The following is a 280711-nucleotide window of genomic DNA, read 5'->3' on the forward strand; positions in this document are numbered from 1 at the left end:
AAGGACATCATACACATCCATGCCCGAGGCAGGATTCGAACCTGCATCCGTAGCAGTCGCACGGTTCCGGACTGCGCGCCTAGAACCGCGAGACCACCGCGGCCGGCGATGATTAAATCATTTGCTCAAATTCTCCAGAATGTTCTTGACACCAGTTGCTAACAACTGTGGCCTGGTGGTGTAGCACACTTTCATCCACAAAAATTCCATCGTTGAATGGTTGCAAATGGCCTCCAAGTATCCGAAAATAATGATTTCCATTCAATGATTGGTTCAGTGGGACCACAGGGCCCAGTCCATTCCATGTAAACGCAGCTCCCGCTATCATGCAGCCACAACTAGCTTGCACAGTGCCTTGCTGACAACTGGGATCCATGGCTTTGTAGGGTAAGTGCCTCACTGGAATCCCACCATCAGCTCTTACCAACTGAAATCGAAACTCATCTGACCAGGCGTGTGAGGTAAAGCCGAAATTTGGTATTCTCATTGCACTCTTGATGTCTCATGCATCTATCTCCAACAACCATCGGTGTTCAAAGTCTGTTAATTCCCGTTGGTTGCTGTAATCGCATCGGAAACCTTTCCACGTGAATCACCTAATGCGAGTGCTAATGACAGCTCTGCCCATGTATTGCTCTTTTATACCTTGTGTACGCGATAGTACTACCACCTGTACATGTGCATATCGCTGTCTCATGACTTCAGCCAACTCATTAAAAGTGAGGGATGTAATCAGTGACCGGACATAAGGTACCATCGGCCCAGATTGATCCCTGGATTACGGGCTTCCATCAACGTAAACAGTACGTGACTTTGTAAGGGTCTCTAACGTGCGCATGTCATGTTATTGCCTGAATAAAGTGTTTCCATACTGTCGAAATCTTGATAATTATACTACAAAAAATATGTGCACTGTTTGTCGCGAGTTTAAATTTCAGTAAGCAGAATTAATTGTCAGTATGAGACCGGACCTCTTAGTTTCATGTAATAGGCTTTCAATGATAGTTTTCAAACGGAAAATGGTTATTTATCAATAGAAGGAATTCACTGCAGCACAGCGAATGGTGATAAGTGTCATAGACACTTCCACTCAGTGCGCGTCGTCTGCCATGGAGCCGGGTTCATTACATTTAATAATTCAGGAAAAATGGAGAAACTGGACTGTTTTGCGTATTCGGGAATATTCCATATTACATGGGCTGTAAACGATGTGGTGATTTTGAAAAAAATCGTTTCAAAAATAATATTAACAAAATTATATTTTGAAGCCATTTTGACTATTTTTCGACCATGACTGTCTCAAGAAATATGGTAAGTTTTTTTTTTTTTAATTACCGCTACCAGTCACAAACTTTGTCAACTATTGTATTACTTATTTATTTAGCGACATGTTTCGAGGTAAACCTCATCTTCAGGCTAAATATAATATAAAAATAAGGCCATGCTGATGTTACAGTCTTTTCGTAAATGCTGGGGTCATCTTTTTTTCTTCTGGCGAGGCAGTCTCGTAGTGATCCGCTGAGGTGCCTCCATTTCCGTGCCTTTCCTGGTCACTGTTCACAAATTGTGACTAACATAGCAGTAACTTGGAAACACGATCACAAACAGTTTTGTAGTGCAGTGGGCGTAGCAGTGACTTGGAAACTGCTATGTTAGTGACAATTTGTGAACAGTGACCAGGAGAGGCACGGAAATAGATGCACCCCAGCGCATCACCACGAAGACTGTCACGCTAGAAGAAAAAAGATGACCCGAGCATTTACGAAAAGACTATGTAACATCAGTATGGCCTTATTTTAAAGTTGTTTTTGTAATGCCATTTAGCCTGAAGATGAGGTTTACCTCGAAACATGTCGCTAAATACATAGGTAATACAATAGTTAACGAAGTTTGTGACTGGTAGCGGTAATTTAAAAAAAACCTTTGCATAAAAAACCTTCACAAATTATATTTTGTTTGATTCCCGCACTCAGGTTAAGAGAAAAATCTGTAAACAGCAACAGCACGAATTCAGAGTCTTTCTCCGACATTTACCGATCAGAACAGGATGGCAGGGCGTTTGAAACACCATAGGCTGCAACTGTTTCCTTAATCATTAATTTACATATTTCACACCCTCTGCCTGCTGACACTGACCTGAGGCAAGTGATTAGCTATTGCTGCACGATTCTAGTGGTAACTCGATGGCGGTCTTTCTAACCCATTATTTGAGATTGATAAGCTACGATTTATAATACAATATACTGGTACAGAAGTAAGACGCGCGCACTACTGGTCAACAACATAAACGATATCTAGTAAGTTCATTCATGTGCTTCAGTTTCTTGCTAAAGTACTGCTCATCGTATGATTGTTCAGAATAATGTACAAAACCGATAATCATATAACAAACACCACAATGCCAACATTGAAACACGATCACTGCAAATCGTTTCAAGCTATCCCTGTTTGGAGTAACACATTTAACAGAACTGATTTTTACCTCGTATTTTAAAAAAGAAAAAAATCACTTTTCAATAGGTATAACATGCATAAGGGTACTAGGTCATGCATACAGTAACCTAACAGAACATTTCGGCGTTGTCTCCGTTCTTTCTTACAACGCGCATGGAAAGTTTCTGGACCCTAGTAGTGACAGTAAATCTCTTGCCTCAGGCTGGCTGAACGTGTGAACCTGCGTATTCATGAGCAGTATAAGGAATCAATATGTATAATCTTAAATGCCTGCCATCCTGGTCCTGATTGGTAACGACGAAAGAAGTCTCTAAATTCACGTCGCTGCCGTTCATAAGGTCTATCCAGTCAATAGTCGTGTCATAACTGTAGAAAATACAATTATGGGAGCAGGTTTAGTTGCTTATGTGTCATTTCCTAGTTGTATTATAATAAATCGCACCAAAACGGGTTTTCCATAGATTTTTAGTGCTCTGGTAGCAAAAAACATTATATCGTCAGATAATTCAACTTTAATACAAATATACTGTATACAACGTTTGCCAACACGTGTCAGCGCCATAAACAAAATAAAAATATTCTACGTTACCGGTATGGCTTTAAGAGCTACATACGTCAACCACATACTTCCTAATGTCAGACATCGTTACGTGAGACACCAAAATAATTTTAAGATGCTGCACATAGTTTATTCTAGCCAATTTTGTAAACAAAAATTAGAGTGGAATACATAGAACTCTAAAGCATACCTTGTTCTTCGGCTGCCATTTCGTTTATAATATTTTACTGTAAAACAGGACAAGAAAATAAGACAATTGTTGCCCAGCAACACAGCGTTGCGCCGATATCAACAGCAGCATCCTTGGTTAGCAAGCGACAAACTCATTAAAGTGCGCGTGATACTAGAAAATAAAATACTAGAAAATAAAGAATAATTTATATTTTGATCTGTATAGGACTATAGTGGATATTCAAGTATGGCTGGCGAAGATTTTGGAGAGGAAGGACAAGATGATTTATCCGAAAATCTTAGAAGATTGGCTACTGCTGCCATAGCTGCACAGGCCAGAGAAGAAGAAAAAAGAAAATCGCAACTCCCGTGTTAAAAGTGGGAAACACAGACTGACAGCAGCGCCTCAAGTGGTACGGAGATGAACTAAAATATGAAAAAACAGCGGATTACATCCCTCCCCCTCCCCCGCCCCGTACTTTACTTACGTTGTAGTTTTGTATTTTTATTTTAATTCTATTACCTTATTTTTCTGGGCGTGCCATGTAATTATTTTGGCTGGCATCATAACAAAATAATTGAAACACAGCTATAGCACACTGTACTACAGTAGAGAGAAACCTATTCAGTAATATTTTCAGTGTATTTTTGACGTTTGCGTCTGACAGACAAGAAAACATGATAGGAGCAGCGACTGTCAGGCGCAAACGTCAAAAATAGACTTTTAAATTGACATACTTATATTGTTATCTATCAACATGTAAAAGCTCCAGCATGTTTTATGGTTCATAAGAACTAGATGCAACACTTGAAACAGAAGTAAGTCGAAACAAGCTTGTAGTGTAAATAATTGAAGCAAAAGAAAAATAACATTGTAGCAGCTAAACTGGACCACAAATATTCCTGAATAATGTCATAATTTTTACGTCATACAAGCTGCTGGATCAGTGGAGAAAAAAGACTATTATTAAGAGAATAAGCAGCAGTTAAAGAGGTTCAATTAACAAATATTTATCACAATATTAATTAATGAAGAATTCTAAAATTTGTTACAACTATATTTCAGGACTATAATTTCTGAGTAACAGCAAACTTGCACTACTGACCATTAATTTCTTAAAAATGTTCCTACATCTTACTGCTGTAAATGCTTCAACACAAAAAAGAAAACATCAATATCAAGTACAAAAAGCAGGAAAGGTGGATAAAAACAGTGAAATGAAAACAAAACTTGCTTTTTATTTCTCAAGCACACAAGAAAAATTTTCTTTTAACTATTATAAAGCTTTAAATCGTTTACTGAACTTGTTTTTAACAACATCAAGTCTTTTATTACTCATGGTGTTTTTCCAATCTTTCACATACTTGTAAAGCAATAGAGGTACACATTGTCTTAAAATACACTGTTCAGAAAGATGGGCCTTGCAAAATGTTATTTCCTCTGGGAACTTAAACAGTGAATAGAATGTATTCTCCGATTGTTCCTGGTGTCCACATTTATCTAAGCATGCGTACAACTGACTATGAACATTTGCTACAAAGGACATTAAACTGTCACTAGCATACAACAATTTTGGGTTTAAAGCATCATATTCTTTGAAACTCATAAATAAATGATGCTCTGTGGGTGTTGGTGAGAACAGAGTTGTTTTACAGTCACTACAGTTGGTTTCAGGTGTTACACCCATCTTTCGTAGAATGTAATCAGCTACATGCTAGTGCTTATCTGTCATTTCTTACATAACACCCACCATTACCAGCAGCAGGTTCATTATCAGCAAGGGCACAATATGAAGCACTTTGATCCATAATGGAATGGTCTGTTGTGGAGTCAAGAAAGTTGTCATCACTAGCTCCCAAAAGCTGCCTTAAATTGCTTAATGGCATGCATCTATCATCCTCACAATTACCTAGTGAATTTGTAGGCTATTGACTATAACTGTTTCTAATGCTGCTTTGAACTGAAAGCAAGTAGGGCTGGTATTTGCAACACCATGCTGCCTCACACAACAAAATACATTCTCCACTGGGTCTTGATTGAAAGCCCTCAAGCTTAAAAAATTAAAGCCATTTTTTTTTAAATTTCTTCCAAATGAACATCAGTGATCTTATTGTAGTTTGCCACCCACTTATGAAACTGAATATATTTGTCTTATCTCTCCCTGCGCCTAGCTCCAACACTTTCCAATTTTCCATTTCCTTTAACAGACTATACCACATTTCAATATGTGGGCACTCTGCAGAGAGGTCACACGTATAAGACTTGCCATCTTGTGGATAACAACAGAAACTGTTCAGTGAATCAAATAAACAATCCATCTTTTCAACAAATTCTGCAGTGTATATTGCCTCAGCAGGTAAGATATTAAATGCCACATAAGTTTCAGTAACTGCTGCAACTGTATGACTAAGCTGGGCTGCAGCTACCTTTACTTTCAGTTTAGTAAAAGAATCCTTTAATTCAAAATGATTCCTGTTTAGTTTTGGCAATGTCTCAAACATCTTCTGCTGATCCAGGAGAGAGGCCCTGTGAATATATTCAAAACTGGTCTCTTTTTTAAACCCAAACTGTATTTTATTTCCTAGCAGAGTATTTCTAGTATTTTAATAGATGTGGGACATCATAAATTACTGCAATAGGTTCATCACTGACTACAAAATGAAATGGAGTGGACTCAGTAGATTTCTCACAGCAGAGTTCCTTCAGTGCTCTCTGGTTGGTTGCACCCTGGTCACAAACTGTACAAATTACCTTTAGCCATATTTCCTGCAATTGCCTTATGACATAGGTAAGAAGACTTTTTAAAGTGATACTTGAAACTGAGTTGTGAATGAAGTAATAAGCAACAACCTGCTTCCAGCTTTTCTGTATGCCTCTAACCATGAAAACTAATGCATGATTTGCATGAACATTTGACCTCCCTAAATGCCCTAAATCTTGAAACCCTGAAATTTCTTGTTTGCTTGCATTATAATACAACCCTATTTCTAAAGACATTTATCAAACAACAAAGCACAATATTTGTCACTGTTGTTCATTACTTCAACTTCTGCTTTCATTACATTCATGACCGAAGTATTCAATCCTGGTTCAAAAGGTATAGAAGGCAACAGACATTTCAGATACCTCATAGAAGGAAGATAAAAATGAACTGACAAGTATTTGTATAGGCGGGGACTTCTTTTGTATAACGATAAAGCAAATACTTTGTCCTCGGGTGTTCGTCGCCTTGTATTTGCTGATCGATGTGCATTTTGTAACTGGCTGTTTATGAAATTTTTGGCAACAGAGTTTAAATTAGATTCTATGAAAGAGAAAGTATTGCTGTCATATAAATCTTTAAGTGCTTTCAGTTCTGATTTTTCATCATGTAGCTTTGCTTTCAGTTTTGATACCGTTGTTAGAGTATACCTATGAATCTTGTACATTTTTGATTTTGTTGGAGTTAAGTCTGCTTTTGAAACCCCTGTACCTAAAACCCCACATTCTTCAATACAAAATGTTTCAGATAAGAAGGTGTACTCACTATCTGCAGATTCATTTTGAATGGAGATAAAAAATTTAAGAGGTGCATCACGCAATGAATTACTCTGCTCAGCACAACTAGTGCTAGGTAATTCTCTAACACCAGTTTCACCTCTGGTATTGGCGCCTGTGTAATAAAGATTTTCCATGGTACCACTAGTGCTTGGTAAGTCTAATTCAGTATTAACACCAGTTTCACCTGATCCACTTCTGGTACAAACACCTACATGAGAACTACTTGCCACAGCACAACTAAGGCTTTGTAGTTCATTAACTCCAGTTTCACTTCTGGTATTAGCAGCTGTAAAATGAATAGTTGCCATAGCATCACTAGTGCTTGGTAGCCCCAATTCACTATTAACAACAGTGTCACCTGATTCACTACCGATTTTGGCAATTTCACAAGGAACACCTGTGACATGCTTTGGAATCACACTCCTGTTTAGCCTATGCCTACTTTTATTCATAAAATCTTCTTTGAAAAAATGATCTTCACAAACAAAATAAGAAGCACATTTCACATCTGGTGACAGTTTACAAATTCTCTTCCACTTTAGATGCAACTCTTGAGGTTGTCTTGGAAACCTGTAGAAATGCTTGTTGCAAATTTCCTCCGTTGAACCCACGTAATAGCCAGATGAACAGCCGGGGAACTTGCAGGAGTATTTCAACGTCAATCTGTTGTGTTGAATATTCTGAAAACAACATAAAAGTATTCATTAAATAAAGCTACTACAGACATATCAAAGTTATTTAAATAAACAAACGGAAACCACACTGCTTAATTCACGATAGAAGAGAATACATTTCATTTATAGGCTACTAGATTATTTAATGAAAAATTAAATGTCTTACCTTAAATTAATTGTGGACATTTTTCAGCAGGAAATCTCTTCAATTCCATGGTGAACTTCATGAATTTAAAGTAAAAAATCTGTTTATAATGATGATGAGTAGTTTGTAAATATGAAACGAATACAAAGACGACTTTAAAATCAAAAACATCTAGTGGGTATGATGAAATATCAACAAAGTTAATTAAAGAATGTGATTTTGAGCTAAGTAACATATTAAGCTATCTGTGTAACCAGTCGTTTATCAGTGGAATATTTCCCGAATGGCTGAAATATGCTGAAGTTAAGCCACTGTTTAAGAAGGGAGATAAAGAAATAGCATCAAATTTCCGTCCAATTTCACTGTTGCCAGCATTCTCAAAAATTTTCGAAAAAGTAATGTACAGTCGTCTTTATAACCATCTTATCTCAAATAACATACTGTCAAAGTCACAGTTTGGATTTCTAAAAGGTTCTGATATTGAGAAGGCTATCTACACTTACAGTGAAAATGTACTTAATTCATTAGACAAAAAATTGCAGGCAACTGGTATATTTTGTGATCTGTCAAAGGCATTTGACTGTGTAAATCACAATATCCTTTTAAGTAAACTAGAATATTATAGTGTAACAGGAAATGCTGCAAAATGGTTCAAATCTTATATCTCTGGCAGGAAACAAAGGGTGTTATTAGGAAAGAGACATGTATCAAGCTATCAGGCATCATCCAACTGGGAACTAATTACATGTGGGGTCCCACAAGGTTCCATTTTGGGGCCCTTACTTTTTCTTGTGTATATCAATGACCTTTCATCAGTAACATTACCAGATGCCAAGTTTGTTTTGTTTGCTGATGATACAAACATTGCAATAAATAGCAAATCAAGTGTAGTCTTAGAAAGATCAGCCAATAAAATATTTGTAGACATTAATCACTGGTTCCTAGCCAATTCTTTGTCACTAAACTTTGAAAAAACACACTACATGCAGTTCAGAACTTGTAAGGGGTGTCCCAAGAGTATATGTCTAACATATGATGACAAGAAGATAGAAGAAGTGGATGGTGTTAAATTCTTGGGATTACAGCTTGATAATAAATTCAACTGGGAGGAGCACACCACAGAACTGCTGAAGCGTCTTAACAAATCTCTGTTTGCAATGCGAATTTTGTCAGACATAGGGGATATAAAAATGAAAAAGCTGGCATACTATGCTTACTTTCATTCCATAATGTCATATGGGATTATTTTCTGGGGTAATTCATCAAGCCAAGCTAAAGTTTTCCGGGCACAAAAACGTGCAGTAAGAATTATATGTGGTGTGAACTCAAGAACATCCTGCAGAAGCCTGTTTAGGGAACTAGGGATACTAACTACAGCTTCCCAATATATTTATTCCTTAATGAAATTTGTCATTAAAAATATATCACTTTTTCAAACCAACAGCTCAATTCATGGAATCAATACTAGAAATAAGAATAATCTTCACAAGGATTTAAAGTCACTTAGTCTTGTACAAAAAGGTGTGCATTATTCAGGAACACACATTTTCAATAACTTGCCAGCAGCCATAAAAAGCTTAACAACCAATGAAATTCAGTTTAAGAGAAGCCTAAAGGATTTATTGGTGGCCAACTCCTTCTACTCCATTGATGAATTTCTGAGGAAAACCAACTGATTTGTATATAAGTACAACATAACTTCTGCACAATTTCAGTGCAGTAATGTGTTCACTGAAAATTTATGTGTGTGTGTGTGTGTGTGTGTGTGTGTGTGTGTGTAAGTATAATCTAACTTCTGCACCATTTCAGTGCAGTAATGTGTTCATTGTAAATAAGTATTACAGTAGTTGTATTACATGTTTCTTACCTTATAAATAAATATAAAACTTTTTTATTTTAAATTCAGTGCAATAGTATTTGTAAAATGACTCTTAGTGTTCATTAAAAAATGACGATCATTCCACTTGGGACCTGTGGAATGGTACATTAGCTTATTTGTTTTAGTTTAAATATTTGTCATGTATTGTTGTTTTTCTGACATGTTCCACATCCTGGAGGACCTCCTCACTACGGATCAATTGGAATGAAAGTAAATCTAATCTAATCTAATCTAAAACTGTAACCAAGGACCACAGACTTCAGTGAAGAGCAAGACGATAGAATATTTCAAAACAACCACCACTGGAGTTCAGACAGCTCTCATTGGTCAATTCCAGCTTCGTTTGACCTCTAGCGCCTCTAGTGGTCTGGAAAGGAACTATGTAGCTTATGCCTCTTCGTCCACATAGCTTTCACCCCCGTGGCACAGGTCTTGCAGGAGGAAGACCTGAACAGGGGTATTCAAGATACAGTAACTTCAAGAAAAGATATACAGAGACGAAAAAAATGACGTCAGATAAGCGCATGGTGTCAGCTGCTACACACATCTCTGGTTATCAGGTAAGACATAATCTACTGCAGTGAATATTATGGTCAGAATAAATTTTCGAGAGATGGCAGACGACTTAGAGATTTCGGCAAAAGGACAACGAATGAAAGACATTGGGAACCGGCAAGTGAAAATTCCAGCGAAGACTCTTGAAAACGCAATAACAGGAAAGCCTGTACAACCAACCAGTTTCACTTGGGAGCAAAACAACAATGAGAACACGAAGGAGCGATCGCATTCAATTCCAACAGATCAACAGACATCTCAAAATAGTTATAAGAAGATAACTGGGACCACAGAGCCTATGTAGTGTAGAAATGGTTGTGGGTAAACAAATTTATACAAAGGTATCGATTATGATATCTGATATTGTGAATGTGTCTGCTATTGACAAGAACCGAAAAAAATACAGTAGCTTACAAGAAGTGAGGCAGAAAACCAGTTAGTAAACCAAAAAGATTAGAAAAATTGGGATGCATACATTCTCACACATATGGTGAAAAAATAAGGTGTAATCAGGGACGGTGATCACCTAATGAGTGGAGATATTGGCTTAATTGTTAGTGAATTTAAAGTTAGAAATGTTGTCAAAACCACAGTTGAATTGTTCTGGCAAGATCAAACCTGTGTATGTAAATTTGAAGATCAGGAATGACTGGCATTTGTATACATTTAATTTAGTTTTGTTTCTGCAGGCCATATTTTACAGTGATATTAGACATGCCATGTTTATGGTTTTATACAGACTAAAACGAATTTCTTATAAATATTTCATTGACTATAAAAACAATTTTTTGTAATAATGTTTTTCAAATAATGAGTAATAATACACAGTAATGACATGCCAGTAAACTAATTTATGCAATGATTTAACTTACGCAACAGTCTTGAATACACAAGGGAAATCTACAAGTTATATGTTTTTGCTATGCTGCTGAAAATACTAATTCCTTTCGACGAAATGGAAACTAAATATTGTAGATAATATATGTTGAACATACTGCAGAAAATATTTACATACTTATAAGTAGTGAAAACTCATTTAAATCGTATTTGCACGAATGCACTTAGTGTATATTTTCTCTTCTGCGTTTTCAGCACTATACTCTATTTTCTGTTTTTCTTCTTCCAAGAAGTTTCTTTCCATATGAAAAAGAAAGTGTTTTACTTCATCTCCAATTTCACATTTGCATTCGTCCTTTGGATTTGGCTGCAAATATTTCTTCACCTTATAGCAACATCTGTTGATGAGATGTTCCTTCAGTTTTCTTTTGAAGGTGCCTAGTTCCTTTATGCTCTTTGTGTTTAGCAGCAGTCTGTTATAAAATAAGCTTCCTGTGTTTGTAGCGTCTGTATCTATCATTTTCAATATTTTCCTACGAAATGGCAATTTTCTCTAGTTCTTTTGTTGTGACCACGAAAATCCCTGTTTAGAGGTGCTGTACAATTTACCGTTAAAAGAAATATTGTCTGTTACATGTACAATTTGGTAAAGTTAATGTTTCATATTCTTTGAATTTGTTTTTGCAGGATTCCCATGGTGTTAGTTTTCTTATGAATCTGATGGCTTCGTTTTGAAGTTTTAAGATTCTCTGAATGTGTACATCTGCTGCTCCTCCCCATGCTGTACACAGGTGCTCATAGAATGATGTTTTCTGTAGAACTGTACATACTTTCTGTGAGACAATGTTTCAAATGCCTGCGCTGCCAATTACAAAGAGAGGCAAGATGTGATGGAAAGCACAAATGATAGACATGCCCATTACCGTCCATTATTATGTATGTACTGCCAAGAAAATCTTTAAGCCACAGGTACAAAACAATGTGAATTTACCGAAAGTAAAGGAATACGAGAAACAGCTACCTACAGCAATATTTCCTGCAATGAAGCAGGCAGCAAGTTAAACTCACATAGCTATGCCATTGTAGCATAGCATTCAATCGGACAGAGTATTATGAACGGTATGGCTGTAATGCAGAGCAGAATAAATAACTCAGAATGATTTCCTCCACTGAAGGGAATCGCTATCATGAACCTGCAACAAAGCAGGCAGCAAGTTAAAGTCAAATAGCTACGCCACTGGTAGCATACAATTCAACAGGACAGAATATTACGAACAACACACACAGAAGCGCCAAAGAAACTGGTATAGGCATGCGTATTCAAATATAGAGATGTCTAAACAGGCAGAATACGGCGCTGTGGTCGGCAACACCTACCGGTATATAAGACAACAAGCGTCTGGTAGTTGTTAGGTCGGTTACTGCTGCTACAATGGCAGATTATCAAGATTTAAGTGAGTTAAGATGTGGTGTTACAGTCGGCTCCAGAGCGATGGGACACAACATCTCCGAGATAATGATGAAGTGGGGATATTCCCGTACGACCATTTCACGAGTGTAACGTGAATATCAGGAATCCACTAAAACATCAAGTCTCCGACACCGCCGAGGCCGAAAAAAGATCCTGCAAGAAACTGAAGAGAATCGTTCAACGTGTCAGAAGTGCAAACTGCTACAGATTTCAATGCTGGGACATCAACAAGTGTCAGCTTGCGAACCATTCAATAAAAACTCATTGATATGGACTTTCGGAACTGAAGATCCACTCATGTACCCTTGATGACTGCACGGTACAAAGCTTATACCTCGCCTCAGCCTGTCAACACCGACATTGGTTTGTTGAAGTCTGGAAACATGTTGCCTGCTCGGACGAATCTTGTTTCAAATTGTATCAAGCGGGTCGACGTGAACAGATATAGCGACAATCTCATAAATCCATGGACCTGCATGTCAGCAGGGGACTGTTCAAACTGTTGGGGACTCTGTAATGGCGTGAGGCGTGTGCAGTTGGAGTGATATTGGGACCCCTGATGCGTCTAGATACGACTCTGACAGGTGACACGTATGTAAGCATCCTATCTAATCACCTGCATCCATTCATGTCCGTTGTGCATTCCGATGGACTTGGGCAATTCCAGCAGGACAATGCGACACGCCACATGTCCAGAATTTCTACAGAATGGCTCCAGGAACACTCTTCTGAATTTAAACACTTCCGCTGGCACCAAACTCCACAGACATGAACATTATTGAGCATATCTGGGATGCTTTGCAACGTGCTGTTCGGGAGACATCTCCACCACCTCATACTCTTACGGATTTATGGCCAGCCCTGCAGGATTCATGGAGTCAGTTCCCTCTAGCACTACTTCAGACATTAGTAGAGTCGATGCCACGTCGTGTTGCGGCACTTCTGTGTGCTCGTGGGGGCCCTACACGATGTTAGGCAGGTTTACCAGTTCCTTGGCTCTTCAGCGTAGCTGTAACACAGTGCACAATAAATAACACTGAAGAATTTCCCCCACTGAAAAAAATAGGTAACATGAACCAGAAAACGAATGTAAGTCAACAACCACTCCCAAGAGCAACCCACTTCATTTCACGATTCAACATGAAAATAAATATGGTCACTCTGCATCGAGATATCTACTTCTACATCAATACTTTGCTAGTCACTGTGAAATGCATAGCAAAGGGCAAGTTACAATGTACCAGTTATTAGGGCTTTTTCCCGTTCTTTTCACAAACAGAGCTCGGGAAAATGATTGTTTAAATGCCTCTATCTGTGCTGCAATTAATGTAATCTTATCCTCAAGATCCCAATGGGAACGCTTTTGTAGAGGGTTGTAGTATATTTCTAAAGTTGTCATTTAAAGCTGGTTCTTGTGTTAAGAATATTTACTTCAGACAGACTGCAAAGGAATTACTAAACTTATCATCAGAGATACGCACACCACCAACATACAGCAAAGACACTTTTAGTTTTACTAGTCCACAGTTTCAGCTGTACTTGCATAACAAAGACGTAAAATGTCACATTACACAGGTATGACAAAACATTTGTATTTTTGTTTTCAATGTTAACACTTCCTCCAAAGAAAAATATGAAAGTGTTTACAAAATTTCATATGGATTTAATCTGCTACACTCTTAATTCTTTCGTGCAGCTTCTCGAGTTGGACCTTTTCCAACCGTTTGTCTTGTAGATAAGCTAATTGGTGCCGTCAATGTATACTAGTCTGAACTCCTCATTCAAGAATCTTTCCGTGAGTAGAAGTGACGGACTTCTAAGTGCTTCTATTTTCGATGATACATTAGATTTTCAGACAATTTCACTGTAGTCGTGTTTTCAACATAGAATGTAGGAGGTGTCACTTGTTTCGAAGTTCCAATCACTCCATACAACAACCTTTTCAGCCAGAGCAATTCGTTTACTCCTTCATTTACTGATATTATTTCTGCTTCCAGAGGGATGTTGCCACTCTCTTTTGTAATTGACTGGTCCATAATACAGCACCATGAGTGAGAGTTGCGACAACACCCGTCGTTCCTATCTCTAGTGTCCATGTCACCATTACAATCTGTCACTGCACACCTTCAGACCTTCTTTGTTTTTGTAGATAATTTCATAATCCACTGTTTTCTTCAGGTATCTAAAAATTCCTTTCACTTGATTCCAGACTTCCATTGTTAGATATTCCATGACTCTAACCGCTTTGTTCACTGCAAAAGCAATGTCTGGAGGTGAGACTGTAGTGAAATACATCAGGCAACCCACTGCCCCGTGTTAAGGAATTTTGACTGTGATCTTCTATTTGAGAGTACTGTATTCATGCCCAACAGGAGTAGAAACTCCATGAGACTCAGCTATTCCAAATCTTTCCAGAATGTCCTTTGTACAGTCCTCTTCGTCAAATGTTATCAACCCACTTTCATTTTGTGTCTCTTCATACCCAGAAGGTTACTGAGAGACCCTACAGTCGTATGAAACTCCAGCTTCAACATTCTCATGAACTCTTCAGTATCTGGTCTGTTGCTACCCACAACTAAGCTGTCATCGACATAGATTGCAACATACCAACAATTCTCATTGCTCCTACTGTAGAAGAGACAGGGATTCGCTCCACTGTTCTTAAAACCAGCTTTCACATTACGTCTACAAAGACATTTATTCCAACAACATGGTGCCTGTTTGAGAGCATATAGACTTTTCCTCAGTAAATAAACACGTCCAGTACCATCTACAGAAACTACAGGTAGTTCCACGTACACATCCTCTTCGAGTACACCATTGGGAAAACCTGTTTTGATGTCAAACTGATCGAGCTTCATTTTCTCTGCAGCAGCTACTGCCAAGAGGGTATCGAAAAGTATCATAATTTACAACAGGGCTGAATGTTTCTTCATAGTAAAATCCCTGCCTTTGGCAGGAAATCGACCCATGAAACGAACATTCCCATTTTCTGCAGTTTTCTTGCGTAAAGCACAACGATTCTGCAAAATCGGTGCACCACTTGGATGCTCAAGCAATACCGAAATATTACTCTCTTTCATTTCTTCATGAATGGCCTCCAGCCCCTAATCTTTACTGCTAGATTGCAAGGCTTCAGAACATGAGTTTAGATTCTTGTCCCTGATGATAGCAGCTCTAGCCATATACATATACATATACATACTCATTAGATGAATTTTTGAATATAGTATGTGGGTAATTTCCCCAACCCCTACAAAAAAAATATATTAAGTGTCACATAATATTTTGTGTAATGTAATATCTTGTATAGACACCTTTTATTAGCCTGACACATGCCACATCATTACGAAGTGTCGCATTCATGATCTATGGAACAAGTACTAATCTAATATAATTTCCACTGGTCAAATATTGTGGTTTCTTCTTTTCACCTTTGCTTCTTCCTTTCTCACTTAATACTTGACTTCCTCCACCACTTGATGTTATATCCAAATCATCTTCCCCTTGTAATGAAATGTTCTGTATTGGGTTATATGGAGTACCTGATACAACAGGTATTGTAATATGTGATACATGCTAAAACAGATGTGGATAGTGTATAAAGACACGTTGTGAAGTAACTGTAACAAAAATGTTAAACTGTGTCACAGACCAATGTTCTTAATCAGGTAAAGTTATGTACAGTTACCATAAGTCATTACCACTTTGATATGAATTTCGGGATGTTTTGAAGAGAAAGAACAAGTTCTGGAATCAGTGTTAGCAGTGTATAAATGTTAGTAACCTTTTTCATTCAGTATTATAATTCAATTTGTAATAATTCCTTGTTTACCATAACACGAATTAACTGTGTAAAACATTAATTTTGGAAAAGATTAACACTTGTGTATCTTTGCAATTCAGGAAAACATATTCTTACGAAAATCACCAACTAAAAATCTGTAGTCAAACTTGTAATTAATGTTTCTGGTACATCCTATAGAGAAATTCAGTGCAGTATCCACATATTACGAAAACTAGAGAAGATTCGTTTAAACTGGAGACTGTAATATTATTGGTATTTCCGTCCTACGAAAGCTTTGAGTACCCTTTGAAAGACATTTGTTTTGTATAATTTACATAACTGTAAAGATGCGCATCTAGCGCGGACGCTAATACATCGATTGCGCAGTCAAAGAAACATTTTAACAGAAGCTGAACTGTCGTTCCGCTTCGATCTAAATAAAAGATGACAGTAAAAAAGTTTGTAGATCTTCAGATTTTAATGTGCTTCTGCTTGTTATGTGAAAACGTAAAGGAGGTCGACTTTAAGTTAAAAAAAGTGAGCGGTCTTGCTAGCGTGCAGACAACATTATTAATTAATAAAATTAAAGTAATTCATGTTCGAAACTGTAAATCAGCAAGTTATTGTTATCGGAGGAGTTGAACAGTGCAAGAATTGTCTTCAACGAAAGGAGAAAAGTAGTGACTATAATTTGTGAAAAGAAAAAAAAACGTGAACCAAGGAGACAGCACAGGACAGGCTGAAATCTGATCGCATCATACTGTTAGAAAAGTAATTATGTAAGTTGTATTGTTTATAAATAAACCCTAATTGGCTAGTGAGAATTGTTTGAATATATTTGGTGTTTACCAGACTCCTTATTCTGTTCTTTTCCTTTATACTTTTTTTATCCTCCGTGCCATATTATTTTTTATAAATATCAAACAGCCTTTACTACAGCAGAGAATACTGCGGCATCCTGGTCGTAGACAGAAGGCCGCTCCTTGTCTTCTATACCACTTATAGCTGCCCCATTTATTAATGATTTCATTTGCAAAAGCAATTTTTTTTTACTATTCATTGTTAAAGGTCCCTTAGGTAATTATAAAATTCATACTGATTACGTAAAGAAATCCGGGTTGTTCTTTTCCAAATAATAGAAGTCTTTGCGTAATCAGAAACTAGCCTCCTTCTGACAACGATCAGGAGCCGACCAAAAGACGGACGTCTTCGACCGCTTCGTGTATCCTGTGGCGAAGCTGTGCCAAACTGGGAACACGGCATTCTAGTATGAAATACAGATTTAAATTGATAGAATTGAAATATATTTAACGTAATAATAATAATAATAATTTTTTTATCATACTAGATCTGGCGCCCGAACAGGGACCTGATAAAATTTTTTTAATCTGTTATGTTATTGTTTCATGACATCATCCGGTGGACATGGGGAAGCCGTAAAGGAAGTACTGAACGAAACCGAGGAAGTATTAAAAAAAAAAAATTCGAAAAATAACAGCAGTGCGCAAAACGACTGATGTAAGTACGGTTTTCATTACGCATAAAATCTCGCTTCTTGTATAAAAAAAACTGATTTCCGGAATTTCTTTCCTTACTGCTTCATTTTATCCTATCGCTGTTATTTCCTTGCAGAGTTGCTTATTTACGTAGTTAGAATTCGTTTCTGATCATCTCTTCATGCAAAGTTTTTTTGTTAGCATTATTAGCATCTTCATTGTTGCTACGGTTAAGAACACAAGATGGATGCCATAATAGCTGGATTAAGTGTCTAGTAGGTGTTTGTCACTTATTTTCAAAGTTAGGTGCCATGTTGTCTTCTACCCGGTATAGCTCTGCAATTGTCACCTACCGCGGTGTGACAAAAGACTATCAGCGCGCGCTTCTGAGAGTTGACGATCGGCGTGCCGCGAAATATTTCTTTGAGAAGTTACGTCACAAACTTGAAAATAAACATGGCAGATGACAATGGAAAGCCGACAAACAGTGTGGATGACGGTGATGACACAGTTGTCAAGTCATACCCACTACGTTCGCGAACGGGAACAGGCAGACCCGATTCGCGAATGGAGAGAACGGTAGACGATGATGGTGTGCGTGACGTATCGTCACAGCAATCATCGTCACAGCAAGCGGGAGAACATTTGATGGTTGAAATGATGAGAATTTTTTTTTCAAGATAGAGAACAGGAGACGGGAAAGGGGAGCTTATAAATTACAAAAACAACGAGATAGACAAGAAAGAGAACAAAAAGAAAGGGAAAAGGAACGGGAGACAGAGCGAAAATGGTTTGACCTGAATACCATGATTGGTACAATGAAAAATAGGTTAGATAATACTGATGCCAACTTAGAGGCAAGAATAAGGACAGTCACGGTGGAATATATCTCGGAATTAAGTACTAAAGTTAATGAAAGGATAGAAGGTATTCTGCAGAAGGTAGATGCATGTGAGAGCACAGTAGGTAACGTGCACAAAGACATCAAAGTACAAATCGAAAATTGCCAGGCAGTTACAACAGAAGTTTCAAAAAAATCCGCTGAGGTCAGAGCTAAAGTAAACAAGCTTGCAGACAATGTCGTCACTCTGCAAGGCCAGGTCAATGACCTGACACAGGCGCTATCCGAAATAAACATTGAAAAGAAGGTGAATGATGCTGCAGCAAACGCACATTCCACGATAGGAAAAGAATTTGTAGAATGGGTCGAGGCTAAGGAACAGTACATAGAAAACAAGGTTCAACACGACTTAAAAGAAGCCGTTAAGTCAGCCACAGTTGAAGTTTTAGCTGCTGCAGGTACATCAGGAGATACGATTCTCACTGAATTAGGGGAGATTCGTAGAGTTTTTCACCGAGATCTTCCCGAGTGGAAACGACACCTCACTGAGGAAATCGAGCAGTTGAAACAACAAGTCAATGATTTTCCTAATGACAATAGAAGTGAGCGTTCACACTTGACTTCTTCAGAACATGAATACAATAATAATCCCGTGTCTCGTGTAGAATTCTCTCCACTTGTACATGGACACAGCAGTAAGAATCCGTTAGTACGCAACCAGAATGATCAAGTAACTCTTGTCGAGCTAATGAAAGAAGAAAGCGTTCTCAAGCACCACGTGTTCCAGCCTTTTCTGCCAGAGAAACGCAACATCCACCCAATGGTTTTTCTGAAGTCATTTAATGGTGTTTTTCCTGAGAGCTGGGATGACAAGCAACGTATGCGCTTTATAGTAGGTTACATTCAAGGAGAGGGTTCTGTCTGGGGAACAGAAGTAATTGACAATATTGAGACACGCCCATTTCCAAGAAGGACGTAATTATGATCCTTAAGTCAAAGCTACCGGTATCAATCAGGGAGAAGTTAGTAAATGTCAGTGACAACGACACCGAGGCTTTTCTGTCAGTACTTGACAACCTTGACATGATTCAAGAAGACGTGCGTGCTAGTGCGCGGAGTAATTGTAATCTTGGCCCGCACACTACACAGCTGCACGGCGTGGGCGCAGACTCAGGTATGTCATACCAACCCAACAACAGTAAAGGACACGACGTTCCGTGTGATAATAACAACTACTATCGCCGTAACGGGAAGCAGAAACATAAATTCCAGGATCAAAACAGGTACCAACCTATATACCAGACAACACAACAGCAATACGGTAATTCACCAGTTAATTACAATGATCGCTATCACTACAATAACGATCGCCAAAATAATAATAATTTCAATGGAAAGGGACGTTGGATTAACACCAACAGTAAACAGCAGTATGGTAACCAGCCTAGATTCCAGCACTGTTCTCAAGGGAGAAATGCTCCAGATCCTTCCAAGCAATACAAACAACAGTATGCTCCAAACTTTAGGAATAGTCCTCCACCTTTTACTAACTATCAAAGTCAAAATCATGAACCTCAAAATTCTCGCATCTATTATGCCCGAGCAAACCCGCCAACACACACCATCTCGACTGAAATTCCGGCAAATAGCTCGCAACTTAAGTGGAATACGGAAGCAAACTTCGTACCGAGCGTACCGCCCAGTACTTCAAAGGTAATTGTGAGCGAAATTCAATCTAATGAACATGCGGAAAACTAAAAGCACACTTTGACCGGTTTCACACCTTCAGAACTAATGTCCAGGCAAAAGGAAAGCAATGAATGGACTGATCCTATCCCCAAGATACAAGGTCCAGAAGTCAACCTAGATAATAAGTTAAGACAAGCCCTGATCTCTCTCACAACTCGTGCCAATTTAAGAAAAAAGGCATTTGACAAGCATGTCAATAAAGTTCTGTCGTATCGTTTGAACGAGCGTGTTCTTCTGAGGACACACTTCAAAGCATCTCTCATCTTACGTAAAAATCGTAAGTGGCAACACCTATACGAAGGACCGTTTGTTATAGTCAGGAAGCCACATATTGGTTGTTACGTGTTGGCAGATCCAGTTAGTGGACGAATAAAAGGACTTTACCACCATGTAGACCTAAAGAAGTACCATGAAAAACATTAAAAAATATCATTTATTATGTTAAGCTGCAACTTGAAACAAGAGTGTGATCTGTTTAGAAAGTATGTGAACAACAGCATGTACATGTATTCCGCAGGTGACGTAATCATTTGAGTGAGGTGGACACAAAGTAATGATGGAGCTTGAAAGATATGAAGTGATTGAAGAAGGTACTCTACGGATTTGGAAAATAAGATTTGCTTTAGTTTTAAGGTAGTTTTAAGTTTCTTGAGCACGAGAAGACTGCAGTCGTTGGATTGAGTAAGGGATGTGCCAAAGTGCCACCTGCTGCTTTAGTTTTAAGTTATGGCAAATCTCCTTTTTACCAAGTAGTAAAGGTTTTCTTTAAATTCCTCATTCAGACCAGAATGTCCATATATGTGAAGTATTAACCTAGGTTAAGCTTTCAAAGGATTGATGTTTTAAGTCGCTAGAATCATGTACGATGCAAAACTGATACATTGTAATCTGTAGATTACACCGAGTATAAGCAGCAACATATAGTTAATGTACAAAGAAATTAATAATGGTAACCGCAACTGGGGAGCAACTTTAATTTATTTATTACTATGAGTCAACCAGTTAAGAAATTTGTATTTATAATAAGAATTAGGTCCTGTATTGGAGAAACTTAGAGAGGCTATTCCTATGTCACGAGTATTATGCAGAAACCTTCGATATTAAGACACCTAGTTGAGGACTGAGATAGTCTGCTTATATTCTTCTGCTATGTCCGCATGCCGTGATTTTGAAATATATCTGAACATGCTTTGGAAGCGGATTTGTGCGACATTTTAATACTGAAGTCAAGTTATGCCACGTGGATGACACTAAAAACGGTGGAGCCGAAGAATGAATTTGCTAAACTGATTATTTCACCTATTATTTATCTTCGTATCTTTCATTTCCTTGCACTATCCTATTGTAGTTTTCTTGTTTAGCATTCTTACCTTTCTACCCTACCTGCTAGGGGAAGAAATTTGGAAATTGGTTCAAAAGACTTGACGTGTGTATATTGTGTGTATTGACGATCGTGGCTCGTCGGTTAATGCGTATCTGCAGTTACTTATCGAAATGTGATGTAAATCTGATTTGCTGTGAGCAAAAGGATCCTAGGAAATAGGAATAATTTTCCCGATTTCTGTTAGATGAAGTTTTGAACGTGAAATGTTCGACACGCCAAAGTGGGTATATTTTACTGATTATTGATGTAACCGAGAAAAAAAAATAAAAAATAAAAAAAAGGCTGTTATAGAATAGTAAGAAAAGGAAAAGAATCAGATTTAAAATACATGTAAAATCTAACGTGCATCAGAAGCACCATTCAGAATAGCAAACACGTTTTTCGTTAGGTCTTGGACAGTAATTAAAAAAAAACTATGTTTGTTTTGTAAATGATCCTTTTATGATAAGTAATTTTAGTATTTACCTGTGCTACTCTGTGGTATAGAGACACCTATATGGACACGTATGGATTGCTGCGTGTGACTCAGTGATAAAATGATGGACACGTGTGTAAAATCGTAATTTGACACATGTACGGGCACGAAAAACTAGTTATCCCTTGTGTGAATCAAAACTGTAATAAACTTACGGACACGAGTGATGTTCCGCGTGTGAAGTAGCATTACAAGTATTCTCACGTTGCAACGACGATACAGTGACTATCAGTCAAAAGATAGACAAGCTATTGTACTCACTGTAATAGGTGACAGTAGTCATTTTCATCGATGACTGTTCTTCGTCGCTGGTGCAGTCAATTTACCGTCCAGGTTGACCATGTCGCCTTGACGAGCTGCTCCAGTACCCATGATTCAACAAAATGCACAAGTTAAAAAAAAAAAAAAAAAAGAAGCGTTGGTAGCCACTGAACTATCTGCCTCGTGCAGGACGCGGACTGCCAACGCTGTCAAACCGCCAGTTCGTTACCACGTGACTGTGAAGCACTGTGGCAACATTCAATGACTGCTCGCCGGCCCGTACTCAACAATAAGCATTCCTCTCCATAACGGGCGCGAGCGTGCTCCAGATTTGAGATGAAAATGGACATAAAAATAATAAAACGTTGATAAACTACGCACGATTTTACTATATTTACATTAAAAGGACACTAATGATGACTTTTCCTTAACTATGAAAATTGCTACGGCAATATTGCTAAATACATTGCTTAAGAAAGACCTGTACAAGACGAAACGTGTTTTGCTAATATTTGCTAACGAAAGAATATAAAACCTAGACACAAAATATGAATAATATATAATGTATATGTACATAGTCTATGTAGTAATTTTTATTGTCTTAAATTCTTACTCTGTATTCCCTTAGATTAAGATGCTAGTTAATGAGCAAGTACTAATACAGATTTTTTTCTGTATTTTCATGTGCTGAAACATGAATTGGAATGAGATTAAGACAGCCACCAAACTGACTCATTCGTCATTGAACCAGTCATCAACTTTCCTGATTCCCAACATGACCCGATGGATCGTTGAGTCAAGAAATATCACTTTTCCCTTCACATAGTGAAATTCCCAGTGTTTTCCACCAGAATGTGAAAAGGTGATCCCCAGTTGTAGTGCAGTGAAAAGTGAAAGGCGAGGAAAGAATTCCCCTGTGAAAATCACCTGAGTTCATGGGAAATACTCCAAACTACAAAGTGAAGAGTGACGTCGCTACGAGAAAGACTGATAAATTTTTATGTTCTGTTCAAAATTGGTGGAAATGCACCAATACTGTAATCGAATTTTTTTTTCTTCTTGTCAATATTTATGTATATATGTATCTGTATGTGTATTTAATTTGTACTTGTATCTATGTTAGTATTTCAATGTTTCAATTGACTGAATGAGAGTAATTCTTGAGAACACGCAAAAGAAAAGGAATCCTTGAACACTTATGATGGCATCACGCCACAACCAAGTTTGTTAATGATCAAGCAACTGTGAGTAGCTTTGACGACTTAGTGTGAAACGTACATAATTCTATGTGCCTTATGTTATGTTCGTTTTGCTCCCTACAAGGAGAGATCCTTAAATACTTCATTCACTAAGTACGTGAATCCAATAATATTACGACTGCGCGTGAGTCGTAACGATCTTTCGGACTCATTACTCCTCACACGGGAAGCAATGTAATATTATTGGTATTTCCGTCCTATGAAAGCTTTGAGTACCCTTTGAAAGACATTTGTTTTGTATAATTTACATAACTGTAAAGATGCGCATCTAGCGCGGACGCTAATACATCGATTGCGCAGTCAAAGAAACATTTTAACAGAAGCTGAACTGTCGTTCCACTTCGATCTAAATAAAAGATGACAGCAAAAAACGTTTGTAGATCTTCAGATTTTAATGTGCTTCTGCTTGTTATGTGAAAACGTAAAGGAGGTCGACTTTAAGTTAAAAAAAGTGAGCGGTCTTGCTAGCGTGCAGACAACATTATTAATTAATAAAATTAAAGTAATTCATGTTCGAAACTGTAAATCAGCAAGTTATTGTTATCAGAGGAGTTGAACAGTGCAAGAATTGTCTTCAACGAAAGGAGAAAAGTAGTGACTATAATTTGTGAAAAGAAAAAAAAACGTGAACCAAGGAGACAGCACAGGACAGGCTGAAATCTGATCGCATCATACTGTTAGAAAAGTAATTATGTAAGTTGTATTGTTTATAAATAAACCCTAATTGGCTAGTGAGAATTGTTTGAATATATTTGGTGTTTACCAGACTTCTTATTCTGTTCTTTTCCTTTATACTTTTTTTATCCTCCGTGCCATATTATTTTTATAAATGTCAAACAGCCTTTACTACAGCAGAGAATACTGCGGCATCCTGGTCGTAGACAGAAGGCCGCTCCTTGTCTTCTATACAACTCATAGCTGCCCCATTTATTAATGATTTCATTTGCAAAAGCAATTTTTTTACTATTCATTGTTAAAGGTCCCTTAGGTAATTATAAAATTCATACTGATTACGTAAAGAAATCCGGGTTGTTCTTTTCCAAATAATAGAAGTCTTTGCGTAATCAGAAACTAGCCTCCTTCTGACAACGATCAGGAGCCGACCAGAAGACGGACGTCTTCGACCGCTTTCGTGTGTCCTGTGGCAAAGCTGTGCCAAACTGGGAACACGGCATTCTAGTATGAAATACAGATTTAAATGGATAGAATTGAAATATATTTAACCTAATAATAGTAATAATTTTTTTTATCATACTAGAAGACATAACCTAATTCAGAAAGACAATCTGTATCATAAATAATGGTAGAAGAACGATTCATTAATCTTGAGTAAGACGATTTAAAGATTTTTGGGTTGCGCGTAATTATTCCGCATTTTAGCCTTTAAATGTTATAAAAAGCCAGTTTGAAGGTTTGAATTGTAATTTTGTTGTTGTAGAAATATTACCAGCTCAAAATTGTTTTATAAAATCGTATAATTAAATAAATTACGAAAAGATATTCGAGAATGTTCAGGACTGAATAATAAGAACTTAATTGTTAACTGCATGTATGTTTCAAAATTGCACCTGTAAAAGATCGTTAATTTCGGAAATATCATTATCATTGTACTCGTTTCAATTTCTACTAAAACTCCGTAATGTCCGTTTTTTCTGGGTTAACTTATTGCAATTGTAACATCAAACTAAAATAATATAACAATGTCAAACGGCGTAATTCTTAAAAGATGTATAAATACACCTTGTCAAAAAGGGTTGAAAGGTGAGCAGTTGGAGGACTAGCTGGTGTGTTCTGATGCTTGTAAAGTTGTGACAAATAAACAAGTGTAGTTAACAGATTAATTGGTGTGCATCTGGTATCACCCAAGACTTTCTGCAGCGAAGTTGTCACATCCAAAAATGTAAAACATGCTGTGCTTCTGAATCTGGTTATGTTAGACCCTTCATGTACACCTTTTGTCCTCTTATCGTGGCTGACATTTTCTGATTCTTGTTCCTCGTCAGAACTCTGATTAGGTTGCCTCTGTCGAATGGATTCATCATGAGCAACTTGAAATCAGTAATATTTGTGTGCAGGGGGTGTACAACTTCAGGCTTTAATTGTACATCATAACTTAGCACAACCTACCTCTGAGATGGAATCAAGACGCTAAAACCATCTCTGTCATTCATGTACCTAAACAAATGTCCATGCACAGTCTTGTTGTCAAACTTTGAACGAAAATTCTTGTTTACCTGCACATAACACTGTTCCAAAGATTCTCGGATGGTCAGGTTGCCTAATGGTCGTCCAAATCACAGTTCATAGGGAGGTTCGTTTTCAACAGAAGACTTCCCGGTGCAATTCAAAAGGTATGTAGCAGCATTGCATGCTTCTGCCCACAGTTCTTTTGGCAATTTACTTGGGTTCAACATAGAATATGCACACTCCACAAAGGTATAGTTTTCTCTTTCTGCAACACCATTTTGTTATGGTATGTATGGTAGAGTAATGCAATGCTCTATGCCTCTGTTTGCTAGCTAATCCGAGACTTTCCTGTTGTCGAATTCTTTTCCTCTGTCACACCTAATCTTTTGATAATATGACAAATTATGTTAGACTCATTCAAGAACTGTTCCAGGACGGTGATGACTTCATCACTCTTCTGCTTCAAGAAGAAAACTTTACGAAATTTGCTAAAATCATCTTTGAAACATACATAGTAGAGAGCATTTCTGAGTGATTCTGCAGACATAGGTCCATTCATATCGGCATAGACTTGTTCATCAGTAACAGTCGGTTGATTTATTCGATTAATAAATGTCAATCGACACTTTTTTCAAAGAGCACATTAATTGCAGAATTCTTCTCTGCACCCTCCCACATTATTATTCATCTACTTCAAGCCATATTTCATGTGTTGCTTGTGTTGATACCTGAATCTCTTGTGACACACTTGCATCATATCTGATGATGTCACGAAATTCACATGCAGTGGTTGTGATGGTTTAATGACATATATGAAAACAACATATAGACCATGGTTGATGCAATCACTCATCATCGTTTCCCCAGTCACCTTGTGTACAGTTTCGGCATTTTTTTTTATCAAGTCTTGTGCAAAAACCGTTTTGTGCAGCTACTTTTGTGGAGAACACGTGATCATTTACTTCTGGAAGGTAAAGCACATCTTCCAGTTGAATAGGGATGTTGAAATGGATTAATAATTGCTTGAATAATTCGAAAAATTGATTGGAAAAATAGTTGAGAAAATGTTGAAGGCAATTTATGACTCTGTGCACAATCTTGGGTGAACTTTAACTGATGCCGATATCAACAGACCTTGAATATCATTACATTCAAGGTCAATAAACACAATTTGCTTTACATACTGCTGCCTCCGGTAGTGTGTGATATCAAATAATCACCACAGCCATTGAAACTGTCGATCTGTCTACAAGTTCTTAAACACATGAAGCACAATATTTCCAGTATAAGTTCAATAGGTGCCTATCAAGTCTGAGTCATTACTTTCACATTAATTCCATTGTGTTTAGTGTTGAGTGTGACAATGTCGTTGTAGAACTGCTCCTCCAGATACAGCGTTAATTATTCCTGTCTGCACCTAACTTCTTGATGTGGGGTCTCAGCGGCGAGTGAAATGATGAACAGATAGAAATAGAACTTATAATCATGTGAATAAATATTCCTTTTTTAACAACTTTTATAATATTTTCAATGAACAGTTAAAATACACATTTTTTATCAATGCTGGTATGACCGATCCAAGTGTACATCCGTACAGTACCACTCCCCGAAACAAAACAGTGAAGATACATGAATTAATAAATTGAAAAGTGTATTTCTTACTTTGTTTCATACAGATATTTATCAATGAATCAAAACATTATCCTTGCCACAAAATTAATTTACTTTTAGCGGTGTCTTTGGTTTATAGCTCATTCAGTTTACATATAGCTTATATATAAGAAAAGAAAGAAAAAATAATATGATTCAATATAATTTACCCCCACTGTGCATTGACGTCATATGGAGGCGCACACTGGCTGCACTTATTTCCCTTTTTGAGGTGCGATAATCCTGGCCGGTATGGGCATAGCCTTTATTTTCGGCCATTGGAGTTATCCTGAATGGTTATCAATTCATGTGGGCATGTCAGCTTCTTTTTTAACACACACACATAAACACACACACACACACACACACACACACACACACACACACACACACACACATGGAGAGCGTGCTGTTAGATATTTTCCGCCATTCTGTCAGTAGCGCTCACGATGTCTGAGCAACAGGTGCACCCCTCCAATGCGCAACTAATAATTATCAAATTTCTTGCTCGTGAAGAAGTTACAACGGCGGAAATTTGCCAAAGATTGACTGCACATTTCGCTGTTAAAACATTACCAAGGACGCGTGTGTTTGCCTGGCATAAAAAGTCCAAAGAAGGAAAAGACATGTGGAAAATCAGCAACACGATTGTCGTTCCCGGACCAGCATTACAGACAAAAATATTCGTACGGTTAAAGACATTATTGACGACAATCGACGGGCAATAGTATCAGAAATTGCACAAAAAGTCGGAATCAGTTATGGGAGCTGTCAAGCAATCATTACAAACGACCTACAGATCCATAAAGTGTGTTCCAGACGGGTTCCTAAACTTTTGAGCGAAAGTCTGAAGTTGAGACATTTGGAGGTCTATCAGAGGCCTACAGCAAGGTTTGCGTAAGAAGGTGATGCATTTTTGAGTCGGCTCGTCATCTGCGACGAAGCATGGGTTCACCACTTCACTCCAGAATCCAAACAATCCAATAAGGAGTGGCGGAAGCAAGACTCGACTGACAGCTGGCAAGGTTTTTTCAACCGCTTTTTTCGATCACTGTTTTGCATGAGCGAGGCACAATCAAAGCTGTTTACCACTGCGAACGGTTGAACAAGGCGGAATTGCATATCGCCGCAAAAGACGAGACCAATCGATTCTACAGGTCATCCTCCTCCGCAACAATGCGCGACCCCATACTGGAGCTCTAACTGTCTCCAAGCTAAAGGAAATGCACTGGACTACACTTGATCATCCTTCTTAGAGCCCAGACTTATCGCCCTGCGATTTCCATTTATTCGGACAGCTTAAAGAATCTCTAGGAGGGCGACGATTTGAAGATGACGAGAGTGTGAAAGACTTCGAGCGCAACTGGCTGGTGACACAACCCAGTTCTTTTTTTGATGAGGTCATCAAAAAGCTGCCCATGTGTTGGGATAAATGCATTTCGAAAGCTGGAGACTGTGGAAAAATAAATTATAGTTGCAACAGTTCGTGCTCACATGTCTGGTACGAGGTCAGAGTGTCCATGTCGCGTGTTTACAGTGGCTTTCACTGCACAGATTCGTGAAGCTCGTGTTCAGCGGCGTGATCCTTTGTGAAATCTTCGATGCAGTGACAACTGGTTTCCATATCAGCGGCCCGAGAAATTTATTTCACCTCGTCGCTCTCACTTATTCAGTGGGGAGACCAGCAGTACATCCGACATCCATCGACAAGGTAAGTCCCTTGCTGCTTTTACGATGTTGTCGAGCACAGAAAATTCATGTTACACGAGGTATTGCCATTTTCTGTTTACCTTTGACAAACCCACATATCGTTTTAACACATACACTTAACACTTTGCAGCCAGGTTTCGTATGTTTTTGCGCTTTGTTTTTGGGCGTCTTTCATACAGTTGCATTACATAAAATGTCGGTAGTGTCCTTACTACATACTGTACATACAACATAATAAAATACGAATAAAATTACAAAATACACTTATCCTTTTCATTTGCTGACACGCCATTATCGTCACTCATATACATTATAGTTTGTAACATATTCTCTCCTCATTTTATATACTGGGTCATAACCTGTCATGTCGTTTTAGATACCTTTTGTAAGATTTCATTTTCGTTACATTATTCGATTCCAATTATATGAGTACACATTTTACTCTCGTTTCATTATACAGGCTACATGTAACATTCATACAATAATAGATTATGTTATCATTTATAGCATAAACTGACATGCATTTCATTTCAGTTTACAGTGACTTCTTGTCAGAGCATATTTATCAATTCAAAAAGAATCAAAGAAATAAACAATAGTCGCTACAACAGATCCTACCCCGCCTCTCTAGCATTTTCCAGGAAGGATCTACACACTACAGGGTTGTGGAAATTCCACGGAAAGGCATTTATGTGCTCGTTAATAGACTTAACTGTGATCCCAAGAACAACATAGTTTGTTGTTTCCAATCACAACAAAATCTTACGATACTAATCGTATCAAATACTTACTCAGTGTTTAAAAGTGCAGTTCAATATTTACTTGTTATGTTCATTGTATAATGGATAACGATTACAGAGTTGTATATCAATACGATGTGGTATGTATAATGAACGCAAAACAATGTTTGCATAAGTAACAAACCTGTATACAAATTTCAGTGTGATTCAGTTGTTTGACACTTTCATGGGTAGTCGATGAACACAGTAGTTAGAATTCGACCACTTGATCATTTGTTAGTACGCAACCTTAGTTCAGCATCGTGATATGTGACATACTGCAACTGTTTTCTTCTTCACATAATTTCACACTATCACATTCAAAAGTATCATAAACTTACAACTATATTTATTTGCGGTGCAGTCCTTTCTTATGTTTATGTGTACGTAACACTCTACAAGCATTTCTTTCTTCACTTTAGGACGTGTCGATGCGTCATTTCAACTTAATACTAAATCTTCATATAAAAGTGTATAGTGGCTCGATAGCTACTGATACTTTCTTCGTATATTCAACCTTGTATTCATTCACTTCAGTGTGCAGTCGTGTTATCACAAAACTTATTTCATGTCGTGTGTGCGTTTCTACTTACTTTATAAATCTGTAAGATACAATGTATTAGAGGTGTGGTGTGTCCTCTTATTCAGTTTGCCACTTATACTGTACTTGCTTGTTTACCTTCAGCAAGACTTTTCTTGTCTATTAAGTACAATTAGTGGGTATACTACTTTCAATACTTAAATTAGTAAATACTGTACATATATATGGATATAATGTATATAGTCGCGTATCTGAAGTAAGTATCTCCTAGTTTAGCATCCCTTGCCTATATATATAATCCCTTAGCTTATGTTTGTGTGTGTGTGTGTGTGTGTGTTTGTATTGCATAGATAGTTGTAGTTGTAGTAGAGATCCCTTCTTAATTTTCTATGTCTCTGTTTATTCGATAGGCTTTACAAGTGCTAGTGCAGGCTGTAGTTCATCAGGTTTGTTTGTCTTGGACGTTCCAACACTTCCAGCTGTGCCTGTTTGGCATGCACGGGCTTACTGTTTGTTGACTAGCTTACTCCCCAATGCGCATGCGCTGCGTCACTCTGATACCACTTGCATCGCACGCATGCTACTGTGCGTTTCAGAAGTTCATTTATTTGTTTAAAACTGGGCTACACACAAGGAGAAGTGTTGTATTTAGAGTATCGTCGTCTCTAGACACATAAAAGTAAAATTCCATGTTACAACAACTCGTCTTATCGTTTACGCTTTAGACATGTAAGAAAAAATACAAACAAAAATTTTCCTTGGCAACTAACAACATAAACTCTGGACTGTGACTTTCCAGCAACCTAAATCTAATATTATTATACATATATACAACTTAGAGGGTATACAGCCCTTCTTTAAATATATAAACGTTTTCAAGTCTTTGTACAGGTAAAGGCCCTTGTCTTTAGCTGTGTTCGTGTGTACCAATCTGTGTGCTCCAAGGTAGGGGATTTTAGTAATTATGTATTGTCTGGTGTATAATAATTGTCATTTACGGTTCAGTTTTCCAATTTTTGTGGATTTAGGACGTGTTCTAAGTAATACCTTTTGTCCTACATAAAATTGTGTTGTAAGTTTCAGCTTTCTGTCATAAATTTCTTTCCTGTATTGAGTGCAGGTTTCAAGGTTAATTACTGCTTGACACATTTTATCATCTGAAGATAATTACTGTATCGGTATCTTGAGCAAAGATTTCTCCACTGTCTACTTGTATGCATTTGAACAGTAGCTCATTTGGTATAAATCCAGTTAATGTATGGGGAAGATTGTTAACAACTTGTAAGAAGGGAGAGACATATTCAGTTCATTTGGTACATTTATGAGGTACGTAGGTACTTGCAAACCTTTTGAATTCCTTAAGCATCCTTTCTATGGGGGATGTTTTGGGATGAAATTTGGATACTAAAATGTGTTTGATTTGGTTAGAATCTCTTTGAATTTGCATCCAACAAAATATGAGGCATTATCTGTTAACATGACTTCTGGTTTTCCTACTCTTACAAAATAATTCTCTTTGATTCAGCTTATAATTGAACTGGCTGTAATGTTCTGAACAGCATACAATTTTATGTATTTGGTGAAAATATCATACACACCTACCATATATTTTACTCCCCCCTTACCTCTGGGATAGGGTCCAGCCACATATAAAAATCCCTTTTCTAGAGTTTTTTTTTCTTTTTTTAGCCAAAATGGAATGTAGTTCCATCTGTTTGAAGATCTTGGAATGTTTTGCTTTCTGACAAACAATATACTTTCTTAGCACCTGTAGTACTCGTCGTCTAAGGTCGAGGAAATAACAATATTTACCTGTTTTGTCAGTCTGTGCACTTTGCAGTGCCACAATGCCCCCAAGTATTGCATGTGTACAAGATCCACATATTCCTCTGGCAAACACATGCACCATTGTTCTTGGTCAGGATGATTCCTATGGAATGTGAGTAGTGAAAAACATTTTTAACTTTTCATCACTGTCTTGCATAAGTTTCACGCTTGCCTTACTCCAGCGTGTGTCTTCCTGCTGTAATTGCTCCATGTGTTTACACATGTGAACATAGTATGGTTGGAGTGTTTTGTCTTCCACCAACATAGTTCTTATTTCACCTTCCTGCTTTAATAGATCTTTAAAGTCCTCTAAGCCTTGTGGAAATCAAGAAAGAGCATCAGCTATTTCCTTTTATGTGCACTATTCCAAAATCGAATTCTTGAAGATAAATACACCACCTTGCTACTGTCAGAGTATACTTTTGTGTGTTTACGCCAAAGGAAATATTCAAACTATTTAAAGGACCAAATTACAGCCAAACCCTCCAAGTCCATAACTGAATATGAACGTTCAGCTTCAGATAAGTTGCAGCTGGTGAAGCCAATTACTTTAGGGATGAGTTTTCCCTCTTCTTCTACCATTTGAAAAAGGCATGCACCCAAACCTTGAATAGACATGTCAGTGCATAAGCAAAAATCCTTCTTCATATCTGGTTGAGATAAATTATTGGCGCTTAATAAGGCTTGCTTGATGTTCTCGAAATCGATTTGATATTGCTTGTCCCGTAAAGGAAGTCTGTTTTACCAGAGAAGATTGAGTAAAGAATCACTTTTCATAAGTTCGTTAGAGATGAATTTCCTGAAAAATGAGACGAGGCCTAAGTATAGCTTTAATTGCCTCTTCTTTTGAGGAGGAGGACAGTTCCTAATGGCATCAAGTTGTTTAGTATCTGGCAATATGCCTTCTGAAGACAATATGTGTCCTAAAAATTTTATCTTGAGGTTTGCTGTTACTCCATATTCGGAAAAGGGGTTCAATACTTGTTCAATTAATCTTAAGTCTTCTACCCAAGTGGGTGTGGAGACTAAATGGTCGTCTACATATACTGTTACTTTACTCAAAATTTGGGTCCTAGCGCTTGGTCCAGAGCAGAGATAAGTGCACCTGCACTTACATTCAATACAAATGGTAATACTTAAAATTCGAAGCTCCTGCCTCCACATACGAAGGCGGTATACTTCCGACATAGTTCATGTAGTTTTATTTGCCAATATGAAGACCAGTGATCGATTATAGTAAGAAATTTAGCGTCGCGGAATTTCATAAGCTGTTCCTCTACATTGTCTGGACGTGTTCAGACTGGTACAATAATCTTATTAATGTTAAGTGCATCGAGGACCAAGCGCACCTTACCATCTGGCTTACCCATGGCGAAAACTGGACTACAATAAGGGGAAAATATTGGTTGTATTATGCCCCATTCAAGCTTCCTGTTAATCTCTTTTATTGCTTATTCCCTCTTTGGCCATGGTGTAGTGTATGAGGTAGAACAAAAAGTTTCGTGAGGATATACTTCCATTTTGTACACAAAATCCCTAATGATTCCTGATCTTTTTTCAAATACATGTATATAAGCAAGTATCAGTTCCCTAAGTTCCGCTTGCTGTTCTTGAGACAAGCACTTTAATTCACTTACCTTCGTTGTTATTGTGTCGATGTTTACCGCTTCTGCTGCTGACTGTTGTTGTATGACTATGGGATTTACCAACTGAACCTCAAAGTCATGAGTAACTTCAGTTTTATGTCTATCAGTACTTCCCCTGATTAGGTCCATTGCAAATAATTGGTTATTTGCTGTGAAACGACATTGGACCTTGTCTATATCTGTTTGTACCTAAATGTTTCCATACTGATTAAACAGTCAACTATTAATTTCTCTACTATCAAAAAACTGTATCGTACAGAAAATTGTTCTAATTGGATGGGAATTGAAGCCTGTATTTTGACTCCTTACGATTTCTGATCAGTCGCAGTACGTACCTTGCATTTTTGCGCTGGCAGTGTGGGCATACACGTTTCTTCAGTTCTTGAAAAAATCCCTGTGACATCAAGTTAGTCGTAGCACCTGTGTCAAGCACAGCGGGTACATCAAGGTCAAATATTTTGGCTTGCCCTCTATCAAGTTTTCCTGTGTATCCTCTTTACTTTGATACAGATCATTTTTCACATCACTACCTTGATCGTATCTGATGAAGCTAATGCCGATCGAGCTCGTGGCCCCACTCTCCTCCCGGGTCACAGAACGGGGGCCTACCGTGACCTGTTCAAGTTTCCAGGCGTCGTGGTGGCATCGGTCTCTGTGTTCGGTGTAACTTCTACTAACTAACTATTACGCTAGTTAGTATCCTGTGAGACTCTCGACTGAAACTCTCTTTCCCTTTCCGTGTTATTCGGCATATGTGCTGGCCGAATTCCGCCCACTGCGTATTATTCGACTGTCTGGTATTGTTTTGTGATTGCCAAGCGATCGGCTGGTTATTACCGGTAGTTTGTGTCTGTATACGGGGTGGTCCATTAATAGTAACCAGCCAAATATCTCACGAAATAAGCATCAAACGGAAAAAACTACAAAGAACGAAACTCGTCTAGCTTGAAGGGGGAAACCAGATGGCGCTATGGTTGGCCCACTAGATGGCGCTGCCATAGGTCAAACGGATATCGCCTGCGTTTTTTTAAATAGGAACCCCCGTTTTTTATTACATATTCGTGTATTACGTATAGAAATAAGAATGTTTTAGTTGGGCCACCTTTTTTGCTTTGTGATAGATGACGCCCTAATAGTAACTACGTGGTATCACGTAACATTCCGCCAGTGCGGACGGTGTTTGCTTCGTGATACATTACCCGTGTTAAAATGGACCATTTACCAATAGCGGAAAAGATCGATATCGTGTTGATGTATGGCTATTGTGAACAAAATTCCCAATGGGCGTGTGCTATGTATGCTGCTCGGTATCCTGGACGACATCATCCAAGTGTCCAGACCGTTCGCCGGATAGTTACCTTATTTAAGGAAACAGGAAGTGTTCAGCCACATGTGAAACCTGCAACAAATGATGATGCCCAAGTAGTTGTTTCAGCTGCTGTCGCGGCTAATCCGCACATCAGTAACAGACAAACTGCGCGAGAATCGGGAATCTGAAAAACGTCGGTGTTGAGAATGCTATATACACAACATCGATTGCACACGTACCATATTTGTATACACCAGGAATTGCATGGCGACGACTTTGAACGTTGTGTACAGTTCTGCCACTGGGCACAAGAGAAATTACGGGGCAATGACAAATTTTTTGCACGCGTTCTATTTAGCGACGAAGCGTCATTCACCAACAGCGGTAACGTAAACCGGCATAATATGCACTATTGGGCAACGAAAAATCCACAATGGCTGCGACAAGTGGAACATCAGCGACCTTGGCGGGTTAGTGTATGGTGCGGCATTATGGGAGGAAGGATAATTGGCCCCCATTTTATCTATTGCAGTCTAAATGGTGCAATGTATGCTGATTTCCTACGTAATGTTCTACCGATGTTACTACAAGATGTTTCACTGCATGACAGAATGGCGATGTACTTCCAACTTGATGGATGTCCGGCACATAGCTCGCGTGCGGTTGAAGCGGTATTGAATAGCATATTTCATGACAGGTGGATTGGTGGTCGAAGCACCATACCACGGCCCGCACGTTCACCGGATCTGACGTCCCCGGATTTCTTTCTGTGGGGAAAGTTGAAGGATATTTGCTATTATTATCCACCGACAACGCCTGACAACATGCGTCAGCGCATTGTCAATGGATGTACGAACATTACGGAAGGCGAACTACTCGCTGTTGAGAGGAATGTCATTACACGAATTGCCAGATGCACTGAGGTTGACGGACGTCATTTTGAGCATTTATTTCATTAATGTGGTATTTACAGGTAATCACGCTGTAACAGCATGCGTTCTCAGAAATGATAAGTTCACAAAGGTACATATATCACATTGAAACGACCGAAATAAAATGTTCAAACGTACCTACGTTCTGTATTTTAATTTAAAAAACCTACCTGTTACCAACTGTTCGTCTAAAATTGTGAGCCATATGTTTGTGACTATTACAGCGCCATCCATCACAAAGCGAAAAAAGTGGTCCAACTAAAACATTCATATTTCCTTACGTACTGCACGAATATGTAATAAAAATGGGGGTTCCTATTTAAAAAAACGCAGTTGATATCCATTTGACCTATGACAGCGCCATCTAGCGGGCCAACTATAGCACCACCTGGTTTCCCCCTTCAAGCTAGACAAGTTTCGTTCTTTGTAGTTTTTTCGTTTTGACGCTTATTTCGTGAGATATTTGGCCCGGTCACGATCAATGGACCACCCTATATATTGTACAGGTTGGTCATACGCTGCTTACCCATTGCAGTGATTTTTGTGAAATTTTGGTCCATTTCTTTTATATCCACCCTTGAATTTAGGGCTGTTGCTATTGCCGTTGTGAATACCGTTACCGTTACCATAGGGCTGCGTGGGGTAAGGTTTCCATCCGTGTTGTAATACGAAGTCGTTGTTCACTTGTTGGTCCATAAATTTCTGTGGCACTATCAGCGTAATAACGACTTGGGTTGTACTGGTCTCTCTTAGTATATCAAATCTGTTGAGTCCAGTACAGTCTTCACTGTCGTGTTCCGGAATGGTAATGAGTTTTTCCATAATATGGGGGGGGGGGGGCTTTTTAAAAATTTTAGTGCATGTACTTGAGATACTGGGTTCGTCCAGTATTTGGTTTTATTTAAATATTTTTCAAAATAGCCGCTTAAGATTTCATGTTTGCTATTGAATGGAGCTGGCTTGAGTACCTCACGTCTGTGCTCTCTTGTACGGCCTCAGACCAATATTTACCCATAAAGGCTCTTTCAAACTGTCCATAGTAATGGCAACGTTCCGCCATGTCCGTAGCCCGTAGCAGAGCACCTCGCTTTGTGTATCGAACAACAAATATAATTTTCTGGGCTTTGGTCGAGGTACGAGGTAAAACATTTCGAAATGCTCTGATAAAGACGACGGGTTTTTTTTCTTTTCCCTCGAGAGGTAAATACCGGAAATTGTCGATGCCTAAGTAATCCTCCATCTGTAAGTAATGTTGACAAATACGCCACGCTGTCAGTGACAAGTGTGTTTATTTTCGTTTGTGACGTAGCGCATGGCAACTGCGCTTGCTCTACAGATACAGCTGCCGGCAAGTGTTGTTGCATTCTGCAGCTTTCGCTATTTTTCCTTCGACAGGCTAGCCACGTATTGTGGGCAACCAGTCAAAGTAACTGACTTCTCTAAAAGCATGGATTTGTTTTCTGTCAAATGTTGTTTTGGAATGTCAGCAGTTTTGGCAATACTGCCTCCTAAGTTTTCCTCTGCTTCCTTTAAACCTGAATCTTATTTAGCTAGAAATTGACTTTCTTTCTCTTTTAGAGCTTCTTCTATTGTATCTATATAAATCTTGCATTCTGATACTACCTTTTCAGCAAGGGTGCTGCCCTTACCCAGCATACCAGCGTCAGCCTTTTTAGTTATTTCCTTTACGTCTGCACATAACTTATCGCTGTTTTTTGTCAAATTTTGACTCTAAACTTAACTGGTCCACTCATAGACTTAACTTTTGTACTTTTGCAGATATGTTTTTGCACACGTATTGTAGCTCGCTGACTGCGTCCGTCACATTTTTTACCGACGCATCCATTTGGGATTGGGTCTCCACAGTTTCAGAAGATGCTTCACAACGGTTTTGTAACCCACCTGCAAGTTGTTCCTGTTTAACGTCTAATGACGATACTCTTTCCGTTAACGTATTTATATTGCGGGATATGAATGTAATTATTTCTTGCTTTAGTCGTTTGCCTAGCTCTGTCAACTTCCCGGACGGTTCGTCAGATAATTCAGTGCGTATAGTTTTGCTTACCTCACTGAACAGTTACTTAAAATTATTCTTAAAATCGTTAAATGCCTGATTCTGCTGTGTAAACTGTTGTCCTATATTTTCCTGATTTTTTGTGAACTGCTGTGTCATACCCCTAAGTTGTTGTGTTACATTTTCCTGAAATTCCTGTTGTTTTGTAAACTGTTGTGTTATTTGTTGAATGAATTGTGTCTAATTGTGTCTCTCTAGTATTTGCATTAGTTTTGCGAACTGTTTCCTGTTCTTGCTTTCGCGATATCATGTGTGAGTTGTTCAAATGTGTGTGAAATCTTATGGGACTTAACTGCTAAAGTTATCAGTCCCTAAGCTTACACACTACTTAACCTAAATTATCCTAAGGACAAACACACACACCCATGCCCGAGGGAGAACTTGAACCTCCGCCGGGACCAGCCGCACAGTCCATGACCGCAGCGCCTGAGACCGCTCGGCTAATCCCGCGCGGCCACGAGCGAGTAATCAAAGGAATTTTTGCTCTCGAGCCCTTCAATTTCATCTACATCTACATCATACTTCTCAAGCTACCTAATAACGTGTGGCGAAGGGTACTTTTGCTACCACTTTCTGATCCCTCCAACCCTGTTCCGCTCTCAAAAAGTGTGTGGGAAGAATGATTGTCGGTAAGCCTCTGTATTGGCTCTAATTTCACGAATTTTCTCCTCGTAGTCAATATGCGAGACGTATGTGGGAGGAAATAGTGTGTTGTCCGATTCCTCCTGAAAAATGCTGTCCTAAATTTCAATAGTAAATCCATCCGTGATGCACAACGCCTCTCTTGTAACGTCTGCCAATGGAGTTCGTTTAGCATCTCCAGAACGCTCTATCACCAGTTAAACGATCCTGTGACAAAACGCACTGCTCCTGGTTGGATCTTCTCTATCTCCTCTATCAGTCCTACCTGATAGAGATCCCAGATAGATGAACAATGCTCAAGAATCGGGCGAACAAGGGCCTTATAGGCCACTTCTTTCGTGGATGAGTTAAATTTCCTTAAGATTCTCCCGATGAATCTGAGTCTGGTGTCTGCTTTTCCCACTATCTATGTCACGTGATCATTCCACTTATGGTCGCTCTGGATAGTTACACCTAGATATTTTACGGCAGACGCTGTCTCCAGCTGTTTGTCATCAATAGTGTAGCTGTACAGTAGTGGATTTCTTTTCCTGTATATGCGCAATATGTTACCTTTATTTACGTTCAGGGTCAACTGCCAGAGCCTGCACCATTCGTCAATTCTCTGCAGGTCGTTCTGCAAACTGTTACTATCTTTTGGCGTTGCTACTTTGGTATAGACAACTGTGTCATCTGCGAACAGCCTTAGAGAGCATCCGACACTTTCTATTTGATCATTTACATATATTGTAAACAGTAAACGGTCGTGTCACACTTCCCTGTGGTACTCCGGATATTACCTTTACATCTTTCGATTTTGTTCCGTTAAGGGCGACGTGTTGAGTCCTACCTGCAAGAAAGTCTTGAACCCAATCGCAAGTCTGCTCCAACACTTTTTCATTAAACAGCAATGCGAGACGGTGTCAAGTGCCTTACTGAAATCAAGGAACACGGCATCAACCTGAGCGCCGTTGTCCTCTGCGCTGTGGATCTCATGGAGGAACAGAGCGAGCTGAGTTTTGCTGGATCTCTGTTTGCGGAATCCAAGTTGATTTTTATAGAGGAAATGTTTATTTTCCAAAAACGTCATAGTTTTTGACGTCAACGATATGTTTTTGAAAGTAAGACGTTGTCAACCGACCGAAGAGATTTTGGTCATATGTAAAATCAGTAAGTGGATCAAAATCATCTATTCATTCTCTCAACGACCACACCGGCACCGAAACGTAAGATAAGAAAGAGAAGGCCGAAATACTGAATTTGGCCTTCGAGGTTGCTTCACCGCGGAAGATCGTAACACTGTCCCTCCTTTCAATCGTCGTACGAATGGGTGGATCTGTCTTATGGCCTTTCTTAACAACGAGAATGACCTGGGCTTTTTTCCAGTCTTTAGGTACCCTCCGTTGTTCAAGCGATCTACAATAAATTACTGCTAGAAGAGGAGCAAGTTCTTTCGCATAATATTTATAGAATCTTATAGGTACCGGTATCTCATCTGGTCCTGACGCCTTTCCACTACTAAGCGATTGTAGCTGCTTTTCAGTTTCGCGATCGTTTATCTCAATATCTGCCATTTCGACGTTCGTACGACGATTGAAAGAAGGGACAGTGTTACTGTCTTCCGCAGTGAAACAACCTCGAAGGCCGAATTCAGTATTTCGGCCTTCTCTCTGTTATCTTCCATTTCAGTGCCGGTGTGGACGCCGAGAGTATGAAAAGATGATTTTGACCCACTTACTGATTTTAAATACGACCAGAATCTCTTAGCTCGGTTGACAACGTCTTACTTTCAAAATCATTGAACGCTTCTCTCATTGCTCTCCTTACACTCATTTTCGCTTCGTTCAGCTTTTTTTTGTCAGCTAGGTTTTTACTTCTCTTGAATCTGAGATGAAGTGTATTTTGTTTATGTAGCTCTTTTCTAACACGGATATTAAACCATGGTGGATCTTTCTCATCCCTTAAAACCTTACTCGGTACATACTTGTCTAGCACATATTGAACGATGCCTTTGAATTTTTGCATTTGTTCTCCACATCTTAGTCCTTATCACCGAATGTTTGATGCTTTACTGCTGATATATCCTGAAATTTGTGTCCTGTCACCCTTCCTGAGCAAATATAACTTCCTACCTTTCTTAACATTGCTAGTAGGACCTGTCGTCATAGATGCTGTCACATCATTATGATCACTGATACCATCTTCTACGTTAACTCATTTGATAAGTTCAGGTCTGTTTGTTGTCAGGATGTCTAAGACATTACCCTCACGAGTTGGTTCTCTAACTATCTGTTCAAGGTAATTTTCGGACTTGACACCCAGAACAATGCCACATGAATCCCTGACTCTGGCACCAGTTTTTATGGCATAACACTCCCAATCTATACCTGGCAAGTTGAAGTCATCCCCCACTTAAACTGTATGATCAGGAAAATTACTAATGATATTACGCAAGATCTGTCTGAAGCGCTCTACAACTACAGATCCTGACCCAGGTGATCTATAAAAGCATCCGATCACCATTTTTGACCGTTCTTAAGCTTAATTTCAACCAGATTAATTCACATTCTGAATCCGTGATAACCTCACTAGATTTTATCGAATTTTTTACTGCAATAAACACATCACAGCCATTGCCGACTAATCTATCCTTTCGATAAACATTCCAATCTGAACTTAGGATTTCGTTGTCATTGACGTCTGATTTCAACCACCTTCCAGTGCCCAATACTATCTGTGCATTATAACCTTCAATTAGCGATACTACTTCAGTTTACTAAAATCATATTAATCTTTTCTATCTTTGATCTCCGAGGACCAAGTTATCAGAGGTCACTGTGGCTGATTTAACAGGTAAATCGTCTTTGATTCCACGGAAATGGTTCTGTAACCTAGAGAAGCACCATGCGCACGCCACACGTACTCTGCTACCGCAGTAGCCGCTTCCTGCGTGTAGTGCACGTCTGATCTATTATGGGGAACCCTACAATTCTGCATCTGATAAAAATCACATTTAAAAATTTTGCTCCCCTTGGCACACCATATTACATGCCCGCCCCCCCCCCCCAAAAAAAACATGTTTTCAATGATAACTATTACCCTATCACTTGACAATTGCCGTTTTGGGTGGGAGCGCTGTGAGCTGTTCCCGTACTCTGCTATTCGTTGATCTGAAGGACGCGTCAGCGGTCTAGTCGCGCTCAATCAAAATGCAGTAACGTTCCTGAACTGTACTTGGTGTATGGTAGCAGATAAAACAAACTTAAAACTGCATTGGGTTACAAATTCTTCTATCGAAAGAGAACAGAAACGAACACAAGGAAAAAAAAAACTTTTCTTCTATGGCCTAAAAATTCAGCAGATTGTGTAGGAGTCAACGCATTTTTGTTATAAATTCACTTTTAATATGTTCTTTTACACGAAACCGTTGAAAATGGGAAATAAAAAAAGTTGTGTTACGATCTAAAAATGAAGCGAGCGTATCATATACTAGAAATTAATACGTACCTTTACAGAGATACGTTCAAAATTAAACTGTCGTTTTACGACCTAATAACTTGAATGTGTAACAGATAAAAAAAAGGAAAGAAAAAAAAACACGTTTGGCATTAATACGTGAATCTATAGGAAAGCGTAAGAAATGAAAATGACATAGAGATTTCGGTGCACCACCTAATAACTAAATACAGACGAACAAACACAGAACTGGATTTCCTATTACATAATTTTACAGACTAATGTGGAAAAATCAAATTTGTTTTATAATCTAATAGTTAACGTCTAAAGCATTGGTGTCTGTGTAGCTAGATGCTGCATAATAAGTGCACACAGTACCTTTAATCTACGTAAGGGCTGAACAGTTTTGTACTGCAGCTACTGCTCCCAACATACCTCTTTCTAACGGTATTAGCAAAGCTTTTACGTATTTATCGACAGAACTGAACTACATTATTTTTTAACACTTTTTCATCAGAGCGTATTCTCGATAACGGATATTTCCGCGATAACTATACATTTCAGCAGACGCCAAGAATACGCATCAGTTGTAATATACTACAGTATCAGTATGACTTGACTGTACAGCGCCGAGCGGCCTGGGTCATTCGGGTATTGTCGGGCGCCTTTGATCACGTCTGCACGTAAACGAGGTTTAGTTCCGCTTTCTGCCATCGGCAATTGTAAAATAAACATATAATATGTAGTTTGTAAATCCAATGAATATGCTCTAAGTTATAATAAAAATCACGTTATAATCTTAGATTTTTAAAACTAATATGAATAAATAAACAAAATCACCAGTCAGCAAAGTTTGCGTCTGGCTTTGACGGCCGACTCCATGGGGCCTGAGCCCTCTCAAAAATTCTCGGTCTTGTCAGAACTATGTATTCACTGCTCTGTAATAGTCTATAATCATGATTATTACGGTAAATGAAATTAGCTTTTTATGAAAATCCTGCCCGTGTTTATGCATTGTTTGTTTTTTCAAAGACAAGAAATGAGTCAGGCTTGTCGAGTTTCCTGGAGTGTCGAGTTATCGAGAGTCCAGTTTTCGGGGTTCTAATGTTGATCATATGACTCTAAAATGCTTTAAAAAACTTTGAAACTCACTATTTTAATTCTAAAATTTAGAAAATTTACTGGAGCAAGACCCCCAGTATGCACTCCCCCCCGCCCCCAATACTTTTTATAAGTCGGCGCCCCTGTTAGGAGGTCGGCTTCGATGTGAAGAATGGACAAGGTGTTCAATCTCTCCTCCTATAGCGTAGAATGTAGGTACGATTTCAGTATTTTAAGAGCCGAAAACGAGCATTCTGCTGAACAATTTGTAAGTGCCATGTGTAGAAATATTTTAAGATCAATGTCAGCATTCGGAAACACGGACTTTAACCTCTCTTTTCGTAAAAATTTACTCAATTCGACTGGTATATCACTAATCTCAGAAGATTTCCAAAGTTCCGCGAAATGTACACATTCACTAGGAAAGGAAGGCTCTAAATCTGTGCCATACGACGCTTGGAGTTTTTCTGCACGTTCAGTAATATCGTCAGGTGAACTGTTCTTAAGATTACTGAAAACTGTGAAGGAAACCAACAGCGTTCTATAGTTTTCCTTCCTCCTCACTAATTCGGCGCACGAGATGTCGAGTACTGGGAGAAATGTTTCGACTCTCAATTTTTCCTTTCCAGTCAGAAAAAATTGTTCTGAGTCCGCTTCATCGTCACATTGAAGTTTGCGTTTTCGTGACCTTTTATAGGTGCATTCATAGTCTATATCAGTGACAATCTCCATGGATTTATTTTCATAATAGTCGAACATGCCACGAATAGATGCAATAAATTCTACAAGTGATTCATATAATTCATGTACTATTTTAGTATCAGTATTTACACTTTGTAATTTCAGATTTAGCTGGAGTACGTCTTTCCAAACTGCCATCATGAATACTATTTCTAGTCTACTGAAACGATTCAATAAAGCTGAAACGTATTATTGGCAGTATGTATGAGGCCACTGATGATGCCGTCCCAATTTTCGTACAGACTTACAACGCTTCTTCTCTTGCTGACCAACGTGTTTTTGATAATCTTTTTATCGTTTTGCTTCCTCGTTTCGTGAAAGGAAGAAGTTTATCCCATCGCTGTGTAGAAGCACCACATTGAAAATTGAACATGCTTCCCGACAACAGCTTGCAGCACTAGTGCCGACTAAAGTAAAAGACTGTGCTACGCAAGCAGCATAATGCGCTTCCGTATCAGTGTAGGTTCCTGACGTATTGCTTGCGTTGTCATATGACTGGCCTCTACAGTAAGTAATATCAATGGAATTTGCAGATAGGACTTGTATCCCGGGTTTGGTAAAAACAAAAGGAAACCGGTTCACCATTCTCGTTCACATATCTTAACATGAAAGATAATTGATCAATATGTGAAATGTCCACAGTGGAATCTACTATTAAAGAGAAATATTTGGCCTGTTTTATTTCACTCATGATAATTCTTTTTATTCGTTTTGAAAGAAGCTCTATTATTTCATCACAGATCGTTGAAGAAAGAGAACTTGATGTCCCTGCTCTGGATTTCCATATCGTTCAGTGTGATGTACGAGAAAAGGATCAAACTCGGCTATAAGTTCAAGAGACATCATAAATTGACCATTATGTAATGAATGATCTTTCAACGTGTCTACGTATGGGAGGTCTACGATTTGTTAGATTCTTCACTACTGCAAACACCCTTTTCAACACACTGCGCCATTCCTTTTTTTCTGTCTCAACATATGACTCGTTGTTCCAAGTGACTTTTTTCTTGTTAAAAGTGATACCTCAGAATTTTTGCGTTGAAGTGAATTTTCATGATGAGATAAAATATTAGAAATATTTTCCAATCTGCAATGGCATTAGTAGCAATCGCGGCCTATCTCTGAACAATTTACATGGTGCACAAAAAACAGCACCGGTGCTACAGGAGTATACTAGAAAATAACATAAAGTCGATTCACCATTTAAAAGTTTACGGTAAAATACATTTTTGTTCAAATATCTGGTTTTATGGCCTAATGATCTTCTTGAATTAGAAAAATCACCGTTATAATTTTGATTAATGCCACGTTGTAAGAGAATGTCGATTGTTGATTCATTGACACACCATTCTGCAGGATCATCACTACCGAAGTCATTTCTTTTTGTAATGTCTGACTCGACACTTAGTTTTTCGTGAAACTCGAAATCAGGAACAATTTGCTTTCCTTCATTTTAAACTTTTGTTTCGTCTGTATTTACTTCCTTTGCAACAGCTGCAGTGCCAGAAATATCATCCGTACTTCGTGAACTCGAAGTCGCAACAGCAACATTTTTTGCGAAAAATTTATCTTCTCTGCCAAGCGTTTTTAGAACATTGGCTTCTCGTTCTCGTCATTCCTTCGATAATATCCGAAATACCGATCCACTTAATTTAGCACATTTGCTTTTATCACTGTTATTTACGTTAAGGCACTTACAAAATTGTCAACCAACAGTCAAAACAAAAAAAAATGTAAAAGGAAAGAAAGAAAGACTGTATCCAGTTCCAGTCGTAGTACATCGCACTTGAGCACAAAGCTTTTTACTTTAAACAAGGCACATGAGTACAAAGACTTTTTCTTTAAACACGGAACGATGAACTGACCAACTTGGATTACTCGACATTAACTGTGCTATGAAAGAACAACAGTGCAGAATAATTTAATTTCATTCTCGCCTTTTTCTCTGTCCTGTTGGCAGTTGATGTGGTGTGTTATCATTTGTGTAAACACTGCTGTTATGTCTACTCGCAAATGCACCTTTTGTTCCAACATAAAATAAAAATAACCGTTCTTCTAAGAAAAAAAGCTTAGTTAAGAAGTTTAATATAAAATTTGCAGTGCCGTGTATTATTCAATTGCACAGACTGGGAACTATGATACCGTGCAGGCTGCAGCACAATAAATGAGACAAACGAAAGTCGGTTTCTTCTTCTTTTTTCGCCAAAAGAAATAACTAAGTAAATAAATAAATAAAATTTTTAAACTATTGTGAAGTGTATTTCACACATTATGAAATATTCTGCTTATGTTCTTTTCGTACAAACATGTGTTTAAAAATGTGAAACATTCCCAGTATCAACGTGTTATGTTAAATGGGTGTCATTAAATCAAATCTCAGATATTGAGGACCACAGAGCATTCGCATTAATTACAGTAATGGAGGTTTGATTTGATACTTCCTCGTAGTTTCTACAAGAAATTTAAGCAGAGTCGGTTTTTTCATACTAAGGCCTCCACATGTTATAGTATTTAAGAAACTGCTAATTAGTTTACCACAGCCTTTCAGGGATCCCGGTATTTTCATGGGGAAAATACGGTAGGGTTAAGTAGAAGCCGACAACATTCTCGAAATAATAACATTTCAAACACTATATTGTAGATTCCCGTTCTGACAGCTTACTTCAAAATATTTTGAACAGTCATGAAGATGACACCAGACAGAACCCAATGTTAAATTTCCATTCAGTCACCAAGTAAACTATGTACATTTCCAAGCTTGCACTGTCGCATTTCGTTCTTAAGGCTTATTTAAACTAGCGAGTTGTTTAACAATATTTATGTTTAACAAATCTTTGTCGTTTGTGAGCGCAGTTATTTTAAAATGTAAAAGGCTAAAATTAGTACAGAGCCAAAATATATCAGCCCCTTAAAATGCCGCCCCTATGCATGTGCCTAGTGGGCCTATATATAAATCCACAACTGCCTGATAGCGGAGGTCGAGAAATTCGCATCCGATACCGTCGCAGAGCCGTCTGTAGTTGGGAGCTCCAACGTTAGGCGCGTAATGGAGCCCCTTAGGAAATGTCTGCCAAGGAGGGGTAGGAAGCCAGTGTGCAATCCGTGTGCACACCGGGGGGAGTCATTTCAGATGTGGAAAGCGTGCTTTCGGATGCCTTAAAGAGTACAGGGTGCAGCCAACTGCAGGTGGTAGCTCATGTCGATACCTATAACGTGTGTCGCTTTGGATCAGAGGAGATTCTCTCTGGTTTCGGGCGGCTAGCGTAAATGGTAAAGACTACCAGTCTTGCTTGCGAGATCGTCGTCTGCAGCATCGTCGATGGAACCGACTGTGGTCCTTTTGTGCAGAGCCGAGTGGAGGGTCTGAATCAGAGGGTCAGGCAGTTCTTTGACCGTGTAGGCTGCAGATTCCTTGACTTGCGCCATCGGGTAGTGGGTTTTCGGGTTTCGCTTAATAGGCCAGGAGTCCACTACACACAGGAAGCGGCTACATGGATAGCGGGGGCCTTGTGGTAGGGACTGGGCAATTTTTTAGATTAGAAGGTCTCAGGAAACCACAGAAAGGCGTCTGTCTAAAAAGGGGCAGGTAAAACACAGTAAGGTAGTAGAATAAACGACCGGTATTGTAGTTGTAAATTGTCGTAGCTGGGTTAGGAAAGAACCAAAGCTCCAAGTGCTAATAGAAAGCACTGAAGCTCAAATCGTTATAGGTACAGAAAGCTTTCTAAATCCGGAAATAAGTTCAGCCGAAATTTTTCCAAACAATCTAACAGCGTTGAGAAAGGATAGAATAAATACAGTTGGTGGCGGAGTATTTAATGCTGTCAGAACTAGTGAAAATAAAGTAGATAGTTCCTGCAAAACAGTATGCGTAGAGATTATACTTGACAATCGGACTAAACTATTAACTGGATCGTTTTACCGACCTCCCGACTCAGAAGATATAGTTGCTGAACAGTTCAAAGAAAACTTGAATCTGATTTCAAATAGGTACCCCACTCATACAATTATAGTCGGTGGTGACTTCAATCTACCATCGATATTCTGGAAAAATTATGCGTTTAAAGCCGGCGGCAGGCATAAAACATCATCCGAAATTGTACTGACTGCTTTCTCAGAAAATCATTTCAAACAGTTATTCATGAGCCCACTCGAAGCGTAAATTGTTGGGAAAGCATACTTGACCTTTTAACAACAAATAATCCTGGACGAATAGAGAGTACAGCGATTAGCGACCACAAGGTTGTTGCTGCTAGGCTAAATACTCTAACACCTACAACCATCAAAAAGAAACGCAAAGTATATCTGTCTAAAAAAAAGCTGATAAAAATGCTTTTAACGCCTTTTTAAGAGACAGTCTTCACTCCTTCCGATCTGATCATGTAAGCGTAGAAAAGATGTGGAATGATTTCAAAGAGATAGTATCGACGGCAGTTGAGAGATCTATACCCCATAAATGATGTTACTGATCCCCCATAGTATACAAATCGGGCCAGATCGCTGTTGCAGAAGCAGACAAATAGCATGCCAAATTTAAAAGAACGCAAAATCCCCAAGATTGGCAATGTTTTGCAGAAACTCGAAATGTAGCGCGTATTCCAATGCGAGATGCTTTTAATAATTTCCAAAACGAAACTCTGTCTCAGAATCTGGCAGAAAACCCTAAGACATTCTGGTCATACATAAAGCACACCAGTGGCAAGACGCAATCAACACCTTCACTGAGAGATAACAACGGTGAAGTCACTGATGACAGTGCCACTAAAGCAGAGTTATTAAATATGATTTTCCGGAACTCCTTCACCAAAGAAGACGAAGTAAATGTTCCTGAATTCCAATTAAGAACAACTGCCAAGATAAGACACATAGATATAGACATTCTCGGTGTAGCAAAGCAGCTTAAATTATCATACAATGCAAGCTTTCACGGCCGGTATTGTCTTCACTTAAAACTTCCGGGCTGATAGGCCGTGGTCGAAGTATAAAACTCTCTCCTGACGTTTCGTCTCCGACTGCGGGAGACATCCTCGGAGGTAAAGCGGCGAACTGCAAAGAGAACTCGACGAAGCGCTGATTATATAGGCAGTACAGAGGGCGCCACAGTCGATCACGTGACGTCGGCTATGAGATTGTCTCTGGTAATGCCAACATTCTCGATTGAAAGTAATCGATCGTTACGCTTGCGGTGCAACGCTGACATCCAAATTTTATCCAGTTTAACACCTTCGTCTTTCCTGTTAAAATTATTACGATGTTTATCAATCTCGATAGCCTCTCTATACAAGTGTGCATAATAATGTGAGGTTTTTGATATGACGCTCGTCTCGCTGAATTTTATTTCATGATCACCTTCCTGGTAAACATATTCCGCTACGGCCGATTTAGCCGTGTGACCCAGGCGGCAATTCCTCTTATGTTCAACAAGACAGGTGTTCACACTTCTCTTTGTGGTGCCGATGTAAACCTGTCCACAACTACAAGGAATTTTATATACCCCCGGTGTAGCCAAAGGGTCTCGTGCATCTTTTGCCGACCTTAAAATTTCTTTTATTTTTCTGGTGGGTCTGAAAATAGTTTCCACCCCATACTTGCCTAAAACTTTCCCAATGCGGCTTGTGACCTTACTAATGAACGGAAGAAAAACTTTGCCCTTGGACGACTGTTGTTCGTCGTTACTCCTGATTCTCTGCCTAGAGCAAAGTGCTCGATCTATATCCTTGCTAGAATAGCCATTCTTCACGAACGTTGACCGTAGATTTTCAATCTCATCTTTTAAATAAACAGGTTCACAAAGTTTGTACGCCCTGTCTACCAAAGTTTTCATTACACCTCTTTTTTGTCTAGGGTGGTGGTTTGATTCTTTGTGTAGATAACGATCAGTGTGTGTGGGCTTTCTATGCACCTTATGGCCCAACGTTCCATATTCACCTAGACCTTACGGCTTACCCAAGTTCATAAACCTGGGATTCCGTTGAGGCCAATTGTCAGCGCTATAGGCGGACCAACACACGAGTTAGCTAGACACCTTGCCTCAATGCTGCAGCCTTATGTTGGTAGGACGGACAGTCATATTAAAAATTCAGCTCATTTCATTGGCAAGTTAAAGGAAATGAGCGTGGGCCCGGATGATATCCTCATCAGTTTTGACGTTGTGTCGTTATTTACCATGATTCCAGTAAACGAAGCTATCTTATGCATAGCGGATATTTTTCCTACCGATATTGTGGCATTATTCCGACACTGCCTCACCACAACCTACTTTCAATACAATAATAACTTTTATGAACAGATTGAGGGGGTGGCTATGGGCAGTCCTCTCAGTCCTGCTGTGGCTAACTTATTTATGGAGACTTTTGAACAACGGGCGTTGCATACTGCCAGTAAGAGACCAGCCAGATGGTATCGCTACGTCGATGACACGTTCGTCGTATGGACACACGGAGCAGAGGAGTTGGATGCCTTCGTAACACATTTAAACAGCATTAATCCGAAAATCCAATTCACTATGGAGACGGAAAGGAATGGGCAATTGAACTTCCTGTATGTGTCTGTGATTAAACGACGGGACGGAACGTTGGGCCATAAGGTGCATAGAAAGCCCACACATACTGATCGTTATCTACACAAAGAATCAAACCACCACCCTAGACAAAAAAGAGGTGTAATAAAAACTTTGGTAGACAGGGCGTACAAACTTTGTGAACCTGTTTATTTAAAAGATGAGATTGAAAATCTACGGTCAACGTTCGTGAAGAATGGCTATTCTAGCAAGGATATAGATCGAGCACTTCGCTCTAGGCAGAGAATCAGGAGAAACGACGAACAACAGTCGTCCAAGGGCAAAGTTTTTCTTCCGTTCATTAGTAAGGTCACAGACCGCATTGGGAAAGTTTTAGGCAAGTATGGGGTGGAAACTATTTTCAGACCCACCAGAAAAATAAAAGAAATTTTAAGGTCGGCAAAAGACGCACGAGACCCTTTGGATACACCGGGGGTGTATAAAATTCCTTGTAGTTGTGGACAGGTTTACATCGGTACCACAAAGAGAAGTATGAACACCCGTCTTGTTGAACATAAGAGGAATTGCCGCCTGGGTCACACGGATAAATCGGCCGTAGCGGAACATGTTTACCAGGAAGGTGATCATGAAATAAAATTCAGCGAGACGAGCGTCATATCAAAAACCTCACATTATTATGCACACTTGTATAGAGAGGCTATCGAGATTGATGAACATCGTAATAATTTTAACAGGAAAGACGAAGGTGTTAAACTGGATAAAATTTGGATGTCAGCGTTGCACCGCAAGCGTGACGATCGATTACTTTCAATCGAGAATGTTGGCATTACCAGAGACAATCTCATAGCCGACACCACGTGATCGACTGTGGCGCCCTCTGTACTGCCTATATAATCAGCGCTTCGTCGAGTTCTCTTTGCAGTTCGCCGCTTTACCTCCGAGGATGTCTCCCGCAGTCGGAGACGAAACGTCAGGAGAGAGTTTTATACTTTGACCACGGCCTATCAGCCCAGAAGTTTTAAGTGCAGCTTAAATTACTTAACAAAGGCAAGACATCGGGTCCAGATTGTATACCAGTCAGGTTCCTTTCAGAGTATGCTGATAGAATAGCTTCACATTTAGCAATTATATACAACAGCTCGCTCACAGAAAGTTCCGTAATTAAATACTGGAAAATTGCTCAAGTTACACCGTTACACAAAAAGGGACGTAGGAGTAATCCTCTGAACTACAGTCCCATATCACTAAATTCTATTGGTAGCAGCGTTTTAGAACATAAATAGTGTTTGAACATTATGAAGTACCTCGAAGGAAACGATTTATTGACACATAGTCAGCACGGATTCAGAAAATATCGTTCTTGTGAAGCACAACTACCTCTTTATACTCATGAAGTAATGAGTGCTATCGACAGGAGATGTCAAATTGATTCCATATTTTTAGATTTCCAGAAGGCTGTCGACACCGTTCCTCACAAGCATCTTGTAAGCAAACTGCGTGCCTATGGAATATTGTCTCAGTTGTGTGACTGGATTCGTGATTTCCTGTCAGAAAGGTCACAGTTCGTAGTAATAGACGGAAAGTCATCGAGTGAAACAGAAGTAATATCCGGCGTTCCCCAAGAAAGTGTTATTAGGCCCTCTATTGTTCCTGATCTATACTAACGACATAGGAGACTATCTGAGTAGCCGTCTTATATTGTTTGTAGATGAGATTGTCATTTACTGTCTTGTAAAGTCATCAGATGACCAAAACGAAGATATCTGCATGGCCCGAAAAGTGGCAATTGACCTTGAATAAAGAAAAGTGTGAAGTTATTAAAATTAGTACTAAAAGAAATCCGTTAAATTTCGATTATGTGATAAGTCACACAAATCTGAAGGCTGTATATTCAACTAAATACTCGGGGATTAAAATTACAAATACCCTAAATTGGAACAATCACATAGATGATGTTGTGGGTACAGCCAACCAAAGACTGTAATTCATTGGCAGAACACTTAAAAGGTGCAACAGGTCTGCTGAGGACATTGCTTGCACCACACTTGTCCGCCCTATTCTGGAGTACTGCTGTGCGGTTTGGGATCCGCATCAGATGGGACTGAGATCGAAAAAGTACAAAGAATGGCAGCTCGTTTTGTTTTATCACGAAGTAGGGGAGATAGTGTCACAGGCGTGATATGTGAATTGGAGTGTCAATCATTAAAACAAAGGCTTTTTCTTTGCGACGGGATCTTCTCATGCGTTTTCAATCACCAGTTTTATCCTCCGATTGCGAAAGCATTCTGTTGGCACCCACCTACGTAGGGAGAAATGATCATCACGATAAAATAAGGGAAATCAGGGCTCGCACAGAAAAATTTAAGTGCTCGTTTTTCCCGCACGCCCTTCGAGGGTGGAACGGTAGAGAGACAACTCGAAGGTGGTTCATTGAAGGCACTTCTTTATGTATAGCAGAGTAATCACGTAGTCTGTGCAAACCAGAGGACCGCGACCAACCCTGGGTACGATGCTACAAATAGACAGCTTAGCCTGCACCCCATGTGCATTCCTATTTGCCTTCACCAGATCAGCCAGCCGCCGAAAGGAGCCGTGAATGGCCTCAGAACCCAAGCGGCAGGCGTCATTTGTTCCGACACATGCCACTACATGCAGCCTGTTGCACCCAGTCCGCTCGATAGCCGCCGTCAGGGCCTTCTTCACATCACGGATGAGACCTCCCGACAAACATATCGAATACAAACTGGAATTCTTTCTTGCTTTGCCTGCTATCTCCCTGAGGGGCTCCATCACCTGCCTAACATTGGAGCTCCCAAGCATGACAAGCATATCCACCCTCTGTACTTTACGGACTGGGCAGGAAAATCGACGGCTGGCCCAACAGGAGAGACATACCGTGCTGGCCGAGAATTATCGTCAACACTGATTAGCACATCGTACCCGTTGCTAAGACGCAGGGAGCCAGCAGAACGGTCTGCTCCCTCTTTCGCCTTCTGCCCCATGACATGCGAACGCACCACTGTCTGCCACCCACTCTGGAGTGAGGACGGACGAATAAGATGTTGTGTATCCAAAGCCGCAGCCACGTCTGGGTTACCAGGGGATTCCAGTGGCACTAAAGGTGTCACAGGTCACGTCGCTGGCGCCCCGAAGTCACTGCAACTTTGAGCATTAGCTAGAAGCTTGTAGACGGTAGCCAACGCAGCTTCCAGCTGTTTACGGACAGCAGCCAAATCTCCTTGTGCCCGCTCACACCAAGCACAGTCCCTAGCCTCATCGTACTGTATATAAAATAGTTATAAGGTCTCAAATGGCGCTATTGATTTGAAACGTAAACAAAATATACCAAAGCATAATAAAGTAACACTAAAAGTAGCTGTGAAGATTTCTCACTGTACTCTGAGATCGCAAGCTATTAAACAGAAATAAATTTATCTACTGAAGTTGATATAATTACAGATACCTGTTATTAGAAATCCTGTTTACCGAAAAGATACTGCACAAGATAAATATTTTAAATTGTATGCTGTCTATTAGCACAAAATAAAAACTTGGTGGCGTGACGGAGTTTCTGGCGACAGGAAAATTTACGCTAGGAAGCTGACCTACACAAGGATACTCACAAGACTTACGCGAAAACAAAAACTATGATTAATTTTCTGAGCACTAGTCTACACTGTTAAATACACATGTGTAGTTCACTGCTTTGCAGAAGCACGTGAGAAAAACAAAGACTAAATTAATTTACTCTTTATCAGACAAGTGCTGCCACTGCTGCGCGTCCTCTCAGCTCAGGGGCTTCCACTACACAGTTTTCACTATTTAAAAACATGTTTCCCAGTGAGAACTGAGAAACTGTCTCATCGAGCGACATAAAATTTACATCATGATTAGTTATATTACCAGTGTCATCATTTATTGATAGTGGGACACCAACCTCGTTGTTTTGGTTGCCAATGTCCGGTTCACTGTTGGCGTGTTTCCTTCAACTGTTGGCTAGCTCAGACTTCCGACATCTTGGCATACTGCATTTTAAAATGAATTTTCAACAATGGCCATTTCCTTTGACTCCATTGTGAATAGTTTTAACAAAATTATAAAAAAAAATTTTCAAACATGAAAATTTTACTGTATTGGTACTTTTCAATTAAAATAGCTTTAGGTAGATATTCACTAATGAACTTTGTTATTACCTGACACAGTCTTATAGAATGCAAAAGACTTACTTCGCACTTTAATGTTGACTTTGTACAAATTTTCGTCTTTTCTGTGGTAATGCACTTTCCATAAAGGATATTAAGTGGAAGGAAAAGAGTTTATCTACAGCCAGAGAGATGGCGCCAAGCAAGGCCATGTAAACGTAAAGCATAGCAGCTTCCTACTTTCACCACTGAAATCAGCATTCATGACTCTTCTCATTTGTAGGCAGAATTTAATTTTAATTTGCTCCTTCAATGGTTCTATCATTCCCAATCTCGTGGACATGTAGCAAACAGAATGGAAGTTTCATTAGTTCCTTGTAACATTAGTATGAATCATTTATCTCAAAAATTTTTATCTCAGATATTGAAAAGTCTGTTCATACTTTGTTCCACCCCGTCCTCTAAACGGTCACCATTGAATATGGATGTGGGATTGATTAATAATTGCTTGAATAATTGGAAAAAATGATTGGAAAGAATAGTTGAGAAAATTTTGAGGGCAATTTATGAATCTGTGCACAATCTTGGGTGAACTTCAACTGATACCAGTATCAACAGACCTTGAATATCATTACATTCAAGGTCAATAAACATAATTCGCATCGCAAACTGCTGCTTCCACTAGTGTGCGGTACCAAATAATCACTACATCCATTGAAACTATCGATCTGTCTATGAGTTCTTAAACACACGAAGCACAATATTCTAGTATAAGTTCAATGCCTATCAAGTCTGAGTCATTACCTTCACATTAATTCCAATGTGTTTAGTTTTGAGTGTAACAATGTCGATGCAGAAATGCTCCTCCAGATACGGCGTCAATTATTCTTGTCTGCACTGAACATCTTGATGTGGGATATCAGTGGTGAGTGCAATGATGAACAGATAGGAGCTAGAAGTTGAACTTATCACTGTGCAAATAAATATTTCTTTTCTAATAACTTTTTATAATACTATGAATGAACGGTTAAAAATGTATCCAAGTATATGTTCATACACTACCACTTTCCAAAACAAAAGGGTGAATATACATGAATTAATAAACTGAAGAGTGTATTTCTTACTTTGTTTCATACAGATATTTAATTATGTATCAAAACATTATCCTTGCCACAAAACAAATCGTTAATTTACTTTTGGCGGTGTCTTTGGTTTACAACTCATTCAGTTTACATATAGCTTATATAAAAGAAAAGAAAGGAAAATAATATGATTCAATAGACAGTTCAGCATTTTTTAAATTACTCATCAATGCATAACAGGTGCTAATCACATGTTCTTTAATCTGAACAATCTTTTCAAATCTCGTCTGGCACCTCAGAAGACCAAAGTCCATCTCTATGTGACATTGGTGAGGCCAGTACTTTTATATGGCTGTGAAACTTGTGCGACATCAGCAAGTACCGAAGATTCAATATGCGGATTTGAAAAATCGAAAAAAAAGTGCTTGGGAAGATCTATGGAAGGTAAATGGGAAAGAAGAGAGAAAAAGACCTGTACCAGAGGTTTGGAAAGCCACACATTGGATGATTATTGGGACAGAGGGGACTACAATGGTTTAACTACAATTTACGAGCAGACAGATCCCTTCCTAAGAGAGTCCTCCACTCTCAGCCCATTGGAAAACGCCTGAGAGGATGCTCAAGATCGCGATGGAAGGATAAAGTGACGAGAATCCTTCAAGAAGTAGAACCGGCGGCTGTGGAGGAAGATGCGAGAGACTGAAAAAGATGGAGTGCCATGTGCAGCAATACCTTCTCACTTGTGATTGACAGACATTTGTTTTATTGTGGTTTTTGTGTTTGTAATGTTTGTTTTCCTATTGTTCTTCTGCTGTAGGCCTCAAAAGCCTGTTAATGCAATAAATGATGATGATTATTCAACTGCATTTGGATTATAAAGGTTCCCTGTCTATGAGCCAACACGTTTACACCTCTTTTCAGCAACAGCGAATTCTGTATAAAACACCAAATATTCCAGAATGAGATTTTCACTCTGCAGCGGAGTGTGCGCTGATATGAAACTTCCTGGCAGATTAAAACTGTGTGCCCGACCGAGACTCGAACTCGGGACCTTTGCCTTTCGCGGGCAAGTGCTCTACCATCTGAGCTACCGAAGCACGACTCACGCCCGGTACTCACAGCTTTACCTCTGCCAGTACCTCGTCTCCTACCTTCCAAACTTTACAGAAGCTCTCCTGCGAAACTTGCAGAACTAGCACTCCTGAAAGAAAGGATATTGGGGAGACATGGCTTAGCCACAGCCTGGGGGACGTTTCCAGAATGAGATTTTCACTCTGCAGCGGAGTGTGCGCTGATATGAAACTTCCTGGCAGATTAAAACTGTGTGCCCGACCGAGACTCGAACTCGGGACCTTTGCCTTTCGCGGGCAAGTGCTCTACCATCTGAGCTACCGAAGCACGACTCACGCCCGGTACTCACAGCTTTACTTCTGCCAGTACCTCGTCTCCTACCTTCCAAACTTTACAGAAGCTCTCCTGCGAAACTTGCAGAACTAGCACTCCTGAAAGAAAGGATATTGCGGAGACATGGCTTAGCCACAGCCTGGGGGACGTTTCCAGAATGAGATTTTCACTCTGCAGCGAAGTGTGCGCTGATATGAAACTTCCTGGCAGATTAAAACTGTGTGCCCGACCGAGACTCGAACTCGGGACCTTTGCCTTTCGCGGGCAAGTGCTCTACCATCTGAGCTACCGAAGCACGACTCACGCCCGGTACTCACAGCTTTACTTCTGCCAGTACCTCGTCTCCTACCTTCCAAACTTTACAGAAGCTCTCCTGCGAAACTTGCAGAACTAGCACTCCTGAAAGAAAGGATATTGCGGAGACATGGCTTAGCCACAGCCTGGGGGACGTTTCCAGAATGAGATTTTCACTCTGCAGCGGAGTGTGCGCTGATATGAAACTTCCTGGCTTCTGTAAAGTTTGGAAGGTAGGAGACGAGGTACTGGCAGAAGTAAAGCTGTGAGTACCGGGCGTGAGTCGTGCTTCGGTAGCTCAGATGGTAGAGCACTTGCCCGCGAAAGGCAAAGGTCCCGAGTTCGAGTCTCGGTCGGGCACACAGTTTTAATCTGCCAGGAAGTTTCATATCAGCGCACACTCCGCTGCAGAGTGAAAATCTCATTCTGGAAACGTCCCCCAGGCTGTGGCTAAGCCATGTCTCCCCAATATCCTTTCTTTCAGGAGTGCTAGTTCTGCAAGTTTCGCAGGAGAGCTTCTGTAAAGTTTGGAAGGTAGGAGACGAGGTACTGGCAGAAGTAAAGCTGTGAGTACCGGGCGTGAGTCGTGCTTCGGTAGCTCAGATGGTAGAGCACTTGCCTGCGAAAGGCAAAGGTCCCGAGTTCGAGTCTCGGTCGGGCACACAGTTTTAATCTGCCAGGAAGTTTCATATCAGCGCACACTCCGCTGCAGAGTGAAAATCTCATTCTGGAAACGTCCCCCAGGCTGTGGCTAAGCCATGTCTCCGCAATATCCTTTCTTTCAGGAGTGCTAGTTCTGCAAGTTTCGCAGGAGAGCTTCTGTAAAGTTTGGAAGGTAGGAGACGAGGTACTGGCAGAAGTAAAGCTGTGAGTACCGGGCGTGAGTCGTGCTTCGGTAGCTCAGATGGTAGAGCACTTGCCCGCGAAAGGCAAAGGTCCCGAGTTCGAGTCTCGGTCGGGCACACAGTTTTAATCTGCCAGGAAGTTTCATATCAGCGCACACTCCGCTGCAGAGTGAAAATCTCATTCTGGAAACGTCCCCCAGGCTGTGGCTAAGCCATGTCTCCGCAATATCCTTTCTTTCAGGAGTGCTAGTTCTGCAAGTTTCGCAGGAGAGCTTCTGTAAAGTTTGGAAGGTAGGAGACGAGGTACTGGCAGAAGTAAAGCTGTGAGTACTGGGCGTGAGTCGTGCTTCGGTAGCTCAGATGGTAGAGCACTTGCCCGCGAAAGGCAAAGGTCCCGAGTTCGAGTCTCGGTCGGGCACACAGTTTTAATCTGCCAGGAAGTTTCACACCAAATATTATTTATTCATAGTGATGTGGTTTGTGGTACCACTGCTGCAGTACCAGCTATCGACTTTAACACAGTTACTGACTGAGGCCCCAAAAAACATGACAAAAATTCAGCATTACTTTCAGATTGGTTGATGTGAATGTTATTACCTTTCCTTTTCATTCGACACTCTGCTGCTTACATTTATGACATTTCGCTGAACTTTCATCATAAGACCACTGCTTGCAAGAAATGTAGCTGATTGAATTGTAGGTTGATCACACTGTTCGGTGCACAATTTTTCAATCACAATGTCCACATTTTGATTTTCGGGCGGAATCGTGTCCTGCAAGTCTTTAAAATTGTCTTATACTTTGCCTATCATGTATAAAATTCTACCATTTAAAATCCTTTCAGATCAAACATTTTCCTTGTGCTTCCGCAATTCATTGTTCAATCCACGAAAAGTTTCTACAACTTCACAACATGACTGCTAATGACCTCTTTATTGTCCCACTGAAGACGAAAACAGTGCTTCGATCAGCATGTTCAGTCATTGCATACTGCTATGTTCTAATAGCGCAAGCAATTTGTCTCAAATTTCACTTGCATAGGTGCATGTCTTCCACCAATTCAGGACACTTGTATGTATCATTCACAAACTCTTGATATGCATATGCTCGCAACGACATCAACACACGCCATTTCCATTTTGCCCAGTCTCTAAGTGCTTTGAGTTTTTCCCTTGTATTCTGCAGTCACCAACACTGGCTGCCACTTTCGTTGAGCATAATAAAAACTGGCAAATTCACGTTATTTCAGTAAACTTTATTCACAAACGAAAACAAAAAGCAAAAGAACTAGGAATTAATGGATATTATCAACTAAAAACTGAAAAATCTATCACAATGATTAATAATGATTTTGATAACTTGTGTTTTCAGGAATTAAATAAATTATATTTTACAACAACAGAAATAAAGCTCATGATTATATTAAAAATAGAAATGAATATGATACTGAATGGACGTTTATAACAGGACTTTAGGAGTTAAATGAAAAGTTATAAGAGAATATCAAGATAGATTAGACTGGAATCTTTTATTAATATACGACGAAATTTATCTGAAGATTTTACAAGAAAAATTCAAGATAAATGTGATTGGGATCTTTTATGAATTACACGAATATTGTCTGAAACTTTTATAAACAGATTTCAAGATAAAGTAAACTAGAATACAATATCATATCTTAACATAACTAGTAATATCACATGAGAATTTCAAGACAATTTAAATTGGGATATTGTATCAAAGAAGGAAAAATTAGTTGTAGAATTAATAAGAACATTTCAAGATAAATTAAACTGGAAAAACTTAACAGCAAAATCTACAATTATCAAATGCTTCCGTAAGAGAATTTCCAGATAAATTAAATTGGTCACTTATACCAATTTGTGGAAAGAAACTGTAATCACGTTTTTCTGAAAAAGTGTATTGATGAACGGTTAAAAGAAAAAATGAATTTTCCATTGCGTAGAAAAGTTATCAAAAACATTGTTAGGTGTAATTAATTTTGGTAAAGAGTAGCTATATCACCAAACAATTGTTCTTTAGTGCAAGCATTTAAAATATTGAAATAACTGTGACAACAAATAACCATTAAACTTCCTTTCATATGTTGACATAAATTTATTGAATTAAGATTGGAATTAAGTCTTAACATTTCTTCAAATTAGGATGTGTAGCTTCTATTCTATATAACTGTTTCTGTAAACTTCTTTTTTGTGTTCAAATTATGTAATAAGTATGTCTAGAGTTATCATCAAATAATTTTAAAACAATAAAAGTTTGTCATAAATTTTCATTACTTGTCTGAGGATAAACTATGTGTTTCTTCATTTCTTTCGTTTATTGTTTGTGAAGCAATATTAACTGTTTTGTTCATATTTTCTATTCCTTCCCCCTCTAATTTGATGATTTGCTCTTTTTTGATATTTTTATTCCTGGTTGTTTTATATGATAATTTTTATCCTTTATTTGATCTTAATAAAAATTTGTTATTTCTTTTCTAATTTTAAGTTCTCTATGTTTTCTAATTTCTGGTAAAACTCCTTAATAAATCCAATGTTGGAAATTTTCAGCAAAAGGCATTTTGGATCTCATATACAAGAATATAGACCAGCTTCAATGATAAATTTTGTTGAATTTTGTATGTGTGTAGAGAGTCTCAAAATACGAATTACAAGATTTTCAAATGACTTTCAATATTATTGTTTAACAAAGTTTAGTATTGCTTTTCTAGTTCGAACACATCCATGAAGATCAGCAACTTAATATTCATAAAACCAAGGATTATTCTTTTCATCAATAATCATAAACACATCATTGTAATCACATCTAAGTATGTTGTTGAAAATATCTATAATATCTATAACTAGTTCCATTAAAGAGACGAAGTTTTTGTTAGGTTTTTATTAATAAAAATTATATATATATATATATATATATATATATATATATATATATATATATATACAAAGATGCAGATTTGTTTAATAAATACCATTGATACTTTGGTTTAGATTAGTCTTACAATATAATGAAATTACTTCTGCTATTGTTGTTTGTCAAAATAGTAATTAGTAATGATAAAAATTATACAGTATATTATTTATATGATTTTGGTTATTTGAATAGTCCATTAATATTTGAAATAACTCAAGTGAGAGCTCATTTAATAAGAGAATCATGAAAGTTATTTCAATTAACACACAATCATGAGATAGCTGGTGAAGTAAATATAGAAACTTTTAATTTTACGAACAGACCTAGACCTGATGTACAAGATTAATTCGGTAGTTACGGAACTAGTATGTATAAATGGAATACTGAAATTTCAATTACAAGTAAAAGACAAGTATATACACATGAAATATATGATGATCTACGTTCAAAGGAAGTGGATGGAAAAGGAAATGTGTTAGGTTAAGCATTTCTCCCAAACACAAATAATGATCCTATAGAAATACATATGGATAAAGACAGGATATGGTACATGGAAATTGATAAAAATACGCCAAATTATAAAAATAAATTTATTTGAAGTTTCAGTTCATGAAATTGCTCACTCATTGGCTTTATAGCATTCAGATATTTACGAATTAATAATGTATTCATATAATAATGGTTCACATCTAGAATTATGACAAGATGATATTGATGCTATTCAAAGTTCATATGCTAAAAAATTCTCAACACTAGCGACTACACCAGTTGTAGCAACAGTTCATTTAAATAATCCGTCACAACACTGTGTGAAATTAATAATTTTGGTCACTTATTAATTATGAATGGAATTTTATCTGTTTTATCATAGGTGGGTATGGATAGATGATGGTATGAATTCACAATTAATAACTCATTGGTTACAATTTTTACTGCAATATTTACAAGAAATAGATGGAGTATATCAAAGACCAGAGATTAAGTTAAATTATCTGTTGACAGTATGTATACATGAGAAATTTACAAACATTTCAATTAATTTCGTTATATCCAGTCAACATCAGATACAGGATTATGTAATAATTTTATTAAATATTGTAGTCAACACTTATTCAGGTAGAACATTTTAATTCTTTAATGAACTTTTGTATGCAGACGGAGATGGATGTAATTTTTCATATAAATCACGAGAATTTTTAACTAGTGAATTTATAGGATTACATACCAGAATGAATTTTGCATTTATAATACATTAATGGAATGTGGTATTTGTTCAAAGATGATACTTTTTATGATTATAATGAATTCACAAAAAATGTTGTCAGATCTGCACCAGTGATTTATCTTTATTTCCTGTTAAATGTACATATGTGGTTGATACAATAGACAAATTAGAAAATTTTACTTTTTCAATATCTAATATGTTTTTGTATATAATTGGAGCAGCTTCAACAACAGCCAGAGTAGTCTTCTGTCAAATACTAATTTCGTAAATTCTGTAACACTCAGAAGTCAACCGATAATTTTGATCACAGAAATATACAAGAATGGATAAACAATGATGTATAGGCAATGTGTAATTGAATATCATGTAAAAAATTACAGCAATACATTAATTCCTTATGCATGCAGAAAAATTCTAAATATTGTTAAAAAATCATTTACAACGAATTCAAAGTGACTAACATTCGAAAATATACTCAATCAATATTGATGAAAAACAAAAAATTCACCCAAATTCAAAAAATATAAAGAATATCAATAGATATTAAAAACAGAGATTGTTTCTATGTTAACCCATCATCTAAAGATAAATATAATAATAAACGTAAAATATCTATTTTAAAAAATGTGAAAACCAAGAAATAAGAATCATGTCATACGTAATATTTAAATATCTATTAAATAAGGATTTTTACTGCCAGAAATTTGAAAGTTATTTCTGTTATAAATCTAATAAATTTTATTTCCTTTAAATAGGAACTTTATAGTTATTGTAAAGGAAATAATTTATAAGGTTATATTAAATTAAATAAAGCTGATCTTACAAGATTTATTAATAGAGATTATGTAATGCGATATGGATGTGTTTGGCACTGACTACTTTGTTGTACCTTTGGAAGCATTGATGAAGTTTTTAAAAATAATGAAAATAATCGTTGAAACAAATATTTCCAATTTCTACCTAAGTGTTTCCAAAAGAAAAAGACTAGAACTAATGATGAAATACTATTTCCTTTTTATACTGATATATTTGAGAAACCAAGAGAGGGAAAAACACTTCTTGAATACCTAGTTTATAATGCATTTCCAAACAGAGAACAAACAACAAATTTTGAAAATAATATATACTCATTTGAACATAATCATTTCTTGACTTCAGTAAAACCTAATTTATGGATATTCTGAAAGATGATTTAAAATTACATCATGTATTGAAAGTAACTTTTAAACTTTTTATGGGTGGAAAATGCACACAAACAGAAACATTAAAAAATTTAATTTCCAAACAAAAAACTATAGGCATGCAAATGAAAGAGAATTTATTAACAATATTATGAGATGGAAAGTTTTTACTAACTATATAGTTGAGATGCCGAGTCACAGACATAAAGAACAAAAAGGCTTTAGGGAATTAATTAAAATATTTAAGAATGGTAAATGAGATATTTTATCAGCCATGTCTAACTATCAAGCATGAGGATCAGGATGCTCATTAAATACAATTATTGGTATACAAAATGGAATTAATAGATATGTTCCATTAAGGCGATCATCTAACATTGAATTATTGGATGAAATAAAACATAAAAAAGCATTTGTAAATGTAAAAAATAAGGATCAAATTTGTTTTCTGTGGGTTATAAAATCTTCATTATATCTTGTAGACAAAAGTTCAGATATAGTTACAATATATAAAACTGCTGGTCTTGATCTTGTACAGAAACTAGTTGATAATTTTTCCAAAAATGATGGCTGAATTAATGTAGCTAGTAATGTTTATTTATTTGATGAAAAATATTCATTGTATCCATTAAAAATTACGAAATAGAAGAAAGAGAAGCATGTAAATATCCTTTATTTCAAAATGGAAGAATTCACATTATTGTTAAATAAAAATTTACCTAAGCTTGTTTCGAATCAAATTACTGAAGACGATAAAGCAAAATTTATCTGTGAATTATAGAACTTCATTTCACTAGTAAAGAAAATTCAGATAATGACAAATCAAGTTGTTTAGTTAGTATTCCATTAAAAGTAGAAATGCTAACTGAAGGTTCATGTGTTCATTTTAATAATTGTCAATGTACCAAAAACTTTCATTTGTTATGTTTTGTATTTTACTATTGAAGATGGACAACTATCAACCGAATGTAGAAAATTTATATATAATGAAGGATCAAAAACATGACCAAGTGGATTCTGATATTGTATTAAATATATAAATGGACTAGATAAAGATCATGTTGTTTATAGATGGCCAAATTGCCATATGAAATATACTGAATGTATGAAATGAAGGTTGAAGATATTGGAATAATTTATTCTGAAATTGAAGAAATGAAACCATAAATTTTGATCTAAAATCAAGACATAATAAATATAGTTTGTCCAATATGTAAATGCCATTACTCACAGAAAAAAAAAGATCGACATCATGCTCATTTAACTGGAACAAATATCAATTCCTTATGTAGTAAATGTGATTTACAGTTAAAACATCCAAGTTTTGAACTAATTTAGTTACATAATTTATCAGGATATGGTACACAGTTGTTTGTGAAAGAACTTGGTTATGATCAAAAAGACATAGACTCAATACTAATAAATGAAGATAAATAGATATTAGTCTTGGTAAGAGCAGAAAGTCTGCAAACGAGATATTGGTCTTGACTAGAGGAGAAAGTTTAAAAACGAGATTTATTGACACATTTAAATTTATGGCTTTGTCACTTAACAAACTTTCATCAAATTTGAAGAAGGATCAAATGAAAAACATTACAAAATTTTTCCTGAAGAGTTATTTAATCTAGTGATCAGAAAAGTGTATACCAGTATAATTAGAAGGATTCTTGAAAGAAATTTGAAGAGACACAATTACCAGCAAAAGAAGAATTTTATAATCAACTGAATGGTTGTGACATGAGTGATGAAGATTATAAAGATGCAAATTTAGTATAGAAGAAAATTAATATTAAAAGTCTAGGTGAGTATCATGATCTATATCTTATTGTCTGAATGTTTGAAAAGTTTATAAGCACTTGTATAAAACTGTGTTATTTAGTTCCACCTTGGTATTTCACTACCCAAGGTTTATCTTAAGGTGCAATGTCGAAAATAACCAAACAACCACTTGTTTTATTACATGATTATGATATGATTTTAATGAAAAGGACATAAGGGGAGGAATATAACAGCGTAGTAAAAGATATGTTAAAGCAAATAATAAATATATGAAGGATATCTGTAGTGAAAAGTAACCAAATTATCTAACTTATTTAGAGGTCAATAATTTACACGGTTTTGCTATTAGTCAATATCTACCATATGTTGGATTTCAATGGGAGGAACCAAATAATTTTGATTGTACAAAAACAAGTGAAATATCAGATACTGCAAAAATCGGTATATATTTGAATTAAATTTAGAATATGCAAAAGAATTACATGATTTGCTCAAAGATTTACATTAGCCCCAGAAAATAAAAATGTGCCTTGAACTAAAGGAAGTAAGTATTGACTACTCTGATTAATGAAAACAGTTACATCGTTTACTATGCGAATTAAAACAGTATCTATAATGAGGAATGAATTTAACAAAAATACATATGGTTTTAAAATTTAAACAATCCGATTGTTTGAAGAAGGATTTAAGTACAGAAATGAGAATTAAAGCCAAAAATGATTTTGAGAAAGTGATTACATTGCTGATTAATTCAGTATTTGGTGAGACAATGAAAAATATTAGAAATAGAGGGATAAAAAATTAGTGTCAGATGGAGATCTGTGTGCTAAACTTACAGCTAAACCAAATTTTAAAGGAAGATCTATATTTAATGAAAATCTTTCTGTTAGTCATATGAATAAAACAAAAATTATGTTCAATGAACCCTTCTATGTTGGCATGAGTACACTTGATTTATCTAAAGAACTGATGTATGACTTTTCACATTCAGAATAATGATACCAAATTATGGAGAAAATATTTAATTGTGTTATCAAGATATGGACAGTGACATTTAAAAAATAAAAACTGAAGATTTTCATAAATATACGAAATCGTTAATTGATTATTTCGATACAAATTATTGTCCAACAGATAATATTTATGGTATTGCACAAGTAAAGAATAATTTTTTACGAAAAATGAAAGACGAATGTAATGGAAAAGTAATGGAAGAATTTTGTTGTTTAAGGGCGAAAACGTGTGCTTATAAAGTTGCTGGTAAAATAGAAAAAAAAGAAACAAGGTAAAAATGTATTGTTAAAAATAGAATAAGCTTAGAAGATTACAAAGAATATTTGTTTAACAGTAGAGAATAGCACAGAAATTTTAATATGATCTGAAGTGAAAAACACGATTAATACATAATTGAAATAAACAAGAAAGCATTGAGTCCTCATGATGATTATTATTTTTCTCGTGTCAGAAACATACAGGTACATGTACATACATTTTACACAGTTATGATTAAACTACTTTTCACCAAAACTTGGCCATCTCCAGTGCATTTTCCGTTGCTTGCTGAATATCATCTTATCTATAGGAGACTGGGCACAATCGACATCAAAGCATGTGCCAAACTGTCTGTTCTTCTCCACATTCACACTGAATATCATTAGGAACAGTGTATCCCTATCTTGCCAAGTTAACTTTTGGTCTTCCAACTCCAGATGTCAGTCTATTCGGGTACTTCCAAGTTGTTCATTCCCCACCATGGTCTGAAGGTACAACTTCAACAACTCTTTTCCAACCAGAGGGAAGGTAGTTCTTAGCCCTTCATAGTTGTAACCTAGCTTTCTCAGCAGTAGTTCCTTTGATGTCCTAAGGAAATTCTTCCTTTACTTCTGTTGTTGCAGATGTGGCTCATGCCCATGCAGAGGACAGGTAATTTCCTGTTCCACTACCTTTCTTTCCTTGTTTGCAGCTAGCTCTCCAGACAGGTGGTGATGCTGTTCCTGTGAGATGTAAAGCCATTCGATTGGAGTGGATTTCAAGCAACATGTTCTAATTCTGCAGGCTTCGTTGATAGCTACATCCACCTGTTTGGCATCACTTGAATTATACAAACAGGACAGGAATACTCTGCTGCAAAATAGCATAGTACCATTGCAGATGTTCGGATTGTTTTGGGTTGACTACCGCACTGGGATCCTGCCAGTTTCTGTAGGATATTGTTCCTGGTGGAAACTTTCTACTTGCATTTCATGCAGTGCTTTTTGAAAGTGAGAGATGTGTCGAGTATCACTCCTAGGTAATTTGGAGTATCATAGTGTCCCAGTTCCACCCCCGACCATATTATTTTCAACTTGTGAGTGGCTTCCTTGTTTCTCAAATGAAAAGCACACACCTGGATCTTTGAAGGGTTTGGTTTAAGCTGATTTGTGTTGTAGTATCTGGATAGATATTCATGGGCATTCGTGAGGTTGTTCTCCACTGATTCAAAATCTGTGCTCTGGGTGGCTGGAGTGTGGTTGTCAGCGTATAAGAAGCTCCTGGTGTTTGGGGCTGCAGGTTGGTTGTGCATATATATATTAAACAGAATTGGACCAAAACACTTCCTTGCCAGAGGACATTCTTTTGTAGTCTCCATTGTCTAAGCTATCCTTGAAAGTTGATGAAGAACTTGCAATTCTGCAGCAGTGAGGAGATGAGTCTGGTTAGACCTAAATCTCTGGTCAGATTGTAGGCCTTAACTAGTAGTAACTGGTGATTGACTGTATCGTACGCCACTGATAAGTCAGCTAATACCAATCCTGTCAGCTTCTAAGCTTCAAACCCACCTTCTATAAACTGTTTGAGATGTAGCAACTGTCCAGTATGGCTGTTACCTGGACGAAATCCAGAAGTCAGCGGTCAATTGCAGGTGATAGACGATTTAAAATCAGTTTTTAACCATTTTGTAAATATGACGAAATAGTGCAACTGGTCTAAAATTCTTTGGATCATTTCCTTCTTTGCCAGGTATCAGCGAAGGAGACAAATTCTAACTGCCCAGTTAAATAATAAAAATGCGCTGAACTGGAGAGCCAGTAAAATTTTAATATGAATTGTTCTTTGTGAGAATTAATTAATTTTTTTGTATGCACACCTTTTGTAAAAAATATTAAATTTATATTCTTATGTTTACCTGTTGTATGAAAAAAATTATTATTTATCATACACTGATCATCCCCAGAAGAGTCTAGTAATACATCTCCAGCTTTTTAGTGCTAGCATAGGGGATGTATGGGAATGAGTATGTAGTGGGGATGACGAAATAAAATGCAATCTCTCTCATCAATTCATCGAAAATGAAAGTTCTAAATTGTTCACAAATTTTGTATCAGTTTGGAGCCCCCATGTACTACTGCCCGAAAAGATTTACCCACATATTATGTGACATAAACTTTTCAGTGGGACCCCATAAATGTGATCTGACTTGAAAGTTTAGCTACATTTCATCTTTGCATCTTTGGGTCGCCAGCTCACATTCATCGCAATTTTTAACTGTCCGAAATCCACTTTTCAGTTTCTCATTTAAATATGTGAATAATTTCAGTAAATCTACTATCACATTCTGGTACGGTTCTACGAGATGTATCTATAGAAACCTTGTTTGCTGCAATCAGATAATGCGTGCTGAGACATTCAGTTTTATAATTCAGGTCTTATTTATAACGCTTAACATAGAATTGCTTATAAACTAATGTGGATATCAAAACGCATCTTCACACTCGTAATCGTCCATCTTTTCTTCATCAAGTGAGTGTACTGGCTCTTCAATGACGCTTATGGATTAATATTTATTAACTTTAGGCTAAGCTTTAATTTCGCACTGGACGCGAAAAGCGGCCATGAGAAATGAGCAGCCATTGTGCTCCCCAACAGAAGGGTTTTCCCTCTCACACGGTTACCTTAGCGGCCGGTGGAAGTCCAGAGATAATCCCATCTTTGGAGCATATTGTGTAATTGGTCCTCCACATGCTCCTGTCAAGCTGATTTCAGATGCCAGTAAGAAAATGATCCGATCTGTGCGCCCACTGTCGCGTGTTTGTGATAGAATAAAGTGCCTCTTCCCATTACAATAAGCTGTAGTGTTACACTGTGCATACCTCCAGCTTTGTGCATGATAGCTGAAATTTCTGATCCATGTACAAGATAATGTTCTGTCTAAATAAACCCATTCTCTCAGGTTGAGAGCCAGCCATGCGCGAGAATTTGTTGTCAGTGCAGCGCATACTGATGTTCTCACCTCCCTTACTGGGATACATATACAGAACCTCTTGAAACTTTCGCCTGTACCTACTGTCATTCAGTTTTCTTGTTTTATCAATAACGAGAAACCATAATGTGAATGATTCCAGTAATCAGTATATATCTTCATAAAAGCATTGAACGACATGTTAGTTCCTACAAGTGCTTGGTAAATATATTTTAAATATAGATTTTCTTGTTTGAAGGCTAGAATACGGTATGCATCATCCCTAACCAACCGTTTTGGGGCTGTGGAGTATGTTTTGCATAGATAAAATAAATCAGCTTCCATATGACGACTGAAGCTAAAATATTTTAGAGTTTGGTTTTTGTTTTGCACAGCAACATTGTCAAATATGAAGACAGTGTTTGGCTGCATTTTTTCAGGTGAGTTGATATCACTGCTTTCACTGAATGTCGTGTATGTAACGCCTTTTACTCGAAGCGATATCTCCTGCAATAACTGATACTTGGATTGAAACGGTGTTTTTGAAAATACACAAACATATTCAAATCAGACTCCGTGCAAGTATGTTAACAGCACCATGTGAATATTAGGGCTTGCCACAATTGGACAGACCTACAATAATTGCTTGTATATTATCAGGAAAGAGTATTCCACTCTTCTTCTTCTTCTTCTTCTACTTCTTCTTCAAGTCTTCTTTTACATCTTCACATGACCAGTCACATGCAACAAAGTCCTTGTGATGAGGATGTTTCACCTACCCTGCCATGATACCGACTATATCACAAGCTGACAGCTAATGGGCATATACAGAAAGACACATACACGCACTTGTAATGATAGTAATAATATGTGTAGCCACTGTAGCTCTGTCATTTAACCAATGGCTGCACAGAGGATTCAACTACACTATGCCCAAAATTAAAGCAACAAAGTGCTATTTCCCCTTGTTGTTTTTACTTCACAGTATAATGATTCAAAAGGTCAGCAGAAGTCCGTACAATCGTGTTCTTTACAGAAGATGGCATTCAGGTCAATGGGCAACTACCTTAACGATGGCCTCAGGGCTCCTATCAAACAGTGTAGTGTTTGCAGGGTAGTCCCACATCCACAATCGCTATGTATACAGTCACAGATGGTGCAATATGGCAGAAAGAAGACATGTACCAGACTCTCCACTGTGGAGGGCCATAAGAAGAATGTGACCCGAAGGCTTAATGTGAATCGTTCTGTTGTTTCTTGGATGTGGCGACAATTTATAGAGACCAAAAAAGTATCCTGAAGACCAGCGCAAGGGCGACTACTTCTGATATCAAAGGAGACGACCATTATTTGGATGTAAGGGCATGACAGTACCGGGTTAGTACTGAATGGCAACTGGCATCTGACCTCGCAGTATCCACTGGACGTGTTCTATCGAGACAAAAGGTGTGAAGAAGGCTTCAGCAGAGTAGCCTTTGTCAGAGACCTTCTGTATATGTATCTCTGAAGCGCCTTCACACAAGGGAATGTCTAGAATGGAGTCATCAATACGCCAACTGGACTGTCGAACAGTGGGCCAATGTTCTTTTCGCAGATGAGTCCTGATTTTATCTGGAGAGTGATTCTCGACGCATTCGCATCTGGAGGGAATGTGGAACTCGATTTTGGAATCCAAATGTTGTGGAAAGAGACCGATATTGAGGAGAATCCTCAGTGGTTTGGGCAGGGATTATGTTGATCACTCGAACACTTCATCAAATTGTATAGGTGGATCGGCAAGGTTTAACTGTTTCAGGTATCGCGACGACATCTTGGGACCTCATGTGCGGTTGTTGCGAGGTGTTGTGGGAACAGACTCCATACTGATGGACGATAATGGTCACAGAGCATTGGAAACAGAAGATACTGCGTGCAGTCTGAACCCCATAGTGCAAGTCTGGGCTGAGCTATGGAGACAGGTTGTATGACGTCAGCATCCACCAACCATTCTCCAAGACTTGTGAGCAGCTCTGCAAGAAGGACAGGCAATATTGTCTCATCATGAGACTGATGTCACCACTCACAGTATGCCCTGTCGTTGTCAGCTCTGTATTGCAGCACGGTAACACCCCATGCTGAGCAAATTGACCACTTGTTGGAATGTGTGTGCAAATCTGTAAGGTGGAAAAAAGACAAACATTTTTGTCTACGATTATGCATGTTACAGTTGTTTATATTCTGTATTCTTTACATTGTTTTACCTTACTATCACCTGATTATACTGTTTTGTGGCACACACCATGTATATATATATATATATATATATATATATATATATATATATATATATATATATAACTTCATCATTGAGTTTGACAGTGACTAGTGAAGAGAGGTGTTTGAGGCAATTGTCTGCTGCTGCATGATTACACAGGCAGCATTGAAAATAATGATATTAATAATTGTGATACATGGACTTCAGTGAGAGGGGTATGAAATGAAACACAAATATGGTTTGAGAATATATATACACATTATTTATTTAAATATATACATTGGCTGCAGTATTTAAAAAAAAGTCATCAGACTCTTTCTTGAACTTCATTGTACCTGTACAATATTTCACTAACAAAGCTTTTTTATATTCAATAGATTAAGTGCATACCTACTTCAAACCGTTGGGCACCTCACACTACTCTGGTTTTTCACATGTATATTTAACCTTTTTCTCTTTTGGCTTTACATTGATGCAGAAACAAAGGTAATGTTCCAAATCATCATCATGTACACTATGCCCATGTAGAAAGTTTACAGCATCATTGTATGTGAATACCATGCTTGACAACTACCAACTTAGTCTCTCCAGTGCAAGGCGTAGGGCAGTAGCCACATTGTATTAGTTCATAATTGTGATGTGACTTAGGTAAACAAACTTGCACCCTATTTCACACGTTGTACAGGGACAACATGCACTGTGTAATAGATAGTGTCACACCAATAAGGTACATGTCCTGTGGGGTATGTGATGGATTATTCAAATGGCTCTGAGCACTATGGGACTCAACTGCTGAGGTCATTAGTCCCCTAGAACTTAGAACTAGTTAAACCTAACTAACCTAAGGACATCACAAACATCCATGCCCGAGGCAGGATTCGAACCTGCGACCGTAGCGGCCTTGATGGATTATTCTCTGTGGTCAGCTGGTGATTGATGTAGTGATCTGTACAGCATATTTCATCCCAGTCGAACTTAGAAATAGGCACTTTAACACCATTTGACAAATTTTCAATTTCTATCCTCTCATGCGAGTCCAGTCATAACGTGCTTCTATACCTACATTTACACATTTACACATTTCGTTCCATTAGGAGTTAAATTGTATGTAGAACTGAAAAGCATGAACACAATTGGTAACTTCTTGTCCACAGCATCTGCACTCTGTCCCTGCATTACCACAGGAATGTGACAGGTTGTATATCAGTGGCCAGTACTGTCCTCTGTCTTGTTATTTGGGACCACCAGCAGCACTTGAGGCTTTGGGAAGACACCGGGCGTCCATATCATAGAAATCGATGAGTGGGACAGACAATAACAGCTCCTTATCCTGCTCCAGCAAGTGGGCTATGTGTGGAACCTTCTTATCCACAGCATCTGCACTCTGCCACTGCTCTACCACAGGGATGTTCTGGTGGCACTGGTCGTATGTAAGTAAGCAGTATTGAACTTCATCTTGCTGTTTAGAACCACCAGCAGCATACGAGATGTCAGGAACAGGACTGGCATCCTCATCATTGATGAGCGGGACAGACAATAACAGCTTCTTTCCCTGCTGCAGCATGTGGCCAATGTGCGCTACAGGATCCCATGTGATCGCAACCGGTTCACAAACGCTGGATGTTGCTGCTGTTGCAGGTCCACAGGTCTCAACAAGATGGTGGCTGAGGTTGCTGTTGGACTGGATTCGTTGGAGGTCGACATGTTGCTCATCACCCTGCAGGGCTCGACAGGTGAAAGGCTACTGCTGAACAAAGAGGAGGAAGTATCACATACAGATGAAGGAACAAAACACCAATAATAATGCTAACTACAGACAAAGATGTAACATGCAATACTACTTTACCACTTCTTCCTGTTCTGCAGGGCTGTGCTGGGTCTCAACTGCTGCTGCTGATGCTTCATTGTTCTTCCTCTGCTGCTACTGGGCGACTGAGTGAGACTGAGGCAGAAGATCTGTTGCACCTGCCTTATCTCTGCTCCAGTGACATCACCAGATACTGTGATCCTACTGACTGAAGCCTACCATGTGACCAGATTCAGCATTCCTATTGGTTCCCGCCCTTTTTTCTGGACCATCATCTTGGATTATTTCATGGGGGTGGGGGGGTGGGGGAGGGAAAGGGAGAGGGGAGTGGTGGAGGGCCAACAGCGCTCTCCGGTGTGGTGGTCTCTGGTCTCTGAACCCCATGGTGAACACACGCAGAAATTGATATTCTCACCAATAAATTTGAATCTCCCACCAAAATATCGATTTCCTGCCAATTCCAGGGGTGGAGGGGGATTGGGAGTTCACTGAGGGCGCTCATGTGCCAGTTGGGGTAATTCCATGATGTGATCTGTGAGTGGGGGTGAGGGTAATTAATTTGCATAATTAATTTAATATCAGTTTGACATCAAAAGTGGGCCACAATCTGCATTTTCCTACTACTTACTCTATCCTATTCAAGTTTCTTTATCTCCAAATAACACCTACATCCTTCTGAATATGCCTACTGTATTCACCTCTTGGTCCCCCTCTACGATTTTTACCCCCCACACTTGATCTGTTGATGTCTCAGAATGTCCATCAACCAATCTTTTTCTTGTTGGACCCATTTCATTCAATACCTCCTCATTAGTCAAGTAACAGACCCATCTAATCTTCAACATTCTTCTGTAGCAGCACATTTCAAAAGCTTCTATGCTCTTTTGGTCTAAACTGTTTATTGTCCATGCTTCACTTCCATACATGACTACACTCCTGAAAGATACCTTCAGAAAAGACTTCCTGACACTTAAATCTATATTCGATGTTAACACATTTCTTCAGAAATACTTTTTTTGCCATTCACAGTTTATATTTTATATCCTCTCTATTTCGCCCATCATCATTTATGTTGCTGCCCAAGTAGCAAAATTATCTACTACTTCAACTGTCTCATTTACTAATTTAATTCCCTTGGCATCAGCTGATTCCATTCGACTACATTGCATTATTCCTGTTTCGATTTTGTTGATGTTCATCTTATATCCTCCTTTCAAGACACTGTCCATTCCATTCAACTGTTTACGAAGTCCTTTGCTGTTTCTGAGATACTTACAATGTTATCAGCAAACCTCAAAGATTTTATTTCTTCTCCTTGAACTTAAATTCCTACACCATTTTTTTTTTTTTGCTTTACTGCTTATTCAATGTATAGATTGAACAACATCAGGGGGACGCTACAACCATGACTCACTCCCTTCTCAGCCTCTGTGTCCCTTTCATATACCTCAACACATATAACTGCCGTCTGGTTTCTGCTCAAGTTGTAAATAGCCTTTCGCTCCCTGTACTTCACCCCTGCTACCTTCAGAATTTCAGAGGGAGTATTTTACTCAACATTGTCAAAAGCTTGCACTAAATCTACAAATGGTGCAATTGTAGGTTTATCTTTCTTTAACCTATCTTCGAAGATAAGTCGTAAGGCCAGTATTGCTTGCATGTTCCTACATTTCTCCAGAATCCAAATGATCTTCCCCAAGGACAGCTTCTACCAGTTTCTCGATTCTTCTGTAAAGAATTCGTGTTAATATTTTTCAGCCATGATGTATTAAACTGATAGTTCGGTAATATTTCTGTCTGTCAGCACTTCGCTTTTTTGGAATTTGTAACTATTACATTCTTTTTGCAGTCTGAGAGTGTTTCACCTGTCTCATACATCTTGCTCACCAGATAGAAGAGTTTTGTCATGGCTGATTCTCCCAAGACTGTCAGTAGTTCTGACAGAATATTGTCTACCCCCAGGACATGGTTTAGACTTAGATCTTTCAAATCTTTACCAAATTCTTCTTATAGTATCATGTGTCCCCTCTCATCTTCATCAACGTTCACATCCCTTTCTACAATATTGCATTCACGTTCATCTCCCTTGTATAGATCCTCTATTATTTATTCTGCATTTTAGCGTTCTCTTCTTTGCTTGGGACTGGTTCCCCATCTGAGCATTTGATATTCATACAGCTGCTTCACTTAGCCCCAAAGGCCTCTTTACTTTTCCTGTTAGCAACATATATCTTTCCCCTGGTGAAATATGCTTCTAAATCTTTAGAGCTGTCCTCTAGCCATTCCTGATTACCAATTTCACACTTCCTTTCAATCTCGTTTCTTAGATGTTTATATTCTCTTTCGTTTGCTGCATTTTTAAATTTTCTCCATTGCACAATTAAATTCAATATCTCTTGCGTTCCCCAAGGATTTCTAGTAGGCCTTGTCTCTTTACTTATTTGACCCTCTGCTGCTTTCACTGTTTCATCTCTTAAAGATACCCATTCATCTTCTACTGTATTCCTTTCCCCCATTCTAGCCAGCTGTTGCGTAATGCTCCCTCTCTGAAACTCTCAACAGCCTTTGGTTCTTTCAACGTATCCAGGTCCCATCTCTATAATTTCCTACCTTTGTGCAATTGCTTCCATTTTAATCTACAGTTCATAAGCAATAAATTATGGTTAGAGTCAACATCTGCTTATAGAAATGTCGTACAACTTAACATCTGGTTCCTAAATCTCTGTCTTACCATTATATGATCAGTCTGAAGCCTTCCCATGTCTCAAGATTTCTTGCACATATGCAGTCTTCTTTTATGATTCTTAAACCAAGTGTCAGCTATTATTAAATTTTGTTCTGTGCAAAATTCTACCAGACGACGTCCTCTTTCATTCCTTTCCACCAGTCCATATTCACCTGCTATTCTTCCTTCTCTTCTTTTTCCTCCTATCGAATTCGAGTCCCCCATAACTATTCAATTTTTGTCTTCCTTAAATAACTCAATAATTTGTTTTATCTTATTGTACATTTCTTCAATATGTTCATCAACTGCGGAGCTAGTTGGCATATATACTTGTACTAGAGAAGCAGGCATGCGCTTGGTGTCTATCTTGACTATGATAATGTGTTCACTATGCTGTCCATGGTGGCTTACCTGCATCCTATTTTCTTATTCATTATTAAACTCAATCATGCATTATGTCTATATGACTTCGTTTTTATAACCCTCTATTCACCTGACCAGAAGTCCTGTTCCTCCGGCCACTGAACTTGACTGATTTTCTTCATATCTAACTTCAACCTATACATTTCCATTTTTAAATTTTCTAACGTAACTGCCTGGTTAAGGGATCTAGCATGCCATGCTCCTATCCATAGATTGTTAGTTTTGTTTCTCCTGATGATGATATCCTCATCAGTAGTCCCTGTCCATAGACCCAAATGGGGAACTATTTTACCTCCAGAATATTTTACCCAAGAGGACGCCATCCTCGTTTAACCATACAGGAGAGCTACATGCCCTCAGGAAAAATTATGGCTGTAGTTTCCCCTTGCTTTCAGCCATTTGCAGTACCAGCACAGAAAGGCTGTTTTGGTTGATATTACAAGGGCAGATCACTTAATCATCCAGATTGTTGTACCTGCAACTACTGAAAAGGCTGCTGTTCCTCTGCAGGAATCAGGAGTTTGTTTGGCCTCTCAACAGATACACGTCCATTGTGGTTGCACCTACAGTAAACCTATGTGTATCACTGAGGCATGCAAGCCACCCCACCGATGTCAAGGTCCATGCTCCATGGTTTCACTATGAAGCACAAGATGTAACGATGTGACATGCACATAATGCACAAGTGCACATGTGGGCTGAAATGGACACTTGCAGGCCACCTACCCTCTAGCGCCTGCTCGCTGAGTGAGCCAGGGAGCTCCTGCACAGACCCATGTCCCATGGGACTGACTTGGAACAGCCTGGCGTAGACATCACGAAACCGCTAGCGATGATTAATTCAACTGATGGACTAGACTCTAAATGCAACAATTAATGAATTATTTAACAATGAAATTGTAGGATTAGTAGATTGTGGATAGCATACTGCACATTGTTGTATTAACATGTGGTATATGCAAGTTTATTGTCCGTTATTGGAATACCACAAGGACACTAATTTGTACTAACACCCTCTCCCATAACACCACTACTTAATAATTTTACAGAACTGATGAATATTTTAAGAAGCAATGTAAATTTATTTCTTTGTGCTCAGTTTTGTTATGCTAGGATATATATTTACCTTACATATTCTGTGGTTTAAGATATACCCATATCATAAATATTTCTGTCACAATAACTTTTGTTTTCTAAATTAAGAGGGCAACACATCTTGTAAAGTATATTCTGTCCATCATGTACATATAACTTTATCATTAGCATTTTATTATATGATGAGAATCTCTCTTTATTTGGTAAATATTACAATAATAAGTGCATATTTTCTCCATCCTTTTAACCACTGTAATTTGCGTCTGATGACATATTTGGAGGCACTGCTGAGAATGGAGACAGTGGAACAAATAATATTTCCTATTGTAACCATGTTACATACTAAGTCAGCATGGCATGGGAGATGAATGTCTGGCCTGAATTTCTGTCCAAACAGACATTAGGGATGTGGCATTGACATGGAGAACACAATGTCCATCTGAACTTCGGTGTTCAGTTGATGGTTTTAAGAAGGGCGTCAGCTGTCCTACTCTCCACCAGCATCCACAACACATTCTAATGTGAAAACACACTGCCAGTATTCTGGCTCACCTTAAGCCAAACCAAACTCTGTAGCGATGCATCCATGCTACTACAGAGCCACTGCCAAGTGACAGGCTCCTTTGGGGCCAACACAACGAAAATTGTTCAGAGGAACTAACTGATTCCACCCTTTATCGTATCATGACAAAAGCAAGAGCTGCCACTTAATGGGGGATGATAGCAGTGGGCCATAACCAGTTTTTTAGATCCCTCCTACTTGACAAGTACCACAAGGGTGATAGCAATAGTTAGCGATTGTGCTTGTCACAGATCTGTTCTGAGTTAAAAAGGATATTAGCTTACATAACTTGTCTGTGAATGAACAGTCATATTATGGGACTGTACCGACACAATGCCACCACATGGAAGTGGTGACGGATATAATCCATTTCTTTGGTCAGTGGATACTGTAATATCTGAAATTTCCTAATCTTTAAATGGATACTTGCACACATTGAACAATTACTCACTTTGAGCGTTGTTATGTCGAATCTGATGAATAAGTTGCAAGATGAACATTTGATTCAACTGCCAACATTGGATGCATAAGAATGGATCCTCTCATAAGAACAGTTGAGTTTATGTTAAATAGACTGCATTGATAACCAATTTGATTTACTCTCTGGTACATGGACATGGGTTTACTTAACGCAGTCAGCATTTAGGACAAGGCAATATACTTACGATTCTTGAGTGAACAGGGTTGGACCTATAATACAGCGTGTATTTAAAGTCCAGGAACACTTTCAATTATTTATTGCACAAGGACGAAACATTGTACAGATCTCATACATAAGTCATTTTGAAGAGAAACCCTGAAAGCTTTTTTTCATGTATATCACCACAGTGTAATTTGCTAATTTGCCGATAGTCAGCGCTAGTCACAAACATGGCGAGTTCGGTGTGGAGCTACAGAAAAGGACACCTGTTTCACGAAATGGTCTCCCTGATCACTAGATCTCACTCTGTGTGACTTTTTTTCTGTGGGGACACATTAAAGAGCTGGTGTATGTGCCGCCTCTACGACATGATGTAGCAGAGCTCTGGGAGAGAATACGGGAAGCTACTGCAAGAGTTGACAATGCCATGCTGGGATGGGTAGGCAAGAATTCGATTACTGTATTGACGTATGCCGGGTCATTCATGGTTCGCATATTGAATGTTTGTAAAAAAAAAGTTTCAGAGTTTCTCTTCAAAATGCAATATGTCTGACATCTGTACAATATTTAGTTCTCATGCAATAAATAATTGAAAGTGTTCTCAAACTTTATGTACATCCTGTATATCCTGTTGCAATGGACAATTATGTGACTTCAGTGCTATCACAGTTAGTTATAGCCACTTGGAAGAATGGTATAGAATCTATACTCCCAGTACATTTTTTAACCCTTAAGTATTGATTAACAGTTGAAATTTTGAACGTTTTATTGTTAAAAAGTCACCATATGAATGACTACCTACCCTAGGACTGCCCACCAAGACATGAAATTATTATCACAGTGCCATCGTTATGAGTGTGCGCCACATCAGCAGTGTTTAATCCCATGCAGTATGAGTGGATAATGTGGTGCTACAATAAAAGTGTAATTTTATACAGCTCTGGGCTGTAGTGTTTTTGTCATGTGGAAGCTAATCCAGATGAAAGTGGTTCTTTTGCTTTGAGTATATACATTTGATTTTCCTACGAGTCCCTTTTGATACTGAGATGATTATTCTATATGTGACTGTGTGGTTTTGTTTTCATTGACAATCGCTTTGTATATTTTTCAACCATATTGTCTTTAACGATTTGTCTGTAATAGTGTCTGTCTCTCAATCTGTGTTCCTCATCATTCTCTATGTGTGCCTGCCTCTTTTTCTGTCTTTTCCCTCATGTCTTATGAGATAGTTTCAAGTAACTCTGTGTGTACTGTTTTACCTCACTTGTCCTTTTGTGATTAATCCTGGTTGTTAATAATAGGTATTTTAATACAAGACCTTATAGGCTATATCACTGTATAGTATCTTTGTTGTATCAGTCTATATATACATTCGTTTTAATCTTATCTTTGTACATTCCGCACAATCAGTTATTCTTCCTTATTTCAAAATAAGTTGACTTAATACATAGTGTTACACGATCTTTGTTATTGTAAGTTACTGTTTTGTTTATGATAATTTGTGTGTGCTAATTTCGCCTTTGTTCTATACATCACGATTTATCTACATTTGTTTCAACACAACTTAACTACACATACTGTGGTATAAATCCTTGTTCAGATCTTTATACAGCTGTTATGACCACCTGCACTTGTTTAGTTCACTTTTTGTCAGACTCTTTGTTATTAATATTACTTTCAACTTAATCTTTGCTAATTATATGTGATGATCATGTTAACAGAGATAAAGACCTCATTTTAGATATATTTTCATCCTATGTGACGGTACTAGTGAGAAAACTCTCTGAAATTGTTTCTTATGATGAATATCGATGCTTGACTGAGTATCACATCTTTGATTTTAGCAATACTCTCTTATTATAGCTTTTGTTTTCTTCATTGATCATCGCTTTGGATGATATTTCAAGCTTCTTAACAGCCAGAGCATTGTTGCATCATTGTCACCAAAATTTTGTTATCCATGTTCCTGAGCAGCCATGTGATAATATTAAGAACTTATGCTCACAACTATTGTACAAACTCGTAGTAGGTTACTGCCTGCATCACTTGAAGCTTATTTGGTTTGGAGCTAGTGTCCCCTCCTTTGCCATTACTTATGTGATGTCCCCTGAGCCTAAATTTTCTGGTCCCACATCCTTTTATGAAAAAGATGAGTCCCTATGAAATTTGCTCTGTGCAATAGAGTTATACCCTGATTTTTGGACCTTTATCATTAACCCTAGAAGTCGTTAACGTGACTAGGTAACGCATTATTTTCCGTCTGTTTCTACACTCCTGGAAATGGAAAAAAGAACACATTGACACCCGTGTGTCAGACCACCATACTTGCTCCGGACACTGCGAGAGGGCTGTACAAGCAATGATCACACGCACGGCACAGCGGACACACCAGGAACCACGGTGTTGGCCGTCGAATGGCGCTAGCTGCGCAGCATTTGTGCACCGCCGCCGTCAGTGTCAGCCAGTTTGCCGTGGCATACGGAGCTCCATCGCAGTCTTCAACACTGGTAGCATGCCGCGACAGCGTGGACGTGAACCGTATGTGCAGTTGACGGACTTTGAGCGATGGCGTATAGTGGGCATGCGGGAGGCCGGGTGGACGTACCGCCGAATTGCTCAACACGTGGGGCGTGAGGTCTCCACAGTACATCGATATTGTCGCCAGTGGTCGGCGGAAGGTGCACGTGCCCGTCGACCTGGGACCGGACCGCAGCGACGCACGGATGCACGCCAAGACCGTAGGATCCTACGCAGTGCCTTAGGGGACCGCACCGCCACTTCCCAGCAAATTAGGGACACTGTTGCTCCTGGCGTATCGGCGAGGACCATTCGCAACCGTCTCCATGAAGCTGGGCTACGGTCCCACACACCGTTAGGCCGTCTTCCGCTCACGCCCCAACATCGTGCAGCCCGCCTCCAGTGGTGTCGCGACAGGCGTGAATGGAGGGACGAATGGAGACGTGTCGTCTTCAGCGATGAGAGTCGCTTCTGCCTTGGTGCCAATGATGGTCGTATGCGTGTTTGGCGCCGTGCAGGTGAGCGCCACAATCAGGACTGCATACGACCGAGGCACACAGGGCCAACACCCGGCATCATGGTGTGGGGAGCGATCTCCTACACTGGCCGTACACCACTGGTGATCGTCGAGGGGACACTGAATAGTGCACGGTACATCCAAACCGTCATCGAACCCATCGTTCTACCATTCCTAGACCGGCAAGGGAACTTGCTGTTCCAACAGGACAATGCACGTCCGCATGTATCCCGTGCCACCCAACGTGCTCTAGAAGGTGTAAGTCAACTACCCTGGCCAGCAAGATCTCCGGATCTGTCCCCCATTGAGCATGTTTGGGACTGGATGAAGCGTCGTCTCACGCGGTCTGCACGTCCAGCACGAACGCTGGTCCAACTGAGGCGCCAGGTGGAAATGGCATGGCAAGCCGTTCCACAGTACTACATCCAGCATCTCTACGATCGTCTCCATGGGAGAATAGCAGCCTGCATTGCTGCGAAAGGTGGATATACACTGTACTAGTGCCGACATTGTGCATGCTCTGTTGCCTGTGTCTATGTGCCTGTGGTTCTGTCAGTGTGATCATGTGATGTATCTGACCCCAGGAATGTGTCAATAAAGTTTCCTCTTCCTGGGACAATAAATTCACGGTGTTCTTATTTCAATTTCCAGGAGTGTAATTCAACTGAGTATTTCTTATGCACTGCTCTTTATTTTACGAGGAACATTTTATAAATAATGCACACAATTATTTTTTTTAGTTACACATTTATTTTTTGTTTTCTATATATCTTTTCACTCCTTCAGTATAGTCTCCCTGATTCTCATGACTGAACCTCAACGTCTCTGAAGCTTTATTATTCTATCCAGGACACCACTTCTGTTCAGCTGTCAAATGGCTCAGGTAACGATGGTAGTAGTAAGCTCTTCCAGAGGAAGATAACGACGTCCATATACAGGTTTTTTCAACTTCGGGAACAAGTCAAAGTTTGCTAGACTCATGTCAGGACTGCAGGGAGGATGTAGCAAAATTTCCCATCTGTTTTTGGGCTACGGTATTGATGACGTGTGGGCGAGCATTGTCGTGGAGAATGAGTGGCCCAGCTTCAAACAATAGAGGTCGGGTTTTGAGCATTTTTCTGCGCAGGTTTTGCATGAAGTTACAATAACACACTGCTGTGACACTTGTTCCACATGGGACTCTATCTCTCATGATGGGTCTTTGGTGATACTAGGCAGAAATCGTCATTTAATTGAGCTTTGACTGAGATTTTCGATTTTTTTTTTATGTGCGGAATCTGAAGCTCTCCGCTCACTGGAGAAAATTCGACACAAGAATCCTTGATCTTCATGGTCGAATGGTTGTTTGAGCAAGTTTGGAATGTCCAGGCCTTTCTGCTTCTTTTCGGCTGTCAAACAGTGTGGGGCCTATCTCACAGAAATTTTTCTCTTTTTCAAATCATTTGTCAGAATACGGAATACTGAGAATGGAGGAATTCCTGTGGCCTTAGAGAATTCCTCACAAGTCGCACTGCGAGCTTCAAGAGTATCTGCCACAAGTTTCACACTTCGTTCATCTGTTGACGTTTTCGCCTTTCCAGGTCTTTGATTATCGTTTATGCTCATACGACCAAAACAATTAACCCCACGTTAAATTGTATCACGGTCCACTGTAAGTTCACCGCAAGCTTCATTTAATGCACTGTGGATATCTGTCGGGTTTTTGTCGAGTGAAGTTTCGATCTCAGCGGTCCATTTCTACCTCTCGGCTATTTTATGTTAGAGTATACAGCGGCAAAACAAAATACATACATGCTTATTCCCCATGCTCGCAATTACATCTTACGTAATTTTCATTGTTATTTTATAAAAGAATCCACAGTAATACCAATTTGTGCATTATTTATGAAATGTTCCTCATATTTTAAGCGCATTTTATGGTCAGCAGTCTCTACTCAGTGCTTGCTCACTGCCTTGCATGATGTAAGTGAAGCTGGGAGTTGGGATGAACTTCTATCCTGTCTTGCTGGAGGAGACCAGGGAGAGTCCATTAGCTTCCGTGTCATAAAAGCAGTATGGATACACTAAAGAAACGGTCGGAGCACACATCGGCACATTCCTTAATAGCCTGTGTGACTCGTGAGTCCCACGCGGGTGGAGAAACGAGCCCTCCCGCCGTATTTTTAGGTGAGACGTTTCATTGGCTCCTCAGATCTATTAAGAGAAGCTTCCAGATAAATCTGGTAGTTATTTCTTTTCGCAATTGCATCAAAGAGATGTGTATTCCTACACGATTTCCTCGAGCCTGATTGGGTTAGTGCACCAGACAGAGCAACGTGACAGTGGATCGGTCAAAGTGGACTGCGATAAATGCTGGCGAAAAGTAGTGTCTTTCCCTGGACAACAGATTCATTAGGGTGATCAAACGTCCCATGATTCACGGAATCGTCCCGTTGTCCCTGTAAAATACATATGGGACCAGTATTGTCACTTTGCAGTTCCTTTCTTTACTTCTATGTAACGCTGTTACATGGCTAACATTTTGTCACTTCCGCTTTCTTTGTGCATTGCCTATTGCTTCAGGTCACCTCCTTTGGAGGTCTGGTCTCGTAAAGTTAGAGACACAGGTTACGCTACAGACAGAAATGTCAAAAAGAAAATTTGTATTTACTGATGAAATTAAACTGGAGATTCAAGTTCTGAAATTAGGAGATCAGAGCTAAAATTTTTTTTCGGACCATGGCGGTCGATCTGGTTTGTGCGACAGATTAATGTGAAGAGGCACAAGCCAGCTGTTTCAAGCGAGTAAGGTGTTTCAAGCAACACTTCCTCACAAAGTATGATTTCTTTTGTAACGAACCGTGCAAATAGTGACATGGTAAACAATGAAGAAAAACATCTTGCTACTGAGGAAGGTTTCCAAGCTTTCCGTGTAATGAAACATAAACATTTCTTCCGATCAACGGACTGCACTGCTGCAACCATAAGGAAGCTGCCTGAGAAGAAATTTACCTGTCCCAGAACTTTTTGGGGAAGCGAATGATGTCAAAAATCAATGTGATGAGAAAAATTATAAATTAAGAACTGTTAAGTTTGTTGGTGAAAAACTGTCTATCATTTGCAATTTCCTTGCATCCCAAGACATCTGCTGAAAAAATTTGCAGCTTATTACTGCGTTTATGCTAGTTCTACCTGGCACAAATGCTGCTGCAGAAAGTGTGTTCTCCATCAAAAAAGCTTTATGTACCGATGAACAGATCAGGTTCAGTGTGGAAATTGTTAAGGAAATAACTATAACAAGACACATTTTCACGATACTTCACGATACTTCATGTGCTGATGTTTATAAAATTCTTTTTGAAAATATCAAACTCCTGAGTGCATACATCGCTCTACAAAATATAAAAAAAATGAATTTTTGAAACGACCCACAGCAAAATTTCCAGGGCGATTGTGAGTGAGAAAGAAGTAACCGATGTAAATAATAATCATTGTCTATTGTGGTTAAAGATGTCATTATATTAAAATGATATATTGTATCTGGATGTGACAACAATAAAACAATAATATTTTTATTCGATTAGTAGTGCAAGGTATTTTGATACATTTCAGTGCACGTTTCAACAAAAATGTACGATGACCTATGTAACCTTTGTAGTTGTAGTGTAAACCATTTTAACACTAATCTGCCATACGTACATAAGATTAACGTAAATTTCCAGAAAATGTTGATTTGTTTCAACACTTAATTTGTGTCTCATTTTGGATATTGGAACAATGGTAGTCCTAAGTCAGATAGCCATGGGGTGTGATAGAGGCCAGATGTGTGTGGGTTGCAAAGAGTGATTTTGATGTAGAGTGTACTCAGACAACCATGAGTTTTTGTAGAGTACAGTAGCCGTGTTGAGTGATAGAGACCAGATGTGTGTGGGTTACAGAGAGTAATTTTGATTTCGTAGGGTACAGTCAGATAGCTGTGAAGTGATGTCGAAAAAGAGGCACATTGGGAGAGAAAAACAGACGAAATAAATTAAAATAGCTATTGACAAAGACCTACCGAAGTGGCAACAAGATGTTACTTCATAAATTGGTAGTACAGAAACGGTTCAAAGAGGCGGTTCAAAGAGAAGATCACTGACCTTTCACTCTCTGCTTTAGAGTAAAATGTAATCACATTAATGCTATGGTATATGATGAAAGGTGTGACAGTGGTCTGAATAGCATAGGCGTGTCACCTAACCCTGCGCTGTATGGAGTGGGGACAGTGTCGCACTTGTGCTCTGTATGGTTAGACAAAAGTCTACTAAAGCACAGGCAGTTTCAGATGAACACACCTCAAGAGAGAAGTCATATCCTACTGTCTTCATAAAGTCTTTCAATGGTGTCTTCCTTAGATCATGGACCAATAAACAATGCATACATTACATCACGGGCTTTGTGCAAGTGGCAAGGGGCTGCCCACTGTGCCACAGAGGCCACTGACAATTGTCAGCATTATGAACAATCAGAATGAGTGTATCTCACAAAGTATTGGGCTCGAGGTACTCAGGAGTGACTTCGGAAGGAGGTGCTCAACCCAAAGCCTTTCAACAGCTGACAGGGCAACTTCCACAAGTATATTGGAAAATACGCCTCCAAAGCAAGGTACTGGGGACAAGGCAATAGGCAATAGGAACATTCTCAGAATATTAAAAGCCAAATTACCATTAGACCTGTCAGATAAGTTGGTCCACCCATCTGATGATGATCTCGAATGGTTTATGTTAAATTGTGCATTGGTAATTATAGCCACATTGAGCAATTCTTTCTGTTGTGTGCAACATGGTATCACTACAGCCGACCAACAGAACACAGCCAGGACCACCACCTTAACACAATGTGCGACAGGTTGATCTAGCTTTCACAATTTCCATAAGAAAAAATGGAACGATAAAAGCTTTCATCCAGTACACAATGGAAAAGGTAATGGTTATTGGCCGAATCATAAAGCATGTGTCTACATATTGACATATTGGAATTTTCATATGGGAAATCAAAACCAGTCTCCCATGACGAACAATAAAAAAATAACAATAATATGCAAGGGATTCCCATACAGAGGTGCACAATTGAAGATGATTAGGGGATACGACACCCAGTGTAAACAGTATCCAGGTGGCAGAAGAACCACAAGCCAATAATAAGAGGTCAACAAACTAATTCCATAAACATTAAACCCTCAGACGTTGGCTGATGGATGGGATGGGGGGCAATCAGGACGCTAAAGTGAACTTTTTACATTACAGTGATGATGTGAAAATCTGAGAGGAATACAAAACCTCTTGATCACCAGGCTACTGTTGTGCAATTACAAAATGTCAATACGCAGCCACATGAGTGTGAAGTTAGGAACTGGAGTAATCAAATACCTATTCCTAATCATGAATAAATTAGTGGTTGGATGCATGTTAGGCATCGAATTCTTGCACGAGAAGATGCAAAATCGACTTCTCTTTGGGTAAATGTATTGTGAACATCAATGGCCAAGAACCACTGTAAGTTTAATAAAAACCCAGTTACTGTATGATAAATACTCCCAGGCATAACAACGAGACTAATTATAACGAAAATACCATGCACAAGAAGTACACCTTTGCACTGTAGTCCAGTTGAAATAAAAAGTGCAGTAAAACATAAGATTACTGAATCCACTACCAGTGAGACACCACAATAAGATATTTATCATTAAACTGTGTTCATGTATTTATGAGTAAACATGATGCTATTAAAATATGTCAGTATAATATGGAAGTCTGCCCCCATGAAGTTTACTGTTATGGAACATATTCAATCCCTTAGGCCAACTTCGCAACCATTACTAGAAAACTTAAACAAATGTTTGAACTGAGAATATATTTTGTTGAGTACTGAGCCAAAGTCAGCTCTTCTTCAATGGAAAAACTGCAAATGGCAGCTGTTATGGGTCCATATAAACTTATAAGCATTCTGTACAGAGAGAGTTAGCCGGCCGGTGTGGCCGAGTTGTTCTAGGCACTTCACTCTGGAACTGCGCGACCACTACGGTCGCAGGTTCGCATCCTGCCTCAGGCATGGATGTGTGTCATGTTCTTAGGTTAGTTAGGTTTAAGTAGTTCTAAGTTCTAGGGGACTGATGACCTCAGATGTTAAGTTCCATAGTGCTGAGAGCCATTTGAACACAGAGAGTTATCTACTGCCCTACACTAGAATCAATAAGATTAAGGGGTTGTACGCTCATCACGATCTGAAAAAAATATTTCCACAAGTAAAATATTTTATCTGTATTGTACTGATATTGTGTATTTAGCGTAATTACTAGTTATACATAAATGTGGACTAGCAAGTGCCAATTGTGAAAGAATGGACGATGGATGAGAAAAGGACTATATTGACTAGAGAAACTTTAATCATACAACTAAACCTGAAAATAAAGTTAGTGAAGTTAAAGTGAGCATTGATCCTACTCGGAGACTTTATAAGTAAAATAAAGGACTTGCTAGGTATTGATCTGCCTAGAATATTCATGGTTTTAACAGACATATGTAACTATGTATGTAGCAGTTGTAGGATGATTTGAACACAAACACTGTATTGTTAACTTGGGTATACACCTTGGATCATATACCACAGAAGAAAGCACAAATGCTGCAATGATTAGGTGACATACCACAAACTTGATGAAAAGATTTACTGCTAGACGTAATACTTGACCAAAATGGTAACATACCTTTCCTCTAAAATATTGATGTGTGTAAAATATTGACAAAGATAAAAGAAGCATGACACTGTTATATTAATGTAAGTAATTTTTTATAATGTGAACAGTTTATTACAGAATCTATGGTATTTAATAGCTATGTTACATGGATAATAATCAACCATGTACTTTCAGTACTTCTGGAGTTAGTGAACAAGAGCCTTGGTAGTTAAAAGATGCTATATACACCTCTCTATGTACACATGCATAGATTTTGTGTTATCACAAACAGTGTTGTAGCGAACATAACTGGCGCCAGGATATGATACTTTATTGCTCTCTTCCCACCATTGGCGCCTGTGGCACAATACTTTATTGGCACCCCCTTCTTCATGGCTTTGGATACAACACTGCACTTTATCAGTGCAACTACCCTATCCAGAAACAAATACGATGATAAGGTAATAGAATATATAGAATTTACTCCAATAATAATATGTTTTCCAGAAAATGTTGTTTGTCTTCATTGGAAATCATTTGGCACCCCTCTGCAAGTGGTATGATAGACTCCCCTACCCTCCCTCCCAGTCTTCATTACTGAGTCACATATCACAAAATAGCTTTAGTAAATGACAGGTTTACTACTCAGCGGAACTATGTAAATATTAGTTTTATGTAATGCAAACAAGTTTTCTATGCATACAGATTTCCAGCTTCTCATGGTTAGAACTGTCTTTTGTACAGCTTTGAACCTCGATTTTCTCTTGTGTTTATTACTATTCCGTGTCTCATGTTCTGATTTGACCTGACACTCTGTGTGGCACTTAGACTTAGCATTCTACAAATAGACAACGTCGTCCTACTCTGTTCGTCGTGTGGTCCTAATATAATGCAAGAATGATGGTCAGACCCGAACTGTAAATGAAATGAGAAACATGATTGTTACTCTCTCTATTGTAAGGTGTGGCAGCAATGTTTATGTCAGGAGATGGGCAAATTGCCCTGTAAATATGTTAATTAGGATAACTATGTTAAGGACACATGGATTCAGTGGGAGAGACAATAGCATAGACAGTAAAAAGTTAAACCATTGGACTATGGTAACGTAAACTCAGTTCCAAAAGGAGCAAGACTCTATGATTGTAACTAGGTGCTGTGATGTAGATAATGGTTAACACTTCCAAAGTAATAGTGGCACTGTAAGAAAAAGGTTGCACTGTGTCAAAGTATATAATTATGGACTGTAGAACAAAACTTCAAGTGCACACTTTCCAATGGGATATAGCACTTACGAGTGATGCACTCAGCAATGTGTCGTCTGCTACTGGTGTGGTGAACATTTATGACAAGGTTATGCAGGTGTGAAGTGCGATGCCTGTTCGCTTGGTTCACAAACATTCACACTGAGTATAAAACGCTCTCGCAGTTCTTGCCTAGTCGTTTCTGGGAAAAATCTCGAATTTCGATGATTGCTTCATCGTCTTCGTCAGGAGTAGTATGTGTGAGAACTACAAAGGGCGTCCAAAAAGTTTTGCACAGTCGTCTTTAATTTTTTTATATTTTGTAGGAGGAGAATGAAATGTTTTGTGAACATACTTGGAACATTTAGCTATACATTGAGCCTACCCAATGTAGCCTCTACCAGCTGTGACGCATCTGGCCCAACGTTGTTTCCTTTATGTAAATGCACTTTGGTAAAATTCTGGGGATTGACTTTTACACCATCGCTTGTCACAGGAAATAAGGTCTTTCTCATTATCAAGTGTTTTACCGCGCGGGTGGGCCTTCAGACGACGAAAGAGGCAAAAATCAGACGGAGCCAAGTCCGGACTGTAGGGAGAATGATAAGATCAATGGTCTCCTTATTCACATCACTCACTGCCGTCGATGGTATACCGCATGATGAATTGTCCAGTAGAGAGAAATCACCTTCTTTAAACCTCTGCAATCACAGCTGGATACTGCTGTGATCCACTGCGTCCTCCCCGTAAACAGGGAGCAACTTCCTGTGAATCGACGTATCAGAGTCATCGCCGGTCTTGAAGAGGAACTCCACCATCGACCGTTGTCGCAATCTGACATCTACTTCGTAGTCCATTATGGCTCACCTGCAAATAAAAGAAAATTCTTTTATATACCGACTTATAGCTAAATGTTCCAAGTATGTTTTTCAAAAAAAATTCATTCTCCTCCTGCAAAAAATAAAAAAAATTAGAGACAGCTGTGCAAACATTTTTGAACGGCCTTCGTATAATCGTGGCGGATGATATAATCTTAGTGCTGCATGTAAGTGAGAGCTCGATGCAGAGAAGAGGCATCGATATTCGTCGCAATATTTACACTACTACAGGAGTGGCGGCGCCGCCAGTGCAGACTTTGATACCGTCTGCGATAGCAGTACGTAATTACTGACTAATTAGAAACAATCTATTGGCTATATAAGGACACCACAACAGTTGCTCCTGACGAAGAAGATGATCGAGGTGATCGTCGAAAGCTGAAATGACGTGGCAAGAAGGCCAAGTGCGTTTTTTGCAACATCACCATCGCGGACGACCTTGTTTTCGTTCACACTGAGGTCTGGACTGTTACAGTACACAGGAGTGTCCCTAACTGCCTCTGGAGCGTTGCGCCCATCCCGAGTGTTGCTAATAATACTCGTCACGCCTGAATTGTTAAATTGAAGTGCACGTTTTAAAAGACTTGATGAGATTTGCTGAGAGAGACACTAAAGATGTGCATGTTATAGGCATTAATTGGAGTAATGACTTAACTTCAGGGAGTAGTTTATCACGGACTTTAGTAGCCGAATGCTGTATAAATGAAAGTGACACTTTAAAAATGTTGAGTATAAAAGGACTCTTCTTTCCCCATGCGAAAATCGAATCCATTCCATGTACCATGAACTTATACTGTTATTACATTTCGCTAAAGAAACGATCTTTCTCTATAACTTGTGAAAGTTTTCCTCTACATAGTAACAATTCAATTGCACAACTCTTTCATGTGATCTGCTGAGGCGATTTTGAATGAGGCAGATATGAAAGTATGAAACCTTGGATGAATTACTACCCCTACTGTCCGGCGATAAACCTTCCTACTAAAAATACCAAATCATTAACCTGGGTCCAATCTCATCTGATGATACTGCATCCACCAAATCCTTGATATGTTGCATTTGGTCATCCTCTGCTTCAATCTTCGACCACAACATAACCTTTTATTAACTGTTCCACCTAAAAATTTGTGAAGCAAGAATGAAATTCATACTTTGTAACCTTTGTAAATCTCAAATTAATCACATAAAATTTAGGAGAACAGTTAAAAATGTTGAGATTTCCTTAAAACATAACTTGTTTGAAAAACTATAATTCTCTAACTGCTGTAAGAGCATGTTATTTAAATCACATTTCTCACAGTAAATAAATATTGCAATATCTGTAATCTGAATGGCTGAAGCCCACATCACAATCTTCTCCGGTATGCTATCGATTACACCCTGATGGAAGGCGGTGTTGGAGGGGGCGGGGGGAGGACTATTTGTTTAAATTGTCCAGAGTTCACTGACGGAAACAGTTGTTTTGGACATTTTGGATTAATGCAAGGAAGGTAAAAGATAGTGTAATTTCTCACTTCATGAGAAGTAACAGTGTGACTATTACTAAAATTAATATGTACAATGTTATGTGTGAGTTCACCTCAAAGGAATATAGTTGAATGGCAGCTCCAGTTACTAATAATGTTACCACTATTCTAGGAGGCAATGGAAGTAAACATTTCGATCTAAGGATTGTGAACCTAAGATGTTGTTACTACATTCCTACAGGAATCCCTGCTATGAATTACAACATTCCTTTGTAAATAAGAGAGGCATTGCCGGAGTGGCCTCGTGTCGGTGGCCGCCCGAATAGATTACTGCGTGTGTACTATTAACCATAGATAATAGCGAAAGAGACTCTTCACGTCAGAATCAGAAACACTTTATTGAAATGCACCGGAAGTTGCTTAATGAGGAATATAGATCGAGGCATTTTATATGGAAGTTGGTCGACGCAACAACTAGAACATCCAATAGTCAAAAACAACTCCGTAACTAACAGTGGAATGAAAAACTATTCTAAGAGCAAGCACGCAAGGGTCATAGCATACAGCGCCTCTGGCGGTGGAATCGGAAGCACTTTGACAGCATTACAGAATTACGCGCGAAAACCACACGACTTGCAATGCACTTAGGGTCACTTCTCTCTGCTATATCAGCCCCGTCCAGGAAAGTACAGTAGTGTCCAAAAGCCTTGTAGGGAAATGGACTCGTCGACACGAACTTGTTGTGGGTCTGGCGGGCTTCTTCTAGTCAATGATTGTCGGAACAGACGGTGACGAAGCAGTTGGACCTGTGTCGGAATTTTTCTGCGTTGTCCACATTGGAACATGCAGACTTCACATGGTCCAGTGAGACAGTGATGGTTCTGCCATTAACGATAATGTCGAGCATGTAGTCTTCTCGTCGCACCAATTTTTGTGGTCCTGAGTAAGGTGGTTGTAAAGCGGGTTTGACGCTGTCAGAGCATAGCATTATGCATGTGCGCTTGTAAAGATGTTGGTGTTTATACGTAGGACTGATGCCATGTAGGACTGGTGCCATGTCTCGACAGTTGCCAGGGCTGGATATGGGAGATATGTTCTCTCAACTGACAAATAAAATGACCATCTGTGAAGTTGGGCAGCTGCAAACAGTTCTGACAGGTTTAACGTTTCATTGTACACAAGTTCGGCAGCTGAAGCATCCAAGGCCGGCTTTTAAGTGTTTCTAAGGCCGAGAAAAAGCATTGGTAGTGCCGTGGTCCAACTTGCATCATAACACATCAAGGCTGCTTTCAGTTATCGGTACAGTGTTCTGTCATCTCATTGCTGGTGATGTGACAGCTCGTCGTTCTATAAGGATAGTGTCACAGAATTTAGTAAGTTGTGTGAACAGATCAGACTCAAATTGGCGTCTATGATCCATCACAAAAAGCGAAAGGCAGCCAAACTGTGACACCCAAGTGGAAACAAAGACGGAAGCTAAGGTCTCTACCGAGATATTGTCTACAGGTGCTCCTTTTGGCCAGTGGATAAAACGATCCATCATTCTCAATAAATAGTGTTGGCTGTTCAATGAAGGTAAGGGGGCAACCACTTCGATGTGAATGTGTGCTAATCGGGCTGATGTATCTGGAAAGTTGCCCACTGTTGTATGGGTATGTCTGTTGACTTCGCTGTGTTGACATTTAATACATGTCCATACCCAATGTCAGTAGTCTTTCTTGACTCCTGACCATACAAAATAATTAGAGACTAGTTGCGTATCGTACGAACTCTCAGATGGCACAGGTTATGTACATTATCAAAAACATACCGCCTGAGGCAATGGAGAGGGAAGAGCAAGCCACTGGACACATCATAGTACAACTTGTCGTCAGTGCTTGGAATCTCTTCTATCTGAAGTTTGAGCAGTTCTTCGGAGTCTTCATGCAGGCCATGTAGTTCCCAGTCTCATTGTTGTACACCCATGAGTTCTCTGAAATCCATTGAACAATTAATGCTGCCAAACATGGGAAGGGCAGTCAGCCACTATATCGTCTATTCCAGAAATGCATTTTATGTGTGTGCTGAATTGAGAAATGTAGATGAAGTGGTTGTGCTGCTGAGTTGAACAATTCATGCTGTTTTGTCAGAACGCATATGCAAGCAGCTTATGGTCAGTAAAGATACTAAAATCTCTGGCATCCAGTTGAGATTAGAAATATTTAATGGCTTTGTAGACTGCTAAAAGCTCTCTGTTGTAGGCACTTCATTTCTGTTGAGACAGAGACAAGTTGTGCAAGAAGAATGCTAGTGGCTGCCATGGTCCATCACGAAACTGTTGCAATGCTATACTGATTGCCATCTGACTCACGCCAACTACCAGTGCCAGTGGTGTGCTTGGTTTCTGGCGTGTGAGCATTGCCATGTCCATTGTACGCCGTTTGGTTGCTTCAAAAGCTGAGATCATTTCATTCTTCCATGAAATGGTGAGCTTTCGTTGCTCTTTAGGCCAGTGAGTGAGACTTTTAACAGCACCTGAAAGTTCATCATGCGAGATAGATGTTGGGGATAGAAATTGAGGATACTGATGAAACCACACAGTTCCTTGAAGGGCCTTTCGCAGGGTCATCTGCAGGCTGGCTTCAGCTTTCTCCAGCAAGGGTAGTGAGCCAAAGAACATGATCCTGTGGCCGAAAAAAACAACTTGTGCCTGGCTGAAGACACACTTGGCGGTATTTAGACTGACGCAATCATCTGAACACTTTGGCAATATGCTGCTGATGTTGCTCTGGAGAGGAAGAGAAGACCAGAAAGTCATCAAGATATGCAAAGCCAAAGTTTAACGTGGAGTCAAGGAGCCTTTGCCATGTTTTTCCTGCATTTCATTGGCCAAACATCATGAAATGACTCGCAAAAAGACCAAAAGGAGACAGTGGTTGCCTTTTGCCAAGCAATGAGGTCAGCAGGAGACTGGCAGGTCTTCTGCAGTCTGTATTTGATAAGCCATTTCGTGAGGTATTTTCTTCGTTGGACCCGGAGGTCTTGCCAGTGGTGCGAACCTCTTCAATAAGCCAGCGTACTTGCCCCTGGTGTCTTGCAAGAGTTCATTCATTTGCACTGCTGCATCTCGACAGAAACTTACAGCTGTTAATCCAGTGACGCTGGCGGTAAGCTGGATATTCATCATGTGGGGAAGTAGCTGATAATGTGCCAAAAAATCAGCACCTGTAGTTCACGTAAAGTCGCGCTGTGAGTATTGGGGCAAAGTGATCACCACCCCACTCTCCATTGTTTCCAGATGTATCCAAAATGGTTGCGATGACGTCATCCAAGAAGGCGGAGAGTAGACTTGCCAACAGCGCATGACATCATCCAAGATGGTGGCCATGACGTCAGCTGATGACGCAAATAATGTTATCCAAGGTGGCGGCTTTTGACGGGACACAAAAGTGACAGGAACATCAAATTCCAACAGAATAATGAATCACACCATGTTTATCTCTACTAACCTAAGAAAATCGCGGGAAGACAGGTCACTTGGGCTACCTCCACTAACCTAAGTCATAAGATTGCCACTTCTTCCTATGAGCTAGCGCCAAGTTTGAATTTTGGTGATAAAGAAATGTCAGTTCGGGTATCTCCACTAACCTAAGAAAATGGTACGAAAGAAAGCTCACCTCCACTAACGTAAGTCACCCAACTGCCACCTCCTCCTATGGACTGGTGGGCATAGGACTCGACCAGTGCTGGACAGTCTTTATTTAAACAATTACATGCAGTACAGCCGTCCTGACTTAGTACACAGCGCCACCAACAGAGGGCGCTGTCGTCCAAATGCCGGCCATGACATCAGGTGATGACGCAAGTACTGTTAGACTTGTGACATCACAGACACACTGATAGGGTTCCCATCCCAAATCCAAGATGGCGGTGATGGGAAATTGCTAGGTATATGAGCGTAAGTGCCAACCGCTCAGCAACTGGTATAGCTTTCCGAAATTTGCTGTCACCCTTCGTTATTTTCGGTCCTTCCAAATTCATCAGATACTCAAAATTTGATGTGAACATACGAAAAAAGTCTTGAAATGTATGTTTTCAACATCCAAGTCATCCATCAAATCACTCCCACTATATCTTTTTCTGCTTCTGAAAACTGTGGTCATCCACCACCTGCGTTTTCTTGGGACTTTGTAGCGTCATCTTCTATCCTCTTCCTCATTTAAAAGGCTCATCACAAGGAACCTGGCACTTGTTATAACCACTTCGTCCATTTTTAAATTAGGAAACTGGCACTGGTCACTGCTGCAAGTACGGTGCGGATCCTCACGAGCCAAAGCCTGGCAAACAACTGTAGTGCTGTGGACGAAGATAGAAGCAGCACGAGAGCAAGTCAGACAAGTTTGACAAGTCTCCTGGCAGACGAGTATGACGAGCACAAGTCTGGAGAGCACGAGTAGTGTGGGCGCACCCTAACAGTGCAGCTTAAATTCCTGTACAGTGTGTAAACTTTTAGATGACAGACCTCTCCCTAGTCCTGAATCGGTAGAAGTCGGTAAACGTCGGGAGGCTTCGGTAGGCACGCAGTTTCGACTGCTGTCAACATTACGTAGCTGACTGTGTTGTACAAGGTAGCCATTGTCGTCTGCTACGTTATTGTTTTGCGCTGTACTGTTCTGCGTGTTTTTATTATGCAGTTGTGCTTAATATTATCAAAATGAGTGAAGAGGCAGTTGCTGGCCCATCTCGGGAGTCGCCAACAAGCCCTACCGGTATGCCTACGGTTAGAAGGAAACCAGTATTACTTAGCGATGCTCTCAAAATTATATTGCGTGTAATTGAATGCTGCGAAAGGGAAAGGGAGCAGATAAAATTGCTTCACACTATTTACAAATCTTCAGTGAGAGCTGCTACATACTCAGGACAAAGCATGCGTAGCATTGGAAGATTCAAACAGTTTTCCAAGAATCATCCTGGCAAGAAAAGGTGAGTTTCCATTTCAGATATTTTGTTCGCGATCACTTTGAAGGAATCACCAAAATTTCATCGCAATCGGATGAATGGTTTGGGAACGCATAGAGGGCAGACATACATACATTTATTTTTATATATAGAGATTGACAGTTACGTTATACTATATGACCTGTTTAAGTATATTTAAATTTTATAATTAAAAGTTTAACATTGCGGGGAATGAAATAAAATGAAAAGAAAAAATTGCGAGCGGTGGGAATCGGACCCGCGTCCGCTGCATGACAAGCCTTTACCTAATCAATTGCTCTATGTATGCAACAGTGACCTACCTCTTGAAACTTTGTCTATTACTGTTTTCGGGCGTTCGGAGAACAACTCACCAAAGTTTCATTGCAATTGGATGAATGGTTTGTGAGCGCATAGTAGACAAACATACTTACATTCATTTATATATAGAACGTACATGACGATTTCAGTTTCGTTTACGAACAACATTTAAATCGAGTTTTACTTCCAAGCCTTTCGTTTGCTTTCGTGTAAGCATGACGCGCAATTTGTAGTGCCAGCACTGCAACTGGTAGGCGTTCCTTGTCCCCCCCCCCCCCCCTCCCCCACCGCCAACGGTACCCCTTGATAGCCAATGCTTGCTTCCTCCTCTCCCCGCACTCTCCACGAAACTTTGCCGTCTTACAGTTAACACACTATAGGTAATCGAGGGGCACTCTAGTTTTAGTATTATTCGTCACGAACATTCCGCTGTTTATTCGGAACATGTGATGTTGGGAATGTAGTTAGGTAGGACTGTAAGAGTACAACGGAAATTACTGCCAATGAAACGAGTAGCTGTCATATTTATAGTCTTGCTTGTCACAAATATTTAACAGCGATCGAATCTTTAACAGTGCTTTCATAAATTTATTGGTCAAGACAAACATCGCACCACATGAACAACGAACATCGTATGACAGCTTCCCGATTTCAGCCGAGGTCAGACAAAATTCCAGTTTTTAATAAATACTTGGAACAGAGTCTACGGTAAAACTCAGGCAAATAAAGAAAAGTATTTTAAATGCTCACTGTGGACTTTTATCCTTTCATCGAGGACATTAAGTCTCCTAGCATTAAATCGCATATGGTCCACGAAATCTGCGACTTGTGGCAACCCTAGTTAAGTATGTTACATATCATCGACTACATTTTTTTATTCATCATTATCGGCAACAATATGTAGATGGCGACTGTCTTGCTGCTATACGCTTTGACAGGGTCAACGTTTGAGAGTTCTCAGATGGTTATACGGTTTACCAGTAGCTTAAAATATATGAAAATGCAGTGTCCTTTTTCGGAACGCAAATGTAGAAATTGGCACACAAACAGCTAAGTAAAAAATTCGTGCATTCGCACGTTTATTTATAGGTAAAAGCCGTCTTTAGAATTTTTCTTTGAAGGAGATCGTGTGAGCAAGAGTCGTGTGCTGATTTGAAAGTCTAGATTCGGGTATTTTACTGTTCGCGACAATTCTGCATAATCGTCCACTGACTGTATCAATCCCCGTTTGTATTTTAAAATTTCGAGCAATCGCGAGTGGTGCGATAACCTCGTACTATTACTGTATCGTCAGTTGTAGGCTTAAACTTATTTGTGCTCATTTACAATTTTTGAGAGCGGTAAACTTGTCCTCCTTCAAAAAAATTGTTCTCTAATTTCATTGCATAATTACGTGAGGAACTGGTTATTTTTGAGATTTTTCAGGCGCTTACAGAACAACATTTTCGAAGTTACCGGAACGGGTCTTTTGGATAGCTTTTTTCTTGCAAATCAGCGTTTGTTATTCACAGTTACTGCTGCAGAATAGATCACCCCGATTTTCATTGTGTATTAATCCAGCATTTTCGGAAGTTAACGTTGTCCTGTGCACAATCTAATTTGTAATAAATCGGCACTTGTGATTTTATTTCTATATGAGATATTATAAGTAATATATTGTGTTACATCTAACTTTTCCTTAAAGAGGAGTATATATTAACTACATTTATCATAAATTAACTTTGTTAGCGACTATAATTAACCTCAAAAAGTTTTAGGAAACTATAATTTTTTACTACAGGTTTTCCTGTTGCCTTATTAGAAATCTCCTTTTGTGTATTAGCTTCATTTTTATAAGGAATTAGGACTCTTCAGCTCAGTAGATCAAAAGATAATTAGAAGGTTCAGTTAAAAGTCATTTGTTCACTGACTTGTAATATATTACACCAGCCAAAATGCAGCTTTACTGTGAATGCTGTTCTTGAAGTGTGTTGGGTGAGCTCCCGAGAGTCATGTACCTGTGGCACCGGTTCCAAACGTATTTCAAGCACAATTCTCTCCTCTACAGAAAGTACGTGATCTGTCATAATTCGGCCGGCCGGAGTGGCCGAGCGGTTCCAGGCGCTTCAGTCTGGAACCGCGCTACCGCTACGGTCGCAGGTTCGAATCCTGCCTCGGGCATGGATGTGTGTGATGTCCTTAGGTTAGTTGGGTTTAAGTAGTTCTAAGTTCTAGGGGACTGATGCCCACAGATGTTAAGTCCCATAGTGCTCAGAGCCATTTGAACCATTTTTTTTCTTCTGTGGATTCTGTCTCCTCTACAGAAAGTATGTGATCTGTCGTAATTCAGCCGGCCGAAGTGGCCGAGCGGTTCCAGGCGCTTCAGTCTGGAACCGCGCTACCGCTACGGTCGCAGGTTCGAATCCTGCCTCGGGCATGGATGTGTGTGATGTCCTTAGGTTAGTTAGATTTAAGTAGTTTTAAGTTCTAGGGGACTGATGACCTCAGCTGTTAGAGTCCCATAGTACTCAGAGCCATTTGAACCATTTTGTCATAAATCTTCTGCTTGACTGCAAGTGGTGTTTTACTGGTAGATCTAGGCGTCCTGTACAGGGTGGATAGGGACCAGGAGGAATTCAGGGTGTCACACAGTTCCCCCTAATCAACTAATTCGAGGTGCTATCTTTCTGTATGACAACTTCTTCTGCTCAATAGATGAATTTTTAGACATCAAGTAGTAAATGTAAAAAGCATATTAATCATTTTGTGTAAAGAAACTTTTTAAAGTGACATGTTCCACATCATTATGAAATGTCATATTAATGATCTAGAAACAAGTATTAATGTATTTATGTATATTTACGTCACTCTGTGACAAGACGTAACAAATTTGAATACCAATTCCATTAAAAACTGCTGACATGGGGTGTTCCATTAATTGCAAGAAAGTATGAATAATGAATGTGAGCTAAAATAAAGCTGAATTCGAACAGTATGCTTAGAATCCTTTTAAATCAAGCAGCTCATACATGTATTTGTAGGTAGGAACAAATGACCATAGAACATTATGCAACAAAACCAATTTCTGTTTTATATGAAACATAGCGGGCAAGTGCTCTACCAACTGAGCTACCCAAGCACGACCCACGCTCCGTCCTCACAGCTTTACTTCTACCAGTACCTCGTCTCCTAGCAATGGTCCCGAATTCGAGTCTCAGTCCGGCACACAGTTTTAATCTGCCACACACAAAGTCGTAATTTATATGTGGAAATGATGACTTAGCACACGGACTCCCTATTTCTGTTCAGTAACAGTCGACAGGAGTTGGGAGACTTTGTGACATAGTGATTTGCTAATGTTCGTCACCAATTGTGCAATGTACCATCAGTCAGTGTCGAGTGCATTATCGTCTGCTTTGTTGCTGTGCTGTACTGTCACTGTCTGTGTTTTGTTGCACTACTTTCATTGTGACTCTTTCAAAAATGAGAGATGGTGTAGTTGATGGCCCATGGCAGTGGTTACCTTCTACTCCAATTTGGAAAAGGAAGTCGGTAACCAAAGGCTCGTGGAGCTCATAACCTCGGTTTCTTTTGTTTTTACTGCTTACTTACAGTAAATGAAGGCGGAGTCCATTAGTCTCCCCCCCCCCCCCTCCCTGCATCCCACCTCTTCCCACAACATGCCCTATTCCTCACTCGCCAAATGCCAATTTGCAGTTTGTAGAAGGAACAAAATGCTAAGAAACCAGCTTCTGTTTTGAACGAAACGAAAAAAATATGGAAGACTTTAAATCACCCGATAAGAAATCGACCAGTCTTGGTTGGGACTCTTGACACATTTTAGTGGATAACATACAGCTGGGGTCCATGTGCATTTCACTGGCTAATGTGTTGAAGTTAAGTTGTTGCGTAATTTATGTGCAATAATGTCTGTGACGACCAAGTAAGCACGCTTAAATTTTAGATGATTAAACACAAAGAAAAATCGTGGAGAAAGGTGATTCTACAGATTATTTAAAAATTTGAGATGTGATGCCCTGAGCATCAACTAATTGTTAAAAATCCTCTGATAATATTCCTGTAAAGAACGTAAGTTTCGAAGTAGGAAAATACATAAGAACAAGGCAGGAATTCACGAAAAGTGTGTATGAGAGCTGCAGGGAAATATTCAAGTTATGGCGACGTTACAGTGCAACTGAGAAATATGGGGTACTCGTAGCTCCCCAACAAACTGCGGTACCAGAAATAGGTAGAAACGAAGAACACTGATGATATAAAAAGTACTTTATTTTGAAAATGCAAACTCTGTCCTTGTGGATTCTGGCGTCTATGCAATTACCAGATTTTTCGAGGCTGAAGATGTTTATCCGCATATAATATTTCATGATTAAAGTTGTGAAAACAACTTTTTTCATAAAACAAAATACTAGAGTGTCTAGTATCCTTATTGCGTAGATGACAAGTTTTGTTACACAGAGAACCAATTTCAGCCAGTTCAATGGCCATGTTCAGATCCATAATTAGAGAACTATTATGGATATGAAGATGATCATTGAACTAACTGAAACCGGTTGCCTATGTAACAATACTTGCGATGTAGCAATAAAGTGTTCTAAAAGGACACTAAACTTTCAAAGTAACAGATCGCCTCCTGCTTCCACTGACGATGTCAGGTAACCATAAAATAAAATACTAATTACTTATTGAAAGTTAGTTAACTTTCATATGACCAAGAACCCCCCTTAAATGAATAGTCCCTTAAATGCTTTGTTTTGAAATACGAAGCAAACAGTTTAAGCAGAAAATCTAGAATCTCGTTGTGACCTCCTAAAATTTGCAAACAAAACATTGCCGTCACGTTGTGCTTCTTGTACCTCTGTTAGTTAGGTACTTCCTCATTTAAAGTCGTTTTTACGTTGTTTTTTTCTGTCACCTTTTCATCACATTGAACGCAGCAGAAGCTCCCAAGCAAAAGTAGGGGATCCAAAACAGACTGCTTGCGCAATGACACAACTTGTGGACACGAGAACACCTGTGCGTACATGCATTCTTTCCGTAAATTTTTGTGCATGCCTTTGTATTCAGATACGTCTGTGATTGTACACGATGAAAGAGGCATTGTGGTGACAAACACATTCGACGTGTAGACGGTTTATGTAGATCTGTCAACATCAGAATGGAGAAGATTATATAACCGTCATTTCTTGACCTCACTTCTTCAGTATATGTTGAGGATATTTTGAGGCCTATCGGTTCTGCTAGTTAGTATTTTTAGTATTGACAATGCGCAAACACACGCCTTCGGACTATCATTATACAGACGGCTGACAATATTACTAAACGTACGAGGTGCCCTGTGTCATCGTTACCATTTACGAATTTCTTTATATTCTTTGTTGTATTCTCTAATGGTTGTACGTAGTCACATCTATAGCCTTATGGTCTTTGTATACTTGTGTCAGCCAATGAGAGGTCTCCGCGGTAGGAAATGATCAATGAATGCGTTTATTTCGTGAAAAGACGTAGCCCGTGGTTGGTTCCCTAATTCCAAGTTGTGTGTTTACGCTCTCTACCGACCAATCACAACACCGATTACAAAAAAGTGTGTGTACGACGCCATTGCAGTAGTGCTGCATTTAAGATTTGTTGCGTTTATTCTAGGAAAAACTTGTGCGAAATTCCTTCGACCGTATTTGTTTTGAAGTGAAAATGAGTGAACTGATGGATCCTGGGAAAATGAAAGTGGTAGAACTGAGGGCAGAGTTGGCTGCCCGGGGGTTAGACACAAAGGGTGTGAAGGCAGTGCTAGTCGACAGGTTGAAAGACGCTTTGCGCCAAGAGACTGGACAAGGTATAGTATTGTTTTGAAGCAGCATTAATATCCATTTCTGCTTAGACAACGGTCATGAATATGTGTCATTTAGCAAAGTAACCAGTGTTAGTGTATTATTTATTTTCCATGTTTTGCAATAAGATACAATGTCAAATAATATTATGTGATAATTAGGAATGGTTGTTAATTGACGGTGTTAAATCATTAGTTGTAGGTTTTGTGGTATGTAAAGATTGTGTTCAGGTGGAGTGTGCTGGAGTTGCAAGAAATTGGGTTTAATGTCGTATGTAGGTACGGCACATGATGCCGGGAACTAATTTGATTTTATGATCGGCGACCATTTGTTGCAAAGCATCAGTACTAGTATCGTTGGCATACGGTTTGCATATTTTTAAATTAGAGATCTGCATTTACTTAAGATATCTTTCTTTCTGGAGATTGTGTTGATTCCGAAACGAAGTTTTTCATTTGGTGTTAGTGTGGATTTGTGATTGGTATTTATGTTTTTTTGTGTGAAATCTCTCACGATATTGTAGCAGTGCGTACGGATTGGGCTATTTTAACACAATCGCATGGCAGTGTTGAGACTGAATGTTAGTCTGTTTCTTCATACAGGCATGTGGGAACATAGGTCTATCTTGCACCTTATTTACACATTTAATTCGTGGGGAATATTAATAACCCTAGTTGGCTTCCATGGATTCGCTGATGTTTACTGTTTTGCTTTGCATACAGTGACCCATAGCTTATACGTGGGAAATTTAGACCACGAAAATTTTGTTGCTGTTATTGCTTCTCTAGGCTGCGACACCCGATATTACCAACTTCGGGCAGATGCCGTAGTTGGAATTGCATTTTTGTATGTTGCATATGTCATAAAATGTATATTCGTAGTAATTACCTTGTGTCGGCCTTTTGATAAATTTACATCTGCAGTTAAGTGGTTTATTTGCCCTTTACATTGTGGAAGGCAGCAATGCAAAGTTTAATCATTATAGATGTTTTACACGAGTTACTCATGTGCATAAATGAGTTATCATTTGAAAGGCAAATCAGTAGTTTGTATTCAGAATTGAATATTTTGTGTTTGTAGACTTGCTGGATTACTTACGAATTAGCATAGTCTAGCTCAGTGTGTGGTTGTGTATGATTGAAGCCAGTAATGGTAAAAGGCATCCCGATCTAGAAAGTGATTAATTTATTGGAAAAGAAGTAGCTTCATGAATGCAGTGTGTCTCCAAAAGGACTATAATAACTGCATCTGTTCACAGAGATTCCAGACACATCAATTGCTGACACATCAACAGAAGACGCAGGTGACATTTCTTGCTCAGAAACACAAGAAGAAAAGCAAGAAAATGAAAATGAAGATGCTGAAATGCAAGAGGAATCTGTAAACACTGAACAGAATACAAAAAGTCAAGCAGAACCAGAGGTGGTAGAAGTCAAGGAAGAATTGCGAAGCAGTGCAGATAATATGGCAAACATTAAGACAGAGAAGAACCCTTTGGAGGCTGATGTTAAAGATACCAAAAATATTCCAAAGGTTAGTATGCTGTGGTTGCATAAAGTCACAGAGTTGGATTGACAGTTTTACATGAAGCTTAGCAATAGAATTCATCCTTGTATTGTGGTTATAAAATTATAAACATTACTGTGTGTATATCACACATTAGAATCGCATTTTATGATAGTTTTAAATGAGTATCTAAGTATCCCACTTTTGTGGTTAGTTTAATTTTTCACTCTGTGAAAATTTAGTGTGAGTAAATGCAATATTATTGTTACTCATAAAACAATTTTCCCAGATCTAGTAGAGACAGGTATCAGGTTGGATCTGATGGTTTGCATATATCATCTTTGTTCTAGTTGAACTTGTCCTTGTGTACGATTGTATGAAGGAAAACATGATTTACTTTAGAGTTTATATCGGGGCCAATGCTGTATCTGTGAGGTGCTGTATCAGTTTTTACACGCAATAATAATTCCTAGGTGTCTGGGTGCTTTGTCAACCCATGGATAAAGTGGGAAACGAACTTCGTATAAACTCTAAACTTTATTGCATTTGAAACTGAACAGATAGTCATTGGCTAAGAATAGTGATTGGGTCTGCTACAGTTCTCAAAGTGATACAGACTTCATCTGCAGGAGTTCTGCCCTCTAGTGCAAATTCACGCCCCTTAGAGGTGCGTGTGACTAACAGAAGGTTAAGTGTGTAGCAGAACAGTTTCAGCGGCACTCGTCATGAGAAGTGATTAAGAGTGCAAGGGGTGTTTCTGAAGCTTGTTGAAAGTGGTGAACACATACAGTGTTTTCCACAATAATGAATGGGAGCAATTGGGTCAGCTACTGAAGCCAGTATTAGAACAAAATGTGCAATTTGTTTGAAAAAATAGTTATTAAGATTACAAAAATCGGCAGGATTGCAGTAACTGTAAAATTCAATTTATCGAATGATAAAAAAGGCACTGTAGGTCATCAAAACTAGACATATTTGTCATTTACTCATACAAAACTGTGCAGATTCACTCTGTCACTTTTCTTCATTTCCACAGGGTCAAAACAGGTTATACGGAAATAAAGTGAAGTGATATGGAGACTGAATTTGGCCAATTTTGTACAGTGTGGTGTGAGATGTATGTATTCTACAGTCACTGAGTGTTCCCTGGGTAGCTGCTCTAGCTTAGTTTCTTTTCATATCAACTAAACTCACAGTTCAGGGTCATTCCACGTCAAGTCACCCAGGCCTTGACACCGACCATGTCAGGTTTTGATGAAACTTGGTACAATTACTTCTTTTATCATCCTGAAAGCACTTGTAAAATTTTTTTCCTCTATCTCTTACAGTTTTTTTATAAATTTTTAAAGTTTTTAGATTTGGCGTTGTTTCAGCAGTCGGAAATCGTAACTTAAACGTGTCCTCACAACTAAAAAAATTTGTATATTAAAGAATACTCACAATATCAGTATGAAATTTTGGAATAAGTTTGTGTATTATATGTAAATGTTAAAAAAATACCATAAAGATATATTAAAATCTTCCAAATGAAAAAAATGTACAAGTGTGGCTTTATTTTTTTTTTTTTAAAAAAAAAGCTAATGGATGTTTAGTTTTACAAAAACTGCAATATCTAGAGTCTCAGACCTGATAGAAAGCTCAAATTTGTTTTAAAATACTCTTAATTGTATAGGCTATTAGATAAAAGAAAAATTATGTTGGCTTTATAACCTGTTTAATAGTTATCTAATTTTTAAAATAATATTAATTATATTTTAAAAATAAGAAGTACCAAGTGACTTAGACACTGAAAATAAGTTTTTGTCTTCTTGGAGTAACAATGTACGCTTCGATTTTGTTTTGTTACTCCTGTGTTTTGAAGTAAAAAATTTGTTACAATGTTAAATAGTGCTTGGATAGTATTTTACTAAGTTTATTCGAGCTTTCAGTAAGTACTGTTACTTAGTTTACAGAGATTCTTTTCCAATATCCTATAAAAGTAGCCAGAACAGTAATCAGATCAAAAGTGAAATCAGTATGTCAGATATTCAAACCTGTAGCGTAGAGCAATTTAAAAAATCTGACTGTTTCCAAACAACCTACACACCTTCAAAAAAGTTACAACCGGTGAGGAAGAAAAAGATTTGATCCACGTACGATCTGGAATTAATCTGTGTGAATTTAAGAATATATGTTCACACCACAGGTACTACTTTTTAAATGTTTTTGAAAAGTATCATACAACATGTGTAGACCCACTAAAAAAAAACACTAAAAGCCCATCAAAAAATCGTTGAAGTGTAGGCTTGGATCTTTCTAAACAATTACTGACAAAAAATACTAGCATTAAACCTGGACAAAAGCTTTGCTCAACATGCTGTAACTTCTGTGAGGAAAAATTGAGTTGAAGTCAATGAAAGTGAAACAGATGATGAAGTCATGGTTGAATTAGAATCATTGGACTCCAGAAATGAATCCCTCGTACAAACAAACATTGCTCTTGATAATTTAGGTTTAACACCGATAAAGCTTCATGGCTTGTCAGAACAAAGTAAAGAGTCTTATTTTAAAAGGAAGGTTAGCAGTATTGAAAAGACTGCAAAAAAGGCGGTTTCAAAAGCATTAAAATGCACCAAGTTCTGATGATGACAAAGAAGATAAAAGTGTGGTTGAGAAAGCAAAGGATTTTGATGTAATGATTTCTCTTATGAAAGAGAAGATTTCATCTGTTGAGAGGTCTAGAAAAATCTAGATTCTGACCTTGGCTCCAGATTCTTGGAGTCGAAATAAAGTGATGAAAGAATTTAGTGTGAGTGAGTACATGGTGCGACAAGCTAGAAAGCTAAATCTGAAAAGGGTATTTTGGAAACGCCTGGTCCAAAAAAAGGTAAAACTTTTTGAAAATACAGTAAGACTTGTAACAGATTTTTATGAAAAGGATGAAAGTTCCATAGTGCTACCTGGAACAAAAGACAAAGTAAGTGTTCAAAAAAATGTGTACATGCAAGAAACTCATTTTGTGTAACTTGGGGGAACTCTATTATTCTTTCAAGTTGGAGAATCCTGAGGTAGAAGTAGGATTTTCAAAATTTTGTTTCTTGAGACCTTGCTGGTGCTGCAGGCGCACACACTTTATGTGTATGCAGTATCCACCAGAATGTTAAACTATTACTGGATGCTGTGAAAATTGAAGAATCTTATAAAGACCTAATGAAGATGCTTATGTGCGACACGGAAAACCAAAACTGTATGCTACATCATTGCGACAGCTGTCCTGCAAATACTGCACTAACTGAGTACTTAACTAAAAAACTAAGTGAAGATTATGATTTAGAAGAAGAAATTGTAATCGGTCAGTGGGTTAACACACACACACACACGGCAGAAATGATCAAACAGTCTATCAGTGTTGAAGACTACATTTCTTTATTGGTTAGGTCATTGGAAAAGTTCACCCTGCACTCGTATATAGCAAAATCCCAATCGGCAGCCTTTAAAAGATTGAAAGAAGACCCACCACCCAAAACAGCAATTAACAATGGATTTCAGTGAAAATTATTCCTTTGTTATAAAAAATGAGACCCCAAATTACCAATGGAATAGAGGTGGTTGTACTCTACACCCAGTTGGAGTTTTTGTAAGAAATGAGGAAAACAATGTTTTTGTTTCCAACCACTGTTTTTAGTGATGACCGAGAACATGACACTGGTTTTGTTAACTTTGTACAAAAAGAAATTACAAAGTGGCTGTCATTATATCATACTGACATTGACTCAGTTCACTACTTTACAGATGGTTATGCTGGGCAGTACAAAAATAGAAACAGTTTTAAAAATTTGACTGAACACTTGAGAGACTTTAATTTGAAGGCCCAACACTCTTTTTTTTGCAACAAGTCATGGGAAGTCAATTTGTGATGGCCTAGGAGGAACTATTAAAAGAATTTTAAGGAAAGCCAGTCTACAGCTTTCAGACGAAGAACAAATAATGGCAACAATTGATGTGTAAAATTTTTGTGAAAAAAATATTGAAAACATTCATTTTCACTTTATTGACAAAAAAGAAGCTGGTTTGCTATGGTTAAAACTAGAAAAACGTTTTTCAGCAACCCGAACCATTCCTGGAACAAGAAGTTTTCATAACTTCAAACCACCTCAATAAACAACCTTGAAATTAGGACTACAGATAGTGTAAAACCCTCCTTAGTCTTTTCTTTCCATTCTTCTTCTGATTGGGTTCGTGTTGAACCATCCATAAATAGCTATGTGGCTGCAAATTATGATGGTAACTTTGGACTGGTAAAAACAATATACAATGATGACGAAATGCAGAAATTCTATTTCTACATCCTTCAGGACCAGCTGCATCATTTTATTGGCCTGAAAGAGAATATTCTTGCATAGTGCCTTTGGAGCACATAGTCTGTGTAGCAGACGCACCTCAGTCAAGCGGCACTGGAAGAATGTATTACTTCAAAAAAGACTGTATCAAAAGAACTGAAAGCTCTTGGATGAAGTGGAAAAACAGTTTGAATCAGCATTAATGTTTATTAAAAAGACAAAATTACTCAAAAAATTCAGTGTTTCAAGCAATCAGTTGGGTTATACATAAGTGTCGTAAGTACACTATCTTTGTATATAATTCTAATGTAATCTACTATAATTAATAAACATGTTAAAAAGCCACCATTATTTTTGTTTTATCAAGTAGCCTATATGTTTAAGAGTAAATTAAAACAAATTTGAGCATTCTATCAGGTCTGAGACTCTTGATATTGCAATTCTTATAAAACAAAACATCCGTTAAAAAAATATATATATTTTTTCATAGAAAATATTAATATATTTTAATAGTATCATTTTTATCTTCAAATATGTATAATAAATAAACTTGCTGCAAAAATTCATCATGTTATCTAAAAGAGTTTTTAAGATAAGCAATTTGAAAATTTTGAATACAAATTAAAATTACCATTTCCGAAGGTTCAGAAAATGCAAAACATAAAAACTTTAAAAATTTAGAAAAGAAAACTATAAGAGATACAGCAAAAAAATTTGCAGGTGTTGTCAGGATGGTATTAGAACCATTTGAGCCAAATTTCATGAAAATCTAAGGAGGTGGGTGTAAAATTTATTTTTTATTGGGTGATTTGATATGGAATGACCCTTCAATGTAATCTGCACTTCCAGAAAGATTTATTTACTAATTACACATGCTTGCAGTATAGAGCTGATGTTGCCAATGTTTCTCAGGCTGGAGGTTGCCAGTGGGAGGATAGTATGTGGGTAGCCAATGAACACATGTTAATCAGATATATCTTTATGCTTCTGATATGAATGAAGTTATGTGGCTTGCCCTTCACACACTGGTTTTGTCATATGCCTGTTCCATTTCATTTTTGTTACTTTGTTTGCTTGCCTCCAGGGTCCAGCCATATTCTAGCAATGGCATGTTCTGCCTTGAATGTTGTTAAAATAATTAATTTGGTGACAGTTCTGAATTAATCGCTGTGTGGGTGGCACATCAGTCTGGCACCACAATGTAGATCTATATTTGGGTGATATCATTAACATTGTTTGACATAAGTACCAGAATGCTCTAAATATCCGTAACAGGAACACCTGTACACAGGAAGAGTAAAAGGTAAATGATTGGCAGGTCAGATGAGTCACCAGTACTAACACTACTTTTCTGAATGAATGCAAAGATGTGACAAATCAGGAACCAAAATTTTGATGTTATATCAGGTAGACTAGGGAGCAACAAAACTGACAGTTGATGTAAAGGTGCGTTTACACTGCGATTTGTATTGGTACATGTATGAGATACATGTATATGCGAGTTTGCGACATGTATCGCGACTTGTATGAGTTGACAAGTATCAACCTCATACATGTATGAGCGTGCGTTTACACTGGTTGATATGTATCACTGTGCGATAGCTTCTGACGATGATTTGGAAGATTTCACATTTTTATGTGCTGATACACTTTCTCTTTTGGAAGATGATAGGAAGAAAAGGCGGAGGAAGCGTAGATGGTGGCACAGAAAGTTTCTCGCGAATTAACGCTAGAGGATGGCGCATATTTTAGAAATTATGTTAGGATGAGTATGGAGGATTTCCGCGGTTTGTCACCACTTGTGGCTCCTCTTGTGTCCAAAACCAGCACAAACTTTCGGGAAGCGATTCCACTAGAGGATCAGTTGGCAGTAACACTCAGTTTTTTAGCCACTGGGGATTCCTAGTAAAACGAAGATTTCATGACAAAACATTTGCATTGTCGCGCGATTGCTAATGCCAACGTCTCACACACGATTGTCTGCATCCATTGTCAACATTATCACGCGAGGCCGCCGGAATAATAGCAAAACATTGATATACGTGCCAGATGCATGAAAAAATTATATAATGTATTAAATACTCTGAGATATATATATATATATATATATATATATATATATATATATATATATATATATATATATATATATATATATATATATATATATATATATATATATATATATATATAAAACTTTTACCTTCACTTCTTGGGATAAAACTTGCACAATGGCCTCGCAAACACGAAGAATAATGTTGCATATGGCACTTTTTGATATTCTATGCAGATACATTGACGTCGAAACGACAGTCGGCACCTTCAAAACTCAAACAGCCGCCAAAGAGCCTGGTACTACGCATGCGCTAATCGTCGAAATAAGCGGCAGTCGACAAGACGACAGGAAATGATAGTACTGCGCATGCGCGAGTTCTTCAAATGTCGCTCATCCAAGTCGCGTATATGGCCAAAAAGCGATATACAAAATGTATACGCGACATGTATGAGCTTGAGGGTCCGCATACAAGTTCCGTGAATTTTTGTATGAGGTGATGTATCGCGACATGTCAAATTGACATGTCGCTCATACATGTCGCGATACATGTATCCCAGTGTAAACGTACCTTAACACCCCTTTTCTGTAGCTGTTACTATAATGGCAAGTTAGTGTTACCATTTACAAGATTTATGACTGGTCATGTAATTTACTTAGGCATTGAATGATTTGCTATCTCTAAAGGACATATTATAGAGGCATATATAGATTCAAAAGCAGTCCGTAAATTTGAAATAAATGTTAATAAATTTAAACTTCAGGGATCCTGTAAATAATGAAGCCTTCTAGCATTTCTTTCACATGTGGAGAAATTTGCAAAGTTAGTCGCTGTCAGTGCCTGTTATGTATTTATCTACAATAAGATCAATATAATGGAAGGAAACATTCCACGTGGGAAAAATTATATATAAAAACAAAGATGAGGTGACTTACCGAACAAAAGCGCTGGCAGGTCGATAGACACACAAACAAACACAAACATACACACAAAATTCAAGCTTTCGCAACAAACTGTTGCCTCATCAGGAAAGAGGGAAGGAGAGGGGAAGACGAAAGGAAGTGGGTTTTAAGGGAGAGGGTAAGGAGTCATTCCAATCCCGGGAGCGGAAAGACTTACCTTAGGGGGAAAAAAGGACAGGTATACACTCGCACACACGCACATATCCATCCACACATACAGACATATGAGGTATGGATGGATATGTGCGTGTGTGCGAGTGTATACCTGTCCTTTTTTCCCCCTAAGGTAAGTCTTTCCGCTCCCGGGATTGGAATGACTCCTTACCCTCTCCCTTAAAACCCACTTCCTTTCGTCTTCCCCTCTCCTTCCCTCTTTCCTGATGAGGCAACAGTTTGTTGCGAAAGCTTGAATTTTGTGTGTATGTTTGTGTTTGTTTGTGTGTCTATCGACCTGCCAGCGCTTTTGTTCGGTAAGTCACCTCATCTTTGTTTTTATATATAATATCTACAATAAGATATTAACAGCCTAGCAAACCCCTTCCTCACAATGTTTCATAATGGATATTTCCAGCTTTGAATGAATGTCTCTTAAGATACCAACTCAATCAATGAGCAAACCTATCTGTAGAATATGAGGGCCTTCTCAGTACGATAACACATGGCAACACCTGTTAGAACAAGTGGGAAAGCATTACACGAAATCAATTATTTATTTAAGAATTGCTTCAAAACAGAATGGAATGATAGTTAATTTCTTCAAACAGCAAATTATTAGTTCAGATTATGCAATCTAAAAATAAGTTTATTTTTTAACTTGGCCAGTAAGTTTGCTCATACTTTCAACACTGCAGTTATTTGTTACAAATATTTAACATAAATTCAACAATATTAGGAACATAATCCATGGCAATGCATTTTGGGAGTAAAGTTCCCATAATTTAATCCTGCATAAAACGCACATCGAAAGCACTGTGTCAAAATATAAAAGAAAGAAAATTATTTGGGCATAGAAGTCCTCATCTTACTTTAAAAATGATAACACTGGATTCCCCACTCTGCTTGTCCATGTTACCGCACATCCTCCAAATCGTTGCTTCCGTAAGATGGTAAGCATCGGTCACATCAGCTGCTTCTCCATGCTATACTAGTTTGTAAATGTATTTACAGGTCTGATACACACTGCATTGAGCCGTTAACAATTTCAGAACATTCGAAAGATGTTACAAAGGGTGTGGAGAGACATCGTACTACCTATATGTGCCAGGTAGTTCGCATTTACAGTACTTACACCAATCTTAAAAAGATATTAAAAAACCCTTGAAGAAGCCATTACCATTCTCACATTTTGTGTCTTAAATACATTATCTAACTTAAGTTTGACAAGATGTAGGGTGCATTAAGACTGGACATCTACAGCGGATCAGATGTTGCAAAACATGAGACTAGTCACCCCCTGAAACATAGAAGAGAACTTAGTGATATATAAATGGATACTAAAAGAAAGAAACTCAACCCTCTTGGGAAACTTGAAATATTAATCGAATGGCCGATGTGGCTGGCGTTCACTGCCTTACGGAAGCAATACTTTGGAGGTTGTGCAGAAACATGGCTAAGCGGAGCAGGAATCTGGTGTTGACTTTTTAAAGTAAGACTAGGACTTCATATCCAAAAAAAGTTATTTGTGTATTTTGACCCTGGCTGCTTTTGAAGTGCATTTTACGTGGTATTAACTCAGACGACAGATGATGGGAGCTTGACTCCTGCAATGTGTAGCTGTGGATTGTGTTACTAATATTAGTGCTTGTATGCTAAAATATTTACAATAATTATCTTAACAACCGTTACCTCCAGTCCTTAAGATGGAAATATTGGAAAACTTAAGTCATTATTATTATTATTATTATTATTATTATTATTATTAACAAAAGTCTTTTTGTTATTAGACTCAACATTGACACTTGTTTAAATTTCAAGATTAGTTGTAAGATCCAAACACAGGTTATGCGACTAAGGCCAATAACCTTCTTGTAACACGATTAAATTCCAAAGGAGATATTTATTCGTGCATTTTTACAAGTCTAATGAAACGGTGGGTTGGAGGCAATGATGCATTGAGCTGTGGTAGCAGTGGTGTTGATTAGTATCGTGCAAGTGAGGTTCAGCATATAAATTGCTCTAATAATTCTTCCTCTCATATCGAAACCCCATATAGCATTCCACACACATTCTACACTATAGTAAGCTGGATAGGCATTACTCCAATCCTTATTTGCAGTGAAATTACAGATAATTTAGCCTCACTTCCTGTTGACAGTCTAAAGGTTCGTGATTGTCCTAGCCATTCTTCTCAGTGCACTCACTATGTGCCCTTAATCTTTCTTTTACGTGGTAACCGCCTCCTATACATAGAAGTACTTCTCAAGAGTTTTTCCTATTCTAACAAAATATTTCTATCTATCGATCGATATGCATGAATCTGTTGTAGGACTAACAGTTTTCATATGTAAACCACTCATAAAGTATTCATAATGGCTCCATATTGAAAAATATATACACTTATGAATAGGCAGTAATAATGCAGCAATAGATGTACTAATGGCGCAAAGGGTTGGTGTTACATTGAAATGGTTAGTTTGATTCTCCTGACCAACCTGTCGAAATTGCAGTAAGATTTCTGTAGTGTTGTGTGACTCGGTCAGTGACTCGTTAAGTGCACACTGTTGTTACAAGGATGTTTCTACCACGGGTGCTGCCCAGGCAGTATCTTAGGAAGTAACAGTTACTGAACTGATGCATATTTTGTTGTTTCTTGGATTACTAAGTAATTTAAATTATATTGAAACAATTTACTGCACATGTGGTTTCTACAGGTCCCATGAGCACTTGGGGTTCAGTTAAGAGATATCTCTGGAACTATTTGTTCTATGAGAGTTGATTTAGGGTAAATGTTGTGCTGCATAGGTTGACTACATTGGCTTCTGTGATACCACTTCCTGTTTGTGGTATAATGCATGGTATCATCGAAACTTTGTAAGGTGCATTATACCTTGAGTTGAGTTTCTCTCTTTAATATGACACCACGAAAGGGAATATTTAAGACACGAAAAGATGACAGAAATAAATTCTACAGAACACGCCCAGTTATAAGTTAACAACCAGAGAACGAGGTTAGGGCAAGCAACACTGGACAAAATTCTTTGCTGCCAAGTGCTTCCAAGAAGCAGCTTCTGAACAGAAACGAAATATACAGAGAAACCAGTGCCAGTGATATCTGTTTAATATTAGGTTTCAAGGTACTAAAAACATTTAGTCAAACTGCATGCTGTAATTTGTGTGGTGCAGAGATAATAATTTCTGGGAATGTCTTCAAAATAAATGGTTTAATTTTTAGTTCGAAAGTTTCTTGTTAAAGTTGTGAGACTAAGAAATAACTTTGCACATCTGGAAAATATATAAACAGTAACCTTTTTGTGATGAGATGCATCATCAAGGCCCTTGGGCTGGAAAAGCTTTGCGTGGTCTTATGAATGTGTCATGCCCCCTACTTATGTTTCAGGACACACAGATGCTTTAGGGGAAACAGTAAAAGTAATTGCAGTATAAGCAGTGAAATCTCAAACTGTGGAAGCAATGGCAGGAAAGTGGCCTTCAGTCTAAAAATTCATGTGCAGCTGCTATAAGCATTGATATGTGGTAGGGCTTGATGTTGAATATTATCAAAACATTGCTGTGGATGAACAAAAGTGAGTACCAATAATGAAAAGAAACAGATACATGAAGACTGTTGTCCGAAGACATATGATGGATCTTGTGGAGAAATGGAAAGTGCTCCAGCTTTGCAGATCTTTCAGTGCTCTCAAGTACAGTATGGGGTTCGCTGTGCTAAATTCATTGGTGATTGTGATTCCAGTCAATTATTGACAGCAGGCCCTATGACGACTTAAAATTGCAAAAGTTAGTATGTGTTTGCCATGTAGAAATAAATGGGTATCCAACTGTAAAATCGAATAGAATTTTTATAGCAGAAAGCTTGAATTTGGAAGTAGTTTGGCAAAACAATAAACCAGCTAAGTTATTACTGTGGCCAAGCTGCTAGAAGGAATACAAACAACCTCAAAGGAATAGGAAAGCAGTATGAGCATCATTTCTCCTAGCCACTACACAACTTGGGTTTAATTGACTAGTGTAAATACTGCATAGCTTAAGCAGAAGGAACCATATATACCCATAGAAACACCGTCCCGTAAAGTGTTGGAGCAGTAGTAAAGCTAGTATATAGAGGTCTAGCACATCCAAATCTTCTGAAAAAATTCCTCAAAGGAAAAAAAATGGAAATGAGTGTGTCTGTGATGATGTATGGATCAGGTTGCCCAAAAATGTATTTGTGGGCTGGAAAACACTGCAAGATTGGGGAGTCACTGATGCTGTAGTCTCCTTCAGTGATTGAAATAAAGGCAGAATAAAGATTCTGAAGAGACTTGGAATTAAGTGTGTTCATAGCACAGAAGCAATCCTACAAGAACTGGATAGGCGGAGTGTCTCCAAGGCAGAAATTAGTCAAAAAGACAAGAGCAGCAGCAAGATCAGAGAGAGAGAGAGAGAGAGATATGACTTCTGGTTGGTCCTCATGAAGAAGAAGATTACAAAGCTGGAAAGTTTTAGGTTTTAGGCTCTTTCATTCAATAGTTAGTGTGATCCCCCCTGCGGGTCCGGGGATTAGAAGGCCCGAGATATTCCTGCCTGTCGTAAGAAGCGACTAAAAGGAGTCCCTCCCCCTCAAGGAGGTAGTCAGCGCCTGCGTCCGGAGACGGACGGTTCCACGACCTCTATTTGCGGTCATTTTGCTTTTTCACTTCTTGTTTCTTCCTTCCTTTGGTTGGTTCCTTTCTTTGCTCTTGTCCACCTCACTGTCTTCCTTACTCTTTCCCTTGCCTTCTTCTCCTTGCTTTCTCCTTGCCTTCTTCTCCTTGCCTTCTCATTGCCTTCTTCTCCTTGCCTTCTCATTGCCTTCTTCTCCTTGCCTTCTCTGGTCTCCGCCTCGGGTTTGAGACAGTCTGTCCTCTCTCTCCCTCTCTCTCTTCTTTTTCCTCTTCTTCCTTCCTCCCTGTGCGTGCCTGAAGGCCGACCCACGCGTTCGCACGCGTAGCCGGTGACGGGGTAACGCGTAATTCCCCGCCCTGGGTAGACATGTAAGGCACGCACGTACCCCCTGGTAAAGGCCAGGCCCAGGGAGGGGTGATTGCCTGAGCTGATACCTTCTGACCATGCCGATTGGTCCCTCCATCTGTTTCTCGGGAGGTGTGACCTGAGGTGTAAACATTCACCTAAGGCGGGAGTGCCCTCTGAGAGGGTTCCCACAAGGAAGGAGCGCGCCATCGGAGACGCTGGCAATCGTGGGGGATTCCTTCGCAATGGATTCCACTCCATCTGTCTCGACTTCTGCCCAAAAACTGAAACGTGACCAGTCACCAGTGACAAAAGTACTACCGTTTGCCCCACAGTTCCTCGTCGTTTCTCGATCTGAGGACGGAAAGGATTTTTCCTCTGTCAACCCTTTCGTTATCCAGAAGGGTGTAGATGCCATAGCCGGATCTGTCAAATCTTGTACCAGGTTGTGTAACGGTACCTTATTACTAGAAACTGAGAGCGCCTTTCAGGCACAAAAACTGCTTCGGGCCACACTCCTGTACACGTTCCCTGTGCGGGTGGAGGCTCACCGAACTTTGAATTCGTCTTGTGGTGTGGTCTATACTAGCTCCCTCGACGGATTGACTGACGAGGAGATTCAATCATTCCTCGCTGAGCAGGGCGTGATGGCTGTCCATAGGGTCATGAAAAAGGTCAACAATGACCTTGTACTGACCCGGACACTTTTCTTGACCTTCGATAGTGTTAAGCTGCCATCGCGCATCAAGGCGGGCTACGAGGTTATTTCTGTTCGCCCCTATGTCCCGACACCTACGCGCTGCTACCAGTGTCAGCGTTTCAATCACACTCGACAGTCTTGTTTCAATGCGGTTAAATGTGTCACTTGTGGCAGGGATGCCCATGAGGGTGACTGTCCACCTCCGTCTCCTCGTTGTGTGAACTGTCAGGGTGACCATGCCGCATCCTCCCGCGACTGTCCTGTCTATAAGGAAGAACGCTGTATCCAAGAAATTCGGGTCAAAGAGAAAGTGTCCACCTCGGCTGCTCGCAAGCTATTGGCTAGTAGGAAGCCCACGCTGCTCCCAGCGGGGAAATACAGTACTGTCCTCGCCTCTCCTCGGACTACCAGGGAGGTGGCAACCCAGACATGCGATCTGACCTTCAGCACCACGGTCGTCCGTTCGGCCAGTGCTAAGATAGCCCGGTCGACGTCTCCTCTTCCTCCCGTCACCCCTCAGACACAAGCACTTTCATCAGCTTCTGCCAAGACGAAGACCCAGAAGTCAGATGCACGGGCCTTCAAGAAGGAGCCGTCCCGTGCAGACTTCCTACGTACCTCGACCTCCCAGCCTTCGACCAGTACTTCCACCAAACGTCCTTCCAAGAAGGCTCATAGGAAGCACAGTTCTCCTTCTCCGCCACGGCGCATTTCTCCTGCGCCACCCAGCGGTTGCCGCCCCAGGCCATCATCCGTTTCGCCTGGCCGCACCGCTGGTAGCCGAACATCTGGCCTTTCACCGGCGGAGGAAGCTCCCCCTCCCGGCCATCTTCCCAAGATGGCCGATGAACCTATAGACCCAATGGACGATGACTGTCCGCCTACTGATAGCGGCGGCAGTGCTCGCTCGAAGCCAGGCCCTCAGCGGCCTTCGAGGTGACCCCTTCTTTCATTTTCCTTTTCATCTTACGATGGCACTTATTCACTGGAATATTCACAGCATTCGCTCCAGCCGAGAGGACTTGAAGTTGCTGCTCCGCTTGCACCGTCCGCTCGTCGTAGCCCTCCAGGAAACGAAGCTACGCCCATGTGATCAAATTGCCTTGGCACACTACACCTCTGTGCGTTTTGACCTACCCCCTGTGGTAGGTATCCCGGCTCATGGAGGGGTTATGTTGCTGGTCCGGGATGATATTTACTACGATCCCATCGCGTTGCACACCGGCCTGCAGGCAGTTGCCATCCGCATTACTCTCCCCACTTTTACATTTTCCATTTGTACCGTTTACACTCCGTCATCTGCAGTTACCAGGGCAGACATGATGCAACTTATTACTCAGCTACCTGCACCATTTTTGTTAACTGGAGACTTCAATGCCCACCATCCCCTTTGGGGCTCTCCAGCATCCTGCCCCAGGGGCTACCTGTTAGCAGACCTTTTCAACCAGCTCAATCTTGTCTGCCTCAATACTGGCGCCCCTACTTTTCTTTCAGACACATCTCACACCTATTCCCATTTAGACCTCTCTATATGTACTCCCCAACTTGCACGCCGGTTTGAGTGGTATGCACTTTCTGATACATATTCGAGCGACCACTTCCCGTTTGTTATCCATCTCCTGCAGCATACCCCCTCTCCGTGTTCCTCTAGTTGGACCATCTCCAAGGCAGACTGGGGGCTCTTCTCTTCCAGGGCGACCTTTCAGGATCAAACCTTCACAAGCTGCGATCGTCAGGTCGCACACCTCACGGAAGTCATTCTCGCTGCTGCTGAATATTCCATCCCTCACCCTACTTCTTCTCCACGTCGCGTACCGGTCCCCTGGTGGACTGCAGCATGTAGAGACGCTTTACATGCTCGTCGACGTGCTTTATGCGCCTTTAAACGCCACCCTACAGTGGCGAATTGTATCAATTATAAACGATTACGTGCTCAGTGTCGTCGTATTATTAAAGAAAGCAAGAAAGCCAGCTGGGCTGCTTTCACAAGCACCTTCAACAGTTTTACTCCTTCTTATGTTGTCTGGGGTAGCCTGCGCCGGCTATCTGGCACTAAGGTCCACTCACCAGTTTCTGGCTTGACGGTCGCGAATGACGTCCTTGTGTCCCCTGAGGATGTCTCCAATGCCTTCGGCCGCTTTTTCGCCGAGGTTTCGAGCTCCGCTCATTACCACCCTGCCTTCCTCCCCCGCAAACAGGCAGAGGAGGCTAGGCCACCTAACTTCCGCTCCTCGAATCGTGAAAGTTATAATGCCCCATTCACCATGCGGGAACTCGAAAACGCACTTGGCCGATCACGGTCCTCCGCTCCAGGGCCTGATTCTATTCATATTCAGATGCTGAAGAACCTTTCTCCTGCGGGTAAAGGTTTTCTTCTTCGTACTTACAATCGCATCTGGATTGAGGGACATGTTCCCGCATGCTGGCGCGAGTCTATTGTTGTCCCGATTCCTAAGCCGGGGAAGGACAAGCACTTGCCTTCCAGTTATCGACCCATCTCGCTTACCAGCTGTGTCTGTAAAGTGATGGAGCGAATGGTTAACTCTCGATTGGTTTGGCTGCTCGAGTCTCGACGCCTACTTACCAATGTACAATGTGGATTTCGTAGGCGCCGCTCTGCTGTTGACCATCTGGTTACATTGTCGACCTTCATTATGAATAACTTCTTGCGGAAGCGCCCGACCGCGGCTGTGTTCTTTGATTTGGAGAAGGCTTACGACACCTGTTGGAGGGCGGGCATTCTCCGCACCATGCATAATACATGGGGCCTTCGCGGTCACCTCCCTCTTTTTATTCGTTCTTTTTTAATGGATCCACAGTTCAGGGTACGTGTGGGTTCTGTCCTGTCAGACACCTTTCGCCAGGAGAATGGGGTGCCACAGGGCTCAGTTTTAAGTGTCGCTCTCTTCGCCATCGCGATCAATCCAATAATGGATTGCCTCCCAGCTGATGTATCAGGCTCCCTTTTCGTGGACGATTTTACCATCTACTGCAGCGTGCAGTGTACACGTGTCCTGGAGCGCTGTCTTCAGCGTTCTCTTGACCGTCTCTACTCCTGGAGTGTCGCCAATGGCTTCCGTTTTTCTGCCGAGAAGACGGTCTGTATTAAGTTCTGGCGCTACAAAGAGTTTCTCCCACCGTCCTTACGACTCGGTCCCGTTGCTCTCCCAATCGTGGAGACAACAAAATTTTTAGGTCTTACATTTGACAGGAAACTTAGCTGGTCTCCACATGTGTCATATTTGGCTGCCCGTTGTACCCGTTCTTTAAATGTCCTCCGTGTTCTCAGTGGTATGTCGTGGGGAGTGGATCGAACCGTCCTACTTTGCCTATATCGGTTGATCGTCCGCTCGAAGCTGGATTATGGGAGCTTCGTATACTCCTCTGCACGGCCATCCATCTTACGCCACCTCAACTCCATACAACATCAGGGTTTACAACTTGCGATCGGAGCGTTTTATACTAGTCCCTTAGAGAGTCTTCATGCTGACGCTGGCGAATTGCCACTCACCTACCGGCGCGATATACTGCTTTGTCGGTATGCCTGTCGGCTACTGTCAATGCCCGACCACCCGTCTTATCGTTCCTTTTTTGACGACTCTCTCGACCGTCAATACGGGTTGTATGTCTCTGCCCTGCTACCCCCTGGAGTTCACTTTCGTCGCCTCCTTCAACACCTTAATTTTTCACTCCCTGCAACCTTTCGAGTGGGCGAAAGCCACACGCCACCTTGGCTCCAGGCTCAGGTCCGCGTTCACCTTGACCTCAGCTCGCTCCCAAAAGAGGTTACCCCCGGTTCGGTCTACCACTCCTGTTTTGTTGAACTTCGTTCAAAGTTCATCAATATGACCTTCATTTATACAGATGGCTCAAAGACCAATGACGGGGTCGGGTGTTCTTTCATTGTCGGGGCACAAAGTTTCAAATACCGGCTCCATGGCCATTGTTCGGTCTTCACAGCTGAGCTCTTTGCCCTCTACCAGGCTGTTCTTTACATCTGCCGCCACCGACATTCTGCTTATGTCATCTGCTCAGATTCCCTGAGCGCCATCCAGAGCTTCAGTGATCCGTATCCGGTTCACCCTTTCGTGCACCGGATCCAACGCTCTCTTCAGCAGCTGGTGGACGTCGGTTCTCCGGTTAGCTTTATGTGGGTCCCTGGCCATGTCGGTATCCCTGGGAACGAAGCTGCAGATGCCGCGGCCAAGGCTGCGGTCCTCCAGCCTCGGACAGCTTCTTGTTGTGTCCCTTCATCAGATTGTAGCAGGGTCATTTGTCGGCGCATTTTATCGCTGTGGCATGCCGATTGGGCTGCACTTACAGACAACAAGCTTCGGGCCTTGAAACCTCTTCCCGCGGCTTGGACGTCCTCCTCCCGCCCTTCTCGGCGGGAGGAGGTCGTTTTGGCCTGGTTACGCATTGGACACTGCCGGTGCAGCCATCGCCATCTGCTGACGGCTGCGCCGGCGCCGTTCTGCCTATGTGGGCAATTGCTGACGGTCCGCCACATTTTAATGTCGTATCCGGATTTTAACACACTGCATCTAGATCTTAACCTGCCATGTACTTTAGATGCCATTTTAGCGGATGACCCATGAGCAGCTGCTCGTGTTCTTCGTTTTATCAATTTGACAAACCTCTCTAAGGACATTTGATGATGCTGTTTTTTAATCCTATGCCTGTCAGTCTGTCTTTTATCGTGTTTTCCCTTTTAGTTGTTGTTTTAAACTTGTGCCTCACGGTGCATTCTTAACGTAGTCAGGGCGCTAATGACCATTGCAGTTGTGCGCCCTAAAACCACAAAAAAAAAAAAAAAAAAAAGAGAGAGAGAGAGAGAGAGAGAGAGAGAGAGAGTTAGTGTGATTTCTGAAAATTGAATTTTTGCAAATGTTCCCCATTATCACAGGAACTACATAAGCTACAGCTGTAAAATTTTTACCTATTACCATCACTGGTATTACGCTTATGTGGAGATAGCACTCATAATTTGATCATAATTTTTTTAAATTCTTCATGAAAAATTCATATTTTGATACCTAACAAAATTAGATTTTTGATAGATCATGAATGTATAAGATATATATCCTGGCAAAGTATTGTGTTAGTACCTTGTATAATTAGTCATAAAACTGAATATAAATATGTTAAATTTAAGATTATCAGTATAGGGCATTGATATTCCCCTTAATGTGGCACAGGTTTTGCAATAGTTTGCAGACTTTGGTTCAACAAGTTCAGGCCAAAGTGTAGGATGAGAGTTAAAGGTGGAAACAATACCCATCTATACTTGCACTTCCCCTCCGCCCCCACCTTAACTACTGGTTTTATTACTTCCTAGTATCGTACATCATATTTGTGTATTTGCACTTGAAGTGAAAGATTTTTCCAAAAGTTGTTTGATAGCATTCTGGGACCAAGTATGTTAAGGTTGTTACATTAAAATCAATACTGATTTCTCCTGTAATCAAACCTAAAACACATTAGGTTATTAACTATACAAATCAGCTGTAAAGACTTCTTAGTCTGCCAAGCTTGCATGTCACTGGTGTTACCAACATGCTCTTTCAGGTAAGATCGTGGACATCATAGCTGCTGTAGCTTCTGAAGAGACTCGGATTTTGCCACCCAGAATACATCTGTCATTGGTTATCTCAAACCACACACCTATCGGCTTCACAGAAGTGATTCATTACCTCTGCTTTTAGTTCATCCTACTTTGGCTGTGTATGGTTTTCAGATTCAGTGCCAGTTGAACAGAGTGAAGGAAGTTCTTTTATGTCACCGAGGGTGCATATACTACTGTTCAGATAATTTATTTACTTCTGTTCAGATAATTTTGAGTACCATCAGATTCTTTGGATGTCTTGTAGCAGTGGCTTCACGATTTAGTCGTGACCAGGATATATTGAGGCCATAGCTTGAGTGAGATTTGCTAGATTGTGAAGAGTGGTTTGGTTCAAGCAGCAGTCCGACAGTCTCACACATTGCACCTTAGAAGTGACATTTGAGCAGCAGCTAGGTCTACTCTCAGCTGTTTATAACAATTAAGTATTTGATTAATGACTCCTAACCTGTTGGCATGATTCATATTTAATTGTTGTGTGCCATAAAAAGGGGTGTACAAATACATCTGAATACTTCAGGTGAGAATCTAACAGTATTAATGTTATATAAACTGCTTAAATACTTGACAATTACTGGAGTGTGCCTGTAGTATGTCATTCTTGAAAATATCCCTTAATAGCGAGACAATATTTATTATGGAAGTGCAGTAGACGTAATTCACTCGGAATAAAAATACAAACCAAGCTGCAAACATGTAAACAAGGAAATTATTGCAAATTGTGAAAGCCACTTACTGTCATATTTAAAGCAGTTGGCACCAGTTGTTCAAGGCCAAAAGTTGCAGCATCACGTCAAGTACTGTCTGCAGGCAACTGCCCCAGTATATTGCCCTTTGGAATGGGGGTAGAAAATTGCTTCAAACCTATATTTTCAACAAAAATCAAGTAAAAGATCACAAATTTACATACAATTTAGCTCTCTAGTGTGTCAGCATGTCAAATATCTATCCGTGTTGATTAGGGCAATAGTTACGATAATTTTCTTGAAACAGAATAAATTTTCTTATTTTTAAACAGCTCCAAACTTACTGCAACACATACCAGAAACTTTTGATCTTGTAGCAATTCATATTCTTGAGGAAAAAACCTTGTTTCATAAAGCGCCTAGCATCCACGCACGTTGGTCTATCGAGTGTTCGTATGACTTTGAAACGTGTCCCTGTCAGTTTTTGAACATTGTTGAACACATTCTAAGTTGATTTCTGAATGAATCATAAGTTGATTTGTGAATGCGTGCATAGTGTACGTAATGTCTCTGTCAGTGGAATCCTCGTCACATCTAGAAATAAACTTTCCTGCAGACAAAAGGGGCTATACGAGCTGAGCAGAGTATAGCTGAACGAAAGAAAGCCAACCACTGTCTGATTATGTGGTTGATTGGGTTTGCGAATGATGAGTGTTGTTATGATTACCAGAGAAATCCATTGATTCAGACTACCAGAGACATGAATAAACGACTAACAGGAATAACAGGTAAGAGATATTATGTATTATCTTCTCGGTGTGTCCAAGAAAATGAAATTTTGACAGAAAATTTTTGGCCAGATCAATATACTAGCAAGGGCCAGTTGTACAGTCTCCGGCTAACAGCTGCTTAAAGGTCTATTCTGGAAGTAGCACGGAAAACGCATTGTACGAACACGTAATAACGCCTAACTTGAGAATAATCGCGGGATAACTAAACTGATGATTCTGGCAGAGTTAGTCAAGTTAACCGGCGAATAAGCTTTGACACTGGCAGGAATATATACCGAATTAGTGATGACAACATTGTTTGTAGAACGAGGAAGGAGAAGAAACGGTGACATCACTTTAATTATGGAAGAAGATGACGATTTCAAATTTATATAAAAATTTCACACTACTACTTTTCAATCTCATCCTTGAGAAACTGGAGCGTATGAATGAAGTTGAAGTGTAAAACTATTTCCTAACACAAAGCTTTTTGCTTGGAGTAGGCCTAATACGCATTTGATATTGGTACTTTGTGAATTATAGTCTACTGTGTTATAAAAATGACCATTTCTGCGAAAACAGTCTCGTTTAGTTGGCGTGTGTTACAATTGCTGCAGTATTATAATGGCCTATTTTGTTTTATCTCGCAGACAGTGACAAAATATAGGTAATCAGGTCGAGAAACCACACCAGTCTTGGGCCTATTTGTAATTACAGCTTTTTCAGTATTAGATAGCGACGTTTCTATTTTTCATGTAGCAAAACGTTTGACGAACTTTGAGGTAACAGATCCTTTCACTGAAAGGAAAGCACGCCATGTAAAGCTGTAGCAATAGCAAGATTAGAGAGGAAAAAAATCTAGGAGCTAAGGATTGAAGAAATGTGTATTGTCTTGCTTGTCTCATATCTTTACTGGTTTTATGTATCCTATACTAAATTTTATGTCGCGCAAAGCAGCAAGTTGTTAGCTAATAGGGAATAAAGAGTGCAAATTTTCTGAAGAGTTTTTTTACCGGCAGACTGGAAGCAGGAGAGGCACAATAGGACATTTTAATTTCCACTGTCCTGAATATAGTTTGATGGCTTCCAGTACAAAATATACACGTTTAAATTTCACAGACCAAAATACAGTGACGAGCGATAGAAGAATGCTGTGTGGAGAGGTGTGGTGCTGCACTTTGGCACACTTGAGATCAAATAAAATGTTTTACAATTCCTCGGACACGTTTGTTTTATGTATCAGAGTCTTCAGAAAGATGTGCACTACAAAATGAACGTTAAATTTTTGACAGCCTATCTCAAACGCTCGAAGGACGCCATTATCTACTATTGCCCCGGTTCGGAAATATCGTAGATACGGGTCTGATGCGTAGAGCAGTCTGAGTTATAATAGGGAAGCGGATAGTGTCCACGTGATCCATGTTTACATTTAGTGATTTTGCTGTTTCCTCTTTGTCTACTGCACTCACGTCAAATGAAAACAAAATTGATTTCTTTGGCTGGGAGCTATCATTTGAATTAAAATATATGTACAAAATTACGGAAGGCTAAAATACGTTATTAGTTTTATATTTTATTTTATTTCCACCTTTCTGACAGTCAAGCATTAATTGCCATGCAGAACAATGAAGTTATTTATATCGGTTTGCTGAAGAAATTGTCCTTTATTAATATTTTTACGCTGAGGCAGTCAATATATTTGAAACAAAGGGTTTAATTTCAAACTATTGGCTAGTTTCAAGTGTTCACTGCATTTCAAGTGTACGTTTTCATCTTCTAGTACGTATGACATTATGCCATAACAAAGAACCAGACATGAGATGATAAAGAACTGGTACCCAAGGAAATTTACATCCCAAAAACACATTGAAAAGTTTAATATCAGGCTGATGCCTACTTCACTGGGAATCTGGGACTCATTTAAGAAGCAGCTCTTTGATGACGAGCCATGTAGAAGAATTTATAGCCCAGAAGATCACACTTTTATGTTGTTATTAAAAATTTTACTGGCATATTTGTGATATATATCTTAAAATGTAATATGTGCATAAAAGACCGACATTATATGTGAAAGCTTAGCTCCTCTTGCAGCATATTGGCGTTAGACCAATATTATATGTGAAAGCTTTGTTTTTCTTGTAGCAACATCATATATATTAATTTAAACCATTAACTTTCCTGTTCGTGTGTTCGCGCTACTTAACAGTGATGTTGCTATTGGCTGACTACACCACGTGTCCGAAGCTCTGAATATCCACTGTCATCATCGGCTGGAGAGATCACGTGACATGAGCTATGACTGGCTTCCAAATACGCATCGCAATCTCAATTTCAATGCTTCGGAAAGTAACATTGTTTTATGGGATTCGAATTTATACTTTTGTAATACGAAAATGTGCAGCGTACATGTTACTGAACATCAAACATCTTTCCAAAAGATGTTTCGTTTTCTAAAGCACTGGGATATTCTACGCCCATGTATAAAACCATAACCATTCAAAGGATTGATAAGTTATACAGTTCCAAGAGAAAATATACTGTCAATTAACACGGTAAAACTATGTTTCCACCCAGGAGAAAGTATATTTTTAACCGGGAAATCTGGGAATTTTTTTCCTTGTCCACGTATACACCCTGGAAACATTGGTTTCAGATCCTAAAGCGGGCCTCTTTGTTCTTTGATGCTTAAAGAAATTTATCATCAGGCTTCTGAACCAGTTATATAGAAACCCACCAGTGGCTGCTGTTGCTCAGGTATTAGGCTTGGTCCCTATGGCAATAGGGGTGCTGGTTTCCTCACTTTCAAAGAAACCAGCAGTGGTTATGCCACTACAGCAATACATTACACTTTTTCACCAGTTCACATAACTGCAAACTATGCGAACACAGAATATACTATGCTTCAAACTGGATTTAAATTGGCATGTCAGTAGCACTGCACAATGAGACATACTCAAAATTCTTCATAACATGAATTATTTCCAAAACGTGTCAGGCAGACTGCTTTGAGCTTTCCCAGAACTTAAAGCAATGTGACATCAGTGTAAAAATTGACGGTTTATACTGTGAGTTGCAGCTGTTATACAACAGTTTTACTCCTTGGTGTTAAGTAAGTGCCTTGCTTATGCACTGTTAAATTTGGAAGTTTATAACCAGTTTGATTCTGTAATTATCATAGCAGAAAACAAGCTAAAATGTGTCACCATGTGGCATGGACTCTACTAATGTCAGTAGTAGTGCTGGAGGAAATTGACACTATGAATCCTGCGGGGCTGTCCATAAATCCGTAAGAGTACGAGGGGTGGAGATCTCTTCTGAACAGCACGTTGCAAGGTATCCCAGGTATGTTCATGTTGAGGGAGTTTGGTGCCAAGCAGAAGTGTTTAAACTCAGAAGTGTTTAAACTCAGAAGTGTGTTTCTGGAGCCACTATGAAGCAATTCCGGACATCTGGGGTGTCGCATTGTCGTGCTGGAATTGCCCAAGTCCATTGGAATGTGCATTGGACATGAATGAATGCAGGTGATCACACAGGATGCGTACATATGTGTCACCTGTCAGTCTTATCTAGATGTATCAGGGGTTCCATATCACTCCAAATGCACCCACCTCCTTGAAACTAGACTGATCCGACCAGACAACATGTTTCCAGTCTTCAACTGTCTAATGTCGGTGTTGACGGGACCAGGCGAGGTGTCAAGCTTTGTGCCATGCAGTCATCCAGGGCACAAGAGTGGCCCTTCTGCTCTGAAAGCCCATATCGAGGATGTTTCGTTGAATGGTTTGCGTGCGGACACTTGTTGATTGCCCAGCATTGACATCTGCAGCAATGCAATGGGTTGCACTTCGGTCATGTTGGACGATTCTCTTCAGTCATTGTTGGTCCTGTATTGCAGGATCTTTTTCTGGCTGCAACGATGTCTGAGATTGAATGTTTTATCGGATTCCTGATATTCATGATAAACTCGTGAACGAGTCGTATGGAAAAATCACCACTACATTGCTACATGCTGTGCCCCATCGCTCGTGCAGTCTGTAACACAATGTTCAAACTCACTTAACTCTTGATAACCTGCCACTGTAGCAGCAGTAATGGTCTAACAACTGCGCAGTAACTGTCTAACAACTGCACCAGACACTTGTATATACACGTTGCTGACCACAGTGCCGTATTCTGCCAGTTTATATATCTTTGTATTTGAATATGCATGCCTATACCAGTTTCTTTTGCATTTCAATGTATATTGTTTATTATGACAAACATAAGTTAATAAACAGTACAGAAAGCAGTAACCATGAATTGTGAAAAATGAGTAATGCAAGATCCTGATATAAAAAAGACCAATCTGATGTACATTGTTGTTGCTGTAAATGAGGCACAGTCTTTTTTATGAAACTCTTTATTCCTCCTCCCCCCCACCCCCCCCCCCCCCACCCCACCCCATCCCCACCCCACCCCCCAAATGGCGAAAGAAATATTATATAACAACAACTGCATTAAGCTGTTTTGATAGAGCTCTGTTCTTGAACGTAATACACTAAACTGCTACATCACTTGAGATCTGGACAAGACTATATTCATAACATCATAGCAACAATCCTATATACAGATTTTAGTGATGTAACTGTCTTTCAACTGCACTGTTCTTCGTAAATTCTTGTTGGCATATGGATAGTGCAAAAAGGGTATATGTTGGGTTACTCTTGGATTCATTTGTGGATCCATGAAAACAGTTAATACTATTTTCGTCGAGCCTCTTTGTTTCTTTTTGTGTGTCCATCTGAATACTGCTCGGGGTTGGCATGTTTAAAATAGTATTTCTGATAAGTGTTAAAACACTGTTTAATATACTTTATAAATATGGTTTTATTAATTTGTTTCAACCAACAAATAAAACAATTTCATTTTTACCGAGTATGGGGTAAATTTCATACAAGGGGAAGGAGTGGGTCCCATCACATATCACATCTCAACGAGGGTGAAGGGAGTTCCAAATTTTAAAGAAAGTGCCTTATATCATACTGACGCAGGTGAGATTCTGTTAAAGAACACACATTCTGATTTAAGAGTCCTCTTCAAGGGGGAAAATGTAAAGCAAGTGAAGAAGAATTGAAATCACCCTTTGCTAATACAGACTAGTTAATTGAAAAGATGTGGAACAGTTGTTCCACTTATCTGGCTCGGAAGCCAAATTAGTGTCCCCAGGTTATGTTTGTGTTTGCAGCCATTGCTGAAACCTGCTTTTGTCCCAAAAATGTAAGGTTTCCCTGTGGATCAGGTTACATATTAAAATACCGATTTACATAAGGGTTGTTAAGGTAAAACGGAGGTTGTCAAACTGCACTTGGGGAGAGAAGAGTTAAATTCGTTAGCCATATTGATTGGTGTTTCTGTTTCAAAATCAATTAAGGCAAATGCTGTGAAGGAGCCTATGACAAGGAAACAGACAATTTCTGGTGCTGTCCTTATATCAGTGCTTGTATTCTTATCTTAATGATCTTGTAGGCAGAGTAAACCCTGATCTTCCTTCATTTTCAAGAGGAAAGTGAGTGTAGACCAACTGTAATTAACTCACTAGGAGATATCCCCAGGGATGGAGTCAACTTTTTTAATCACCCATTTGATTGTGTATGTTAGGGTCTCAGGTAACAACCTGGAACCTGCCTGGCAGGCCCTTATTGAGAAGTGATGGACAAAAAAAACTTCAGAGGGCTGTGTGATCCAGAAGAGCAGTAAAAGTAGCATTAAATCCTGTCAACAATTGAAACTCCTTGTTGGAATATCAACAGTATTGGGAAGAGGATGAAAGATGAGCTCTTGAATTGCAGACAGCCACATTGAAAAGACAGTTACAAATTTTAGCTTTCCACCGGAGTGCCTTTTTCAACAAAGACAACACACACATTTATACAAACACAGCGCATGCACCCATGCGGCCGTGTGTGTGCTGCAACTCAATGTATCATCTTCATGGTGAGCAGCAATCTACCCCTTTCCTAAAACTGTTAACTCCCCACACCCCACCACTGCCCTCCACCTCACCCACCACCACTGCCCTCCACTTCACCTTCCACCTCACCCACCACCACTGCCCTCCACCTCACCTTCCACCTCACCCGCCACCACTGCCCTCCATCCCCACCCCCTTATTACTGTATTTGGTTGTAAACTCGTCTCCACTTCTGAAAATAATTCCATGGATGGTTTTTGTGTCATTAATGGATTGTTGCTCATACCATTTGCAATGGGTGTAGTGGATTAATAGAACATTGGCTTAAGGCATTTTATTCTAAGTAATGACTAATCTTAAATTAATTCTTTCTCTCTATTTGTTTTTGCACTTCTTAATTTGACATTTACATGTCCTTCAAAAATTATGTGGAAGTATGCCACTACTGTTTCAGTATTCAGGATCAGAATTTTAAAGTTAGTGTCTGTTATTAGGTGGATGTGAAAGAGGAACATCCAGAAGTGAAGAAAGAAGATACTACCACAGATATTAAACCTGAGGTGAAGTCACAAAATACTGATGATAAGAAAGTGGAGGAAAGGAGAGATTCTTATAACAATAAGAGCAGTGAAGACAAACGTGGTGAGAAGCGTAAACATTCTCCAAGTCCACACAGAAGGTAACTATGTTTCAAAAATGTGTGGTACATATAAAATCTGTAGTTGCCCATTATTTGAGCCAAAACTGCACACCTTTTGTACAAGTGAGAAGTATAGAAGCAAGGCCCTCCACAGGGTCTGCATTTATTGTGTTCATGGTACCTCCTGTAGTTTTCTGCTTGGGCACTCAGATACTCCAGAAGCTCAACTAGCAACGGATTACCCAGTAACTCTTAGTGTTAATTGAGCATGTGACATGGTTCAGCTCTTTTTGCTGTAGGATAAAGTTCAAATTTAGGTTTCCTGCAATTTCTGTAAATAACATAACTCAAATACTGACGGGGATGGTTTCTTTGAAAGAGAACAGGTTTCTTCGCTAATAGGAAGTTGTCCTGTATCTAATGACTAAGTACTTACTGTTATTCAATAACATCAAATAAGTCGTAACATTACATGGTTTTCCTGGAAACTCAATGTGTTAGAACTGTTGCACTCAGTTCTGGTGTACATATTTACTTCATAAAGATAATTAAAAGCTGATTTTGATTCTATCAATTATTAATTGACCTCTTAAGGTACCACAATTTCTTCTATGAGGCAGCTCAAGAACAGTGATCTGAATTTGATTCCATTCTGTGTGTGGCTCTTTGATTGCCAGATCTTTATCTGGATGTTTGATAATATCTGAAAATTAGTGTGGAAAATATTACCATATGGTGCTCTTTAGTTAGTTTAATATTCCAGGCAAACTAAATCTCCTGTTGCTGCTGCTGCTGCTTCTGCTGCTGCTGCTACTACTACTACTACTACTACTACTACTACTACTACTACTACTACTACTACGTTGCAAAAGTGCAGCATTAACAGTATGTTGTAGTGCACAAATTGCAGGAGTTCTACCTGTACAGCAGGTGCCTATGTTCTTTCGAAATCTGTTAAGCACGGATTGATGAGCTGTTCGCCACTTTTACAGATCCAAAATGGACACCCATCTTTATTGCTAATGAGATGTCGAGACTTCAGCTTTTCATTCATGGTTTTTGTGATAATAGATGCTTTTAGTCTTGTGTCTGGACTATTTGTACTTGGATGGTGTAGTTGGTCATGCACTGCCTGTGGAGAGCAAGAAATACGGGTTTGAACTCTCTCTCTCTCTCTCTCTCTCTCTTTCTCTCTCTCTCTCTCTCTCTCTCTCTCTCTCTCCACCCCATCCCTACTAAACACTACTGGTCCCCTTCATTGTGTGCTTTGTTTCTCTGTGCAGCAAATTTATTTCATGCTGCAGGATGTCCAGCTTGTAGTAGAAATGTGCAGGAAAATGAGTGCTAAACAGAAAGTTCTGTGATATTCTCAGGTTTTGCTTGGTCAGACATACCAAGTTTTGGGCTTGGTGCGAGAGTATTTAGAGGTGGTGAGAGATAATGTTGTGACAGTTGCCTCTGACGAAGGTAGTCTAAGGAACTGCATGCACTTTCAAGATATATAAAAACATTGTTGTTAAAGTTTGTAATGAAACATTCTGTGCCTAGAAGGAAGAACCTGAGTCATATAAACTACGGACACCTGATAAAAAGAGAACAGAACCATTAGTAACAAACTTCAACTCATTCCAACCAGATGTTGCTCACCCCATCCTCCTCCTCCGTCCCCCTCCCCCCCACAGGGCTCACCACACTGAGTATGTGCTTGGCTACCATGGGGCCCCAGCCTTTGCAGCACTACTTCCCTTTCTATGCTGCATGTCTATCCTCCTCCTATTCTTTTCCTCTCTCTTGGGGACCAAGTTCTTCAGGAAACCGAAGTTCTTATTAGAATTGTGTTGGCTCATACATCCCCCAGGTAAGGGCTAGGCCCAAAAGGGGTGATTACCTGAGCTGGTACTTTTTCATATGTTGATTGGTCCCTGTGGACAATCATGTAAGGTGAGTGAGGCGTAGGAAAAGATTACTACTAACTACTCAGAAAATATTAGCTAGCTGCAAACCTCATATACCACCCTCTGGCAATTATAGTACATTTCTTGCTACACTCCAACTTACAAAGGATATGTCGACGCACACTTGTGACTTACAGATTGGTCCCATAGTTGTGAAATCGTCCAGCTCCAAGGTCAGACTCTCATCTTCCCCCTTCCATGGGTGCACACCATGCCAACAAATGATCGCCTGCACCAGCTAAATTGCATGCCTTGCAAACAGAACTGTGCACATATAGCCAACCAACATCTGGGTCTGCACCTGACGAACGCCAAAGTTCTAAGCAGTCAAAACAAAAGCAAGCAAACTTCCCGTTCTTCAGCGGTGTCACTATGCCATATCCTCACCCACCCGACCTCTATTTCACCAGGACAGACCACCAAAAACCAGTCGGCTGGCTAACCCAAGGCTAATACCAACACCTCTGTCGAACTAATGGACAAGGAAGGATCCTCCAGTCTCTGAACCAGGTCATAGTGTACGTTCAAATTCTGGTACTTGTCAGCCACTGCAGTGATTGTCCCCTTATTTGATCCATCTCCTGTCTATCATCAGATATGAATATTCTCCAGTGGAGCATTCATAGCATTAGTGTCAGTAGGGTTGAGTTACAACTCCTCTTGCAATCATACTGTCAAGTTCTTTTTTGCTCCCAAGAAACAAAATTATGCCTTTACGATTGCTTTCACCTCCAATACTTGTGTCCACTTTGACTTTCTCCCTGAGGTGGAGACTCCAGCTCATATGGGTGTCATGTTGCTGATTCAGTAAGTCATCTATAATCACACAATTTCCTTGCACACCCAGCTTCAAGCTATTGCTGTCTGTCTTCCCCTTCTTGGTTTAATCTTCTCTCTTTGCTATGTCTACACAACCTTGTCTTGTCGGGAGGACGACGGTTCAATCCCGCGTCTGGCCATCCTGATTTAGGTTTTCCGTGATTTCCCTAAATCGCTCCAGGCAAATGCCGGGATGGTTCCTTTCAAAGGGCACGGCCGACTTCCTTTCCCGTCCTTCCCTAATCCGATGAGACCGATGACCTCGTTGTCTGGTCTCCTTCCCCAAACAACCCAACCCTTGTCTTGTGCTGTCATGAGAGCAGACATTTTGCATCCTACTGCTAAATTCCCCCTCCCTTTTTGCTGCTCAGTGACTTCAGTGCCCACCATCCCCTTTGGGGTTCTCTACACCCGTCAGAGGGGCTCTCTTGTAGTAGGTATCTTCAGCTAGCTCAGTCTAATCTGTTTGAACAAGGGTACACCCACATTTCTTTCTGATTCCACGCACTTCTTTTCCCACTTGGACATTTTGATATGTACTGCTCAGCTTGTTCATCATCTTGAGTGTCTGTCCTCTCACACGCACACTTGAGTGACCATATACCCTGTGTTGGTTTGCTAACATACGTGCCATCTGTGCGTCCGACCAGCTGGCAGCTTTCTGAAGCTGACAGGCAACTCTACTTCTCATTATCCATTTTAGATTAACACCATTTGCCCCCATTGATGACTAGGTAGAATACCTTACAAACACTATTCTCACTGTCGTGGAATGTTCCGTACCTCGCACCTCTTTCTCACTGAGACTTGCCCCCGTCCCCTGGTGGACTGAGGCATGCTGTGAAGCGATCTGCACGTGGAGACAAGCTCTCCACATTTTTAAACACCATCCCACGATAGTGAATTCTTTCCATAATAAACAACTACGTGTGCAGTGTTGCCGTGTTTTCAGGGATAACAAAAAATCTAGTTGGCTTTTTTCCAAAGCTCTTTTTACAGTTTTACTCCCACTTCTGGTGGTTGGGGTAATCTGTCAGCTTTCGAGGACAGCGATTCATTCCCTGGTTCATGGCTTGACCATAGCGTACAATGTCATTGTCGATCCTTTTGATATCTCCAAATCTTGGGCCGATATTTTGCACAGGTTCCTCCCACTACCATCCTGCTTTCCTCCATCTGAAACGGGTGGCAGAGAAAAGGACGATATCCTTCTCTTCCCAGAATCATGAATGTTACTATACTGCTTTTACTATAAGGTAGATTAAACCTGCACTCTTTGTCCCTGTCATCCATTCCAGGATCAGATGGCGTTAATCCTGTGGGCCTACGCTTCCTCCTCCGTACATGTAACCCCATCTGGACAGATTACACATTTCCCTGTTGCTGGTGTGAGGCCATTGTCGTTCCCTTACCTAAGCCTGGTAAGGACAAACACAAACCAACCTTCCTTTCAGCTACCACCCAATTTCTCCCACCAGTAGCGTCTGCAAGGTGATGGAACTTATGATTAATGGTCGGCTGTTGTGGTGGCTTCAGTCTCCTCACTAAGCCCAATGTGGATTCTGTAGGCATTGCTCTGCAGTTGAGGATATTGTCACCTTCTCAACTCACATTATGAACAATTTTTTTCTGACAGTGTCAAACTGTGGCCATATTTTTTTTTATTTGGAGAAGGCATACGACACCTGCTGAGTGACAGGTATCCTCTGTCGTATGTACACGTTGGATTTCTGGAGTTGCCTGTCCCTTTCTATCCAGGAATTTTTAAAAGATCGTGTTCTTAAGGTTTGTGTGGGCTCAGTTTAGCCAGACAGTGTTATTTAAGAGAATGGGGTGCGTCAGGGTTCTGTGCTCAGTGGTGTCTTAATAGCCATTAATCCCATTATGGATTGTCTCCTGCCAGGTATCCGAGCCTGTATCTCTGTTGATGACTTGGTGATATATTGCACCTCTCAACAAACCTGTCTACTTGAGCAGCATCTTCTGTGATGTGTTGATAGTCTTTACTCACAGAGCAACAACAATAGCTTCTGCTTTTGTGCTGACAAGACTGCCTGTATGAACTTCTGGCGACACTGGGTGTTTGTAACACCTGTTCCTACATCTCAGCCCATTCCTTCTTCCATTCGTTGGTGCCAAAATTCTAGGGACTCACATTTGATAGGAAACTCTTATTTTTTACTATGGAGCTCTGCGCCAGGCTTCCAAATTGTCATCTGCTCAGATTTTCTCAGTGCTCTTCAGAGTCTTTGCGCACTTTGCTCAGGTGGACCCAGGAATGCCGCCACTCGCTTGCTGTGGGGAGAGCCAACGTGGTGTTCCTGTGGGTCCCTGGTCACGTCGGCGTGCCAGGGAACAAGGCTGCTGATGCTGCAGCTCTCCTCCCTCGGCCTGTTCGTCATTCTGTTCCCTCGAATGGACTTTGTGTCCCTGCCTGTTAGCATATATCATCATTTTGGGGTGCACAATGGTCTTCTCTCCAGGAGAACCAACTCTGGGACTTTTGACCTCACCCGACTCCCTCTCGGCCTTCGCATCGCGAGGTGGTCATTTTAGCCTGGCAGCATACAGGACACTTGTTCTGGCTACTGACATTTATTGAGTGGCAACACCGAACCCTGCTGCACTCTGTGCCTACTGCTCTGTGCTTGATGGTGTTCTTTCCTGATATGGTGCACATTTTTTAACTGTTTACATCTATGTGTGCCATCTAATTTGTCAGATGTTTCAGCAGATGACATGTTCTGTCAATTGCGTATTACTTTTTTGCTGCAGTGGTATGGCGAAGCAAATCTCCCCCCTCCCCCTCCCCCACAATCCCATAAAGCAACAACTAACAAAAAAATATGATGTTCATCGCCACATGTGTAGATATTATGAGAGAAAAGAACATCCATATTTAAAAAGACTGTGCGTTACTCTTTGTGAGGTAGAATTATTTGTTGGTAGCAAGTTTCAAGTAAAAAAAAATTGTGGATGAAAAATTGTAATGGAGAGGGGTGATATCGTATTGTGGCATGCTCAATTTTAAGAAACATCATTAAAGAACCAACCAAAGACCTTGTCTGGCTTGGTGGAGCCTGGATAAATGCTGGCCATACCATCAGAAAAGACCGCACAGATGATAGTACATGTGGAAGTTCTGCTCTCATGGAAAAGGGCTCAAGAATTGTTGTCTTGCATGTAGGACTTTGTCTGGTTTCATACCTGTCTCCTGATTTAGAAATTCAGGAAAATGAGTGACTCCTTTGATTAGCTGAACCGCGATAAATTTCTGAAATGGTTTGAGAGGCAGCTGTTGTAAAACTTAAGTTGGCTGTGTGGCTTTGTAATGGATAATTCCCCATACTATTCATACTGAAGATAAAGCTCAAATAATAGCAATGAAAAAATTCTGCATTGTTGAATAGTCTGAACACCACTTTTTGAAAGTTCAGTACAATTTATATAAAGCAGAACTCTTGGAAATAGTGGAGGACAAAAAGCTCATAGTGTTGCAGACGAGTCTGCTGAAGAACGTAGAAACAGGGGTCTTGGACTTCCACCATGCCACTGTCAATACAATGCCATTGAAATGATTTGGGTGTAGATCAAAGATTCCATACCAACAAATAACAAAAGCTTTACTGTAGCAGAAATTCAAGAACTATAAGGGATGCAGTGCCACAAGTAATGCCAGAGAAGAGGAGTAACGTTGTATACCGGACAGAAATGTTTAAGGAAGCATGGAAAAGTGGAGTGTACAAAGTAGTATTGGGAAGATAATATCCTTGGCAAATCCAGAGATTCTTCCACAGACCAGAGCACAGAGAATGAGTGTGTTGAAGGACGAACGTTATTCTGAATTAAGTGGCATTTACCATCTTTTTGTGTTGGTGTTTCATATTTTTGACTGAATGGCCTGTACCACATTTCCCCAATAAATCTCATGTTATTAAGGAATACCCATCCACACTAGTATAATGTACTATTTGCGCACTACAGTGATTTGTAAGTACTTCAGCAGCTAATATTATTTTTAATGTTGTGACTACTGTATTTAGATGAACAAAAGAACACTGCAGATCCACTTCAGTGCTCCTTTCATAAAAATTACTTAAACTAAATGTGAATAATTCTGATTATTGTAAAAGACAGTGCACTTCCTGGTGCTTTTGTTGAGATATACAAATAATAGGAACATAGGTTCACTGTACACACAGGAGTGCATGCATTAAGCCACAACTGCTTTATGATCCTGTAAATCGAACTCAATACCGTATGTTAAAAGGTGGTATGAAGAAGGTAGTCAGTACAGAATTTTAGTTTTTGGTACCTACAGCCATACTGTGCACACATGCACTGGCAGCCATGCTGCATGCACACGCACCTGCGAACCATCAACATCGTCCCCTTCCACCCTCAACTCTGCTTCGCTGTTAATCACTTTGTTACTCTAATCCATTTATAGTTGACTGGAGTGAGACAGTAATAGCCTGTCTCTGATATTATTGAACCTGTATATTGAGCAAAGTGTAAGGGAAAACAAGGTGAAATTGGGAAAGGGAATTAAAATTTTGGGTGGAAAAAATAAAATTTTTGAGGTCTGCTAATGACATAGTAATTCTGTCAGACGATAAAGGACCAGAAATTGACTGTCTCTTGAAAAGATGTATTAAGGTGAACAACAACAAAGGTAAAACAAGGGTAATAGCGTGTATCTGAATTAAATCGGCAAAGGGTGAGGAACTGGATTCAGAAACAAGCAGGATACTAAAAGTAGTTGACTACATTCTCTTCGTTGTGTAAGAGTGTTAATATGCAAAGTACACGAGCTTGATTTAGTGAAAAATATATTTTCATTGTTGTCATAACTCCCCCCCTATAAAAGCTGAAAATTAAATTTAGAAATTTGAGATAATGTTGTTGTTTATCTGTTCTCTTCTTTCAGGGGAGGGTTCACTGCAGGTGGTCCACAGCGTAGAGATGATGAACCGGAGTATGATGAAAATGCTGTGATCCTTAGTTGGTGTGAGTACATACTGTGTCTTATTTTGGCACAGGCAGTTGTTTTGTGAAGAGTGAAAATACATTAAGCCCATATTTTTAATACAAGCTTTGGTAAAAATGAATTGTTGAAGCCTTTTGTTATTCCTGTACGTATCGAGTGATAGTGTGCTTTTGTTAGTACAGGGAAGATTGCTGAATACATTAGTAAAGGAGTAGCTGGTCACAGTAATAGATGATGCTGAAAAGTGTTGTTCAAATTTGTAAATGCAGATAGTCCTTGTGTGCATAAGATATCAGTGTATGGTCATATTAGGTGGTAGAGTTGTGCTGTTTTGATTTACTGAATTCAGTGAAGTGATAAATGAGTGACTCATTCCCAACACCAAGTCATTCACCATTAGTGCACTTATTTGTTTTGCACGTACTTTTGTCCTTACTAAGTTGCGCCGTTTGTTCTATTTTTTGTCATCCTCCTCCTGCATGTCTGTATACAAACTCCTTGTGTATTCTTATACCAGATACAGACGTGCCAACTCTCCCGATTTAAGCGAGAGACTCCCGATTTTTCCTTCTTCCTCCCGATCTCCTGACCGTGAAGACCGATCTCCAGATTATCAGGGCAGTTTCAATACTTTCCTTACTATTTGAAAATCCTGCGCCTTCGATATATTGGTGGATGACAAGGTATGGCTGCTACTTGTCTATGTTAACTTGGAAGATTCGTGCGGTGGCTATTGGGGGCGGCAGTAGGCGTAGCTCGCGCCTACAAGGAAGTAAGGAACTTATCGTTGTCAGCGTTTGGAGACAAATGAATATCTTTCAACTAGTGCCAATTTCCTTCACTTCTGGTACCACCAGCGCAATCGTAAAGTTATCGTGGACAAGTAGTAGTCTATAGTCGTTCCAAGCGAAGTGATTAGCGTTGTTGTGTCTACAAGGCAGTGTTGCCAAGTTGGGGATTTCCTCCTAAATTTAGGGAGAATTAAGCTGCCTAGGGGGAAGTTAGAGGGATAAATGTTTCAGGGGGAAAATATTTAGGTTTACTACCCGCCCCTCCACTCGACAATTTCAACTTTGCCTCCCATTTACCCCCCCCCCTCCCCTCCCCCCTCTCTTATAATAAATAATAAAGCAAATGTAATTCAGTTGTTACAGCTATTGCATTATTGCAACTTTAATCGTCAGGGGTGTGTTGTAATTTACAATATTACACTGCTAAACTTCTCCTGATTTTTCACTTTTCAAAGTTGGCATGTCTGCAGATACTTTATATTGGATTTCCTGCTGTAGGGGTCCACAGCAAATTATTCTACTTTCTTGTTATGTGAGTTTCACTCTGTCCAGATTGTAGCCCAAATCACAACCACACTCCAGATATAACACTAAGATCTCTAAGTTCAGGCACTTGTTGAATGTCAATATTTCTATTTCTAGAAATTTTTTCTTACTGAGAAGCCAAAATTTTCTAAATTTCTTTTTCCGTTATATGTAATTGTGCTTTGTGTGTCCAAGTTTTAAAAAGCTTGTTAAACAGTATATTCTTTTGTCACACCCAATATCTAGTAGATGCAGGTGGACAGGTTCTGTTTCCTTAAATTAAAAAAATAGTGTACCACGCCCTACCCTGATTATGACATTAAGGCTATCATGACTAATGCTGTCAGATACGCACTGAGATTCCAAACTCCATGGATACCTCCTAAAATTTTCTTTAGTCGTGTTGCCTGGTGTAGTGTAGCAACCTGTCATGGCATGAAGTTACTAAATCTGTGACAGTCCCCTGCGGAATTATTGAGCCGTGTTGCATGTATATCAATCCATAATTCCAGAAGTGGTGTTGTTGCAGGATTTTGTGCACCAACTGACCTCTTGATTATTTTCTATAAATGTTCAGTGGGATTCACGTTGGGTGATCTGGGTGACCAAGTCAGTCACAAGAATTGCCCAGAATGTTTTTCAAATCAATCACGAACAATTGTGGCCTGATGACGTAGTGCAGTGTCATCAATAAAAAGCCCACCATTAAATGGCTTCAAATGGTCTCCAAGTATCCAAACACAACCATTTCCAGTATGTGATTGGTTCATTTTGATAAGAGGACCCACTCCATTCCATGTAAAAACAGCCCACACCATTATGGAGCCAGCTTGCACAGTGCCACTTGGACCCTACTTGCAGCTTTTACCAACTGCAGTCGGGATTCATCTGACCAGATCGCTGTTTTCCAGTCGTGTAGAGTTAAACTGATATTGTCATGAGCCCAGGAGACGCACTGCACGTGATGATGTGCTGTTAGCAAAGGAACTCGCATCTGTCATTTGCTGCCATAGCCAATTAATGCCAAATTTCACCACACTCGCCTAACAGATATGTTTGTTGTATGTCCCACATCGTTTTCTGCAGTTGTTTTATGCGGTATTGCTTGTCTGTCAGCACTGACAATTCTACACGAAAGCTGCTGCTCTTGGTCGTTAAGAAAAGGCCATGGACCACTGCATTGTCAGTGGTGAGAGGTAATGCCTGAAATTTGGTATTCTCAGCACACTCCTGACACTGTGGCTCTCAGGATATTGAATTACAATTTCTGAAATGGAATGTCCCATGTATCTATCTCTAACTAGGATTCCGAATTCAAAGTCAGCTAATTCCCATCGTGGAGCCATAGTCACCTAGGAAATCCTTTCATGGGAATCATCTGAGTACAAATGACAGCGCTACCAATGCACTGCTGTTTTATACCTTGTGTACACAATGCTATCACTATCTGTATATGCGCATCTCCTTTCTCACGACTTATGTTACCTCATTGTATGATTGACATGAAGATTAAAATGTTCTTGGAGCAATAGTCCACAACTCTCAAGTGGGGAGTGAGCTCAATCATTTGCTCTTTTGCACACAGCTTCATTTCAACGTTCAATAATTCCCATTCACATTAATGTGCTGTACTCTTTATAAGAAGTGAAAATTTGTGTTTAGCTTTGAGTTGCGTGATCCATATTCTTTTCATACAGTATATATGATGGATTTAATGGAACAGAAAACTTAATTCTGAGCAACACTTTTACAATTCCAAAAAGTATTAGTCTTGTTTGTCCTCAAACATTCAGTCTAAATTGTACTACAGCAATGTGAATTTTCCTTGGAGTGAAACAGTGGCAACTCTAGGTAGAAATGTCGAAAGTGTAGGAAAAGGTAGATTGCTGCTTACTGCAAACAAGACATGTTAAGTTGCAGACACCTGCAATTAAGATATGTACATCAAGCTTTCTGCTACAGCGTTCATCAGCAAAAGACACACACACACACACCTTTCATATCCCAAAGCAGTACCTTCATGCATGTATGACTGCCAACTCCAGTATCTTGGGCCAGAATGCAATTATCACATGGGATCCTAGCAGCAGTCTGGAGGAGGGAAGAGGAAGGTGTGATAGTGTACAGGTGGGGGGGAGATGAATGTTGTCTGGCGGAGTGTGCAGGGTTTGGATGACAACAGGCACAGTGTCAGGGGATTGTAGGGCAGGGATGTGTGTGTGTGTGGGGGGGGGGGGGGGGGAGGGGGGGGGGAGAGGAGTGGAACAGGGAAAGATGGGTAGGTGCATTGGCAAAGGGTGGGAGATGAGAATAGGGAGGTGGTGATATGACACACTTGCCCTTCTCATGTTTTGTAGATACAGGGTCAAACAAAATGTGACAAACATTAAATTCTGAAAGCAGGATTCATTAGCAGTGCATAAGAGAATGTTGGAACACAAGAGTATTCAAAGATCAAATTACCGACTGCATACCAAACAAGACCTGAAAACATGATGATAGGGAATCAACAATGAAATTTATCAGAAAGCAGTGAAGTGGTGAAGGTTACTGATTACAAAGAAGGGATAAAACATCCTGAAAGGACATATGCAAAAACAATTGCCAGTAATGATAAAAAAAACATTAATACAGACAAGAAAGAAGATGGAGGGGGGGTGATGAAAATCACGAGCACAACCATATATATTACTGTATTTGCATGAGTATAGGCCACACCTCAACTTTTGACACGAGATTATAGCAAAAAGTAAATCTCAAATATAAGCCACACTACTAAATTTACGAGAAAGTTAAATTAGACAGTACTCTGAGTTGCATCTCTCCCTTTCCAATTCCTGGGTTAACTGCTGGCAGAATAGAATCGTTACACTAAAATCTTAAGCTTCACCTGCTCTGCCACTAGGTGGCAAACCATCTGCACCAGACTTTTACTTGAGTGTCATGAAAGCAGCAGATTTATCGGGAGGTGTAAGGAAGTTGAGGGTGACAGAAAAGTTGATCTTTTGTTTGTGAGTGACTATGGAAAGGAATGTACTAGTGAAAGAGTGAAATTTGAACTTCAAGTTATCAGCTACAAAAAACAATACTGAAAGCTGAATGCAGATTTGATGTTACGAACACAAACCTATTCATTGGTAGTGTATCTCAAAAAGTCAATATGCACTTTGAGAACAAAAATGCTACTTTCCAGATATGGAAAATGACTTGCTTGTTTTTGTAATTCAAAATAGGAAATGTTTCTATGCCTTTACAACAAAAATGATTCAAACTGAAGGCTGCAAGATAGCATGCAAAAAAGTTTTTGCCAACAGAGTTTAAAGTTTCATTTGGGTGAGTCTGGTAATTTATGCAATGAAATAATCTGTGCGTTGCAGAACTAAAACTGTGGAAAAACTGCCTCAGCCTTTAGGAAACAGCCTGGTATCTTTTCAGCATTATGTAATCAAACTTTGATGCAAAAATTATGTGCTTTCCCAGATAGGGAATGCAGACAAAATTCAGGTCGATTTCAATATGCCGGAAGTACTGCAGTAAATAACTTAAAACGGGAATGTAGTGTGCAAGTACGTAAATGTGGTACTGAAAAGTATTTGTGCACAGTGATGTTAAACATTACAGCTGATTGACAAAAATTGGTGTCATACATGGCTTTTAATCTAAAACCCCTCCCTAAGGAAGAAACCTTCCCAGTTGATACCATTACCATTTTAAGAGCCCACAGCAGTGAGTGGATGACAGAGGAACTGGTCCTAGACTGGATTTCAGCAGTGCGGAATAAACCCCCTGGAGCTCGTCTTCACTCAAAATCAGTGTTTGTGCTGGATAGTTTATGCTGGCACACAGGTGACTGAGTAAAATAAAACCTGACAGTAAAAAACTGTTATCTAATGATTATTCCTGGTGACATAAGTTTGTTGCAGCCTTTGGGTGTGATTATTAATCATTAATTCAATGCTAGTATAACACAGTTCTATAGAGGAAACATAATGAACGATGCAACTGTGATGCCAAGAGGTCATTCACAATATGCTTTCGCGTCAGACACGTGCCACTGGATTTTGGCTGCTTTGGGGTTGACATCAGTAGAACTTGTCATGAAAAGTTTTAAAAACCTGAAATTTCCAATAATCTTATGGATTTGAAGATGACCTAGTTGGTGTTAGTGACTGAGTAGCGTTTTTGATTATCTAGTGAGGGTGAAGAATCAGATGCTGGTGAGGCTGAGAAATGATTATGCTTGAATTGGGTGAAACTTATAGTCTAGAGTAAATCTGCTCCATTGTGTGATGCTTCTGAATGTATTTTGTAGTAGCAAAGAGTAGCTTCACTTAATACTTACAGTTTAGGAAAAGGCAGATTGTTACTTACCGTAAAGACGACACGTTAAGTTGCAGACAGCCACAATAAAAGAAACTTACATAACCCTTTTGGCCATAGCCTCCTCCTGCAAAGAGAGAAACATTCCATTCGTAAACATAAGCCAGCACACCTCTTGCACACAACCACCAACTCCAGTATCTCACACTGGATGCAAGCAGCAGTCTGGTGGGGACGGGGAAGGGGGCGGAATGATAGTGTATAGTTGCATTCTAGACCAAGGTGCTCATGTTGTGAGGTGTGATTGCTTGTGTGTATGAATGGTGTGTGCTTCTCTTCTGCTGTTGAAGGCTATGGCCAAAACCTTTATGCATGTTTTTTAATCGTTTCTGTCTGCAATTTTACATGTCTTCTTTAAGGTAAGTAGCAATCTGTCTTTTCCTACATTGTTGATACTCCTACATACCGTTTCCATTGTTTCTTTAAATACATCAAATTTAAACCATATAAAATTAAAATACATATAATGTTTCTGTGATTTGTAACTCCATGTGTTATGTACATCAGCTTCTGTTTAGGAGCACAGAGATGTGTTAAACACATTGTTCTCTGCTAACAGGCTGGCTATGTTTGCAGTGCTGAAAGAGCTGTTGGTACCGACTGAGGCTATTCAGTTTATAACCACTAATTCACATCAGTCGCAGTACTGTGGCTCCTTAGAAAGTGAATAAGTTGTACGGACAAGCTGACATTTTTGAAAACCAAAGTCACTTTCCTGTTTTCAGAGCAGCTGCTTTATTAAATTTTTCTATCCAGAAGATGGGAGGAAATGTCATTTTGAAATTGACGTCTTATGATCTGAGAGGGGGAAAATCTCAATTTTTGGCTGCACCATGACTTTTCGAGCCAAAATTCAGGAAAAGTACAGCCTAAACTTCTGCAAGGTCCAAGTTGATGGTTGCCTTTCTAACAGCTTACAGCAGCAATAAGAATTTGATTTTCAACATTCCATATAATTATCAATCAAATTAAAAATTTAAAATGCCATATTAATTTAATCATCAAGAGGTATAAACTTACATTAAATGTTTAATACAAGTAATATACAGTTAGAAACTGTGTATATGTCTTGAGGCAGTATAACTCATGGCACACAAATTACCCAGGCTGTATTCATCCAGTATTTGTTAATGACAGCACTCATCCATCAGCACTCAATGCAAATCAAAGAGACAGGAGATAGTGTGGGGATCAGAGGCAGGGAAAAAATAAGCAAAAAAGAGAGGAGTGGGGAAATATGGATGGGTGCACTGGCACAGTGTAGCAAACGGAGGATGGAAGACAAGAATGGGGAGATAAGAGAGGAGATGGAAACTGTTGGGAGAGGGTGTGGGGACAGTGTGTTACTGTAGGTTGAAGTCGAGATAATTATGGGAGCGGAGAATGTGTTATAAGGATAACCCCAATCTGGGCAGTTCAGAAAGCTGGTGGTGGTGGAGGGGAGGATCCAGATGTCCCAGGAAGTGAAGCAGCCATTAAAGGCAAGCATGTTACATTCAGCTGCATGTTGTGCCACAGGGTAGAGTACTTTGCTCTTGGCCACAGTTTGGCAGTGGTTGTTCACCATGGCAGACAACTGGTTGCAATCACACCAATATAAAAAGCTGTTCAATGATTGCAGCACAGCTGTAAAGTAAAAGGCTGGTTTCACATGTGCCACTGATAGGGTAAGATAAACCTGTGACAGGACTGGAATACAAAGTGCTGGATGGGTGGGTTGTGCAGATCTTGGACCTGGGTCTTCAACAGGGTTATGATCCTTGTGGCAAGGTGTTGGGACTGGGGCTGGGAGTAGCATAGGGATGTACTAGGATGTTGTGGGGGTTGGGTGGGTGACAGAACACAACTTAAGGAGGAATGGGAAGTATTTTGGGTAGAAGGTTCCACATTTCAGCGCATGATAGGTAATCAAAGCCGTGGGGAAGGACTTAGTTCAGCTGTTCCAGGCCGGGATGGTTATGGTTGATGAGAGGGACACTCCTTAGTGGGTGGTTCTGGGAGGGGGGTGAGAGGAATTGGCACAGCAGATCTGTTTGTGAACCAGGTGTGGGAGATAGTGTCATCTCTGAAGGCCTTGGTGAGACCCTCGACTTACAGAGCAAGGGAGTTTTTGATACTCCAGGTGGACAGGCTGTATGGGAGGGATTTTTAGTGTTAAACAGATGACAGCTGTTGAAATGCGGGTACTGTTGGATGACAGCTGTCGAAATGTGGGTACTGTTGGTGGGTTTAATGTGGACAGGATGCAGATGGATATGTCAGACAGAAGTTGGTCAACATCTAGGAAGGTGGCGCATTGGGTGAGGAGGACCAAGTGAAACGGATGGGAGAGAAAGTCTTGAAGTTGTGAAGGAGTGAAGATAAGAGAGTCTTGGTTCTGAGTTCAGATCATGAAGGTATCAGTAAACCTGAACCAGACTAGGGGTTTGGTATTTTGGGAAACTAGGTGTGCTCTAGAAGGCCCATAAACAGGTTGGCATGGACAGGGTGCCCATGGCTGTGCCGCAGATTTCTTTGTATACCTTTAATTCAAAGGAGGAGTAGTTGTGGATTAGGATGAACTTGGTTAGGTGTATGAGGAATGAGGCAGTGGGTTTGGAGTCTGGAGAAGGTTGGGAAAGGTAGTGTTCAATATCGGTAATACAATGCGCAAGAGAAATGCTGGAGTATGAGGGGGTGGTATTAACAGTGAAGAGTAGGTGTCCAGGAGATAAAGGCATTGGGATGGCGGACAGTCGGTGAAGAAAGTGGTTGGTGTCTTCAACGTGAGAGTCTAGATTATGGGTAATTGGTTGGAGGTGCTGGTCAGTGAATTCTTTCTGTGGGGACATAATAATCAGCCACAATGTGACATGCAGGATTGATGGGTTTGTAGATTTTGGGGAGCATGCAGAAGGTGTGTGTGTGTGTGGGGGGGGGGGGGCATCTATCATAAGGGTGAAGAACAAAATGGATTCAGGAGAGAGGTTCTGGGAAGGCTCTATGGCATTAAGCATGGATTGCAGATTTTGTTGGACTTTCGGGATGGGATCACTCTGGTGGAGTCTATATGTGGAGTAGTCAACTTAGCCTCATCATCCTTCCCCAGGTCCCTTCCTCAGAACTACTTTTCAGTAGAAAAAAAGAGTAGCCATACATAACCACAAAACAAATCCTGATATTATCCTGTCTGCAGATGAAGGTTCCACCACTTCTGTTACGAATCACAGTGAGTACCTGGCGGAAGACCTCTGCCAATCATCTGACTACTACACCTGTGAACTCTGCCACAATGATCCCATCCCTCATGTCCAACACAATCTCCAGTCCCTGCTTAAAGCCTTAGGCCTTTCCCAGAAACTCTCCACTGAAACCATTTCCCTCCTCATCCTACCCCACACCCCCACCTTCTACATGGTCCCCAAAATCACCAAGCCCAACAATCTTGGACACCACATTGTGGCTCGTTATTGTGCCCTCACTGTAAGAATTTCGGCTCTCGCTGACCAACACCTCCAACCTACTGCCCATAATCTAGCCTCCCACATAAAAGACACCGACTCTACATCATCCCCACACCCCTTTACCTCCTGAATCCCTAAAACCCGTAACTACTTCTCCTTCGATGGGAGGGTATACAAACAAATTTGCGGCACAGCCATGGGCACTCACATATCATCCTGTGCCAAACTGTTTATGGGCCATCTAGAGGAGACCTTCCTAGCAAAACTCAAGTCTGGTTCAGGTTCACTGATACCACCACCACCACCTGGACTTAAGGCCAAGACACCCTATCTCTGTTCCTTTGCAGCCTCAACACTTTCTCCCTCATCCACTTCACCTGGTTCTTCTCAAACTAGTGTGCCACATTCCTAGACTTTGACCATCACCTTTCTGGTGGCTCCATCCGCACCTCTCTCCACATGAAACCCAACAACAACAATACCAGCATTTTGACAGCTGCCATACATTTCACGCCAAAATATCCCTCCCTTACAGCCTGGCAACCCAGGGATGATGATTCTGCAGTGACAAGAACTCCCTTGCTAAGTATGCTGAAGGTCTCACCAATGCCTTCAGACAGCCACACTATCCCCCAGACCTAGTCTGCAAATGGATCTCCTGTGCAGTTTCCCCCTCAAACCCCCAGTCCCCCCAATCTCCACCTCCTCCCCCCCCCTCCCCCCCCCCCCCCCTCCAAGAACCAGCTACAAAGGATTGTCCCATCATCAACCCGTACCACCTCAGACAAACAACTGAACCACATCCTTCACCAGCGCTCTGATTACCTGTCATCATACCCTGAAATGAAGGACATCCTACCAACATACTTTCCACCCCTTCTGAAGTGGTGTTCCGTCACCCACCGAAATTCCACATCATGTTAGTCTATCCCTATGCCACTCCCAATCCCAGTACCATCCCCTTGTCACAAGGATCATAACCTTGCAGAAGACCCAGGTGCAAGACATGACCAATACAGCACTTCCTATTCCAGTCCTGTCACACGTTTATCCCATCCCATCAGCAGCTGGACCACCTGTGAAAGAAGCTGTGTAATTTACCAGCTCTGCTGCAGTCAGTGAACAGCCTTTTATATTGGTGTGACTACCAACCAGCTGGGTGCCAGGAAAAATGGCCACTGCTAAAATGTGACCAAGAGTAAAGTTGGCCACCCTGTGGTAAAACATGCAGCTGAACATGACACAGTTTATTTCAACGGTTGCTTCACTACCTGAGACGTCTGGATCCTCCCCTCCACCAATAGCTTTTCAGAACTGCCCAGATTGGAGCCTCTGTCATAGATAGCTGTGCCTAATAAACTGTTGCTATAACTGTTATGATTGCTGCTTGTGAAGTGGGTAGGTGTCGTTATGGCATTGTTGATATGGATATCGCTATAAATGTATGCATGTCCTGGATTGTTTGATGTTAGGAGTGAACAAAGCAGTAATTGTATGCCTGGCCGTCAATGTAGATATTATCCCAAATTCACAACTGTAGCTCTCTTCTAATGTTAAACTATTTTCCTTTAGGTAATAACATTCCTTGCCTCATTTGTTTAGCTTAGTAGAATGGTCTGGTTCTTTAGCTGAGAATGAACTTTGTGCCATATAAACAGCTCATTACAAAGGAAATGTAAGGCCAGATAGTTTAACTTGCAGGAAATAGCTATAGAAAACCTTTCAATATTGATGCATTGGCAGTCCTGCAACTCTTGTTCCCCATCACTGAGCTTTAGGGCAAGTACTTAATTTTCATTAAGTTCTAGAAGGAATTGCTTTGTGAAACACTAAACATGCACTGTCAGTAGCATGAAAAGGATAGATTGAATGTGTAACAGTCATTTTGTTGTCCTCGTCTGCCACGCAGCTCAACATGTCATCCGTATGGAGAGCAGCAATCTATCCTTTCCATAATAAATAATACATTTCACTGTTTAAAAGTGTACTGACATATTTGTTAAATATTAATTGTGTATTGATTTAGAATTTTGTGCCCTTCAAACTGTTGGTTTGAGGTTAAGTGTGTCTCATTTTTCTCCTCAAGATTACTGATCATAATCACGTATTTCAGGTAAGGTGGAAAGCTGTCGGAAAGAATTACTCTTCAGCACTATGTATCCCATAGTTATTAAACGTGGTTTAGAACTTGAATGTCGTACTAAGAGTAGAACCTGAACATCTCCTTCTGCAATGCCTTGTGACTATTGTAATAAAAGCATTTCCTTTAAGGATAAGTTTGAAGTCCATGCTAAGGCATAGTTTCCATACATCAGGAAGTTGGCACATTGCTGATAGTATCAATATGTCATTGTAATTTTTCACATATAAGGATGCCTGTTATTCATATGTATGCAGTATGAAGGAAAACAATACCCATGCAAGGGCATTTATACTTCTATTTCAGTAACTGATTTTAGCACAACCTTTCAGCTTCAATTATATAACTTTTTCTATATTTTTCTATCTTTTAGTTACTTTCTGCATTCTTTAAAGTAAAGGAAGAATCACACTTTTTCACTTTCATTCAGTGCATAATAAATTTGGCATTGCCAAAATGGCTTGTGGAATTGGAAGAATTATTTTGTTGCAATATTTTTCTTTCAGATGATTCTGACTTGAATATTGTCATAGACAAGGAAAATTTCACAATTGCCACACCCATGCACGAACAAGGTTTTGGTTATATCTGGGCTGGAGCGAGAGCCTCATATGGCTTTACATCAGGGAAAGTGTGTTATGAAGTGAAGGTATGTGGAAAAAAGTTTTTGCTGTTTGTACTGTTATATATGCTTTTGTAGTGCCATTTAACTGTGCAACTGTTTTACAGTTGTAGAAACTTCCAGGATAACTTTGTACTGACCACTGCTTGAATTCCATCAGTTTGTATATTATAGCAGCAGCAATCTGTCATTTAGGTACATACTGACAGACATTAATTAATGTGGCATAGAGAAGATATTTGTGGATGTTTTAGAAACTGCAAAGTCGCTATAAACATTTTCTGTGGATCGGTATTACCTAGATATCATTTTTGTGATGGTACAACTGTTGGTAACTGTAAGATCGGCTAAATTATTGATACCAGTGGCCAAGAGAGGTGACAATAAGTGACTCGCTTCTGAAGAAAGCTGCTAGTGTTAATTCAAAACAGCTGTGTTCCTCAGAGATCGTGGGAGACAGAAAAGATAGTTTGATAAAGGGGTGGGAAGGAAAGAGTGTAGGTTTGTCTGTGCCTAAACAACTTTGTTCTGCACCAGTTTTGCCCACCAGAATTGCTCACATAAAGGGTCAGTATATCATTCAAATTGTGTGTGTGGAACATTGTCTTTGCATTGCTTTTTATTTAGCATTGACCACTACTAAACCGGTTGTACACATGGATATACAGAACTATTGCCTGCTTAGGAGACAAATAGACAATGATGAATGCACCACTGTCAACACTGGTGGATGTGGTTAACCTGCAAGTAAGGTGGCTTCAGACCAGTGTGCTCCCTCCAGTTAGCTTTGGTGTTAATGTATAATGTAATGAGCAATCAGAGGTGGTTATTTGATGGGAACAATTGCAGAGGCAATGCACTGTTCCTGATCTGTGCACTACAAATGACTGTTTCTGGTGCTCTCAAAGGAGTCCATGAGGAAACAGGAGGCACTTGTTTGGTGAGAGAAGAGGGCAGAATTGCACATTTTGTGTTGTAATAGAATGGGATTGATGAAAATTCCTCACAAAGTGGCAGCAGAGGGGCACATACTTAAAAGTTAAATTAATGTGCACGCTTTAGAGACAGTAGCTCCTTCTGACGGAACAGTTGAAGGGGAAGGAAGAGGAATAAAGGAAGAGAACTGGCAAGGTTTAGGAAATGAGGTGAATTACAATAATGTTATCCATGAGTCATCATGGGAGACTTAAAACATGGAATGAGAAGGAAAGAGTGATTGGTGACTGCACTGGACAAGATTTGAAGACGTGAGTTTAAGGTTGGAAGGCAGGACATCAAATGTTAAAGGGTTCATGTTGTTGGTTGTAAAAGAATCAAATATGTCGCCCTGTGATACTCTTCTCGCTAACTTTCAACTTGATTATTTTCAGACGGTTGCCTTTCCTTAGTTCTTTGAAGCAGGGGACCTGCTATGCTGTGCCACTTCTTGTACTGAGTTACCTTCTTCATCTGCAGAGTGTGAACGGCTGTAATGACTCACATCTACACTAACTCACTATGAAATGGTGCAACTACTTTTTAAAGAACTATTCTGTATTTGGTTGTTATCATATTTAACGTTTTCGTTTGGTGACAAATCATTTATTATTCAGAACATCAGAGAATGACATTTTCCTTAGCTTCTTTCAATTGTTTCTGCAGGCGGTAACATTGGCAGCAGACATACTTGTTCTGTGCTTTCAAAAACGACCAAGCTGTGATGCCAAACTGTAAATGCCACCTCCACAGCAGGTGGGGACTTTCCACAGCACCACTCTTTGCGGGTGGCCTGTGCTCATGCATCTCCCATTGTCCCTGCACAAATCGAAATCAGAGTGCACAACATGGAAAATTATCTAAGTATTAACTACACAAGCAGTGGTTTTACATAAACACCTTTAATTTGATTGCAAGGCAGAAATGGAACAATGTGCTACACCTCAAGTAATAAATATGATGGAGATTACTGACAAAAAAGTTGAGGGCAGTGTATGTTGTTGACAGGTGAGGTGGGGAGGGGGAAAGATAGACGGGTCAGAAAACTAAAAGGGACTGAAAACAGGAAGAATTAATGACAATAAATACTGAGACTGAAGAAATTACCATAGGGTAAGGTGAGGTAGTTGTCAGACAAGACATGTAATGCCAGTTCCCACCTGCAGATTGCTGATAAACTAGTGTTAGGGAGAAGAATCCAGATGGCACGTATGGTGAAACAATCACCATGGTCATGTTGTAAAGCATGCTCTGCAAGAGGATATTGTGTGCTGCTAGTTTACACCCCATGTCTACATCCATTCATCCTGACTTATAACTAGGTGTAGTTGTACAGTGTAATAGACTGAAGCTAGTACACTGTGTCATTTCATTAGTGGCTCTTTCTTAGATAGTATGTTTTTCCACCTACAGGGCTGCAATAGATTGCGATAAGAGGGAGCATAGGACAAATCTAACAGTGAGGATGGTCACAGGGTAGGAGCCATAGGGCATGACATGGAAAGGATGACAACTGTGAAAATTTAAATACTGTTGTTTGTTAGTAGTTTCAATGTGAACTGAGGATGTAGCAAACATCGAGGGAAGTGGCATGGTATTCGGAAAAGGACCATTTGAAATTTAAGTGGGAGAATGTATTTGGAGATCCCAGGAATTTTGATGGGTTTGCCTCACCTGAGTACCTATGGCAAAGATGTCATCAAATGTATTTGAATCAAACCAGGGGCTGAAGGCTTGTGAATCCCTGGAGAACCAACTCCAAGCAACCCGTGAAAAGGATAGCATAGAAAGGAACTGTCATGGTTCCCAGGGCCTTACCCCTGATCTGTTGGTATGTCTGCCCCTCGAATATAAAGGGGGTGAAGGCAAGTATAAAGTCAACATGAGTAGGATGGATGTTGTAGGTCTGGAATCAGGCGGGCTATGGTTAGGTAATGTTCAGCAGCAAAAAGACCATGTACACGGGTTGTGTTGTTATAGAGGGAGTTGGCAACCATGGTGGCAGGAAAGGTGTGTGATGGGAGTGGAACAGGTACAGATTCAAATTATCTGGTAAGTGGTTGGTATCTTTGATATAGAAGGGATATCTTTGCACTGTAGGTTGCAGGCAGATACATGTTTGGTGGGTGCTTTGAAGCCAGCGACTATGGCATGGCTAGGATGAACGGGTTTGCAGACCTTAGGAACAATGTTAATGGTGGAGATATGTGCTTTGGTTTGGATAAGAAGTTATATGGATTGAGGTGTTAATCCTTGAGAGGAGCCTGAGATTTGAAGGAGGGATTACAGGTCAGTTTGTATTACAGGGATGGGATCTTGATGGCAGATGCTGTACTTACAGCCAGATCAGAATAACAAAATGATCGACAACGATGCACAGCTGAGTGTGGAAGAGGGTGTTGTGGGTTTGCCAGTGCGCTTGCCTTAGCTCACACGCATGCGTTACCGCAGTATCAGAAACAGCTGTGTGTTTGCTTGCTGGACTGCTGTCTCACACCACCTTGTGATGTGCAGTATTGAGTTCACTTTACAGGATCATTGTATCCTTGTGGCTTAATGAATGCATTCCCATGTATAAAATGAAACAGTGTTACTATTACTTGTGTATCTCAGCAAAATCGACAGGAATCGCACTGCTTTTACAATAATCAGAATGTATCATGTTCAGTTTTCGTGTTCGATGCCGTCAGATCTTGAAGACATTGCTCAAATTCTTCATTAAGGGAAACTAAAATATGTGAATAGCATTGAAAGTTTGTCAACAACAGCATCTTGCTGGAACAATAATTTTGGAAAATGAACTGGATTTCCTTCCTCCAGAAGACTCGCCCAACAGCTCATATTTGGTCTATGAAATGAGTAATCACGAGATCCTTATTCTGTAGTGAAATGTTCAAAGAAGCTTGTTAAATTTGCTGAGAATGAGATCACTTTTCGACAAGAGCTCTTGCTATCCAGAGACTCATGATTTATCTCCATAAAATTATTTAACTCATCTGACAGACAAGAAACAGATTTAATAATGTGCCATGACTAAGCCAGCAGACCTCACTGAAGTAAGGCAGGCTATCTTACTGGCTCTCAGTATCTTCAGGAAGTTCTTAAATTGCTAATGTTTTAGTCCATATTGCTTACATGACGCTTGTATGAACAACGTTCCTCATATTTTATATTAGTGCTTCTTGGAGACAGTCTCTGGTGAATTGTACAGTGAGTGCTCCTGATTCATTCAGCACAGGAAGTTTTTGCATTTTCTCCTCCAGCAGCATACCAAACCCTGATTTCTTCCCTCTCATCGCTGACACTTCATCTGTAATCACAGAAATTAAAAAATTCTACAGCTAATCCTATATTTTCAACACATTCTTCAATGTAGCTTAAAAAAGCACTTCCTGTTGTGTTATGTTCATCTGTATCACGTAGAGGGGCTCCACTCTCATATCAAGCTTCTTATTAATGCCTCTAATAAAAACGGCAAGTTGGGCTGTGCCCATGAAAGAAAAGGTTCTGTCCAGAACTAGAGCCCATGCTGCAAAACCTTTACAAATATTTTGCCAACTGGCTCTGGACAGCACCATCAAAAACAGTTCTGTTTGAGAAGGGCAAAAATGTTCATCTGCAGCTGCTGTAGGTTCTTCTATCAAATCACCAACCATGAAGGTGCACCAATTTTGGAATTCACTTAATACAGAAGACTCAGTTGACTTTCATTATCTTCAGATAGCTTCCTTTTAAGTTAATAACTTCCTTTGCATGATCAGGCCCATCGCAATTTCCACTTCCATATTCTTCTGCTTGGTAAGAGACAAAACATCACTGCAAGTTAAATTTCCTAAAAGAATTCAGTCTTCTGTGACGTACTGAACACTTTGCAGATCCATCTTTTTCAGAAAACAGATAGAATTCCTCCCTTTGGGGATTGAACTGCAAAGTTAAGTTTGGAGTTGCGTGACGATGAGTTAGTATGATTTAACCAGGCAAGATCACTGTTACAGCTGATTATGTTATGTTAAAAGTTACAGTCAGCTTGAATCCAGTGTTCACACAGAAAACCTAGTGTGCACACATCTCTCCTCCCTTCCCAACCCTACCTACTACTGTGATCTTGAATCTGTGCCTGAAAAGGCACAGTTATACTAACACTCAAAATCACTGAGTTGTTAAGCACTGACCTAGATTGTGTGACGTCTGTGCCTATCCCACTCCCATCACACACTTTGCTTCTCACCATTGATGCCACCTTCCTCTATACCAACATCCCCCACATACATGGTCTGTCTGTCTGTTGAATATTACTTCAACCAGTGCCTACCACATCACAAACCTATGACATCCTTCCTGGTCACTTTGATCAGTTTCATACTTCCCAACTACTACTTGACCTTTGAGGGGCAGATAAACAAATCAGGGGTACAGCCATGGGAACAAGGACATCTCCTTCTTACGCAAATCTTTCCATGGGTCACTTGGAGGGAACTTCCATGGGATTTACAAGCCTTCAGCCTATGGTTTATTTTAGATGCATTGATGACATCTTTGCCATATGGACTCAGGTGAGACTTGACCTGTTAAAATTATTGGAATCTATACATACATTCTCTCAATTAAATTTCACTTGCTCCTTTCATGAATCCTGTGCCACTTTCCGTGATGTTGACCTCATCCTCACTGAAGGTCACATAATTCGGTTCAATTAAAACTACTAATGAACAATACCTACATTTTGCTAGTTGTCATCCTTTCCATGTCAAATGTTCCTCCCATACAGCCTTGGCATTAGAGTCAGATTTGTTCTGATGCAGACTGTTTACAGCAATACACCACCATTCTCACCTCTGCCATCACCGGTCAGAATTACCCCACCAGCCTAGTTCAGAAACGGATTTCCTGGGTCATAAGATCCTATCCTGGCACTGCTGCTGATCCCTTAAAAAGGCCTTAAGAGTTCACTTCTGTCATTACTATCCTGGGCTTGCACATGTTAACCGGAGACTTTGGATAGGCTAAGAGTTCCTAAAATGATGCCCTTAAATGAGATGTATCCTGTCTGATATGTTGCCATCACACTAAGAATAGCTTTCAGTCACTTCCCCAGTCCCTACAATGTCACAGTGAAACCTTTGCTTCTTCAGCACCCATTTCCCTATGCTATGGCTCCTACCCCTGTAACCACCTCGCTGCAAGGCTTGCTTTACAGTTACCAACCCTGTAACTGGTGTAACAAATACTGTAAAAGGAAGAGCCACATTTTGTGTACTGGCTGTAATGTGAACACTGTTCAGCTTTCTACATTGGTGCGAGTACCACCAAGTTCAGTTCTGATGAATGAATTGGCATAAACAGAAAAGTGTACATTGGAAACAATGCCCTGTTGCAGATCATGCTCTACAACATGAGAGCAGTGACATTGGTGACTTTTTTCACATGTGCTATATGGATTCTTCCACAACACCCGTTTCTCAGAATTCTGTGGATGGGAACTGGCATTACATGTCCTTGGTTCCCGCTACCACTTGGTCTTAATTCTCATTAATTTCTTTGATCTCGACATTCTTTTCAGTAGGTATTTCTTTCTTCACTCCCTCATATTTTCTGAACTTTCTTATTTTCCCCACTCCCCACAATGCACTTAACATTCAGACATTAGTGCAGCTGTTATTCTGAAATTCCAATGCATGTAGGTGCTTTGGCTGAACCATTGTAGAGATATAGCCACAATATTCCATTGCTTGTTTTAGCTGTTGCAACAAGGGTTACAAGCATATAACACAGACATGTTAGTGTGGTGGTATTGTGGATGTCTTGTCATTATGGCAACATTTCTGTTTGAAATTAAGAATAGTAGCAGAGTGTTTGAAATTAAGAATAGTAGCAGAGTTAACGTGTTGATTCTGTATTTCTGGATTTCCAAAAGGCTTTTGACAATGTACCTCATAAGTGATTTGTAGTGAATTTGCATGCTTGTGGAGTATTGTCTGTTATATGACTGGATTCATGATTTCCTGTTGGAGAGGTCACAGTTCATAGTAATTGAGGAAAAGTCATCGAGTAGAACGTAAGTGATTTCTGACATTTCCCAAGGGGTCATTCTGTGTCAAGTGGCCTAAATTTAGACAAGCTCCCCATTCGATCATTTCCAATTTTGATGAAATTTTTACAGGATGTACATATAGACGATACATGAAGCACTGTCAAATTACAGCTTCATAAGTAGTATGGTGGGGCTACTAGCCACATTTTCATAAAGGCTCATATATTGACATTGCGACCGAAATGAATAAACAATCAACTTTGTTTTCCCATTGTTCAGGATGTAAGAGACCTGTTGTACTGAAAACTTTCTGATCCTGTTCAACTTTTTGGGTACAATAGTGTAGTTGTAGTACAAAAGGTCAAATTATGGTAAATTCATCATACTGTGCTATCCAAGTGGCCTGTAAATCTTGTTCTGCCAAATAAATTTACATTTATATTACATTAAAAAAATACATGTACCAGTCATACTCTTTATGGTTCCCAAGCCAAATATTTCAGTTCTTATTAATTCATTTGCTGAATTTTTTTACTAATATCAATTACAGTTGATTCTAACTAGCTATAATGTCAACTGGTTCTTGTTGCTGATGGAACTGGAATGACAGAAATAATGTGTTGGTTTGGAATCCAACAAGCATCCAGCCTAGCTGGCCAATAGAATGAATGTGCAGGTCCATTGGGGTGCATGAAACTGACTAAAACATCATTTTCTTCTTCTGAAACTTCGGACACGTTATCAATCCACCATTTTCCATCATATATACTGGTGGTGGTGGTGGTGGTGGTGGTGGTGGTGGTGTCCCATACTCCGAGGAGTATAGGGGACGATGCGGGAGACCCGCACCATTGTACTCTGACCGTAATGGGGATGAATGATGATGAAGACGACACAGCACCATTCAGTAATCTTGAGGCAGGCAAAATCCCTAACCCCGCCGGGAATTGAACCCAGCACCCCGTGCGCGGGAAGTGAGAATGCTACCGCAAGACCACGAGCAAAACAACGATAGTGGAGTGTAGTCGAATTAAATCGGGTGATGCTGAGCGAATTAGATTAGGAAATGACCCTTAAAGTAGTAAGTGAGTTTTGCTATTGGGGGAGCAAAATAACTGATGACGGTCGAAGTAGAGAGAATATAAAATGTAGACTGGCAATGGCAAGGAAAGCGTTTTTGAAGAAGAGAAATTTGTTAAAATCGGGTATAGATTTAAGTGTCAGGAAGTTGTTTCTGAAAGTATTTGTATGGAGTGTAGCCATGTATGGAAGTGAAACGTGGATGATAAATAGTTTAGACAAAAAGAGAATAGAAGCTTTAGAAATGTGGTGCTACAGAAGAATGCTGAAGATTTGATGAGTATATCACATAAATAATGAAGAGGTATTCAACAGAATTGGGGAGAAGAGGAGCTTGTGGCACAACTTGACTAGAAGAAGGGATCGGTTGGTAGGGCATATTATGAGACATCAAGGTATCACCAATTTAGTATTGGAGGGCAGTGCGGAGGGTAAAAATCATAGAGGGAGACCAAGAGATGAATACACTAAACAAATTCAGAAGGATGTAGGTTGCAGTAGGTACAGGGAAATGAAGCAGCTTGCACAGGATAGAGTAGTATGGAGAGCTGCATTAAACCAGTCTCTGGACTGAAAACAACAACAAACTATACAGGCAATGTATTGGTCCAATTGCAAGGCTGTAATATTTCTGAATGAAACTGTTGCTTGACTTTGGTCAACATTTGCCACAAAAAAAAAGTCATTGGATACTCTTCTAATACAAACTTGCTTTTCATTTAATGACACAAAATTGTGATTCTCCCTTGTTCCTGATACTGTGCAGCAATTTTTGAACATTGCTTCCTGCTCAGTTTTTAATGTTTCAATGTCTTCTTTTGAAACAAAAATGAATTGGGTTCCTCTGATATTCTTTGTACAGTATGTAAACAAATCATTCGTCAAAATCTGGTCCTCAGTTGGTCATTGAAGGCTTGCTCTTGCTGCCAGGGCTTTACAGTTCCTCCAATTCCATCACATGGAGATTTTCCATGGCTTGTAGCAAAAAAGTTCCAGTCAGCTGAGGTGCCAAAGTATTTCGATGGTGGCAGAGATTCAGAAAATTTTTGAAGTTTTTGTACTGCGCTGCTGACCTATCCAGCAGCAGCAATGTTATTCGCAGTTGCCTCTTGAGCTTCGCTTATTTTTTGTTTTGCGTATCCTTTCACATCCGTTTTTGATACTCACTGAAATTTTAGAGGGGAGGCCCCAGAAGCAGTTAGACTTCAATCGATTGATACTTCTGGATATGCTTCAATTCGACTGGTTTGAAGTTGACTGTGATTTTTCTGCTTTCTTTGCTAAAAATTGTTTTCTGCAAGTTGGTCAGATCATCTGGCCAGGTTTCACATTGCTCTTAGTCATGGCTTGCAATTGTTTTGCTGTTTCCAAACTGACAATCTGTGAACCCTTTTTAACAGAATGGTTCTTTGCACCAACAGGATTACAAGATCATATCTGTAGAAAGTCATATTTGTCTACAAGTATTGCTTTGTGCATTTTTCAGTAAGACATATCTCACTTCTGTGGTTTATTAATTTCTGTTGCTCTATTGAAAATTCTTTGATTGGAATGATGCCTTGTCGATGTGTGTGTGTTTTCAGATGACATTCAGAATTATCTGCAAGGGCAATGACACGTGGTACCTGGAACCTCGTTCACATCCATTACACTACAATTAAATTTATGCTTCCAATTGCTGTTTGTTTCAATATTAGATAAAGTAGAAGTGGTGTATAGTTCCAACTGAAAAATATTACACAATCCTACATAATGGGAACTTCTTTGAGAATACAACAGAAAAAAATTAAATAACCGGATAAGTATTTCTAAAGAGTCACCCCCTACCTTGAAATAATTATTTACCGAAAAAAGATGTTTGTCCAGTAATGACAACACACTTTACATCATTCAAAAAGGCACACACGTCATATGAACACTCTTCACTACACAAGTGTGCTTCAGACTGATTGTTGAAGCATGTTACCAAACTCCATTGTTGACACTAAATGGTCTGTCTCCAAAACAAAAACAGCATTTTCTGATTAGACAAGGTGAGCTCAGATAACTCAGTTATTATTTGAGCAACCTGGATGCCACCTGCAGAGCTTCATGACATGCTGACAGGTTGCAGACAACTAAAGTATCAGTTTCAGAAAGTTATTATTTCAGTAGATACAAGGCAATAAAGTATAGTCAAAATTTGGTACAACAAGATTTATGAGCCACTTTGATAGCACACTATGATGAACTTACCATAGTTTGACCTTTCGTGTTACAGCTAAGATATTGTACCCAAAAAGTTGAACAAGATCACAAAGTTTCAGCAAAACAGGTCTCTTAGATCCTGAGTAATGGTAAATCAAAGTTGATCATTCATTCATTTAAGTCACCGTGTCAAAAAACGAGCCTATATGAAAAGGTGGCTAGTGGCCCCACCATACTACTTATGAAGCTGTAATTTGGCAGTGCGTCAGGTAAGGTCTATATGGGCATCCTGTAAAAATTTCATCGAAATTGGAGATGGTAGAGTGGGTACCCTTAGGTCACTTAACTTGGAATGACCCCAACGTAGTGTTATAGGTCCTCTGCTGTTTCTTGTCTATATAAACGATTTAGGAAACGATCTGAGCAGCCTTCTCTTAGGTTGTTTGCAGATGATACTGTCATTTATTGTCTAGTAAAGTTATCAGAAGATCAAAACAAATTGCAAAATGATTTAGAAAAGATATCAAAAAGTGCAAAAATTTGCAATTGACTCTAAATAATGAAGTGTGGGGCCATCCATATGAGTGCTAGAAGGAATCCTTTAAACTTCGGTTACATGTTAAATCAGTCTAATCTAAAGGCTGTAAATACCTAGGAATTACCATTATTAAAAATTTAAATTGAAAAGAACACACAGAAAATGCTGTTGGAAGGCAAACCAAAGACTGTTTTGTTGGTAGAACACTTAGAAAATTTAACAGAACTACTAAATAGGCTGCCTACTCTATGCTTGTCCATTTTGTATTATCGCGGAATAGGGGAGAGATTGTAACAAAAGTGATACAGGATTTGGGATGGGCACCATTAAAACAAAGCTGTTTCTCGTTGCGACTGAATCTTCTCACAAAATATATTACCAACTTTCTCCTCCAAATGTGTGAATATTTTGTTGGCGCGTACATAGGGAGAAACGATCATCATAATAAAATTAGGAAAATCGGGTCTTGTGCTGTTAGAAAGTGGGATAATAGAGAATTATTGTGAAGGTGAACCCTCTGGCAGGCACTTAATTGTGATTAGCAGAGTATCCATGTAGATGTATGCTGGTTATGATATTCGCTTGGAAATAGCGGTCACACTGAGCAGTATGTTCAACAATTAGTAAAGGGTCTGGAACTTTCCCTCACCAACAACTGAAAACAGTTACTGTTCCGTTGTTATCAGTGTACATTTTGCCAATGTGCCATGAAGGCAAGAGAAATTAGGACTCATTTGGAGGTATGTAAGCAGTTATTTTTCCTTCACTCAATTTGCAAGTGGAACTGGAAAGGTAATGACTAATAGTGGTACAAGGTGCCCTTCACAAAATACTATACGGTGCCTGGTGGAGTATGTAAGTGTAGGTTGTTGAGGAGAATGAGTAAACAAGTGAAAATTTGCCTATTAAACCGTGTCTGGTAGTAATGACATTGATTACACTGGTCATCATTATTATTATTATTATTATTATTATTATTATTATTATTATTATTATTGTAAATTCCTTGTATTTATTGTGCACTCAGTTCTGTGGATAGTTAATATTTTAGTGTGACTTGCATTTGTGAGTAGAAAAGCAGATGCAAAAATTATAGCCTCATGTCATGTCTTACCTGTTGTTACCTGGAAGGTATGCAAAAGAAAAAAAGGAACTGAATATTCAAATGCAGCGTTATTATTATTATTATTATTATTAATTTCTTTGCAGTTACTGGAAAATTGTCCTGTGTCAAATTTGGAAGATGAGCCAAATCCGCATGTTTTAAGAGTTGGTTGGTCTGTTGAACAGTCATCTACTCAGCTTGGTAAGACTAGTCTCATTTTAGAAATAATTGCTGGTTGTTTTAAATAGTTTATATTTGGTCTATTAGATATTTCTTTCAAATTCGTATGATTTCTGAATAGTAATATTCCAATAAGCTTTCTGTTTTATGTAAAATAAATAGCATGTACACTTTGGTAAAATGGCTTTATTAAAACATTGAATATCCATCCAGACAGTATTTCATGATCTTGGAAGTCCATGTGTAAATGTTCATCTATTCCTTGAGTGAGTTACAGTCAAATATTAGGTTGGTTCCTTTGAATAGGACACAGCTAGTTTCCTTCCCAGTATTTGTTCTGTTCAACTTTGTTCTTGGTATTTAATGACCTCATTAGTGAAATGTTAAACAATAATCTATCTTCTTTCCTTCAGCATTTCAGTCTCCTCCCGCCATGATGATGATGAAGAAGAAAACTGTAGTGTATCTGAACTGCTTAGCAAGTACATAACAAAACTGAACCATGCAATCACCTCAGTAACCCTGCCTGCCTTGTCATAAATTAAATTGGTATAACATACATTTTCTATTTTGTTGCAGGACTCATTAGTGTAAATCAGCATCTTGTAATGTCCTCTAACATACTTCGCAAGGTTTACAATACAGGTTGGTCTATTGATAGTGACTTGGCCAAATATCTCACGAAATAAGCATCAAACAAAAAAACTGCAAAGAACGAAACTCATCTGGCTTCAAGGGGGAAACCAGATGGCACTATGGTTGGCCCGCTAGATGGCACTGCCATAGGTCAAATGGATATCAACTGTGTTTTCTTAAAAAAAAAATAGGAACCCCCATTTTTATTACATTTTCGTGTAGTATGTAAAGAAATATGAATGTTGTGTTGGACCACTTTTTCGCTTTGTGATAGATGGCGCTGTAATAGTCACAAACATATTGGTACATGGTATCACGTAACATTCTGCCAGTGCAGACAGTATTTGCTTTGTGATAAATTACCCATGTTAAAAGGACCGTTTAACAATTGCGGTAATTGGATGTTTGGCTATTGTGATGAAAATACCCAACAGGTGTGTGCTATGTATGCTGCTCAGTATCCTGGACCACATCATCCAAGTGTCTGGACCGTTCGCCGGATAGTTACGTTATTTAAGGAAACAGGAAGTGTTCAGCCACATGTGAAACGTCAACTAGGACCTGCAACAAATGATCATGCCCAAGTAGGTGTTTTAGCTGCTGTCATTGCTAATCCGCATATGAATAGCAGACAAATTGTGCGAGAATCGGGAATCTCAAAAAAAGTCAGTGTTGAGAATGTTAAATAAACATAGATTGCACCCGTACCATATTTCAGTGTACTAGGAATTGCATGGCGACAACTTTGAACGTTGTGTACAGCTCTACCAATGGGCACAAGAGAAATTACGGGACGATGACAGATTTTTTGCACGTGTTCTATTTACCTACAAAGCGTCATTCACCAACAGCGGTAAAGTAAATCGGCATAATATGCACTATTGGGCAACGGAAAATGTACGATGTCTGCGACAAGTGGGACATCAGCGACCTTGGCGGGTTAATGTATGGTGCGGCATTATGGGAGGAAGGATAATTAGCCCCCATTTTATCGATGGCAATCTAAATGGTGCAATGTATGCTGATTTCCTACGTAATGTTCTACCAATGTTACTACAAGATGTTTCACTGCATGACAGAATGGCGATGTACTTCCAACATGATGGATGTCCGGCAAGTGCGGTTGAAGTGGTATTGAATAGCATATTTCATGACAGGTGGATTGGTCGTCGAAGCACCATGCCATGGCCCGCATGTTCACCGGATCTGACGTCCCCGGATTTCTTTCTGTGGGGAAAGTTGAAGGATATTTGCTATCGTGATCCACCGACAACGCCTGACAATATTCGTCAGCGCATTGTGAATGCATGTGCGAACATTACGGAAGTCGAACTACTCTCTGTTGAGTAGAATGTCGTTACATGTATTGCGAAATGCATCGAGGTTTATGGACATCATTGTGAGCATTTATTGCATTATGTGGCATTTACAGGTAATCACGCTGTAACAGCATGCGTTCTCAGAAATGATAAGTTCACAAAGGTACATGTATCACATTGGAACAAGCAAAATAAAGTGTTCAAACATACCTATGGTCTGTATTTTAATTTTAAAAACCTACCTGTTACCAACTGTTTGTCTATAATTGTGAGCCATATGTTTGTGACTATTACAGCGCCATCTATCACAAAGCGAAGAAAGTGGCCCAACTAAAACATTCATATTTCTTTACATATTACATTATTTCTTTACATATTACATGAATATGTAATAAAGAATGGGGATTCCTATTTTTAAAAATGCATTTGATATCCGTTTGACCTATGGCAGCACCAGTGGGCCAACCATAGCGCCATCTGATTTCCCCCTTTAAGTTAGACAAGTTTCGTTCTTTGTAGTTTTTTCGTTTGACATTTATTTCAGGAGATATTTGGCCTGGTCACTATCAATGGACCACCCTATATACTGTGTAGTCCCTGTAGTGACCTTGCCATTGTAATGATTTTGTCCACTATTCCTATCCATACTTCGTTTCCATTTTATTTTTTCCAAAGTTAATAAATTGTTTTCTTCATGAAATGAAATGTTGACTAATTAAACATTAATTGTAGGATGATAATATCATTGTACGAAATATGTACAATGCTGTGAAATTTGCTAGTCCAGCTTCCACAATCTGATATGTCTGTTATATTTCAGTTTCTGATATTCACATTTGCTCTTCGACTGCTCTCACTTAAAGTGTGGATGCTCTTATATGACGATATGTATGCTACATGTCTCTCTTGATAGGACATCCACAGGTGTTGTATAGGTTATTCATGATTGACAACATCCACATGCACTCCTATTAAATTTAATTTTCCAATAGAAGGAGAGCACAACCAGGTTTTGAACAACAGTCTTGACTTCTGGTGCATAGAATAGTCACACCATGTTACACCACCCTCTTAGTTGATATGTATCTATATTCTGAGCACCTGAAGCTGGGCACTGTTGTCCTGTAATCTGATTGTGCTCTACTTCTATCAGAAAATAAAAAAAATTAAGACAACTGCAAGTTGATGTTATCAATGACGAATGTCCTGTATTACATTGTGATACACCATTTAATTAGCGCTCGCTCAAGTTGTGTGTTACTACCATCTGTCCAGAAACTCAACCAATAAAAAACACACACAGGGAGGGGGGGTTAGCTTTCACCCATTCTGTGTCATAAATTTTGCCACTGAAGAATGTCTGACCTAACCCAATAACATGACAATTTTTATGCATAACAGTTTGCCAGTCGCTTACTTTTTGACTTAATAGTATCGGTTCCTTACATGTGTGTATGATGCATGAAGCAATGGACCTCATGCAAGCAGTTGCATTTCCCCATACTTAAATAAACTCTGTAGCATTAATTTTTCTTCCTGTAAGAATCAAATTAAATGTCCAGGTAGTAAAGGGAAAGATGATTTCACACAAAAATGATTTTTGTTGTTGTAGTAATCAGTTTGAAGATACATTTTTGTTTAGGTTTCCATGCTAATTCATCTATTGCAAATTTGTTCATACCTGCATAAATATCTTATCTACTGTTCCTCACAAATGCTTAACACCTATATGAGGCTACACTCCCAAACATACTTTCAGAGAAGTCTTGACACATTTGTATTGAATGCTAACTTGTTTCTCTCTCTGATAAAACCTTTGCTTTTAATTGCCAGTTTATGTTTTAAATCTTTTTGTTTTTGCCAGTCACTCATCATTGGTGTTTTGTTCTTATAACCTCTTTTTCAAGACAAAATTCATTCTATTCGCTTGATATTCCAATTTCTCTTCTCGATATATTTTGAGTAAAGGGCAGAATAGGTCGTAAATATTGAAATCCAATATGCAGTAAAAGTGAGAGATCATAACCATACATGTTAGCTGTTGGAAAATGTTGTGCCGTTATGATATGGGCCTACAATGTTGGAATAATTTGCACTGAAGATGATCACACAGTGACTGAAATCTATCTGTAAAATATTTATGATTGATACTGCCGTTTATCTGAAATACATTGAGATGGTCGTGGTGCACATGGTTCCCAATGAAATTAGACATAAAGAACCTTACCTGTCTCGGAATTACAATGTCTGACAAACCCCAAGATTTTTTTAACTCTATAAACCCTTTTCCAAATTCATATGTAGTAACTTCAGTGTACAGACTGAATTATATGGGGGATAAATTACTGCCCTATCTCACCCCTTTCTGAATCACATCTCTTTTTCATGTCTTTCAATTGTACAACTGCAGTTTTGTTTCTGTAAAAGCTGTAGATACATTTTTGGTCCTGTTTTTATCCTTGGTAACATCATAATTCCAAAAAGTGTACTCTAGTCAACAAAAAAGGATTAGGTTCCTGTAATTTTTAGACCCCTCCCCATGTGTAAATAAATTTGCTGAATTTTCAATTATTCTTTCACTTCTGACAAAACTAATTGATTTTGATGTTCTGCACACTATTAGTATCTTTAATGGAAATGTCCTACAATCATAGTAGTTGCATTGCACTGAGCCTTTACATTTTGCAGGTTAGCTTCCCCTGACTTTGCCATTTATGGGAACACCTTACCGATCCGATCAAATATATCTTTTCTTCTTCTTCTTCTTCTTCTTCTTCTTCTTCTTCTTCTCTTTTTTTTTTTTTTTTTTTTTTTTTTTTTTACAGTCGCAATTTGGCAGAGTGGTTTCCTTCTACTGTACAATTTAAGAAGTTGTAAGCTTTTCAAGTTGAGAATGACAACTTTATGGGCCATTTAATTTTTAAAAATGGTTTGATAAGAATTGCAAACATTCTCTCTCCCTCTCTCCCTCTCTCCCTCTCTCCCTCTCTCCCTCTCTCCCTCTCTCCCTCCTCTCTCTCCTCTCTCTCCCTCCCTCCCTCCCCCCCCTCTCCCTCCCTCCCTCCCTCCCTCCCTCTGGGTGCTCTGTTATGTAGATAAACCCCACACACATGCAAACTATTGTTTGTTTAATAGTACAAAAAATACATATGTGAATACTGCGTCTGACAGAGAGAATAAATTCTCGAAACATGTTTTGCCCAGCATAAAAAAATATGTATTTAGTGCTGTGTTTAAACCAAAAACATTTGCGCATCGCAAAGTGAGTGAAGGTGTCAACTAGTGCTACAAATGGCCAAACAACGAAAAACACTAAATATGATTTGACAAAGGTGTGACTAGGATCACAACACAAATTGCAGATGCATGGTAGAGACAGTTTGGAAATGGTTGTGATTTGTCATGATACCTTTATTCTAATGAGCCTTGACCATGCAAAAGGGGGAATTGGGAAATAGGTTTATGAAATCCAGTTTTGGGAGCATCATATAAATGGGGTGCTAGTTACTCCTATCAGCCATGATGCCGAGTTGGCAGCAACAGGAGATAAGGCACCAATTGTTCCAACTTTTACCGCTCCAAATCAGTTGAGCAGAGCATCCTGTTGTCAAAAAACTTAAACCACGTAATACTTGTAAACACTGCTTGATATGCAGCGTCGTTCCAGCATAATTTTACATCAGTTTTTTTCTCCACAAACATTTTTTTATAAACTGTAAATCATGGAAAAATTATAAATGTGCTGATGCAACATCAGGTGCAAATCAATATTGTGGACATAGGAAACTTGACTGGAGCGAGCGGGAAAATGATAATTCCGGGAACATAAAAGCGGGTTCATACTGCATTATGTTATATTTTGTTAACAGCCAATAAGTATTCTGTTTCATTCTTCAGTGAGCTGCTTCAAAGACCAATCTCACTTTATAAGTGATGATGAGTTCAGTGCATTGTTGTTCCTAAATTGTTGGGTTTGCTGCTAGTAACCATAGCTCATGATATTAAGTGGCAAATAGCAGAAGTGAAATGCATAAATTACAGAATAAAAATTGTCCTAAAGTGTGAAATCCAACAGTTCGTGTTGCATGGTCTCAAGGACACTGTGAAATCTGTGTGGAGGTTCCATAACTGTTAGCGAATTTAAATACCGCAGTTACTATAGCTCCTTGTCTTGGGGCTTTTGTTCATGATTTTGTCTAATCTGCTTTCTTTAAAAATATTTGCAGTTGCAGGTGATCACACATTTTGAACAACTCTCATTCAAAAACTAAATGACTTGTCCTGGCATACTTTACAGGTTTATTAGCCAACATTTGCTTAGCCTATTTGTTCAAAAAAAGTTGCTGTCCTTGGCTCACACGGAATTGGTGATTTAGATTCTGTTACTTAGCTTCTATCACTATTTTATAAAACCCGTATGTAAGTACAAGTTGCATATATATCTCTATAATCAAATAGCCTTTGTGTGATGTATGAAGAGAGTGACAGTCACAATACACATTGCTATTCTTTGCTCATCATAAGAATAAACATGAAGAAGACAAACACGAGTGTGATGACTGGTCAGTATTTGTAGCTCTCGTACACTGGTGATGTTTCACTATTGAAAGTAGGTCCAACTTATGTATTAGATATCTTATTACTCTCTCATTTACAATGAAACTTTCAGACATTCTGATGTATTAACAGCCATCAACATTTTTCTTAATCACACTTTAAGTAAATAGTTTTAATTTCAAAAATCTTGTACATTCAGTCTCCGTAAACAGTACTTGTGTTCTGATTGTCTCCTTGTTAATATGTACTGTGAAAGTGGATGACACTGCTCTGTGTTTTGTTGCGGAACATGCAAGTGGAAAACTGTTCACGACGAGAAACAAGTTGTTCTTAATGTTTTTCACAAGCTTACAGAGAAAAATGAGCCCTCCTGTTTTCGAGAGACATTACATAATAAAAAGTAGGTCACATTAAAGTTACATGCATGGTGTAATCAGTAGTGTCATAGAATGATAAACAATTGTTTTTTGAGGTGGCAGTTTGAATATCTCTCTCTCTCTCTCTCTCTCTCTCTCTCTCTCTCTCTCTCTCTCTCTCTCGCGCACGCGCACGCACTGGAATTCTTTAAATATAAGTTAATTAACTCATACTTAACAATCATTTTTCAAGAAAAATTGGTGTCCTCTAATTTCTAGTCACATATTGCATGCAAAATTTTGTTTTCATTGCAAATATAAATTCTGAAGTATTGATGTCTTATAAAAGATTGCTGAAGTTGAGGAAACATTACATGATATAATTTTTTTGAGGAACATGAAAAATCAAAGACAGTGAAACCCCACTTTTACACTTTATAAGCGACTTCAAATTAGTGTAATATGCGGGCAAATGTAAAATGTGGGAAATAATGTTTTAAGCTGTAAAAGTTATATATAGGATACCCCTTGCATTTTTGCACTTTATGGACAGGCACATAATAGGCATCAAAATACTCTTGGCAGGGACTAGCTTATTATCAAATAAAGGTTTATTATTTAATAAAAACTGCTGATGAAATGGGAACTGATAATTGGGAAGCAGAAAAGTTTGACTCAGTTTCACACATCGTTACCAATGTCATGGAACACCTGCAGCTGCCATTCATTATTTAATTAATGAAACACTGCACCAGTTACATATTTTTTCGTGCTTAGCACAGTGTGGTTTAAGAATTTTTATCTCTATATAAAGTGCAAATATTTACATAAGTATTTTGTGCGGTGGTTGTATATGTGTAGTTCTGCGTGTCTTGAACTATAGTCGTCTTTTTGAGGTTATCCGTTACTGTGCTTCCTCGGTTGTGTAGAAGGTTGTGTAGAAAACCCCACACTCAAACTATCACTCACAATATTTTGTGATGTAACATCACAAAAAATACATGCGTAAATATTGCACTTACCGAGAATAAATCCTTGTAACACGTTTTGCTCAGCATGATAATTACGAAATTCATGCTGTGTTTAAACCAAAAACATTTGAGCAGTGCAGACTGAATAAAGATGTCCCCTAATGCTACAAGCAGACAAAAGACGAAACACACTAAATTGGTTCGACAGCGGTGTGACGATGATTACAACAATCGCAGAACTGTGCGTTTGTTGTAATAGACAATTTGGAAATGGTTGTGATTGGTCTTGCTATCTTTATTCGTATGAACCTAGTTACTTCTATCAGCCACCACACAGAATAGAGTTTGGCAGCAGCGGGAGATATGGCACAAATTGTTCAAACTTTAACATATTTACCATTTCAAATCCACTGAGTAGAGCACCCTGGTGTCAAAAAACTTAACCACCTAATGTTTGTAAACACTGTTTAACATACACATTATTCCAGTGTCATTTTATGTCAGTTTTTTTCCACGAACATTTTTTCATAAAGCGTGAATTGTGGGAAAATTATAAATTGGTTGGTGCAAAATCGGGTGTGAATTGGCATTGTACATGTAGGAAATTTGACGAGAGCAATAAGAAACATTGTAAATGGTGGGAAAATGCTAATTCCAGGAATGTAAAAGTGGGGTTCTACTGTACTCATTATTCTAAGGTGCACATTGTTTTGTAGGACAGATGTGGTCTCTCACAAACCAGAGTGATAAGTGTCATAGAAACATGGAAAACAATAATTTCCTTGGTGTCAAGCACAATGTGCAAATGCTACTTTTTAAATTTGTCACCATAACATGGCTGTCTGAACTCAATAGAACTGATCTAGAGCAAAGTTGAGAGATTTGTCGCAAGAAATAACAAGATATTTAAACTGCCAAATGTACCATAACTAATGCACGGTGGTGAAGTACAGAACAGCATGTCATAAAGAGGAGGAGGAGGAAATGTGGACTTTCTGATGGCTTGAAGTTCTGTTGCTGATCGTCTCATTATCAACTGAGCTGTACTGAAATGTACAGAGATTACCAGACGCTCTGCAATATGCCCGCATCTCGTGGTCGTGCGGTAGCGTTCTCGCTTCCCACGCCCGGGTTCCCGGGTTCGATTCCCGGCGGGGTCAGGGATTTTCTCTGCCTCGTGATGGCTGGGTGTTGTGTGCTGTCCTTAGGTTAGTTAGGTTTAAGTAGTTATAAGTTCTAGGGGACTGATGACCATAGATGTTAAGTCCCATAGTGCTCAGAGCCATTTGAACCATTTTTTTGCTCTGCAATACCTTCAGTTGCTTCAGTATTTAATTACATGGGAAATCAGCAGTGCACTTTTATGCCACACATAGCTCGTGCAGAACAATTACCCTTGTTAAAGTCAATAAATTTTCATCACTCTGTTTTTAATTACTGTACTATGTTAGCTAAGATCGAGGGCATGTTATGTTTTCTGTCAGGTCAACTAAAGAGCATATCGCCTGAGTTTTGCCTTATATAATTTCCTTCTTTTTAAAAATTGAATTATACTTAAACCCATATTGTTTCCTGCTCATCTCTTTTTATGTCTTTACTGCAGCTGGTCATATCCCTGTAGGTTAGTTGGATCACTTGCCTTGCCAGTGCTGTCAAAGTTAAATGCACCGGTAAAGCTGTTACTGTGTATCATCCCTGAGTTGATGTATGTGTAACACACGTAATAAAACATATCCTCATTATTGTACTTACTGTCCTCGAGCCAGGTTGGCTTCCACACCACGTAAAACAAAATACGATGAGGTTCCAGCAAATGCAGATTATTACACAGTATAATGTTTACACGAGGTTTATTCTTATGACGAATGAATCATACATTTACAGAGTTTTCCCTATAGTTATTGTATTGTAGATAGCAGAAAGTATACAAACTACGCATGTACAAACTTATCAGTTCTGTACACTGATTTCAGTCTATACTGTATTTACTCGAATCTAAGCCGCACCTGAAAAATGACTCTAAATCAAGAAAAAAAAAAATTCCCGAATCTAAGCCGCACCTGAAATTTGAGACTCGAAATTCAAGGGGAGAGAAAAATTATTGGCCGCATCTCCAAATCGAAACAAAGTTGGTCCATTGTAATATGAGACACAATTTAGGTCGAATGAATGATGATACAGCTACAGTAGTTTGGTTTGAGTCATAAGCTTAGCAGTAAAGCTTTAGCAGGTAGCCATTGCTATGCGTCAGGCGTTCTGTCCGTATTTATACGGGTACCCTTTCTTTTCCACGTGCTTCGTCTGGTTTGAATTGATTGCTTATTTTTCTTTGATCTGATAAGCGCAGTTTTCTTTGTTACAGGTGTTTACGTCACTCTAAGCTGAAAATGCATTACTGTACTGTGTCGTGCATTGTTTGTTGCATTCTGATAGTGTGTGTTTACGGCCTGTCGCCGCTCTACCGCCGCTTACAATTAAAGAAAAAAGAGAGAGAGGAATTGTCTCATTAGCGAAACAATGGCAAGAAACTGCTATTTATTGTTACTTACACTGCTGCTTTCTTTGATAATGATCAACAAGAACCAAATAATAGACTGCGTATGATAGATGATGTTCTGAACGAGAGTTTAGCGAAAAATTTTCTCCGTTTGAAAATCTTTGCAGGCGCCTCTTTAGTACATTACAGTCTACACAGAAATTAGTCATCTTAGATTTAAAAATCTAGTCAATTGCCGTACTTCATTTCTGACTGTATCACTATTAAACATAAGAATAATATGAATATAAACATGACATGATATGTATATTCTTCCGCGTTTGCTGTTGTCTCACTCTAGTTTCGTAGTTTATTAGGCAGACAGGATTTAAATGATATAGCAGCAAACATGAAACAATACATGGCAAAATGTTTATATTCGTATTATTCTTATGGTGACAAGAATACTGCATGTGATTTCACAGTTTATAAAAGTTCCTATTAGCAACCATCTCTTCTCACAGATAGGAAAAAATTCTGAACGTAGAGTTGGCCATATTGACAAACATCCCAAACCGTCTTACCAGTCGGATTTTCGTAGTACATTGAAATGCTGATACATTCGAAGATGAACAATACGGAATTTGTATTTACTTCGTTGGATAATGTGTGAAAATGCAGTGGTCGAAAGTCGGGGCGGAGAAAATAGCTCGTCTTCCCCCTTTTTTTTTTTATAATTTATTTACTGACGCAGAGGTTTTGGCGCCAGTATTTATCTTTGTGCCTACAAAGCATGCCTGTGTAGCGCTACATATATTCGACGGCAAAAGTAAGTTGTGGCAGCACCCACCAACTTTTTTTCAGAATTTCCGCTTGCTTTGCACTCGATTCTAAGCCGCAGGCGATTTTTTGGATTACAAAAACCGGAAAAAAAGTGCGGCTTAGATTCGAGTAAATATGGTAGCTCGTAGGTTATCTGAAACGAACTTCTATTTTGCTGTATTGTTTTTCCTTGGCATTCCATTGTTGATTTCATGGTACAAATCAGGGATGAGAGTAGATGCCACTACATAACATTTTCTTATTGACAGATAAATTTGTGGTGTAAGTATCTTACACTGTGATTAGTTACATCCAGTAGCAGTAATTGTAGCGTGTGTTTCATGAGACTTTGCTAAGAGCCTGTGGTAACACAGACAGTGGATTAGATGTGGCTGCATCAGTACTCGATGGGCTTCTGGTCGACAGTTCCCCCGATTGCTAGTAGCTAAAGGTGCTCCTGCTTGGAGGGTTCAGCCCTCTAACAACACAACAATTGTGTGCTAGTGCCTGAAGTGGTGTGTGAAATTGGCGGTGTGTACCACCAAGGTGACAGTCAACAGACTGCGTGACAATGCTTGTTTTGACTATTTAGATACAGACTTCAATGAATTAAGACTTCTGAAATGTTACTAATCTGTATGCTAAAATCTTTAGTTAAGAGTTGCTTCACTTTCAGAGACTACATCAATGTCTTCATTCAGCTTTTAAATCTAGCAGTGTGTGCTGTCACAGGTGCCTCATTTACCATCTGTTAATGATGATTAAGAAATGGTGTTTATAACTTGAAACTATTCTTATTTTTGTCACAGGTGAGGAACCATTGTCATATGGATATGGAGGCACAGGGAAAGCATCTACTGATTGTAAATTCAAGGACTATGGAAGACCTTTTGTTGTTGGGGATGTTGTAGGAGCTTACCTGGTGAGAAGTGTTAAATATATGGTGCATGACTTAGTAAAGATATTACTTTCTATTTCTAAATACTAAATATATTGAAATTTTGTTTGACAGGATTTGGACAGTGAACCAATAATCATGTCATTTACCCTGAATGGAGAATCTCAAGGAGTTGCATATGAGATTGCACGGTCAGAGTTGAAAGGCCAAGCACTTTTTCCACATGTTTTGACGAAAAATGTGAAGTTTGAATGTAATTTTGGACATAAAGACATGTGGTTTCCACCACTAAATGGTTATGTGCCTGTTGCTAAAATCCCTCTTCAAAAAAGAATAGCTGGTTCAAAACGTCCAGAGAGGAGAGAGGACTGTGAGGTAATGTTGGCCTTTTAGAAAACTGGTGTCACCAAAGAAACTTCTGATTTAGATTCTAGTGATACCTCCTATCTATAACTGCTAGAAAATAGTATATTATTTTTGTGCACATGTGGGGAAAATTGAGGTAAAATTGTTTATTAATATTAAGCAAATGTACTTGCAGAGCTTGCAAATTTATTTGGTTATTTGTTTAAAGGCAAATGCAATTTAAATAGATTGATTTTCTTAAATAAATTAATTTATTTTATTTTTTGAGTTATGCATAACAGTTTTTCAATGAAATTGCTAACGTGTGACATTTCTCTCTTCATTTGAAACTGTCAGTATTTGTTGCTTGAGAGTTTTTCCAGAGTACACAAGTTGCTTATAGTCTGTTGTCCTGAAAAGCAGACACAGAACTTTTTTCCTTCAGCTGGGTTATAAATAATTGTTTATAGCAGTTGGTGGCCCATGGCACTGTTCCAACATTTAGATTTTGTTGTTAAAAGCTATGTACAGCATATCGCACTCGAAAAATTAACTTCGAATTAAGGCACCTTTAGAAGTTGGTTATTATTGAAAGGTGACACTAAAAACTGGAATAAAGATGCAACTCCCATGAACATGTCAGATTTATGAAACCATTGGCTTGAGAGTAGTTTTTTATAGATAGAGAAGAAAGAAATGTGTGTTTTAAAAGTGGAAGTTAAATTACTTTGAACTATGTTTGTAGCACATTGGCCTCTTAATGACAGACTTCTCTGTAAGCGTTTGACAGTTTGTAAAGATATTGTAGTTTAATATAAGGGAATAGATTCAATTACTATCTGAAATGCTAGGATGTATACAATCATTCAAATGTGGTATGGACTAAGTCAATGAAGTGCACTCTACTCTGACAATGTGCTTTACCTGTACAATAAAACAATGAAAATTCCCAGTGGAATAGCAACAATATAGGAAAAGACAGATCGCAACTTACCTAAAGAAAACTGCAGACACACACAATTAAGACATACATAAAGCTTTCAGTCACAGTCTTCATCAGCAAAAGAGAAACAAACACCATTCATACACACAATCGTGCACACGTGACCAACTATAGCAGCTCGAGCCAGAATGCAACTATCAGGTCGTATGCAAGCAACAATCTGTAGAGGGCGGGTAAGGGAAAGGGATAGTAGTGTACGGGCGGGGGAGGAGACAAATGCTGTCGGGTGGAGTATGCAGGTACTAGAATGCCAACAGGTACAGCATCAGGAGGTTGTGGAGCTGGGTGGTGGGGAAAAAATGAGTGAAAACAGAGGATTGGGGAAAGAGGGACAGGTTCATCGGCAGTGTGTGGCAAACAGAGGGTGGGAGATCAAGAAAGGGGAGGAGATAAGATGGAGTGGAATCTGTTGGATGGAGGGTGTGGGGACAGGATGTTACCATTTGTTTGGGTGGGATAATTGCGGGAGCAGAGATTGTGTTAGCTTATAACTTCGATCTGGACAGTTCAGGAAAGCTGGTGGTGGAGGGGAGGATCCAGATGGCTTGGGTAGTGAAGGAGCTATTGAAATCAAGAACGGTATGTTCAGCTGCATGTTGTGCCACAGGGTGGTCTACTTTGCTCATGGTCACAGTTTGGCAGTGGCTGTTTGTCCTGGTGGACAGCTGATTGATAGTCATACCAATGTAAAAATCTGGTAAATGACATAGCTGCTTTCACATTTGGACTGGCCACTGATAGAGTGGGATAAACATGTGACAGGACTTGGCAAGTTTTGCATCTGGGTCTTCCACAAGGATACAATCTTTGTGGCAAGGGGTTGGGGCTGGGATTGGGAGTAGTATTGACTAGGATGTTGTGGAGGATGGTGGTCGACGGAACACCACTTCAGGAACGGTGGGAAGAAGCTCCGTTAGGGTGGCCCTCATTTTAGTGTGTGCTGATAATCAAAGCCCCTGGCAAAGGATGTGTTCCAGTACAGGGTGGTACTGGATGATGAAGGGGGCACTCCTTTGTGACTGGTTCTTGGGGTTGGTGGGAGGGTTGGGGGGTGTGGAGAGGGAAAAGGCAAGGGAAATTTGTTTGCGGACTAGTTATGGGGGGAAGTGCCTGTCTGTGAAGACCTTGGCGTGACCCTCAGCTTACTGAGCAAGGGGGTTCTTGTCACTGCAGATACGCCATCCCTGGGTGGGAAGGATAGTCTGGTGTGAAATATGATAGCTGTCGAAATGTAGGTATTGTTAGTGGTTGGTGGATTTAAGGGGAACCAGAACTATCCATCTCCTCTGTTGCAAGTAGAGGGAACATTTTTTCTAAAATCATTAAACATACTGCTTTGAAATTTGGATTACGTGTTCAGTGAATATTTCTCTACAAAGTTATAATGCCATGTTAAGAAATATTTATTGGTTTTTGTTTTACAATTTTTTTAAACAGATGCTTTTTTCTCTAAAATTTTGCACTTTTTCTTCTGTAACTCTTGAATTATACAATATTTTTTTACAGTTTGTTATAAAAATGAAGAAAAAGAAGTAAAAAATATTGTGTATAAATTTCATTGATATACTGTTAGCAGTTTTTGAGAAAATGTTCCTCACAGATGAGCATTTTGAAGTTACGGGGAATGGCTTCCAAAGTTTGTAACACATTCCTGCCCCATATGATGGATTATCAGCATCCTCTTCTTTTTCCAGTGTTAGTTTCCTTTTCACTGGTTTTTTCTTCCCTTTTGCTGCATGTTGTAAGCTTTTGTCTCTTCTTCCTGCACCTCTTAATCTTTCTTCATCAATTAAGCGCATCATGGAAATGGTGGTGTGTCCTGGTTGGAAACCTAAACGTTTCAGCACATCACATTTGATAATGTTTCCTTCATAGTATGTTGCCACTGCATCATACACTCCAAAATGCAATGTTTTTATCTGTACAAACTCTTTTGGGAATCCTAATCCAAATTAAATTATTTACACTTTCAGTTGGATTTTGTTTTCCCATGTAAACACTTTCCCAATAAACTTGATCGTGATAACTCTCTGAATATGGGCTTAATTACATCAATTACAGTATTTGGCAAACTGTTTTTATGGGCATATTCCTTTCCTGATTGGTAAATACACCATGAGTCATCACATGTAGGGCACATTGCAAACTTCTGCATTACATTTGTTACACTTCAATAACATTTTACACGCCAAACCAATGTGTGAAGTTATTTTCAATTCCAGTCCTCTTTCTTTGCAAACTTTGCATAATATGTTATGTTTCAAAATATTAGAGAGCAAGAAAATGTTAATTATTTCATTCACATCATTACTGTCACTTTCATAGTTTTCAAATTTTTCTTTACTGTCACAAAGTTTCGTGCTTTAAGAAGTTCTATCACATTCATTTGGAGCAGTCAGTGAAGCAGTCTGAGGAGCATCTCCCTTCGAAACAACAAAAGATTTCTTCTTCCACTCATTGTGCCTTTTCTTAAACACTTGATTGCTGAAATGGGGCATATTGGTATCCACAAATCAAATACGTAAAACAGGTATGAGCGATATTCATCAAATATGCAAAATTGAACAGCTAAACAACACAAAGCAAACTCCACAAGTCAACACACACGGTATAGCGTTTATGTTTACCGATATGAACAGCCACTTGTCACAGAGATAAAGCCATACAACTTTGCAAAACAAAACTGTCTAATTCTGCAAAGATAGCACGCTTCCAGGTAGCGAGCGGTGCCGTCAGAGGTGACACACCAAGTTGCTACAACCGTTTACGTGGCGCGTCAACTTTGCACCGATAAAAAACACACTGAGAATTCACTTAGAAGGGTAAAACTTGATTTGTTTCATTCAGAAAACTCCAAATAATTTTATAATGAAAAAACCAAAAAACATTGATGTCATTTTCATCGTTCCGGCTCCCCTTAATGTGGACAGTTGTGGATGAGGCCATCAGAGAGGAGGAGGTCAATGTGTAGGAAGGTGGCATGCTGGGTTGAGGAGGAACAGATGAAGTGGATGGGAGAGAAGGTGTTGAGGTTGTGAAGGAATGGAGATACGGTGTGTTCGCCCCGAGTCCAGATCATGGAGATGTTATAGAGCCAAAGCATTCCTGTAATACTGTCAACCTTACCACCAAAATCCTCATCTCCACAGAAGTTTGTCCTATCAAAGGACTCGCCCTTAGCTCAACTCTCGAATTTAACTGAACTCTCAAATTTAACCATGATGAACTTGTCTAAGATCTACTCTTCTTCTTCCATTCCCTGCAATGGGAAAATTTCTTTGCCACCAGTCACTCCAACCAAAACCAATATAATCCCAACATTGAACCCTGCCTCTTCCAGTTCATACCACCATCCAACTGTGATCCTGCCCCCCTCCCACCTAACCACCCACGGGTCACCTTCCAGGAATTCCTTGCGTCTCCCCAAGCTCCTCCCTCAGAACACCAACGTTTCAGTAAAAGATAGAATAGCCATACATAACCTCTTTGTGCTAATCACCTCATCTGCAAACAAAAGTTCCGTCACTGTTGTTATGAATCACAGTGAGTACGTGGCAGACCTCTGCCAATTATCTGACTCCTCTGCCTATAAACTGCCAGAGTGATCCCATTGCAGAAGGCCAACGCAACCTCCAGACCCTGCTTAAAGCCACAGGCTCTCCCGCTCTCTCAGGTCCTCTCCCCTGAATTCATTCCCTCCTCACCGCTATCTCACTCACACACACACACACACACACACACACACACACACACACACACCTTCTACATGCTACTCGAAATCCAAAAATCCTGGCTGCCCCATTGTGGCCGGTTATTATTCCCCACTGAAAGAATTTCGACCCTCATTGACAAACACCTCCAACCAATTGCCCATAATCTAGCCCCCTAGGTCAAAGACACCAACCACTTTCTTAATTGACTGTCCACCACCCCACCCCTTTACCTCAGGGATCCCTACTCGTCACTGTTGACTCCACCTCCCTATACACTAACATCTATCATGCCCATGGTCTTGCTGATGTTGGACACTTAACTTTTTCTACATGCTTCAGACTCCAAACCCACTACCATTCCTCATACACTTTACTAACTTTATCCTAACCCACAACTACTTTCCCCTTTGAAGGGAAGGCATACAAATCTGTAGGAGAGCCATGGGCACCCACATGGCGCTCCCTCCACGATGCCAACTATTTAATTGGCCATCTTTTCAGGTTCACTGAAATCATCTTTGTGCCCTGGACTCAGGGCCAAGACACACTATCTCCGTTCCTTCGCAGTCTCAAAACTTTCTCACTCATTAAGTTCACCTGGTCTTTCTCAACCCAGTGTGCCACCTTCCTAGACATTGACCACCTCCCCTCTGATGGCTCCATCCACACCTCTGTCCACATTGAACCCACCAACAGTACCAGCATTTAGACAGCTGTCATTCATTTGGCACTAAAATATCCCTCTCCTACAGCCTGGCCACCCAGGGATGATGTATCTGCAGTGACAAGAACACTCTAGCTGAGTATGCTGAAGGTCTCACCAGCATCTTCAGATAGACACGCTATCCCCCAGACATAGTCTGCAAACAGCTCTCCTGTAACATTTCCCCTCAAACACCCAATCCTCCACCCAACCCCAAGAACCAGCCACAAAGGATTGTCCCATTCATTAACCAGTACCATCTCAGATGGGAACAACTGAACCAAATCCTTCCGCAGGGATTTGATTATCCTGCCCAACACACTCCCCCCTCCTAAAGTGGTGTTCCATCAGCCATCCAGTCCCCACAACATCCTAGTACATTCCTATGCCAACCCCCATCCCAGTACCAACCCCTTGGCACAAGGAATGTATCCCTGTTGAAGACTCGGGTGCAAGACCTGCACAATCCATCCACCCAACACTTCCTATTCCAGCCCTGTCATAGGTTTATCCTACCCGATTAGTGGCTGGGCCACCTGTGAAGGCAGTCGTGCCATTTACCATCTCTGCTGCAATCTTTGCACAGCTTTTTATATTGATATGACTACCACCCAGCTGTCCAACAAGATGAACAGCCATTTCCAAACTGTGGCCAAAAGCAAAGTAGACACCCTTGGGGCACAACATGCAGCTGGACATACCAAGCTTAATTTAAATGGTGGTTGCTTCACTACCTGAGCCATCTGGATCCTCCCCTCCACCACTTGCTTTCCTGAACTGCCCAGATGAGCTCCTGTAATTATCCCGGCTTCAACCTATGGTAACATACTGTCCCTACACACTCCACCCAACAGTTTGCAACCCCTCCGTCTTATCTCTTCCCCATTTTCATCTCCCATCCTCTGTGTTTGCTGCCATTGCACCCATCTATCTTTTGCCGCTCCTCTCCTTTTTTACTTGGCCTCACAACCTCCTGACGCAGCAACTGTTGGAATTCTTGTCTGTGCACGCTGCACCTGACAGCGTTCATCTGTCCCCTGCTTGTACACTAATATCCCTTCCCCTTCACTGGCCCCTCCAGATTCCTTTTTGCATCCCATGTGATGTTACATTCTGGCTCGAGCTGCTGTGTGTGTGTGTGTGTGTGTGTGTGTGTGTGTGTGTGTGTGTGTGTGTGTGTGTGAATGGTGTATGTTTCTCTGTTGCAAGCTTTGTGTGTGTCTTTTAATTGTGCCTGTGTGCAATTTAATGTCTTGTTTATGGTAAGTAGCACTCTATCTTTTCGTACATTATTACTATCTAATGTATAGTACAGTAGATATTTTCAGGTACGTCTTTTCCAAACAGATCTCCGTAAAAAAGAAGAAAATGCGGTGATCACAAGTATAAAAATATTTCATTGTTAACTTTGTTTTAAATTATCAGTCTACAATTTACATCCGTCTAACAGTCATTGTTGGGTAAAGACAATCTTCATGCATTGCTGCCTTCAGAAATGCTAACAGCATTGTTCTTGCTTGTTTTTTAATGTCATCTACGCACCTTCTTTTAGGTCACGTTTTGTATTTTGTTAGAACCCTGCAAAGGACTGTTGTGGTTCCTATGTCTCCCCAACTAAATGTCCTTCTACTCACAATTTAATTTTCATTTAGTTAAAATTCTGAATTCCACTCCAGCCTGTTTGCTAGCAATTCCCAATATGTTTCCGTTGCTCACTGAAAGTCTGTTTTTGAGTGGTTTCAGTACTAAATCAGTGTCACGTCTGTTGATCAAAGCTGATTACTTACATCGACTGAACTTTCCTTTCTAGACATGTTAGTCTCTCTAAGTTTACCAGAAACTCTCCAGGGCATTTTACTACATTTTATGCATTCTGGTGTTCATCCAGTCATTGCTTTGTCACGCTAAATACACAATCGTAAACAGACTCTAAGAATTCATTAACACATTAATGGAAGGTAAAAGTAAGTGTACTCTTTCAGGAATCACACCAAATGATCATTCTGTTTGACATATGGAAACTTAACTGAAGGTTCTTAAGTGTTCATACTTATATATCAAGAACGAGATCTGCATAAAGTGTTTGGCACCTAGCAAAAGTCACTGATCATTTGTTTGTAGGTTGAACCGTGTTGGTGCTAGCACATCCCTTTGTGGTAAACAATTCTGCTTTTCCCATGTGCCTTTTCAGTCATCAAACAATACATAGAATTCATAGTGGAAGTAGAATTATTTGAACCAAATGGTAGTCTAGGAATGTTCTGTATAGCTTTACAGTGCAAAATGTTTTGGTCTATAGTGTGACAATTGGAAAAGAGATCTACCAATGTCACAACAGTGTTTAGATTCTTACCCAAGACTTCATCTGTGTTCGTAAGGTGAGAATAGGACTTGAACAAAGTTTGCCAGTTCTGAAAGCAGTTTGCTGTGGTGTTATTTGTGACTTACCTTGACACTTGATGAAGTTTAAATGACAGTGTGTTCAGCATTGAAGGAATATGTCAACATAAAGCACTTTTAAGACGTCCTGAACAACAACATTTTGACAATATAACGACACTTTCCCTTCAGTCTCTCTAAAATTATGAGGGCATGCTGAAAAGTAATGCCTCTGAACTTTTATGTGAAAACTTCTAATTTTTTTTTTAATAAAACAATCATCAACATTCTACATCTTTATTCTGCATGCATACATATTTGCAGTACTCTGCCACTAGAGGGCTTTGAATTGTACCTTGTAACATGGCGGTATAGAACGTGACTGTTGATGCCGCTGCTTGCTGTAATTTAGTTTTGAATTCGAAGAGTCCATCCACACACAGATCCTGACGGTGCCAGATCTCAAGAGTGCTACGACATTCAGGCATGTTGAGTTCCCCCGTTATCTATTGTAATCCATACAGTCCTTAATTGGCCCCCACCCAATTTTCATTTGTTTTCAGAACTTCTAGTACTTCACTTTGATAGTGACGAAGCAGAGCAAGTAGAGATCAGGTTGTGCCAATGTCAACAGAGTCAAACATTCTGCAGTGACTGTGTCAACAAACTCTCTCAATGGGAGAAATATGTTGGTCATTGCAGTGATTACGTTGAGAAATAGATACGTAGATACGAAGAACAAAAATATAATGTTAATAAAGATTGTTTGATTTAAAAAAGCTTTAAGAGATTGACATAAATTCGGAGGCATTACTTTTCAGCATGCCATCATATCTTATTCTATGCTAGAATTTATTGAACCCTTCACTCAACTGCACATTTGATATATTTTTCTTTTTCATAAAGGTAGAAATTAAGAACAGAAGCGAAAAATAAACTATCAGGAGAAAATGCCAGCATTAGCAAGAAAAACACTGAAATAGCCTTTAAAAATAATCTTTCCCTGTCCCTACTCATAAGTTTCTGGTGCAGTGTATTTCCCTGTTTTCCAAGAGTACTAGTTCTGTAAAGTATGCTCTACAATTGTGAAGATTGGAATTTAGAGGAGAGGTAGTGGTGGAAGTGAAGCTGTGGGGGTGGGTGGTGAGTAATGCTGTGGTAGAGCACTTACCAACAAAAGCAGAAGTCCCAGGCTTGAGTCCCAATCTGACACTATGTTTTAATTTGCGTGGAAGTTTAAATACTGCAAGGTGTTTTGGAAAACGGGAGCCATTGAATATATTTTTGTGGCGCAACAAAGTTTGACTCTGTAAAATGTGATATATCGTCAAAATAAATTAAAAAAAAAATAAATAAATAAATTGGTGATAGGGCAGTCCGTATGTATTATTTGAGCAATGGTAACAAGGTGGTCTTTTAACCGCCATATAACATAAAATGTACTAGCATCCAACTGCGTTGCTGTAACAGTATTCCTCTGGCTTCCATACATGTTTCCTCTCCCTGATATACATTATCTTGCATTCTAATGAAGCAGAAAACTCTTTCTGAGCTATGCATCTAAGGAACAAAGAACTGAACACTGTAACAGATAAACTTCTGGACAGGAGCATCCAGATAAAATCAATAAAATAGTGTACATACAGGTTTTCACACAGAAGTCTATTCTTATTCATATCCAACTTTCATTTAATAGTTCTAATTATTGAACTAGAGGGCTCTTGGGGACTGAGTGTGGGTTGGAAGTCGTGCATATAATAATGATCTGTAGATTTATGTGTATAAATAGACCTGTGTCCCCTGCTGATGCATTCTTATTTAAGATTTGAAAAAAGAAATAATAATTATTATTATTGTATTGTAATTTCAGATAGAAAAATACTGACCCATTTGTTTCAAAACAGCCCTTTGTATTAAGAAAAAGCTTGGGTTTTCGAGGGGAGGCAGATATTTAAGTCATATCTTTTTTATTGGCTCTGCACAAGTTTCATTTCATTGCTTAGGCTTTAATGTATGTTGTTCATTCTGTATAAATTGCTCAAATTTCATTTATGCTTATTTGATACAATTTTTTCAGATGATAATGATGTGTGGTCTTCCTGGCTGCGGTAAAACGACATGGGCAAATGAGTGGTATATGAAACACCCAGACAAGAAATACAATGTATTGGGCACCAACAACTTGATTGATAAGATGAAGGTACAAATTCTTGTGTTTTTCTTTCACATTTTGTGAATTGAGGCAATAGAAAATTTGTGTACTCATAATGTAACTGTTTAAAATCATTCCAATTTAATATATCACACTTACTTAATATCTTCCGAAGGGTCAGAGCTATAGAATTTTTCTCTTAACCCTAACTTTTTATAACACATGTCATTAGTAGAGATAAGTGGCTTTATCAGGTCACATATTGTTGGTTTTGTGTTGTAAGAAGAAAATTGGATCTTCAGGTGCCCCCCAATTTTGAGGAATTGCAAATCTGTAGTCGGTGAAGAAAAAGCTCCATATATGATAGTCAGTTTCAAAAGGACCTTACTCCGAAATCTTAATTTTTCAGGAATGAAGGAAAACATTATGAAAGAAGTATGTCCAGCCTCTTGTAGAAGGGTCCTTTTCTTGAGGAAGATATTCATACATTTGGTCAAGTTAAGTTTTTAGTAGTGTTTTGCATTGTTGCGCTACTATGACGCTAATCAGAATACATACAGACTGATGACCATAGATGTTAAGTCCCATAGTGCTCAGAATACATACAAAATCATTTCATCAATATCAGCAGTACCAGCAGCGTTATGCACAGGCAATCTCATCAAGGCATCTTAGAAATACTGATATTCATGCAGAATATAAAAAAGGAAATGTTGAATGTTTTGCATCTTGTTCCTGTTAATAGCCACTGGTCCAATGTAAGCCGTTTCAAAATTAAAAACGCACACTTCTGAAAATAGTTCATAGGTGAATTTATGACTTTCGGAAGCATTGGCAATCATTTCATAATATAAACACTGTGTCAGCTCTTCTAGATACCTGTTTCATCATGGAAATTTTTCTGTCAGATTCATTATACAAATTTCCGTGAATAGGAAAAAACTGTTCCACTTTATAAAACATTACACTTGAATCTTTTAGTGATTCTTACTTTGCCGAACACTACCCTCCGAAAACAAACTGCTGTTTGACATCTTTCTACTACATCTTTTGTGCAATCCGAGGGGAAGGAGCACACTTAATGTGCTCCTTTCTTCTCATTGCCTTCATGATATACCTGCATCCTGTTGAGGCATTGTTGGTAGTGGCAAGTTTCATCTGGCTGATAAGAGACTGAAAACAGTACAAGCTTTTGGAATCAGTAATGAATTTCTTTGGCCAAAGAATAAAAAGGCTGGAGGATGTTGGGGAGGAAACTAAAATTAAACTATATAATACAGAATTTAAGATTCTCAAGCAACTCTCTCATCCAGTTCCATGAAGTTTTGCCTGCACTTTTCAATAAAGTTGAGTATTTGCTCAAGCATTTCGTTCAGTCCACATCTTACACTACACAATGTTCTCCAATCCCAACCCCTCCAAATTGATAACAGACATTAGGTTTTACATTGAATGAGGCTGTGAGATTGTGGCATTTCTGTTCATTTGGCAGTGCCAGGATTGTCAAAAATGATACACTCTGTCTTACTACTGTATCATTAGCAATTGGGGGTGTAGTTACTGGAAGCTTAAGCATTTTGCATGGTAAGTAAAAAGACAAAAGTGATACGTAATGTGGGAAATGACAACTATTAGTAGTAGGTTTTACGTTTTTTCCTGTACTACATGAGCTTCTAATAATCATATAAACCTGACACAGTATGGCAAGGGGAAGGAGTTAAAGACCGAAGGTCATACATTGTCACATTTAGTTGGGTAGAAAGGAGTGAAAATGGCCTTTTTGTAGTAAATTGTCTTATGCTGTCATTCTTGTCCTCTTTTGTGTAACCTTTTAATACAACTTTGTGGTGAATATAGTGGTATTGACAACACACCTCACCTTAAATCTTAAATCTAGAATCATAGTCCATTACGGAATTGCATTTTTTCCAGTTTTTGAGGTTTTTGCCCGCATTACAATGTTGAAACCAGTATTGTTGTTTATAGCTAGAAAACTGAGAAGGTAGTTACCCTGTTTCCATAGTTTTTTATTTTTGTCGTTGCCTCCTAGCATGTAAATATTTATCTTGAATATATGTCAACAATGAAGGGACAATTGCTATAACGTTAACTAATGGTGCAGTTTATATGATAAACTCTAATTCTCTTTCAAGCAGCACTAATGTAAACCGATTTGGAAATTAATTCATTGATCGATTACAGGCATATGGGACAGGAGTTTCCATTTGTTTGATAAGCCCATAAATGAATTGTCCAGGAAGGCACTACCATCTCACTGTGAGAATAAAGTTTGGCAGTATGGAAACAACAATCATTTGTGGGTAATCTCTCTTCAGTCAGTCATTATTTAAACATTAGTGACACTCAAATTTATATTGCGGATGTGAGAAGCAAATCGCATCGTGATCTTGCTATGTTTCTCGGATGACCATGTTTACACCAAAAGGTATACCACTCGCAGCCATGTAACATAGTGGAAGAACAATGGTTGAAGAAAGCACTTGACTGTGACTGAAGGAAGTAGTCATAATCTGTCAATGACAGTCACCGTCAAACCAATCGAGAATTGCTGCTGCTTGTGAATACTGGTTTATCTCAGCCAGTTTCCAAGCAACATTGCAAAAGTAGTTGCTTGCAATAATTTGGAGTTGGGTACTTCTCACAAAGCCATTGCTCACAGCGGCAAAAAGCTCTCTTCAGTAGGTCAGTCGACACAGAAACGGGACAATAGCTATCTGGAAGCATGTAGTGTGGACCAATAAGTTGAGATTTTTGTCTTTCTTCAAATGACAAAAAATGTGAGAGTGCACCTATGGCCCAGTGAAATGTTTAACTAACTGTGCCAGTGGTGTGTAATTCAGACAGGAGTTGATTCTGTGGTGTTTTTGGGGTGTTTTTTTGTACCATGGTGTGGGCTGCTTCAGTTATATTACAAATTACCATATACCAGGCTATTTATGTCAACACTCCTAATGATCAAAGTATTACTTTTTTTCTACATCTTCCAAGATAACAGCCGTGTTCAGAGATGCACACAAAAGTTCCTGCCACGCCACATGTGGCCTGATAAACCACCTGATTGTAATTCCACAGAAAGTACTAGAACTAATTGGAATTGTCGGTGTAACATAAATCTACATTCAGTTGGTAGCTCTACGAGGTAACGAGTGAGTGGCTGATTAGTTTCAGCTAGATATGGCATACCTGAGTAAACTTGTAGACTCTCTCCTTTGCAGGATTGAGACCATTATAAAGGGTATTGGCATGTTACAGTATTAGTGTGATGTCTCCTGTAAGTTAACTAATGATTGTTACAGTGGATGTACAAATTCATTAGAACCTTGAAAATATTCCAATATTAGGAAATTAATGCTTTAAATAAAAAATGAAATTTGAGAATTTGCAAAGAAGTACTGCAGAATAAACTGTTTTCATATGCCTAAAGAACTATACATTGTTTAGGTAATGGGTCTGCCGAGGAGGAGAAACTATGCTGGACGATGGGACGTTCTTATTGATAACAGCACAAAGTGTCTCAATAAACTACTGGAAGTTGCTTCACGACGGAGGAGGAATTACATACTTGATCAGGTAGTTATTTGCTGCAATTAAAAACTTTTTATTAATGGGAGTATTGTCTGCTATAATTATTATTATTATTAACAGATACTAGCGATGCCAAATATTGTTAGTGTTCAGACATTTTTAGCTGAAGCTGTATGGTTTCCATGAAATTTAAGCAGTCTTCATATGGAACTGTGCATCTTCTGAAATCAAAACCTTATATAATCATACATAACTACATTTAAGATAGTTTCATTATGTTGTAGCTGAATAGGAAAGATGATGAACACCAATTGGATATTGTTGACTATATGTACAAAATATGTAAACTTTCTTCCTAGCAAGTTGAATTCAGAAGCAATGATTTTATCGATATTCAGTTGCTTAAAATCGGAAGATCTAGCATCGTGTGTGAGACTTAAAGTCTGAAACCAAAATGTGTTGTTAACCTCTCCATAAGAACACATTCACAGCAGATATGAGCAACTCTCTCTTCTCTCCAGATGGTGCTTGCTTTGGGAGAAAATAAGTTACAGTTTATTAACATACTTATTTGCAATAGTGGGTAAGCTGTGTGTCATAGATAAAGAGTAGGAGAATAAAAGTGTGTGCAGTTGGTAATGGCCATCAAACAGTTTATTTTCCCCCTCTCTTTCATATATTATTGCAGTTGGGTTTGTTACCATGCTCATTTGTCATTAAAATTCTTTGCCTCAGCATATATTTTCAGTAACATTTTTTGTTACACACATCAGAGCTGTTAAATACAAGGGTTGGGCCTTTAATAGTGACAACTATTTACCTACAACTTAACAAAATAGATACATCTTTAAAACTTTCTGTCCTTCAAAGTAATCATCGGTATTGTGTGTAATCTACTGTCAGTGATGTCGAAGTCGTAAGGTACCCTTAGCAGTGCCAGTTACATCGATAGTTCAAGAGGAACAGTCTAGTGCCTGACGAATCTCTGTAACAATTCTGAAGTAAATACCATGAAGTGTTTCCTTAAAATTAGGAATAAAGTTGAAAGTCACAAGGGCTTAAGTTGAATTAGTGCGACAGGTGGTACAGCACTTTCCGGCCTCATCAGTTGAACAAATCAGTCATATTCCTGCAAAATGATGGATGGACCGTGCAAAAAAAGTTGCCAGTTCTGTCTCTAAGCTGTTCATTTTGAGAGCACGCCCTGCGATTAGCATAAAGGGAGAAGTGGCGCCACACTCTGCAGAACCCATCCATCATTTTACAGGACAATGCTTTGGTGCTTATGGCACAAGTTGTGACAGATTTGTTCAGTCAGTGAGGCTGAGAAGTGATGTGCCACCCACCACTCTCCCCAGAGTGTAAGCCCTTGTAAAATCAGCTGAAGGAATAGACCGGTCCCTTGGAACTATTAAACTCAAATGGCACTGGCAAAGGTATCCTAAAACTTCCACATCGCTAGCAACGGGTTATACACTATGCTGGCAACCACTTAAAAAGACATTATAATTTTTAAATGTATCTATGTTGTACAGGCTATAAATAAATAATTGCCACTATTAAAATTCCAACCATCATATAAAAAGTTTTAAAGGTATTATACAATTTCAAATGATCATCATATGTTAATGTAAACTGACATACTGCCGGGAGACTGGTGTGCTGACCACATGCCCCTCCATACCCGCTTTGTGATGCCTGTGGGGCCCTCAAGGCCTGTTTGGCTGGAGTTAAGTTAATCGTATGTTAATGATGCAAGATATTTACAGTCCAGCAGTCCCTATATTCTTGCTATGGAAATTTGTTTCTAACCATCTCTGAGCTAAGGTGCAGCTCATGCTTCTCTCTCTCTCTCTCTCTCTCTCTCTCTCTCTCTCTCTCTCCCTCTCTGCTAGGGTGACCATTGCAAAGACAATGTGCATCCTTAGACTGAACATTGAGAACCCGATTTTCTAGATACGTCTGATAACTGGAGCAGTATCACATTATTTGCTGTGCAATTTCATCTCTGATAATACAGGTCAAGAGTAAAGATGATGTGACTTACCAAACGAAAGCGCTGGCACGTCGATAGACACACAAACATACACACAAAATTCAAGCTTTCGCAACAAACTGTTGCCTCATCAGGAAAGAGGGAAAGACGAAATGATGTGGGTTTTAAGGGAGAGGGTAAGGAGTCATTCCAATCCTGGGAGCGGAAAGACTTACCTTAGGGGGGAAAAAAGGACGGGTATACACTCGCGTGCGCGCCCACACACACACACACACACACACACACACACACACACACACACACATCTATCCACACATATACAGACACAAGCAGACATATTTAAAGACAATGTTGGGAGTTCCACAAGACACCTCTCAAAAACTAAAATGATGGGTAGGTAAAATGTTATAGACCTTGCCAAATGTGAAAGTATTTGTGAAAATGATGTTGTGAAGGAGAAAGTAGAAAAACTACAACCAATGCACCATCTGACATCATTAACACATACACACTTCTGAGCTTTTTTCTATCTTTAATTTGGAAAAATAAATAATGGAAATTTGTAACTTTTAGCAGACTTCAGAATCAAGTTTTGAAAATGTCAATAGTTACAGAATATTAACTGTCTTGAGAGATGATAAAAATGGAAGACTGCTAACTGTCAGCTACAATATTAACGCCTGAAATTCTTAAGCTGTCAAAATATTTCTAAATAAAGGTGAGAAAATCTGAAATTTTGTGATTCTTTACAAATTATTTTCTCTAATAAACCCACCCTGAATATTCTAAAAATTGCATATGTTATTTGGTCGCCGTACTTTGTGGTGTGTACAGTCAGATTGGGCAATATTTTATGGTGCGAAGTTTGAGAAATTTTTGTTAACTCTAGCTACTCACAAGGTCAAAAAACACTGGACACTTAAAAAATTAAGTTGTTTGCTGGTATTGAGTAAATGTAATGGAAAAACTGGTACATGTTGTCAAAATAATTACTTTACAGAGTTATAAGTCAGTGGGAAGTAATTGTGCATTTTGTGCAAGAATTTTATTAGAAAATTAGGTATAGCAAAAGCTTTGTATATACTTTCTTTGGTTTCTGATATTATTTACAATAATTTTGTCATGATTTTACTTCTTAAAGACATTCTGGCCTGAGCTGCCAGAGTTAGCTGTTACGTGTGCAAGAGGTGTGCTTGCTTGTGGGTGTGAATTGTGTGTTATTCTTATGCTGATGAAGGCTGAGGCCAAAAGCTTTTTTTAAGTGTGTCTTAATTGTGCCTTAATTGTGCCTTTCTGCAACTTATTGTGTCTTCTTTATAGTAAGTAGCAATCTATCTTTTCTTACATTGTTGATATTCCTACATGGGAGTTTCCATTGTTTGATTTCATGAATTAAAATTGTATGCACTCTAACCATCAGTACTGCACTGTTGGAAGTAGTTAATTTTTTCCATCTGCCCCTCATTTAATGCTTATAGCTGAGCGAGATTTGCAGATGGAGAATGATCCAGCAAGAGAAGTACTTGGGAAATCGGAACTGCACACTGATCTGTTGATGGCTATTTGGAATAATTTGCCAGGTCATGAGGTGTCATAAAGGAGATAGTTAAATCTTGCAGCTCATGAGGCACTAATTCTTTGTCCCACCCACCACTGATTTATCTACATGAGAAGTGAAGTTGCTCACAACAAAGTGTTCTAAAGTATACTGAGGTGTATGCATTCCACACACACACGCACTCACACACACACACAGTAACAGGCTGCATTTCACAGAGAATCGTTCTTGCGATGTATATGCCATTCCGGGATGCAACCCAGCAGTGACTCGATTGAATTCCTACCGCTGGCTTCGTCGCAGACACACTTGTCGCTTATTTAAATGGACTTTCATTTAGAAATATGAATTTCGTGTTTTGCAATAATTTTGATATGGTCGGTACAAATTGAATAGCATCTCTTGTAGGACCAACAGCTTCATGCTGGACATTAAATCATGTTGCAAGATGTTTACAGAGACCTCTGACACCATCACATGCACTTTCTCGATGATCAGATGCTAAAAATATCCATTTTTTGTCTTAATGCGTGTACTATGTTTACCAAGCATACAAAGCTGAAAGTGGTTTTTAAAATGAAATGCTGCATCATCAGTTACATAATGTGCATATTCCAAGAAAGTTAAAAGCATGTGCATGTTGACACTTGTGATGTACGCCAGTGGTAACTCTGAACTTCATTCTGCAAAGCAATGTGGTCTGAGATGTCACTGAATTTACTTCTGCTATGGCCTGTCTCTGAATCCTGCAGATACAATGATGATCTACTCCTTTCATGTGACCCAGCACCCAACCTTTGTAGCAAATTTCCCAATTCCACTGTCCTTTTCACCAACTCTCCTCTTTCCCACAATGCATAGGTTACATTATCATTACTATCCTGAAGGTGTAATGCTTAAATGTTCAGCCTCTTCAGTGCCAGGACACACTGCACACTCCTGCAACTAGCATTTATCTTGCGTCTCTTGGCATATTCTCAAAAACATCTGGTCCTTCTCTCTGTTAACTTGTTTCTTGTGGCACTGCTTATTCGGGAACAAATAAGTTTCAAGTACATGTGCATACTTCCTTCAATGGGTGGCATTTCACCCAATTTGATCATAAGGAGTAGAATTTGAGAGGCGAGTTTCTAAATTTAGGTTCTCCTTTTTCATTGGGAGATACAGTTTTCTTATTGATCTTGTCATGTATCTTTTTATGTTTTCATCAATTTCACTAACAGAGATAACACCAGCCTGGTTAGGACTTTGCCTGCTGCAGTCTTCGTCACCACTTAGGTAATACTCCAGAGCAACATATAGCATATCATGCTTTGGATGCCCACAGTATGAATCTGGACACTGCCAAACACTTTTTTTTAGGCTTTTGAAATTAAAATAATGCGTTCAGGTTTTGAAACTACACTTCATATTGGATGCACGACACTACCTTCAGGTTCTGCACAAAGTGCAGCAACTTTATACATCATAAATTTTTGAAGATGTTGCCTGTGTATAGCTTTTTTCAAGTTCTTCCACTTTCCTTTGTACGTACCATTTTCTTCTTGTGCTTCTTATCTTGCCTGGGCATTTAAGGGGAGATATATTGGGGGCTACAACAGAAATGCTAATACTCAAGGTGTCAGCTACTTTACACAGGGGTATATAAATATCTGCACTGTCTTCTTCAATTTTACATTCTGGTGATGGTGGTCGTTCCAATGGGTTATCATTAAATTTCTTGTTATAGGGACTGTAGCAGATCCTGCACAATGGATCTGATGGTAACACAGTTAGTTCAGGACAAAGATGTTTCTGCAATACCTCTGACAGATTTCCAACAATTGTAAATAAAGTGTCCTCCATTTTTCTTAACCACCACCTTCTTGTGTGTGTGTGTGTGTGTGTGTGTGTGTGTGTGTGTGTGTGTGTGAGAGAGAGAGAGAGAGATAGAGAGAGAGAGAGAGAGAGAGAGAACTAAATTCGAACATCCATACCATAGAGGGAGCTTTGAAACAAAACATCTGGCAGGGCTCCAGTACTTCAGGTTTATTAGTTATACGAGGGTTGTACCAAAAGTAAGGTTCCCATATTTATTACAAATAGAAAACATTGTTTATTGTTATTAATTTATACATTGTGGAAAAGCTTACACTTTCATCTATTTTTCAATATAGTTTCAATTTTTTCAACACACTTTTGAAGACGGTGCTCCAATTTTTGTATTCCTAAGTTGAAGTAGTCTCCCGCCAACCTGTTGAGGAAGCTTGTGACCTCTGCTCGGGCTTCATCATCCTTCTTGAAGGGTTTGCCACCTAAGTGTTCCTTTAGCTTGGGAAGAGGTAATAATCTCTAGGGGCTAAGACCGGGCTGTACGGGGGATGGGGCATAGCAGTCCACCCAAATTTGTTCAAAAGGTCCTGTGTTTGAAGAGTGACGTGGGGTCGAGCGTTGTCGTGAAGAAGTACTACTCCCTTCTTCAGTCGTCCTCTCCGGCGATTCTGAATTGCTCACTGGAGTTTTCGTCAGTGTTTCACAATATCTGTCAGTGTGTGTTGTCGTCCCATGTTGCACGAAATCGATGAGGAGTACCCCCTTCTGATCAAAAAAACAAATTATTCGCCATAACCTTTCCTGCCAACTGCGTTTGTTTGAATTTGTTTGGTGGTGATGAACAGGAGTGATGCCACTGACAAGATTGTGGTTTTGTTTTGGGGGAGTAATGAAACACCCGTGTTTCACCTCCCGTGATGATCTGATCAGAGTCCAACAATTTCTCCTTCTTGCCTCCCCTCACATTGTTGGAGAAGCTTGCGAGCGCAGTCAAGGCGTTGCACATTGTGTCAGTCACTCAGCCAGCACCTGGGGGACCCAGCGAGCACACACTTTGGGATAATCCATTGTTTCCGTATGAAGCTTCAGGAATGCATTCAGCAAGTTCACAAACAGTGACCCTCCAATCTTTGAGCAGCTCACTGATGATCTTCTGGACAATCGCATCCGAAACCAGTGGTCATTCACTCCGTTCATCATCGTGAACTTCCGTGCAACCCTCAGCAAAAACCCTGCTCCATTTGCGGATGCACTGAATGGACATGTACTCTCCACAGTAAACCTTCGTCAGTTACCGATGAATCTCCACGGGTGGTAACTTTCTTGCGTGGAGAAAACGGGATAACTGCTCGAACCTCGCACTTAGCGTGAGCGGTGATCAACACTTCCATCTCTGATGGCTGCCAAGCCTACATTGAGCGACGTAGCAAATCGTGGATGGGCGGGCTCGAGCGTGGGGGAACCACTACGCATGGCACTGTTGTCGGATTTAGCCTAGCACCTTCCCTCGAGGCTGTAGCTTATTGGGAACCTTACTTTTGGTATAACACTCGTACATTTTTAGCTCTCTACCATTTTAAAAGTTACTTAGAAAAACATAATTTTTTCAAAGGACTGTATCATTTACGAAAACAAAGATAAAATTAAAATGTTTATTTTCTTAACACGCGAGATATAGAAGTCTAAAGTATTTATTTTCCAGAGAAATTCAGAATCATGAATTGACATGTCCTGTATGTTCTGAGGTGAAATTGCACTACCATCAAATAATGAGAATTTCAGTCGTATCCCTGTTCAGTCCTTGTCAGATTGGACATGCTTCCAGCTGAAATGATTGGAAAATATTATACTTCTGAAAATGGAATAAAATGGCTATGCAAGATTTTGAAAGTGTATCTTGCAACTTTTTGAAACCAACCAAATTTGAAAACTGTAAAACTCTTACCCTAAACTTCAAGAGATCATCATCTCATGTGTGTATTCTGTGTTGCAACAGTTCATCTACATACAGACTAACCTCGAAATGTTTCATGCTGTGCTTGCACCACACCATCCTCAGTAGTGCCACACAGCAGCAGTTAACATTTTCAAATATTGTCAAAATTGCATGTTAACAAAAAAAGCTGCAGATGATTGTGATTATGTGCATCATAGCTTTCTATTTATTTTGGGATTATGTAAATAAGTTTAATATGTTAGTAAGTCAGAAATAAATATATAAAATTTATTGCTGTTTTCTGCATTCTCCACCTTATTAGTTTTGGTTTTCATTTCCTTAGCCTTTTCAAGAAGTATGCATGTTGTGAAGTATCTCTGTATGGGGTGAAGTGCCTAAGATTTTTATCGAAATAGGGGCAGGTGGTCAGGGGACTGTACTACATGTGGATAATGGTCTTATAGTATTATCAGACTTAATCTTCAAAACATTAAATTGTTTGTGAAATTTGAACCTAATGTTATATAAGTTTTGACCTATATAATGCTGACAGTTTATGCACTTGGCCGACAATTGAGTAATACAGCAAATTTTGATCAACCAAGTTTTTAGTTTGTAATATCCTTGTGTTAAGTCTTCTTGTCCCTTTAGTATTACACAGGTGAGTCATTCAGTTATTCCAGTGCCCGGACTTCAATATCACAAAGGTAAAAATTCTTTACTATTGGTACGTCGCAGTGGGGCAACAGCTAGCTTTGAAGGTGAGTGTAGCTCTAATATCCACTTTAAAGTTGGGGCTGATTAGGATGTTAAAGAAATGGCTAAAGGAGATGTCTTTCATATCCATTAAGAGTAGTCAGGAGTCATTTACATTGGTTTACAGTGAAGAATCAAAAAAATTTAAGGTAATTATTTTGTTTGTAAATAACTTATTACTGATACCAAAATAGATCTCAACATCTGTTGAGGAAAAGGTAGTCTGTATTGGCTTGGGACAAAACAGTGTCTGCCATTAGCTACTTGGAGCAGTTTCTTTGACAGGCAGGAATTGATATTCCATTTTTGAAATATTTTAATTACTATGCGGCACATTTTTATATTTACACTTAAGTTTAGATGTATTTTCTTTTGGATGTAAAAGTATCTTTATAATACTTCAAAATCAAAATATTGGTGCAACCAATACACAAGACTTTATTATTGAGGTAACCGATTCTTATTAGTGACAAGGTAGAATATTTCTGTCAACTGAAAATTAATATATGATGTAAGTCTGGGAAGTTTACTGTGCAACCATAGTTAAGGAATGTAGAAGGGAGAAACAGATCCCAAAAGATATTTGTGCCTATTGTTTTCACTTATTTGTGAAGATTATTTAATATGGCTTTTACAATTATCATAGTTTCTATTAGAGAAGATCAGGAATATGTGCAGAGTATTAGAGATCTCCAAAATGAGAACTGCTTTCAAGTGTATGTACTGCTGGAGGACTAGTAGTTTAAGAATTTAAGAAACCATTTTTACAGGCTGCAAGTAGATATCTTCAGTAGAATAAGTATTTCTAAATCTGCAACAGGCCTCACGCTGTTCTTGGATGGACAACAGGAAATGCCAGGAGCAATGCATCAATTATTTGTCTTGTATTTAATCAGTAGGATTAAGTTTTGGCTATTGTCAGCAGCATGCAAAATCAGGAAGAATATCAAAATAATATTGATGTAATATAATTAGATATGTAAAAGTAGTATTTGAAAAGAAGCCGGTCATTTAGTTATTGATGTCAGTACTTTTGACAGTTCTGTCTGTGTCTTTAACAATGTGTGTGTGCGCATTCATTGAATACGTGTATGTATATATACATATGTTCCAGTTACTCCAGCTGTGTATTCCATAGAGAGCTCCAGCATATAGGATTAATCTTAAAATGGAAACTAATTAAAGCTAATCACCACTAACTTTTTTATTCTTCTTATAGATATAAATGGAAAGGGTTATAAATGTACATGAAATAATACAAGGTAGCATTTCAGTTGATTTTGCAAACTTGGGAAGATATTCATTGTACTGGCTTTGACAGTGCAAGTTATTCAAAAAGAAAAAAAGAAAACTTGAGTAAGACATAGTGATCTTAACATTTTGGTTGCACAGATGAGAAAATCCTCAATAATTTATACTGACAGTTATAATTTCGTGATGGAAACTAATGAATGTGGTTTAGTTTATGGTTAGATATTTAATTTCTTTGGTAATTTATATGTATGTAAATCTGCAAAGAAAGTGGAGTTTTACTTTTGTAGCAGCATTAAACCCACAGGAAGGATTAAGTCTGATTATGGAGTAAGAAATTAAGTTGAAGCTGTTCTCTCTTCCCTTCCATTATTATTTAAATTGATGAAAAATGTTAATGTAAAATTAAGTCTCTTTATGAATGTTGTCATTCAGTCAGTGTAGCCCTTGAATGATATGACATTAAGCCTCACTGTTTTCCATTGAAAAATATCTTGAACAATAGTTACTAAATGTAAGGTTCTCCAAAGCTCACAGCTTGGAGGTAAGTTGGGGAATATGTGGGGGGAATATCGATGAAGCAAGAGTTTGAAGGCTATGGCCAGTTATTAAACCAATGTATTTAGCACTTATTCCAGAAATGCTAGTAATATATATGTTGGAAGGAGATCCTGGGGTCCTGGTGGCCCCAGTGTCCTACAGTTGGGACTGTATTTATCATGACTACTACAACTCTATACATTACACAGACCAATGTATATCCATCAGCCCAAAGACGCAAAATGAGGGGTTTTGAGGGCTTCGTACGCCGAGCGGTAGTAATTGTACCAACAGATGAAGAGTTCAAGAGACGCATAGCTCAGCGTGAGAAGCTGGAAGGCAAAGATGTTCCTGATTCAGCTGTTCTTGAGATGAAAGGTAACTTATGTGGACTACTTTTTTCACTATTTTACTAGGTCAAACAGTGGCCTAATGAATTCCTAAAATTTTAGTTACTTGCTTTCTTCTGCCCTGTTACTTTAATTTTTAACTTATCCTTTGTGGACTGTGAACAGGCCCGTTGATATAATCCTGCTTCCAAAATACCTTAGCTTCAGGTTTGCCATTCCCTCCCCTCATTGCCTTCTTCCCAGCTATCTTATTATGTTCTGATACTTTATTGTAGTTTTCAATCTCCTTGTTTCGGCTGTGCACTTACTACACACATACAGCTGTTTCAAGCCCATAAGCGTCTGATATATTGGGAAGTGTATTGAGGGTACAAAGGAGTGTCAGTTCTGCTAGTTTTTGTGACAGTCAAGTGTAACATTAGGGAAAAAAAACATTTCTTTTCATTATTATGTAATTGTATATTACTTATTACTTGCTGAATTTTTCTTTCCCCTTTTTTTTAAAAAAAAAAAAAAAAAAAAAAAAAAAAAAAAAAAAAAACCACTCCAAATTCCAGCCTTTGTCTTCTCAGAATATCAGATGATGTGGGCTCGAAAAGAGTGTGTGTGTGTGTGTGTGTGTGTGTGTGTGTGTGTGTGTGTGTGTGTGTGTGTGTGAGAGAGAGAGAGAGAGAGAGTAATTTGCATGTGGTTGTAATGACACAATTTTTTTCCAGCCAACTTTATGCTACCGGAGGTTGGAGACATCTTCACTGAAGTGATTTACACTGAGCTTAATGAAGCAGAGTCTCGAACATTAGTAAGCCAGTATAACAGAGAAGGCAGAGATGCTGGATATGGCCAGCAAAATAAGCGACCACGATTTGATAATAGAGATAATCGTGATAACCGTGACAACCGGGATAATCGTGACAACAGAGATGGTGGTTATCATAGAGATAACAGGGAAAGGTCATCGTCCTATTCATCTTCATACTCATCGCAGTCATATCGTGGAGGATTCAGACCAAGAGGTTAGTAAATATTAAATTTCAGCTATTTTTCAATTTAAAAGTGCAGCGATACTTCAAAGCAATGATTAATACTTGTTATGGCTAGTGTTTAGTGCATTGGTATTATATATATCTTGCTCCCACATCCTCTTTTTAAGTGTGATCGTTAGTAAGCTTTCTTGAAAGTTTCTTCTGCTTGGGAATTGCACTTCGTGCGTTAAATTGTTCATCTACACATATTCTCTTGAATCTGGTTTCCTGAGAACCATAACAAACCTTCCCTTTCACTTTCTCTGCCAATTTTCTTAATGTTTGCTCTTGAGATGTGATGGTGATGTCCTTGTTTCCAGTTGGTGCCGTTTGATATGCAATTATATCAGTTGTTTCTCATTTCACGTTAGTTAACTGGTTATTGTAACCAGAAAGACAATTGCCTAGACAATAGAAAAGATGGTTTAACAACTACTTTTTAATAAACAGCTTTTTGATTCATCTGTCTGTTTTTGCAGAAACTTTAATTTTTCCTGGCATAGTCTTCGCTAGTTTTCTTCTTTTGTCTCTAAGCATTCAACAAATGATAGTGTTGAGAAGCAACAGCATTTTTTCAATGGTAATTCGTGCTTCTCTTATTTTTGATGTGTCTCGATGTTAACTTTCTTTTACACCCATTTTGATAATTACAAAATGTGCAGGACACTGATTTTGATTCTGTAGCGTGAAAGGCCTGATTAACATATTGCAGAGCTCTTTCAAGTAAAAATATTATGAATAGTAAAGTTGCTACTCATCATATAGCGGAGGTGCTGAGTTGCAGATAGGCACAACAAAAAGACTTGTCACAAATAAAGCTTTCGGCCATTAAGGCCTTCATCAACAATGTGTGCGCGCGCGCGCACACACACACACACACACACACACACACACACACACACACACACACACACAGCGCATGCACAAACCCAACTCTCACACACAACTGCATTCTCAGGGAACTGAAAGAGCTCTTTCGTGGGCATTCATAGTCCTGTAACCTGTGCTTGATAGCACTATACATAGAATTAATCAATTACTGATACTTAAAGGCAAAGACTCTCTTGGCATGTTGTGCGGTCAAAATACTTTGACTGGTTCTGTTTTCCGCTCGCTACAGTACGGACACGAGAACTTCAACCACCTGGGGAGAGAGAAGTGGGCCACGGAAATAAACAATGCCGTGTGTGCCCTATCGTAGGGATCATTCAACAGCTCACAATTGATATGGCATGAGAGCGTAACATAAGAACACACTGATACAAAATTATGTTCACTTGCTGGTGCTCTGTTTATTTTACAAAAGCATTCCTACACACGTTCGCTTTCCACATTGGGCTTTGCCAGGAGTTGTGCAGTACCAGTAACCAAAAATTTGTAAATTCATAAGCAGAAAATAGCTATTTCTAAATATCTCTGATAAAGTAGGTAGTTGGGATACAGTTCTCAATGAAATGGGATTTACTAAGTAATTTTGCATGTTGAAGCAGAATTTGCATCCTATTTGCACTTACCACAATTGAGTTTTTCAGGTCCCTAAGTTTTTAGTATTGTACCATAGTTCATCAGGCATGGATAAATTTTCTCATCCGAGAGCAAAAGCCATCTAAAACAGTAGATTTCGTCTTGCAAGAGTACTTCAGAGGGAGACAGGTGGAAAAACCATTTCCTCTGGTAGAGAAAGCTAACAAAGCTTTTTTAAGATTATGTATCCATTGATTGTCAACTACTTCAGGAGGGGAAGTATTTTTCTGGTTTGTACTCTATTTACTGGTGGTAATTCACAGAGGAAGAAAATCGTGGTTCCTGATATGGAACATTACAGCCAGTCACCTGAGCATTACTGTCAATAAAATTATGATGATGTGTTAAGAACTGTCACATCATCATCCCCGTTTTCTTTATTTTGTGTGCATTACAATAATTTTTTTATTATTTACCATAGAACGTTGATTGGAGAAGAAATTGGTATTGAATGATGATGTTGTGAATTTTGAGAATTTCCTCCACCGTCACTCCCTTTAACTTCTTGTGTCTCTTTCACACCAGATTTACTGGTTCAGCTTTCAGCCTCCTATGTTTTAGTTTTTCAGGTCTTTAGTGTCTGTTTACCTTGCCATGAATTGTGGTGTGGGTGTTGTATATGTTCTTGCGTTATAGCCCATTTTTGCAAAAGTTGCAATACAGTGTCATTAGATTATGTTGCAATTGAAAGTTGACATAATGAAATTGTGGAATATAAAGTGCCTTTGAAAGTGGAACATTAAGTGTTGTACTCAGTTTGGGCTCATTCTTCAAGTAAATTTAGCACATGACAATTAATTGCATTACTGACATGACTGGAGTAATTTGTCACTTATAATGTTGCATTTAGTTGCAGGTGAAGCTATTTTTTAGTTAATATAATGTATTCCATAGAATCTTTGCTTATGCTTCAAATTTATAAGGTGGCCCAGACAACAGGCAGCGTAGCAGTAGTTGGCAGCCAAGAGGTGGCGGCAGTGGTGGTGGTGGCGGCGGCGGCGGTGGTGGCGGCTGGAGAGACAGGTATTGTTTCTGTGATTTTCCTTGAAAAGTTGTACACAACTAGAGCAGTTTCATATTTGTCCCCTCCTCTACCTGCCAAACTTCCTATTAATTAGTTAAACCAATTAACCTTTTCCTTTCCCATTTCTATCAACATATTTTTTGGCATGTTGTTACTGTCATTATTACTTCTATTGAACTGTGTGAATCAGAGTACCAAGAAGTGTAGGAAGAAACATGGGAAAAAAGGGTATTCCATGGCCAGTTTTTGTGTTACTTTCTTAATAGATTATTATTAGTAGTAGTAGTATTGTGAAACATTATGCTACAAATCCATTAATATTTTTGCATGGCGTGAAAACAGTGCCACAAAGTCAATGTTTAAACAAAGCACACACACACACACACACACACACACACACACACACACACACACACACACACACACACACTGCCTTCGGCACAACAGTAGACATTTGACAGTGTCCATATTTTCTGTTGGCATTTTGGACATTTCTCTCATATGAATTTGAAGAACTTGTACAAACAAATTCCCAAATAATAATATTGTATTACTGTTTTGCTTGCTTCGACTGCATTGAGTGCACTTGCCATGAAGTAGGTAAACACCACACTTGTTCTGTTTCTACTATAACAGAACTGGCCTCTTTTAGGAAGGCCACAATTACATTACTGCCATTTTTTATGGGCTCTAATGGATACACCAATGTTTTGTCAGTAGTATAGACCAGCAAAATTTGCATTTTGTGATAAATGTGAAATAGATGTGAATTCTGCACCAAAATGCAGATACACAAGATTACTTAAAATATATTTCATAGCGAATTTTATCCACATGAGCTAGTTAATCAGAATCAGTTCAAAATAGCTTCATTTTCCACACATAAATATTGAAGATTTAACCAATTTTCAGTTACTAGTATTGTACGTAATCCAGCCAAGCCCAGTTTGGAAAAATCTAGTGCATAAGAACTTGTTTAAAAATAAAAAGGGTACAAACACAACATATCAGTGTGCTTGGTGCTCTGGTGTCACGTCAGTTGTGGGTGGTTGAATGTTCTACACTACTGGCCATTAAAATTGCCACACCACGAAGAAATGCAGATGATAAACGGGTATTCATTTTACAAATATATTACATTAGAACTGACATGTGATTACATTTTCACGCAATTTGGGTGCATAGATCCTGAGAAATCAGTACCCAGAACAACCATCTCCTGACCATAATAACGGCCCTGATACGCCTCGGCATTGCGTCAAACAGAGCTTGGATGGCGTGTACAGGTACAGCTGCTCACGCAGCTTCAACACGATACCATAGTTCATCAAGAGTAGTGACTGGCGTATTGTGACGAGCCAGTTGCTCGGCCACCATTGACCAGACGTTTTCAATTGGTGAGAGATCTGGAGAATGTGCTGGCCAGGGCAGCAGTCGAACATTTTCTGTATCCAGAAAGGCCCGTACAGGACCTGCAACATGCAGTCGTGCATTATCCTGCTGAAATGTAGGGTTTCGCAGGGATCGAATGAAGGGTAGAGCCACGGGTCCTAACACATCTGAAATGTAATGTCCACCATTCAAAGTGTCGTCAATACGAACAAGAGGTGACCGAGGCGTGCAACCAATGGCACCCCATACCATCACGCCGGCTGATAGGCCAGTATGGCGATGGCGAATACACGCTTTCAATGTGCGTTCACTGCGATATTGCCAAACACGGATGCGACCATCATGATGCTGTAAACAGAACCTGGATTCATCTGAAAAAAATGACATTTTGCCATTTGTCGTTGAGTACACCATCGCAGGTGCTCCTGTCTGTGATGTAGCGTCAAGGGTAACTGCAGCAATGGTCTCTGAGCTGGTAGTCCATGCTGCTGCAAACGTTGTCGAACTGTTTGTGCAGATGGTTGTCGTCTTGCAAACATCCCCATCTGTTGACTCAGGGATTGAGGCGTGGCTGCACGATCCATTACAGCCATGCGGGTAAGATGCCTATCACCTCGACTGCTAGTGATAAGAGACCGTTGGGATCCAGCACGGTGTTCCGTATTACCCTCCTGAACCCACTGATTCCATGTTCTGCTAACAGTCATTGGATTTCGACCAACGCGAGCAGCAATGTCACGATACGATAAACCGCAATCACGATAGGCTACAATTCGACCTTTATCATAGTCGGAAACGTGAAGATACGTGTTTTTGCTCCTCACACGAGGCATAATGACAATGTTTCACCAGGCAACGCTGGTCAACTGCTGTTTGTGTATGAGAAATCGGTTGGAAACTTTCCTCATGGCAGCACGTTGTAGGTGTCGCCACCGGCGCAAACCTTGTGTGAATGTTCTGAAAAGCTAATCAGTTGCATATCACAGCATCTTCTTGGTGTCTGTTAAATTTCTCATCGGTAGCACGTCATATTCGTGGTGTAGCAATTTTAATGGCCAGTAATGTATTTAAGATACGCGTTGCATAATGCAACATAGTACTCAACCATGGGACCTAACTTTTTGTAACAAAGAAATGCTTATGTTTGTTTGTTAGTTCAAGTTCAGAAGGTGGTATAATGCTGATACTTTTAACAAGTCAGTTGTATTATTATTATTTATTTTTTCCCAAAGAAGTGAAGCGACTAATTGTGGTCCATCATGGATTTGGATTATGACGTTTATGGCACCAAATTACACTCGCTAACATCTGATGGAATAGCCAATAGTGCCCGCACCCTGTGCTATAGTGATTGGAAAAAAAAAAATCTCCAACATTTTTTTCGCTGCGCGGAAATTCTTCCCCAGTGGAAAAAAAAGTTATCTGGTTCTATGTCTACACTAAGTGCGTTGTAGCGTTGTCATGCATGGGTCGTACATGTATGAGTGCCCACAAAAGGGCGAAATTAATATTCTGCAGAGTTTGTAAATATTAAATTAGGCAGGAAAAGACACATCATGTCCAGGAACATCTTCAATCCGAGACTCATTCAGTTCACCATTGGGAAGATGTTGCTGCCCTTCAGTAGTACCGCCATCTTTTGAAATCTTAAATACAGCCAAATGAAGAAAACAATGGCTATTTTGGGAGAAAAGGGTGTCTGCGAAACCAAACGTATGTCAAAAAATTCTCAATCAGTCTTAAACAGTCAAAGAATTAAAGGCTTTTTTCACTTGTGTAGCATGACAGCCTTTTAAATTTGTGTGTCTAATCATTTGTAAAACAAATAGATGCGAATTATGCCAAAATGTACGTGAATTTTCCCGTCAGTAGTCATTAGTTATTACATTAAGTACTTCCTTGCTCGTGTGAAAGTAAACTTCTGTAGTATTTCCTGACAGAATTATGCTCAGCAAGCTTGCAGTGGTGATTCCCATGGTTGCAAATTTAAAGAACTAGGTTTTGTTTTCTGGTTCCCACAAAGTGTACTGGGATGTTCCCTGCTGTATTTGACAAATTATTATGTAATGTAGCAATTCAGATGCTGTAGCGTACAGATATGAAATTATTGATGTGTTATCTGGAATATATCTTCCCCCATGATATCTTTCTTTCTTTCTTTCATGGGCTTCATGTCCTGTGTAGTCTGGCCTATGCTGAAAATGGAAATCACACTTATGTCCAGCAAGCTACCAAATAACAGAAATCAATTTTTGGAGACATGAACCTGTTTCCCCAACTCATAAAACTTAGAACATCCCGTATACAGCTGTATGCAATGTTGATTTGTCAACTGCGTTTAGTATTACAAATTTGTAGACAGTTTAGGGCCAGCTCTCTTTAAGACTTCAGACCAGACCCTATAGCTGAGCAGGTTCTTTCCTTTCATGACATAGTCCCTTATCTTGGTGTGTGCTATTCCATGCAACAAATGTGTCAGAGGCAGGAGGCGCAGCTGCATGGAGTAATTGCCAAACCAGCAGGAGCTGCAAAGTGTGACCTTACTGCCAGCACTGCCCTTTCATGCAGAAATGCTACGTACATCATGCTCAACATGCACAGACAATAGAAGTTCTCCACACAGTTTGGATACAAAAACTCCCTAAACCTACAAATACAAATTGACTCACTGTTCGGTGATCATCATTTGTTGGTACTATAAACATTGTGCAGCACATCATTTCGCTGCAGTGGTATGTTAAACCTTGGTAGAACTAATTGGCTTGTTCCTTTACCACCATACAGCAAGACCTTCAGAGGTGGTGGTCCAGATTCCTGTTCACACCGGAACCTCTAATACCTAGTAGCACATCCTCTTGAATTAATGCATTCCTGTATTCGCCGTGGCATACTATCCACAAGTTCATCAAGGCACTGTTGGTCCAGATTGTCCCACTCCTCAACAGCGATTTGGCATAGATCCCTCAGAGTGGTTGATGGGTCACGTCATCCATAAACAGCCCTTTTCATTCAATCCCAGGCATTTTTGATAGTGCTCATGTCTGGAGAACATACTGACCACTCTAGTTGAGCAATGTCATTATCCTGAAGGAAGTCATTCACAAGATGTGCATGATGGGGTTGTGAATTGTTGTCCATGAAGACGAATGCCTCGCCAATATGCTGTCAACATAGTTGCACTATCGGTCGGAGAAAGGCATTCACGTATCATACAGCCATTACGGCCCCTTCCGTGACTACCAGCGGCGTATATCGGACCCGATGCCACCCCAAAACAGCAGCAAACCTCCACCTTGCTGGACAATGTGTGTCTGGCATTCAGCCTGACAGGGTTGCCTCCAAACACGTCACTGATGATTGTCTCGTTGAAGGCATATGCAACACTCATCAGTGAAGAAAACATGATGCCAATCCTGAGTGGTCCATTGGGCATGTTGTTGGGCCCATCTGTATCGCGCTGCATGGTGTCGTGGTTGCAAAGGTGGACCTCTCCATGGGCGTCAGGAATGAAGTTGCGCATCATGCAGCCTATTTTGCATGGTTTGAGTCGTAACACAGTGTCCTGTGACTGCACGAAAAGCATAATGTCAGGGTTCCTCTGAGCCATAATCCATAGGTAGCGGTCATCCACTGCATCCCTTGGACGGCCTGAGTGTTGCATGTCATCAACAGTTCCTGTCTCTCTTTATGTCCTCCATGTCCGAACAACATAGCTTTTTTTTCACTCAGAGACGCCTGGACACTCCCCTTGTTGAGAGCTCTTGCTGGCACAAGTAACAATGCGGACATGATTGAACTGCGGTATTTACTGTTTAGGCATGGTTCAACTACAGACAACACATGCCGTGTACCTCCTTCCTTGTGGAATGACTGGAACTGATCGGCTCTCGGATCCTCTCCATCTAATAGGTGCTGATCATGCATGGTTTTTTACATCTGTGGGCAGGTTTAGTGACATCTTGGAACATTCAGAGGGACTATGTGTGTGATACAATATCCACAGTGAACATCTATCTTCAGGCATTCTGGGAACTGGGGTGATGCAAAACTTATTTTCATGTATGTATTTTAGACATTGGAGCCTCTGTTGCAGAAATGACACAACCATTGCAAAGACAAATTGACATCACAAAAATGGTCAAAATTGAGTTCATCTTCATTATTTCACTGTTGATGTACTAAACTTACTTAAAAGATAGTCACTGGCTTTCCAGTTCACATTGCTGGGCAATTCCATGTCAAATCAACAAGTGCCACAACCTGACCCTCTCCGATTTTTTTGAAATTAAGTATGCATATATTACTCATAAATCGTTACACAAATTAATTCTTACGAAAAGTTACTGAGTAATAGACCTTCAAAAATTGAAAAGATGACAAATTTTTGACTCTCGGAACAATGTTGTTTTCTTTACAACTCGTGTTCTAATTAAGCTAGAACAACAAAATTTACTTCATTGGAAAGCTCTTCTAAAGAGCTTTTATATGATACCAAACATCATTAGTTTAATATATAGATACACATTGTTTATAAAAACAACATTGTTGAATTTATCGAATTTTGAAAAACTATATTTTTAAAATTCTCAAAAAAATATATGTGAAAGATACACTTTACATCTACATATTCTGAAAGTTTCAACTTGGGATGAGCATGGGATCACTATCAAAAGCAATTGTATGTTAAGGGTGGTCCTTGAAAAATTCCTAAAAACTAAATTATTTTAGATATTAGGCCTACTTCTCACCAGCTGTATGTTGTTGTAAAATGTGGAAATTAAAAATAACTTATAATTGACAAAAGAACATATGTTTTATGCCTCTGTAATTAATAAATACTAAATGAAAACTTAAAAATATAAATAAATAAGTGCAGAAGAATGAATACCTGAGATCAGACCTAAATTCAGTTAGTAATTACTATTATTTACAAATAGGCGTCCTATTAGTGCACTTCTTGATACTTTGAACTAATCGGTCTGTTGCACATCAACATTTCTGCACTGGATAACTTATATGTTCGCCCTGTAGCAGTTTCAGGGTTCACGATTGCCACTGCTTCCCTACTGATTATGGAAAGAATGTCTGGATGACTCGGAAATGTAAAAGATGGTGATGGTCCATGTGGATGTAAGAAACCAACTGAGAAACCAACTGTGATTTCAGGTTAACCAACAGTGTCCATTATAATCACAAGCAACATATCCTTTTATGTCTTTGAACAGTATTGTATCACTGTCAGAAACTGTCACCAGTTCAATTTTACTATCATCAGAGTTTGAATACACTTTTGCTATTATTTTGTCCTTGCTAAAAGTAATAAAAGTGTGAAGTTTTTGTGTCCCTACAATTTTGCAGCATTTCTCAAATGTCTCCACAAGCTTCATTTCTTCATTTTTGTGATCTTCTTTAGTAGCATACTTGAAGTTCATTCCTTCTATGTTATCCTTGGCAAACATATAAAGTTGTTTTGGTGTCATTATTTGATCACTGTATGGCCTTGGTCGAGCTGCAAGTCGTTTAACTGTTCCACCAACACCAGCACTAGCTCCCGTCCAATGCGAGGTGGCTGGAAAATGCCATTCAGCTTCAGTTTGGAAATCTTCATGATGGCTCAGGTTGATAAAGTTCTTCCTATTTTTATAATGAGCTGCTGCTTTATCATAGAAATAATATATTTTTCTTGGTTTTCTACCGAATTTAACAGTCAGGGAGTCAATCAAGTACGATTGGAACAAATGCACAGCAACAGTGTCATGTGTTAGGCATTCTGATATGATTACAAGACTTGTGTGCTCGAGTTTGTTCCCATCCTTGTAATAAGCAACAATGGGATGAATCGTTGCTTGCATGTTTGTCCAGTGATAGCCTTGAACTTCGTCCTGGATGACAAAGGAGTAATTCTCAGAAAAGTCACAGATCGCTAAGACCTTGCCTTCAAGTTCATTTCTCAGTCTCTTTTGGAAGGTTGATTGTTGACTAGCAACAAATGAATGTCGTGTAAGCGATTTTAATTTATCAAAAAAAAAAAAATCAATAAAGTTTGTTTCTAGAGATGTGTGATCAACAGAAACCCATTTCTGATTAAGTTATATTATCAATATCATTAGTATTCAACAAATCTTGTAAAAATGTCTTAAATGTTTCTGGGCCAGGGCAGAATTTACATTCATCAAAATGACAAGCAGATAATGACGGATTACATACAACTCTTGCAATGCAGTCTTTGTAAGTTTTTATTGGATTATCTTCATCCTTTGTCAGCTGAGGAATGTTACATCCAGTCTGCATCAGTTTGGAGTTTTGATCGGTACTACACACGCAGACACTATGTGTACCACTACTTCCAGCTAAAACACAATTTTTGGGACGTAGGCGCGCAAACTTCGAAAATCCAATGTGGAGCTCTGGATGGTTGTCTTTAAGGTTCGCATAAATTTCTTTCAAATTACTTAAAACTAACCGTTTTTGTACTTGCTGTTTTTCTCCATTATCTCTCACAAGCACAAAATCTTTTTTCCCCAGCATTGCCCTGCTTATCTCATCAGAGCAATAAAAGTTTCTAACAAAATCAGCAGTTGTTTGATCAAGTCTTGCCAGGTTTTGGGTTTAGTGAAGACAAAATTCCATTGGCCTTCACCAAATCTTTTACTCTTCGAGCCATGTAATTTGTTACATTAAATTTATCTTGAAGCATCTTAACACTCCAGCTTTTAGGTAAAATGGTAAGAATTTCCATCTGTTTACTTCGAGATGTACATTTACGAAATTTATCTTTTAGCTGACTGATCATCTCAGATTCTGCATGATCATGTACCTCTTCTTCTTTTTCGGAAGAAAACAATACTACCTTTGTTTGAATTGTTGAAGTTAATTATTTTTTCCTTAGGATATTTTGCTTCACACAGTCGTTTCTTCTCAATTGGTGATTCACCAACGGACTGCAAAGAAGCATTCAACCTTTCTAAGGCCTCACTCGCTGCAATGTCTTGTACGTCACTATCACATAAAACCCTTTCACTTTCTTGTTTCACTATGGAATACCGTAGATCATCATCATTTTCTGTGCTAGATGTATCACAAATTTCTACTTGTGCAATTTTTTTTACGGCAGTTGTCACACACTTTTTGATTAAAGTTGAGAAAGGTTTTCTTGCTATCATCCATTGTGAAACGGGCCGTAAGTTTTTCTTGTGGTTACAGTGGCCCTTTTCATTAAATGGATTGCAGCACAAAGCTGAAGTTTTAGGCATTTTATGTTTCTCAAGTGAACAAACTCGTTTAAAAAAATGTTCTTGAAGTTGACTGCCCCAGCTTTCTATATTAAATACTACACCATATTACTTCTCTATTCTTTCACTTCCTGCAAAAAAAAAAAAAAAAAAAAAAAAAAAAAAAAAAAAAAAATAATTCATTATGTTAATAGCATGCAAACATTAACTGGTTGTAGGCATACAAACTTAAGACTCTTGTGAGGTTTGTACAAAAGTACATTCAAGCTAGATTCAAAACACATTTCAGAGTGATTAATTTCACTATAGCTGCCTCACAACAAAAGAATGTGTGGGTCACTTTCAACAAAAGGTGAAAATTGCTGACAATATTAACCAGAGGTCAAATACTGAATAGATTGCAGATAGTAACACCAAAGAATCATTTTATATATAATCTTTAAAATGAGAGATAGCTTCCTTTTTTCCCCCTGTGGTTTTACAGCTATTAATAAATAGGTAGCACTAAAGTTTAATAAGCAGTTATTCATTTCAGAAGTACAATTTGTGGACCATGTAATAAAATCTAACACTAATATTTTCATGTGTAGCAAAATAATAGAAATTCACCTATCTGACTGTGATTTTGGAGAATCGTGGTAAACACAAAATTGCTTTTGATAGTGATCCCATGCTCATCCCAAGTTGAAACTTTCAGAATATGTAGATGTAAAGTGTATCTTTCACATTTATTTTTCTGAGAATTTTAAAAACACAGTTTTTCAAAATTCGATAAATTCAACAATATTGTTTTTATAAACAATGTTTATTTATATAGTGAACTAATGATGTTTAGTATCATATAAAGGCTCTTTTAAAGAGCTTTCCAATGAAGTAAATTTTATTGTTCTAGCTTAATTAGAACACGAGTTATAAAGAAAACAACATTGTTCCGCGAGTCAAATTTTGTCATCTTTTCAATTTTTGAAAGTCCATTACTCGGTAATTTTTTGTCAGAAAAATATGAAAAAAATAATTTGTGGTACTATTTATGAGTGCTATAGGCATACTTAATTTCATTTAAATCCAAGAGGGTAAGGTTGAAAACGATGGTTTCATTTGTTGATTTGACGTGGAATGACCCTGCATTTAAAATCATAATTATGGATATCATGTAGCATACTTGATCCAGATCTAATGTAGTGTGACAAAATTTTTTGCATTTCATCATGTAGTTGGCAACCACGTATCAGGAACATGATGTAAGGATTTGACATGAATGCAGTATAAAACAGAATGTATCTGTAAGTAGGGATCTGAAAATACAGCATCTAATTTAGTAAAACTAGCATTTTTTTCTGACATTATTAGATATATAAATTTTTCAGGACCTGGTTACTCCCTCATTGCATTGTATGTCGTATCATTCAGTTGCCGTCTGCTTTATTAAATTATTATTGTTTAATCACTCTATTTGATGAAAGAAAGAAAACTGATATTTTACAATATAATTTTTTAAACTTTGTATGATTCTTTCTTTTTACCAATAAAAATGCAAAGCTAAAGACTATGTACATTAAGATTGTTATATATGTGTGTAACTATTGTGTTGTAGGAAGAAGAAATCCACTCACTGTTGACATTGTTTGTTAGAGTAAACAACAAATCTAAATAATGTTTAGCAAACAGTTCATAGTCTTGTTCAATGAGAATGGCACTCAAAACCTTCATAGTATCAACTTGTTCTTTTTCTGTTAGCTGTTTTTCAGTGTTTCAGTTTCAACTGTTTCTTCTTTATTGTTTAAAATTAAAGTTCCCTGATAAAATGTCCGAGCAAAAGCCTCAAATCCTATAAGCTTTGGTTCTTTGTTTCTTGGCAGAACCAGTTTGCTCTTTGTAGAATTAGTTGCCTTGCCAAACACATCTTTGCATACAGCTTGATGCAGTGTTTAAAGCAAACAGTACTTGCTGTGTAGCCTGTGAAAGCTGTCCTTCGCATAAAAAATGCCCGATTTAATTCTTAGTTATTAAGTTTTTGGCAAAGCATTCAAATAATTGGATACTTTGAGTCTTCTACTAAAGTTAGAAGCACAAAAACCATATATGTGTAAATTCTATTCACATCTGTCAAATTTTGTATAAAATGTGCACCACAATTACTACTTTTATTTGTGGCAGCTCAAAGAAGCCAGTAATACCTAAGAAGTAGCTTTGCAAATGGAACACTGATCAAACCGGCTGTTCCACCAAGAAACAGGAAGTAATGGAAAAAGATAAACTTACTTTGAAATTTCGTTCTTAGACTGCAGTTATTTACATTTGCACTTTCTGGTGTTTATGATCAGTGACTTTACTATTGCTGTAACTTTATTTAAATCGGACTTAACAGTTGTTCAACTTCCGATAATCAAACGGAGCGTACAAGCCCAACACTACACATTTGGCAATCAGGACCATCAGAGTTTCATAAAGTGTCATATAAAGAGCATTGTCACTAACAGATGCACATACAGCATCGTATTGCACCTTGTGGTCATAGTGTGTTTCTAGTATTGTTCGAGAACAGTTCGTTACATTTGCTGATTCTGGGAATTTCACAGCATGCTGATTCTGGGAATTTCACAGCAGCAGGAACAACTTCGATTTTTTTGCATCCGACTACTGAAGAAGAAAACAAAAATAGCATCCCATGCTATCTGTTGTTTCATAACGAAGGAAATTCATATTTCTGGCACGGATAACTTCACTGCTGACTTCTTGCAGTCAGAAGCAATTCTAGGAGTAAACAAAAATCATACAACACACAGAACACAATCAATGGAAAATTATTGTAATTGTTTCATATGTTCTAGGAATTGCTTTCGGCACTGTTGTTGGAGTAGGTCTGATTTTATGATTTCATTTTATTCATTGAAAAACAAGCTTGCAGTGATAAAAATTAATGAATTTTTTATATAAAACAGTCGCAATTTTTATTTGTATGAGATTCACATTAAGGCAAGTACTCCTGTCATGTGTGTTTGTGACATTAAGTGTGATGCTTGCTGTGTGTGAACTGCTGCAGTGTTATGACTGTAATGTAATGTAAACTCACAAATATTTCATAGTTACTGATGTATCTTGTCAGTATAGCTGGTGCCAAATTTGAAACTAATTGCACTTGTGAAACTCTGAAGTAAACTGTGTAAGTGATGAGTAGCATAGCAATTTTAAAGACTTTCAAAATTTTGTAACTGCAGCTACTTTCCCATTTGCCTGTTTATAAAGGACAACATACTTCATAATAACAAAGGATCAAGCACGCTAGCATCCAGAGCACTCGACAGAAGGATGAAAGGTGTGTGTAAATGTGTCCAGAGCACACAGGGACAGTAGTAGTGGTACATGTTAACAATTCCACAGCAGTCAAAGGATTAATAATTGTAAAGGGGAAAAATAGATTCCACACAGCTGTTCTTAGATGACTGTTGGACATTGCCGATAATGGAATATTAACAGTGGATGAGTAAGTGGCATTAATGTTGCCCATGTTTCGTTTGACCAGGGAGAGAACAGGACTGCTGGTAGAATTTAAACAAAAACCTCCAGCTCTGTATTTTCTGGCCACCATCTAAGGTTAGTGCCCCCTCAGGGTCTATAGAGGATAATCGTGGTATTTTTGTGTAGGTTCCCCCCTCCACCCCCCACCATTCTCTGCCCTGTCCCTTAGAACAAGGCATCAAACACACTCTGAACAGCCAAACAAATCTCTGATTGCAGAACATGGATGTAGTACTGGCCATTACATGCAATACGAAAATGCTGAGATTGTGGTGTACAGTTCCCGTTACTAAGTTATTATGGAAACTGTTCAAATTAAACTATTAAGTTACTATGCTAATAGAAGCATAGGTGTCACTAGTCATTTACAGTGTGTTTTTTTTTTTCTGCAAAGGTGTCAGTTGCCATGCAAAACAGTCTTTGCTCAGTTTGTGCCTTGAATATTATTGTGTGGTCAACAGTGCTACCTGGCTGAATTCTTGTAAGTTATTTGAATATTCCGTACATTGGGAGAAGATCAAGTTTCACAATTTGATAATTGTTTGACACTCAGTTGTATTTGGCATTCCTTGTACCAACTTTGCTGGGTAGCATTGCAATTTTACTCCAAAGCAAAATCCCCTGTGATGCTGCCATGATGTCAGATACCCTTGTATTTGGACCACCATTTAAAAATTACAGTAGTTCAAAATAACACCTTTTGCATGCTGCACATCGTGTGTAGCATGAAGAGACCTTTTTTTTTTTAACTACTGTAATTTATTTAGAGCTGCTGCAAAGTGGACAGCACTAGAAACTTGCATTTAAAAATTTTAATTAGTAGACATTGTTTGCATAAATCTTCCTATTATTATTATTATTATTATTATTATTATTATTATTATTGTAGGCAGCAACATTCTGGAGGCTACCGTAGTGGAGGTGGAGGAAGTACTGGTAGCAGTCATGGTGGTAGTAGCTGGAGAGGTGGTGGCGGCAGTGGCGGAAGCGGTGGTAGCAGTCATGGTGGTGGCAGAGGTGGTAGAAGTGATTCAGGACGTGGTGGCTATGATCGTAATCGTCCAAGTGGGAATCAGAACCGCAGCCAGAGTTCTGGTGGCAAAGTAAGTTCTTTTCTGCCTTATCTGTTAAGTTGGCAAATTTGTATGTGTGTAATTGTTAAATAGATTGGATGGGATTAAAGTTGTTTCAAAACTAAAACTTCTCAAAAGCTGAATACTTGGCATTATGACGTCACAGTTGTAAGTATTCTTTCCTTGCACTGTGGTTGTAAGTTAAAAGTATTTTCATGTAATGCCTCTGAGTTAATATTTATGGGCTGTTATAAGTAGGTCAATGTTTATTGCACTGTATCAGAATTTAAAATTTCAAGAGCAAACATATATTGTGATTTCTCATTGCTGTTCAGTATAAAGGCTCCACTGCTATTAAAACAAGCAGTAATGGATGATGATCATTTTTCCCCAAATAAATAGCATAATTATTGATTTTACAGTGGCGAGAAGTGGTGTAGCAGTGGCTGGAGTGTACAGTGCAGCTGTGACTAGAGTATATTTACAGTATGGACTCTACAATGAAGAGTAAACCAAGGAAGAACAGGAAACAGCCAGACATTAGTGCTAGTAATACAATAGTGAAATTTGATTGTTAGTTTATATTGTTTCCTGTACAGTGTCTACTTTCAGCATCATGATTTATTTTCTGACACCTCTCCATTCTGCCTGTGGTGTAACAGCTACTAGAAAGTATTTTTAACAAGTGCACGCTGCTCTAAAGAAATGCTGCCATGCAGGTACCCATGGCTGTGTTTTGTATTTGTGTTTATATCTTTCCTCAGAGAAGTATTTGTACACTACCTTACAGTTATTAAGGTTTATAAGGAATGAGGTTGTAGGTTTGGAGTCTGTGAAGGATGTTGGGATGGGTAGTGTTAGTGGCAAGATCATGGGTGTGAGGGTTGTTATGCCAACCTGTTAAGGGAGTATCTAGAGGAAACCTTCAGAGCCTCCCAATCCCCTGGTCTGTATAATGTTCATTCATGGTATCTTCATGATGTGGACTCTGGACCACGACTCCCTCCTTCTTTCCTTCACAAGCTCAACACTTTCTCTCCCATATGCTTCATCTGGTCCTCCTCAACCCACTCTGCCACCTACTCTCTGATTGCTTCATCCACACCTGTGTCCACATTAAACCCACCAACCACGAACAGTATGTGCATTTCGATAGCTGTCATTTGTTTCACACCAAAAGATCTCGCCCATACAACCTGGCCAGTAGGGAAAGGCTTATCTGAAGTGACAAGAACTCCCTTGCACAGCATACTGAAGGTCACACAAAGGCCTTCACAGGCAGGCCTTTCCACCAGTCCTAGTGCAGATTTCCCATGCAATATCCCTACACACATCCCCAATTCTCCCACCACCCCAAGAACCACCTGCAAAGGAGTATCCCAGGCTATAACAACTGAACCACATACATTGTCAGAGCTTTGATTACCTGTCGCTATTCCCTGATATGAGGGGCAGCCTACCTGAGGTCCTTCCCATCCCTCCTAAAGTGGTGTTCTGTTGCCCACCCAGCCTCTACCCACCCAACCTCCACAGTGTCCTATGCTGTCCCTGAGCCACTTCTAATGCCATTCCAATGCCACAGAGATAATATCTCTATGGAAGAACCAGGTGTAAGATCTGCCCAGTCCCTGCACTCATCACATCAGATTCCAGTCTTGTCACAGGCTAACCTACCCTACCCCATCAAAGACGGGGCTGTCTGTGAAAGCAGCCATATCGTATACCACCCTACAGCCTCTCCCTTCTCCCCATTGTGCTTGGGAGGCTTGCCCTGCTGCTATCTAGTATCTGCACACATCAGACATGTACACTGTCCGATAGCATTCCTCCCCCCACCCTTACCTTCCTAGCTTCCCCCATCCCCACCCCACTCCAGATTGCTGCTTCCATTCTTCATGACAGTTGCATTCTAGCATCATTGGCTGGAGGTAGCAGTCATCTGTTCGTGAGGCATGCCTACTTGGGTGAATGTGCATGTGTGTGTTAATCACTTTAGGTTCCGAGCTCACACTGAGCAATTTGTTGCCAATTTGGCTGTCAAGCCCACAATAAAATTATAATGGATGTTTACTAGGCAGCTTCCAGGTGTTGTAGAACAGGGGTGCCTAATACAAATTACTTTCTAAGCAATGGGAAGTCCAGATTGGAAATCAACAATATTATGAAAACAATAGTTTCACTACTCACTGTGAAGATGAAACATTGAGTTTCAGCCAGACACAACAAAAAGATATTGGGTTTTCAGCCAAACCCTTTTTCGGAAAACAAAACAAGAGCATGCTTCATGTGCTCACTGTCTAAAGGAGGCTGGTTTTATATGAGGGTTGCCCAGAAAGTAATGCACCACATTTTTTTTCTCAGGCAAAAGCAGTGCTACGAATGCGAAACAGTACATATGCATTATTTGAAGTCTTGTGAGTGAGTGCGTTAGGTTTCCATCACTTCTGACAGGTAGTGCAGCTGCAGGACAGTTTCCAAATAGTGTATGTAGGTGATGTACATTACAAGCAACTTGCAGTCATTGAATTTCTCACTGCAGAGAAAGAAACTGTGGGGAATATTCACAAATGCTTGTGCAAAGTCTATGGAGCATCTGCTGTCAACAGAAGTTAAATTAGTTTTTGGGCACAGAGGGTGAGGTCATCAGAAGGCTGTTCGGTGGAGGTCCACAATCTGCGGCAATTGGGGAGACCATCCACAGCTGTCACACCTGACCTGTTGCAGCTAGCTGATGTCATTTGCCATTAAAGGAAGATATTTTGAGGACAATGACAGTGAAGCATTGGTCCACCTCCAGGACAAGGATTGGTAGCCAGAGGGCATACATGCCCTTGTTTTGCAATGGAGGAAGGCCATAGAATGGGGTGGAGATTACGTTGTAAAATAGTGTGTGTAGATAAAGCTCCATTCTTTCGTGTGTGTAATTCTCATTATGTTCAACAAAGAATTGTTGAAGAAAAGAATGTGGTGCATTACTTTCTGGGCAATCCCCCTTTACATATTATTTTACTGCTATCGGCCAATGTTCCGCTGTCAAAGTATAAAGCAGCATCCGTATTTCTTGCTTAGAGACTCGACAGTCGAACATTCGATATACACTCCTGGAAATTGAAATAAGAACACCGTGAATTCATTGTCCCAGGAAGGAGAAACTTTATTGACACATTCCTGGGGTCAGATACATCACATGATCACACTGACAGAACCACAGGCACATAGACACAGGCAACAGAGCATGCACAATGTCGGCACTAGTACAGTGTATATCCACCTTTCGCAGCAATGCAGGCTGCTATTCTCCCATGGAGACGATCGTAGAGATGCTGGATGTAGTCCTGTGGAACGGCTTGCCATGCCATTTCCACCTGGCGCCTCAGTTGGACCAGCGTTCGTGATGGACGTGCAGACCGCGTGAGACGACGCTTCATCCAGTCCCAAACATGCTCAATGGGGGACAGATCCGGAGATCTTGCTGGCCAGGGTAGTTGACTTACACCTTCTAGAGCACGTTGGGTGGCACGGGATACATGCGGACGTGCATTGTCCTGTTGGAACAGCAAGTTCCCTTGCCGGTCTAGGAATGGTAGAACGATGGGTTCGATGACGGTTTGGATGTACCGTGCACTATTCAGCGTCCCCTCGACGATCACCAGTGGTGTACGGCCAGTGTAGGAGATCGCTCCCCACACCATGATGCTGGGTGTTGGCCCCGTGTGCCTCGGTCGTATGCAGTCCTGATTGTGGCGCTCACCTGCACGGCGCCAAACACGCATACGACCATCATTGGCACCAAGACAGAAGCGACTCTCATCGCTGAAGACGACACGACTCCATTCGTCCCTCCATTCACGCCTGTCGCGACACCACTGGAGGCGGGCTGCACGATGTTGGGGCGTGAGCGGAAGACGGCCTAACGGTGTGCGGGACCGTAGCCCAGCTTCATGGAGATGGTTGCGAATGGTCCTCGCCGATACCCCAGGAGCAACAGTGTCCCTAATTTGCTGGGAAGTGGCGGTGCGGTCCCCTACGGCACTGCGTAGGATCCTACGGTCTTGGCGTGCATCCGTGCATCGCTGCGGTCCGCTCCCAGGTCGACGGGCACGTGCACCTTCCGCCGACCACTGGCGACAACATCGATGTACTGTGGAGACCTCACGCCCCACGTGTTGAGCAATTCGGCGGTACGTCCACCCGGCCTCCCGCATGCCCACTATACGCCCTCGCTCAAAGTCCGTCAACTGCACATACGGTTCACGTCCACGCTGTCGCGGCATGCTATCAGTGTTAAAGACTGCGATGGAGCTCCGTATGCCACGGCAAACTGGCTGACACTGACGGCGGCGATGCACGAATGCTGCGCAGCTAGCGCCATTCGACGGCCAACACCGCGGTTCCTGGTGTGTCTGCTGTGCCGTGCGTGTGATCATTGCTTGTACAGCCCTCCCGCAGTGTCCGGAGCAAGTATGGTGGGTCTGACACACCGGTGTCAATGTGTTCTTTTTTCCATTTCCAGGAGTGTATATCACTCACAGTGAGTCCGCAACTTCGATGTGCACCAATTCTTGAAAATTATAAAGGTCCTGTTAGCTGATGATGGACAACACCCACCCATACATTGACAAAGAATTGTTGCTGATGGCCTCTGATATTGTTCACATGAGGATTGTCCTCAATCCAGACATGGCAGTTGAAAACACCATCATGGTTAAATGAGGCCTCCATAAAATTGTACAAAATATGGCATTTCAGCTCTGAGGTGGATAATCCATTGACAGAAGTGTACATGGGACCCAAAATTGTTGGTCCCAGTGCTTGCACACATTCTTTGATAGGGGTGTAATACCTTTCCCACCAGTATACTCCCCACACTGTATGTTTCAAAGTGTGCTTTTCACTGCAAGTTGATGAGTGCTTATTACTGGGTGGGCGGTGGTATCCATGTTAGAAAGAAGCCTGTTGGGAAAGCTTTCTCTGTATATTCGTGTCACTTTACAGGCACGACATCCTGGCGCACAGTACATTAATTTCATGTCTGCCAAATCCTGTGATGAGTAATGTTCCATCTTTGACTATGCGCCACGCACTGTACACGGTAACACATCTCGCCATGGACACAATTCAAGCTGCTTGAATGCAATGGACAACTGACACCAGGCACAGTGATTTGCATGTGCCACAGATTAATGTGCCAGTGCGATGCCAAATGACATTACATGAGACACGTTCTATGTGCTAAGCTGTATACAGTATGTCTGTCTGGTGGTCAGGACTGTACACTGTTTACCACCTACTATCTGTTGCATTGGAAAACTGACATCCAGTAGCTTTGTGAGAGTGCAGCAGAATTGCATGCACCGTTGCAGTACATGCATTGAGATCTTCTGTCGTCACTTTGAACAATTACTACAAGCTGAGTTGTTACACAATCAATGTTGTGTATGATTTTGGACCTACCGTTTAAAGTTCATTTAAAGATTTGAAAAATCTTCATATCACCAGTAAAATTTTGTTCAGTTAAGATGTTGAAGCTGACTAAAACCATAATCTCACTACGAGTTATGGATTAACCTGTATCATGGCATGTGAATTCTTGTTTCAAATGTGTCGGAGGTTATATTATTTTCAGGGAGTAATTATCACCCTTTGTAAATCTTGTCCAGCTGAAATTATTGTCACTTTAGCATGTGCACTGCAATATTATTACTTCAAAAGATTGTGCCTACAAGAACTGAAGAATCTGTTGTAGGCCTAATGTACATAGCATATATTCATCACTCTGTAATAGTACCATGGCATATCTCCCTAAGGTTAACTCTTCAGTTAAATCAATAAAATACAACAAGAGCCTTGACGTGGCATGATACGGGATGTTTGGGAAATTGGTGTGCAGTCACCACATATGTTGGGAGACTGAACTGCATAAGTTTAGTGGAAAACACTTTCCGCAGATCTGATTGTGATATGCTTCTCGCGTACGCAGTTTAATCAGTTTTTAAGTCACATAACATTCATAGGCAATTGTGATATGTTACGTATTTTGCTACTCCCCAGAGCAAAATTGTGGTGGATGTGGTCTAGTGAAAGAGGGGCCATAGATTTTTCGAGATGACACAAGTTCTCAAAATACTGTTTGGGACGAAGTGTAGTGTTAGCTGTGTGTGCAGTAACACCACCGTGTTGAAACTATCAGTAGTTGATTTCGTCTTAAGTTGGACAATGAAATCGAGGACCATTAAACAATAATATTCACTGTTTACATTTACTTTAAAAAATTAATATCCAATAATGGGCCATCTGAATATTGCTAACTACACTAGAAATTTTGTGATAATTCAAGCACAGCAGAGAACAATCGCTGACCTATGAAAAACTGTTCTGCCAACTTTGATTTGCACTTCCGATGTAATCTGCATTCATAGTCCACTGCTATCTGGATCTTATAGTTACGTACTAAAATATATGTTGACTGTCACATTAAGTGAACTGTTGCACTCTTTGGCTTTGAAGTTATTGTACACAGTACATTATTGTATAGTTAGACTAGTCCTGTATACCTGCTCTTCAGTGAAGTGTGGCTCTTAAGTCTTCGGTTTAGACGATAACAACTCTTGGTCATTTTCACAATAACCACCGAACAATTGCCTAATCATCTGATATATCCTATTCTTTTTAATGCAAGGGCTGTTGACCGCTTGACACTCAATAGGGTGGGATTACCAGTTGAAATGTGCCTCAAGACCCTCTGCTAGGTCTATCGTCTACTCTCCTAGACCCTCTGCTAGGTCTATCGTCTACTCTCCTAGACCCTCTGCTAGGTCTATCGTCTACTCTCCTAGACCCTCTGCTAGGTCTATCGTCTACTCTCCTAGACCCTCTGCTAGGTCTATCGTCTACTCTCCTAGACCCTCTGCTAGGTCTATCGTCTACTCTCCTCGACCCTCTGCTAGGACTATCGTCTACTCTCCTCGACCCTCTGCTAGGACTATCGTCTACTCTCCTCGACCCTCTGCTAGGACTATCGTCTACTCTCCTCGACCCTCTGCTAGGACTATCGTCTACTCTCCTCGACCCTCTGCTAGGACTATCGTCTACTCTCCTCGACCCTCTGCTAGGACTATCGTCTACTCTCCTAGACCCTCTGCTAGGACTATCGTCTACTCTCCTAGACCCTCTGCTAGGACTATCGTCTACCCTCCTTAGATTGTGTTGATTGTGCTTTCCCATGCACTCCTTCTTCATGAGTACCCAGACAACGAATAGGACCACTCTTGTTTCAAGGATCTAAAGTTCATTGCCTCCAGCATGTTAAGGCATCTGTTCCACAGTTCTTAAGGAGTATCAGGGGGCTACCATCATTTTCGTTGATGATGCTAAACCCAGGGACAGGAGATGTGCTTTCCATCCTCTGCTGGTCAGGAACAACATTCAATGCTGGGTTTGTGTAGGACTATCAGCTCTGCTAAAAAAAACTACGTTTTATTAAACATGCCTTTCTCAATCATATTTTAATGTTTCAGTGACTCAACCAACAGTGTCCAGGCTATTGCTCACATTACTTGTACAGCATTTGCTTTGATGGTCTTGACACAGTTCTGCGGGTGTAAACTCACTTGGAGATAGATCATCTGGTTAGCTACTGCTTCCTCTAATGATCTCCATGCTTTTCGTCCCTGAAGGAAGAAGGAATCCACTGTCCTATGTTGCCTCTACATAAGTGATACCCATAAGTTGTTATTTTATCTTCTAGTAAGCCACTCGCTATTGTCGTTGAGGGGTCTTAAGGAAAGTGGCACATATCCTGATGGAATTTACCCCTCCTACCTCTAGGCTCGCCCACCATGGTCTTCCAGATTCTTTGACTAATGTTGGCAGGCAATTGAACTGCTTCTTAGTTAACTTGGAGAGCTGCTTTTATTTTCAGAGATAATGTTTTAAACTGCTCTGGAGGCAGTGTTTACCAATACATGATTTTTGTCATCTCAGTCTGATGCATTTTCCTGTATCCTTGCTGCCTTTCATACTCCTGTGTCACATGTAGCCCTTAACCTGGATTCAGAGTGGTCCATGGCAACGTTATCTGTCCTAACCTCCCCTGATATTTCCCTTCCTCCTTCTTTACTTTTACGAAGGTACATGTTGCTTCAAAAGCTTGGAGTTGTGACAAAAAATTGTCTATGTAGCACATAATGAAGTGAAAACAATGGAGGGCTCCGTAAACTCTAATACAATGGTAGGCCCTGTGACAGATGATGTCCCTTTGTCAGTTAAACCTTTCATTTCTTTTCTAACTAGAAGTCACTGCACTTGTTAATTTGACTTGCATCACTTTTGTATAGTTGAATATGTTTCATAAAATATTTGTTACATGTAGAGTTCAGCAAAGTCAGAAATTCAGTATTTCACTGAATTAGACTTGTGAATATATCAAATAATCACTGTTCTGTTTTCACAGGGAGGTTGGGGGAATTACAACCAAGGAAGTGGGGCCACACCTAGTAATGTAAGCAGTAGTGGCAGCTCAGGTGGAGGCTGGGGCCAGAATTATAATCAGCAAAGCTGGGGACAACAAAACACCCAGCAGAGCTGGAAAGGTAAATAAAAATATTGTATATATTTATTGGAAATGTTCGTTACTTTGAGATTGTTTCATTGGTCTACTTCCCACCAGTATAGTTCAATCATCAGTGCTGTGTCTAGTTTTACAGTCTGATGCTTTCAGTTTTTGTTGGGGCTGAACATCAATTCAGGTAGTAAATGTGAGTAATCAGTGACAAAAAAGTGGGATTGATGGCTTCTTTTGGAAGAGCAAGCTAAACATCCATGGTCCAAACAAAATTTTGACATTGTATTACCTTTGATACATTTTTTCTCCCTGATAGAACTTCATGTATCTGGACAGTTTGATATCAATGATACCAAGAACCTGTCATCAGGTTAATTATGTCAGATTATTATGACTGACTTTGAAAATGATTTGTCAAGTGCTGCTAAGTTATGGGAAGAAGAGTTTCGTGCTGCACTTTTAATAAATCAGCAGAAGAGAAGAAGTTGTAAAATAGTGCATGCAAAGAAAAGATGCTTCCGTGTCAACAATCTGGCTATGGATAAAGTGCATAATACAATATGGCAGAATACCTTGTAATTTTAGTAGTCTTGAACATAATTAGACCCAAGTGAAAAGTGACTTGGATAGAAACAAAATAGTTTAAGCTCAGTAAATTGCAAATGCTAACAAAAGCAGCTATTGTTTACGTTACACCACCTGAAAGGTTTCTAGTTCTGTACAGTAGTCAGTCACACTGATGCTGCAAGGTTTTCCAGGAGAAGAAATGGAAGATTTTGTAATTCCTGTCAGCTCCAACGCCAGTTTGGTGTCGGAGGAAGATATGATCCTTCCCTTAGACTCAAATTACATGTCAGTGAATATTTTATTAATATGCGTGGTTAATGTAGAAGTTTCCTTCTTGGTATTTTCATTTTTTATTTAACAATGCTTCACTGACAGCTAATTTGTGCACCAAAGTGGGCATGATATACTGCACACATGATGGTAACAACACTGACCTCCACTCACTCAGTGCATACCGTATTTACTCGAATCTAAGCCGCCCTCAAATGTAAGCTGCACCTGAAAAATGAGACTCGAAATAAAGGAAAAAAAAATTCTCGAATCTAACCCGCACCTGAAATTTGAGACTCGAAATTCAAGGGGAGAGAAAAGTTTTAGGCCACATCTCCAAATCGAAACAAAGTTGGTCCATTGTAATATGAGACACAATTTAGGTCGAATGTATGACGATACAGCTACAGTAGTTCGGTTCAAGTGGTAAGCTTAGCAGTTAAGCTATACCAGGTAGCCATTGCTATGAGTCAGGCGCTCCGTCCATATTTATACGGGTACCCTTCCTTTTTCACATGCTTCGTCTGGTTTGAATCGATTTGCTTATTTTGCTTTGATCTGATAAGTGCCGTTTTCTTTGTTATAGGTGTTTACGTCACTCTAAGCTGAAAATGCATTACTGTACTATGTCATGCCTTGTTTGTCGCATTCTGATAGTGCGTGTTTACGGCCTGTCGCTGCTCGCGGCATGGCTTGCTTTTGTGCGCGCTACCGCCGCTTACAGTTAGAGAGAGAGAGAGAGAGAGAGAGAGAGAGAGAGAGAGGAATCGTCTCATTAGCGAAACAATGGCAAGAGACTGCTATTTGTTTATTTGTTGTTACTTACACTGCTGCTTTCTTTGATAATGATCAACAAGAACCAAATGATAGAGGATGTTCTGAATGAGAGTTTAGCGAAAATTTTTCTCTGTTCGAAAATCTTTGCGGCCGCTTCTTTAGTACATCAAATTCTGCACAGAAATTAGTCATCTTAGATTTTTCAGTTGCCGTGCTTCATTTCTGACTGTATCACTATTACGCATAAGAATAATACGAATATAAACATGACACGATAAGTATATTCTTCCGCGTTTGCTGTTGTCTCACTCTAGTTTCGTAGTTTATTGGACAGACAGGATTTAAATGAGATAGCAGCAAACACGAAAGGATACATGGCAAAATGTTTATATTCGTATTATTCTTATGGTGAAGAGAATACTGCATGTGATTCACATATCATCAGGTTCCTATTAGCAACCACCTCTTCTCACAGGTAGGGAAAAGTTCAGAACGTAGAGTTGGCCATATTGACAAACATCCCAAACAGTCTTACCAGTCGGATTTTCGTAGTACATTGAAATGTTGCTACATTCGAAGATGAACAATACGAAATTTGTATTTACTTCATTGGATAATGTATGAAAATGCAGTGGTCGAAACTCGGGGCGGAGAAAAAAAAAGCTCGTCTCCGCCTCTCTCTCTCTCTCTCTCTCTCTCTCTCTCTCTCTCTCTCTCTCTCTTCTTTCTTTCTTTTTTAAAAAAAAACTGACGCAGAGGTTTTGGCACCAGTATTTATCTTTGTGCCTACAAAGCATGCCTGTGTAGCGCTACATATATTCGACGGCAGAAGTTAGTTGTGGCGGCACCTACCAACATTTTTAAGAACTTCCGCTTGCTTTGCACTCGATTGTAAGCCGCAGCCGGTTTTTTTGATTACAAAAACCGGAAAAAAAGTGCGGCTTAGATTCGAGTAAATACGGTAACTGTCAAAAGTCGCACTTTATTTTAATTGTACTGCAAGGTGGAGAAACTGCTCTCCCCCTCCTCAAAAGATCCTGTGTTATTGACCTGCATTTCTTTACATTCTTCCACCAGTTTTCTTACCCATTTGCTCTTTGTCCCATTAAAAGTAGGGAAAACTCCAGGCAAGCTTTCCATAAAATACGTAAGTTTTGTTCCAGTTCTGTACTAGTGTTATACCCTTGTTAAGCTGACTTGTTTCACTGTAATCAAGAAATTATAGAGAGTAACTGCCCAATACCATAGTTTGTGGCATGTTAAGAAAATTTTCTGTGTTTATTATTAGGTTATGGGCAGCAGCAACAGCAACCACACCACCAGCAACAGCAGTCACAACAGCAGCATCAACAACAGCCTCCACAACAGCAGCAGTCAGGATACGGTCAACAAAGCTATTCACAGCAGGGTTATGGAAGCACTACACCATACAATTGGAATCAACAACAGTACTATAATCAAGGTTATGGTTCCAGCAATCAAGGATGGGGACAGGTAAAATTAAAGCTCTTATTTTCAACTTTAAAATTTTATATAAAAGCTGGCCAATATTTCAGGAAGCAAAATTTTTGTACTGCCTATACACATTTAAAAGAGGAAAAAAACTATTCTTAGTTTCCAGAACTTATTACTTCCTTTCTGATGTAGGAAAGAAAACAAGATGGGTGAGTTTAAAAAGGAGGGAAGGTTGCTAAGACCCCAGGATGAGATAGCCATCTGTAGAGAAGACAGTTGAAAATAGAGAAAACCTACACTAAAGTCATGGGGTACCGCCTAACATGGTGTGGAGCCTCTGGCATAGTGCAGCAATTTCACATGGCATGGAATAAACAACTTGTCAGAAGTCCCCTGCAAACATATTGAATCATGCTGCCTGTATAGCTGTCCATAACTGAAAAAGTGTTACTGGTGCAGGATTTTGTGCACGAACTGGTCTCTTCATTATGTCCCATAAATGTTCTGTGAGATTTGCCACATGCTCTGGGTGGCCAGATCATTCACTTGAATTCTCCAGAATGTTCAAACCAACTGCGAACTATTGTGGCCCAGTGTCATGGCCCATTGTAGATAATAAAAATTCCACCGTTGAATGGCTGCATATAGTTTGAGTAGCTGAACATAACCATTTCCAGTTATGCAATGAGTTCAGTTGGTCCAGAGGACCCAGTTCATTCCACGTAAACACAGCCCCCACCATTATGGTGGCAGCACCAGCTTGCACAGAGCCTTTTTGACAATTTGGATCCATGGCATTGTAAGGTCTGTACCACACTTGAACCCTACTATCAGCTTTTACCAACTGCAATTGGGACTCATATTACCAAGCCATAGTTTTCCCAGTTATCTAGGTCCAACCGTTATACAGCCATGAGCCCAGGAGAGACGCTGCAGGTGATATCATGCTGTTAGCAAAGGCATCTGCATTGGTTATCTTCTGATACAGCCCATTAATGCCAAATTTTGACACACTGTCCAAACTGATACATTCATCATAGATACCACATAGATACCTGCGGTCACATAGATGCCTGCGGTAATTTCACGCAATGTTGCTGGTCTGCTAGCACTGCCAACTCTACTCAAATGCTGCTGCTGTCAGTCATAAGGGTTATCGGCCACTGGATTGTCTGTGGAGAAAGGTTATGCCTGAAATTTGGTATTCTTGGCACTCTCTCGACATTGTAGATCTTGGAAAATTGAATTCCCCAACGATTTCCGAAATGGAATCTCCCTTGCGTGTAGCTCAAACTATCATTCCTTGAGGAAAGTCTTTTAATTTCTGTGATCTAGCCACAACAGAAATCTTTTCGCATGAATCACCTGAGTACAGATGGCAGTTGCACTGCCATTTTATACTTTGCGTACATGGTACTACTGTCATCTGTATATGTGCGTATCACTATCCGATGAGTTTTGTCACCTCATTATACAGTGTCTCCAAAGTCAATTGGCTTTGTGGTACAACAATGAAAAGTAACTCCTTTTACATATTTAGATTTGCATTGGTAACAGCAACAGTTACTTGTAATTGGTGTTACTAACAAAAGAAAGTGTGAGTACAGAATAAATGTGTAATATTAAAGTTATTGTCTTGGCACAAAATGTAAACAGTTACAACGATGTCACTGGACAGTTGTGGTTTGGTGAGCTATCCTCACCCCATATATATTCTACACTATGCCTCAGTCCAAAGGTAATAGGATAGAATGAGATAAAAAGATAAGAGGAAATGAAATTAAATGTAAATTAATAGTACAGCTAAAAACTGAGAGAGAACTATAAATATAAGAGTAATAAAATAAAATAGGAGGATGAAAATACTGTGGTGGTGGTGGTGGTTTGTTCAATCATTTTAGTGATGGTCATTCCTGTACACGAGATATGTTCAAAACGTATTCAACTTCTGCTTAGTAGAAACACATTTATTGATTTGAAGATACAGAATCCAATCACTTTCAAAGTAGTCTCCTTGAAAACGCGCACTCTTCTCCCAGCACTCCTGCCATTGTTAATGCATCCTTTGGAATGTCGATCTGTCAGGCCATTGCATTCTGCATGATGTCTTTTTTTGACTGTAATCAAGTTCCTTTCAGGGGTATTTCAGCTTGGAAAATAGCCAAGTCACACAGAATGGGATTTACTGTCTACATTGTCTTTTCCAATTTTCTGATGTTGGTTCTGCTTCATTGTCAACAGTTTCGTTACGTACTTCAGAGAGACTCCTCATGCAGAAATGGTTGGTCAAATTTGAATGTAGTAATCAAGCGGTTACCCACATCATTTGCAAGGCTTTTTACTGTGATACAACAGTCTTTCATGACCAAAAACATATGCTTGTTCAATGGCTCTGCTTTTTGTATGATTTAGGGTCTGCCTCTACGTGGTTCAGTGGGTGGCCTTCTTTGAAATGTGTGTACCACTCCATTATCTGTGAATTGCTCACAGCATCGTCAATGCAAGTCTGTTTAATCTTGGAAATGATTTCTGCTGGGGTGAGGTGTCCCCCACCTTTTTTTAATTTGATGCAATATCGCTGTTCAATTTTATCTGTTATTTAATAAAATATTGAAATCCAATGAGTGCTCACTACTTATCCTCGCTCATCTACAGTACATATTATTCAGTAAGCCACCATATGGTGTGTGTTGGAGAGGATATCTTGGCCCATTACTAGTAGTCACATTTCCTGTTCTACTCTCAACCGGATTGAGGGAAAGAAGACAGTCTGTCTGCCTCTGTACAGGTCCTAATTTCTCTTACCTCATCTTCACAGTCCTTGCACAAGATGTATGTTGGCAGCAGTAGAATCACTCTGCAGTCAGATGCAAATGCTGGTTCTCTAAATTTTGTTAATAGTGTTCTTTTAAAAGAACATCTTCCCTCCAGGGATTCCAATTGTAGTTCACGAAACATTTCCGTAACACTTGTCAATCAAACCTACTAGTAACAAAAGTAGTGGCATGGCTCTGAATTGCTTCAGTGTCTTCCTTTAATCCAACCTGGTGTGGATTCCAAACACAGAGTAGTACTCGAGAAGGACTCATATAAGTGTTCTATGCATGATCATCTCTTACAGATGCGCTGCACTTTCCTATAATTCTCTCAGTAAGCCAAAGTCAACCATTTACCTTCACTATTACAGTTCTCATGTGCCTATTTCACTTTGTGTCACTTCATAGCATTGCGCCTAGATATTTAAGAAATGTGACTGTGGCAAGTATAACACCGAAAATGTGTGTTCGAACATCACAGAATTGTTTGCCAACTTGTCTGAATTAACTTAAGTTTCTCTACATTTAGAGAAAGCTATCATTCATCACACTGAATAGAAATACTGTCAAAGTCCTGCTGTATCTTGTTAAGTCACTCAGCAATAAAACTTCCCTGTACACTACAGTCTCATTGACACTCGATCTGATTGCTCTTCACCCTGTATGTCAGATTGTTTATGTATATAGAGAGAGTAATGGTCTTATCACACTTCCCTGGGGCACTCTTAATGACATCTCTAACTCTGATGAACACTTGCTACCCAGCAGTACATGCTTGTTTCTGTTAGGTAAAAAACCTTACAGAGACATTTCTAAGAACTTTTCCATAAGCTTGGACCTCAATTAAGTCCACCGTGTGTCCCTGTATCGGTGCTTCCCAAAAATCTAGCAATATGGAATCTGAGTGTCAGACAAGTGCTTTCAAAATAGATGCTAATTCGTGGACAGGAGATTTTTCTGTCTGAAGGAAACTTGCCATAATCAAATGTAGAAAATGCTCACAGATTCTGCAACAAACTCGCGTTTGGGAGTCTGTAATTTTATGGATCCTAGCTGTGGAGCCTGCCAGGGAGGTCCCTTTGTTTGTAATCTGTGCAGCTCTGAAATGATGGTATGTCTCTATGGTCCTCTCCCATGAATTATTTTTTAAGTGTGAAATTTAAAACATCAGCTTTCATGTTGCTGTTTATCTTGCTGCACATGGGCCACTGCTAGTGACTGAGCTTTCTGCTGGCAGGGAAAAATTGACGGCTGAACATAAATGTCCCCCACATCTATAATAAAGTCAGTTTCCTGCACTTCATTGATTTACACAGGAAAGGAAGATGTTTGATTGAAAAGAAGTGCAGCGAACATGTGTAAGTTAGTAAACCATGTGTGGTTTCAGATGTTCTGCCTTTGTTGTAAGACTTATCAGTGGTGGTCCTGAAGTGGAAGTGGATGGGTACAGGGGATAGTCATTAAACAGTCTTGATAGACTTGTTCTTGTAAAAAGGCTGCAGCGGCCTTTAGTAAAGTGACTGGCAAAGCCATTTCTTCATATTTTCATGCAGAGTAATCACCAATAAACATTCTGACTCGTATTTACCTTTGCCTACCTCTGTAATAAACAGCACTTTTAAGAAAAGGCTTTATTGCATAAATAATTGCTGTGATTGTTAGCAAGATTGTGTGGAGAGATGATTGTATGTACATGATAAAATTCTGCAAAAGTATTATGCTCCTGCAGCTGTAGTTTCTGCATGGCTACACTTAAAGACTTTAGGAAACAAAAGGTTTCCAGTGGTGTTTGTGCTAAAGAAAGGTGTGATACTTCATTAGTCTTTTAGTTGAATAGATAAAAAATCTATTCGCCAAGCGGCGGCAGAACACACACGCAAATGCCACCGTTTCGTGAGTAGATTTTCTAACTATTTAATTAAATAATTTTATCAGTAATTGATTGTTTTGTTGTTTCATTAGTCTTTTGCAAGACTTTTTAGCATTGGTGTTGTCATCCAAATGGTGTATACTAATAGTATACTAGTAGACAATATCTTAAGCTCAAAATAAGTGGTCAACATAAAGAATTTATCAAAATACAAATAATTCTTAACCCAATAACGGAGATGAAATCATAGTTTGGAAAGAGATTTGTTGTTCAGGAAAGCACCTCACCTTGTGGGTACTACACAATGCTGAAATGAGCCTGGTGAGCTGCCAAATTATCTATTTCAAATGATAGGGGGATCTGAGGTGATGTCATTAAAGATATTGTGTGTGTTCTGTTGTTGTTGCAGTGGAGTTAGTCTAGATGTAACATTTTGTACATTCTGTGAAATAGCAAGGAGTATTGTATTCAAAGATTCTAGCTTTACGCAGACATTATTTAAAGTATGTGCTGTAATGCATGATGAATGGTTCAAAGATCTCTCTCAAAAATCAAAATGTAGTTCATCTCTTTAAATGCATTGTTTTGCAGATATGTTCTGTGTGCTTTGAAGTTGCTCTAATTGTTGAATTTGAAGTAATACCAACTTTTGAAATAGTGCATCCACATTTTGCCTGTTGGTTTTTAGAGATGCATGAACATAAAAACTTTTTTCTGCCATAGGCATAATGTTACAATTTGAATTGTGATTAGTGTCTTAATTTTAAGATGATGTAATATTTCAGAATAAACAATTTCATTTTTGTTACATAATACTTAACGCATTCTTTTATTGTTTATGCAGACGAATACAGACTCCTATGGTGGTCCTGCTCAGCAGCAAGGGACATGGCAAGGATATGGACAGGGTTACAATTATGGATCCAGTCAGCATGTAGCACCTGGTGGGGGCTACCCTAAGTAAATGTCATATTCAAAATGAAATCAGTTTTTTAGATGTGAGCAGGAGACAAGAGTTACAAAGCAGACTTGACACTAGATACACAAGTACACAGTGTTAAAGCATTTTTGATTTTGAGGTATGACAGACAGTGCTTCATAGCTCAGTAGTTTTAAGAGTACATGTAAAACTGAAGAAAGTATTTTCTGACAGTAAGCTCTTGTAGTTCATTATTGTATTTTGTGTTACAATGAAATTACCAGATTTATGTGAATGTGAGAAAAGAATAAATGTATGTATAATTACCATGACCATTACGTATAGTGGTGTGCAATTCATTTTGAAAATTCTATTTTATTGGAACTCATTAAATATCATTTTAATTCGGATAAAGTACAATAAGATATGCATAGCTATTTCAGGCATCATCCATAGTGTAATATTAATTTTTCTACTCCAGTATTACCTAAGTAAAATACATCTGAAAACATCGCACTGCCGATTGTGAGAGAGTTTTTCAAAAATTTTCTAGTGGTGTTCTAGAGAAATTGGCAGTTGAATTCTGTTATGTGAAAATGTGTGATCTGAAAAGAGCATTGTCCTCCTCGTGTAACCTGATAATTTTGACATGTCAGTAGGGAAGGCTTACAAAAAGTAATCATTAACTATCTGCCACTCAAAAGAAACTGATTGATTTCAGTGGTGAAGGGAGAAGCACTTAGCGTGATACATGAGATATTTCATTGTTTCTTGTAACTTTAGTTTTAACAGCAGTGTAGTTTGTGAAGTTAAGTAACATCTATTCACTTGCAAAATGCAAATGTAATTTCCTACATTTCTTGCAATTCACGCTCCTTACTAACCATCGACTGTTCCATTGGAGAGGTCAACTCAGATTGGCTGTTGTGTGTGCAATGTAAACTAGTCAGTACTGTTGTTATTTCTGGTTAATTTATTCACTTCGCTGCCATCGCAGTAGTGTGTGTTTCAAGCATTTTGCTTTTTTAATTGTTTTTGAATTGCTGTTTTCAGTTTGGTGGCAATGATGCCAATATGGTGCCACACTCAATGAATTAAGTATAATTTTAAAAAGGTACATAAATTATAACTTTCTCATACACATACACACTGCGTGACACACAACACATTTCAATTTCGATAGGTAATAGAGATCAAGAATATTGCTGAATTTATTTCTTTGCACATTCCAAAAACATGCACTCAAAATTATTGTACTTTCCCATTAATGTTCTTGACGGTATCTTGAAAGTAATTTCAGTGAGAAATACTTGCCAGTACAAAAACAGTATTTCCTTCCTCTTGCTTTTTTCCTCTCCTTCTGAAAACAAGTTTTGTTTTCACATTACAAGGAATTAAATATTTTCTTTCACCCATATGACAGCAGTGCATCTGTTAACAAATCTTTGCTTTGTGTTTACTATAAATCAATACTAGTAAAAGGTCTTTCATGCTGGAGTAAAATTGGTCATACTTAATGCTTAAGAAGAAAAGGTGAAAGTTGCTGGGCAATTATTAATTGCCTAGTGTTCCAGTATTGTACATTATGCTCCGATCGTCAGTTTTGTTTGCATTCTCATTCCAGTTTTGTGTCTTGATTAATCAAAACTGTAGGCCTCAGAAGCTAAGGTAAACAACATTGGTGTTTGCCTTATTGCAGCCTGTGGCAGGCAACTGCTTTTTCTTTTTTTCTGCAAGAATTTTTGTGTTAAAGTTGTTGGACCTTCTCATGAAGTTGATTTAAAACATTTCCAAAACTGTTTCCTGCAATAACATTTTATATTACTGACTTTTCCACATTTCATGTTAATTTTGAATTTAATTGTTGCTGATGCCATAATTTAGTGATGTAATAATCTTGCAACTATTGTCACTACATATGAAGTTTTAAAATGTGATCTTAGTTTACACAGTATTGCAGCAGACACTTCATCCAACTACTGGTGATATATTGGATGTTGAGAGAAGAAAAAAGAGGCATTCCTGGCACATCTATTTTCTCTTTCTTGTCATAGCTATTCTTAAAGTGATATCTGTATCGAAGCACTTAAAATTATTGTACATTGTACAAATCAATAAAAATCAAAATTCTCATAAACGTTCCGCTTTTGTGACATTAATTATTATTCTGCAAGAAATTTAAGTAGTTTTGTAATTGCTTTAGTCAAGTTTCAGCACATGAAAAATGTGTGACCTTGATTTTGAGTGATTGGTTATTTTGTGTGTGTGTGTGTGTGTGTGTGTGTGTGTGTGTGTGTGTGTGTGTGTGTGTGTGTGTTTCACAGAGAGAGAGAACAGTGTGGCAGAAATTGTTAAAACTGAAAGTCTTACTTCAGTGTGTGCTCCTTATGTGGTAAGTGCTGATTTATGTAAGATACAGGAAAAGCAACCAGTCAAGTATAGCAGATTGATGTGTGGAGTAGCAATAGTACACTAACACACAGGCACCCAAATGTACACTCCGGTGGCTACAGTAGTGATTTACTGGAGATAAACTGCTGTATACTAAGATGACCAGGAAGATATAAGAGTGGAAAACTGAAGTGTGACACCTTGACTACACCAATATTATTTGAGTGTGACAGTTCCAGCACAGATCATGAGTATCAAAACAGCATCTACACTGTTTAGATTTCAGTCATATAGTAGGAAAGTTGATGATAACAGAGATATTGTTTATTTTGATTCCTGGTGTTGGGGTATATTGTGAATATTTTTAGAGCGTAGATTTACTGCTAAGGTAAAGTTCGGTTTTCCATTACAAGATTTGTCCCTAACCCCAAAGTTTGGGTCTTCCAGGTTTTCAGCTTCTTGAAACGAAAGTAAAGTGAACTACTAAGTATTTTTCATCAATCAAATCCAGTGATTCTAACACGCTTAGTACAAGAAAATAAGTTAGGAAGTTGGAAGTGTTCTGTGGATGAAATTTACATATTAACTTGTAACAATGTATTTTATAGTGAATAAATTGTTGGCCAGTAGTTCTAAAACTTGGAATAACTTCTGCATATGAAGAGACTCCTTAAATATTATGTGAAATGAGCCAGAAATTGTCATCGCAATACGCCTAGGTTAGCACTGTGTCACATGACTGTTCAAACTGTGCAGCACTATTGACATTTGCTGGAGAAATTCTGAATGAAAACAAACTCTCTCCCTAATGTTTAACTGTAGGTAATCTATTAATATTGTTATAATGTATCGGATGTACTTGACCCACAGCATAAAAAAGAATAAAATATTCCATTGCTACACAGTAGGTACTTGAAACATTTATTTATTTATTTATTCATTTTTAGTAGGAACATGATTTCAGTGATATTTTGACTCTTATTTCCAGATAACAGCTTTTGAAACAATTTCGGTAATCTAAAACAAAGTAATCTTTATCACATTACGCGAAATAAAATGTTCATCTTTGGTTGGTTTCTTCAGAGAATGTGCAGATGACATGTATTCAAATAGTTTGTTCATACATGCTTGTAATTTGTTGCCATTTATATTTAGGGATGTGTGAGGTCGTCTGTGAGGCAGACTCTGATCTTAAAATGCTAATACTAGTACCTCTCCTTGCTGGGGAATGTAGCCGATTAGAAAGTCTGGAGTCGGCTACTCCAGAAACGTCTAAGAGTGGCTTAAGTGATCTTCCCTTGTGAAGATAAATGCAACAGGTCCTGATTTCATTGGACCATATGTCGTGTTATTAAATCTTTCAAGGCGTTGCACTATTTCTGACAGCTTATTTGTGTTACTGATGGACCACCTGGCTGTACGCTTACGTCATTTCTGAAGTTCATAGGATAAAGTATTCTTGAATCCACAAAAGCAAAGACCTTACTAACTTTACATGAGTACACGATGCAATGGTGTGATAAGTTCACACACAGCATACTGACATTCTTGCCAGTCCGCCAGCACACAATATGTCTGCTGTTTCTATCATTGCAGCAAAATAAGCACAGAAGGCTATATATATCACACCAACCACTGAAACAGAAATGGGAAGCTTTGTAAGAACCTGCATACAGCCAGACACAAAATAGTATCCAATACACACAGTCATTATTCTCATTCGCTGCAGCAGGGGAAGCCAGACCCGCTTAGGAATTTTGAATACTTCCCTGAACAGACAGGCATGGTAATTCTCCCCCACAGTATGAACCAGTGTGTCAGTTAATTCTAGTATGTGGCCAGTGTCAAATGTATAGTATACAATGTTAGTCTCTCTCTCTCTCTCTCTCTCTCTCTCTCTCTCTCTCTCTCTCTCTCTCTCTCTCTGTGTGTGTGTGTAAATCTGTCCTCCACCTCTCTGTCCTGAGCATCCCCCTCCCTTGGCTTGTAACTTCTTCCTCTCTTCACATCTGTTAGAATTCCAAACCACCAGCACCTCCTCCTCCTCATAGTATGATGATGAGGTCCTGTACTCTGAGGAGCGTAGGGGACGATGCGGGAAACCCGCACTGCCATAATAGGCAAGGTCCTAGCGGAGGTGATTTGCCATTGCCTTCTTCTGACTGTAATGTGGACAGATGGATTGATGGGGGATGATGATGATGATGATGATGTAGATGGCACAACAACACTGTCATCTCGAGGCAGGGAAAATCCCTGACCCCGCCGGGAATCGAACCCGGGACTCCGTGTGCGAGAAGTGAGAATGCTACCGCAAGACAAGCTGCAGTCCTTTATTGTATAAGTATATGATAAAACACCCCCAGGATGCCGCAAAGTTAATATTTATTTTTAAAAAATTAAACACTGATTGAACGTAGTAGTTGGCAAAGACGTTAATTGTGAACTTGTGGTGGGGTGCAGACAAAGAGACTTTCATTCAATTATTTGTACATGATTTTTTTTTACTCACAGACTGTCTCGTATGTATAAGGACGCTGAAGATGTGCGACTTAAAGATATGAAGTAATGTGAGCTTTATGTATCACATGGGAGTGTGAAGAATATTATATGGAGAAACAGTATAATGTATTTTTTATTTATTGAAGTAAGTGAAGAGGGGAATTACAGGAAGAGGATTTTCGTGATAAGGGCAAGTGCCAGTGTTCCCGGAGTCCTCAGCCGCACGCAGCTTCAACTAGAAGGTCAGCTAAGTCCGATTTGCCGAGAAGAATTTTAACAACGCAATAATATTCAATTATATCTATTGTAAAACATTTTTTATATTACCTCATTCTTCTTTTTCCTTTTACTTTACTCTTTCATGTTCCTTTGTAACACACAATTCCTACACAACGTGTTGGATCAGACATATTTTCCTCTTCTGTATCATCCTCGTGAAGTTCTTCTCCTCTCCTATCCAGCTCAGCACCTCATTTCTCATTCTGTTGATCCGTGTCACTTTCTCCAGTCTTCTCCATAACCACGTATGTATATTATTGTTGTTAGAGCCTGACTGTCCATGTTTCAGAATCACAATACACCAAACGCCACACTGAGCATTTGGCTAACCACTTTCTAAAAGTAATGGGGATGCTTTTGGCTGTCAACAAACCTTTCCACTGTAGAAAGCTTTCTTTCCCATGGAGGTTCCGTGTGTCATGTCCTCTGCACAACTTCGAATGGAAGTTATCAAGCTTACCAAATACTGAAATGATGGAGCCTGCTCTGGTACCATAGTGTGGAGTGATATATTAACCGTGTCATCACCTTTTCCGATTTTCGTCACTTTGGCAGTACAAATGCTCAGTTTCATTTCAGACAGTTTACCCACTCTTCTTCTGTTTCAGCTAGCACAGTCATATCATCAGTGTACTTCATAGTTTTTATTCTTTATCCTCTTGTTGAACTAACACTTTGTCCCATAAAAGAGTTGCTTTATCAACATCCTATCATCCCGATCTATACCCAGGGTCAGTGATGGGATGGCGAGGCGCGGCGACTCGAGCGCACCGAGAATTTCTCGAGCCTCTAGTTCTCAAGCAATTCTCGAGAAGCTCACGAGAAATGGCTCGGCGGCATGTGTCGCTGCGCGCCGGTTGGCTGCGACAACATACGCCACGCCGCTGTTGCTTTATGTATTGAATTCCGCCGCTAGACAAACATGCTCGTAACTAGTATGTCTCAGGTTTCATTCAAGTAAAGTTGTTATTCAAATCAATATGGACACTCGAAAACGAAAGTCATGGTGCTGGTAATACTTTACGGAGGATGGAGATAACGTTACTTGCAACATTTGTCATAAAAATCTCCGTAGTGTATCAAAAAATACAACGGGCATGATTAGACATCTTAAACTGCACAATTTATCAAGCAATAAAACAGCGATGTCTGTGGATACAGAGGTTCATTCTTCCAATAGTGCTAGGCACACAAAATATCCAGGTACGTATGGTACAAAAGGTGAATTCCGTGCAAAAGTTCGGATATTGTCCGAAGCGGTCCGCCACGCTTAAACATTGATTTTTTTTTTAATCGTACTCAGATAACCTACAACATACCCCAAAACCAAACCTATACTATCTTAGCTTTTGCACAATGCGATATGTAATTTTATTGGACTAGTTGTGGAGCATAACGTATCCCTGTGCAGGAGCACTGATCTAAATCTTAAGTTTCTCTTCATAGAGGGACGGCAACAACAGCTAGATGAAGCACTAGTGGCCATGATAACAGACTATTTTCAATCGGCGAGGACACAGGTTTTCTACGTTTTGTTTCACTGTTGGGCCCACAATACTCGATACCAAATCGAAAAAAGTTGCGCCTCATGATTGAGGACGATTACCATAAACAGAAAGAGGCTGTAAACTTGGCCGTGGAAGACTCTACTTGTGTTTCTTTAACAACCTATATTTGGACCTCCCTCAATAGTGACTGTCATTGCTGTAACTGGTCATTTCATTACACTAATTGGTGCCTGAATGCTTTAGCTCTAGAGACATTCCGTTTCCCGGAAAAGCATATTGCGCTAAATATTAGTGAGGTGTTAGGCAACGTGATTTCAAAATGGAACATTGAAAACAAAGTTGTAAGCATCACAACTGACAAAGCGAGTAACATGACGGCAGCCGTACAACTTATTCACAGTGGCAACATAGGTATGCAACATTTGCCGTGTTTAGCCAACACCGACTCAAAGGAAGGCCTCGGCGCTTGCTCGTGACGTCACGTCAGCTAGGCACGGCGAACGCCAGTTCTGTTGCAGGCATATTCATAATGGTGCTGTCTCCATCTCTGACACAGGAAAATGTGAAACTATTGCGGTACTTGACCAACACACATGGTTCTGAGAGATTTCTGCAATCAATTAATTGTGCAATTCATTACACTTCTTAACAAATAGTGTACTCCTGAACTTAAATTTCCACCTGTTTTAAGGATTGACATACGAAAGCAACTTCATGGTCCAGCAGCAACAGAATTCGTGCTTCTTTACCTTATTTGTAAATCTGAGGAAGTTACGTTTGTACTGGGTTGCTTTACAAGAAACTGAACATATTGGTGCTCTTCTTTAGGTATCTTGGTTGACTGTGGAGTGAGAGTGTTAATGAAATATCTTGAGATTGTACACGTTTGGGGATGAGGTGGGAGACAGAAGAAGAGGCAAAAGAGAGATACTTGTTTTATCAAATAAATTTTTTTTAATCTTATAACGTTTCTCCTTTCAGTTGCAAGAGGGGAATATTTATCTTTCCTAATGTGCATGTTTAAAAAGTTTAAGCTCAGCAGTATTTTCGATGTATAAAGCTATTTTGTTTCCTGTTTAGAATCCCTGTAATCTAATGACTGGCAACAGTTGAACATTTACACATGTAAATTAGTTCACATTTCCAGTGACGATGTCAAACGAAAATGAATAAATAAGTAAAAGAAACGAGTTCATTGTAAGGGGGCTGGGGTAAGTTTCGATAACAAAATGGATTAAGTAAATATAGTTACTTGAATGTAAGTAAAATTTCCGAAGCTTGCAATGGGGAAAAGCATCTTCTCATACTGATCTACGTTTGTTTCGACAGGATTCAGTAATACAGAACTATGATCTCCTTTGTAGCTTTACGATAGTAAGAAAACCTTTCATCTAAATAAAACTGCAGAATCCAAAAAAATACCAAACATTTTGTCCAAAAATAAGAGATTTATGGTGAAAAGCACGCCCAGGCGTTTCTGCCTGCAACAGACCTGGCGTTGGCCGTGCCTAGCTGACGTGAGTCACCAACAAGCGCCGAGGCCTTCCTTTGAGTCGGTGTTGGTTTAGCACACACCATCAATTTAGTTGTGAAAAGTTCTTTGAACAGCAACAGTGAGCTCTGCATAATGTGGGAAAAGGCCAGAAAAATTGTTAGCTATTTTAAAACAAGTTGCAATGCTAATGAATTCGAATTCTGTGCTTTGTTTTAAACAACAATTCTATGATTTTTGTCTTACAAGACATACTAATACTTCAGTACACATTAATAACGGTAGTACAGTTGATATCAATCGTAGAATTTCAAAGTTTTTCGAGCACGTACGTACGACGAGTACGATCGCTGTGACTCAGTGCTTCGTATACTGAAGGTTTGCGCAATTTCTCAGAGAGCGCAGCACTGTCAACTTCTCGAGCGTACCCGAGAAATTCTCGAGAAATTGCCTTCGCGTCGCGCGTTTCTCGAGCGCGACCATAGCCCAACCCTACCCAGGGTGTATACGTGGACGAGGAAAAAAAAAATTCCCGGTTAAAAATACACATTTTCCATGTTAAGTGAGAGTATACTCTTCCTCGGCTCTGTAAAAATCATCAATTCTTTGAATGTTTGTTTTTATATACCGATGTTTTGAAAGACCTTTGATGTGCAGCAACATGTACGCTGCATATTTCCGTATTACGAAGGAATAAATTTGAATTCCACCAAACACCGCATGTCACTTTCTGAAGCATTGCAATCGAGATTGCGAGGCGCTTTTGTAAGCCAGTCATAGCTCATTGTCACGTGATCTCGCCAGCTGATGACAGCACGGGCACATGATATAGTAAGCCAATAGCAAGATCACTCTTCAGTAGTGCGAACACACAAATAAGAAAAGTTAATGGTTTACATTAATATACATAGCATTCACATATAATATTGGATCTCTAAGATTAATAAGCTGGAAGAGAAGCTAAGCTTCCACATATAATGTTGATCTTTTCGTGCGTGGTACACTTTAAGATACATCACATAAATGTGCCAATAAAATTTTTAATAACGACGTAAATTTTTGATCCGGGCTCGAAATTCTTCTGAATGGTCGTCCTCAAAGAGCTATTTTTAAATGAGTCAAACGTTTTGTGATTTAAGTAATTCATCGTACATTCTCGCACATAGTTCATATTGCGTAAAAGGAAATTTGGTTTGAATGCAACGCTTTTCAAACCACCATTCGCAATATTTTCCTGCGACCTGTTGGAAACAGGTGCGTTTCAGCAGCTGGAAGAGAGCGCCAGGTAATAGGCGTCACCGCGCTTACGCAGCTTCGATGACGCAGGAAGCCCATATGTTCGTACGTGTAAAAGATTAAAAGATTTTACAGTATGTCATAAAAGAAACAAGACATCAGAGGATACTTCAAGAGCATCGGAATTTCTTGAACCATGCTAAAATGCATAATTTGGCTTAAAATGCTCATTCATATGTCCAGAATCGTATGTAAATTTTCTTGGAGTACCAGTACTGTATTATCTCACGTTTGGTTCTTTATTATGGCACAATGCCATACGTGCACTTGAAATGCAGCGAACAGTTGAAACTAGCCAATAGTGTGAAATTAAACACTTCGTTTCAAATAAAACAGAAAAGATTAATGAAAGCCAGATCTCTTTAGCAAACCGACAAAAATAACTTCATTGTTCTGCAAGGCGATTAATGCTTGACTGTCAGGAAGGAGGAAATAAAATCCAAAACTAATAACATATTTTAGCCCTTCGTAATTATGCAAACGTATTTAAATTCATTTGATAACTCCCGGCCGCAAAAATCCGTTTGTTATCATTTAACGTGAGAGCAATAAACTAAGAGGAAACAACAAAATCACAACGTAAACACAGGTCACGTGCAGACGATCCATCTCCCCACAACAACTCAGACAATTCTGTGCATCAGTGCCAGATTTACTAATTTCCGAACCGGAGCAATATTAAGTAGTGGCGCCCAGCCGTACTTCTGTAACCAGAAGCGAAAGAAGGTACAACTCATATGCGGCTCAACTGCGCATGCGCAGGAGCCCGCCCGCCACTCCTCAAACGAATCTAAACAGTTGTCATGTCACGGTCATCAGAGGCAATTTGTTGTTAGGAAACATTGCATAGTCTTCCTAAAGCCTTTGACACACTTTGCTGTTGGCAGACGCTTGTATGAGCACTGTGTTTTGTTGTTCTATACGGCGCATTTCCTTTGCAACTTAAGTTTTATTTCCATTTTTTTTCTCTCGTTCATGTTTTGTTGCTGCAGTATTATTCTGCAATAGCGGGATACAGTAATATCCTTTGTTAGAGTGTTGGTTCTTACCAGTCAAAATCACAAAAATTTAGCTGAAAACTAAAACAATGAATAATTCCCGGATCTCCTGGTTCCCTCAGGTCGTATACACCCTGATAACCAGTATTTTTCAGAATCTTTAACAGTGTATACTGGTCAGTTCTGTGGAACACTTTTTCCGAGTAGGCAAAACACATTTCTGTGTTCACTTCCACAAATCTTTGTGCCATCATCCTCACACATCAAACTTGTCTCTTGTCCCTTGTCCTTTTTTTAAATCAGAACTGATATCCTATACTCTCCTTATTCTCCTTGGCAACATAGCATATAAAACTAATTGTTCTATAAGCTTTACATTGATTAGCATTGCATTTCTTTGGTAAGGGGACCATTATGGTGTCATGGAGATTTTCAGGCCGGACCTTTGTGACATATTCTGTTGATCAGATTTATAATTCTAGCTGTAGCATCAGTCCCTTGAAGGCCTTCAGTACCTCAGGCGGTATTTTAACACAGCCCATCACTTTTCTTTCCCGAAGACTCTGGATTGCTTTGTCCAACTGCCAGTGAGTTTTGTCATATTCTTGTTCATCCTTTAAGACCAACCTTTCTTGATTAGGTATAGCATCATGTGGATCTTCTGTATGCCTTCCATAAATATTTGTTGCTTGCTTGCTAATTTTTCGCAGTTCTTTCATTTCTGTACATTTTGTAGCTCTGTACATTTCATATATTTTCCCTTGTTTTCGTAATTGTTCTATTTCTTCACATTGCATTTTCGCCAAGTCATCTCTTGCTTTGTCAGTAATCCTTCTCAATTTGTTATTCACTTTTCTATATTGTTGTTACTTTCTTCTACAGAATCTTTTTTTTTTTCATTTTCTCTGCTCATCCAGTTTATCTAATACATTCTGTGGGATCCATTCCTCCTTTTTTCCACTTTTCCAGCTTCTTTCCCTAAAGTTTCCAGCCTTATACCTCTGATGGTAACCCATTCTTCTGCTATATCCACACTGTCTGACCCTTCCCAACATTTCTGCCAATTATTTGTAAAGAGGCTTGGCATCTTCATTTTTTAGTTTTTACAGATTCCACTGCTACACAAGTTGTTTCTTTTTAAAATGTTCCAACCTATTTCTTACAAACAGATTGTGATATGTATTGGCATCTGCTCTAGGAAAAGTGTAGATGACATCCTGGTGCACTTAAACCTTTGGATCATTAAACTGTAATCTAGTTCATTGATTTATCACCAGGATTTTTCATTATATAGTATTCATCCATGATTTCTGATTCCTGAACCAGATATTGGCAATCCAAAAGCAAAGACTCTCACAAAACCTTATCTGTCATTTTGGTCCACAACGTCCATCATTATTTCCTTGCCTGTGTCTCTTCACCACTCTGTTCCAATTTCCCATTATCATTTGATTCAAAAACTACTTATATCTGTTTATATATCTTGTCCACCTCTTCTCACTGCTTCTAGTGTATGCAGCCACATTTGAACAAATAAGGTATCTACAGGATCAATAGCTTAGTTGCTATCGCCCTTTCACTTGACAGGCATGATGTTCATTATGTTCTTAACCAAATTCTTCTCATACAATAAGCCTACCTCTCCTCCTTTATGGTCTCCTGCCTCGTTAATCATCTTGTACTGTGCAGAAACAGTCTCCTCCTCGCCATACTTCACAAAGTTTTAAAACTCTAATGTCAGCCCTTTTGATTTCGTATTTCACATTTTCTAGTTTACACTTTTCATTCATTGTTCTCACATTCCAAGTTCCATTCCTCAGTCCTGAAATTTCATTCTTGTGAAATCTCTCAACACAGTTTTCTTCCAATAGTGGCAACATGGAGATCTACTCCAGTCTGCCAGCAGCAATGCAGGGTGTCTCTCTAACAATTCTAGCTCTTAATGTTTGGAAAAGTAATAAAAATGAACAAATTGGGTGGCCACTGAAAAGTGGCCACAAAAGCTTCTAAAATTTAATAAATAACAATGATTTTATTAAATTAATTTATTAAAATAAGGGGGAAAGAATTCTGTTGAATTATTTGGGATTTTAGCCATTCCTAAAGCACCAGACTTAAGGTAAATGCTGATACGGACTTTTGGTCTTCTCCTTTGATTAACTGGTTTCATTTGCCCATCCTTACTCCAATAGCATTCACAAGCAACGAAGGTACTCCAAGATTTACCACTTGACCATGCAATCACAAGCAAGTACAAATCACCCTAACTTATTAAATATTGTCATCTCCAAGTCTTCATAAGTTTGTAACAGCTTGGTCGTAATTTTCTTGTCGGTGAAAAACTTGTAGTTGAGAATTTACATAGATGTAGAAAAAGATAAAATGCAGCATAAAATCACAAGTAGTATATGCTTGTCAGGTATCTTCACTAAAATATGGACCAACACAGGTGTTGCATTGAGCGAAAACATATCTGAGAAGGTAGTTATGATCCCTAAATTTATTTCAAATACAGCACACAAGGCTGATAAATAACTTACACTGAATTTCTACTCAGTGCAAAGAAACACTAAGGCTGGCAGTTGTTCCAACTATGAGACAGACTGATGACAAGATATTTACAAGGCCTTTAATACCTCTCTATGTGAAAGGTCAGCAACAGAAAAGATCATTTTGACCCAGACATGAGCAGTTGAGGACAAATAAGTTCCATAAACTTTTTGTTTCGAGAAAATAATTACTGTTTTAATTAAGTAATCATTCACCCAAAATAAGATTTTCGATTGGTGGGTAAGCATTGTGAATGTGAAATGAAGCAACCATTAACCTGCAACAGGTTGTGCCTGCAATAACAGTATTTCAGTAAAACAGCCAGATTTAATGTTAATATAAAATTCAGAATTATGATAGCACACAATAAGACGGTCATTCCATGTCGGTTCAACCAGGGGCTCCACCTCCAGCTCATAGTCTCAGATTTGACTGAAATTCAGTACACTAATTCTACCATGTGTGGAACACTCGTGTACAAAGTATTAGTTTCCCCTGCCAATTAGTTCCAGAATTATGACTTTTGAAAGAAGGTGGCGTGACCCAGAAATTGCAACCCACATCTGGCAATCTATCTTCAGACCCAACTTCAGTTCTTAATAACTTTGAAACTATTCCACGCAGTCCAGTGAAATTTTTACAACTCAGTAACATCCATTTAGAGAACACACTCCATGAATCAAAACACTAACAACATATTTCTCAGGGAAACTAAAAAATTCCAAAATGTGATTAAAAAATGCAATACATTAAAAGGTACATATTGTAGGTGCCCTCTATGCCAAATATAATTCAATCAAGGGTATATTTTTTTGTGGTAAGCTTAATGTGGCCTAAACACACACAGAACTCATCATGCCCATATCAGTCACAAAAACTGAGTTACATGCACACGAAAATACAAAAATTTGAAAAATTACCTGAAAAACAAGGATTTTCGAAGTGTGTTAGCACAAGAGGTTAAGTGGCATCCAAGCCAAATTTCACACACTGCATAAGTAGACCATAATATAATATGTGTCAAAATTTCCAACTTGTTATTGCAAGGCATTTGTGTACAATAAAAGTTGACAGAGATGTATTTGGTTACGGTTCTTTTAACACGATTTAGCAAGTAATAGTGATGATGCAGGCAGCTTGTTTCAGATAAAGCTGCAGCAATTGTTGGGAACCATTAGGCAACAGAAAGTTAAACAATGGTAATTTTCAGGGACAGAATGAGTCATTGTTAGGCAGGAACAACAAAGGAAACAAGCAACAATTACAGGTTACACATGTTTTTAAGATTCTAGTTCAGACTGGTCAGTATTGTTGTGGAAAGTCAGTATGGAGGCAGAAGAGTGTATTAGTGGTGCTATTGTTCAAACAAGTTGCAGTATTGGTAGAGCACAAGCATCTGAATGTCATAAAACAACAACATGGCATTCGCTTTGTACTCTATGATCTGGATGAATCGGACCAAGATTTGTTGCTATGAAGATCCAGGATACACCCTGTGGACACAAGAAGTATAATTCCAGGAAACTCTTAAGAAGAAACTATATCCTCTCAGACAGGTAAGTGTTAATTAGCGGCGGAACAGGAAATCGCGTATGTTAGAAATCAGTAATTGAGAAATTACAGATATCACAATAAATTAACAGTATCTAATTGCGATTTCAGTCACAGTTAGCAGTCCCAAGTAGCATTTCACATTGTACGCCATGTGCCATCTGTTGCCCAATTATCGTACTGCTTTCTGTAAACCTGGTGTCATGCTATGGAATTAGCTGCGATTTCAGTGAGAAGTCGCGACTAGAAGTCGCAAGTACCAACTAAAAAGGGCAGGTAACAGTGCCACCTGTTAGCCAAACTTCGGACTACGCTTTTCCTCTGCGATTCGCTATCGAGTGATACTGCGATTTCTGTGACAAATGGCAACTAGAAGTCGCAAGTAGCAACTAAAAAGTGCAGTTAACATTCTTTGCCTAATGCCACCTGTTGACTGAGTTCGTACTTAATTATAAGAACCTTGTGCCTCACGAGATCGATGTACTTCATGTGTGCATATTATATGACGGCACGCACATTCAGCATCAGTTATGGTTGCTCAAACACAGCTGTGACTCAATGTACTAAATGAATAAGAAGCAACATTGCCTTTTTCTCCTGAAAATATCATTTAGGGGCAAGTAACCTAAAAAATGTGTTTGATTCTGCTTCCAATATGACAGTTGCGGTTAGTACTTTACAAGTGTACAGGCCTTTTCAATGTTAACACAGCAAAACTCAGACATCTGTGTAAGTGTAATGAAATGAAAACAATATTATTGAGTCATATGAATGCTTCACTTTTGTTCCAACGCAGTTCAAGACACAGAAGAAAAATTTTACACCTGGTGTTCTACATGACAACTGTACACACAAGGACTTTTTGCTGACACTACAACCACCTACGCAAGTAATGTTTTCCTGTGTTACCTTCAAGTACCGCACTTAAACTACTCCTGATTTAACTGAAAGATCCGTACTTCCCACTTTCATATCAACAGCCTCAAAACACATACTCCAGACCTCGAGCCATGCTGCAGGTCAGCGTCACCGCATTGCGGGGAAAAGGGGAGGTTGTCACTCTCCAACAAGTCTTTACCAATAATTAAATGGCGGATAATTTACGGTTATATGACGGCTTAACGTCGGGAAAATTAGATTTTCATTATTCACTCATTGTATTTAACATTACGTATCATTCCTTTAAAATAGCATAATAACTTCAACACAGTTCAGTCACTCATTCTGCACACTTATTTCATAATTATGGCACTTTTAAACTGCAAATCCTCTAAGAGTTGTCTTGAATCTTCATGATTCTCTCTCAAGAGCCTTGATGCGGATAGGTAGGTACAGCAACCAGTAATCAGAGTCAGAACTGTGTGTGGAAAATCATAAGGATTATTAAACATTTTTGCTGTCACTAAGTACAAGCAACGTAATTGACAGAGTATATTGCTAATATTTCCTGTAATGAAAGCCACTCAATGGAGGATGTTTCACATTTGCAAGAGCGATTTCACTTAAATAATGAACTTCATCGAAACACTTAGAAACTAACCTCATGTCTGACGAAGACAGTCTAAAGCCGCAGTGGCAATTTCTCCAGATCTGGCGACAATGATATTTTGAATTATCGCCACACTGAGTGACAAATGTAGTTCGGGTACCTGTGAACATAATAATACGTTAGAATTCGTTCTCTAAACATGAACTATTACGGTACTGTACAGCTACTTACATATTAATTGCACCATTAATATTTTCACAATTCTTTCTTTAATACAAAATTAAATCCAATGGAAAAACACATGTAAAACATACTTACTAATGACTATTTTGTTGAGATGCAATTTTCTGTGTGGGCAAGTGTAACTTTTTATACAGTGATAAATCACAGGAGTTTCAGAAATAGCTGTGGTAGTGTGCATTCGTTAACTGTGATTCGTAACTGCGACAAATCGTAGTTAAGAATAACAGATACTGAAAAGTAGCATTCACAGAAATCACTTATATCGGAAAATCGCAGTTTAGCCCATCACTAGTGTTAATCATCAAAAGTCAGAGCATGGGCGTACCCAGCGAGGGGCATGGGGGGCAGCTGCCCCCCGCCCCCCCCCCCCCCCAGAAGATATTCGCAGTTTTTCACTAGTTTACTGTTTTATTTAATGAGAAATGCTGCATGTTTTCTCGGATTGTACAAGTGCATTCTTGTATTTTAAAAAAGCAGTTTTTTTAATTTAATAAGAAGTGCTGTATGTTGTCTCGAGTCCTTGTTTCCTGAGACTAGTATGACCTGCCCCCCCCTCCCCCCCCCCCCAGTTCATATCCTGGGTACGCCCTTGAGTCAGAATGCTCTCAGATTTTTCCCAGGAGGAGTCGATTCCACAAACACTTCAATACAAATGAACTTGGTCTACTAAATGAAGGCATTAAACGTAACATAAAAATAGGACTCAACCAGAGTAAAATCATTTGCTCAGTCAAAATGGTAGCTGATCTTCCTAACTAAATAGTAATAATAGATCAGAGCTAATAATGACGACTACAAATATCCGATAGAGCTCCTAAGAGGAGAAGCACTTGCTGAAAAACGTCAACAAGATGGCAATGAGCTGGCACTGAAGGGTGATAAATGCCCTATGGTAGTGATTATAGAAAAATGAGAATATGTAAATAAGACACTTTATTTCTATCAGACCAAACACACACAGGAAATTACACGCATCCCTCACAGAAGTCCAGCAATAAGCCAAAGGAGTACTTGAAAAAACATGTTCCATAAGCCACATTCATGCAACAAAAGTGCCGCCACAGGTAGAGTCATACTGCAGTTGCAAGTGTGAACACCCTGATTTTAGTGGTGCAACTTAAGAGAAGCAACTTGCCAAAAAAATTTATCTTGGTTGTACTTTGTTACACCACTTTCTTTCCACCGCCGCCTGATGGCTGTATTCCGAAACGAACACATTTTGTCGCATTAATCGTAGAGTAGTTGCTGCTGTACTCCATTTGATTTCAGGCTGTTCTCCTTATATGAGTAATAAAAATGAAGACATTGGTCGGCAGGTACATTTTCGCAGCTACTGGAACGACAAGAACGTTTAGGGTGTATAAATAAATAAACTTAACGCGCAACGAAAAAGCGAGTCGTATGAGCTTCGTGATTTGCGAGACCAAGCACTGGATAAATTATATGCGGAAAATAGCATCCGATAGTGATGAGGCAGCCGTTAAGCTAGAAATAAGTTATTCGAAACGCCTACATCAACGAATACAATAAGATGCTAAAATCTTGAAAGAATGATGTGTTTGCAGATTATATTTACACATCAGCTGTTTGTTAGTCTGCCATAGCAGACAGCATTTTCGTCTCTGAAAGTTATTTCTTTCATAAATGTCTTTGTAGCCCTTGATATATCCCTGTGCAAAATCTGTTTCTGAATCCAATATTTGGGTTTCGTCGTCTTTGTACTTAACTCTTGTCACAGTTCTAATGTCATAATCTGCACTTAAAACGGGTGTGACTCGCAAGACATTCCCTCCACTAAGTACTTCCCCCTCCAACTCGACACTAGCGGTGGCGTCACGTCCACGCCGGACGACTGTCTGTCGTGCATCATGGGCTTTGTAATACCAACGCCCTATACATATATACGAAAAGATATACACTACTAAAACATTGTTGTTGATTTGATTACTTGCCTCCAACTCTTATATTACTGACATATATATGTGTTTAAGTTACATTTATTGAACTTGGTCTTGACAACTTGTAATTCAATTTCATTTTGTGTGGTAGAGAAACAAGGAATATGTTCCAATGAGGCATTGGAGATTCTATCACATTGATAAAATTTGATGTCCTTCATTCAAGAACATGTATTTTCACAAATAATGTTAATCAGAAAAGAGATTTTAGTTTATGAATGAAGTCTTTTTTGGGTACCGATCTTGTGGCATAATTCAAAAAATTTCCATCTGTTTCTATTCTGGATAGTATGAATGGATGAATTTTTAATCTACAGACCTCTGGTTGAGGTTCACTTGTAACACTCCCAAGACTAATTTTCATTGGATTATTAAACAAAATGTTATTCAGCCTTACACATTTAAAAGCTTTAAAACTGCTATGAAACTCACTGGAGACTTCACCAATATTGGTAGTAAATACTGAAAACGTTACTTCCATGCATTTTTGCTTCAGTTCACATTAACTCGGAAAATAACATGAATTTTCCTTGTTTAGTTGCAATTTAAACAACACAAGTTTACACCAGAATCCATTAATATCTGCATCATAAATAGTGCATTCCTTTTCTTGCAAATGTAAATGTATATTATTTAAATCATTTGTAAAAAAGATTAGAAATGCTAGTTCTGATACAAGAAAACGAACCCTCCAACCTATTCTCAAATTCCACAGCAACCCGTTTTACTTCTCTATTCAAAAATTGAAAAGTTATATTCTAAGAAAAAAAGAGAGTTAAACATTTTCTTGCACACAACCAATGAATTTGGGAATAAAGAGGTATATCTTCGTATTCTGTGTCAGTTTATGCCAAAAATTGTTTACATTATGTGTAAAACACACACAACACTGGTGTAATATTCTACAATATTTATCATTTATTACACAAACCAGCTTTTAGTTGGTATATGATCATTAGGTACACTTATCTTTGTAACTGAGGATGGCGTAACAGGTGAAAAGTGGTTAGTGTAACAAATGATACATAGTATATTACACAAGTGTTGTGTGTGTTTCATCCATAATGTATAAAATATTCTCCCAATAACCAATGGAATAGTTAATCAATACAGTTTTTTTAACTGTCAATGATATAATGATCGATTTCCTTGACATATTATATTCATAATTTTCGTTACATCTTTCACTGTGAACAGCAATCTGTTATTTTTCTCACACCGTGTTTCCTTGTGAGTGACACAGTGAAAAATTAAACAATTTATTCCATTTTTTTAGTGACCAATGAAGCCATATTCGCTACCAAACACAGCTGGTGTGTCATCGGTACAATTTTCAGAGTATTTTTTAAAACGACCCATTTTGTAAAAAACTTTTACCTATGTTAAAAATATCCAAGTGAGCATAGGAACTAAAGCACGTAAGTCTTCATGTACAGAAAAGTCGACGATTATACAAGGAAAAACATTAGTTGATTAAGATCTGTTCAGTCAGTACTATTGTCCACACACAAAAAATAATACTGACTGTTTGCAATTAAATCACTGAGTTTCTATTATTATGCTGTGTCGCATATCAATTCACAGTGTTACATAACAAAGCAGCTGTTTTAATGTGTACACCAGAAGCATTGTAACCAAATGCTTTTCCTATTGCAATTGCAAAGTGGTTAACTTTGCAAGATCAGGTACATTAATAATCAGTGTAACTGATAGAATGTTGAATGTGCTTGCATTGTTTTGTACATGTGCTGGACGCCAGTTTGTGGCTGGAGTTCCATGCCTGTTGCACTTGATCAGTCAGTACAGGGGTGTTTACTGCATGCTGGTTGTGAATGACACTTAATTTGTCATCCTATGATGTGCCACATATGCTCAGTTGGAGAGAGATCTGGTGATTAAGCAGGCTAAGGTGACATGTTGACACTCCATAGAACATGTTGATTTGCTACAGTAGTATGTGAGAGAATGTTATCCTGTTGGAAAACACCACCTGGAATGCAATTTGTTCATGACGAATGCCAGCACAACAGGTCGAATCACGAGACTGACATACAAATGTGCAGTCAGGTGCATAAGATAACGACACAGAGTGCTCCCATTGTCATACATAATCGCTCCCCAAACCATAACTCCAGGTGTAAGTCCAGTGTGTCTAGCTCACAGACAGGATGGTTGCAGGCTCTCAAGAGGCCTCCTTCTAACCAACTCACAGCCATCAATGCACTGAGGCAGAACCAGAAACTCTACCTTGCCCTCCAGTGAGTCTCACTTGACACCAGTGAACATGCAAGTGTGATGCTTTGGGGTCAGTGGAATGCACCCTACAAGGTGTCTAACTAGGAGCTGTCCTTGAAGTTATCGATTTCTAACAGTTCATTGTGACACTGTGGGGCCAAGTGCTACTCAGACTGCTGCTGCAGATGTACATGAACACGACTGTCTTCCCTGTCTGTAATACTACGTGGTCATCCTGAGCCTAGTCTTCTTGCGGCAATTACTACCGCTGCTAGCAGTAGTGTTCAGTGACTACATTCCTGTCAAGTCCTGCAATATCGCAGAAAGAGCATCCAGCTTCTCATAGCCCTACTACGTGATCTCATTCAAACTCAGTGAGGTGTTGATAATGGCGTCTTAGTCTCTTTAAAGGCATTCTTGAGAAACATCAACTCATCACATCCAATCTCGAAGGTAATGATCATGATCGTTACAGTGTGTATTTAAAGCAAACCTGATTTCCATGCTCATAGTGGCGCTTCAAGTGTGTGAAATTTAACAGACATAATCTTTCAGATGTAGAAAAACACCCACCAACTTTCGTTTATGTCACACAACTCCTTCTTGGTGTTGCAATTCTTTTTCCATTAATGTATTTTCGTTAGCCTTTTACTAACTAAGGGGGATAAGGCTTTACTGGCTGGTAGGTCAATAAGGTAATCAATTAGTAGTGTCATAAGTTAAGGGAGCAAAGAGTTGTAATGTGATGATGACATCGATTCATAGAGTAGAAGAAGAATAAAATGATGTATGTATTTACTTATTCTTAGATGAATTTGGGTCTGACATTTATGAAATGTTATGAAGACATGGATGTGAGGAGAACATATAACAATAATAATTATTATGAATAATACTGTGCATAATTTTTCATTTGAAATAAAGATAACTGAGAAGCGGCAGTTTTTTTAGAATATTATGTTATCATCAAATTACAGCTACTTCATATGTAGTGAGGAGGGATATCTATTAAGAATAAGTTTTAGAAGCAAAAAAAGTAACTATAACTATTTTACATTCACAAGGGAGGCGTATGAAATGAGGCATTCAGAATATGGCTTGTAACTGTATTGTAAAGGGAATGACGTTAAGGTTATGATAGGTTTTGAGCTGAAACACTTAATATTGGGAACTTTCAGACCAGGTGTCAGTTTCATGTTGAGACTTAACTGGATGCGTATATAATTGTTGGGGTACGGTGGGAGTCAAAGCCGAGGTGGGTGTGTGGAGGTCGTGTTAGTCATCGTTGCTTGACTTCTGAAAGAAGTTCTCACTTAGGTACTTTTTTATCAGGAACTGCTGGGGAAAAGCACTCTGAACCTGGCAGTAGAACACATGCTTCAGATAACGTAATACTTCAGACATGGTTCTTATAGCCCACGAAAATTCAGAGAGGAGAGTTTTTATAGAGCACCCAGGTACACCTGGAGAATTAGCTCTCTGGTCATATACACAATCAGTTGCTATTGTTGAATGGTGGAGTCTGAATATCATTGGTGGTCATCTGCACCTATAATACGGTTATTTAGAGTTACATACGCTGTAATTAGGCTCCTAGTGAGAGAGAAGCATGCTACAGGTCTATTCGTGATAAATACAGGGTGATCAAAAATTCAGTATAAAAAACTCAATAAACCACGGAATAATGTAGATAGAGAGGTAAAAATGGACAAACATGCTTGGAATGACATGGGGTTTTACTAGAACCAAAAAAAAAAAATACACAGTTCACAAAATGTCCGACAGATGGCGCTGGACAGCAAAACTGCTACTGTGACGGGTGAGAGGTACGCCGATATGTTACAGAATTGCATCATCCCCAGCCATTCTGATAAACACCTGCTGGAACATGCGATGTCTACGCAGGATGGCGCTCCACCCCATATTGCTAGATGCATGAAAGATCTCTTGCACACGTTGTTTGGTGATGATCGTGTGCTCAGCCACCACTTTTGTCATGCTTGGCCTCCCAGGTCCCCAGACCTCAGTCCGTGTGATTATTGGCTTTGGGGTTACCTGAAGTCGCAAGTGTATTGTGATCGACCGACATCTCTAGGGATGCTGAAAGACAACATCCGACGCCAATGCCTCACCATAACTTCGGATATGCTTCACAGTGCTGTTCACAACATTATTCCTCGACTGCAGCTATTGTTGACGAATGAAGGTGGACATATTGAGCATTTCCTGTAAAGAACATCATCTTTGCTTTGTCTTACTTTGTTATGCTAATTATTGCTATTCTGATCAGATGAAGCGCCATTTGTCGGACATTTATGAAAGTTTGTATTTCTTTGGTTCTAATAAAACCCCATGTCATTCCAAGCATGTGTGTCAATTTGTACCTCTCTATCTACATTGTTCCGTGATTTATTCAGTTTTCAAATTTATACTGACTTTTTGATCACCCTTTATATGTTTTCTTCTAACTAATGCACTGAATCCCTCCCAGTGTGAGTACTGCTGGAAGTGTGCATTGTAACTGGATTTTTTATTTAGATGGCGAAGTCTTATATGTTTTCCTCAGAGTAACGATTAAAAATTAAGTTATGCATGAATCATTGTTAGAAAGTGACATTTACAAGCTGATGAAGTCTGACCTCTTTGTTGTTTTCTAATATATTTGCTACATCTGAAACTTGAGGAAATAAATGATTAAATAGTCCATAATTATTACTGGCATACAGTCGCTAGTTTAACAGAAGTGATAATTAAGTTACACAGGTACATGAAAATAACTTCCTGGTAACATGTAAAAAATGTATATTGATTATGTGTATTAACACAGTGAGTTAATAGTCCCATCCAAGAGGTATCTTGCATTGTAACGACGTTATGAAAAGGATAGTTCCTACTCACGATATAGTGGAGATGCTGAGTCACAGAAAGACACAACAAAAAGACACACTGTGTGTGTGTGTGTGTGTGTGTGTGTGTGTGTGTGTGTGTGTGTACGTTATCTATTTTCAACAAAGGCCTTGTTGGCCGAAAGCTCATTTTCTGATAGTCTTTTGTTGTGCCTTTCTGCGACTCAGAATCTCTGCTATATGGCGAGTAGCAACTAACCTCTTCATAATACTGTAACATTACATTCCATTCTGGATTTTCCATTGTTTGGTTATCTTGCATCATTAGCTGTCCCAAGCACAAGATGAGCTTTGTTGGTGTTGCACAAGTTTCGCAAATTCGACAGAGACAAACTCTGCATTGTTCATCTTCAGTACACCAGTGAAGAAGTTTCCACAGTATCAACTATAAACAAAATTTGTGCAATTCACACGTTTAGTTACATACTGTATTGAAGTCGACGTCCGAATTTTCTTTTATGAGAGGCAGTGTGTGCCAGATCCGTGTACCCATTAGAAATTCTAGTTTCTAATATTTTACTGTTCACAACGGTTCTGCATAATCTTTCATTGATTGTGCCAGTACCCACGTGTATTATGACATATTGTGATATTTCGAGTAATTCAGGTGCCACAATAATCTGACACTATTATCACCAGTTGTAGGCTTATACTTAAATTGTGCTCCTTCAAAGTTTGGACAACATTAGGCTTATATTCGTGTAAAAACAGTTGTTCCCTAGTATCGTTGTATACCTGAATGAGAAATAGGTTTATTCTTGAGAATTTTCGGACTCTCACAAAATTAGATTTTTGAACATTTTTGTCAGTGATAAGTGTCTGGGATAACTTATTTTGTAACAAACCATTGTATGTGATTTACACTTACTGTCAAAGGATAGTTCACCTCGAATTTCAGTGTTCACCAACATTTGTTTTTGAGAATTTTAGAATGATACTTTTGTGGAGTGCGTTTGTGGTATAGTTACTAACTAATGTGTAACATCTAGTTTTCCCTTTTCCCGAGAAATGGATATTATCTTCATTTATCGTAAATTAACGCTATTTTAGACTTTGTTAACGACTATAAGCTCAAAACATTTCAGCGAACTAGAAATTTTTACCACAAATTTTTCTATTGCCTTAATAAAAATATTGCTTTGTGTATCAACTGCTTCAGTTCTTAAAGGAAATAGCAATAATTTTAGCTCAGAAGATTAAAAGATAATCATCAGACTTAGTTTAAAGTTATTTGTTCACTGTTCTGCAGAAAATTGCATCAGCCACGATGAATCCCAACTGTGAATGTTGTTCTCGAACACAGAATGAATTAGTTGACATTCTTAAGCAGATGGAAATTGTCACGACTACTGTCAAATGCTTGACAGCTACCACGAACAGATGTGCTGGGTTAGCAGTACTTCTGCAGAAAGGACAGGATCTGTCATTACTCATCCACTTGACTACGAGCAGTGTGCAGTGGTAGGTCTAGGCATCGTGTACAGGGTAGTTGGGGACTCATGGTGCTATATCGGCTATTCTAACCAACCAGTTCGAGGCACTGCCTTTCACTGAAACTGAAGCTGAGCCATGGGGATCACTTCACCTGTTGGGAAACACTGGGTCAAGAGGAGGCAAACACAAAAGATTTAGGAGTCTGTTAATTGTCAGCTGGTCAAATGTATGGCAAAAAAGTGGTATCACTTACGGAAATGGCAAAATAGGATAGGAAGGAACTATAGGTGTACTCAGTGTGTATTCCTGGGAGCCACAGTCAACATTTTGAAGAAGGTTTTCCAGCAATCATTGAGGGAAAATGGTGTAGCCATTGCAGATTGTGGCACACATTGGAAAATATGATGCCTGTCATCTGGGCTCAGAGGTCTTAGTTGGATCATTCCGGCGACTGACAGACAAGGTTGAGAAGACCAGCCTTGCACATGGAATTTCAACAAATCTCACTATTTGCAGCATTATCCCCAGAACTGATCATGGCTGCCTGGTTCTGAGTCGAGTGGAAGGATTGAACCAAAGACTTTGAAAGTCTGTGGGAAACAAGGCTCAGACGTCCTTGAAACACGCTATGTTGTTGAGAACAAAAATGATTCAAATGGCTCTAAGCACTATGGGACTTAACAGCTGAGGTCATCAGTCCCCTAGACTTAGAAACTATTTAAACCTAACTAACCTAAGGACATCACACACATCCATGCCCAAGGCAGAATTCAAACCTGCGACCATAGAAGGCGTGCGGTTCTGGACTGAATCGCCTAGAACCGCTCTGCCACAGCGGCTGACAGTTGAGAGCTGCAGGCTCCCCCTAAATCAGGTAGGTGTCCGCTACACATCAGAGGCTGTTATCCACATAGCTGACTGTGTTTGAGTGGCACACTAGTGTTTTTTTTTAATTAGGCCACTCTCCATCCAGTCCAGACAATGACAGCTGTAGGAGGTCCAGAAATATTACATAGTATAACATCCAAAGGAATGCCCACCAGAGGAGAGAGTATTAAAATCCTAGTAGTTAACTGCAGAAGCAAGGGCAACAAAGTGCCAGAGGTTGAAGCACTCCTGAAAAGCAGTGAAGCTCATATGACACTAGGTACAGAAAGCTGGTTAAAGCCTGAACTCAACAGCAGTGAAATTTTTGGGGAAAGTAAGTGTTAATCGAAAGGATAGGCTAATGGGAAATAGAGGTGGTGTATTTGTCATGGAAGACAAGACACTCAAACCCACCAAGATAGAAATTGAACCAGCTTTTGAGATTCTTCGGTCAAGAACCAGTATCCGGCAGGGCCATAAAATGGTGATTAGATCCTTCTGTGGACCGACATACTCACCTCCCGATGTAACTGAAAATTTTAGAGAAAACCTCAGTTTGTTATATGCAAGTTCCCCAATCATACTGTAACAGTTAGCAGAACCTTTAATCATTTAACAATCAACCGAGAAAATTACAGTTTTGTTAGTGGTGGGTGTGACAAGACATGTTGTGACATTATTTAGAAGAGATAGTTTGAAATCCCACTCATGATGAAAATATATTGCTTGTAATGGCAACAAGTAGACCCAACTTATTTGAAGATGTCCTCATCAGAACTGGTATCACTGACAATGAAGCAGTTTTGGCAACAAAGATTACCAAAACATAAATAGCAACTAAAACAAGTAGAAAGCCATGTGTGTTCAGCAAATTACATAAAAATGCAGTAGTGTCATATCTCAAAAAGAAGCTTGAAACTTTTAGTACAGAACAGCAGTATGTAGAGCAACTAAAATTTAAAAGAATAGTACTCTATGTTCTGGATAGATATGAGTAGTAGGGCAACAGAGGTATCACCCCTCATTGCAGGTTGCCTACATCAGGAACTAGCATACATGCAGGGCAAACCTATTTCTCTTTTGACTGACAAGCCTTGAACCTGCTTTTCTGCTAAATGGATTATGACCCCCTGAGGATAATCCATCCTTAACCTATTCTTCAGTCAAGTGGTTTCCCATGGCACCCCTCCCTCTCCCTCCCCTTCCCCCTCATCCGTCCATCATACCCTTAGGGACTCCCCTCGCTGATGCAAGGGCACTTTTTATGTCAAATTAATTAACTAGTTAATTGAATTGATTGAAAAAATTGGCATGAAATAGCTCAGTTGTGCCACTTATCGGTATTCACAAGGTGCTTCAGGTTGTTTGAACAGTTTCCCCCCTACCACTCTATCAAGTTGATTGACTAATTAATTAAATCGATATCCTTCAAAATCGTTTGCAGTGTATGAGATATTGTTTACACAATTGATACAATGTGTGAAATATTGTTTATTTAAACAATTTATTTGATACAAGGAGTTTTATTGAATATACTTACATCAAAAAACGTTTTGCATCACCTAGGTTCCGAGAGTTCCGGAACCTTTACAGAAAACTGGATTAGAGATTACCATAAACATCATTTCCGCCCTTTTTATTGCTCGTGAAAACCACACATTGTATGGTGTTCCACCATACAGCGAGACCTTCAGAGGTGGTGGTTCAGATTGCTGTACACACCATCACGTCGTCCATAAACTGCCCTTTTCAATCTATCCCAGGCATGTTCGGTAGGGTTCATGTCTGGAGAACATGCTGGTCACTCTAGTCGAGAGATTTCGTTATGCTGAAGGAAGTCATTCACAAGATATGCACGATGGAGGCGCAAATTGTCGTCCATGAAGACGAATGACTCACCAATATGCTGCAGACATGGTTGCACTGTCAGTCAGAGAACGGCATTCGAGTATCGTACAGCTGTTACGACGCCTACCATGACCACCAGTGGCGAACGTCGGCCCCACATAATGCCACCCCAAAACAGCAGGGGAACTCCACCTTGCTGCACTCGCTGGACAGTGTGTCTAAGGCGTTCAGCGTGACCAGGTTGCCTCCAAACAGGTCTCCAACCATTGTCTCATTGAAGGCATATGTGACACTCCCGGTAAAGAGAACGTGACATCAATCATGAGCTGTCCATTCGGCATGTTGTTGGGCCCAACTGTACCGTGCTGCATGGTGTCGTGGTTGCAAAGATGGACCTCGCCATTGACGTCAGGAGTGAAGTTGCGCATCATGCAGCCTATTGCACACAGTTTGAATCGTAACACGACGTCCTGTGGCTGCACAAAAAGCATTATTCAACATCGTGGCGTTGCTGTCAGGGTGCCTCCAAGCCATAATCCGTAGGTAGCGGTCATCCCCTGCAGTAGTAGCCCCTGGGCGGCCTGAGCGAGGCATGTCATCGACAGTTCCTGTCTCTCTGTATCTCCTCCATGTCCGAACAACGTCTCTTTGGTTCACTCTGAGACGCCTGGAGACTTCACTTGCTGAGAGCCCTTCCTGGCATAAATTAACAATGCGGATGCGATAGAATCGCGGTACTGACCGTCTAGGCATGGTTGAACTACAGACAACACGGAGCATGTACCTTCCTCCTGGTGGAATGGCTGGAACTGATCGGTTGTCGGACCTCTTCCGTCTAATAGGTGCTGCTCATGCATGGTTGTTTGCAGATTTGGGCGGGTTTAGTGACATCTCTGAACAGTCAAAGAGACTGTGTCTGTGATACAATATCCACAGTCAACGTCTGTCTTCAGGAATTCTGGGAACCAGGGTAATGCAAAACTTTTTTTGATGTGTGTAATTTATGTAAAGAATTTGTCAGGAAATCGATGGCAGTGTGTGGAATATTTAAACAATTGCGGCGCTTTTTCATTCCGATTGCATAAAGAAACACGTAAATACACTGTCACAGATCACCCAAACATATCTGAAAACTTGGGAATCGATCCATAAATATTGCTGAAGTCAATAAATAATTAATTTTCCGGTCCCATGATCGTGATTAGGGGATATAAGGCAGACGCGTTAGCTATTTTACACACACACGAATAGACGATGTCCCAGAACTACTAGCAGTTTGACTCGAAATACACTTTAAAAAAGATTGGAATTAAATGTTGTATACAAAGAGAGACAGAGAGAGAGAGCTGTAGTTTGATTTGCAGATGACCTAAGAACTAGCATGGGATATTTAAACAATTGCACTTTTTCATTCCGCCATGAACTCTAAATTGCGCCAGCCTTCTGGGCGCATTTCTTTGTGGTACACTTGCCGTTGAAACGAACTGCTCGAGGAGTTGTTAAATCTGGTGTTACGCAATGTGCGGAATATTGTCAAACACACAAATATCTTGAAGATGTATCAAAACACTGCAAACACTGCTTCTGAAGACGAGTCACAGGAAATATTAATTAAATCGTTAATATAGGCGTTTAAACAATTTGCTTCGTACACATACACGCACACAGTTTAAAACTGCTCGAAATAAAAAAATTGGCACTGCACAGTAGTTTGTGCGCACGTACAATAGTTTGCTGTTTGTGTTGAGAAATTTTACTAAACAATCCATACCTATTATAATTTGACATCACAACTGGAAGCGGTGATGCGTAAAATGATAGTTGGAATTTCAGATTTCTACTTGAATTTATACCGCCACTGTTATGGAATTTCCGACCTTTACAGGTCTGCTAAGTGGATTTTTAAAAAAATGCTATAGAATTCCTAAGTCGACTGGTTTTCTCAGTTACACCAGGATGAAGAATGGAGGAGGAGGAAAGGTCTACTCACTGATAGGACAGAGACAACAACAACAAATACCTATGCAAGACAGTGTTCACTGCAAAGTATTGAGAAGCACTAATAGGTCACACTTGAACTGCGATCCAGTTTGTAGAAGTGCCAGATGTCGGAGATCGCTGTCATTCGGGAATCTGAGGTGGCAATTAGGTTTCTAAAGCACTATAGAATTCCTAAATTGGTTTTCTCCACTGTGACTCCGAAGGCTTTGCCGGCGTAGTAATTGATAATATTCTTCTCGGGCGTGCAGCCGGATCACGTCGTCTTGACACAATATATCAGGTGTCCAACTGGCCGCCATCTTCAGGCGAGAGTGCTGGTACACTATTTTCTCGCCGGCGCGATCGTGTACCAGCATTCTCACCTGAAGATGGCGGTCAGTTGGACCCCTGAAATATTGTCAAGATGACGTTATGATCCGGCTGCACACCCGAGAAGAATATTATCAGGTTTTCTCCATTATTTGGGAAGAAGGAGTAGGACGAAGAGGACATGTCTACCACGTGATACGATAGTAGTAACAACAAATCCCAGTATAAGACAGAGCGCAGTGCGATGTATTGAGAAGCACTAAATACGAAACACTTAAACCACGATCCAGTCCAAAGTAGTAGTTGTCATGGCCAGATGTCAAGGATCGCTGAAACACTGTCACATGCTGCACTCTCATACCCCGATGTCCACACACAGCACGCCCATCTCCCCATGCACGGCCAGCGCCAACAATCAGAGGCCAGAGAAAACTGCCGCAGCTGTGGACGCGCGTTTATGCCAGAATGCACCACTCCCGTCCATGGAGGACGCCTGTGGATGATTGGAGTGGTAGGAATTCGGATGTACTCAATACATCCAACACCAACACTTGGCAGTGATAGATTTCGACTCGCTCAATTTTCCACAGAGAATACATACAAAGTACGCTATTGTGGAGACAGGCCAACACCTACTGAGTATTAGTTCGCTATTCACCTATACAATGAGCGCCGTCGCTGGGCCCTGACCCTGCAGCTGCAGACAAGAACCGACTAGTCGGCCGTCCGGAACTTTTCTTTGTACCTGCCGCTCGCGAAAGACTTAAGTCGGAAATACCCATTCGTTCTGATCACGGGTTACATATGCTATGCACTCCCACACGCCTAACGGTCTCGTCCTAGGAAACCAGTCACATATTTATCGTTGTAACTGCAATTACATATTACGGTTGTACCCCAATCTGATTACATTCGACAACAAGCGAAGCATCAGAAATACCTCCTTCTGACGGCTGCGGCTCTGGAACTATCAATATCTATATCCTCCTCATGACTGGAAATAGTTTTGCATGCAAAATCCTTCTTCATCCCCCCGTATGGCTTCCGGTGCATTGAAATCACTATCTCCCACGTCAAATCTTTACTCATTTTATTTGCACGTGTCAGAACAATGACCACAGTAACTTAAAAACCCAACACAAACTTTATAAGCCTGCCAATCACAGCAAATCTATCACAAATCCCCTACTAAGTGTAATACTTCGCCAATAACTGATTGTTGATGGCACCAAACAACAATGTTCAAAAACCCATGACGGATGGACGTGCCTCATCTGTTTTTCTTGCGAATAGTACCAGAGTCTCTTTTAGGATGAGAGACGTAATTGTCTTATAAGCGACCAGACGTTAAAAACATGATCACAACAACCATATTACTGTCAACCTGCATAAAAAGCGCTCTTGGTTCTAGAGGCATACACATGTGTTGCTAACGATATCCATGTTAAAAACTGTACATGGTTTATAAATTAATGTATTGTGTTGCTTCCAAATTAAGTGGTCTTCCACAAAAATACCATGACATTGAGTACGGACAGTGATCGCGGGGTGTATATTAATAGATCGAAAGTGGGCGTACAAGTCGCCAGCGGTGTAAGCTCGTAATAAAATCACACATATCACCGAATTTAGAGTGTGATTCCGTTAAGGAACCTGGTATTAAGCCAATATCTGCACGTCTTACCGATGCTAGATATTTCCCACCCTCACAAACAGTATTTGTAGCGCATTCTATATCGACACCGTGTAGACAGTCTAACAGAGGTTTTGCGATACATCCATGGGACTATAAGCCGGGGAGGATGATGGTTGACTGACAATGATCACATACCTTTAGCTGGTATGCTGTGTCAGGAATTACTTAAAAAACACAACACTAGATTGTAGTCGTAAGAAATGTATAAAATCCTATGACAAATACAATGGATTTTCTGATCTATAGTGTTACACTTTCTGGTAGAAACGCTGTCTGCGATTTGGAATCATGTCTACCCATTCAAGCACATACTTGCATTGGATCTTATGAGGACGTCTATTAATGATTACAGCCATTGGTGAATCATATTGTCACGTAGAAGAAGGTGTAATTAGATGAATGTCGAACACTAAGGTTTTTTCAGCACCCGCACATACAAGAGCGTGGAGCGAACTGCCTCCGACCAGATCACATACAATAGCTACAGAACATTCCAGTACAATGATTCTTGACATTTGTGGATACTTCTAGAATGTACTCGAACCGAATACAGAAATTAAAACTGTACAGTCCAGGTGAGTTCTGAACTGACTAACCTCCATGCAACAGTTAAGTATCACAACTGCTACACCACGGAGATACTCAGCTTCTTCTGTGACACTATTTATAGCACTCTAATATCTGGAAACGAGTCATCTTTTTCAAAAGTATCTGCTAAGGACTCCATACAGAAAAACTTATGTGTGGTTTTGTAGACAGTCCATCTGCATCTCATAACTGTACCTCAATCTCTGGCCTGCCCTTCCTCCAACTTTGTCCATGTGATCGGCCCCGTGTCAGAATTGAACGGCGAGTACTATATCTAGGACCTTCTGCATCTATTTGGAAATGGGAACATGTTGTCATAGCTCTGCCAACCGTGTAAAATGTGTAAGGCCAGCGCCAAACAAAGCTTTCTCCTGCAACACAGGATAGTAGAAAAGACATTACAAGCAGTTACAATGGCGCTTTTTATCCTGAAAATTAGGAAAACTTCACATCTATAATCTACATCTACATGCACACTGCGCAAATCACATTTAAGTGTCTGGCAGAGGGTTCATAGAACCACCTTTACAATTCTCCATTATTCTAATCTTGTATTGTGCGTGGAAAAAATTAATACCTATATGCTTTCTTATTTCCCTTATTTTATTACGGTGATCGTTTACCCTATGTACGTCTGTGTCAACAAGATATTATCGCATTCGGAAGAAAAGTTAGTGATTGAAATTTCGTGAGAAGATTCCACTCCTAGGAAAAACACCTTTGTTTCAATGATATCCACCCCAAATCCTGTATCACTTCAGTGATACTCTCTCCACTGTTTCAAGATAATACAAAATGTGCTGCCCTTCTTTGAACTTTTTCGATGTACTCCATCAATCCTATCTGGTAAGGATCCCACACAGCACAGCAGTATTCTAAAAGAGGATGGACAAGCATAGTGTAGGCAGCCTCTTTAGTAGATCTGCTACATTTTCTAACTGTCCTGCAAATAAAACACAGTCTTTGGTTAGCCTACCCCACAACATGGTACAGTGGGGGCCGTTACTGAATGGATTTATTAGTATAAAAATTTGATTTTTATTTTTCATTTGATGTTCGTCAGTGCCTTTGCCTGGCGGCTAGTTGCAGCGTCTGTCAAGTTGCCCAGAACCGGATAGAACCACTCTGAAACTCACATGTTGAACCATCAGCAGCTAAATTCACGTGTTGCTGACGAGGTAATGCTATCAAACTTCGTGTCTTACAATCTGGCCGACCAATGGAGAGGCTTGGAAGCGGTCAAGTGGGGGTGAAACTGCAGGCAGCTGCTGGGAGCAGACACGCTGTCCACCCTCTTCTGCCGGCAGCTTCCGAACCGATCAGACGCCCTCCTCTCCTGCTCTCTTGGGCGGCAGCCCATTCAGTTCTGGCGGCTTCTCTAGGCCTGCCTGTTTACGGCTTTAAACATTCATGCATACAAAAAATGTGTAATTCTTCACCTGCAGCTTTCCCCTCCTGGACAATCCTGACGCATTAATAACATTTTCTATGTATTCCTTCCAATTTAAGTTGTTTGTAATTGTAATTCCTAGGTATTTAGTTGGATTTACAGCCTTTAGATTTGAGTGATTTATCGTGTAACTGAAGTTTAACGGATTCCTTTTAGCACTCAAGTGGATGACCTCACACTTTTCGTTATTTAGGGCAATTGCCAGTTTTCGCACCATACAGATATCTTTTCTAAACCGTTTTGCAATTTCTTTTGATCTTCTGATGACTTTACTAGTCGATAAACGACAGTGTCATCTGCAAACAACCTAAGATGACTTCTCAGATTGTCTCCCAAATCGTTTATGTAGATATGGAACAGCAAAGGGCCTACAACACTACCTTGGGGAACGCCAGAAGTCACTTCTGTTTTATTTGATGACTTTCCATCAGTTACTATAAACTGACAGGAAATCAGGAATCCAGTCACATAACTGAGACAATATTCCGTAAGCACACAATTTCACAACAAGGCACTTGTGTGGTTGCGTCAAAAGCCTCCCAGAAATCCTGAAATAAGAATCAGTTTAAAATCCCTTGTCAATAGCACTCAACACTTCATGCGAGTAAAGCGCTAGTTGTGTTTCACAAGAACGGTGTTTTCTAAATCTGTGTTAACTGTGTGTCGATAGATCATTTTCGTTGAGGTAATTCATAATGTTCAAACACAATATATGTTCCAAATTCCTGCTATGTATCGATGTTAATGATATGAGCCTGTAATATAGTGGACTACTCCTAGTACCTTTCTTGAATATTGGTGTGACCTGTGCAACTTTTCAGTCTTTGGGTATGGATCATTTGTTGAGTGAACAGTTGTATATGATTGTTAAGTATGGAGTTATTGTATCAGCACACTCTGAAGGGAACCTAACTAGTATACAATCTGGACTGGAAGACTTGCTTTTGTTAAGTGATTTATGCTGCTTCACCACTCCAAGGACATCTTCTTCTACATTACTATGTTGGCAGCTGGTCTAGCTTCGAATTCTGGAGTATTTACCTCGTCTTCTTTGGTGAAAGAATTTTGGAAGGCTACATTCAGTAGCTCTGCTTCGACATATTATATAGGAGCTGGAATGAACACAAGGATTTTGCTACTGGACTACACTACATCGGGATGGTTCTTTTCAAAGGGCACGGCCGACTTCCTTCCCCATCCTTCCCTAATCCGATGAGACCGATGAACTCGCTGTCTGGTCTCCTTCCCCAAAACAACCCAACACTGCATCTCCAAAATACCTACAGTTCCCTCAGGAGATCTGTGTTCCTCAGGGTGAGTTCATGTCTGTCACCCAAACATTCTCTCCCTCCTAGTGATTTTGTCCCATCCAACAGAGATAAGCTATGAACTACAAAAATTCCGCTAACATCACCCAGTGGAAAACTCGGTAAGATATTACCGTGTCCCTGTCTTCTGATATATCACAAACGAATACCGTCTGCAGGCTGGCATCGAGCATATGTGGCGATCCTATTAAATATACAGGGACTGGTCTATTGGAGCAGGTGCTCTGCGACTGAATTCGCTTCCAAAGACCAGTGTAACGTTTCGTCACTTGTGCTGTAGGTGGACCATATCCCATAGATTAACAGTTGCAAGAGAGCATCCTATGTTGTTGTTTGATAGATAGTTTTTTCTGCTGTAACATATCCAAATTTTGTATGACTATGGCTTTGTACACCGCACATTTTATTTTTCTAACACGACTTTGAAGTCTGTATCAGGCAATACACCAACATTAACACATTTTGATCCATTGCCCCTCACACAAAACTGGACATCACGTGGTGTAAACTGTGCTGCTGCTCCCAGAACACACAGGATTATTTAAATAAAAGACAGAGATGTTGTTTCTTATTGACAAAAGAATGTGGAAGACGTCATGACATACAGAAACTGGAAGAGTTTGTGGCATTGTGGGACGTTTTCAAGCAGCTGCATGAAGGTGACTGATGATCCCTACATTTAAACACATTGTCCACAGTGATGAAGTAGCAGATATTTAGGTGTTCTGTTCCGAAGAGACCAAGAACATTGATTCCTCACACTGCATCCATGTACACGATCACTGTTTTGGTGCTGGCCATCCCCCTTAGGTGTTGCTCCCACCAAGACTCTCCCCATTTCAAACAAGTGGTGTCAGTCAGTCATTCAACAGCATGTCAGTAGACAGATGGGACGTAAAAGTCACTGTTGATGTACTGTAAAGAGCATCACAGTTCAATCGATTTAAGCAGTTTTTCCATAATTTCAACACCAACCAATGACATGACAGTATGCTTTGCAATTTCTGTATCGTCACTAAACCAACCCTCCTCTACTGTGTGTTTACCATATACTAGATTGCGTATATCCATTCATGGTTAATTCTCGAACATATTCACCAAAGTATACCAGACAACGCTCTATAACGATGCAGGTAGGTTATCTGCATACTTCTAGCACTTCGATCATAATGCGTAGTTTACATCACGTAAGAAGGCGGTCCAATCTTCAGCAGTTCTGCGCATCCCTCTTCACTAGCTATTGGCAGCCAGTAATATTCATTCTCTCTCCGAGCAGCTAGGAGAGAGTTCCAGCTAGAGAGCGAGAATATCGCTTCTACTTGCTGCACTGTTGCCGTACTTCGCGACAACCGAATTATTCATTCAACTGTCAATTTTTTTGTTTCCTTTTTTTCTTGCAGCAATATAACTGTGAATGTGTATCTGTAAAAGTTTAAGTGGAATAAAAAGAAAAATCAGGTGACGGCAATAAATATGAAGTGCTTCACAAGCAGGCGAGGCGGATTATTAACGGCATTTATAACTTTTCAAACATGAATCTGAAAGCAGATCTCCTACTGTTGACATTTGAAAACAAAGGAAGGACTCCAGAACCATGTGGTGTCGGCAAGAGAACTGTAAAGAGAATTGTGAACGAAAGTGTCAGAGCTGTAGGAAGCATAGAATCGTGTCGCCTAGAAAGCATCGAAATCGCAAGGAACCTGTAACACAAAAGGATGGTTCTGATAATGATGTTTTACAAATGCTCCATGTGAATGATGAATGCCTCACATCACAAAAACGCGTTACAAGAGAAGGAGATAGTTCGACAGTGTATTACCTTGATGAAACACGGGTCAATTAGAATCATGCCAATATGATCTGCTGGAAAATGAGTGATGGCACTGGCAGTTTTAAAGTTCTCAAAGAAATAGGTTCTCTGATAATTTATTCTGCAAGCTGACTCTTCTTCTAGTTTTGTTTCTGAGAATAAACTTGCATTTAGGTGTAAAAAAAGCAGCAGCGATTACAATTCGGAAATGAGCGCTGTCCATTTCGTGGCATGATTCACAATTCTTGTCATACCTTTCTTCGAAGTCGGTTATTGCCAGTTATAATTCAACTGTTGTAGAGAAAACATCAAGTACAAACACCAGAAAAGCGGATATTTTTCCCCAGTTTAAAAATAAAAATATTAAGCACTATATAAACCTGACTCGTGTCGATCTCCTGCAGTTCGTTAATTTATACAGTCACGTGACAGAACATACAAAATTGACTTCCTTGCACGTGAATGGGGTCACATAGTTTTGCGTTTACCCACGTGTCACTGTCAATGTAGCCCCATGAAATTAATTTTGGCAAAAGGTTTTAAGGCTACATGGGAGAAAAAAACATTCAGGATAACATACACTGAATCGCTTGCACATGAGGTAATAGACAAAATCTCACCTGTAGCTTGGGCAAAGTGTGCGGCATGCTGAAAAGCTTCAGAATGAAGTATTTGACAGGGAAGTGATGATGGATATAAGCCTTGAATGTATCATCGTAAATTTCGCAATCAGATTGTTTGGAAACAGGTCCAAATAGAAATGATGATGGTATTACGATGTAGACTTTGAAACAAAGTATTAATATTTCTTAGTTTTGTAGAGAGTTTCAGGAAGAGCATTAGGGAACGATTGACAAGAATGGGGATAAGAAATACAGTAGAAGAAGAATGGGTAACTTTGAGATATGAAATAGTGAAGGCAGCAGAGGATCAAGTAGGTAAAAAGATGAGGGTTAGTAGGAATCCTTGGGTAACAGAAGAGATACTGAATTTAACTGATGAAAGGAGAAAATATGAAAATGCAGTAAATGAAGCAGACAAAAAGGGATACAAATGTCTCAAAAATGAGATCGACAGGAAGTGCTAAATGGCTAAGCAGGGATGGCTAGAAGACAAATGTAAAAATGTAGTGACATATATCATTAGGGGGCAAGATAGATACTGCCGCCGGCCGAAGTGGCCGTGCAGTTAAAGGCGCTGCAGTCTGGAACCGCAAGACCGCTACGGTCGCAGGTTCGAATCCTGCCTCGGGCATGGATGTTTGTGATGTCCTTAGGTTAGTTAGGTTTAACTAGTTCTAAGTTCTAGGGGACTAATGACCTCAGCAGTTGAGTCCCATAGTGCTCAGAGCCATTTGAACCATTTTTGATACTGCCAACAGGAAAATTAAAGAGACCTTTGGATAAAAGAGGACGACTTGCATAAATATCAAGAGCACAGATGGAAACCCAGTACTAAGCAAAGAAGGGAAAGCAAAAAGGTGGAAAGAGTATATAGAGGGTCTGTACAGGGGCGATGTGCTGGAGGACAATATTATGGAAATGGAACAGGATGTAGATGAAGATGAAATGGGAAATATGATACTGCATGAAGAGTTTGACAGAGCACTGAAAGACCTAAGTCGAAACAAGGCCCTTAGGATGCGACAACATTCCATTAGAACTACTGACAATCTTGGGAGAGCCAGCCCTGACAAAACTCTACCATCTGGTCAGCAAGACGTATGAGACAGGCGAAATACCCTCAGAATTCAAGAAGAATATAATAATTCCAGTCCCAAAGAAAGCAGGTGTTGACACATGTGAAAATTACTGAAGTACCAGTTTAATAAGTCATGGCTGCAAAATGCTAACAGACAAATGAAAAAACTGGTAGATTCCGACCTCAGGGAAGATCAGTTTGGATTCAATAGAAATGGTGGAAAACATGAAGCAATTCTGACCCTACGACTTACCTTATAAGATAGGTTAAGGAAAGGCAAACCTACGTTTCTAGCATTTGTAGACTTAGAGAAAGCTTTTGACAATGTTGACTGGAATACTCCTTTTCAAATTCTGAAGGTGGCAGGGGTAAAATACAGGGAACAAAAGGCTATTTACAATTTGTACAGAAACCAGATGGCAGGGAGCATGAAAGGAAAGCAGTGTTTGGGAAGGGAGTGAGACAGGGTTGTAGCCTATCCCCAATGTTATTCAATCTGTACATTGAGCAAGCAGCAAAGGGAACACAAGGAAAATTCGGAGTAGGAATTAAAATCCATGGAGAAGATATAAAAACTTTGTGTTTTACCGATGACATTGTAATTCTGTCAGATACAGCAAAGGACCTGGAAGGGCAGCTGAACGCAATGGATAGTGTCTTGAAAGGAGGATATAAGATGAACATCTACAAATCAAAATGAAGATAATGGAATGTAGTCAAATTATGTCAGGTGACGCTGAGGGAATTAGATTAGGAAATGAGACACTTAAAGCAGTAGATGAGGTTTGCTATTTGGGGAGCAAAATAACTGATGATAGTCGAAGGAGAGAGGATGTAAAATGTAGACTGGCAATGGCAAGGAAAGCGTTTCTGAAGAAGAGAAATTTGTTAACATCGGGTACAGATTTAAGTGTCAGGAAGTCCTTACTGAAAGTATTTGTATGGAAGTGAAACATGGACGATAAATAGTTTGGACAAGAAGAGAATAGAAGCTTTCGAAATGTGGCGCTACAGAAGAATGCTGAAGATTAGATGGGTAGATCACATAATTAATGAGGAGGTACTGAATGGAATTGGGGAGGAGAGAAATTTGTGGAACAACTTGACTAGAAGGCATCAAAGCATCACCAATTTAGTATTGGAGTGCAGCATGAGGGTAAAAATCGCAGAGGGAGACCGAGAGATGAATACACTAAGGAGATTCAGAAGGATGTAGGTTGCAGTAGGTACTGAGAGATGAAGAAGCTTGCACAGGATAGAGTAGCATGGAGATCTGCATCAAACCAGTATCTGGACTGAAGACCACAACAACAACAACAGTTTTAAATAATCTTGGTTTAAAGAATGTGTTTGTCAACATATCAGTTGCATACATAATAATGAGAAATTCCTAGGCTTTTGGATTGGGACTTTGTATCCTTTTAATTATTCAGACTATATTGTTCAACATATTGACCAAGGAGAAGTTAAGCTTCTCTCACTATGTTGTATGCTCTAATAACACGTGAGAATGCAGCTGGATAAATTCATCAGAAGTCCGATATTTGCACATATAAACCTCTGTCATTTTCAAGGTACGAACTGGGTAAGGCCCTAAAATGACATTAACTGTTACTTGTCGAGATACCGGTGGTTTTCGATGTTATCGATCAGAATTCCTTGGAGTTATTTGCAGATTATGGTTAATTGTTTGCTTGTTCAATGGATTATAAATGCAGTCTCTCACTGTAATATCGAATGTATTAGTTTACACTCATAATGCCTGTTAACAACTTCCTGACCATTTTTTGATAATCTTTTACATTAGTTTTTTCTACCACCTATTTTTTTATACTCAGTGATTACACCTACCTATAGTCAAACACACACACACACACACACACACACACACACACACACACACACACACACACACCACACACGCACACACCAAACACACACACATACACCTTATACATTTTTAAAAATTCTGTTGAGTAGAAGCAGTTGTCAAGCAAATATAATGATTTCGGACTGTAGTTGAAGTTAATTTTGTTGTGTGTTAAATTTTTACTTATAGGCTAATGCATCTCAGATCTCAATAAATGGTTATTATTGCAAGCAGTTTCAATGACCTCGTCGTTAGATTGTTAGAAAATTGTCATTTTGAGAAAAACTGTACTTCACGTCTTCACAGAGCTGTGTCACCTGTTATCGCCCCCCGACGTCATGCGGCGTAATTCTGTAGAGCAGTGGATGCAACGTCGTCAACACATGAATTAATATTTCTCTCATGAAGACTGATCGAAACTGATTTTAATATTTATTCTTCCCTCATAGAATTGAACGTATAATATGATGTGCCGTAGGCAAAGGAACCTGACTGTTGTCCGCAGCAACGCAGTTCGGGAATGTGGGCTTGCCGCACATGCACATTTCTCACTCTCCGCCACGCTCACCCCCCCCCCTTTCCACTCCGCCTCTATGCGCGAAATCGCCTTCATAGGTGATGTGGGCAATAGTCATGTGGAATGCTGTGCTGTTAATATTCCAGTGTATGACATGTCTTCTCCCTGCAAGTTTCTCTACAATAAACTATGGTCACAAACAGTAAAGTGATAAAACTACTACCTTCCACTACAAAGAAAACATTGATTCTTTGTAACAAAAATATTACTTATGTTTCCAGAGCTGTATGACGCCTACTGTTTACGAGTTCAAACACGATTACACTTCAAAGTTATGATACGTTCAAAACACTCCTACAAAATGATCATTGGCAGCCAAAAATGCATACGAAGAATTAGTGACATGTTACAAGGAGATAAACACCATGATCAGTAGCCATAGGAGAGTATAATAGTCTTATTGCAGTTTTCTACCTCCCCTGGTGACCTTCCTCTCACATGCAGAAGTCATGGTCTGAATATTGCAGTTCCACCTTGATTCCATGTCTCTAGAATGCCTCCTGTCTCCATTATTAAGGTGGATATATGTAGCATGAGTCTACTCTCCTTCTCCAAAACATGCAATTTTATTGATATGTCTCAGTACCCATTTCAGGGTATTTTCCTCTGATTTTATGTATTCTTAGTTAGTATCTGTAATTTTACATATTTCACTGTATTTCTCTCAATTTTAAAGAATTTCACATCAATTTTTAGTCATTTTACTAGGTTTTCCTCGAATTGTACCGATTTTATGTCACTTTTCATTTTTTTCGCAGTTTGATGTATGTATATGGTCATATTGCTGACATACCCTTGTGCTATTTGATTTTCTACGAGGATATTTGCACATCTTATACACCAACCTATTAGAAAGCCTAAGACTTGCCCTCTCCCTGATGATCCACATGCATGCATTTTCAACAGGGCGAAACACGGTCCTGTCGCCTTCAGCCAGCTCAGCCTGTTTCTCCTTGGAATGCAGAAGGTCTTAGATATGGTACTCTCCAACTTCCGTTCAGTTTCGACTTAAATTTGGCAGTTCACACGCACAAAGCTGGAGGGAGGGCGGAGCAGAGATTAAGGAACAATTACGAGATGCAGAGGGACTGTCTATAAAACAACGCTGGAGTTTTGCTGTATGGATCCTTAGCAACTACGTTCGTAAGAGGTGACTCTTTTCAAGATATGAGAGTGCTTCGAATATGGCTCACTAGTGGCAATGCAAGTATATAGTTGAATGGGTAGACACAATTCCAAATCGCAGAGAGCATTTCTATAATAAAGCATAACACAATAGATCGGAAAATCCAGCGTATTGGCCATAGGATGTTGTACATTTCTTACGACTTCAATCTAGTGTATCGTTTTTTAAGTGATTCCTCACACAGTACACCCTCTGTGGGAATGTGATCATTCTCAACCAATCATTTTCCTCCCTCGCTTATAGCCCCTTGGATGTGTCGCAGAAACTCTGCTACACTGTCTATATGGTGTCGATATAGAATGCACTACAAATACTGTTTGTAGTGTGGGAAATATCTAGCAGCGGCAAGAGGGAGTTGCAGATATTGGCTTAATACGACGTTCCTTAGCCGAATCACACTCTAAATTCTGTGATGTGGGTGATCTTATTACGAGTTTACACTGCTGGCCACGTGTATGCGCACTTTTGTTCTATTGATATATACCTGCGATATCCATCTTTATTCAATGTCACAGTATTTGTGTGGAGGACCACTTAATCCGGAAGCAATACCATACCTTGATTCATAAAGGATGTATAGCTTTTTACCATGGATATCGTTAGCAATACTTGTGTGTGCATGTAGAACCAAGGTGCATGCTGACAATAACATGGTTGTTATGATCATGTTTTTAACATCTGGCCACTTATAAGACAATTACGTCTCTCTTCCTAAATGCGACACTGGTATCATTCACAAGAAAAACAAAAGAGGCATGTCCATCCATCATGGATTTTTGTACAGTATTGTTTGGTGCCACCAACAGTCAGTTATTGACGAAGTATTGTACTTAGAAGGGTATTTATGATAGATACGCTGTGATCAGTAGGTTTATAAAGTTTGTGTTGGAGTGTAAAGTTACTGTGGTCATTGATCCAACAAGTGCAAATAAAACGACTATGTACAGTCGTAAGGAAGGTATGGATTTGACATGGGAGATTGCGATTTCAGTGCACCAGAAGCCATAAGGGGGGATGGAAGATTTTACATCGAAAATTAAGACTAAAGGTGGAAACAAATACATATTGACAATGTTAGATCATTTCTCTAGATACCTTCTCATGATACCAATACCTGATGAGAGTGCTGAGACTATAACTTAAGTTTTTGTAAAAGAATGGATTCTTAAGTTTGGAGTATAATTAGTGAACAAGGAACGAATTTTATGAGTGAATTACTTAAACAGACTTGTAAGCTCATGCAAATAACTCAGTTAAGGACTACGCCAGCACAACCTGAGGGAAATGGAAGAGTCGAGCGAGTCCACAGGACAACTATTAAAATGGTTAGCCAGTATGTGAGCAGCAAACACGACAATTGGGATGTCTGCTTACCGTACTTGGTAAGTTATGAAAATGCCAAAATGCATAGCTCAACTGACCTAAGCCCATATGAAATCGTCTACAGAAGAAGAATGCATTCAGCCTTGGACTTTGCACGATTGACTGCCGGAATCAACAATGAACACGTAAGGGACCTAGCACGCAAGCTAAAGGAAGCATGGAGGGGAGTGAAACAGCAAAATCATCAATGTTTTCTCCAGCAGGCAAGACAACACGACTGCCAAGCAGCAGTGTCACAGTATCGAGTTGGAGATCTTGAGTATCTGAGCAACGTGGTGTTAAAGAAGAGTCAAGTCAAAAAGTTTAAGAAGTTTTGGAAAGGACCATATCCAATCTTGGAGGTGTTGCCGCCAGTCACTCTTAAGCTCTGACTGCTCTTTCGTTCGATTGTCGTTCATGTCAATCGTGTAAAGCCATTTCTGGGTAGATTTCCTGTAGTATTGCAAGACAACGAGGACTGACCGAGAGGCAGAAATGCTGTTCTCAAACCCAGGAAGCGAGAATCGCGAGGTCACAGTCCAGACGTCGAGGCCAAGGCATCGCCACATTCCGAGCGATCCTGTTCCAGACACCCCTACCATCTGCGTAAACGTGTGCAGTGTGTGAGAGTGCAATGCGTGTGCTTATTTCAGCCATGTGCTTATGTGAATGTGTTGTGAAAATTTAGTATTGAATCTATTGGACCAGTACACAGTGAAACTAAACCTTTTATTCCTCACATTACTGCAAGAAACTAATTTATTTTATGTTCATTGTTAATTCTAGTATTTAGAACTAATTAACCATGTTCATTTTTATTCTAATGTTTGCTAAGATAGGGTATTCTACTAATGCTGTGGTAACAGAGTACAAGTGTTTTGTTTGAACCACGATCAGACATGGTAGTTTCAACAAGTACCATAACGCAAAACTTGTACTCAAGTACAATCTGAGTTAAACCGGCAACAGTTCAGTTCTGTAAAGAACCAAATTGATCTAATTCGTTCCATTAAGGGTAATGATACAATTTTGGAAATGGGTACATCTTGGTATAATAACTGGATCACAGCCATAATGCATAATTATGAACAAGAGATTTGCTGTTTTTTAAAGCCTTTGCCACATAAAACTTTAATTAGGTGTAAATGTGCCTGGTTTGATTTTGGAGGTAGTATCCTTCGTACTGTATTTGGTACTTTAACTAGTTGAGATCTACTGGAAGTTAAAGACAAAATATTAGCTCTTGAACAACAGTTCAGTGCAGATTTAACTAACCTCTCTAATAAAATTATCACATTATAGAATATGTGAAAAACCTTACTTACCACACACTTTTCATTTAACAGATTGTAAAGCAATTTATCTCACATTTCCACGCAATTCACAATGAAACGAATGCAAATATCCAAGAACTATTCCAAGGATTAAATGCTCTGAGTGAACACTTAGATTTAAACACTCTTTTGTTAAGGATTACTGATAGTTTATCAAATGCTAGAATTGATGTCCTTAGCTTAAGAACACCCTTAGAAAGTAGTTCAAATGATTGTTTGAGCAGCGTACTACTACATCCAGAACAATTTTTACAAATCCTACTATCAATTGAGTGAAAACTAGATGCAACATATACTATGATTTAAGATGTTAACTCTTACAATTGATATGCTTACTACAAGTTAACCACCACACACTCTTTAATGATTGAAGATGAATTAACTGTTATTGTTTCTATACCCATTGCTAGACCAAAGCATAATTTTGACATGCTTAAGATTCATACTTGATGTGCGACTCCATGGCGTGTTGTGTGCACCTCGACCAAATAGTGGATAGAATTGTTAGGAAAATCTGCATTGCCCGTAATTTGTTGTTTTATTGTCAGCAAAATCGATTTTCGGTCACTTAGTGACCATCCTGAGTGCTGTAATATACAATTGAAATTGGTAGAGCGATCACATTTATGTGATCGCTCTAAGCATGTGCTTATACCTTGATACCAGCGCCTACCAATTTTAATTGTATATTACAGCACTGAGGATGGTCACTAAGTGACTCAAAATCGATTTTGCTGACAAAAAAACAACAAAATACGGCCAATGCTGATTTTCCTTCCAATTCTAGATTCATAATTACCCTGTGAAATGTAGACAGGCAGGTATTCATGTAAAATATGTACTGAATGATTATCTACTGATCAGTAAGGATCGAAGATATTTTGTGTCCCTAAATGAAAATGATTTGCATATGTGTAAACGTAGTCACAAGTTAATTTGCCCTGAATTGGCAATATACTTAGATAGTAGAGTATACAGCTCTGAGAAAGACTTGTTTATGAATCATCCCCCAAGAGATGGTTGCTCTAGAATTTTAACGCATCTTTATCATCCATTTCTTAAACGATGTTCTCCAGGTATAATTTCCTCATTTAACTCCACTCTTGATGTCATATTTACATGTAAAAACTATGATACACCTGAGCTACCCTTTACACTCAAATTGAGTAATAGTGGATTAATCTTGAATGCCACACATTGTGATTTATCATGTGAATTTTTTTTTTATTACAATGATTCATACATATTAACATATGGCAAGAATTCCTTATCAAGTTTTTCTGGAGACAATGATTTAATTAAGAACATCCACGAAAATTTGATTTCTTCCAATAATGAGTTAAACTTCACTGAATCATCAGATAGAATTAAGGCCTTCGATTCATCCAGCAATGTTAATGAATACTTGATTGTCAGTATTGCGTGTTTGTTGCTTTTATTAATTTGTCTTTTGTCAACTGCATTTGTCACGTATGAAATTGTCATCTTGAAGGCACGCTTCGCAGTACCTAGCGTTACTGTATCTGCAAATGAAATACTTGTTGCAATGCCTTCTGATGGCACAAATTGCGAAATAGATTCATAACGCGCAGGAGGTCGTTTTGAGCCACCTATGGTTGTTCTTTTTCTCTGAGGGGCGTGATGTAAGGGTCTACAGGTTGCACGCAGCTGTATGGTACGTAACAAACATTCGCCAGCCGACCTGTCTGGAATGCCGACAATTTGCTTGGTCAGAACACGTGTGTCCGACCGCAGAGCGATGCAGCAGTAAGCCACTAGCCGCCATCCGCAGCGCGCCGTATTAACTAGAGTGGCCTCGTGTGTTAATATGTCTCTTTTCTTAGGTCACCATAGAGCCTTTCGATACGACCGTAATTAGGATGTCAGACACAGCGATGATGGATACGCATAGCGTGCGTGTTGTATAATCAGCCTTTGTTAATAAAACTATTTAAACTTACTTCTCGTATTCGCGCATTGCCGTACCTCAAGGACCCACAGTTTACAAATCCTGACAAATATTTCGTCTAATTATCATCCGGGGCAATAACACAAACAA

The 280711-nt window shown here is 39.4% G+C and overlaps 1 protein-coding gene across 1 annotated transcript; it reads left to right on the plus strand.

Moving 5' to 3' along the window:
- The first annotated feature begins 103398 nt into the window (after positions 1 to 103398).
- LOC126457350 (heterogeneous nuclear ribonucleoprotein U-like protein 1) lies at positions 103399 to 236030 on the plus strand. The gene is made up of 17 exons (XM_050093577.1): positions 103399 to 103663; positions 104917 to 105191; positions 131889 to 132073; positions 139739 to 139818; positions 151584 to 151726; positions 163720 to 163816; positions 175742 to 175854; positions 175945 to 176205; positions 186051 to 186173; positions 189588 to 189716; positions 199730 to 199898; positions 200587 to 200883; positions 203340 to 203439; positions 216473 to 216686; positions 225109 to 225247; positions 228122 to 228327; positions 233819 to 236030. The coding sequence occupies exons 1-17, from the start codon at positions 103522 to 103524 to the stop codon at positions 233936 to 233938; spliced, it is 2793 nt and encodes a 930-aa protein (XP_049949534.1). The 5' UTR covers positions 103399 to 103521; the 3' UTR covers positions 233939 to 236030.
- Positions 236031 to 280711: the final 44681 nt, after the last annotated feature.

Source organism: Schistocerca serialis, chromosome 2 (assembly GCF_023864345.2).
Source record: "Schistocerca serialis cubense isolate TAMUIC-IGC-003099 chromosome 2, iqSchSeri2.2, whole genome shotgun sequence".
NCBI classification, from domain to species: Eukaryota; Metazoa; Arthropoda; class Insecta; order Orthoptera; family Acrididae; genus Schistocerca; species Schistocerca serialis.

Bases quoted from the DNA above. Each gene is read 5' to 3' on its own strand.
- LOC126457350 (XM_050093577.1), top strand. From the start codon at position 103,522: ATGAGTGAACTGATGGATCCTGGGAAAATGAAAGTGGTAGAACTGAGG. The intron at 105,192-131,888 runs GTTAGTATGCTG...GTCTGTTATTAG, and splicing joins ATACCAAAAATATTCCAAAG to GTGGATGTGAAAGAGGAACA. The intron at 132,074-139,738 runs GTAACTATGTTT...CTCTTCTTTCAG, and splicing joins TCTCCAAGTCCACACAGAAG to GGGAGGGTTCACTGCAGGTG.